At 40.3% G+C, this 268,424-nt stretch overlaps 27 protein-coding genes, 1 long non-coding RNA gene, 1 other non-coding gene and 1 pseudogene across 55 annotated transcripts; 15 read left to right on the top strand and 15 right to left on the bottom strand.

Annotated features, from left to right (window-relative positions):
• Window positions 1-902: 902 nt before the first annotated feature.
• spri (Src homology 2 domain-containing protein sprint) lies at window positions 903-113,495 on the bottom strand. 9 transcript variants are annotated; one of them, XR_011445581.1, is made up of 10 exons: window positions 103,861-104,151; window positions 100,667-101,436; window positions 37,638-38,082; window positions 26,607-26,873; window positions 11,795-13,277; window positions 10,730-11,731; window positions 10,411-10,668; window positions 2,900-3,726; window positions 1,497-1,938; window positions 903-1,363 (listed from the first exon to the last, which is right to left on the bottom strand). XR_011445581.1 is itself a non-coding variant. In XM_017179783.3 (10 exons), the coding sequence occupies exons 2-10, from the start codon at window positions 103,888-103,890 to the stop codon at window positions 1,609-1,611; spliced, it is 5,412 nt and encodes a 1,803-aa protein (XP_017035272.1). In that variant the 5' UTR covers window positions 103,891-104,151; window positions 113,032-113,495; the 3' UTR covers window positions 903-1,608. The 9 variants fall into 9 exon arrangements, 8 of the variants coding, with proteins under 8 accessions (XP_017035272.1, XP_017035273.1, XP_017035274.1 ...); XM_017179783.3 differs by adding an exon at window positions 113,032-113,495 and having other exon boundaries at window positions 903-1,938; XM_017179784.3 differs by lacking the exons at window positions 100,667-101,436; window positions 103,861-104,151 and adding exons at window positions 40,913-41,671; window positions 58,894-59,123; window positions 61,182-61,313 and having other exon boundaries at window positions 903-1,938.
• LOC108083769 (uncharacterized) lies at window positions 50,966-65,153 on the top strand. Of its 2 annotated transcripts, none has more exons than XM_070288319.1 (3): window positions 50,966-51,126; window positions 62,222-64,567; window positions 64,627-65,153. In XM_070288319.1, the coding sequence occupies exons 2-3, from the start codon at window positions 62,238-62,240 to the stop codon at window positions 65,060-65,062; spliced, it is 2,766 nt and encodes a 921-aa protein (XP_070144420.1). In that variant the 5' UTR covers window positions 50,966-51,126; window positions 62,222-62,237; the 3' UTR covers window positions 65,063-65,153. The 2 variants fall into 2 exon arrangements, with proteins under 2 accessions (XP_070144420.1, XP_041630924.1); XM_041774990.2 differs by lacking the exon at window positions 50,966-51,126 and adding an exon at window positions 55,306-55,465.
• LOC121502117 (MICOS complex subunit MIC13 homolog QIL1) lies at window positions 85,807-86,576 on the bottom strand. The gene has a single exon (XM_041774991.2). It carries the CDS (start codon window positions 86,445-86,447, stop codon window positions 85,866-85,868), a length of 582 nt encoding a protein of 193 aa, XP_041630925.1. The 5' UTR covers window positions 86,448-86,576; the 3' UTR covers window positions 85,807-85,865.
• A 1,348-nt stretch (window positions 113,496-114,843) lies between the features above and the next one.
• On the bottom strand, window positions 114,844-115,503 carry LOC108083776 (ras-related protein Rab-13 pseudogene; annotated as a pseudogene).
• A 5,389-nt stretch (window positions 115,504-120,892) lies between these two features.
• Window positions 120,893-127,421, bottom strand: Hmr (Hybrid male rescue). 2 transcript variants are annotated; one of them, XM_070288318.1, is made up of 6 exons: window positions 127,136-127,421; window positions 124,231-127,071; window positions 123,823-124,164; window positions 122,465-123,103; window positions 122,007-122,406; window positions 120,893-121,174 (listed from the first exon to the last, which is right to left on the bottom strand). In XM_070288318.1, exons 1-5 carry the CDS (start codon window positions 127,176-127,178, stop codon window positions 122,012-122,014), a joined length of 4,260 nt encoding a protein of 1,419 aa, XP_070144419.1. In that variant the 5' UTR covers window positions 127,179-127,421; the 3' UTR covers window positions 120,893-121,174; window positions 122,007-122,011. The 2 variants fall into 2 exon arrangements, with proteins under 2 accessions (XP_070144419.1, XP_017035363.1); XM_017179874.3 differs by having other exon boundaries at window positions 121,983-122,406; window positions 127,136-127,420.
• A 1,868-nt stretch (window positions 127,422-129,289) lies between these two features.
• Window positions 129,290-129,361, top strand: TRNAW-CCA (transfer RNA tryptophan (anticodon CCA)). Its single transcript has one exon. It is a non-coding gene; the product is annotated as a tRNA-Trp (tRNA).
• A 488-nt stretch (window positions 129,362-129,849) lies between these two features.
• On the top strand, window positions 129,850-130,831 carry LOC108083870 (RING finger protein nenya-like). Its single transcript, XM_017179859.3, has one exon. The coding sequence runs from the start codon at window positions 129,901-129,903 to the stop codon at window positions 130,540-130,542; it is 642 nt and encodes a 213-aa protein (XP_017035348.1). The 5' UTR covers window positions 129,850-129,900; the 3' UTR covers window positions 130,543-130,831.
• A 13-nt stretch (window positions 130,832-130,844) lies between these two features.
• LOC108083868 (uncharacterized) lies at window positions 130,845-134,190 on the top strand. Its single transcript, XM_017179857.3, has 2 exons — window positions 130,845-132,744; window positions 133,881-134,190. The coding sequence occupies exons 1-2, from the start codon at window positions 130,936-130,938 to the stop codon at window positions 133,968-133,970; spliced, it is 1,899 nt and encodes a 632-aa protein (XP_017035346.1). The 5' UTR covers window positions 130,845-130,935; the 3' UTR covers window positions 133,971-134,190.
• On the bottom strand, window positions 134,030-140,458 carry LOC108083869 (mitochondrial ornithine transporter 1). Its single transcript, XM_017179858.3, has 4 exons — window positions 139,959-140,458; window positions 138,114-138,789; window positions 135,415-135,520; window positions 134,030-134,517 (listed from the first exon to the last, which is right to left on the bottom strand). Exons 1-4 carry the CDS (start codon window positions 140,217-140,219, stop codon window positions 134,226-134,228), a joined length of 1,335 nt encoding a protein of 444 aa, XP_017035347.1. The 5' UTR covers window positions 140,220-140,458; the 3' UTR covers window positions 134,030-134,225.
• Window positions 140,459-140,475: 17 nt separating this feature from the next.
• Window positions 140,476-164,163, bottom strand: LOC108083775 (uncharacterized). The gene is made up of 11 exons (XM_070288644.1): window positions 163,899-164,163; window positions 162,620-163,210; window positions 162,516-162,587; window positions 160,636-162,478; window positions 153,972-155,674; window positions 153,555-153,911; window positions 147,051-147,252; window positions 146,772-146,935; window positions 144,613-146,669; window positions 143,704-144,548; window positions 140,476-143,642 (listed from the first exon to the last, which is right to left on the bottom strand). The coding sequence occupies exons 2-11, from the start codon at window positions 162,759-162,761 to the stop codon at window positions 142,583-142,585; spliced, it is 8,445 nt and encodes a 2,814-aa protein (XP_070144745.1). The 5' UTR covers window positions 162,762-163,210; window positions 163,899-164,163; the 3' UTR covers window positions 140,476-142,582.
• LOC138929249 (uncharacterized) lies at window positions 150,311-153,099 on the bottom strand. Its single transcript, XR_011445659.1, has 3 exons — window positions 152,777-153,099; window positions 152,526-152,707; window positions 150,311-152,469 (listed from the first exon to the last, which is right to left on the bottom strand). It is a non-coding gene; the product is annotated as an uncharacterized lncRNA (long non-coding RNA).
• A 4,768-nt stretch (window positions 164,164-168,931) lies between the features above and the next one.
• Window positions 168,932-170,632, top strand: LOC108083795 (uncharacterized). Its single transcript, XM_017179722.2, has 2 exons — window positions 168,932-169,158; window positions 169,657-170,632. The coding sequence occupies exons 1-2, from the start codon at window positions 169,108-169,110 to the stop codon at window positions 169,999-170,001; spliced, it is 396 nt and encodes a 131-aa protein (XP_017035211.1). The 5' UTR covers window positions 168,932-169,107; the 3' UTR covers window positions 170,002-170,632.
• Window positions 170,633-171,541: 909 nt separating this feature from the next.
• svr (Carboxypeptidase D svr) lies at window positions 171,542-186,665 on the top strand. 2 transcript variants are annotated; one of them, XM_017179801.3, is made up of 9 exons: window positions 171,542-172,500; window positions 178,363-178,598; window positions 178,656-179,135; window positions 179,197-179,297; window positions 182,474-182,591; window positions 182,655-183,981; window positions 184,041-184,264; window positions 184,322-185,535; window positions 185,599-186,665. In XM_017179801.3, exons 1-9 carry the CDS (start codon window positions 172,030-172,032, stop codon window positions 185,775-185,777), a joined length of 4,350 nt encoding a protein of 1,449 aa, XP_017035290.1. In that variant the 5' UTR covers window positions 171,542-172,029; the 3' UTR covers window positions 185,778-186,665. The 2 variants fall into 2 exon arrangements, with proteins under 2 accessions (XP_017035290.1, XP_017035291.1); XM_017179802.3 differs by lacking the exon at window positions 171,542-172,500 and adding an exon at window positions 176,200-176,866.
• Window positions 186,666-187,042: 377 nt separating this feature from the next.
• arg (arginase) lies at window positions 187,043-209,788 on the top strand. 3 transcript variants are annotated; one of them, XM_017179778.3, is made up of 5 exons: window positions 187,043-187,352; window positions 188,398-188,601; window positions 188,676-188,862; window positions 206,925-207,024; window positions 209,345-209,788. In XM_017179778.3, the coding sequence occupies exons 1-5, from the start codon at window positions 187,139-187,141 to the stop codon at window positions 209,702-209,704; spliced, it is 1,065 nt and encodes a 354-aa protein (XP_017035267.1). In that variant the 5' UTR covers window positions 187,043-187,138; the 3' UTR covers window positions 209,705-209,788. The 3 variants fall into 3 exon arrangements, with proteins under 3 accessions (XP_017035267.1, XP_017035269.1, XP_017035268.1); XM_017179780.3 differs by lacking the exon at window positions 187,043-187,352 and adding an exon at window positions 187,921-188,317; XM_017179779.3 differs by lacking the exon at window positions 187,043-187,352 and adding an exon at window positions 187,921-188,326.
• On the bottom strand, window positions 195,316-203,058 carry elav (embryonic lethal abnormal vision). 4 transcript variants are annotated; one of them, XM_017179772.3, is made up of 3 exons: window positions 202,987-203,058; window positions 200,552-200,883; window positions 195,316-198,095 (listed from the first exon to the last, which is right to left on the bottom strand). In XM_017179772.3, coding segments are annotated over exons 2-3 (1,518 nt in total). In that variant the 5' UTR covers window positions 200,553-200,883; window positions 202,987-203,058; the 3' UTR covers window positions 195,316-196,578. The 4 variants fall into 4 exon arrangements, with proteins under 4 accessions (XP_017035261.1, XP_017035262.1, XP_017035263.1 ...); XM_017179773.3 differs by having other exon boundaries at window positions 202,867-203,038; XM_017179774.3 differs by having other exon boundaries at window positions 202,882-203,038.
• Window positions 209,721-211,476, bottom strand: LOC108083822 (endoplasmic reticulum-Golgi intermediate compartment protein 2). Its single transcript, XM_017179777.3, has 3 exons — window positions 211,149-211,476; window positions 210,275-211,093; window positions 209,721-210,210 (listed from the first exon to the last, which is right to left on the bottom strand). Exons 1-3 carry the CDS (start codon window positions 211,267-211,269, stop codon window positions 209,825-209,827), a joined length of 1,326 nt encoding a protein of 441 aa, XP_017035266.1. The 5' UTR covers window positions 211,270-211,476; the 3' UTR covers window positions 209,721-209,824.
• A 2,238-nt stretch (window positions 211,477-213,714) lies between these two features.
• LOC108083792 (E3 SUMO-protein ligase RanBP2-like) lies at window positions 213,715-215,371 on the bottom strand. Its single transcript, XM_017179719.3, has 2 exons — window positions 215,067-215,371; window positions 213,715-215,005 (listed from the first exon to the last, which is right to left on the bottom strand). The coding sequence occupies exons 1-2, from the start codon at window positions 215,136-215,138 to the stop codon at window positions 213,911-213,913; spliced, it is 1,167 nt and encodes a 388-aa protein (XP_017035208.1). The 5' UTR covers window positions 215,139-215,371; the 3' UTR covers window positions 213,715-213,910.
• A 1,655-nt stretch (window positions 215,372-217,026) lies between these two features.
• Window positions 217,027-228,301, bottom strand: Snx27 (sorting nexin 27). Its single transcript, XM_017179840.3, has 6 exons — window positions 227,314-228,301; window positions 218,603-218,705; window positions 218,464-218,546; window positions 217,549-218,384; window positions 217,308-217,486; window positions 217,027-217,235 (listed from the first exon to the last, which is right to left on the bottom strand). The coding sequence occupies exons 1-6, from the start codon at window positions 227,664-227,666 to the stop codon at window positions 217,167-217,169; spliced, it is 1,623 nt and encodes a 540-aa protein (XP_017035329.1). The 5' UTR covers window positions 227,667-228,301; the 3' UTR covers window positions 217,027-217,166.
• On the top strand, window positions 223,239-225,244 carry LOC108083857 (uncharacterized). Its single transcript, XM_017179842.2, has 2 exons — window positions 223,239-224,195; window positions 224,488-225,244. The coding sequence occupies exons 1-2, from the start codon at window positions 223,256-223,258 to the stop codon at window positions 224,946-224,948; spliced, it is 1,401 nt and encodes a 466-aa protein (XP_017035331.1). The 5' UTR covers window positions 223,239-223,255; the 3' UTR covers window positions 224,949-225,244.
• A 98-nt stretch (window positions 228,302-228,399) lies between the features above and the next one.
• Tip60 (Histone acetyltransferase Tip60) lies at window positions 228,400-230,522 on the top strand. The gene is made up of 5 exons (XM_017179895.3): window positions 228,400-228,557; window positions 228,633-228,759; window positions 228,821-230,063; window positions 230,119-230,331; window positions 230,388-230,522. Coding segments are annotated over exons 1-5 (1,644 nt in total). The 5' UTR covers window positions 228,400-228,497; the 3' UTR covers window positions 230,389-230,522.
• Window positions 230,455-231,241, bottom strand: dgt4 (dim gamma-tubulin 4). Its single transcript, XM_017179896.3, has one exon. The coding sequence runs from the start codon at window positions 231,127-231,129 to the stop codon at window positions 230,542-230,544; it is 588 nt and encodes a 195-aa protein (XP_017035385.3). The 5' UTR covers window positions 231,130-231,241; the 3' UTR covers window positions 230,455-230,541.
• Window positions 231,242-231,881: 640 nt separating this feature from the next.
• IntS6 (integrator complex subunit 6) lies at window positions 231,882-243,249 on the bottom strand. 9 transcript variants are annotated; one of them, XM_041774767.2, is made up of 3 exons: window positions 243,095-243,249; window positions 239,804-240,163; window positions 231,882-237,226 (listed from the first exon to the last, which is right to left on the bottom strand). In XM_041774767.2, exon 3 carries the CDS (start codon window positions 237,128-237,130, stop codon window positions 233,102-233,104), a length of 4,029 nt encoding a protein of 1,342 aa, XP_041630701.1. In that variant the 5' UTR covers window positions 237,131-237,226; window positions 239,804-240,163; window positions 243,095-243,249; the 3' UTR covers window positions 231,882-233,101. The 9 variants fall into 9 exon arrangements, with proteins under 9 accessions (XP_041630701.1, XP_041630705.1, XP_041630707.1 ...); XM_041774771.2 differs by having other exon boundaries at window positions 242,989-243,201; XM_041774773.2 differs by having other exon boundaries at window positions 239,804-240,158; window positions 243,095-243,201.
• A 683-nt stretch (window positions 243,250-243,932) lies between these two features.
• On the top strand, window positions 243,933-247,408 carry Rtel1 (Regulator of telomere elongation helicase 1). Its single transcript, XM_017179883.3, has 6 exons — window positions 243,933-245,062; window positions 245,122-245,663; window positions 245,722-246,385; window positions 246,455-246,603; window positions 246,676-246,814; window positions 246,869-247,408. The coding sequence occupies exons 1-6, from the start codon at window positions 244,025-244,027 to the stop codon at window positions 247,328-247,330; spliced, it is 2,994 nt and encodes a 997-aa protein (XP_017035372.1). The 5' UTR covers window positions 243,933-244,024; the 3' UTR covers window positions 247,331-247,408.
• Window positions 247,409-248,152: 744 nt separating this feature from the next.
• Window positions 248,153-249,560, top strand: LOC108083866 (uncharacterized). 3 transcript variants are annotated; one of them, XM_070288136.1, is made up of 2 exons: window positions 248,153-248,431; window positions 248,656-249,560. In XM_070288136.1, exon 2 carries the CDS (start codon window positions 248,669-248,671, stop codon window positions 249,383-249,385), a length of 717 nt encoding a protein of 238 aa, XP_070144237.1. In that variant the 5' UTR covers window positions 248,153-248,431; window positions 248,656-248,668; the 3' UTR covers window positions 249,386-249,560. The 3 variants fall into 3 exon arrangements, with proteins under 3 accessions (XP_070144237.1, XP_017035343.1, XP_017035342.1); XM_017179854.2 differs by having other exon boundaries at window positions 248,153-248,526; window positions 248,659-249,560; XM_017179853.2 differs by having other exon boundaries at window positions 248,154-248,526.
• Window positions 249,548-250,465, bottom strand: lin-52 (DREAM core complex component lin-52). The gene is made up of 4 exons (XM_017179856.2): window positions 250,309-250,465; window positions 250,059-250,250; window positions 249,886-249,990; window positions 249,548-249,823 (listed from the first exon to the last, which is right to left on the bottom strand). Exons 1-4 carry the CDS (start codon window positions 250,346-250,348, stop codon window positions 249,669-249,671), a joined length of 492 nt encoding a protein of 163 aa, XP_017035345.1. The 5' UTR covers window positions 250,349-250,465; the 3' UTR covers window positions 249,548-249,668.
• Window positions 250,466-250,782: 317 nt separating this feature from the next.
• Window positions 250,783-255,159, top strand: LOC108083865 (N-acylneuraminate-9-phosphatase). Its single transcript, XM_017179852.2, has 3 exons — window positions 250,783-251,198; window positions 253,169-253,654; window positions 253,720-255,159. The coding sequence occupies exons 1-3, from the start codon at window positions 251,055-251,057 to the stop codon at window positions 254,119-254,121; spliced, it is 1,032 nt and encodes a 343-aa protein (XP_017035341.1). The 5' UTR covers window positions 250,783-251,054; the 3' UTR covers window positions 254,122-255,159.
• A 225-nt stretch (window positions 255,160-255,384) lies between these two features.
• MAPk-Ak2 (MAP kinase-activated protein kinase 2) lies at window positions 255,385-261,749 on the top strand. The gene is made up of 4 exons (XM_017179881.3): window positions 255,385-255,523; window positions 257,140-257,731; window positions 257,847-258,262; window positions 261,030-261,749. Exons 2-4 carry the CDS (start codon window positions 257,173-257,175, stop codon window positions 261,126-261,128), a joined length of 1,074 nt encoding a protein of 357 aa, XP_017035370.1. The 5' UTR covers window positions 255,385-255,523; window positions 257,140-257,172; the 3' UTR covers window positions 261,129-261,749.
• A 595-nt stretch (window positions 261,750-262,344) lies between these two features.
• brn (beta-1,3-galactosyltransferase brn) lies at window positions 262,345-263,525 on the bottom strand. Its single transcript, XM_017179708.2, has one exon. The coding sequence runs from the start codon at window positions 263,480-263,482 to the stop codon at window positions 262,508-262,510; it is 975 nt and encodes a 324-aa protein (XP_017035197.1). The 5' UTR covers window positions 263,483-263,525; the 3' UTR covers window positions 262,345-262,507.
• A 181-nt stretch (window positions 263,526-263,706) lies between these two features.
• Xpac (DNA repair protein complementing XP-A cells homolog Xpac) lies at window positions 263,707-264,965 on the top strand. Its single transcript, XM_017179861.3, has 2 exons — window positions 263,707-263,970; window positions 264,027-264,965. Exons 1-2 carry the CDS (start codon window positions 263,816-263,818, stop codon window positions 264,760-264,762), a joined length of 891 nt encoding a protein of 296 aa, XP_017035350.1. The 5' UTR covers window positions 263,707-263,815; the 3' UTR covers window positions 264,763-264,965.
• A 176-nt stretch (window positions 264,966-265,141) lies between these two features.
• Cmtr1 (Cap methyltransferase 1) lies at window positions 265,142-268,212 on the top strand. Its single transcript, XM_017179860.3, has 2 exons — window positions 265,142-265,964; window positions 266,269-268,212. The coding sequence occupies exons 1-2, from the start codon at window positions 265,310-265,312 to the stop codon at window positions 267,984-267,986; spliced, it is 2,373 nt and encodes a 790-aa protein (XP_017035349.1). The 5' UTR covers window positions 265,142-265,309; the 3' UTR covers window positions 267,987-268,212.
• The last annotated feature ends 212 nt before the right edge of the window (window positions 268,213-268,424 follow it).

The following is a 268,424-nucleotide window of genomic DNA, read 5'->3' as shown; positions in this document are numbered from 1 at the left end:
ATGTTAGTTTTTAATAGGTTAATAAATCTGCTTACTTAATTTAAATTTTTATTTTTTTCGAATTTTTGATAATTTTAATGATGTAACCCCTTATCGAATTTCGAAAAAATCACAAAAAACTTTTTTTCTCCGGAGTTGGCTTAAACGATTCGCCTGTTGATGCTGATCAAGAATATATATACTTTATAGGGTCGGAAATGATGTCTTCACTAAATTACAAGCTTCTGACTGAAATTTTAATACCCTGCATAACTTTGAAAACTTATAACTCGGTCAAAAATGCATTAATTTTACTTTTGAAAACGGTTTTATGTTAGTTTTTAATAGGTTAACCAACCTGCATACTTAGTAAGAAATTAAATTTTTTATCAAATTTTGATAATTTTAATGATGTAACCCCTTATCGAATTTCGAAAAAATCACACAAATTTTTTTTTTCTCCGGAGTCGGCTTAAACGATTCGCCTGTTGTTGCTGATCAAGAATATATATAGTTTATAGGGTCGGAAATGATTCCTTCGATTGAAATTATGGTAAAATATTAAACATTTCTCTTAACAAACTTAAAACCTTTTCTACAGAACCTTTTTATTTTTTGCAATCAAAACACAAAAATAACACCTATATTTATTTTTTTATTTGTATATTTTACGAGTTAATTAAATTAAATTAAATGAAATTAATTTAAATTTAATTAATTTAATTTAAAAATTAAATTCATTCCTCCAAAGCATGTGAGTAGATTTATTATGCTTTCTGTGGCCTGTGCTCTTCATGCTTGATGTGCCTTTCCCAATTGCTTGAATTTCTGGTGAATCATTTGCAGGAAGCAAGTATAGTAGCAGCTACTCGTTAAGTTCGTCATAAATTAAGCTTCTGAAAAAGGGATTTCCCATTCCGAAAAACAGTTGCAACTCTTTATTTTGGTTATTTATTTATTTGTTTGCTATTTGGATTACGTGTCACATATTTTACAAAGTATACAATATAAAAAAAAATATAGATGTATGCATTTATGGATATTTCAAGGGCTGATAGCAGGGTTTAGTGTTTACATAAATATTAAAATGTAATGGTTAATATTTTAATATAATATGGTTTAGCTTCTTCGTTTTTTGAAACAAACACGAAACCCATTCACACACACAGTCACTCTTAAATGCCTTTTTGTGTGGTGTTCTTGATGTGGTCCTCACGGTCGCTGATTGAATGATTGATTGATTGATTGTTGGTTGGTTGGTTGAACTGTGCTTTTGGTCTCCACTTAATCCTTTGTGCAGGACATCTCTCTCTCTCTCTCTCTACTCGCTAGTTGTTTATATATCGTATATATCGTATGTGTATATGTATTATTCGCATATATGCTAATATATAGCATTAAAAAAAATGTGGGGGAAGAAGAAGGGGGAAAAAAAAAAAAACACTTCACTTAACTCAATACTGATGTTTTAGTACACATTAGATGTTTTCTAATTAGCATTAATTAGCTTTACTTACAGGCTACTAAGTATATTTTAATGTAATAATAATAAATTATTAATCAAATATGCTTGTTTGTTAGTGAGCAAGAAGGGCAGGGGGGCAGGGAGGCCGGGGGGCTGTGTGTGACTCAGTGACTCGCTGGTTGTGCTGTGGGCCAGGCAATCTTTGCATCGATCCGCTTGTACGCCAGCATGCAATGCTTCCCCTTGGCGGCCAAACGGGCATCCTGCGGACACTCGGCATCCGTTAGCAGCGTCTCCTCGCCATCCACAAGCTTAAAGAGTGCATAGTCCTGGGGATTTGTGATACGCGCCTTGTGCGCTATAATCCGGCACACCTCCCTTGTGGTAGTGTGCGGCCGCACAGGCAGCGTCCGCGTCTGCAGGGATCCATTGCACTCGTCGGGTATGATGACGCGCAGCACACTGGAGCAGGCGGGCAGGCAGCTGGAGCGCCACTGGAAGAGGGTTTAAATCAATTTGGTAAATGTATAATAAAGCAGTTAAAGTTAGCAAAAGTTTTGATAGAATTACGAGAGATTGTGTCCCTTTTAACGGCCTGTTTTTGGGTTTTTTAAAGTTATTTTTTAATTTTTATTTAAGAAATTGGAAAATAAGTTATTTTAAAATTAAAAATAAGAGTTATTAGTCAACTTTTATTTATAAATTCAAAATTAATAATTATTTTAAAATTTTTTATTTAAAATTAATAATAAACATTTTTTTTAATAAGAAAACAACTTTTATTTTGATTAGAAAAATTATTCCTGATCCCTGATTTTTAAATATTTAAAAATTACAAATATGAGTTTTTAATCAACTTTTATATAAAAATTAATAATTATTCTAAAATTTTTGTATTAAAAGTGAATACTGAGAATTAAAAATCTTGTTTAATATTTTGAATATAAAAAATTTATACTTTAAGCGAGATCTTTAGGGCCTAGAAATAAGAAAAACTAAAAAAAAGTAAATCTAGAGTAAATTTGTATAGCATTTGTTCCTGTATGTTTTATTTTTAATTATTTTAAGTTATTTTTATATATTTTTAATTATTTTTATTTATTTTTAATTATTTTTAATTAGTTTTAATTATTTTTATTTAAGTTTATTTAATTTTATTTAATTTTATTTATTTTTATTTAATTATATTTAATTTTACTTATTTTTAATTATTTTTAATTATTTTTAAATATTTTTTTTTATCATTTTTTTTATATTTATTTATTTATATTTTGTATTATTTATTATTCATTATTTTTATTTCTAATTTATTTCAAATCTCAATTTAAGCGTCAAGTTTTTTAAAAATGTTTAATTTCCCATCTATATAATATCCTAAACTTTCTAAATTAAACTTTCAATATATATTCCCACCCCGTGGAACTTAGCCTTCCCCATTTACTTGGCTCTACTTACATCCAGGGATCCATTGCCGCTCTCCCCCTCCGAGGCCATAAACGTCTTCAGCACCTGAACGGCACTGCAGAGGGCGGTGAGGTAGTAGCCCGGCTCTCCGTTCAGCAGCGTCGGCTGCAGCAGGCCCCACATGAACTCCGCCTCGATTTCGGCACCAACAAAGCCACACTTGGCCACCACATAGACCAGGACGGGCAGGAAATCATCGGCGCCCAGTTGCTGGCCACGCGGACAGCCGGTGGCATCGAACACCGTCGAGATGACGCACAGGAATAGCTCCAGCTTGTCCAGCGGCAGTTCGGCCTCTTGCAGGCGCAACAGCAGATTGGAGATCAAACGCAGGGCGGCATGGGAGGGCGGGGTTACCGTCGGGCGTATGCCAAAGTCGGCTGCCTCCCGGTCGCAGGCATAGCGTACATTTTGGGCCAACAGCTGAATGTCCTCGCTGCGCTGATAGTGATCCACAAAGATGCCATAGAGATGTTCGCGCAGCGGCAGCACCACCAGCTGATGCATCACCGTCTCCAGCATGCTGTCCAGATTGAGGAACTCGTCCGCCTTGAGCCGTGACCTGGCCGACTCGAGTTCGGCATGGAACTTGCCCTCGCCATGCTTCACCAGATAGTTCTTCATGCCGCTCATAAACTGGCGCATATTGCGCATGACCACCTGGGGTGCCGCCTCGCGGGATTCCTTGGTGCAGCAGATAAAGTTTTCGATGTTGCGGGCAAACGTAGAGTTGGGATCCTGGGCCAGCTGGAGGGTGTAGGCGCGCAGGGAGTCGCCGGGGCCGCTGCTTTGGATATTCATCTTGTTGCGGGGGTGACCTGGAAGGGAAAAAAGAAGGAAAATGTTAGAGCTGGGGTAAAATCGATTATCTATCGATTTATTTTCGATATTTTCAAACATAATATCGATTTAATCGAATCCACAATTATTGAGTTTTGAATTTAATGAAAAACGAAACGATTCATCGATCAAAATATAAAGAATCGATTTCGAATTCTGCACAGCTCTAGTTGGGGGAGTATAAAGTTGATGTAAGATAAGGCAAAGTAGCTTTTTATTAAGATAAAATTGATGTTTTTGGTGTCAAAAGACGGTTTCTGACTCAAGCTCTGCGGGAATAATCGAAAAGGATAAGATAAGACACCTATTTAAGGCCAAGACTCGAGGAAAATGCAAATCAGTTTCTAAAAGAAACTCCTCCAAATGAGATCTGCACTTTCCATTAAATTATAGGTAAACTCTAAACCAAAGACTAAACCTTCTCCCTAACAACTCTCTTCTTCCTGTTTCTTACCAGCTAATAATTCACACAGCAATCGAAGCAGACGGCGCAAGGCATAACAGCAGCCGCGACTCCGGCAAAAGTCCTCATCGGCGCACTCACAGCCACGTCGATAGCGTCGATAGAGACGACGACTCTGGGCCTGGAGACACAAACCCAAAGCCTGGCACTCCACGATATGCGTCATGTTCAGCAGAATGTTGCCCTGTTCGTCCAGGTGAAAGAACTGTTTGATGTCATAGTGATCACAGGTGTTTAGCTCACCAGGATGGCACTTGTCCGGCTCAGTGCTGGCCAGCAAGGATAGGGATTCCTCCCCGGCAGGACACTTGCCAATGGCCCCCATTATGGACCCAGCCAGGGCCTCAGTCTTTAATTGTTTTCGATCGATGCGACAGTCTTTGATCACCTGTTGGGGACAGGTGGCAGCTGCTCCTCCTACTGCTGCTGGTGCCGTACAGGTGGAACCCAAGCTGGACAGGCTACTGCTCACCGCAGACTTTCTTGATTTCTTGCACAGCACAGCCGAATTGGGTGAGGATGGTGCCCGCTCACTGGGCAGTACCAGGCCCGTTTGTATGTTGTCCACGAATAGGAGTTCCAGGAACTTGCGTTTACGCTGAGGCTTTGCCCTCAACTGAATCTTGGTCTTCTCTTCCGGTTCATATTCCTCCTGCAATTGCTCTTTTACACTTTCATCAGGATCTTCCTGAAGAACCGTGGTGGGTAATTGTGTTCTTTGCTGCAGCAGCTCTTCCTCAAAATCCGCCGAGAAATAGTTGGTCTGCGGCGGATGCTCGATGATCTCCCACTCGGACATGATGCTCAGAAATTGCGCCTCTTCGCGATAATGCCTCACATGATCCGGATCATGAAAAAACTCCTCTGGTTCCAGTCTCTCAATCCTCTGTTCGTCCAGGCTGCTCAATGATTTGGACATGTCCAAGGGCAGGGGTGAATCCGGCGGGGAATCGTTGGGCGGTGAATGCGGGCGGCTCGCGGACAGTGCAAGCGACGATTTTCTGAACCAACTCATGGTAAATCCGGTAGCGATTTTTGCCAGCTAAAACGAATTGGCGGAAACGCAGATTTCTCATCGGCACACGCGACACCGGCGGCAGTGATAAGCGATGGTGATGGAGGGCACTAGCTGCTCCTCTCCTCTCTCTGTCTCTTTTCTAGCGGATGGCTCCACGAGCTTGTTGCTGCTCTAAACGCGGCCAATGCAAAACTAATTCTGAACTTCATACGCATTAGTTTATAAGACTATCGCATCGCTGCTGCGTCGCTGCCGGCGAACAAAGATAGCAACGGCAGCGGCAACGACGACGTCGCTGCAAAATGTGTCAACCCGCCGATGGGCGACCTCATTTGCCTGGCCTCCCCTCTGTCTGAGCCTGTCTCGCAGGTTTCAGGTAGCCTTTAGATATCCTTTAGATCTTCCTAATTATTACCCGGGAATTTCCGGAATTTCTTAAGCAGGTACAGTTGCGCAAATCCAACTCAACCGCTAATTTGGTTTGCCTTCTGCCTAGGCCTGGCTTTGCCAGGTACTTGGACTTTGCTGAGGCTGCATTTACCTGGGGATTGGCTCTGATTCACTTGGCACATCGTCTTTGTTTTGGCACTGCATCATCATCGGTGGTCAATGGCAGCGCGAATAGAACAAGTGTGAAAACCAATTACGAGGCAACCAAGGCATTTTGCGGTTCATTATAGTTTCAGATGTTTGGTTTTGTAGGTCTTGATAAATTAAATATCAATTTTATGGATTATATAATACTAAAGATGCGTAATGCCACTTGAATAAGATGCGTAATACTATTAAGATGCGTAACGACAGTTGAATTTACATCAATTTATAGTCAATACTCGTATTCTTTTTTGCAAAACGATCCTCAAGCTATCATAAAGTCCTTTTATTAACTTCAAAATTAGTTTTAAAAATTTGAAAAAAGGATCTTTGAGATATCATAAAATTTACAAAAATCTTTTTGGATCTTTGATATATAACCTTAAACATTACTATTTTAAATTTGAAAAAAAAAATTTATTTAAAGATATTTTCTTTTGGGTTTACATCTATAATTTTCCATAAAAATGATCAAATTCCTCACACTGAGAAAATTATGGAAAAATATTAATAGAAGTGCAAGAGACCATATCTCGGAGACCTATAATTATTTTAGAAAAAATTTTAAAAATTGATTTTTAAGAGCAAGAACAGTTCTTTAAGATGCCGTAACAATTTGAAAAAAAAAAATATATTGAAAACGTAAAATTATATTTAATATAAAAACCTGACAAACTAAGAAAAAATACATATATACCGTTTCTTGTCAATATAGAATATTGTTTCTATATAATATAATACAAGCAACTAATTATCATTAAAGAAATATCCCAAGAAATACAATAAATTGTAGCTTATTTATCGTACTTTTCGTTCTTGAAATTTATAGAGCAAGGCTTTAAAAATGAGCTAAAGCCAAGTAGAATGATTAAATATTATTATAATATATAAATTTATATTCATTGAAGAAATCATTAAGCTAGAGAATTAAGCAGACTTTTAAAACTGATATTCATCATCTACTTAGAATTATTAATAATATTAAAAATGAAATTCAAATTGATATTAGTTCAAGATGTTCTTGGAGCCGCTTTTAGCTGACTGGATCTTCATGAATGGATGACCATCGTCTCTGGTTCCTACTCTGCACTTCTAATCCTCTATCTCTGCGTAAGGCTTATCAACAGACACGCTGGCTAGCCCGGCCAAAGCTGCTGCTGCTGCTGCTTCTGTCCGGACTCCCGACTCCGTCGTCCGGGTTCTCGTGCAATGCCACGTACGGATTGCATCAGCATAACACTCAGGCTTGGAACCGATGCGCAATTCGGAAAAACCTCCTCCCGGACAGGGTAAATGGAGGTTTCCAGGTTAGGGTTCAGGGTTGCCGTTTAGCTTGGCTCTTCCTAGTTTCAGGCAAGATTCTCGGGGACTCACGCGGCTTAGACAGACGGGAGCACTGAACCCTTACCTAACCAGGGATTTAGATGGGATCTTAACGGTATTAAGAGAATAGATTTTCCCCAGAGATTTGGCTTATCAACCTCTAACGGGCTCTGTGTGGGTTTATTAACTTTTACAAGGCCCGAGAGCAGGTAAACAATTTTGTTGGCAGTTGACAAAACGGGCCAGAGCACGTGAGTTTTGGGATGGACCAAAATTACAAGGGCAAGGGGGTAACTCTTTTTTTTTTTTGGGTGGGGAAGGGGAATTTTTGTATTGGAAAATATAAATATAATTTTTAATCGTTTAAAGCCTTATTTTACTTTTTAAATGGAGATTTATATTTATTAGAATTAATTTTCTCAAAAATAAGTTTCTAACTAGAGTGACCAGATTCACATTCTACTAATTGGAGTGACCAACTTCACATGCTAGTTTTAGAGTGGCCAATATCCAGGTAACTATTAGAGTGACCTTCAGAATAATTTTCTCCTCCAGAATAATTACTTTAAAATAATTTATAAATGCTTTGTTTTAAAGTTTTCTTTTGAATAATATTATTTAAAATATCAGAAAAATGAATTTTATCTAAAGCCTTTTTTCTTCATTATAAAACCCTATATATCCCCTTTTAAAAGTATCTAAAATTGAGATATACTATGTTCAAAGGGATTCTAAAGTGCTATTAAAGCTGTTTGGGCTTTTACTTGGTCTGGGGATCTTCCCGATCTTCTGTTCTATTACTCATCTCATTCAAATTATTCAGATTCGTTGTCGTTTTATTAAAATTCTCCCTTGGGGACAATTTATTTAGCAGAAAAAAGATCAAGATCGTGTGAATTGGAATGCAGGAAAAAGGCGTTAATGTTCCCAGAACCATTTCGAGTTTCAAAATATCAAAAATGCCTCTATTTGTCTTTCATCAGCTGGCCTTTGTTGTCTACTGGGAAGCGCAGTGCGTTTGTGTTTGTCTTTGCCCACAGAGTGACCCAAAAATAGACTGTCTAGGTCGAGATTTCGATTCTACCGATGCATTCCGCCAAACGCCGCCTAGCAAACAAAAGCCGTTAATTACGCATCCCATTCAGCATTCAGCGTTCAAGCGTTGAGATACTGATTTACCCGAGACTCGTCGTAACTCCGCGCGGTAAAAATCACGCTCGCTGATAAAACCGCTGCCGGCGTCGCTGCTTCGGTTTACATTCCAAAGTGCGCTGCAGCTCTCGATCTCTCTTGGTTATGCTCTCTCCCCCGCAATTACAGTGAGAAAAATTACAACATAAAATTAAATATAAAATAATTTTAGGAAATTATTGTTATAACTAATGGGAATCTTCATTTTTAGAAGTTGGTAAGGCTCTGAAATAAAAGCTTGGCTTATTTCAGGCATTGTTTTAATAAAAAAAAGTTGGCTTATAATTCTCAAGTACTTTTTTGGGATAAGTCTGGAAAGCCTAAAGAGTCCTTTAACCTGTTTTGTTCTTGCATATAATTGTTGTAAATTATTTGTAAGTTAGATTAAATATTAAATAATAATAGAAATAACTTTAGTTTGTTTTTATAGATTTTTTGGTCAAAAAAATCCCATACGAAATAGAGATTTTTTCTCTAAAAAGATTTTGTAAATAATTTTTTAAGTAAGATTAAATATTAAATAATGTATAAAATATATTTTCCTCCTTTTTTAGTAGCTGGTAAGGTTCAGAAATTAAAACTTGGCTTATTTAAGGCATAGTTTTAATATAAAAAAAATGGCTTATAATTCTCAAGTACTTATTTCGGATGAGAAAAATTACAAAATAAAATTAAAGTTGAAATAATTCTAAGGAAATTATTATAACCAATAGGAATTATCCTTTTTTAGAAGTTGGCAAGGCTCAGAAATTAAAGTTAAAATTGAAATTAAAATAAAATTAACGTTAAATTAAAGGCTTATTTCAGGCATTAAAAAATATTAAAAAAATACCTATAATTCCCAAGTCATTATTTGGAATGAATCTGTATAGCCTAAAAAATCCTCTAACATGTTTTTTCTTACACTGATTTTTTGTAAATAATTTTCAAGTAAGATTAAATATTAAATAATAAGTAAATACTATTTTCCTAGAAAATATATATAACCTTAGGCTGTTCTTATAGATTTTTGTCAACCAAAATCCCCTAAAAAGTTAGATTTTCTTTTTCTAAAAAGAAGATATCTGATCAAGTATTTGCTACTGCACATTCTCTCATATTTACTTTGCCTTGCAGACTTATCAAAATTTATGCTTAGCAGCTGCCAACTGCGACGCAGAAATCTCCCGGCAGCGGGAATAGTAAAAGACTTCGACTTGGGATCGGGATCGGGGAATTGGGACTGCTGCTATGCATTGTTGCGCGGCAGATAAGTTTCGGCAAAGGCTTTTGTAGTCTGGCTGTGAGGGGGTTTATTTAAGATAAGCCAGTCAGTGGTTCGCTGAAAAAACCAGTTAAAACCGATGCAGAGAAGAAGTGTGCTGCCCCAGACTTGAGTCAGGTTTATGTAGTATTTACAAGAATGAATAAATAATGCTTAGCATATTGGACTCGGTATCGTAGTTAAGGCTTTGAAAATGTTTACACAATGAGTAATAATTGTGATTACTCCCTGCTCTCTCTCTTAATCGTTCCCAATTGCAAATCGATGACGATGATCGGTAGCTTGGATTCCTGATATAGCTAGCCATTGTAATCAGTGGCTCGTGCTTTTGTTTTGTCAACTCGTCAACCATTGGTGGCCATGATGATGATGCAACAATAACAACTGATTGCAATTGAGCGTGATCCCCATCATCATCATCATCATCATTACTCCACTTCTCACGCACACGAGACAATGTCTCAAAGGCCATGTGCTGCTAAGCAGGTGCAGGCAGAGATTGCTTTCATTTCAAAGGGTAAATGAAGTGGAGGTAACAGGTTTGGGGAGAGTAATTCTATCCTAAAGGTATATCTTACCTTTTAGGCATAGCTTGCAAATAACTGTATAGAAAACAGAATAGAAAACAACGGGCTTATTCAAGAACCCATGGAACGGTTGCTCTCTGAGTCTTTTCGTAAAGAGTCAAAAAAAGAGAGAGAGAGACACTTATTAACAGACAACGAGAAACGGTCAACAGTTATTTGCAAGCTCTGAAGCTAGGTTATCCTTAAGGGATAATATACAATATAGATTGTAAAAGTACTCACATAAAACTTCACGATCTCGCATGCTGGGATTCCTCAGTATGGTGGCCACTTTGGGCCGACTGTTGCTGGCCTTGTTATTGTGATTGAGATTGTGATGGTGTCCAGCACCACCACCTGCATTCCTATTGGCCTTGAGCGTGTCCTGGTTGCTGCTACTGCCATCTTTGGTGCTTTGCAGTTCCTCCACAATGGTGTCATCCTCCGAGAGAGCGGGTCGGCATTTCGACAAATGAATAGTGTCCGAGTTGATGGTGGCATCTGCAAGAGTTATACAAAGTATAAGCCAAGGATAACACTTGTAAAAGGCAAAAACCCGTACCATCATGTGGCAGAAAAGAGTCCCACTGAGATGAATCCCAGGGCTCTGAGAAAATGGTTCCATCATCCGATTGGGCCGAATCGATGCCGCCGCTAAACGAGTTCTGGCAAAAGACATTGTCATAGGAGGAGAGTCGGCAGCCATTTTGGCTTTGGAATGACTTTTGGCTGCCATTCTCCAGCGGCTGCAATGGAGCAGCCACTTGAAGAGGCGTCGAGCAGCGCACAAGCTCTGGCAGATTGAGATCAGGCAATCGCTTGGCTATAATCTGATGTATGGTAAGCGTACGCTTTTTGCTTTGATCTCGACTATCCCTGCCCAGGGAGTTCTCCTTCTCCTGCCAGTCAATGGCCGCCGCATCATAGTCACCAGTCACAGTGTCCTGCTGCTGCTTGCCCATAAATTCCCAGCTGCTGTCCAGTTGCCAGTGATCAATGCGATTTCTGGCACGCTTGGTGGGCTGCTGCTGTTGCTGTTGGTGTTGATGCTGTTGCTCCTGGTTAGCCTTTGGCTTGGGTTTTAACTCATCCAGACTGCTGGTAAGCTTCTCCAAATCGCTGGGCTGCATTAGGTTGCCATTCCCAGTGGCCACAAAGCCACCTTTCAGTGGCTCTGAATGTCGCTGGCTGGCATGCAAAACTTGGCTGCGATGCTGACGCCTTAAAATAGCAGTGGCTGCACTGGTCAGGCCTGCCTGACGTAGTGCATCCGCTGGTTCAGCATAAAAGGGGCTGCCTTGTTTGCTGCGTGAACCGCTGCCGCCTTCGGCTGTGGGTGTGGTATCACCACCATCATCTTCCACAGCGGCAGCGGTTGTAAGGGATTGGTTGAGCAGCAGCAGGCCAGCTCGAGAGCGGGGCTGGGCATCGCCTGAGAATTGCAGGAGTTGGCTGGAGCTCTCATGAGGCGGCGGCGGCGGCGACGGGGTGATGGCTGTAGCAGCGGTGGCGGCGGCTTCCTCCTCGCAGGGGGACAAATGTGAGGCTGGTGTGGGTGTGGTTGCTGTATGTGAAAAGAAGGTAAGAAGGAGCTCCTTTTGGAAGGTTTCTCCTTGAGTAGACTTACGTGTCTCTGCCAGCAGATCCGGCCTGCGGTTAATGACGCCCCCCACAGAGTCCAAAGCTGGCCGAAAGCTGGTCAATAGGCTGGCCCTGTCGCTGGGATCATGCGACCATACATCCTCATAGTCACTGATCTTGTCGCTCAATGCACTGGCACAGTACTGCAAAGGTGGGCTCTCCAGGATATCCGATTCCTTGTAGTGCTGTGACTCCTTGCCAGCTCGGGATTTACGAGATTTACTGCCACTGCCACTACCGCTGGGCGTGAGCGGTGAGGCGGCGAGTAATTTACGCTGCGTTGGCCAGCGACTGTCATTGGAGGAGGATCCCTGCGAGGACAATGTGTCCTTGCATTCACCTTCCGGCGATAAACGTTTGGCAAAGGTCTGGAAAGTGGTGGCCTGGCCATTGAGCAAAGCATTAAAGGGATTACTAGACGCCGGCGTGGTCACCTCCACAAATTTGCCTCCTGTTTGTTGTCCTCCTACTCCTCCTCCTGCAATGGGTGTTCCTCCTCCCACACCATTCTCCATGGAAAAGGTCACGGTGGTGGTGACCGTAAAGTTGCCATTACCATTCTGATCTGGGGAATGTGGCTTGGACCAGCGCATTGGCGGTGCCGGCGGCTTGAGATTCAAAGTATTTGGCGGCTTGGGTCGCTGGGGACGCACTTGCTCCACTTCTGGCAAAGCCTGGACCACCTTGAAGGTACTCAACTGCTGCTGCTGCTGCTGCTGCTGTTGGTCGCTTACCGGCGGCGGCGGTCCTATGGAGCCTGAACCCGAACCAGAGCCTGGCAAATAATGCTGTCCTGGATTATCCACCGGCGACATGGTCAATATAACCGAATCCACCGAATTGGGACTCAGCAGCTGCAAATGCTGCCCTCCACTGGTGGTAAACGAACTCAAGCTGGAGTTGGTGGTGTCCGAGGGCGTGCCCGCCTGGCTGAAGAAGCCCAACAGCTGGCCACTGCCAGTGGGACTAAAGAGGCTGTTGGTTCCTCCACTACCAGGCAACGGAGGAGCACTTCCCGTGGGCGGTGGCTTGGACAAAGCATCACTAAAGAATGTGGCCGTGCCCAGACCACTGGTCTCTGTCAACGAGAGTGGTGACTTGGCGTCCGGCAAGTGCTGATCCCGCAACGAAGGCGCCACCGTGGGCGTAGGTGGTCCCAAAAGAGCTGGACTACTGGCATAGCTCCAAAACTCCTGACCCAGCAAAGCCAGCGAGGAGAGTTTCTTCCGATTGTTGGCCTCGCGGAGGACTCTCGGCAGCATCAGCTGCACGGGCAGCTCATCGCAGCACTGGGCATAGTGGGCAATCAGCGAGGGTATCGAGCCAAAGGTAAACCGGGAGCTCTCCAAGCTGAGGACATTGTCGTGCGACTGGATGAGATAGTGTTCGATGTAGGGGCCCGTGTCCTGGGGCAAACGCACCGAAACGGCCATGGTATTGGGCTGGCTGGAACCGCGAACTATGAAGGTCTGCAAGTAAAAAATAAATAAGTGAAAATTAAGAAATGTTTTTTATTATATATATTATTTTATAAAGGAACTAAACCCAAATTTTGACCGTTTAAAAGTATATCCCTCTTTAACCTTTGTTATTTTATATATATTTAATTTTTATATTTATTTGTTTCAATGCAAAAAAGTTATTATCTTTAGCATTTTCTGTGGCCTGAGAGCCTTTCGTGTAAAAATCCTTAAGTGAGTCTTTTTCCTTTGACTGCGCGTTAAATGTTGCGTTCACAATTCGCCCATAAATTCCCACTTATGGATGATAAATCGTCCCTATTTTACCCAGTCTTCTGTTTTCTTTACAATAGCTTTTGCTTTTGCTCCTGCTCCTGCTCCTGCTCGCTTTTCTTATTATTTTCTCCTGGCTTTCCACTTCTTGTTGTCGGCAAAAACTTTGCAGACGCTGCGACAAATCGCGAGAAAGAACAAGGAGCAAGGAACAAGAAGCAAGGATCCAAGGAGGCGTTGCTCTGCTAGCATCTTCAGACGCAGACCTGGTCAAGTGTGGCCGGCTTGCTAATCGCCAGTGAAAACTTTTCATAATGAGCGTCGCAGAAAGAGGGAAATGCGTTTAAAATAATTTTAAGAAAAATAATTCTTATATATATTAATATAAGGAATCCTTAAACTGCAAATTTCATTATAATTTCCATTCATAAGACCTTATCCCCCCCCCAAAATCAATTTATGTAAAGTTCTTCAAGTATTTTTTGGCTTTCTCTGAAGGATTCCGTTGTGTTTGCCTTTCAATTTCAACCCCAGAGAGCATGCAATTATATACCAGGACAACACCCACTCTCGGCTCTATATGGTTATATAATTCTTTTTCTCCTTCAGATTTCAATAAATGCCAAAATGGTTGGAAGAGTGTGCAGTACCCCGCGGCGTTGTTTATGATTTCTGTGCGAGTTGCGCACAATTTTTCAATAAGCAGTTCGGTGGCAAAGATGTTAAGGGAGAAACCCACTCAAAATCGGGTGGGTTTAAGGTTTATTTCATTTATTATTATTTTTTTTAAAGCACAAAGTAGAAAGAGAGACTCTCACAAACATTTTATCCTGATTTAATAATGCGGTCACAAAGGGCGGTGCTTGACCATCAAGAAAATGCAATTTATACAAGGCCAAAAATAAAAGGGGGGAAACGGCACTGGTAACTTCCTCTTTCAGCAGACAAAAATTGAGCGTAAAAATGCCTTAACAAGCTAAAAGCCAACCGAAAATGGGATATAGCCAGGGAAAACTCAATAAAAATCAGAGACGGTCAAGGCAAGGCAAGGATAATGCACAAAGGTCTGTCGTTTGAGGGAAGATTTGTCATAATTGTAAGACTTTTTAGGGAATATATAAATAAAAAATATATAAAATAAATATATAAATAATAAAAAAATATATAAATAATAAAAAAAATATAAATAATAAAAAAAATATAAATAATACAGAAATATATATATAAAAAATTATTTTAAATATGAAAATGTGAATAATACATTAATTTATATTAAAAAATATTTATATTTATATTGTAAAAATATTTAGAATTTTTTTTAAGGGAGTTAGAAACTTTGGAGTAATTTTAGGAATCTCAAAGTACAATAAAAACAGCTTAAAAAAGAATAATCAAAAAATATAAAAATATTAATAAAAAAATAAATATAAAACTTTTATAAGTACTTTATAAAATATATAAATACAAAAAAAATATTAAAAAATTCACTAATACAAATAGTTCAAAAAACACCTTATAAATTGCATTATTATAGCCATGCTACGCACTGTACTCCCTTGCCTTGCCTTGTGTGAATGTGTGTCCTGTCTCAGGCTGAGTGCCTGCATTTTATTGGCTCGAATTGACAAATTTCATTCGGTTGGAGAACAATAAAAAGGCGTAACGACAGATCAGTTATATATTGATATATATATGCGTCTGCATAAAGTTTAATTTTCTAATGCATACAAACACACACACACATAGTCTCTATTATATTTTATATATTATATTCTGAGAGGCAAAAGCCAGACGACGACAGGTGGATGTGCCGGTAAGTGGGAGGTATGCCACCTTTTTCGGAGCACATCCACCTACCTACTACCTGCCACAATGGCTCTTCGTCAGCCATTTCCATTTCCATTTCCATACCCACTTCCATTTCCATTTCCACTTCCACTGCTCTAGCCACACTTGCAGTCCCATTTACATATAGCCATAGCCATATGGCCATTTGCAGGCTTTTAGGCATTCGTCTGGCGAAATGAGGAAGGCCTAGAAATGCATTTCGTCACTCTAAAGCAGTTCATTGACTTAAAAACGTTTAGAAAATTCTGGAAAAGCAAGGCTTTTCGAGAAGATTTTTAAAATAAATTATTAAAACATTAAGATGTAAGATTTCTTAAAAAAAAAAATTTAAAACAAAAAATTTAAAAAGGAAAAATAAAATTTTTTTAAATTAAAGAATTTAAAAAGATTTCCTAAATAAATTATTTAAAAATAAAAAATTTAACAAGATTCCACAAAAAATCGTTTAAAGGGAAAAAATGCAAGAAGATAACTCTTATAAATTGTTAAAGAATTAAAACCTATAAGAAATCTTTTGAAAATGTGGCCTAAAAATTAAATAAATGCTTTATTTGATGTGTATTTTGTATTTCCAAAATTATTTAATAACTTTTTATGTAATTTCCTATTATAAAAGACTTTTCTAGCATGCCTAAATCATATAAGCTACCTCAAGCGCTTTAAAATCACTTGCTTGGCGGCCTAAAAGTATGCTTTAAATTATGTTTCAACAATAATTCAAAATCAACAAAAAGTACATGAACTTTCTAGATTAAAATATGTTTAAAAAAATGTTTAGAAAAATGTTTAAGAGATGTTTTAATCATTTATGATTTCGCTAAATATATATTTCTCCCCCTTTCAGTAACACTCACATCCTTTTGGCTTTCAGGATTCACACATTTCTGTGTGGAAAGAGAGTGAGAAAGAGAGAAAGCAGTGCAGATGGTAGATTTGTTGTGGACACTTGCATTTCACTTGCACTTTTCCATTCATTTCCACACCAGACTGATGAATGCGGTTTGCATTTCGATTTGTTCTGCCCAACCGCAAGGGGACGAACAGGGCCAGGACATTCGACAGTCAACGGTTTAATTTCCGTTGCTTGCCTTTTGCCAAACATTTTCAATTACACACGCATTCTGTCCAGATAATATCGTAAATTTAAACGTTTTTATGGCTTCTGACAGACACAACTGGTAAAATGGTCATTAAATTATGGTTTTTTTATTTCAGAGGGGAGAGCATATGAAATTGTTTTTTAAATGAATTTTTGGTTTTATATTTAATTTTATATAATTAAAATTTAAATAGGAAGTTTAATTTTAGCAAGTTAATAATAAAATTGTTGAATAAATTAAATTTTTTAGTATATTTCTTAATAATTAAGATTGAAAAGAACGTTTTCTTGTTATTTTTTTTTTAAATAGTAGAATGTTATTTTAATGTTTAAGCATTTAATTTAAATTTTAGAACCTAGGCAAGTATATTTTTTTTTGTAAGTACAACTTCTCAGATTTTTTTGTAGTGTTTTTTATTTTTCTAGTTATTAATTTTTTATATGTTTATTTTACTTTTTAAGAATTTATTTAGCTTTAAAAAAATAACAAAAACCTAAGCAAATATTTTAAAAGTAAAATTAATACATATTTCTTTCTCTGAGTTTTTTTCTAGTTATTTAATTATTTTAGTTTTTTAAAGAAATTATTTAGTTAGTAATTTCCTCTAAATAAAAAAACCCTAAGCAAATAATCCTTTAAAAAATACAATTTTCACCTCTTCCCTTTTATTTGAATGCACTTTTCTCCACCTCAGCAAACACATCCTTCTTGGCACATCCTTTTCTACTCTTCTCGATTTCACTTTCCCTTTACTCTCCCCTTCCCAAACCGCCCTTCGGTAATCATTTATCTCTTTGCATTTATTTTGCATTTAATTGCATGTAAATTATTGTGCAATGGCCAGCACATGGCCACGAATGTACGCACCGCCAGGAGGAGATACCATATCTCTCTTTACCTCCAACTCCTTTTCGATTCCCTGCGGCGTTGCAAATCAGACAGAGAACACACACTCTAGAACCGATTCGTCGCATTTGCACCCATTTCCGGGCAGACCCTTTCCCCCCAGATTTCTGTACATTTCGATTCCGAAATCATCAGTCCTACTCCTCCACCTCCAACCATTGTCACCCCTTCTTTTGGAAGGGAAGGTAACAACATTTCCGGTTTCCATTTCTCGCCGCGTGCCTTCGGGGCTGCATTTCTCTGTGCGAAATGTCCGCAGTGCTCCTCCACCCACCTCCTCGACAACTGCTACTGATTTTGGCTCAATCGCCATCTTCAGTCACCCCTTTTTGGTCCTTTTTGCGGCAAACGTGTCGCAGCTGCTGCCAGTCTGTGGTTTTCGGTCATCGAAATGAAAGTGCAGCAAATAGCACAGCAATAAAAAAATGTAGAGAAAATAATACAAAAATCAAACTATACTATAAATAATTTATTTATTTATATACTTAGCTAACTTTTTCATTTGTTTCGTAAATTGAGGAAATTAGAATCTTAAAGCCTTTAAAACTTCAACATTTCTTTCAGTGCCTTTTGACAGGATGTCTGCTTTTTGGTCGTAATCAAGTTTTGGCCCGCAAATAGACTCGTCGTCGCTTGGCTGGATCCGCTCAAGCGCCAAGTCTAGTCTATAATCATCAAATCATGCCTCAAATGTTAGACAACATTTGCAGGAGCCACAGGATCCTGACCTTCTCACTCTCTGTGTACCCGCTGTGCTGCTGTCTATCAATCATGACGCCATCAAAATGCTTGACAACAAATCTTGACTGCTTAATGGTCACGGGCAACGCACAAGGAGGAAGCAGGAGAGTAAGGAAGAGAGATCCCTGCCATCCTGTGGCAGCTGTCCAGGCTTTTGGGGGCTAGAGGAATGCAATGTGCAATTGCTTGAGTGGCAGATTAGCCTGCACTCTGACTGCTACTCTATTCAATTAAATTGAAAGGCCTTCAGGGAAAAAGGATAAGCTCTCTTAGGGGGAGTCCTTCAAGTTCTGCAGAGAGCTTTTTCTTGTAAATATCTCTGTTTAACTTTTTTCTAGCAACTAAACACCTATTTTATATAACAATTCAAGACCTCTCCAAGTTCTTTAGTAATTTCCTAACTCACTTTGTAATTTACTAATGACTTCCCTTGTAAATATAACTATTTAATATTAAAAATATTATTTAAATAATATATAAAATATATTTTCCACCAAGAATTTAAGAATTCAAAGACCTCTTCATGTTCTTTAGTCATTTCCTTAACTTGCTTTGTAATTTCCTAATGACTATTATTGCACACGCGGCGTATACTTGACATTGAGTAAATATAGCAAAAAAAAAAAAGGTTGCCTACTTTTCAGGGCCGCCTGAAAATTTCCTCAAGCTGGCAACCCAGCAAACAAAAACTTGGTTAATGATATTAAAATAACATTAAGACAAGAACAGTATAAACAAATAATGAAAATAATAAAATGTTTTGTTAAAATGTGACACAGCCCAGTAAAAACAATCTACAAAAATGATATTAAAAACGATAGTTTTGCGGATTTAAGGCGGGCCGTTTCAGATTCATGAACGATAATAAAGTTAATCAGCTGTCGTGGTTTTGGTGACAGCAAATGATAAACCTTTTACCCATTTACATTTACATTTAGCGGGTATAAATCTAAGAATTCGTAATATTTGTCCGTTTGCGCTTCCGTTTTTGAGCCTTTAGCGAAACTAATGCAAAAAGTCCTATTCTCTGACCCTATTCAATATCTTTAGTGGACATTTTTTAGATCCAACCGCTTATGTCCACTTTTTTGTCTTCTGGGAAATGTAATCGAAACCGTAATACAAACGAACTACGTAATGGTATAATGAGGGACACCCTACACAGCGTGACCTTTGCAAATTCCGCCCTCTTTTTGAGGGGGGGTTGGAGAATTTTCCTAAGCCTAATGAGTGTCGGCGGTTTTTGTGTGTGTGTGTTTTTTTTAGAAAAGAAACTGAACTGTACATAAAATAACCAAAATTATGCCCTGGCAGGGACACCACCAAACTGGACCTGCCATTATCCAGCTATTCGCTGGTCATTAGGAGTCCTTGGGGTGGTAAGTGTCTTGGGTGTCTTGGGTTCATTGCCATATAATAAAAATCTCATATTTTATTCAAATTGGTAATGCGAGACCCAACGCAGCAGCAGGGAAATGCAAAGTGAAACCATAGCCACGCCGCGGGATGCGTCTTGACAGGATAATAGAGAAAGCAAGGGAAAGTCGAGGCTTTCCTTTTCTAGCTTTTCTATTTCTTTTCCTCTTTATTTCCTTTTTTTTTTTTTTGGTTTTTCCAGTTACATTTGCATTTCGTTTGACATTCAGTGCTACGATTGTCTTTTGTGGAATATTATTTAAGATTCTTTTTTATAGACAAACACCATTTACAGTCAAAAATACAATATTTTAGCATAGAAATTATTTTTACTTAAAAACGTTGTTTATATTTCACACATTTCTTTCCTTTTCTATATTTTTTTTTTTGATTATTTTAAAGCTTTCTTTGATAGTTAGCTAAGAAATTCTCTTAGTAATTTAAATAAAATAAATAATTAAGTAATAAAAACTTAGATTTAATTGATTTAAAACCCTGTTTTGATTATTTAAAGTCTTTTGATATATTCCAATAATAAATACAAATACATACAAGGTTCGTTCTTTGGTCAAGCTGCCTTATTTGCATAGAAAATTTAATTTTCCAGGGACAAGGACAGTACTGAGGGTGCCCATTCTTTAGCTGGCTGCCATTTTCTGCCGCCTTATTTATGCGTTGCCAGTCTTTACCTTCCCTTTCCCCCTCAGACACACCCTCTCTCACACACACACACACACACACACCCACCTGCCAATGGCCTCTGTAAGCGGCTTTCACTTTACAGTTCAAGAGTCGCCGGCACTGCTTCCCTTAAGCCGATTTCCCTTTATTTCCGTTGAGCCGCCATTCGTCTACCTATTTCTCACATTTTTCCACTTTTCCACTTTCCCTTTCCATTTCCGCTTTCCCCTCAATGCACCCCACTATAGAGTTCATTCCGGCTGACCTCTGCCCTGCTGCTGCTGATGCCAAAGTGCATCAAACTCATTTGCCAAACGGCTTTCAATTATAATTTTTGTTAATAATTCATTAGCACAATGTGTTGCCATCGTTGCCGCCGAAAATGCAGTCAGAAGCACTTGCTGCCATTATGTCTGTGCCCTTCAAAAATAACGCATACGCCATGTGTGACACAGCACAATGAGAGGCGGAGGAGAGGGGTTTGGGGTAGAAGCTGTCAGAAAAGTTTTCACTTTACCAGGCGGTGAAGGGTCGCCCTCGCTTATGGCATAAACATTTGCGTTAAACAAGTGTACTCGACATTTTTGTGACAGTTGCTGCAAAATATATACACTCACTAAGAGAGAGAGAGAGAAAGAGAGAGGAGGTGAGGGCTAATAAATGTGACAGCTTAAATAACTGCATAGTTAACTTTTCAATTTATTTAAATATGTTTGCGGAAATTATTGATTTAAATCTGAGTTGACATTAAGTGGAAACTTTTTAATTAAATGAGACAGTTATTTATGAGAGAGATATTGCACTTGTTTCAGTTATTTTATGGGAGTTTTGGGTGTTTTATGGTAATTGTAACGAAATTGTAGGGTGATTTGTTAGATAAGAAAGTATTTCGAGGAGAAAGGTCTTTAGAGTATATCGATATAAGCATGTAAAATCAATTTTATATTGAAAATATAGATAAATATCGCTTATAATGTTATATTATCGATACTATCGAAAAAAAACTAACAAAATAACTTGTTAATAGCCAAAAATTGGTCTAATATATCAAAAAGAACATCAAATTAAAGATATCGATTTTTTCTTATATCTAAAACATCGATTTATCGATTATAAATATTGATTTATGACACAGATCTAAAATATCTATGTATATCACATTTTAAATATCTATTTATCGCGTATATTTAAAATATTTCTTATTCCGATTTATTTTTTATATCTAAAACATGGATATATCGATTATATCAATAACAACGCTTTATCGGACTTCTTTAAAATATCTATTTCTTACTCATATCTAATATATATATATATTTCTCATATATCGATATATTGCAAAAATCTCATATATCGATATATTGCAAAAATCTCAAAAAAACGATTTATTGCAAATATCTAAAAAATCGATTTATTGCATATTTCTAAAATATCCCCGTATACATATATCAATTTTCAAGTCAATTATTGATACAATATCGATATTAATTTGTCAACTTTAGAAATATTAATAATATCAATATTTTCTGCCCTTCTCAATTTATAGTAATTAAAGTTAGTGACCCTTTAAAGTGACTTTAAGACCGTATAAACACATCAATAAATACCACATCCTGTGCTCCTGCTTTCCCCTATCTTATCCTCCCTCCCCGCTTGCCATGTGCGGTTGCTAATATCATTTTCGGACACACCCACCATCAATGGGGGGAAAATCGAATTGAACAGGATACGGAGCTTGGCGTGGGCTGGACCAGAGGCAACTCATCCTGCAACTGTCTGCTTTCCCTTATCGTTTGCCTCATCAGCTGGCTAACTGACTGACTGACTCCTCTCCTGTGCCTGCTGTTGATGGCCATTTGCCACCCGATCCCAGCCACCAAAAGGATCCCAGTCTCCTGCAGTTCTTGGAGCTTGGGTGATAAATAAAAACTGTCTGCGCCTATGTGCGCCACTCTTCTCCAGGGTCTCGTGTGTTTTTCAGAGTATGGTTTTTTTTGTATTTTATTTCCGTTTTTTAACATCGTCTGACTTTTTGCCATGAAGGAACACGAGAAATAAATAGATAAAAAGGGTGACATTGAAACACATGCCAAACAGCAGCTGCAACAGAAGAGAAATACGAAAAGCCGCAGCCGGAAAACACAAAATAAAAAAAATATAAAAAAAAAAATCAATTCAATTTAACTGTTTGTTCCGTTTTTGGCCATTTAAGCATGTCAATGCGGATTGGCCTTAGCTGCAGCTTAACAACTTCATTTTGGCCTGGCTCTGGTCATGCATTCATAAATCAAACGTTTGCGTCCGAAAAAATAGTTGAGCGAAACAAACAAAGGATTTGGGGGGGCCAAAGGATCAAAGGATGTGCGTGTGTGATTCCCCCAATCAAACTCATTTCGCGTGCGAAAAAATGCGAAAAGAATAAATGAAACGAGAGTGCAATGAATGCACAAGGAATTATTAATGCCGAAAAGTCAGAATTAAGATTGCCAAAAGCGAGATTTCAGCTGTCATTTCGAGGGAAGATTAGTTTTTGTTCGGAAAAAATATGGCATATTAATTTTGTATCAAGACAAAGGCAATCGATTTTCCCTTTGAGGGATATTTAAATGTATAAAATTCTACAAATAAATAGAGAAAGCATAAATATGTCTTATATTCTTTGATTTATAGCCTTATTTGGCAATTTATTTAGCTTTTTATTTGTAAAACTTTCTTTTAGCAACTTATTTTTTATAAAACTTAAATTTTTTCACATAACTATTTTCATAATTTCAAAAATACCCCAAATTCTTCCTAGTTCTTCAAGGATATAATACTACCTTAATGAATTAAACTACTTTCATTCTAAAAAAAATATTCAAGCCTCTCGTCTAAACAACCATTAAACAGCCATCGCTCACTGGACAGGTGTCGAACGCTAATGATGTTGCGACTCCTTCAAATCGTTTCATACTCCTACAATCACCACCATATCCTGTATACCTCCTCCCCTATATCCACTGCTGGGCCAGCTGTTGGCCCGGTGGTCAGGTCATCGTTTGGTCCATCAACCATCGACATTTGCTGCTAATTACATTCTGTGGTCGGCATAACAAATACACAGGACGGCAAAAAAAAAATACGTACATAAATCGGTGGATGGTGAATGGAAATGCGAGACATACGCACATGTGACCAACAGGAACTCCAGCTCCTCCTGCTCCTCCTTTAATTTATGATTGATGGGGGAAAAATCAGAATCGAAATCGGATGCCGGGAAGCCAGGATACCGGAATATACAGCAAAAAAAAAAATCAACAGAAAGCCGTGCAAACAAGGCTAGGGAAAAATCTGTTAAGCTTCAAATGGGGGGGAAAACCCAGCGAGTAATTAAAATACCAGGCAGGCAAATGGATCGCCACATGTGACGCCACAAAAGGCGGTCCGTTGGCAAGAGTATTGATTGATTTTTAATTACAAACATTTACACACAAAACGAGTGCAGGACTACTTCAATTTCAATTAAATGCTTTGCTTTTCCCTCTCTTTTTTTTCCTATATATATATTTATATATATATACATATTAAACGCATAAACTAGAGGGTGTGAGAGCAAGTGTCCTGCATTCTAATGGGGGATTTAAGGAGCCTTTACGAAGCGTTTTGCCGTATAATTGAGGCTGCTTCCCCCAGCTCCTTCTTCTTTTGTTGACGCATGCAATTAGCATTGAATGGTGGAGAGGATCCTGCCAAGGAGTGTAAGGGGGGAAAAGGACAGCTAGCAGACAACGAGACGCACTGGAAATGAGCAGCCGGCAAAATGCAAAAGTTGGCGAAAAAGTTGCGCCTCCCACATACAAATTTTTGAATGCACTGCTAGGAAAATAATGTAATTTCTGGCAGAGAAAATTATTAAATAATATATAAAAGATTTTAAGTTCATTTATATAATATATAAAATATATAATATATAAAATATATAATATATAAAATATATAACATATAAAATATATAATATATAAAATATATAATATATAAAATATATAATATATAAGAGATTTTAAGTTAATCTATTTTCCAGAGAAATCATTGATTTTTTCAGCTTAAAAAGCTTAAAGTTTTGCCTAAAATCTAAAAAAAAAAATCTCTATATTTCAGAGATCCTATAACTAACCCCTTTTTATATTCCCTAAATAATATACGTTTGTCTATAATATTTTCTGCCAGTGCAGAGTAGCTTAAGTGAGGTAAATCCAAGAGGAGGAGCATTAGGGTTGCAGTCGGAAGTCGGCCCGTTGCAATCAATGAGCCATTGTTACGACGCGTTCGACAATTGAAAATTGCAAAGCTGCCAGAGCAGCAGAAAAAAAAGAATAAAAAAAAAAGAAAAGTAAAGAATCAACGAGAAAAGAGATTTTCATTCAAATAAGGAGTGTGCGTGCCATTTCCCATTTTCCTGGTCATGTCTCTTAATGGTTGCTCTTTAAATATACCTTTTATTTATAAAGGGATTAGGATAGATAACTCAGATATTATACATATATCTACACATATATCATGCTCAAATATAAAATTGTAAATAAGTTTAATGATTAAAATATTAAATATAAAAAATGTCATACCATAGAAATTTTATTATTATTGAAAAATTATTATTATTATTAAAAAATTATTATTAGAAAAAAATACTTTAAAAAATATATATATATATCTTTAAAAAATATCTTTTAGAAATAATAATATTAAAAAATATCTATAAAAAAATATCTATACAAAAATATTTCTAAAAAAAATCTCTAAAAAATATCTATTAAAAATATCAACAATAAAATATCTATAAAAAAATATCTATAAAAAATATCAATAAAAAATGTCTATAAAAAATATCTATAAAAATAATCTATAAAAAATATCTTTAAAAAAATATCTTTAAAAAAATAATCTATAACAAATATCTTTAAAAAAATCTAAAAAAAAATATCTATAACAAATATTTATAAAAAAAAATATCGATATTAAATAACAAAAAATATTTATAATAAAAAAATATCGATCTATCTTATATTTATTTTAATTTAATAATTTCCAACACCCTTACTCTTGATATGCCTTGAGGTAGCCACCTAGATATTACTTCAGCTTTCTCTATTTCCACATTTCTTTAACAACTTTTAATCCTATTTTTTTCCATGAAATTTCCAAACTTTTATTCGCTTCGTTTAAACTTATACTTGGCAGTTAAACATTGCCACAAAGTTCAACAAAAACTTGGTAATTGAAAAAATATCCATTTTCAGGGGTTTTTGCCTTGAACTAATATTAAACAAAAGCTGGTGGAATTTTAAAATCCAAAGGAAAAAAAATATATAGGGAAATCACCGGGTCCCTTAATGAGTTTCCCCCCCACGTGATAATTGCTGTCCTTGCCTTATTGAATCTGTACAATTTGTTGGACATTCCACTCGAATGCCGGGGAGAGAGAATATCCTTTTCTGTCGGTTCCATTCAGGCTTTACCTGTCCTATCATCAAGCCAGGTTCCAGCCAGGCACTGGCCCCGGTAATTTCAATTGTCTATGCAAAGAGCTTTGAATAGGAAAATAGGAATAGGTGAGCCCAGAGTATGAATAGGAGTTTCAGAAGCACTGAGAGAAAGTGGGGGAACTAAATTATTTGCTGGAGTTTTCTATTTGGCAATTAGAGAGGAATATTCTAGGTGTGGTTACAGTGCAGACTCTAAGAGATACTGCTGCTACTGCTCCTGGTCCTAGTCGTCGTAGTCGTAGTCCTAGTCCTTCTCCTCCTTCTGCTTCTCTTCCAGCTCCTCCTCCTCCTCCTTTTTTCCCAGCTTTTTTCAATCTCTTCTCTGACTGCCTGCTGACCATTACTGGTGCTTGCCTTTTGTCTCTTGTCGCCCTTTGTGAATGGCCGCTCGTTTCTCATGCTAGATATGGCGCTCTCCTCATACTCATCCTCATCCTCATCCTGGAATGGCCACCCATTGTCTGCACATTCGCCGCTGCTCGGAGTCAGATAAATTTCAATGAATTTGCAAACGCAGCACCATCACCAGAGTCCTGATTCTAGTCCCAATGTCCTGGCTACATTTCTTTGTTTATCTTTATACAATTTACAATTAAAAGGGCTCTCGGCATTGTTGTCCCTGTCGTAATATTAATGAATCTTCCCCGGCCACGCAGGACATGTCCAGCAGGACATGGCTCGTTAATTGATTGCAATTTGTTTATGTAAATGCGAAAATGTATGTGTGTGTGTGTTTTTTTTTTTCGCCCCTTCATTGTTGTGCAAATTTCGTGGCGGTCTCATGTGTTTTTTGCTGATTTCACCAAATTGTCTCATTAAGCTAAATCAATAAATTAATAATTATCACTCACCCCTTCCTCTTTGCCTTGAAGCAAATGCACGGCCCCGGAACGCTGGATGCCTGGCAGAAACCACATCGGATGGGTGAGCAGCAGGCGCTCCATCAGTCCCAGATCGCAGGGCGGTGAATTGTCACTGGAATCGTCACGGCTACTCTCACCACCGCCCTCATCCTCATCCTCGGCCTCCACGGGTTCTTCTTCTTCGCCATCCTCGCTGGATGTTTCGCCCTCGGCTAGGATGCCGCCCTCGGAACTGGACACTAGGGATGTGCGAGACTGGAAATAAATATTAAAAAATAAAATATATATAATGTAAATATTAAAAATATACCATATATGTATAATATAAATATTAAACAAGAGAAAAAGAACTATTGCCGCCGATTTTCTAGATTTGCTTTTGCCTTCGAGTCAACGCTTAGGATTCCCAACGGATTCTAGCTTAGATGGAAGGAAGGAAGGTAGCAGTATCTTCCTTCCTGCTGCTACTTATATTTTAAATTTGGGTTTACAAATTTTTAAAGATTTTTCCTGTAAAGAAAAACCGCCTAAGGAGCTGTTCCTTGCTTGAAACACCTACACTTGACCAAGTTTAGAGCCCAGTTTGTTAGTATCCTTCTCCTGCTCGACACTCGACACACTGCCTTGGGCCATTTTTGCTGTAATCTCCGCCAGCAAAAGAGAGTGCAATTCCATGTTGGGATGAAATTTCTAGAACTGCTATACAACTTTAAGGCTAGTCGGGAAATTTTGCAGAGGAAAGCCAAGCAGAAGCTGGAGCTGGCTTTTAGCCGCAGGCCTGGGTTTCGACGGCGGCAAACAAAGAGGGAAATAAAAACAGAAGAGAAATTCTGTAGCGCGTTTGTAGGCGTTTTTAATTGAAAATTGCCAAGGGCTGGCTTTTGAAGTTCCCTCTCTCTCTCCCTGTGTGTGTGTGTGTGTGTGTGTGTGTGGGAGTGAGCATAGCATACTTTCCAGCAGCATCAAAAGTGCAGCCTCGCATGGGGGATGGTGTCCTTTTTTGGTTTTGATATATGTACATGAAAATATATATATGTATATACAGATATACCCCTGCTATATGTCACCCTCTGTCACAACGATAATGTTGATGATGATGTTTGCCAAGTGTAAGCGATGCCAGAATTGATGCCAAGGCAAACTGCTTATGCAAATGTAGATTATTCGAACATAAATAGGAGCTCTAGAGTGAGTAGACCGAGGCGATACCCTGGGGAAGCTAATCAAAAGATAAACGATGCTCGCACATGAATTTCAATGAGCCAGAGCTAAGGGTTCAGGCTTCACAAATGATGATAGGAGGCTAATGGTGATGGTAACAAATGTAAAAGGATTTATTTCAGTTTTTTCGGGGAATTTTGTAAATCAATATTAAAGATTAACTTAGCTTTTTGCTGCCGGGTATCTCATAGTCTATCTTATTCTATATCTCTTTCCCCCTCAGCTTTTTTCTTTGATTTTATATTTTAATTCATTTTTTTTTTTGAATGTCCCCTCTTGAACCATACTGTCAAAACATTCCATTGATCCAAATATTTGCACTGCCGGACGCATTTAATTTAAAAACGTTCGAGATACTCCCTTTCATTAGCGGGATGAAAAGCAACAGCCAACGGAGCGTGTTTTGGCTTTGGGACAAAAAGTCGAGGGCTTTTTCCGCGCTGCTTTCCACACTTTCCACTTGGCTCGTTACCACTAACAACACCCACGGATCCGGATTTCTTTTTTAAACCCTTAAAGAGACGAGGAACTTGTTGGAGAGAGAGTAAGCAACACAAAAAAGGGTCACGCTGTGGCACTAATTGAGTTATTTCTGCCTCAGTGTCAAATTAGGTTGCCTGGTTGCTGGCTCACCTTTTTTGTTGATACCACCTTCCAGATGCATATCGCACACTCTAGAAAGACTATATATATTCGCTTTTGTAAATTTGATTTACGCGCCGGCAGCGAATTTTAATTTTTGATGTCATTTATTAAACGGGTTTTGAAGTGGAGATCGAGTTCCAGCTGTCCCTTTGGCTTCTGAGGCATTAATCATACGCCATGGAGGCAGCAACAGCCGCATCACCAGAAGCAGGAAATGAAGCCCAGAAGCTGCCACAGACAGCCAGACGTCTCCTTCAAGACCAAACGCAATGAAATGGAAATGCAAAATGTTCGCCTGTTTATTTGCCAACCATTTAAATGCGAGTAAAAACAGAAGGGAAGCAAGCAGTAAAGCAGCAGAAAAAAAAGGAAAAACGTTAGCAGACAAACAGAAGCAACTGGAGGGGGGGAAAAAAAAGGGAAAATTGCACAAATCCCTTGAAGAAATGTTTGAAATTTTTCAAAGCTCACAGCAGGAGGACCCAGCGAAAATGTTGCGAAATTATGCTTAAATCAAAAATCACAGCAGCGGCAAGCGAGCACTGCGGGCGACCCAAAAGGACGAAAGGGACCACCAACCCTTGGTGTCCTGGCGGCAGAGTGCGAGAGGTGGGCGTACAAATGCTGCGCATATTTTATACCCTGCATTAGGTCTTAAGTATTGCTTATTACGTCAGCAGCAACGGTGCGGTGCGGTTGGGTCCCTTTTTCGCCTTTTTCTTTTTTTTTTTGGCTTGCCAACGAGAACTATTTGAAAGTTGTGGAGTGGCGGTGTTTAGAAGGAGGAGGAATGCAACTTGGGTTTCTTCTTTTTTTTTTTTGGGGGGTAGAAAGACACCCAATGATAGTCATTTACCGGACAGAGTACCCTCCTAATGGGCCCCAGAGCCCCAGAGGAGACACGCGGCGGGGTCAAAGTTAAATGGTTTCAAGTCAAAGCGCAGCAGAGGTTTGACCTTAGGAGGTTTTAGATAGTTCTTTGAAATTGTATTAAGTAAACAAAAAAAAAATAATTTAAATATTATTTGAAATAAGATATATTACATTTTTAAATGTTATATATTCCCAGAATTTTATTTAACTTATAAAAGTAACAATTAGGCACTCAGGAAAAATTAAAATAATATTTAAAATGGTTTTCTTAGGTGAAATATATATTTTGAATAGGTCAGAAACATTATAATAATATTTAAAATAGTTTTCTTTGGTGAAATATATATTTTAAATATTATTTAGAATTAAAAATATTAAATTTTGAATTTTATATTGTGCAAAAAAGTATTTCATTTATTGAAATTTGTCTTTTCTTTAATTTAAAAAATAAGAAATATTAAATATTTAATTAAATACAGTGTAAATAAAATACTTCATTTATAAAAGCAACAATTAAGGAGTCAGGTAATTTGTTTAAAAAGGGTGATAACCTTTGAAACCCTCTTTTTCATTCATATATTTCACAAATTCCATGTAAACTATATAATAAAATGTTCTTTAATAATTTTTAGATACCCTTTTCTTACAAAAATATAGTTTCATGATTTACTCAACACCAAAACTAAGCTTATAATTGTATTAATAACCCAGCTTAGTTTATCACATCTCCCGAAAACATATAAACCCATAAAATCATAGTTATACCAAAAAGCCTAGCTTAGTCCCAACGATTTGTAGTGGAAATCCAAACAAAATTGGATGCGCAAATAACCTCTCAGATGGATACCGGACCCGGACTATCCTCCATTTCGAACAACGCATTTTATCATCCCCAAAATATTCCTAAGGCTCTAATGCGATACTTATTAAGTTAGCCCTCCGAATTTTCCCCCTCGCATATTATAGCTATTCCACTCACTCATTTGCTTACAGATTTGCCGGGACACATATAAAAAAAATAAAATAAAATAGGAAACATGCAGGGATATCTCTCTAATAGCTTGATGTTTTTAAGGCTCAAATTCTTGCTTTCCTCCTGGCCAGGGTGCAGCCACCCCCAGGAGTGGAAAGAATAACCCAAGGTCTGACTTCTGAGTAGCCCGGCTGCATTTTTGAGTGGCGCACAGAGGAAATTCAAGCCCGAGGAGGGTTGGTGCTGACTTTCCCAGTCCCTCGGGCACTCAAAGAAAAAGGATTTACAAATTAAAAATTTATATAATTTTTTTTTTAAATAGCAACAGATAATTAAAGGGGACTTTCTTTCTTTTTTAAATTAGAGAGGGTGTACTGAAGATACATTTACCTAGTATATATCAATAAAAAAAATATTTTAAGAGAGCTTTTTAATTTTTATAATATTAATTTTCATAATTTTAACTTTTACAATATAACTTTTACAATAATAATTTTTATAATATTAATTTTGAATAAAATTAATTTTTAAAATATTTATTTTAATAATAATACTTTTTATAATATTTTTGTTTGATTATATTAATTTTTAAAATATTAATTTAAATAATATTAATTTTTAAAAAATTAATTTTTATAATATTAATTTTAATAATATTTATATTTAATAATAATAATTTATATATTTTTTTTTATAATAATAACTTGTAATAATATTAATTTTAATAATATTAATTTTAATAATATTCATTTGTATAATATTAATCTTTATAATATTAATTTTCCTATTAATTTCTCTCTGTGCTTTTTGAGTACTCTTCCTGCTTTGGTGGTGGCTCATGTGTGTTTGATTTTGGCTTCCAAAAGGATCTCGTTATGTTGGGCAAACAGTCGCGACTTTAAACTGACTGTAGCTGCGCCATATACATATGTATATATTTATATATATATTATACTACATACCATACATATATCTGGCATTGCAACAATGGCTAGCCAAGCATAGAGGGTCCTGGGCCAAGGAACAAGGGCAACACTTTCACGGTCATGAAAGCAGCCGGAAGCAGACTGAGACTGAGACGGAGACGGAGACAGCGTGTGGGAAAGGGGGGAGAAAGCAACCAGACTAAGACGACAGACGAAGAAAGTAGTATGCCGGGCTTCCGTTCTGGCAGCTGTTGAAAATGAAAATCATTCTCAGACCCACCTTCCCACCTGCCACCTTTCCTTTCCCCCTTTAGAAATATCGGCAAACAATTGTCTGAGACGGTGTCTCTCTCTCTCTCTCTCGTGCTGCGACTCTATCTTCTTGCCAATATTGGTGGAAATACTTTTGGCCAAAATTCAATGGCAATATAAAAATTCCCAGCCATTGACAAAATGCCCGTCGTCGTTGTCCCCCAAAAAAATAAAAGAAGCATTTAATAAATTACACACACAACAAGAAGGGAAGAAGGAAAGAAACTATTTATTTGACGCCGCCCAAAAGCGGGCAATGAAAATTGTTCAAATGCGACAAATGAGAGCAGGAACTGGAAAATGGGAAAAAATAAAATAAAGACAGAGGAAAACGGAAATGAAATCAGCCAACAAAGTCCGTTGGATATTTAAGAAAATTTTTTGATTTAAAGAAAAAATTAATTTGCTTTGAGTTAATTTTAAATTAAATAAGTAGCTTTTAATTTTGGAAAAATTATTTAGCTTTGAGTGAATTTTAAATTTAATAGCTTTCAATGTGGTTATTTAATTAATACAAATAACTTAACAATATTTAATTTAACTAGAAATATTTTTTGAAATTCATTCCTGAATGTTTATTAATTATTCTATGATTTTCTATGATTTTTCTATGTTTATTTTTTAGACCTCTTAGCTATAATTTCCCATAATTATTATTATTTTTATTTGTCTCCCTGACATTATTTTAAATTTTTACTTTTTGTAATTTTACTTTTTCTCAGGCTGCTTAGTATTTTTAAATAAATAAATAATAAATATTTTCAAATCTTGTATTTTTTAAATATTTTTTTTAGCATCCTTGATATCATTATAGGAATTATTTCTTATTTTTTCAGGCTTCTAAGTATTACTAATTAACTTTTTAAGCCTCCTAATATTATTTGGTATTTTCTCTCGCCTCCTAATTATTATTTTGAAGTTTTCTTTACTCTCCAAATATTTTTACACAAATTTTTCCAACCTCGTGGGTATTATTTATAATTTTTTCAATCGGCTTTGAGTTAATTTGAAATATTCTCACACCCTTTCCCTATATGGCCTTTCCCTTTTTGGCAACTGTTCAGCCGTCCGATCAAGATATAAAACATAATACAATATATAAGATGGGGTGTGTGTTTGTGTGTGTGTGTGTGTGTGTGTGTGGGTGGGGCGTAAATCCCCGCATAAAGCTTCTCTTATCGGGGCCACAGGTCTTGGCGTGAAATTAATTTCACAAAAATCATATATACACCGCCATTGTTCCCACAAAGCTGATTATCAGACCCACTGTGCACGGTGGCTGCCATTCTCTGTGCTTCATATATATAAAAAAAAAAAAAAAAAAAATATATATATATATATACATATATATAAATAAAGAGAAAAATTTGCCCTTTCAACTAATAGTTTGACAAAAGGTGAGAGCGATAAGCCGCCGTGCACGTGTCTCCCTTTCGCCATCTCTGTGGCGGTGGCCGTGCATGCGGGCAAATTGCACTCGAGACTGAGTTATTGCCTGACGCAGGGCAGCAACAGATACACTGGGAGAAATAGGAAGTTAATAAAAAAAAATATATGAAAAAAAAATAAGAAAAAATATATTAAAATTAAGAAAAAATATATTAAAAAAAAATAAAACAAAAATATACAAGAAACAAGATATATAAAAAAAATAATAATAAATAATAATAAAAAAAAATATATCAAAAAAATATATGAAAAAAAGGATATGAAAAAAATAATGAAAAAAAAAAATTTTAAAATGAACAAAAAAAAATAATAAAAATATTTATTTTTATTTATTAATTTTTTCCAGAACTCAATCTAAAATGTAATATATTTTTTGCAACACATTTTTGAGATATTCGACTTTATATAACTTGAAACATTACTCTATCTTTCAAACTCCTACATATTTTTCCTCTGTGCATAACAACTACACAGCAACTAGCAACAACAACAACAATAAGAAGAATGGCAAAGTAAAACGTGCACAGGACATGATACGACAGAACAGGAAGGCAGAGGAAACGGGGAGGGCCAGGGATCAAGGGAGCAGCGAGCGACCGAAGCGAGTGCAGCATCCGTGGAAATAAAAGATAAATAGCAGCCACGTAAAATGTTGTTGAATGTTTTAAAAAACCATAAAAACCACAGAGAATTACATTTAATGGCAGCAACGCGGCGGCAGCAGCAGCACCAGCGGGAGCCCCAAAAAGTGGACAGGGGAAATGGAGGAAAAGTGGAGGGAAAACCGCAATGGCAACAGCAGACGCAACAGCAGCAGCAGCTAGACATCACATACACACACACGCCAAAAGGCAGGAGTGTGTGACACATGGGTGTGAGTTTCGAGTGTGTGTGCATCTCCCAGAACCCATATTTATTATATAACTGGTAGAGTCGTCCTTTGAGGTCCCTTTCGAGTGCACTCGACAAATAAATCTTTGGCCAGAGAATATAGAAATTCTCCTTGGAGAATCAAGTTAGTTTTAGGTTGTCTTGAAAGTTAAGAACTTTTTGGAACTTGAAGGTTTCTTAGGGGAAATTTTTCTTGGTTTTCAAAACTATAAAATAAATAAAGGATTAAATTTAGAAAATTATATTAAAGATATTTTTACGAAAACCCCTTTTCGTTTCAGTGCCACAAAACATTTCCATTCTGTCAGCAGTGAGTGTTAGTTTAGGGTTTGGGGCTTTAGAGCTAATTGAAGCGCCATGTTGTCGATTCGTTTGCAGCCCATCCATCCTGGCATCCATCCATCCATCCATCCATCCATCCGTCGCACTATGAATGCATAATTAACAAGCAGGAAATTCGGCAACGCTGCTTCTCTGCTGCTGCTGCTGCACAAAATGCAAGCAAAAACGGAAACGGAAACGCTTGCATAATTAACAAGCCTCTTCTTGACTAAATGGGAAATTTTGTGAAAATGGCCAACAGTGCCTTAAGCTAGCAAACAAATTCTAAATACCAAATGTCCTAATGGGAAATGCAATAAACATTCAGCTCAAGTAATAAGCCGGGCCCATAAAGTGAGCCATTAAATGGTCAAGATGTGAGACGAAGACGAGACAGTCTTCTGTTGGGGGGGAGGAGAAAACAGAACAGAACAGAACACTTACAAGGACCTCACAGCGTTGGGGATGCTGTCAAAAAGTCAAAGCCATTAGGCACACACCAAAGAATATGCGTTCGAAAAATTGAAACCCGAGAAGACGACAAAGTCGCACTCTGAAACTAACGCAAATGAACAACGAATATCCAGGACATACACACTTCATTAGAGGGGACTTTGGGGACTTTAAAAACCTGGCTAGAGGAGACCGCAGGACATGTTTCGGGTAGACAGACGGCTCATTGGCTTTGACAGGACAGGACAGGATAGAACAGGACCAGGACACAAGCACACAACACACTGGCATAGCCCTTCGAGCCTTATTGCTGCGGTCGTCTGTCGCAGGTCGCCGCATGTCGCTGCATGTCCTTCTCCTCCCTTTTTTTTTTGTTTTTTTTTTTTTTTGCCCCACCTGACAATATCAGCAAACATTTCTTGCCTGACAAGCAACAAGAAGCAAAAGCAACAACCAAATCAAAAAAAAATATATATATAAAACAAAAAAAATTAAAGGGAGCAAAGGTAATACCCTTTAAATTTGTACTAAGTTTTTGTAAAAAATGACTGTTCAGCGAGTCTAAAGCTAGCAGCTTATGTATATTTTATTTTTCTAAGTTTTACTCATTATTTTTAATATTAAACATAATTTTTAGCAAGTTAAAACGTGAATTTAACCTACAAAAACCTTAAAAAAGATTACATATATAAATATTTATATAAATATCATAAAATATCACAAAAATTAAACCCTTTTCAAGGACCAAATCTTTCCAAATCCAATTTAATCATTTTTCTTACCTATTTATTTATTTACCCCCCAAAAAAGGGTATCCCAAAGGCGGCATAAAACCCTAGAAAACCTAGAAAACCCAGAAAACTCCCCAATGGACACAAGAGAGATGCTTTAAGCCGCTGACAAAGCTCTACTAATACCGCTGCAATTAGCAGACGTGTGCACCTGTGCAAACAGCTGCCCCCCAACAGGATCACAGAAGCGAAAAAGGACACGGTACACAGGTACGAGGAGATGTCCACTCGACATGGCCCGCAGCCAGGAGATTAGAGGCAAAGTTGTTTATGGCCAAAGGAAGGTGACCGCCAGGGGCCAGGGGATAAAGCATAATGAAAGTAATAAAGTTGCCCAGTTCCCAGGCTCAAACTCAAAGAGAGAGTCCTGATCGGCGACGGGCGATAAAAACTTTCGAGTTTGTGTTCACCCAAACCCACACTTCCTAGCCAGAAAATGCATGAGTTTTTCCGGCACCGCAACATCATTCCTGCACCGGAAAATATTGGCCAGAAAGGACAACACTTTCCAACCGGAGACCAGACGCTTTTATCGCCCATCGTTGATGTTCGCTGTTGTTTTTATTGAATATTCATAAATGGCCAAAAAGGAGCAAGGCGAAAGGAGCCAGGAGCCAGGAGCCAGGAGAGCCAGTAACAAGCAGCCAGGAGCATGAAGAAAAGGATGTGTGGATGTGTGTGTCCAGGCCTCAGCTGTTTTGGGCCTGTCTGGCAATGTTTGAAATCAATATTTTATGCCCAGCTGCTGGTCAGGCAGAAAGAGGAAATGCACTGGAAATAATAGTACTTAATGTTGAATGAAAATTAAATGGAAAATCTTTTTTTTTAAGATTTTTATATATATTTTTAAAATATATAAACTGAAGACGACTTTGGTAATGTTGCTAAAGGCATTTAATTTACATTTAAGCTAAATTTTAAGCCTTATTTTGAAGGCTTAATTATTTGAGATATGGCACCTTAAAATTCTCAAGTAAGAATTCAGCAATAAACTGTTGCATTTTCTTGAAAGGCTGCCAAATTGTTTAAAGTTTAATTTTTGAAGAAAACAAATAAAACTTAAGAGATTTCTTGACTGAATAAAAAATCTATAAAATTGTATAGAAAATTTATATATATTTTTAGAATTTTTAGTATATATAATTTTTTTTTCAGTGCCTACAGCAAGTGCAACAGGAGGAAGTGCAGCCTGCTGCAAATTAAAATGTGAACACATGTCTCAGTCTGAGTCTGATGCTGGCCACACCCCAGACGATAGACGATTTCGGCTTGGACCATCTCAATTGTGGTTGCCACGCCCCAGGCACTTCATCCCATATACAATATATATATATATATGTATAGATGTAAAATCCATCCTTTGAATCTGGTTAGCCAAGATTTCAAGCAGCTCTCCGTAAAAGAGTATGGTGGTTTTTTGGGAAATTATTAAGCAATTAGAACGCATGACTGACTGAGTGGATGTTGCTTGCCTTCTGCATAGCAACGCATATCAAATTAACTAACAAATTGACTTGTCAAACTCTTTTCTGAAGGAAATTACAAACCATTAGGCAGCTGGACGAGACGGGGGGCCAAAGGATTCACAGTTATTAATGAAGAAAGTCCCATAGAATAAAATAAGAAAGCTTTTACCGCCAGAGCACGCACGACCAGCTCACAATAATGAGAAAACTGTAAGGGAAATGTAAGGGGGGGAAACTCCAATGGGGAAACTGAAGCAAGCACTAAGGACGAAAGGACGTGTATTGTAATTTTTATTTTCGTAGAAAAGACGAAATCATTTGATGCGCACTTTATGGACCCGACAGAACATAATCATTATTATTTTGAGGCAACACGTAGCAAATTATGAATGAATGAATGAAGAAATGAATGAAGGAATAAATGGATGGAGGAGTACATGAACAGAACCCGAAACTCAGGCACTTAGGGCCCATTGGCAGGCCTTGGTAATTGGCAGCCACATGTGGGAAAGCTGCCCGGAATGAAGGCGAAAAATGTCTATGGGTTCTCCAAGGACTAAAACCGAGTAAACCAATGACAACCCAACCTCCCAGCCTCAGGAGATGTCTAACTAGGAAAGGAGAAACCGTGCATATGGTGCCCCTTTTGGATTCGATTACTTTTCTAATTTTTAAAAAATCTTTTTAGAAAAACTCACCTGACTGAGCTCATCCCTTGAGCGACGCGAGCACTTGGGCAACAAGGCCTCCATATCATCCTCAAAGGCTCCTCCTCCATTGTGTGCCATATCCACCACATCGTCCGTATCCGCATCTGGATCGAGGGTGCTGCTACGGCGGCTATCGCCATTCTGGCTTTGGTTTTGATTCACCACATTCGAGGCGGATGTCATGGAGCTGGCCACTCCGTTCTGGCTATTCGGATTCTTGTTGTTGTTATTATTATTATTATGGAGATTGGCCCTGGCCAGGACACTCAGCTGCTGGTGCTGCTGCTGTAGTTGAGATTTCTGTGGCTGTGATTGGTCGCCATTGTGATGGATGTTGTTATTGATGGTCTTGCTGATGGCGGAGTCCACAGAAGAGGCTGCCTCCAAGGACGAGGCCGTGGTGGCGCCTACAGAGGGTAGCGGTTCGCTGGTTCTGAGGGAGGGAAAAAATAAAGAATTAATTATTAATATGACAAGAATTTTATAATTTTAAATGTTAAATGGGAAAAACCCATTATTATAATAATTATTTATATTTAATTATATTTTAATACAAAGTCTTTGGGTGATTAAAAAAATATTAAAAATATTTTAAAATTAATATTAATATTAAAATAAATAATTTCAAATATATTTCAGTTACAGTAAATAATAAATAAATTATTTTAAAATCTTTGGGTGATTATTAACATGATAAAAATATTTAAAAAATATAAAAATGAATTTTTAGAGTATAAAATAAATAAAATAAAATAATTTAAAATATATTTCACTTATAATAAATATTAAATAATTTATTAAAATTAAAACATCGTAATTTGTTTATAAAAATAAACAGTTTTTATAATTATCTGCATCAAAAATACTTATAAACCCTTCAATCTCTCAACTCCTGGAAGGTCTCTCGTCTTAAGTCTTAAGTCTCAAGTCTTAAAGCCTAAGCCCACATCCTTAATCCCGAACCCATTTGTCAGCTGCCAGTCCTTGGGCACCCTCAGTCGCCTGTCAAAAGGTTAATTTGCGACACATTTTCTTTTATATTTTCCTCTTTTTTTTTTTTTTTTTTTTTGTGCGAAGCTAAAATTCTAGACGAAGGTCGCTGGGACTTGCACATCATCATGACGCCTCAAAGCGGGCAATTTTACGCCATTTTAACAATATTTCTACGATAGGACACAAATGTTATTAATGAATGGCTAGAGAATAGATGGGGAGAAAGAGAGAAAATAAAGTGACAGAAAAAAGAACTGCCGGCATGTGCCCGCTTTCTTTTTCCCCCCCATTTTCTTGCTGATGGATCACACCCACTACTTAAAGGACGATGGAAAATGTTCATAAACAAGAAGAAGGCGAAAAATGCTCGTCGCAGCCATATGACAAGTTGTCAAACACTCTGACATAATCATGTCAAATTAACACGAAACAAACACGGACGCCAAACCGCATGCAAGGACCTTCTTGCTTGGGTGGATAATAAAACACTTTTCAGAAATTAGGCGGCCTATAAAAACTCAAGGACATGAGGCGGCTTGAATTTATGAGGATTTATAGAACAAACAAAAGGCGAAGCGATAAACAAAATAGCAAAATGACAGCTGGGGTTGGGAGTGGGTGGTGGGACTTGGAGCAGTAGCAGTCCTTCTACTGATGTAACGTATGGAAATGCCTCCACTCTTGGCAATTAAGATTAAGTGGCAACGACTACACGGACCTCTGGGTCTAGGTCTGGGGCCTAGTTTGGTGTCCTGTGGCGCGGCGGTTGCCGTTTTGTTGCCTGCTGATTGAAGGTCAATTCGGGTCATGAAATTAAGTGTAAATGTCTAGGGAATTGGGGAGGAGCAACCTTAAGTAATAGCTGGTTTTCCATAGTTTTGGACAATAGCCAAGGCGTTGATATTTTTCTCTTTAAAAATTTTTCTCTTAAAAAAAAAAGACAAATATTTGAAGATTTCTCTCCCAGCTAACTCAATTATTGGGGCCTCAGTGAAATTTGAAAAGTTTGGCCTTGCCAACCTCTCCATCCTATTTTTCCGCAACGAATTGCGGGGGAGTCCTTGCAGCAGCACAATCACAGTTGGCCCGAAAATTGTCAAAAGTTTTTCAGCTCCTCCTGCAGCCCCATGAATATTTACTCTCGGGAGGAAGGAGAGAGGAGAGTGAAAGAGGAACTGCCGGGTCTAAATCAAAGTGTGGAAAGCAAAACAAAAAAGGAAGCATATGTACAACAAAGGCGCAGGATATATGTATGGTTGCGGGTAGGGTGGTCTCCTCCAGCCATTCAGGATGCGGTTGGATTGGATTGGATTCCAGCTGGAAGTGCAGGGCGTATGCAAATTAGTTGTGACAGCTTTCAAAAAGTTCAACATAGTTGTCAATGGATGCGATGGAAGCCAGAGAGTCCTGCCTCCTGGAGAGTCCTCCTCACCATTTGACAGCTGACACACCGAGTGTGTGTGTGTGTGTGTGTGTATGTGGAGTTCAGTGCGTTCAAAGTTCACAACTGCACTTCTAAGGGGAGGTTGGGTAGGGTAGGACCCAACAGTTAACCCCATGTCTATGCCCTCGGGGCTCTAGGAGGGCAGCAAACCCAACCGTTTTTGATATGGTAATGTGGCAATGGCAGTGCGTGTGTGGAATGCTCCATTATTAGATTTTTACTCGCTTCAAACCAAAGCTGAAAAAGGCCAACTTGGAGGAGGAGGACTCTGTAGCTGCCTCCCCGAGAGTGCCATAAAGTAGTATTACTAATTAAGTTGTGTATTATGCATGTGCAGCTAGCAGGGAGATGAGGAATGGATCGGTCTGTCGGGAGCTGCTCTGGGGATTCCCCCCCTAACTCCTCCAGTAGGAGCATGCCTGAAGCTCTCTCTCTCGACAAGCAACACAACTCAACTCAACTCGACTCGACTTGACTCGAGCAGCCAGTTGACATCGTTTAGCAAACAATGCAGCCACTTCAGAGAGGTAGGAACTACTCCTGGGTAGAGGAGACGACTGCCAAGTGTTTGTGGTTAGATAACCTGGAGGAGTTGCCATAGAGACTGGGTCACTTTTTGTGGAGGAGAACTTCTATTGATAAATATGGAAAAGGAAGCGGATGTCACTTGATTTTTCTTTTAAAAAATATCCTCTTTTTAAGCTTAAAAAGGTTGTAAAGATTTTATAGTGAAAAAATATATATAATTTAAAATTTAAAACCTTAAAATATGTAAAAAACCTCAAAAATTATACAAAGTTTACAATTTAAAGCCCCAAAAACTCACCTAGCCTTGGGATGACCCTTGAACTGGGCCACTTCGGCATAACGCCTGCCCAGCGGCACCTCCTGGGGACTCAACAAGGCATCGCACAAAGCACCGCTGACCGGTGGCGACTGTTGATCTGTTGTTGCTCCTACTGGCAGACTCATCCCTTTGAGCAGACGACTGGCCGGCAGAGCTCCTTCCGAGGAGCGCAGCTGCTCCGGCTCCGAATTGCGATTGGCAAAGTTCTTAAGCTGCTCACGCAGCGAGTAGTCCGCGGAGCTGGAGCAGGAGGTGGATTCCGAGGCGGAGGACGAGCTGGATGAAGAGTGGCAACGGGGCGAGGGTAATGGGGAATGCAGTTCCTGGCCCGTATTGCCATTCTGTAGATCCTGATAGGCGGCATGGGCCTCCACATCGGAGCCACTGCTACTTGACGAGGAGGAGGAGGAGGAGGAGGACACCGAACTGGACTGATTACTCTGGCTGGTGGTATTTGACACACAACTATCCATGCTGGCCACAGAGTTACGATTGCCATTCTCCCGGCTCTTAGACTCCACCTCCACCTCATCCCCCGTGGTCCTTACATCGTCCACCTGCTGGGGCACAATGATCAGAGATGTGCGCTTCCTTAACGTATCATCCTTGGCATTCATATTCTGTTTGAGAGTCTTGTCCGATTTGGTGGTGTACACAATGACCTCCACCTTGGAGGAGGCATCTGTGGGTGAGACCACAGCCGATTCTGCCGGAGATGTGGTGGTTTCGTGCGACATCCTATTAAAAAGTCGCCAAGCATTAGGATTCCGCATTTGAATGCTGTCTAAGGAAATGGAAAATTGATGCTACCAACACACTTTGCCACTCATAAATGAAGAGCTGTTACACCCTCCTCCACCGCCCCAACACATGTGTGTCAATCTTTTTTATTGATTCCGACATTTAATACCCGGCCCTCCCGTAACCATATCCATATCCTCTTCCCCTCAACCCGGCCAAAATGTTATTACCAATAAATATATAAAGGGAAATATCGAGTGTAGCCGAGTATTATATAACTGCAGAGCACTCGAACTTGATATCCGCATGGATTACAGTAAAAAATGGCAACACCTGCACACAGTCTGGCTTTTGGAGATGACGCCTAAGGGTACTTGGGTTCAAGCAACCGAGAGGGAGTGGGAGGATCTGTGTCTGAGTCTCACAGGAATCCAAATACCTCACTTGCTTTGAGTACAAAATCTTTAAAAATTTAAATAATCAACTTTTATATGTGTAAAAATCTTTAAAAATCGAAATAACCCACTTCTTATGAGTAAAAAATTTTTAAAAATACAAATAGTGGAGTAAAAAATCTTAAAAAATCAAAAGAATCCACTTTCTTTTGATTAAAAATCTTAAAAAATCAAAAGAATCCACTTTCTTTTGAGTAAAATTCTTAAAAAATCGAGATATCCCACTTTCTTTTGAGTAAAATTCTTAAAAAATCGAGATATCCCACTTTCTTTTGAGTAAAAAATCTTTAAAACTCGAAATAACCCACTTTCTTTTGAGTTAAAATCTTAAAAAATAAAAATATCCCACTTTCTTTTCAGTAAAAAGCTTCAAAAAATCCAGATAACCTACTTTCTTTTGAGTAAAATCCTTAAAAATCGAAATATCCCACTTTCTTATGATTAAAAAAATCTTTAAAAATATGAAATACCTAAACAAAATGTCTGGAAAATTTTAAAACCAAACCAAAAACATAAAACACAAAGTTATATTTATGCTTAAACATAACCCAAAGTACTATATTTATGCTTTAAGCATAAGGGCATTCGTCATTCAAACGATTGACATGTGCACTCCCTCTGCGGTTTTTATGAACTTTTAGCCATAATTCCACCTCGTTTGAGTGCTTCTCTGTCCCAATATCAATTTCATTTTGTTGAAAATATTATTATGTATGTTTTTCTTTTTTTATATAGAGGCAAATACTAAACGGAAGCCAAAAGGTGACCGCTGGGATGCCTTGGCCAGGATGACGGAATGAATGGCCCATATTTGTGCTGGCTTGTGTAAACACTGTGTTTGTGGCGATAAGCAATTGCAAACATTTGCTGCTGCTGCTGGTTGGCTTTGTTTTGACATCAAAAGAAATGGAAAGAAACCCCAGCAGAAGCAATAATAATAAAGCGAAAAGAACATGAGCTATCCTATCCAGAGCATTATTATCCAAAAGCAAAAAAGCAGAAGCAGAGCAGAGCGAAGCGCGATTGAAAACCAAAGTGGGTTTCGTTTTGCGTCGTTGTGGTCGAGTGAATACTTAATTTATTTATTTTCTGTTCCACTGAATGGAGTATGTATTACGTGGTTTATATTTGGCATATGCCTAGTAAACAAAAACATCGTTTATGATATTGAAAAGGATAGTTTTGTGGTTTTAAGAGAGACAAAACGTACGATTAAAGTTAATCATTATCATTTTTGGAACCCGAATACACATAATCTTAAGAATTCGTATACTCGTCCGCTATTCGTCAGTTTTTCTGTCCGTTTTCGCGACTGTTTTAGAGCATTTAGCGAAACTAATGCGGCAATTTCGTTTCTTTGTCCGTTCTTAATATCTTTAGCGGACATTTTTCGGATATGCCCGCTTATGTTTTTGTCTTTGTCTGCTGGGTGTACAGATCTAATCAAATATTGTCCAGTTTTGGCAGTCTCTTTTTAATATCAAAAAACCACTTTAAAGGCAATGAAATTATATTTAAAAATTCAAAAATAAATAAAAAAAATCTTAATAGAATTTTGACATTTTTTCCCCATTTCTTAACTTTTCACAAATAATATTTTATACATAAATATATCTTTCAAACAGCTTTACCAACCAAATGCAACCATCACATATACCTAAACCTATATGAAACACGGACAACAGATTTATGTAGCCTACACTTTCACGATTTCGCCGTTTTAGTCGTGCTCTGTTTCGATTTTGAATGCAGACAGAATGCAGCTACAAACAATAACAACAACGAACCAAACAAGGGGAAATATGTGTGTGTGTATAAAATATACATTGGCGCATTTTGCAATTACCTGAATCACTTGACGAGCGGCGACAACAAATGCAATTACATTCATTACAATCAAATAGAGACAGCTTCGTGTTCGACATATTCGAAGCTATTCGATTACAAACGAGACGTGTTGTTGTGCGGCTTTTCACTTGAAGCAACTACGAAAGATATTCCATACATTTATGATTGCGATTGCGAGATGCCGATTCTGATTCTGATTCTGATTCTGAATCATTTCGCTGACAGAAGTTCCTTGTAAATACATTTCCATAAATTGTCTCGCCTTCAATTGGTTTCGGATTTCGGGACTGAGCGAATCTTCTTCAATTGCCAACATAAAGTAAGCCCTGCTGCTCTGCCTTATGAACTATGCAAACTACATTTTAGCGGTCTCGGTTTTCAGTATCGTGTTGTCGTCGTATGTATATGTCGTTGATTATTATGCAAAGTGTGAAACGCAATTGTCAACAAATTGTCAACCAAACTTGGGATAGTTGAGCAGTTTTTTTAAGCCCGACACTTGGTGGTGTACAAGGGTATATAAGCTATAACTTGCATGGGAAATATGCAAATATAAAGTAGAAATTATTGTATGCCAATAAATAACACAAAAGTAAAACATTAAAATGCATTATAAAATGAATTTTAAAAGTTTATGTGGTTTTAAGAATCTTAATTTAAGACCCAAACTATATTTTAAGCATTACATTATAACAATTAAAAATTTCTTCTTATCGATATGTTAGAAAACTTGTTAAGAAAACCTATTAAATTTATTGCTTATCGTTTATCGATTTAATTGACCCCGCAGTCATCAAAATTTTATACAAATCGATACATCAGTAAGACATTTATCGAATATATCGCTTAATTTTCATCATGTATCAATCCCTGAGCCCTGATTTTTTTATATCAATACATCAGTAAAGTACCTTTTAAATTTATCGTTCCCATAGTTTATCGATCTATTTATATATCTCAAAATCGATATGTTAGTAAGCCATTTATCGAATTTATCTCTCATTTTCTATGGTAAATCGATCTAGTTATATTTTGTATCATCCTTAATTCCAGCCGACAATATTGGGTAACTCAAATTCGACTACATTGTTGAGTTTTAGCTTCATTTTATAAGGAAAGCAAGAGGGCAGGGCATTATTTGAATCGATTTGGGCATCCAGCCAGCGAAGCTTGACGCGATTTTGAATGCCTCGTGCAAAGGCGCGTTTTTCGATCGAATTTTGCCCCTGTTTGCCTTTTTCTGATTTCCTATTTTTATGGGACTATTATTATAAAAATAAACAATGATTTTTTGTTAAATGATTGAGTAAATATGAAACTTTAATATAATTTCTCATTTTGGTATAAAAAATTAAATCATTTTTTATAATCAAAAAGATATAACATATTAAATATTATTATACAACTCTATGTGACACATTTCTTTGTCTTTGTCCTTTTGCTTTTAATAGATTCGATTCATCATCATCATCATATGGATCATTCATATTTATATTTGATTAAAGTAATCTATTGCAGCATCCTATGATTCACTCTCCCTTCCACTAACATATTCATTTACGACATTAATCGAAAAATCATCAGTTCGGCTCGTGTCACCCAATGCCAAGCATAAATATGCAATGTGTAATTTTTTTTATAGCCAATTCCCATTGTTCTACTTGCGGTAAGTGCATCTTTCGTACTGAAAGCAATTAAAACCATCCCATAAATGTGATTCATATGCGGAGTGAGTGAGTGAATAATGAATGAGTGCTTATCGCTTGCTCAACGAATAACGAAAAAAAAGAATGCTCCCCAACCTTTTGCTTCTGGGGATTCCATAAGTGGAATGCAATAAACTTTGGAGCAGGGCCCCCCCCCCCTGCTCCCTTTTTATCGTTCAAAAGTCAAAAATATTATTTTTTATATTTATTTCCCATTCATGTGTGTGTGTGTGTGGGCAGTCCCTAAAACACGTTCCGCGTTTTGTGTTTAGTAATTTTTCAATTTTTCCCCTTGGAGCTGGGGGATGTGGTTTTTGTTTTTTTTTTTTTTTCGGCAGGGTGAGATCTGCCCTGGTGGTTGCTTTTTGTCTGCCTTGTTACTACAAATTATCGGCGGTACGCTCGGCACGTGCGCGACGTGTTCCACAAAAGCATGGGGGTTTTCTAAGGTTTTTCAAGGGTGGGGTATGGGTGGCACTAACGCACCCCCATTGCCCATCTCTACACCCCTCCTTGTGCGGATTTAGTGTAATTGATTTCGCATTGCAATGAATGCGTTTGCTGCGTGCCGGGCTCAGAGCTCTTAGCTCTTTGATTGTTTGACTTTGGGCAACCCTGTTCCGGGTTTCTAAATCTCCAAAAAAAATTTAGAAAAAAAATGTATCTATTAAACTGTTTCTCAATTTTTATTATTTTATCATTAAATTTTTTTAAGCACAACAATTGATTTAAAAAAAGTTTTTAGTCACAAATTTATTTATATTATTATTATTTTTTTAATATATAAATAGAAAAATTGGTTATAAATTTTATTAAACATTTATTGATTTATTTTTCTTGTAATCTAACCAAGATTTCATTTTTAGGGCAGAGTTTCAGCATTTCTGACTTTCATTTTATAATTTGGAGTTTTCAAAACGCCCATAAATATTTTTTGTAATCAAGAGCAGCCTAAAATGTTAATAGGAAAATATTTAAAATATACCAAATAATAATTTATCTTTCAAAAAATATTAAAACAATAAAAACAAATACTAAAACAATAACAAAATAAAAATCCCCTTTTTACATAAATCGCCAAATTGTATAAAAATCAGAACAGGGCCGTATGTATTTCGCTATGTTGACTATGGTGACAACATTAGCCAAATTGATTTCGACAGCATTTGTTGGTCATTGAGATCCCCTGCTCCCTCGACTTTACTCTGTATTCTCAAGGCCTAAACAATCCACCTACAAGATATGTTATCCACATCCCACGCCCACCAAGTGTCCCCCAAAATGCGCTATGGAATGCCAGACGTTGTGGCGTTCGTTTACAAAAACAAAAAAGAAAAAAAAAACTCAAAGAGCCGAGGCCCAAGAATCGAGAAACACAACAGCGACTACCAACTAGGCAGTGTTATCTAAATAAATATGTGGCCTGCGACATGAGTCTATAAATTATGTAAATGTACGATTCGTTTATTTTGATGCGCTCTCTCTCTCTCTCTCTCTCTCGGATATTTGGAAATTTTCGTTAAATTTGATTTTCGTTTTTCAGACGAGATTTTTATGAATTTTTAATTTGTTCGCTGGGATTTGGTTGAATGAAAATTTCACACTCTTGCCCGACGGGCAATTTGTGTGATTTGTGAACTAAAAACACAACGGAAAAAGAGTTCAGGCAAGAGTTTTGGGCAATCAGTATATATCCCATATATACATAAGATAAATTGGATTGAAGATTTCATCGAATCGACTTAAAGTGTCGTTGGAAATAGCCGAAAGATACAAATTGCTGCGGGTATCTATCTATATATCTGTGGGTGGATCGAACTTGAAGTTGAATGCAAATGCCTAAGATACTTTCGTGGGTGTTTTGTATCGTTTTTCCAGCTGATTTTGCTTTTAGAAGTTTTTGTTGCTTTGAACTGAACTCATTTGTTACACCAAACCAAACTGGATGGCTTTATTCACATGAAAACCCAGCATTTAAGATACTAGTAATAATATTTAATATCTTTCCACCTAGTTCCTTAACCCAGATAACCATTGGCAGAGTATCTTAACACAATGAACTTTCATTTATCTGCACACGATGCTTTCCGCCTTGATTTCATCTATTTTTGTGTGCCAAAAAACCAGCCCAGTGACTAATGGGTTGCCTCACGCAGCCGAAAAAAGGAAACAATATTCGCCGCTTACACAATTTGTATCTAACAGATATGCCGCCGTCTGGGGTTTTCGTATCGGGGATTTGGATTGTGGATTTTAGATTTTGAATTTTGGATGCTGGTGAAAGGCGCTCTGGAAAAGCAAGGCACGCGCAAACGAACAGAGGCGTTGAAATATTTACGATGAGCGCGGGGAGAAATGCAGCTAAGCTAAAATTTGTGGCCGCCTGTCGTCTCTCTCTTGTATCTTACGGTTTGTAGCTGCAAAAGTTGACCGTACAATGGAGCCACAAACTGCACACACCAAAAAAAAATATGAAAGTGCAACAACAGCAGCAGTTACAACAACAACGAAAAATACAGAAGCATATTTAAGCAAAAACAAAATATAAAAACAACATAGGAGAAAAAAAAAAACCTGCTCAGCAACTTTTACGCTGCGCCCTCATGGAACGCAAGTGGATGCCATTGGCAGGCCCCAAACAACTAAGAACACTTTTGCCCAAGGTCCCGACACTGTGATACCTTGGTTTTAATCGAAATAATACTAAATTTTTTATTATAATATACATTTTAGATAATATTCAAGGCTTTAAAGAACATTTTTAATAGAAAAAGCAAGAATAAGTTTATAAATTCTTGCTTTTGGTTCGTCTATGCCTTAAGAACTCTATGAATAATGGGTATTAAAATAACAAAAAAATTGGTTTTAATCAAAATAATACCAAATCTTCATTTTAATATATACATTTTAGATAATTCAAGGCTGTAAATAAACTTTTTAATAGAAAAAACAAGAATATGTTTATAAAATCTAGCTTTTTCTGTTAAAAAGCTGCTATTGGTTCGTATATGCTTTAAGAACTCTATGAATAATGGGTATTTAAATTACAATAACCTTGAAATTAATCGAAATAATATCAAATATTTACTTTAAGATACCTTTTTCTTAATTTTAATACCTTCAAAGGTTTATTTCAAAACAGGTTCCTGCCTTTTCTGTTAAATGTTGCTTTCGGTTCGTATATGCTTTTCAAACTCTATAATTAATGGGTATAAAAATAACAATACCAACGGTAACTCACAGCAAGCCCAGCTGAGGCAAAAAAAAAAAAAAAAAAAAAAAAAAAAACAAAAAAAATGCAGAAACTGCAATAATAAAGGAAAAGAGCAAATAAGTAAATACAACGAAATAAAAAAAACGTTAAGCTAAATCGGTTGCAAAGCATAATGAAAGCAGCAACGTTGGGGAAATTAACATGTAGCCAAAGCCCGATGTTTTGAATTCTTGTTTGTGTTTTTTTATATTTTGTTCCCCTGCCAAGACGTCACAAGTTCTAATTGGAGAGACGAGGCAAGACGAGAGAGTCTTAACTACCCAACCGATCGAGTGGGGAAATCGAGGGATCCAGAAGATCGGCACAACTGGGCGTGTGGGGCTCTAATTAAAGAGAAATATGCACACACACACAGCAGCACAGTTCAGTCCATCGGTCATAATCCATAAAGATCACTTAACGAGGCGAAATGGGGATTCGTTAACGATCACTTCCATTCCCAGATGTGTAAAACATAGTTGAAATCAATTGATTAAGTAGAGCCAAGAGATCAGTTTGTGGGGAATATATATATATAAAAAAAAATGTTTTAAATATAGAAAATATACAAAATATATTAAAAATTGGTTTAATAAGTTAACAGACACTTAATCACTGGTTAGTCAAGTGACTGTGATCATAGATAAACAGGAAAAGTTCCTTTGGGCTCGGAAACTAGAGGTAATTTTAGAATTTAAATTTGATTTAAATATTAATATTTACTAATCATTGTTATATTATACTTTAATATCGTTTATCGTTGGTATAATCATGCAAATTAATGATCACTCAGCTACTGATCACGCAACACACGCATCTGGCAAATTGGTGGTGTGATCCTCGAAAAGACTGGAAAGTCATGATCGATCGACAGCTCACGATATTGAATACTCTGCAAAATGCGGAACTGAGGATCAGGAAAAGCCCACACAAACAGCCAGATATATCTTGTCCAAAAGTCGCGTGTGATTCCCATAGATCGAAGATCGAAAATCGATGAATGGTCCAACCATTTGGCAATCATACACGAATTCAGGCTGATTTATGACGACACGAGAGTCGCACATAAATTGACACTTTCGCGTTTATTTTGTGCGACTTCGATTTGAATGGGAACGTATATGTATATATCTGTTCGATCTATTTGCATACGTGAAGCACGAGGAGAAATAAATGCAAATGAAATGAAATGAAATGAAATGGGGAAAGAAATTAGCATAAATGTCGGCCGATTGGGAATTCATTGATCTTTCCTTGTTGTTGGCTGTTGTGTTGTGTTGTGTTGTGTTGTGTTGTGTGTGGTTCTTGTCTTTATTTAGCTTTGGCGGTGGTGTCTCTGGGTCAAATCACTGGTACCGTTACAATCTCCTCTAGAGAGCTCTTAATTCCCCAGTCTTCAGTCTTAATTCTTGATTCTTCTCTGCGCTCTTTCGCTCTTTCTCTCTCTATCTATCTTTATATACTATACTTTTGTTCTATTCTCTTTGTTTTGGCTCTACAGCATTTATAAAAATATTTTTTATTACAATATTTTCCTTCTTTTTTTTTTGTTATTTATTTTTGTTGGCACGCGGCGAGTGTTTTACATCGAATTAAGTTGATTTTCATTTTGTTTTTACGAGATGTTGTTATTTTTACGCCTTCGACTTGTTGAATCATTCGACAAGCGAGCATAAAAACGCTATTTGAAAGAAATATGATGCACACATAAAAAAGAAAAGAAAACTGGGAGCGGGGCATACTTAGAGATACAGATACACTCCACACCACACAGAAAACGCAATCCACTCGACGCGAACGGCTGGGCGATGTTGCAATAATTATCAAACTCAAACTTTTTCAACGCCAAAGATACAACAAAAAGAAGGAAAAACTGTTGGAGTTTTTAACACAAATACAAAATAACAAATGACAAAGACCTCAAAAGTATTATATCAATATTTAAATATACATTTTTGAAGACCACATTATAAAATCTAGTAATCTGTCATCATCTAGTTTTCCCTGCATTAACTTTCCATCAAACAAAGTCTAGAATCATTCAGAAACGTATATAATACAAGCGAACAACATTCAAATTTTGTATTATATTTTTAAAAAAATATTTAAAAATAATAAAACGCGGTTGTCGGTAGCAGATCCGTGGAACTTCACTATCTAAAAAGTGCAGTTACAAATAAAATACAAGTGGTAAGTTCCATAGTTCATTAAACTAAAAGAAAACAGTTTAAAACTAGAAGAATATTAATGAGAGATAGGTTTATACCTTTCCTTTTTGATAATTTCCCTGCAAACCGTCACTTTATTCCGGGGTTTCTAGAACCAGTTGGGAATTATTGAGCACACGAGTGAGATTTTTAGGGCGAATTTGTTATGAAAAATTTACCAGCAAAAAGAGTGCAGTGCAAAAAAATGAGTGTCGTTGGGTCAATTTCAATTGCTCCCACATTGCAAGGGGAGATCTAGGAACTGGCAGCTGGGGGAAAACTCTGATGAGGAGTTGGCTCTTCTCTGCCCTGGTTAACAGATGATGTTTCTGTTGCAGCTGCCAGCCAGTCAGTCAGTTCATAATGAAAGCTGTTCCGGGTTTTAATTGATAAATGTTTGCATGTGGCGGAGGAGATCACAGACCAAGTGTCTCTTCTTGTGGCAAGTTCAAAGTTTGGCTTTCACTGGAGAGTTTTGTTCTTCACAATAAATAGTTTCTAGACTTGACTCTAGACTCCTATAAAGTACATTTCAATACTCAACTTTATTTCTATCAATCACTTGCACATCGAGTGTGCACATTAAACCCAATAAATGCTGTCCGTTATGCCAATGGTTTTCGATTAGTTTTCATTCTTCCCGTATGTTTGGAACACTCGATTTTTTATTTATGGCTCCAGCTCTGTCCTCCTTCGGTCACCAGTTAATCCCTCACCCACACTCGCGACGAGACTGTGTAAAAAAAAAAAGAAAAAAGCAGTCGAAGACCTGGACAACCTGCTCTGCCGGAATGCGGATCGCCCGTGCCCACTCACAGATATATATATATATACATACATATATATCTGTATATAAAGAACGAGGAGGGCCCAACGAGGGCTGTGTGCAGGCTAGTATCTGATTACAGTTTGAATGGCTGCAATGAACCAGAAAATTTGCCTTTGTAAGCTCCCTCTTTCTTGCTGGATGGAATACCTTGCCTCTTGGTGTTCGTGGAGAGTTCGTTCCCCGTTAGCCGCAGGTGGTGGTGTTGTTGGTGGCGCAAAATAAAGGTAAACGGCGAGAAGAAGGAGTTCCCCATCTAACAGAGAAGCAGGTGCAGGTGCTGCTGCTGCTGCTAACTGCACTCTGCGAAAATTGTTAAAGTTCTAATGGTAATTCTTAAAGGGAAAAAATTGAGAATTTTATTTAAAGCAAATTTATTTCTAGATTTTAAATGGGTTATAAAGAGGCTTTTAAAGCGGGGTTTTTAAGGAGGATTTTTAAGAAGGCTATATTATGTGTCACAGCTTAATTTTAAACATTTTATTTTATTAATTTCACATCTTTTCAGTCTTAAATAATTTAATAAATATTTTTAAGATTTGAAATATCTGAAAAAAAGGCGTTTTAAGAAATGTTTAAAATCATAAGTATTTGTTTTTAAAACTTCCTTTAAGAAACCTAATTTTAAACATTTTATTTTATTAATTTCAAATCATCTAATCTTAAATAATTTAATAAAGATTTTTTTTTTAGATTTAAAAAAGCTAAAGAGAAGAGGTTTGAAGGATTTTTTAAAATAAAAAACATTAGTTTATTAATTTAAAGGGATTTTTAAAATAATAAACATTAGTTTATTAATCAAACTTTTAAGACACCCCATTCTACTGATTTTTAGTTTTAAAATCTTAAATAGTTAAATGGAGATTTTTTAGGTTTTAAATTTAAAATCTTAAAAACATTAATGGAGATTTTTTAGATTTTAAATAGGTAAGAAAAATGGGTTTTAAAAAGGATATAAAAATATAAACATTCGATTTGAAATCCAGATTTTCAAATCATTAAAATATTCAACAATTTCATACTTTCAAATCAAAAATAAAATTGATATTTCTTAACGTGTCTGGTGTAAAACAGGGCTTTGAGCTTAGGACACACGGACACCACTCCTGTTCCCCATTCAATGGACCCTTCTCTACCTCTCCCCCGAGCTCCACTGCCCTGGCTCTTCTTTTGTCCATGAGGCCAACAAGATTTGTGGCGATAGGAAAAACGGACACGAAACGTGACTGGGCAACAAGTAGAAGCCGAAAACTGAGGCGCTACTTGGGGCATAAAAAAAGAACGGGGCTCCACTGGCCGAGTGAAGTGCGGCAACGTGGTTGCTACGACAATTACAGTTATTTTATGAGTTTGCAGAGCATAACCAAGCTCAGGCAGCAGCCGAGAATCCACAACCAAATCGCTATCGCTGGCCACTTCATTTTGCAAAGAGAGCGGAAATTTAATGAGCAGTAGCTTCGCCCCCGCCACATGCAGCATCTGCATCCATGGCTGCATGGCTATATGGTTTCTACTGCTGCTGCTGCTAGTGCTGCATGCATCCATCAGATACTTTATTCCTCCCGGGGCACAGCCCATTCCCCCAAGTCGCTGTAATGATGCGTTTAGCAGATTATGAGCTCGGCTCTTGGCCAAATTGGAGCAGCCGGGGAATGGAATCATTGCACAACTGCAGCAGCACAGCACAGCCAGCATATTTTGTGGTCATTTGCGAAAATGCGAAAAACAGCTTTGAATCTGCAACGGGAAAGATCGGGTTGGGGTGGGGTATGATGTTCTTAGTCCCCTGAAGCGTGCGTCAGGACATGGAGAGTGCAAAATAATTGAGTTCAGCACATCACTTCCACTACCATGACATTTTCATTCCCTTGAAACAGCTTGAAACTTGAAACTAACCATAGAAATTTTTAAATAAATCGGATTTGTTTAATTTTCTGCATTTCTTTTTCAAGAAAGAAAAGAAAAAATGTAGAAAATAATGAAATTTAAGAGAAAATTCGACTTTAGTTGATATTTATACAAAACTGAGGCTATAGACCAGCAGAATTTTTTATTAAAATTCTGAAATTCAATCTTATTTGAAGTATATAATTAAACAATAGTAATATCTTTAGAAAAACCTATGCTTTACCCCATTTCCAGTACATAATGTGACATAATCAAGCTAGAAGCTTTCAAAATAAAACCTTAAAAGGACCTGCTAATCCTTAATGTTCTCCCCCATCCGTTAATCCTTAAGTGGGACAGCTCCAAATTGCCTTGTTTATTGGCCACTTTCACATACAACAACAACAAAACGAAACCAAAACAAAACAAAGCACAAAAACTTGGCCAAAACCAACTGTTGCCAGGTAACTTGCAGGTAAATCAATCATTAACCTGGCCTAGTGTGTGCTTATGCGGTGCCAGTTTGTGGCATAATTCATGGGGCAGCAAAGCATAATATAGAAAAAAAAAAGTATAGTTGGGGGTGGGTGTCCCAGAAGTAAGAAATGCGGCAACGTTGCTGCCACCACCGCCATGTGGCATGTCAATTTTTCCACCATTTGCGGCAATTTCTTTTCGGTTTTTGGTTGCTTTTCTTTTCAAGGGGAAAGGGACTCATTGTGTTTGTGGCGCGGCAAAAGGTTAAACCCTACGCTCGGTCGGTCCTGAACTGCGTCCCGTTGCCGTTCGTTTAATTTTATTGCCTAATTTTCAACTTTGATTGCTTTGGCCACACCCTCGACTTCCCTCGATCCCCCCCATATACCGCCCTGTCACTTTCACGCCCGTTGACATTTCCTCGACAGAGATTTTCCCACCGCTCACACACAGCTTAACTTTCAATTTTCGTCGGGCGGCGGGCGGCAAGAGATAATCAATTTTTATATTTTTTATTTAGCATTTTTATGTGCCCAGGGGCGGGCGAACGGATATTAAATGCTTCATTTAGTCCAAGCGCCAAATATCATAAAGAAATTAACATTTGCCTCTATCCAGCGGAGAGGCCATTATCCTATTACCTGAGGGAAATCCACAAAAGGATCATTAACTACAATTTACCGCCGCGGCAAAGAAAGTTGCCGCAGCCTCGTTTGTGTGTTTGTGCGAGCCTTGGCACATCTGTCTTGGCCAAATTATCTTAAATCTCAATTGAGATAAAGAGATATATATATACACAAGTATTTTTGGCGATTAATTTCCAGGTAAATACACTCTTGGTGGCGATTTAAGCCCAATTTAATGCCGTTTTCATGGCTACAAAAAGCAATCCTTTTCTCAGCTGTCAAATCTTCTGAACTTTTGTATCTCATCTAGTTTTCTCAGATTTAACTTTCCATTAAACAAAGCCTAGAATCAGTCAAAAACTTATATTATTACAAGCGAACAACATCTAACTTTTATATTGTCTTAAAAAAATATTCAAAAATAATAAAACACCAGTGTCGGTAGCAGATCAGTGGATCTCTAGTGTTCACCTAAAAAGTGCACTGTAAGAAGAAGTCTAAAAGTGGTAAGTTATATCATGTAGTTAATAAAACTATACGAATATTTATAGGAGATTATGTTTGTGTTCTTTTTTATATTTTCCAATATCTAAACTTGATTTTCTAAACAAACAAGAGGCCTTTATAGTTTTATAGCAGTGTCTTTTTGGCCACAACATCAATACAAACTTTTTTCATATATCTTTCGACCCACCCACACCTTATTTGGTGGTTTTTGTTGTGGGTTTTAGCTGTGGGCCACATCCTCAACAGCTTCAACTTGAAACGGAAGCTTTTAATCTGCCATGATGTTGTCTGATCGAAAAGTGCTTGGCCAAGTGGAAAAGCGGCAAGCAGAGTCAGCCAAAATCGAGAAAAACAATAGTAAATAATAAATAAAAACAATCTACTACACTCATAAGAAGTAGTAAATTTTTCTAAAATTAAGTTTTTAAATTACATTTCTTTTTCTTGAATTAAGAAATAGTTACTGTCCTGCAACCGTTACTTTATTCTGGGAATATTAGAAAATTATAAGTGAATTTGACGTAATATTTTTAGGGTGAATTTGCCATGGTTTTAATGAAAAATTTACCATTAAAACAAGTAGAATTCGACTTTGAATGAAAAATAAAAATAGCTTTAATTGTAAAGTAAATATATAAAAATATTTTTACGAGTGTAAAGTACATAAAGTGGCTTTAAAAGAGCATAATCGCAGGGTCGGTGTCAATTTAATGATATTTCTATAATGCTGACTATATATGGTCACCTGTTTTGGGTCGTGGGTTTCAATGCAACACAGAATTGAGTCTGTCAGTAATCAGGGTTTCGGTTTTAGCACCCACGCACAGCTGGCAAGAATCTGCGTATCTGCTTATCTACGTATCTGCGCATCTGCGTATCGCCGTATCTTTCAGATAGAGAGAGAGAGAGACCCCCAGAGACCCCGACAAACTATCATTAGCGGCAACAAACAAGAAGTTGGCTTTGTCTTTCGCTGATTTCGCTGTAGGCGGCTGCTTCCAGTTGGCTTCTTGGCTTGATTAAATGTTGCCAACGACAACGACAACTTAAGATGGGAGCGAGCGAACTCCGTCGTAGTCATCGTCGTCGTCGTCATCGTCTGGTGCCGCCTTTCAGCTCCAATCTCTTCTTCAATCTCTGGAATCCGGATCGCCCGCTTGCTCCCCCCTTTTCACCATTCTTTTTAACCCCCTCTTGGGGCCCCCTTTTAACCCCTGACAACCCACAATTTGCAGTGCGTCGTCAACGTCTGAACTGAAGTGTCTTAAACAAAAAAAAAAAAAAAGAAGACGCGCACGAAAAACCAGCGGAAGTGAGTCGAAAACCAGAAAAAGACCAAAAACAAAATATAATAAAAAGAAGAAAAAACTAAAAAATGAATTGAGACTCCGCCCCTCAATACATCTCGCGCTGCCATTTCAATTGAGAGTTGAGTTTTTGGTTGCTAAAGATCGCAATTATTTGTACAGGGACCCTGAAGTACTGAGCTTTTGACGCAGCTCCTCCAGCTCTTAAAAGAGCCAAGAATTTTAATTTCAATTTCAATTTGAAAATTGAAATTAAATGTAATGAAATATATATTAATCTTAAGGCTTTTTGGAGGTTTCTTTTAGCTTTCGCAAGTCAAGAGATGGTTTCAAGTCTTGTTAATTTCATGGGGGAAAATGTTGTTATATATTTTATTCTCTTAAAAATAATTTATAATATGACTTACTAAAACCCTTTCTATAAATTGCTATAAACTCTTTAAAAACCTATTCAATTTAAAGAACCATTCAAAGTCTTCAACTTTATTCCCTTGTAAATTGTGCAATCAAAAAAAAATTGTAAACCAATTTAAGCTTGACAAATCCCCTTTCGAAATATTGTATTTTTTCACTCCCTTTTTGCCCTTCGATAGCTTGAACAATTAAATGACCGCCGGCAACTGTAACAATTACAACGATTCTTTGGCTTTCTGTCTCTCTCTATCTCTCTTTCTCTGGGAAAATGACGCAATGGACACTTTATTGAGATACCAGCGATTCCCAGTGTTTCGTAAGCGTAAGCGTAATCGGATGCAAGGGAAGGGGGTAAAGGGAAGAAAATCAGGGAATGATAAGGCAGGTGCCCCAGCCTAAAGTTGGGAAAACCAAATAAAAGGAAAGAAAACGAAAGTTCAAATTTTGTTCAGGGACCCCTGATAAGGAGGGTGTGGACTGTTCCATTGAGTCTTCTAGGGAGACTGCAATTTGTTGTTGTTGTTGTTGACTTTTGAGTTTGCCCTGCGGTCGAATTGATGATTCGACTTCAGTTTGCTTTTCAAAATCTATTTGAATGTTTGCCCAGCGCATACACAGGACGAAAATGGGGTTAAAAACCTTCGGAAAATATTATTATAAAAGCCTTATCAATATGGTCAATATTATGGCATAAAATGCCCCTGAATTCGTACTTGGGAATTTTAAGCATATATTGCAGAAACATTTTAAGCTTATTTTTGTATAAAATTTTGTATTTTTATTATTGATTTTATATTATTTTAATTTATTTCAAAAATAAAAAAAAATTTTTTAAATTTTAAGAAATTCATTTTAAGTTTAAATAATATTAAAACAATTTAATGCTCAACTAGTATTATTATTTTCTACTATTTTCCCCACGTGTATAAGGAAAAAAGGGGGGAGGGTTAGATGACTGCGGGAAATAGACAAACAAATTACAAACAAATTGTCATCGTCGTCGTTTGCTGTTGTTATTGTTGGGGACATCATCGATTGCCCATCGATATCGGAGGCGCCGCCGCCGCCATACCTCCCCCCTCTCCTTTGTGCCACCAAATAACGAAAACATTTTCCTCTTATCGCTTTCAGGTGGCGACTTCTCGGAGGGTTGAGATTTCCTAGGGGGGGGGGGTCAAGTCAATTGTCAGTTGTCGGTTAAGTGACTTAAGTGTCCATCTATATCTTTCCCAAACCCCACTTTGTTTGTGCTTTGCCCCGTGCACAGCAGCTGATAAGGAAAAGCCGGCATATTTGTTGCATGTGGGGGGCGGGAAAAAGCCACAGGGAAGAGGGGAAGGCATGTCCAGACATCGGACAAGGGGAATCATTACCTCAAATTGCTTTAGCAATTCAAGCTGCCTCGTTTTTTTCTCAGGTTATTAGATATTGATAGCCGCAAAGATATGTAATTTTGATACCAATTATTAACTTTGGTATATAATATTTAAAAGCATCAATTTTGGTTACTAAATTACCAACATAAATTCTAAAAATTCTTCTAAATTCCTAAATTCACCTCAATAATTCCCTTTAATTCTATAATTCCACATAAGAATTCTCCCCATAAAAAAGCATAAAGAACCCCGTTATTTTCTTTATAGTGTTGGTAGCTAAACAATTTTTCATTCATTTTTTTTATTATTAATTTTTTTGCATTTACTTACATGGGGCAGTGGAAAAAAGTGGCTGCTGCTTTCAGTGTCGTGTTTCTCTATGCAAATTTTTCAGAGACTGAGAAGAGACTCGCTCCAATCTCTCTCTTTCTCGTTCTCTCACTACTCTGTCTCTTTTTCTCAGTTCGTTGACTGTGGAAAATATTTCGTAAAAAAATTGTTTAAAATGCAGCTCTTGGCATTATTTTGCGGTACTTGGATGGCATTTTCACGGTTTTGCACTATGCCATTGAATTTTTACAAATATATTTAATTGAAACAGATTAAATTGATTATATATTTAATATTTAATTACTGCGGTTGCTGCTGCTATTCTCTCAATTTTAAACATATTCATTGCAAGTGCGGTTGCCATGACAAAAAAAATAAAAATAAAATGAAACAAGACCGTCCCCTTGCTGACCATCGTGTATCCATCGTTGGTAATATGCAAATAAAGTGGAAAACTCACTCGGGCGTTCAATGCACGTAAATGAGACTCGACAATCCACAACGAACACAAATGGTAAAACATTAAAGACAAACAGCAAAAACAAAACACAAAAATAATTAAAAACCCCAACATAAATGGCGAGATATCGTGCCGATTTTTGCACTAACTGATCTTGACTTGGCCAGCAAAAAATAAATGACTTAAAAGCAGAAAAACTACTACCACTTAATGCAAACTTTTAATGTTTCTATTGTCATGGTAAAATAAACAGTATTTTTTTACTTATGAGCATATTTTAAGAGGACCTTGCCCGTTATTGACATTATCTTGGCATTAATAAGGTCTAAAAACTTGAATTAAACGATTAAAATTATTACAATAAGGTAAACTAAACTTTAAATATACAAAATATATCAGAAAAATTTAACAAAATTTTTGCTCCATCAAAATGTGGCAGCTTTTTCCTAATGAAAACCCCAAGTGTTGTCGCATTTGTAGCTAAATTGATTTGCTAACGATCTCCAATGACATTAATGTTGTCGAAACTGAGAAAGAAGTGCGTCGGAAAAGCGGGGAAAAGCCTATGGGAACACTAAAGTGCAGCCCAAGGGAAATTATGAATTCTTTTGGGGTCTATTTCTGAACTGCACTCCGAGAATATGAAATATAAAGAGTTGGTCTTGATATTTTTAGGGCAAAGAACAAAGAAAAACCCAGAGAAAACACTATTCCCGGTAATGGGGAAAATCGAACAAATTTTCCAGAAATATTTTAAAATAAACAAAAAGAAGGAAGTTTAAAAGGAATTTTAGAAAATGCTTAGCTTGAAGGTTCTTAAAATAAATAATTATAATATTTTAAAGTCAACTCTTAATCTTTTATACAAGTTTTACTTAAATAGACAAAATTATGCTTTGCAGCTGAATGAAAACCCACTTCAAATTTTGCAATTCTAAAAACCATAAACATAAAACTCCGCATACTCTGCAATTCCAAAAAGACAATCCCCTTAAAAAAATAAAAAGCAAAGCTAACATGACATAAATTACACAGAAATCTCCTTATTTGGCCACTCAACTTTTGGTAGTTTTTTTTTTTTTTTTTGTTGCTACTGATAATTGCGATAATTCTGAAGAATCTCTGACTGAGTCAGAAAAGACAGAGGAGTAGGCAGAGCAGAGAGAGAGAGAAGGAGATACAAATTATGTGTGTGTGGGTGAATCACCTAATCCCACTCTCCGGCTCCACCTCTCTCTCTGCCTCCTTTACTATGCCCCGTTTTTCCCCGCCAAAAATCAATGTGCAAAAAACTCGATGAAAACATTTTCAAGACACTTGAAATTTTCAGCTACATTTGCATTTATTGCAAAAAACTCATGTGCAAACAAGCCAAAAACAAAAAAGCACACACACACATGTACGCAAAATGCCGCAAAACAGAAACAAAAACAGAATAGCCGACAAAGAAGAAGAGACAGAAGGAGCAACGCGAAAAACACAAACAAAACAGCGGCAACAGTCAAAGTTGAGAGAGAAGCAACAGCACCAATTGTTTTTCGTTGTTGTTTTTCTCGTCTTTTTGTTATTCTTTGATTATTTGTGTTTGCATTGCAAAGAATTAAAATAAATAAATGAGACGCAAACACACATACACATGCACGCACGCACACGAAAAAAATATAGTTCAAAGCATAAAGTAATTGAAAAATGTGTCTTGTTTTCCGATCTATTTTCATATTCCAGTTCTTGTTTATCTTTTGTTTTTTCTTGTTTCTTTGTAGCACTTGAATGTTTGTTAACTACGCACACACACAGAAAACTATAAAACAAATAGCCGCGCACTTACAAAAACAAAATTCGCAACTATTCGCGTGTAAAATGGGAAACGAACATTTCGTCGAGTTTTCCTATCAACCAACACGAGTTATCCGTTCCGTTTTCCGCGGCAACGCAGCGTGCCGCAAATTTTAGTTAAAAAAATTTTTTTTTCGAATGGCGTGCGGCACTGGTATTTATAGGTTTCTCCAAAAGCCGAGCGCTGCCGAGCGGGCTTCGCTCTCTCTTTTGCCGGTCTTTCGTGCAACTTGGCTCTCGCGATAAGCCGAAGCTCGTTCGTGTGGCGAGCAGTGTTGCCGCTGCTGAGCAAAAAAAGCTAAATATAAAAGGAAATGCCAAAAACAAAGTAAAGCTATTTGCAACATGCACCATTTTCAAGCTAGATCTAGCGTGAAATATGGTAAACTGGCAATACTGGCCAAGAGAGAAGCTCCGCAGACGCTCTCTCTCTCTCTCTCTCCCTACCAAAACATGAGGATGCTGCCCACACAGCGACACCGGCGCTCAAAAGCCGCTTTTGTTGTTGTTGGCTCTAGTAAATTGCGCAAATCGTATGCGTTTTTGTGTGTTTGTTTTGTTGTGGCCGCCGCTGCGATCGAAATCACGAAAAAAACCACCATAAAAGCGTTTGCATTGTTTTTGGTCAACTGCATTGCAGCCAACAGGAAAAAACAACAACTGCAACATGCCGCAACAACTAGAAATACTGAAATCAACGCATTGGCAACTATTAAAAGACACATAAAACGCACGAGCGGAGAGAAGGCGAGGCCTCAAAAGCAAAATAAATACAACATGTAAAAATGGGAAGGCGCTTGCATGCGGGGGCGTGGCAAACGAGGCGAGGTCGCGATCGTTGGAACTTTTAATGCCTCCCCCCCACCCCTCCGTGTTTCTTCGTCGCTGGCATCAAATGCACACGAATGCGTTTTGTATGCGTAACTTCAGGGTACACTGCGAAAAATAAGTGGAATATTTAAATCAATAAATATTTTTTAATTTTTATATTGGTACTTTTTACTAACCCTTTTTCAATCTCTTTTTATATAGGAAACCTTCAATCAAGATGAATTTTCTTCAACTCTGGTGGATTCTGCTGATATTCAGTAGTTCTGGATTTGCCGAAAAGGGCAGGAATCAGCAAAAGTCAGCGGAGGACAGCTACGATCAACTGATGAGCAATAGCAAGGCGGTGGCAAAGCCCCATCCCAAGGTGGAGGAGGAGTGGCCATTCTTCGAAGACTTGGACAACAAACAGAAGCCAGAAGCCCGTGGACCTCGCAACAACGTACCACCCAAAATTTGCCAGCCGATATCAAAGGTGTCAAAGGATAACAAGGCGGATTTGGAAATGCAGAAGGCGGCAGATGCCTGGTACCGCAATTTTGTCAAGAACCGTGCCAACCGGAAGCGTTCGGTTGCTAACAAGGGTATGGATCGCAGTGGAACGAAGCCGAAGATTATGGGAAGGAGTTACGAAGCCGCTAGCCAGAAGCCCGAGTACTTTGATAAACTCTGGCAGCCAAAGTACGAGGAAATCCAGGATGTGGATATGAAGCTGAAGCATTTACAAGAAATTCTCAAGGAAAAGGATGATGTCGAGGACAAGAATCGCGCAGAAATGACCAAGAATATTCCCAACAAGAACACGGGACAGGTTGACGACTTTAACGATGCCTCAATGCCAAATGGCAACTATGATCGCACCCTTAACAGCCTGGCCTACAATGTCTACCAGCACACCCAAATTCCACAGCAGAAGGAGCTCTCGAGGTCCAAGAACGGGCTCAGGCTGAGAAGGCGTTGCATGAATCCCGAGGAAGAAGTAAAGCTTATGACAATAATGCGAATGCTGGACAAAGGCTATGGTCCGGTCCTACCCAGCAGCACTCTCGCGGCCACTCGGAAAAAGATCAAGGAGATGGAGCGTTTGGAGTCTACAAATTCTGATTTCAGTCAGGATTCAAAACACAAGAAATTGAATGCGGGCGAAATAGCGGAGCTAACTAATAGTTATGACAAAGAATTTTCCGACTACGATCCAATATATTCCTTTTACCAGGCAAATAAGGCCGATTTGCTGGGCAACGAGAGGACCAAACATAAAACAAACTATTTGGATGGGTCCAGGACGCAGCTAGGCCCTAAAGCATCCTCCAACAATGCTCAATATAAGTCAAATATGGAATTTGGTAAGCGGGCACTGAAGGTTCCAGAGACCGATTTTGGACTTTATAGTGGGCGATCATCGCGACTGAAGTCGGCCGTAGACGGTGGTTACCAGACTGACACAATGCTATTGGCGGGGCCAGCCAATCATGGCACTAACCCGGCTAAAAAGGTGGCAGAAGATCCAACTTCTTATTTAAAATCTTATCCCTATGCGGTGGCCAAGCTAATGGCCGATGATATACATTACAGGAATCGCAATAAGCGCCACGACGCATCTGAACGGCGCAGTAGAAGAACTAAGAGATCTCTGGCAGAAAATGTCGACTATAATGGCTATGAAGAATTATATAATTACGATAATGCTACTTTGGCACATGTCTACGATCCCACAAAGAATGAGGTGCCGCTGATAAATAAGCGACCTAAGGGTGTACCTCCGATTCTACAAAAGCAAGTGCTGCCACCCCAACAGCAGTTCCAGGCAAAAGTTGACAAAAAGCCAGCAAATTTCAAGGCCAGCTTTAATCTTAGCAGCTTCATTGATGATATAAATAAACTCCAAAACGCTCGGAAGCCTCAACCTGTAAAGCAACAGGAACCTGTTCAGGAACCATTTCAGGTAACCGTACAACAAGCGGTGACACCAAAGCCCATCATAACGACATTGCCGCCGGTAAAGGCCTTCGGAATCCGCCGGTTTTTTGGACCCTTCTTCAAGAAGCAGACCACGACCACCACTATGAATCCAGAATGCGTGGCCATTACATCATCTGATAATTCAACGACTGCAACTCCAGCCCCAGCCCCAGATCCAAGTCCAAGTCCAAGTACAAGTCCACCAAGCTCCACCACTATAACGATGGATAATGTTTGCGACAGCCCCGATTCCATGAAGATGAATGTTTCCATTAAAGCCGATGTGTGTGGTGATCCAAAGACCAAACAATTCCACAGCAATGGCTCCATCAGTCTCCAGCCACCACCATATAATGAAGCCATCCAAAACGAGGATGTTCCGCTTCATTCGAGTAAAGGCGGTCTGGATGAGGAGGAAGTTGTCGAAAAGGTAACCAATAATTCCAAGGAAAGGGCAACCATTGAGTTAAAGCACAAGACCGAGGAGGAGCAAGGACCAAGAGTGAAATCCATAGAAAGGATGCAGGACAACGCCAAACATGCTACTTCCCGTAATGTGGCACCTAAATTAAGCCCAAAAATTGCAAGGTAAGTCTAAATTTATATTTGTTAATATATATTAGTAGATTATACATTTTTACAACCAGGAACCCAGCAAGAACTGGATCGGATAAGTACGCCGAGCTGATATCGGGGCAACTGTTTGAGGACATTTCGGAAGTCGTCTTAAAATTTATTAGCAAGGATCCAGATCTGTCTACACTAGTGCCTTTTATAAAGCGAAATAACAACGATTCCCAAAAGCAGCCCTCCTCGTCCACGAACTACCCGATTTGGAATGATAGCACTAAAAACTATCAGCACGGCCAAACCTGTATCCCGTTGCCCCCGGATCTTCAAGAGTTCTACGATCAAATTTTAGTGACAGCGGAGGAGGAGAAGAAAATTCGCAAGAAGACCCTGGATGAAGCCATGGAGAAGTATCAACCTACAGAATTTTCACCGCGCTTCATCAAGCTCAAGCAGAGGGCGGAGATGCTAAAGGAGTCGCGTGAACATAGCCCAATGCAAGGATCTCATTAGCATATTTATTTTGTTTATTTATTTTGTATATTTTTAGAGTTATTGTTGTAAATTGAAAATGGAATTAATGATTAATAAAATATTAAATGAATTCAACTATTTCTTATTTATCTAAAATATTTTTTTCTAAATAAAAATAAATTTATTTTAGCCTAACTGTAAATTGTTTTTTACAGTGTGCAGAATGCACCGCTGCCGTTGGCCAAAAAGCGCAGCGAAGCGTAAGCGAAAGAGTGCAAAGGGAAGAAGGAGGAGAACGAGAGAGTAAGGTGGGAGAGGGACGTAAGTATGTATGTAAATTCGAGCAAATGCTCGATCCCCCCCCCCACACACACACAACTACTTGAACGTGGGAGAGCCCTTCGCCAAAGTTGCTTTTGTTGCCTTTTCCTTTTCGGTTGTATTATTCGCTGTTTTTATTTTGTTTTTATTGTTGCCGCCTTTATTCGGCATTGTTGTTGCCTTTGTTATGTGCTTTTTTCCTTGTTTCTTATTGTTCTCAATGCTTTTTGTTGCGGTGTTCTTTTACATTTTGAATGGCCTCGACCGATCGAGCAAGTGAGGAACAAGAAAAGAAGAAGAAAAGTGGGGGAAGAAAAAAGAGCGGGCGGCGGAGGTGGAGGATATGATGGAGAATAGTGGGGGAAACCATCTGTGGGGGGAGAGTCAGAGATCGACCAGCTGTTGTCTTTGTTTTTGTTTTCATTCTTCTTCTTTCACCACCCCCCCCTGAAAACCGGCTCACACTCTCAGTCCCGCTAGAGAAAAGAAAAAGAGTGAGAAAAGAGGTGGGTTACAGAAGGAATGTTGCTTCATGCTTCTTCCTCATCTTCTTGAACATTTACTTTTCCATCATCCATTTGTTGTTGTACTATTTGACCAAGTTGACAAATTGGCTGTGGCATTCCAACAACAAAAGAGACAGGGAGAGGGGGGAAGGAGAGCCCAGCGACAAATGCATAAATCAAAATTAATGCCATACAATTATTAATTAATGTAATGAATGTGCTTTTGGCCAGCTTTTTGCTTAGACAGATGTTGGCAAATGCCAAAAGGAGAATAGCAAGAGAGAGAGAAAGAGTGAGAGAGACTTGCACAATTGCTTAAATCATAATTTCTTGACCATTTCGCCTTAATTACGCATGCAAAGCTGCCAGCCGAGCGACAGAGATGGCGAGATGCTGTAATGGCGTGAGCGGGACAGCATATGGCTGTAACTGCAGTTACCGTTATGTGCCCTCACTCCAGTACAGTGCTCACTCGAAAAAGAGAACTACCAAGTGCCGAAAAAACGCTCACTCTCCGGTATAAAACACTGTACGAATTTACCAACAATTATTTCAACATTTCGGAAATCGGTGTTTATTAATTACTGGAAAAGCGTAATTACTGTTGTGAGTTTCCATTTGAGAGCGTTCCCTGTGGAGGAATAACCCCCAAAACCCAGGCGGCTCGGAGCATTTACAACATAAATTGAAAAACTATTGACAACCCCGACGACCCCCCCGTTGGGCATTATCACATGCGATAAATATTTATATGGAAATGTAATGACTGTCCAACTCCCCCCTTTGACCACCCCCTGACCTTACTTTGCCAGCCAATGGCTTGGCCTTCGTCGCGCAATTAATGTCACCACATCCTTTGGGCCTTATTAATGTCCTTGGGCCTTCGCTCTGAAAAGGAGGGGTTCGATTTGGCAGTGGGTAGAGAGAGGAGGGTTGGCCATTAATGCGACCACCACCCCTGCGGCCGGTAAAAACAATTAATTTGGCCATAATGCAATTTATATCGGTTTCTGTTCCGCATTCGGATTGTTCTACACGGTCAAAAAAAAAAGGTTACAATTCATAAACAACAAATTTTAAACAAGAAAGAAACCTAACATTAAAATTTAGATATTTATCCATAATTTTATATGAAAATTGTTGGAACAATTAAAGCTTAAATATATTATAAGTCAAAAAAGTCAAATTAAAATTTGAAAAATCTATAACTTGGCCAAAATTGCATTAAATTCAATTCGGAAAGCGGTTTTGTCTTAGTTTTTTTTAATGTTAACTAAACTGCATACTATATTTTAGGGTTTTTACAATTTCATTTTTTCACAAATTTTGATAATTTTAACGATGTAACCCTTATAAAATTTTGAAAAAATTTCTAAAACTTTTTTTTTTCTTTCAACATGGCTAAAACGATTCGGCTGTTGATGCTGATCAATAATATATATGATTTATAGGGTCGGAAATGACTCTTTCACTGCTAAAAAATTTAAAATATGCTGATAGCTTGAAGTTTTTAAGTTTTTTTACACCAGAGTTTTGTTAAAAGAAAAAAAAATAATAAAAAAAATAATTAATAAAAATATTTATAATATTTTAAAGCTTATAAAATCCATAGGATTTTCCCTCTGTGATTTAAAATAAAGCTTAACAAAAAATATAAATAAATAATTAATAAAAATATTAATAAAATCCATAGGATTTCCACTCAGTGTTGTTTATCCCATTTTTCCCCCCTCAGAATTCTCCAGCAAAACTCCATTCTTTGGACTCTCTTCTGGCCACATAATGTGCATATTTCTGGGCTGCCACTGCCTGCGCGTTTTTGGTTTTTAAGGCCAAATGATTAATTATTAAAAACAACAACGACGACGACAACGACGATGCCACTGAGAAGAAGAACAATTCGCGATGCCACCAGTGGAGGAGCTGGCACAGTGGTTTGTTTTTAGCTGCCGTCCCCACAAAGAAATTTTAATGGCCCTGAAACGGTCACAATTTGGATGGAAATAATTCCCAAACACAACCTCCCTCACCCACCCCCTGCAATGGATGATAGTCTGTGGCTGTGGTTTTGAAATTTTAAGATTCCAAAGAAACATGAATAGAGCATAGTGTGGAATGTCATTGGAAGAAGCTTACTTGAGAATTTGACTTTTAAATATTTTGGTGTTTTGACTTTAATTTAAATAATTTATTTAAAAATTTTGTAAAATAAATAAATTTTATAATTAATCATAATTAAGAAAACGTATCTTGAATCAGCTTTTTGATTTTCCAGCTTAATTTCCTTTTATTTAGCAATGATTTTTCCTTAAATAGCCCCCCTCGTTTTTCCTTTCTTGAATCGAAAATGAATTTTCCGGCTGATTAAACAACAAGCTTGTTAAATTATGCCTTTTGCCTTTGCCTTAATAACCAGAATAAGATTTTAATGACTTTAAATCAAATCTCCTCACTCTCATTGCCTGGGCAAAGTTCACATCTGCACTTGAGTGGCTTTTCCACCGACATAATTGGGCAGTTCTCCGCCGATGACACAAGAGCCACCCACCCACGTGGGAGGCGGGGCGGGAAAAGCCCGCATGGAGCTGCCAGACGCAGTGGGACCAGCCCTCCATCTCCATTTCCATCTCCTTTAGCTTCTGCTCAAGAAACAAAATTGTAAACAAACTGTCAAATCGGAGAAGCGAAACGAGAAATGTTTGGAGAGCAGCACAATGGAGGAGATATATAGGTATATATATCTTGGGGGAAAATCTCTTTGGATAAATCCAAAAATCCGACTGCAGTTGTCATCCAAAATGATGTGTGCAACATGGACACATGTACAAACAAGATACAATCATGTATATTCAGGGAAATTCTCTTTTTTTTAACTTATTTATAATCTATAACTAAGCTTAGGTTGATACTATTATAAAATTATTTAATATATTTACGAGGTAAATACATAAAATTATATACACTTTATATACATATACACTTATCTAACACAAAACAAGTTCAGTCTTGTCAAGTCAAGAAAACTTCAAGTTAAAAAAAAAAAGAATTAGTTTAATTAAAATTAATTTAATTAAATAATTAAGTAGATGTATTAAGTATATGTTTAAAATTTCCTAAATGTACTTACTTAATGGAAATTACTGAGAGGGAGACACTCAAAACTCCAACAGAAAATGGAGAAAAAAATATGAACAGCAAACTCACCTGAAAAGAAATAAGCAGAAAGATGAAGGTAAGAAAATTGACATTAATTGAATTTCCTTGGTGGAAGATAAACAAGAAAATGACTTAAAATAATTAAAAACTTGCTGTTTCTTTTCTATTTTGTAGGGGGAAAATTGTTTTGAGGCTCCCAGAGGCCATTGACTACCATTTTGAGCAGCTTGCAAGTGTGTATTTTTACGACTTTTCCGCCCCAAAAGTGCGAGAAAAGTGAAAAAAAAAAAAAAATAAAAATTTGTGCCAGGACAACTGGAGTCCTGTAATTAAATAATGCCCTGGCCGCTGCCCCCGATTCGATGACAGGGAACACACAAAACAAAAACAAGAGAAAAAAGTATCTTAACAGCATTTCAAGTTGCAAAGGGAAGCCGAACAAGGAGCTAAGGTCCTGTCCAGCTTCAGGTTTAGGTCCAGGTCCGTCTGGGGGATTCCAGGGGATTTGGAGGGTCACAAACACATCCACGCACCGAACTATTGCTCCCCCAGGATAAATTAATAAATTTCGCAGCGAAAGTTGCCACAGCAACGAGGAAACGAAATGAAATACACACAAAAGATATGGTAAGAGACATAATATATATATATAAGCCCACATATCTGGGCAAATAAACAAATATCATAGACAAGATGGCCAAATGGCAAATGCCAACAGCAAACAGTTTCAACATTTGCTGGCCATTCGACGGTGACGAGGAAAATGCCCATGGAAATCATGATGACGATGACGACGATGAAGTTGAAGTTGAAGCCAAAGTTGTATGACATCTGGACAAATGCAATATTGTAAGGTAATGTGTGTGTTTTGTGTGAGTGTGTGTTCCGTATATGGCAAATGCATTTTACGTATTGCAAATGGCAAAATAAAAATAAATCCAGCAACTTTCTCTCTCTCATTTCGTTTGGGAGAATTCACAGATGTCAGGCTTGGTTGAAGATGGAGATTGAACAGATGATGGATGTATTTATCCGTAAATGTATCTGCACAAATTACTCTTTTACCGATTTTATTATATTAAACGGTTTTTGGAGTAAAATGATGGTATGCTTTTAGGCTATGAATTATTGTAAGATTTTTGACAGAATTTTTAGTAAGGAAATAAAATATTTAAAAATATTTAAAAATTACAGATAACTGTAATTAATTTAATTTCAATTTATTAATTTATTATCCCTATGCAAAGGTTTTATTAAAGGATTTTATTAAAAATAACAACTTTTTGTCTAGCTTAACAACTTTTTCAGGGTGCAATCACCACTTTTTTCACCAGTAACCGTTGCTTACTGACTATAAAAATTATACTGAATGTAAAAGAAACAAAGATTTCCATATTTTTTTTTGTAAAAAATCGTTTTTAAATCGATTAAGGTTGATGTTTTTGCTCTCTAGAGGTTACCACAAAGTGTAATATGTAAAGCTAGAGCCAGTTGAGAATTATAAGAAAGAACCAGTTGAGATTTTAGTGATTACGAAGCATGTTCATTCAAAAACAACATAAAACTTAGTCATATAAACTTATAAATATTTAGTTTTCATTAATCATTCCAAAATATTAATAAAGAACTCTAAGAGGATATAAAAAATTGTTTCATTGATTCAAAATATTAAAAATAATATATAAGATCTTTAAAATAAATTGTTAATCGATCGAATATTATGATAAAGAAATATAAGAGCATTAAAATAAATGGTTAATCATACCCAAAATATTCTTAAAAAAAGAATCATGAAAATAAATATACAAATATTTTTTAGATATCCTTTAAAATATCTAATAAGTAGTTCTAGAATCCCCCTTAGTTTGATAATTAGTTTTAAGTCAACTATAATTTAACCCATTTTAATTATCTTGCTTTTTCCTTGCTTAACTTTAACCCATATTTCCTGGGTAAATCAGCAAATTTGTAAGACATTTTCCATGCATGCTTATAACCCTAATAGGACACCATTTCAACCCTGGGTTTGGAACTTCATTTAATGCTTTACCATACATATATCTAATAAACACGCATGGCAAACACTTTAAAGTAATGCTAGCAGACACTTGCCACAACCCCTTAAGAATGCCCCAACCCAAAAGCAGCATCCCCAAACAACACACCCTTTTCCCTCCAGCGCCCTTAACGCCCTCGCAATACAAAAACGAAAGCAATAAAATTATGGGCAATTCCATTTTTGGCTTTTCACACCAAAAAAAAGAAAGGAAAGAAAAGAAAGGAGAGAAGAGAAGAGAAGCCAAAGAGAAGAAAACTTTTTATCGAGGGAAAATGGAAAAGTGAGCAAAAGTTTTTCCTCGTCTTCATTTTTTTTTTCTTTTTACGCCAAATATGGCAAATTAGCAGGCTGCGTAGCGTTGCGCCCCCCCTTTCATTTTCACTCTTCTGCGCCATTTAATCAACAGAAAACACTTTTTATTGTGGAAAATTATGACATCGTTGTTTGCCTTAATGTTGGCTATTTTCCGCTGGTTGTTGTTAATGTCAAAAGTGTTATTGTTATGCAGACAATTATAGCCAGGCGATAAAAATGCTTAGGAATTGGCCTGAGATAAGTTTGGCCCCGCGTCCTCTCGTAATGAGGCTTTTGCAAATGAGAAAATATGTTTATTAGGGTTTCAACCAGTCAGGATAATGCCCGGAGGGGGGGGAGGGAAATTCAGTGGAAAAACGGGGAGGGGAAAACTTCAAGCAACAGCAGCTGCGATCTTTCTGCCCATCAAAGTGTTTATTTATTGTGGCCCCCAAAAACAGCTGCAAACTTGAGTAAACATAGTGAAAGTGAGATCACCAGGGACAAATCAATTTTGACTTTGATGATTTTGATGATTCCGCCACCACATCGAATTAGGGATCCCTTTTTGTCTAGAAAGTCATTAAAATTAAAAGACACTTGGCATGCAAAAGGTGTAAATCAAGAAAAGTACTTTCAAATCGTTGAGTTTAATTGGTTTTTAAGACAAATGGGGATTTTTAATTAGCCTTTAAAAAAATTAAGTTGTAATAAAAATATAATAAATAAAGTTTAAAAAAAAAAATACAAATCTGTAGAATAAATTTCAGCTTGGAAATATAATTTCATTTGATTTATTATACTATAATTACCACTCAATAAAAATGTTACAGCTAAAAAAGCTTTAAATTTTAAAATATTTACTAAAAAATCAAATTACATTTAAATTCAATGTCTTATTTATATATTTAGGTTGCTAACTAACTTAGTTAACCTCAGCTTAATCTTAAATTAAATTTAATTGAATACATTAAATGGATATCATTATTTTATTTTACAATTTAATGATTTCATTTTCCCCACAACTTCAATCTTTGCCAATTTGCTCTACATTCTGGACAGGAATCAATCGTTTTGGTGAAAATCGATCGGAAAACGGCATTCCAGTTTTGATGGAACAGGCGTTACAACAACAAAAACAACAACAACAACAGCAACAACAACAGTAGCATCAACAACAACATCATCATCATCAACAACCAAATTTACAACAACAACCACATTTACAACAACCACATTTACAATAACAACCACATTTACAACAACAACACCAACGCCAATCACTCTACCCATTCATCTTGGTCAATTATCAGTGCTAGAACCGGCAATCGATCGATCGTTGCTCTCGTGGAGCCTGACAACTGAGCACTTCCTGCCATTTCGCATACAAAATGACACAAAGTGGGGACTAGGCATACCAGAATACTCTTTCAAAGAGTATTTTAGCTGAAAATACTAAAGAATTTAATGAATTCCTTAGAGTTTCAAGGCTTAGAATAATTATTTATCTTAGAAATTGTTTAAATAAATAGAAAATATTATATTTAACACGAAAAATTTATTTAATATGTTATCTATTAATAATATATTCATTGTTTCTTTTATATAATTTCAATAATATTTTTACTGTTTCTTTTAAATTTTTCAATCTTATATTAAATAATGTTTATAAAGAATATACCCCCACAACCTTTCTACTTTTCTACTACTAGAAACCAACTTAACACTTTAAAAATCTAAGATTTTTGTTTGTTTATAAAAAAAAAGTTTAGTTAGAGCATTTGTAGTCCTGCTTTTCCATTGTCTTTTTTGCAACTTCATCTTTGTTTTTATGGTCGCCACAAAAATAAGCAAACCGGGAAGAACTTGTGCAAAAAGTCACTAAAATACGACCGGGGCTGCTGTTGCCGCCGCCGCCGCCGCCGCATCATTGTCGATCTTCTTGAGCACAAGAAGAAGGCTCCCGACGCATCGTCTCCGTCTGACCCATATTTATTTTTGGCACTTTTGTATTTGCAAATGATGGGCTCCTGGTTGCCTCCTGGTCGATGCCACTAAATTTATATATAAAAACTAGAAAAACGCTTGCTAAAACCTAACTTAACTCTTTTATTATATAAATTTTCTTACTTTATTTATTAAATTTTATCTTAAGATATTTATCTTATTATTTTTAGAGTTCTTTCCAATAGAAGACCCATTTGGAATGTTGAACTTACCGAAACGGAAAGAACTTTTCCAGTATCTGGCGGCCCAGGCTGGTAGTTGTCATGATTTTCCTGGTTCGGTTCCGTTGGTTCCTCCTTCTTGCTGCGGCAGGAAATGTGTTGCAACAAAGACAGCAGCAACACGAGTGACTGTGATGGCGGTGGCGGCGGGGCAGGCATTAAACAACAACTGCGCACTGGGCAATTGAAATACGCTTTAATTAAACTAATCAGAAGACATATACACCATATATAGGCGGCGATATACTGAGCAGACGCCCACACACACCGAGGGAGTCGTTAGGGGTCGGGGGTTCTTGGTTGCTTCAAGATCGCGGCTCCCAGTCTGTATACACAAACAGATTTTCATTGGGGGGGTTTTTTTTTCACTTGCACATTAAAACCACTAAAATATATATATACTTTTCTTAAATTAAAAACAGAAACAAAAAATATGTAACTAAGATAGAAACACTTTAAGGATTCGCGACGCGATTGGGTGAAGATATGAAGATATTTGTCACAATGTTTCTTTAAGGTTGATTCTTTATTGATATATAATTTTATAAAATTAAAATTAAAATTAAACTAATGAAGCTGAATTATTTTGCGAAACATGAAAGGTAAATATCTCTATGATACATAAAAGAAAATTCCCCAAATTCGTCAAAAGAAACTTGTAGATCATAGATCATAAATACCCAAAAGTTCTGAAGATCTATACAATACAATAATGAAAGTTAACAGAGAACTAAGTGTAGTCTTTACTTCCTAGAAAGGGTTTTTTGATATTAACAATTCCAGAAAACAGTTAATAATTCGCCCTGAAGGTTAAAGTATATAAATAATCAAAGAACCTGGAGGTTCTATTAAATATTTACTTGTATACTTTGTATTTACAAAAGCTCAAAGAAGCAAATATAGATCTGGCTTAAATCTATATACAATATATGCTTTTGTTTTCTGTTCAAAAGGATTACCACAAAGATATTTCTGTGATAATAAAATCTAGAAATTCACAGATCTTTGAGTTCAAGATGATTTCTAGAAGATTTATTTATAAGAATTTGTTCAGTTTAAGCTTAAGATCTTTAATTTGGATTTCATATTATTATCTACATTCCAAACCGATCTTAAAACCTTCTGTTTTGTTATTGCTTTTGGGGGCCAAAGATGCCAATGACCCCGAAGATACATAGATACAAAGATAAAAAGATACCAAGATGGCAAATGGCAATTACATAAATTGCAATTTCATTTGTTTCTCATTTGTTTTTCGTGTGTTTCTTGTTTTATCTGGCGTTTCTTCTATGCTTCGTTTGTAATAAAAAAAAAAACTAAAAGTGTTTTTTTTTCTGTTTATTGTTATTATCATCGTCATCAGTTTACAGTTACAGCACACACGGTCGCAAACGCAATCACAAGAGCGTAAAAAAAACTAAACACACTTGAAAATAATATTTAAAATTAGTTAAATATTTAAATATAATTATTTAATAAAAAAAAGTTATTTTATTTATATTTTTTGAATTTTTTTTTCATTTAAAATTTTGGGCTTGGGTTCTTGATTATTTTTCTAGTTTTAAACATATATTTTCTCAGTGTATAGCATCGCAAAAAGAATCAGCGGTATGTGTGTTTTTTTTTCTCCTTTCGGAATTGGGCTTTTGGCGAATTTCGAGGGAATCGTGAATCACTTGGGTTTTTTTTTTGTGAGCGGGGGTCAGGTAGGAGCAGAAGAGGGGGCAATGGTCACACCTTGGTGGATCGCAATCGAAAGGGGCTTGTTGTGTGTGTTACTTCAAGTGGCAGTGGCACTTGGTGGGGGCTGCCCCCACAAAAAACGGTGAGGCGATGCTACGCGACGACGGAGGAGACCGAGAAGGAGACCGAAGAAGCGGCGGCGGCGCGCGTTCGCATCGAAAGTTTTCTTGTGACTGACGAGCGGCGCCGATGGCGGCGTCTGTGGCAGTTGGAGCCTCTGCTGCCGCCGCACTGTGGTGTCAGATCACACCGCAAGACGATATAAATAGCAAAATCAGAACAAAATATAGAGAACAGGTCGAGATACTAAGCAAGTATAAGTATTTACATTCAGAATATTTAAAAAAATTATATTTAAAAATCTTTCTCTAGTGTAAAATGTTAATTTGATATTCCATTTCGCCCCACTGTGCGCCTCCAGGCCTTTGGGGCTCGCTTTCAGAGAGCAAACAAAGCAGAGCACATCATTGGGAGAGAGAAACAACTGATGCGAGGAGAGTCTAGCTGAATGCGTATGCGTACAAAGGACAAGGAAGGCTCCATCAATGCTCCATCTCTCTTTCTGTCGTCTCAGATTACTTTCTTTACTCTCTTCTCTCTCTTGGCTATCTTGCCGATCTCCTCACTCTAGTGTAGGTTCAATCAACTCCAATTAGGAGACGCCAATTAAATCGATAAGCTCCAAACAACAACAACAACAACAACGCATGCAAATTAATTAGACTGTTTTGCTGTCGCTGCTGCTGCTGCTGCTGCTGCTTCTGTCTAATGGAAATCCAATTGAGCTGGAACTATATCAAAGCTTTCAGCCAGCTTGACCGGCTTTTCTAGCTCGCCTTTAAGCGATTTTCACTCTGGACTCGCGGCGGTATTTGGTATTTTCTTTCATTTTATTTCACTGCGTCTGGTTTTTCCCGCTTTTCCTCTGTCCATTGGCCTTTACCAGTTTTGCGGTAGATGCGGAAGTGTGTGAAAGAGAAAGCGCCTAATCCAATAAGGGAGCCGGCGCCGGGGGGCAAGCAGTTGCTGGAACAAGTGCAACCGCAAAATGCCATGGAAATTGTACCATTGAGTGCAATGACAAGTGGGTGCGGGAGTGGGAGTGGGAGTGGGAGAGACACAGTACCTTTTAGTAGACGAGAGTAAAAGAACAGTTGACACAGAGAGAACAATGGAAAGGAAGAGAGAGAGAGAGAGAGAGTGAGCAACAGGATCATTCCATTTGGAATTGGTAAGAAATTCTTACAAGAATTGAGCATTGTTTAAACTTAAATATTAATTTAAGTTAAATAAGGGGAAATTTTCACGCTTTTCCTTGGACTTTTTCCTTTTCCTGCAAATCCAATCGAGAAGAGTATGTTGGAAAAGTCTCTAGCTAATGTCTGGTGTATTGGTATTAGCTATTCCGCATTAGTAGCGTCAACTAGCCATATAAAAGTGATAGACATATTAACCCAGTACTCCACATTGCTGACGCTCTCAGACAGCGTCAGACAAAGTAGCAATTTTCAGCTCAGTTGCGTGTTGTTTTCCGGGCTGCTTGTGGGTGTTTCTGGGTACTCCGGGGGAGGGCGGGAGGTAGGGTTGTGAATGGGGGTCCAAGTGGGCGGTGGGCGGGGCGGTAGTGAAGCATGCATGACAGACACGCAAATGCAATAAAAACGAACGCCAATATCGTCCAAAGTCTTCGTCGTTGTCGAAATTTAGTAAGCCCATTATCCCCTTTTTGGAATCTTCACTCCAAAACTTTTTTAAATACATTTTTGCGAAAAAAAATAGAAACTAAAAGCCAAAGATATTTGCAAAATAAAGTGAAATATAGAACAAATTTCTTGAGAAATAATAATACATATAAAACAAGAAAGGAAGCTAACTTCGGCACGCCGAAGTTTTTATACCCTTGCAGATTGGTTTCGATGTTTATATTATAGATTTAAATGCTGAAAACACTCACAAAACAGAGTTTCATTACATTTTACCTATACTTATTATGTTTACAGTTTGACAGTTACAGTTTTACATTCCCAGCTTTACATATTTTATACATTTGCCGATCGCTTCTATGGCAGCTATATGATATAGTTGTCCGATTTTTATAAAATTTATACCAAAATTCTAGAATAATAAAAAAAGCTTATAACTTAAAGTAGATGAAAATACGTTGAAAAACAACGAAGTTATATTTTTTTTCGATTAATTTCCCGATCGTTCCTATGGCAGCTATAAGATATAGTCGTCCGATTTTCATAAAATTTTTACCAAAATTCTTAAATAATATAGAGTGGCCATATCTAAAAAATGGTGCAAAAATGTTGAAAAACAGCAAAGTTATAATTTTTTTTCTAAAAATATATCGAACATTTGTATGGCAGCTATATGATATAGTCGTCCGATCCGGCCCGTTCCGACATATATAGCAGTGAGAGCATATAGAAGACTATATGCAAAGTTTCATTCAGATAGCTTTAAAACTGAGGGACTAGTTTGCGTAGAAACAGACAGACGGACAGATGGACAGACGGACAGACGGACAGACGGACATGGCTAGATCGACTCGGCTGTTGATGCTGATCAAGAATATATATACTTTATAGGGTCGGAAACGTCTCCTTCACTGCGTTGCAAACTTCTGACTGAAATTATAATACCCTGCAAGGGTATAAAAATGTAATAAAAAAACCTACTTATAAGGGGGATACCTCCAAGAAAATAATGAATTTCTTAGGTTTAATGATAGTTAAGATGGTTTAAAAATAAATCAATATATTCTGCCTTAAAAAATGCTTATAAAATCGTAGCTTGTTTTTTATTAAGACCAAAACCCGTCCAATATTACCATAAAAATAAAAACTTGAAAAAAGTATGTTTTTCAAATGGTTTGGTTTTACTTCGACAGAAAATTTATGGAACTTGGTCTTGTACATTTTCTTTGGCTTTTCCATTTTTATGTTTATTTACAATGTAACCGCAAAACGGACGAAAAAATGCCAACAAATTGAATTGGCAGCCGAAAAAAGAGAGGAGAAAAAAAAAACAGCTTTATGACTTTGGCTAACTTTTACTACGTGCATGGAAAAACCAAACTGAAAAGTGCCCGAGAAATCGGGGAAAAGCGGCAAAACTGTTGCATGCTTTTAGGCCGGAAATTATATGCACGATGTGACCGTTAGTCAAGAAGAGGAAGCCAAGGATTTTCTTTCATTTTCCGAAGCATTAAGGATGTACTATTAAGGGGTTTGAAAAAAGCTACTTTATTTTGTGGCCAATATGGCCAAGACTTGGCTTTAATAGCTCTTGTAGGGTGAGGAAAATGTGTGTGTTTATTAAATTAATTGGTTTTAAATATTTTTAAAAATTATTTTAAATTTATTGTTGTCATTATAAATCGAAAAAAGCTAATTAATATAAGAATTCTTATTGAATAATAGACACAAAATCCTTAAAATATTAATAAAATGATTAAGAAAATATATAAAAATATGGAATATAATCGAAAATTATAAAAAAATATTAGAAATAATAATAAAATGATTAAGAAAATAATAAAAAACCCTCAAATATGTTCAAAAATGATTAAAAAATATTTAAAATTATAATAAAATGATTAAGAAAATAATAAAAAACCCTTAAATATGTTTAAAAATTATAAAAAAAAATTATTAAATATAAAGCAATATTTTTTTAATTTTTAAACTTTTTTTTACATATATCTCTGCCATTTTAAATCGAAAAAAGCAACTTAATGGACAATTTCTTTGATTAATCTCAATTTCCTTCTCCCTAAAATGAAATTAAAAGCCCATGAGCTGCGTTTCTTGAGAGGATTAGCCACAATTTTCAATAAGCGTATCGAAGCTGCTGCTCTACCTTCAAAAAAACACATATATTTCAGGTAAAACCTGCACCTGTCCTGCCTTTCCTAAGGGTGTGCATGCGTGATAAATGGCTTTTATCTGTTTAAAGCACTTCGATGCACACACACACACACACACACACACAGGGATTTTCCAGCTACAACAATGGAAATGGCCAAAAAAAAGCTAAAATAAAATAAAAATAAAGAGCCCGCAAAAAAATTAACCCATGTTAGAGGCACGCAATGCCGCTTTTCAGTTGTTCTTTTTTTTTGACGGCGGCGACGGGGCAGCATCTGGCGTCTGCTGGCTTCTCGTCATGCGTCCTTGCCACCCCTGGGTTTGTCCTTTGTTGCCGCGTTATGAGCAAGTTAATTATGGTGTCTGATATTTTGTCCTACACTCTTTATGCCTCACCCCTTTGCTCTTGCTGTGCTTTTTGAGCTTCAGCTGGAGAAAGTCCTTTAGTTTTAGCAGGAAGAAGGGTTTTTAAGGCCTTAAACTTTGTTTAAAAAATATGTATTTTTTAGGTTTTTTTTTTAATATTATAAAATTAACTTTTATTTAAAAAAAAATTCAAGAGAAAAATGATTAAATATTCGTAGTTATGGGAAGACATTTCTTAAAGTTAAAGAAAAACTAAAACCATTTAGTCTCTGATGAGTCACTGAGCTGGGATACTGCGCTGAACTTTTCCCATTTTCAGCTCTCTCTCGTAGTTTTTCCTTTTGCCTGCCTTTATTCATTAATATTTAAGCGACGTCGATTCAATCGATCCACATAAAATGAGCAAAAGTCGAGTCAAAGGGGGGGTTTTCTTGGGGGTTTTCATGGGGGGTTTTCATGGGGGTTTTCATGGGGGTCTTCCTAGGGTTTTTCTTAGGATTTTCTCTTGGTTTTCCCCCCCTGTTTTCACCCGCCTTTGGGTCCAGTCCAATCAAGTGTGAGGCTGATGGACAGGGCAAAGTCAAATCGAAGCTGAATAGTTCCGCCTTTTTGGGTCCCGCGTTTAATGAGCGAAAAGTAATTACTTAATTAGTTTGTGTGTTTCGGTGGCTCATCATCATCATCATCATGGTGCCTGTGGGCTTGAGCCATTAAAGCAGCTTAGCTACCAAAACGCATTTAAACTTGATTAGTTTTATGGCCAGTGGCGGGAAAACTGTCGCCAAGAGGTAAGAGACCCCCGGCAAGCAAATCAAAATCACATCAATGACCGGTCGCCATATTGATTGACAATTCACTCCCCCTTGGTTTTCCCTTCGATTTCCCTTTTTCCCCCCCCCACACACCTATAAATATAAAAAACATTATGGGTCGTATAAAAACCGTTGTGTTGCCTACTTTCAGGCCGTGTTTTTTATGTCAAGCTACAGATACAGATACAGATACAGATACAGATACAGATGCAGATACTTGCACTGGAGACACCAACAAAATTTTAAAAATGTAAAAAAAAAAACTTACTTAAAAAGTACAAAATTCCAAATTTAATATTTATGGGGAACTTTTTTTTTACTTATTTTAAAGAAAAACTTATAAATAGAAAGTTTAATATTTTAAGAAAAAATAGAATTCAATCAGTTAACATGTTAAATTATATTTAAAATTTATTAAGATACATAAAATCCTAAAAATAATAATGAAATTATTTAAAAAAAATTTTTTAAAACCAAAAAATGTTCACAAATTATACAAAAAAAATGTTAAAAGTATATATTAAAAAGATATAACTTAAGATTTTATTTAAAATAAATAATAATAATAATAATAAATATAATGCCTCACTAGAAAACTAAAGATATTATTTTAAAAATATTTTCATCAACACAAATAACTATAATAAAATATATATAAATTGTAAATATTAAAATATAAATTTTAAAATTCAGTCATTCCTTAAAATAAAATCAAAAGTATATAAATATAATTTTCCAGAATTTTAATTTCCAATCCTTTTCTTCTCTCAGTGTATTCATTAAAATATATGCACGGCTATAAATATATTTTTGCATACTTTCCGGGCTGCTGGCATAAAATTCAACTTTTTGTCATAAACACCAAACACACACACACACACACACACACACACACACACCGGGGAAAGCATGAAAAACGAGGGGAAACTCAGGGGCCACAACACCTGCGACTGCTAAAACGCCGGCGGGCCGCAACAAATCAAAAACAGGACCTCCAGTGGGCGGGGGGGGGGGCTGGATTTCGGGAGATGTTTTTGGAGTTATGTCTAGTAAATAAATAAAAGCAATAAGCAGGCGACAGGAGAGACATGATTCGGGAGACAGGACACAGACGGCAAGCGGCATCGTAAGTAGGTAAGCAGAGCTGCCACAAGGACTCCCCCCCAAGCATAAGGCTTTTTGTTCAATTTTAAACTGTTTTTTTGAAAAGGAAAACTGCTCTTTGAGTTACTATTTAGAAGGTTAAATTAATAGTTAATAAATGTTTGAAGTGTTAAATATTTTAAAAAGAGTTTTTTTAGATGAAGTTTTATTATAAATTTTAGATATTTTTTTTTAAGAAGATATCTTTAAGTTTAGTTAATAACTTATTTTAAAATAACTTAGAACTAAGATTTATAAATTAATTTAATTTTTTACAGGGGAATTTATGAAACTAAATTGATTTTAACCATTTTTAACAGTTTAAATTTACCAGAAAAAATATTTGAAAAAAGATTTCAACATTTTCCAGGCCAAAATTAAAAGTTTCAAAGGCTCTTAATCAAAATTACATATCGTTTTTATATAAAATAATATTTTAAATAAAATTAAAAAATAAAAATACCAGAAATTCAATCAAAAATTAAAGTTTTCCCCAGTGCTTTCCACACACTTCAAAAAAAAGGGAAAGAGAACCGTGTAGCCCAGCTCTGAGTGGATTACACGCTCGCAACAAGCTAAAGAGGCTACCCTCCAGGACTCAAAGATCTATGTGCTGCTGCTCCTGTGTCCTGTGGCCACCAGGGGGCAGGCAGGCATGGGGGGGGGGGTCAGGTGGAAAGCGGCTGAAAAACAACAGTTGAAATTCCCATGGCGCAAACTTTATTCTATTACGACTGCCAAGAACAAGAACAGGAACAAGACTAAAGGAACTGGGGGGGGAAATAACTGCGAGTGTGTGTGGGGGGAAGGAGAAACCTAAAGGAAAACCTAAAGGAAAACCAAGCAACAAGAGCAGCGAAAGCGAACAATTGAAAGTGCTGGAAGATTCAGAGAGCCGGAATTTTGTGGCTTCCATTGTCTGTTTTTTGTTGGCCAACAAGAACTTCTTCTTGTCTCTCGAAGCTCCTCGAAAGGCAGCTGCTGCTCCTTCGCGGTTTTTCCCCTTTCCTTTCCCAATTTTCCACATTTTCAGCTTTGCACTAAGCCAGAGCGCCACCATTTATGGCACTGGGATTTGACAGGCTTAGGCCTTGTGCCGGGGAATTAGCTAAGCTGCCTTCTACTGGGGCCTCCCCATTAAAATGATTTAAATTAGTCCGCGAGTCTCATGTAAATGAGGTCTAAGACCATGTTACTGTCCCCGGCTAATACCCACTTGCCACTTGAGATGGTTAAGCAGCTGCCAACGAGGAGAGCTCACTCCCACGGGAGCAAGAGTTTGGGCTCTGTTTGCTCTTGGAAAACTTGTTTAATTCTTAGATTTCAATTGAAATTCGTCGTTCATTTGATTGTTTAAAGTTATTAACTAAATGTACATAAAACAAAGCTCCTTTGATGACTTCCCCTGGCTCTACCCAGTGTAAACCTTTCCTCTTCTTAAAACCCTTCAGTTAATTTGCACTATTAACCCGATTAGATACCCTTTTAGAGTCTCTGCTCTCCGCCGGTCACTCTTGGCAAATGCCAAGCCCTAACGGAAGATAATAATTGCCAGAACAATGAACGTCGGCGGAAACTTTGGCTAATAGAAAATGCAAACAACATATTAAACAATTAAACGGAAATTAGCACAAAATATTCAACGGGAGTAGGAGTAGGAACCAAGCCAGTGCCGGAGCCGGAGTCGGATCTGTATTCCGGCTACGAGGAGTCGCTTCATTAATAAACGGAATTGAAAGTGAACGGAAATGAATGTAGTGTCGAGTGAGAGAGCCCTGTGCCCTGTGCTAATGAAGCGGCTTGTAGTTGGAGGAGACTCTGGGCCACAGGTACGGTTCCGGCGAGGAAAACAAGTAAACGGAAACAACGAAGCAACCGGAAGACAGAGGCCAGGGTATAGAGGACGGGGTGTTGCCAGGGAATCATCCGTGGCCAACTTAAATATGCAAGACAGCGCTCGGCTGGGCGCCAAATGTGCCACCACCCCGGCTCTCAGCTCCCAGCCCGGTGTCAGGACTTTGGGTTTTGGAAAACCCCAAGCCCCAACTCCTGGGGAGCCTGTGAGCGCCAGCTGTGCCGACAATAGCGACAAAGGTCTGACTCACATTGCCACTTGGCAGGCACTGAGGGAAAAAGGTTTTTGTTAGTCATTTCTATAAAAACTTGATTATTTTTTAAACCTAAAAAAATAAATAAATAAATAAATAAACAAAAAATTATTTTATTATAAAAAATTATAAAAACTTTATTATTTTTTAAATTTAAAAAATAGCAAGAGATACTGTGGCACTAAAAAGTAGGCCATGCTTTTTTGGGAGACCAATTTCAGGTGTTCCATGGTCTTGGTTTTAACTTTTGTTATTGAAAATTCAAGAAAAATAAAAAAAAACAATTTAAGTTTAAGTAAAAATACAGGAAATATACATTAAATAATAAAAAAATGATTTTTTTTAATATTATTTAATTTAATTTTAGAATAAATAATTAGTGTGACGCAAAAAAGTAGTAAAGAAATGTCAGGTCCTAACTATTTATTTAAATTAAAGTTTTCTAAGATTTAAAAATTTGCAATATATCTTAAATGATTTTTTTTTAGCATTATCCATAGTTTAAATTTATTTATTATAAATATTATATTATAAATTTAACTTATTATAACAAAAATAAATATTGTGGCACCAAAAAGTAGGCATTGCTTTTGGCTAAAGAAGTGTCAGGTATTCCATGGTCCTGATTGTTTGCCTTTGTACCTATTTTTACTTGATTTTTATTTAAATTAAAGTAAATATTTAATTAAAATACATTAAATTATTATTTACTTGTATTAAAAAATAGCTAAAATTGTCTTTTAAGTTTAAAGAATATTCAATATATTTTAAATGATTTTTTTTTAATTTCCCATAATTTCCCTCCATTTTGCCAGTGTACAATGCTCACATTTCGAAGCTCACTTTAGAGCAGCATAAACTTGCAACACTTTTACCTCATCATCAAGGAACTTGAACTCAAGGAAATTGATTTTATGCAGCGTTTAGAAAGAAAGCCAAAGAAATGGAATGTGGCAGAGGACCCACGCTCAGCCAGGGGCACTCTGTATGCTAAACCGCAAAAGAAAAATGGTGCCAGCGTCAAGGAGGAGAAAAGTGACATAAATAAAATCCGTGACTATAAATCTAAGGCATAAGCGGTTAAAGAGTCAGCCGAAAAGACGCGGCACGTAGTCATCCTTTTTCTTTTCATTTTTTTTTTCTAGCGAAAATATCCTTATCCCTTCTGCTTATTCCAAGCCTGGCATCAGGAGTCGCAAAAGTGAATCCCGCAAAATGCAGATAAATATGTAAATAGATACAACGCGGATTATGTTTTGGGCAACAAAAGTGAGAAAGTGTTTTACCAGGCAATGGATACACTTCAAATAATGGATTTGCATGACGGAAATCCGGCCATAAATAAACGGAAACGTAAGGAAAAGGACCTCCAATGAAATATTGTATTGATTTTTAAAAATAAATAGGAAATAAAATCTCTTAAAAATATATTTCAAGCTAAAACTAGATGATTATTAGTTAGGAAATAAAGATTGTTACCCTAAAGATATTTCAGTGAAAAGTTACAATGCATTAAAGCATAAATTAAATTTTAAAAATTAGTTCTTTAACTTAAACTCAAAGTTAATTAAAAGCGATTATAATTTATGCTAAATAGAATGCAAAAAACCCTCCTCTCTCTATCTTTTCATAAAGTTAATTTAAGGCAAAAACAACACTCCACCACCTCTTTTCACCTGAACTTCTGATCCACCTGTTTTTATGACCCACTGAATCACCTTGCTCCTCCAGCCCCTCTCGATGTTTATCATTCAACAATAAAAGCGGATCAAAATCAATCGAAGTCGAGGCTCACAAGGAAGAGAATGAGGATGAGAATGTCCTCTTTCATAGGTAAGAAAGCCCCATTTTTATGAACCCGCAAGGGTCACATTAAAACGCATGTTAAGCAACACGCAAAACAACAGGATAAAAAAAAAGGGGGAATGGTAAAGGGATTTGGGTTTGGGTTTGGGATAAGGGTTGGGAGGTGGCCAGTCATGGCTGCCATGGGGTTGCAACATCCTTTTTTTCGCACGACTTGACTTTGGTTGGCAATGCGGCTCGACTGGCATTTTAATAGACTGTTGACTGTTGCCACTGTTTACCGAGTGTCTGGCTTGGGTTAAGGCAAAGGAAAAGGAAAAATAGTCAAGGGAAATCGCTAAGAAAAGAAAGAGTTCATCACTCAAATTGACATTAAAACTCTTTACATTTGCGTACTTAAAGATTTAAAAATTAAATTTTAAAATTTACATTTTGCCACTCTTCGATGTTGGCTGGAATAGGCTCGGGGTCCAGCCAGCCATAAGGGCCTGCTTGAGAGCCAAATCAGTGGAACCAGTGGATACAGTGGCTCCAGTGCTGATGTTACTGTCATCATTGACATTCCCAAGAACCTTCAAGGGCACTCCCGGACTGACAATGACAACGGTGGAGCGAGATTTCTCCACAGAAGTAGCCACCTTCTTGCTGGGCATTCCCACATCCAAGCTGCAACTCAACTCCTTGGCCATTTTGGCCATGTCCAGGCAAGCCATTTTGGCGGCGGAGGCCAGCTGTTCGGAGTAGTCTGGAAGATTTTGCAATATGTTGAAGCCATCCTTGATGCCCTGATTGTAGACCTCTCGGGCCAGCTGGCCCATGCTCAACTCGTTTTCCGGCTCCGGCAGATGCAACAGGTCACGCACCAGACCGCCCAGAGGCTTCAGGTTAAGCCTCACCTGGCGAAACAGCCGCTCCGATTCCTCCGCCTGATCCCAGACACCAAACCGCTTGGTTATGTAGACGGTCATGCTGACCGCTGTCGTTCGAGCCACGAATGAGGCAATCATTGTTAAGGGATCTCTTTTTTTTGAATTATTAAATCTATTTCTGATTGTTATATGTATATATTTTTGTAGTGTTCCTTTTTAGCTTTTAGAGTTTAGCAGAAATGCTGGAAAGTTCAAGACTTACTGGTTTAATTTGTAAAATTAACTGCAGGTTTTAAGGAATTTATAACAGTATAACAGTCTAAGAAAAAGCATTGCCTACTTATGGGTCAAGCATACTCTGGAAAGTTAATAAAAATCTATCTTGTATTTGTTAGATAAAAATGTGTCCATAATTGTGTTAGGATTGAAGGGATTTATAACAGTATAACAGAGTAATAAGAAAAATCATAGCCTACTTATGGGTAAAGCATACAGGAAGCACTCTGGAGAGATACTAAAATCTCACATGTACCCTTTGTACTTGTTAGATAAGACAAAAATTACTATTATTATTATTATTATTTTTATTAATTCAACAGTATAACAGTATAACAGAAGCGCTACAAAAACCATGACAGACTTTTGGGAAAAGCATACAGGAAGCATTCTGGCAGCCATGGTAAACTATATTTACGAATCAATTCCCCTAACTTTAAGCTCCCCCCCAAAACCCATTCCAAAATCTAGAAACTTCTTTAAAGTTTCCCCTTGAACATCCCCCTTTTTTTTAGGGGGGGGCCCATAAAAAACGAACACACTATCCTTCTATGGCGATGTTTTGGAAGCAAAACCCCGAAACAAGTGAGTAAAAATCTAATCCATTACTCAAACCAGCAAACTGAAAAAATAATGGTATTGCCCACCAAGAGGAGAACGGATGCGGATGTGGAGATGGCGTTGAGGCTTGGCGTAAATCTTTTGTAACGTTTTTTGGTTTCCTCTTTCCCCCCTTTCTTTTTTTTAGAGTCCTGTGGTGCTACGTGAATGGAAATAAAACTGCAATTGGGCCCAGCACTTGGACCAGTTGAATGTCAAAGGCGAGACGAATCTTTAAAGGAACTTTGACATCCGCTGGGTGGCTTCTAAGGCCAACGTCTTCGTGTTGTTTGTCTTGGCTTGGTTTTTTTTTTTTTTTTAATTTGCACAACTTTTGACCCAAATTCATTTGTCACACACAATGGAGGCGGTCGAGCGGCAAAGGACCACACATTCTCCTTTTGCCAGTCTGCCAACTTTCGTGTGTAAATAAATAATAGAGGTAAAAGGGGTCGGTCATCCTAGGGCCAAGGATGTGTCCATTCATTGGCAGAGTCATAAAGCCCCGGATAGATGGAGGTGCAAAAGCGTGCTTAAAGTGTTCAAGAACACGATTTTCTTGGATTCCCCAAAGAAGCGAACTGAATATTTGCTTGAGACATGTCAAGACTTGCTCTGGCTTGTAGGGAGAAGAGGGAGAGAAAGAGAGAGAGTCCTAGGGGACAAGTACATACAAGTTCAGGTTTAATTATAATAATAATTAATTATACTTAATGTGTCCAAGAATACGAGTTTCTTGGCTTATTTTCGAGTGCAGGATATTTCCTTGAGACATGCCCAGACTTGCTTGGACAAGAGAGAGTCCAGGGGGATAAGTTGAGCCTTAATTAAAGATATAAACTTAATTTCTTACAAGTATTTCATTAAAAACTTAATAAATTTCTTAAAAACTTGAATTTAAACTCAAATTTTCCGTTACTTAACAATTTTCTTTGCGAAATTATTTGGGAAAAGGTCAACAACCTTCTTAGGGAAATGAAAATTCGAATACGTGACCCTAATGAGCTACTCTCTTAACCCCTTCTTTTAAACCTTTTTCCTTACCGCAACTATTTGCAAGTCCTGAATTTGTGGCCGGAAATAATATCAAGATTTGCTGGCAAATATAAAATGGTGGCCGCTTTCATTTTGCATATTTTGTACTCTAGTTGGAAAACGGTCCTAACTCTCTGTTAACATTTTGGCCCACTCCCACAGCCTCGACTGACACTTTTTGGCCATGAAAATGAAAATATGTTGCGAGGTTTTTTTTTTTGGTGGCCAGACTAAGAAAAATGCTGTGGTTATATATATGAGAGTGCTCTGTGTGTGAGTGTGTGTGTGTTTTTGTGGATTTGTAAAAAGCGCAAGTGTAATTAGTGTGAGGCTTAACGGGGCTAAGCCAACAGACAGCTCGTGGGCTGGGTTTGCGGACCAGACTCCAAGCTCCCAAACACCCAAACTCCAACTGCGCCACTAAAAAAAGCCCAACTCCAACGGGGCCAGACCAGTTTGGATGTGGAATTTTCCCCGTTGCTCTTTGGAGGCTAGGAAATTTGCAGAAAAAATCAAATTTAAGGGGTTTTAATTCAAAACAAAAGCTAGTATTTTTTAAAAATCTAAAAAAAAAATTATTTTAACTTAAAATATTTAAAAAATTGCCAATAAAGGTTGATTCCTTAAAAGTTAAACAAGGATTATTGAATTTAACTTTTAGTTATTTGTTTGGATTTGTGGAAAGGCAACTGCAACTGTCTCTGGATGATTATTTATGGCGACTGCTCGGTCCTTCCTTGACGTGCTGCCATGCTTGGTTACTTTTTATGGCCGGCACCCATGACGTATGCGCAATATGCGCTCGCCGAGACACCAAAGAGACGTTTGTTTGCACTTGCATTTAGCGGGGGGAAAGACAGCCAGCAAATGAACAAACCAACAAGCAACAGAAACCGCAAACAATCAGAGGGAACCCAGCTGTAAACGGCCTTGGCAAGTGTCGGGAATTATGATCCGCATAAAAAGTCATGGTATATATAGTATATAGTTTATGGTGGCCTCAAATCGATGGGCGGAGTTTTGGTTTTTCTTGACTTTTCGAGTTATTTACGGCGGTGTGAAAGTGCAGGTAAAATCCAAAAAGAAGCTGGGAAGCCGGGAAAATCTATAAACAGCGAATGATAGAAAAAGAAGTGGAAATTCTATGATGACAACTCCATGTGGGCAATGTCTTTTTCTAAGAAAATTGAAACTTTATCAATTATAATAATTATTTACAAAAGAAGAAAGAAAAATTAACAAATTATTAGGAATTTAAATAAATTTAGTACACATTTTAGGCATCTCAGAAAAAGATATTATTATTTATATTAATAATTATTTACAAAAGAAGCGAAAAATGTACATTAAATATGTACTAAATTATGTACTAAATTCGTTAGACTTGAATTTTAAAGAATTTAGTACATATTTTAGGCGTCTCAGAAAGAGAAAATATAAAAGAAAAATAAGAAAAAGAAGGAATGAAGGAAAAAAATCATTAAATATGTTCTAAATTCTTTATAGTTACGCCCGAATTTCAAAGAATTTAGTACATATTTTAGACATCTCAATAAATAAAATGTTTAATGATTTCTTTCCAAAAGAAGCAAAAAACATTAGCATTAAATATGTACTAAAATGCGTACTAAATTCTTTAAAATAAGTTACGCTTGAATTTTAAAGTATTTAGTACATATTAAAAGTATTTCAGAAAGAGATATTATCTATAATAATAATTATTTACAAAAGAAACAAACAAATTAACATTAAATATGTACAAAATGTTTAAAAATTGATTACACTTGAATTTTAAAGAATTTAGCATATATTCAAAGCATCTCAGAAAAAGAGAATATGAAAGAAGGACGACTTATATTTACAATTCAATCCTTTTTAAACTTTATTGGTTTTACAATGGCAAATATTTTCTATTTTCTAATAATTAATCAAATAAAAAAAAAAAAATTACTGTTAATTTTAGGTTCTCAATTGAGTGAATTATGAACGCTTAATATATGTATGTACATTAAATGGACTTTATCAATGAAAGTGCTGCTCAGTCGTAAAAAAGCCATCCATCAGGAAAGTCTTTAAGCGATTGCCATTGATGATGTTGCGGGAAATTGAGGGGGTGGATATATATATATATATATATGCATTTTTATACATACACCTATATATATGTTGAACTATATCTTGTTTACGATTCTGTCACGGTCGCTGCCTTGCACAATTTTTATGGCTAAACTTCCGGTAATCAAGGCGACGCGAACAGCTGCTGCTGCTGCTGTTGTCTTTGGCATTTTTCGTTTCTTTTCTTTGGAATTTTCATTGCAATTTCTTGTTACTATTCCGGAGAAAACACCTAGCATTGGGATGGTGCATTGGACGCTGTCCCACAATGGCCTTGAATCCATAAACAATGAAGAATGAAGCTACCAAATGGATTTCTAGATCTATCTACATCTATATTCGAATCTGTTAAAGAAGATCGGGTGTAACTAGTGGCAAGTAAGCAAGGGGTTGGACTCCAGAGAGTATGAGTGGTGAGTGGTGGCCAATGGCGTCGGCGGCGACTTTGCACGGTAGCAAAGTCTTTTGATTTATGCGCAGCAATTAATTTTTTGCGCATTTTTGGTTGCTGCCATGAATGTTGCCATGGGGAAGTGCTGGTGCCACTGATGTTGCTGCTGCTGCTGTTGACGACACCAGCCAGGGACACGGACACGGACACGGACATGGAACTATGTAAGAGGCGACAAAGCATCATGAGGGGCGGCAGGCACAGTGCTTTGATAGGCTCAAGAAATGCAGGAAAAAATTGCTAAATATAAATTGTAGTTCAATGTCAAGGAAATATGGAATCAGAGCTAGTAAAAATGTCTTAATCCTTATGAAATAAAGGAGGAAACTTTATAAAACTCTCTCTCTCCCCCTATCAATTGTAGAACGAAGAGAACAAATGCTAAGCTCTCTCAGAAGCCACTCTCTCGTTCGCTACTAAATGAAAGACAGCGAGAGAGATAGAAAGCAATATAAAAAGAGAGAGAAAGATAAATATGAAAAGGGGAAAAGAGCTAGAGAAAGATAAATATATATAGAGAGAGAGAAAAATACCAACAGAGAAAGATAAATATAGAGAAAGAAACAGACCGAGATAGAGAGAGAGAGAGTGAGAGATAGATAGATATAGAAAAGAAATAGAGATATATAGAAAGTAAGCGAGAGAGAAAAGAGAAAGAAGTCTACAAGATCTTGCCAAAAACCTAGAAGAGAACAAAAACTGCTCTCATTTTTTAAAGAGAGAGAGAAATTAAGAAGAACGGCAAACTGAGACTTTCCCTCAATTTCATTTTTCAAACGGTCTTTTAGGGATTTAGGGAAACAAGAACTAAACCTTATGAGTTCTGGCTCTTAATTTTAATTAGCTTTAACTTTTTTGATTACCTTTAAGTTATAATAACTAAATATAAAATATTTACTAAACTTAAAGCTTGAAGATACAAAAACTATAGACCACAGTGCGACTGAGCAGGCAGCATCCAAGCACACAAACACACACACACACACACATGGCTGGCACTTGCACACACAGTTGCCGCAAAAGGTGCGTTCACGCGTAGCAATGCAGGGATTCCCCCCCTCTTGAGAGTGCCCCGTTTGTCATTTCCCAGACAGAGACAGAGAGAGTCCTCTCCTCCATGCTCCAACTCCTCCTTCTCGCCTATCCGTTCCATTACGTTTCTGTTCTGAAGTTTTTGCGGCCGAAAATGGGCAACGTTTTGGAATTTTAGTTCCGCTTTGTTGCCGCTGTTGCCTCCGTCCTGGCCTCTTTCCTCCTCCTCCCTTTCCTCCTCCTCCTCCCTTTCCTCCTCCTCTTTGTGGTTGTTGTCAGGGCTAAGTGTTTGTTATGATTTATATTGGTTTTATTAAATGTTTCAACAACCTTTTGGCCAAAAATTATTTACTGCAGGCCCTGCCCCCCTCGCTAGAAGCACGCATGAACGCATACAGAATGATGGGGGCGTTTGTTGGATAATGGCCAGACACGGTATGTATGGAGAGTAGTATGTGTACTCCAAGGGAGGTGACATTAAAGCCAGCATGTGACAGGTGTCGTGCAACAACGTGGCAAGTTTTGGTGCAGTTAATGAGCTTAAAGGCTGCAGCAAGGAGGAGCAGCATCTGTTTCGTAAGAGAAACTAATGCTAAAAGCTATACTTAACCCAAGGCAACATCAAAGTTAGGAGGGTTTCGCAGGGTATTTTACAAAAGAAAAAAGGGGTCTTTAGGGTCTGGAAACTGTGGGGAATACAACTTGGCACTAGTATTCAAGGTAGAGTTGGATATAAAAGCGATTCTATAATTGATAAAGCGATTTTATGCAATTATGCTAAAAATCGATAAAATCGATATACTTTTAAAGAATTGATTTAATCGAAAAAAAAGCTCTATAAATTGATATACATTTAAAGAATCGATTTATATAATTCTAGCTTTTTAAGTTTTTATTAAATAACATTTTTTATTTAACAAAGAAACTTAATTTTGTAGTAAAAGATCATGGTTTTGACTTCCAATTTTCATTAAAAAAAAATGATAAAAAATTAAAAAAAATTAAAACGCTCCAAGACTCTTAGCAATACCCTTAAACTACATCAAAGACCCACCCGAAAATGCCCTAAAATATTTTAATTTAATTGAAAAAATTGAAAAGAAAACATTGTTTCTAGGATGTCAGAACAAAGCATCGCCTGGGCTTTGAGTACCAAAACTCCCGGACGTAGTCAAGCCACTTGTCATTGCAGCTTAGATGACAATGTTGACACAAACTACACAGGAGCAGGTGAACCAAAAAACGAAGATCCAAGTACCCAGGACACCGAGCACCGACCAAGTGTCCTTGTAAGACGGTACACGTTTTTGACGGCTTTATTGTTTGGCCAGAGTTGGTCGCCTCCTCTTGGATTTTCGGTTAAAATGAGCACAAAGTGCTCGAAAGTCATCAAGTCGCTTGGCTCGAACGATAGGGTAGGTAGGGATGGGGTCCCTGCACTTGAATGACTTTTCATAACTTTATAAAACTTTCCACAACTGCAAAACGTGGCACTGGGCGACAATGGAGAAGACGATGCCAACGCCTTGGCCTGACAATGGCCAAATGAGTGGCTGATGCACAGAAAGGAATTAATAGTAAATGAAAATATATAGAAAAGGTGCAACATGTAGAATAATTAATAAAGAAATACATAATAAAAAAATAAAAATCAGACTTCTTTTTGCTAATTTTTAAACGAAAAAAAATACTTTTTAAGATTTGCAAAATTTAGATGCTGCTGGAAAAGTTCAAGAATTTAAATTTAATAAAATATATATATAAAGAATTTTATTAAAAAAAAATATTTGAATTTAAAAATTATTGAATTACAAAATTAATTAATTAGCTTAAACATTTTTTTTAATGGCTTGGCTGTTTTCTTTTAACATCAAAACAATAAAAGAGAATTTTAAGAATTTAAATTAAAATAAAAATTATATAAAGAAATTAAATTTAAAAGAATTTGTAATAAAAAAAAACAATATTAATTCATTATTTTAAACATTTTTTATAGGCTTTATATTCAGAACCCAATTTTTTTAAATATAATAAAATAAAAAGTAGTATAAGAATTCAAATTTAAGGATTTTATATTAAGTATTAAATTTAAAAATGAATATATTAAGAATTCAAATTAAAAAAAAATTAGATTACAAATGTAATTTAAAAATAAATGAAAAAAAAATATTTATAATTTAATTAATTAATCTAAAATTATTTTATGTGCATCCAAGGGTAAGTTAAAGGGGGCTAAAAAGTGGGACTTAGACTTAACAAAAGTGGGTGGCAAGTGGAAAGTGGATGATGTCCCTGTGCGCGGGGGGAGAGGTCACCTTTTTCCTGCCTTGGCACGTTTCCGCTTCCGTTTAGTCTCCGTCGCTTACACTTGAGCATAATGAATATTTTGCCAAATTGAAATGTTGCCTGTTGTTGTTGTTGTTGTTGTTGGTGTCCCCACTGTACTCAACCTACAACCCCCAACCCCCTACCCGCGGACAAGTCACTTTCACTTTACGACTGCCTTGGCGGCTGCATAAATATGAAAAATGTAAAATTTAATATGCAATTTACGTCACTGGAAAGTTGTTTTCCTCATGCTCTCCGGTCTCAGTGCTAGCCGCTTCTTTGGGTCCTTTCAATTTGCATATTTCCCTCCATGTTCTTCTTAATGTTTTACACTTTTGTTTAGAGAGTGGCCTTTCTTTACTTTCCTTAGGTTAGGGGGTGGTGAAGCGGGGGGGCGGCCATGTTTTTATGTCTCTGGTCATTTTGGGTATTGTCTGGGGAAATTTGGAGCGCGTCTGTGGCAAATGTGCGATGAATAAGTGAGAGCGGTGGTTCCCCTAAAGGGAGAGAACTTTGGACTGGACAGTTGCTTAATTGACCGAGAGGAGATTTCTGGGAAAACGTCAAGTGTAGGGAAGGTACTAGAAAGTAGCCATCTTAGAAAGATATATGTATTTGAAAAATCGGGATTTATAGAGAATATATATTTTTAGGGGGGTTTATAAAAAGGAAAAATATATTTTATATATCGATGCTATCGAGTTTTGGTATAGTTTTTTTTATTGTATTTTATGTATTTATTCTATTATTTTACTTTGTTTTTATTATTTTTGTTATATTATTTTCTATTATTTTACTTTGTTTTTATTATTTTTGTTTTATTATTTTATTTATATTATTAATATTCTTTATTTTATTTATTTTATATATATTTTTTTTATTTTATTTATTTATATTATTTTTTTTATTTATTTTTTCTCTTTTTTTAATTTTTGTATGTATTTTATTTATTTTTTTTTTTATATATTTTATTTATTTATGTTTTTATGTTATGTTATTTATCTATTATTTTTTTGCATATAAAATCGAAAAAATCGATATTTTGCAAGAAAATTAATCGATCTGGAAGTTTATATATCCAAAAATTTATTGTTTCGTTTTTATTTATAATTGATCAGGAATATTTTGACATTTTAAATGATATAATGGCAAATTATATATAAAATATAGTGAATAAATAATAAATAATATTGTATAATATATATTAAAACAATATTTAATCGCTTTAATATATCGATTATAACGAAATTTCTTACCATTTTAAACGATAAATTGTTACTTTTGAATTTTCTATATTTTTTTTCCAGAATTATGTGAACAAAATTATAAAATTAAAAAAATTACCAAAATTTTAGATATTTATTTGTAATTAATCGTTTTCGCCTTGAATACCGATATGTTTGTGACGATAAAATTTGAGATTTTCCTTTCTTTTTATATGAAATAAAATTTAAAATGATATTTCCCAATAAATATTATATAAAACTAAATTTCTTACACTTTTGCTCATTGTTTTATATATATTTTAATACCTCAAGTATTGATATTTATTTCTAAGACATCAATTCGATATATATTTGTGAATATATATCACATCCATGATGTTGTAACATCCCTAGAGCCCTAGGCCCTTGTCCAACTTGCTGGCATTGAAAGGCGACTTGTGAACCTCGAAATCACGGCTTCACGGCTTTTGGCCGTAGCACTCAACCCATTCGCAGTCACTCATTCATTCGCACGAGTATCTGAACATTCATTCAGGCCAAATGATAGACAGACAGGCAGACAGGCAGACAGACAGACAGTTGTATGCTAAATATGATTGATATTCGCACAAAAGAAATCGCTCGAAAGGTAAAAAAAAAAAAAGTGATCAGTCATCCCACAATCTATCGATTCGCTGGGCCTGCTCTGAAGATGACAAAACAAACATTAATGAGGGCGCATTCATGATGATCCCCAATATCCATGAGATACGTTCTCCCTCTTGGTTTCATCTAGAGACTTTTCAGCAATTTGAGGAGCTCTAATTAAGTTAATTGACTCTCTTTTTGACATAAACCTCAAATTAGTTTAGTAAACTGCGGGAGAAGTCTTTGGGGAAAATATGGAATACTCTTAGATAAGGTATTCAAGAAATCAAAGTTATAAAAAATAATTGTTTAAGGTTTATAAAAGGTTTTTTGCTTGATTTTTCTTTCTAATTTAGGTTAATTAATGAAATAAAAACTTGGTAACCTTAAAATTTATAATATAATTATTAAATATATTTATAATTTCTATTTTTTAATTTTAAATATTTATATTTAAATATTTTTAAGAGTAAGAGTTCAAGAAATATATTAAAAATATTAAAATATATTTATTTTAAATTATAAATAAAAATTAAAAATATATGTATACCATATTTCCCTTACTTTTCCTACTAAAAATATTTAAATTATAAATATTTTAAATAAAAATATTTAAAATAGAAATTATAAATATATTCTCACTACTAAAAATATCGAAATATAAATATTTTAAATTATAAATAAAAAATATAAACATTAAAACCAACCTTTTCCCTTGTCAAAGTCCAAATAACCTTCCTCGTACAGAATTTTCCGGGATTAGATGATGACAACCGAGAGAGCAGGCAACAAATAAATTAATTATGTTAATCTGTTTACATGTCAGCCGCATTAGAAGGAGACTGTGTAGATGGATGTGTGGCTTAGTTAATAAAGCAAACACCTGTCGCACTTGAGACGACTCCTTCCATTAAGTATACGCAGCGTTGACAAACTTAAAACGCTCAAATTGCACAAAACTTTTGACAATCATTGAGCCCATCGTCATGACGACGATGATGATGATGATGATGGGTGGCGTATGGCCTCGGTCCTAGACATCATTAATTTTCAGAGTCACACAGAAAGTGCAGGAATGGGAGTTCCCCCAATCCCCAAAAAACACCACAAAACACTTGGGGAACGCACAGGACAGAAAGTTTTTGCGGTTTTTTTTGGCAACAAAACAGTGGTTCGAAATTTATTGAAAATTTTAAAAATATTTACTTAAGAATATTTTTAATCAAGAAATAAAAAAAAATTAAAATATGAACGATTTTTGTACAAGGAATTAATATAAAAAACAAATTATTTCTTTAAAATATTTAAAAACCTTTGGAAAATATTTTATTTGTAAATTAATTTTAAAACTGTAATTTCATGGTAAATTTTTGGTTTTATTGGGTTTAAAAAAATCTTTAAATATTAATAAGCTTCTAATTTGTTTAAAATTTAATTATGTACCTCTAAATTTCACCTCTAAGTAGCTTTAAAAAATATGTTTAAAATGTTTAAAGGCTTTAATTATACTTAAATTTTTAATTACGCATCTTTATTCTCTAAATTTCACCTCTAAATTAATTTTAAAAAATATCTAAATATTTATAAGCCTTAATTATATTTAAATTCTAAATAAATTACAAGTTTTCTCAAAATTTCAGATTTTATTAGGTAAAAAAAAGCCTGTTAAGACATAATTTCATCTCTAAATATGTAAAAAAAAATCTTTAACTATTCAATAACCTTTAACTAAGTTAAAAAAAATCTTTAAATATTTTTAAACCTTAATTTTGTTTAAATTCTTAATCATTTATCAAGTAACACTGGTTTCTCTCTCTAAATTTCACCTCTAAATATTAAAAAAAATCTTTGAATATTTATAAACCTTAATTTTATTTAAATTCCTAATTACATATCAAGTGACACTGTCTTTATTGTCTTGGCTGGCCATTGTAACTGATGTTGATGAGGCATCGTGCACTTTAAGCAAATTAGTTACGCAGCTCATGTTCGTGTGGGTCCTTTCAAACCCCCCCCCCCCCCCCCCCCCCCCCAAAAAAAATAAACCAAACCCAAAACCGAATCCTTACCCAACCCGGGAACCCCCCGTTCCCCCAAGTTATGTGTGTTGGCAAACAAATTTAATAAATAGCTAAACACACACACACAGAAAAGTCACAACCCTTTGTACCAGCCGCACGAGGGGATGAAAGGAAGCCACTGGTCCTCTCAACCCTCTCCAGGCATCACAACATCCTTTCCCCCTGACCCGGACATATTCATATTTACCCAAGTTTATGGAGCCTGGTATTTGTCTTTGGTTTTTGTCAACGCCGACATTGTGGATTGCCACATAAAATATAACACTTCATTTGCAGAAACCCCAAAACATTTGTCTTGCCATCGTTTTTGGTGGGTCTAACTTCTTGTTTTCTTGTCCTCTTGTTTCTTATTCTGTTTCTTTTCCAGCTTTTCTTATAGTTTTTTTTTTATTATATTTTTTTTTTGGTATTGTTGTGACGCCTAGTTAAATGGGTTTGAGAGTGGGTGCCACTCACTGTGTTAGTTTGCTTTTGGACCGGGGACTCATAATTTATATGCTAAACATATTGCGCTAACATGGATTATCACAATATCTATATAACATATTCATATATATAGTTATATATATACATTTATATATATATTTAGTAGTAACATTTTCATGTTACGCATTTTGTTTTGCAAAAAGGGAGGCTGTTGAAGCTGGTTAGTTGGCTTTGTGCCCACAATCTGCTGTCAACAGCATGGCTTAGAGGCTTCTAATATAAAGGTTAAGGTTGAAATTTCATAGAGTTTATAGGGCTGTTAAAAATGAAAATTATTTTGTTATCAGTAAATGAACTTAAGGGGGGGATATACAATGTAAACGGTCAAAATGTAGGTATTTTTCATGATTTTATTAATTTTTTTTTAAAGAAATAGTCAAGCTATTGTTGTGAAACTTTGTAGATATGTAGTTAAAATTAGAATCGTAGATTATAATAAAAATATTTTATAAACAATAGTTTACAAAATGGCGTACATATTGAAAATATGCCGCAGCTCCTTGAGCTTTGAGTTTCCCATCTATGGAGACCATATAGCTCGTAATTCCCGTTGATAAAATGCAATTAAAAATTTGTTTGTAATTATTATAACTTTATCTTTTATTTAAACCTAAAAAAACCAAATGAAATTATAACAAAAAAAAGTTAAAATCAGTTTAAAAGGAAAAAGTTCAATTTTTAGATAATCAGATTTCACTTTAAACCAATCCACAGAGTTTAAAAATTAAATTAAAAATTAAAAAATTAAAATAAATAAAATAAAATAAATAACCCTTTTAAGAATTAGCCACAAATAATTTCAAAACCTCTTTGCATTTGCATTATAATTTCTCAACATTTTTTTTTTTTTGCCAAAACTTATACTTTGGCTTTGACCTCGTAAGTCTGCTGTGATCTCCCGCCCAGTTTAACCACTGGTTGGCCCTGACGCTGCTGCTGCTGTTGCTGATGATTCATCATGTCGGTCAAAACTGACCTGGCTTAACCCATTATGGGGGCCCTCTTTTCTCTGGCAACCAAGCATGCCAAAGCATTCCCGCGAAGCGCTCAGCAGAGCGTGAACCCTTCACAGCCCATTGCCAGCCTTTTTGCCCTTCTAGATTCAGCGTCTCCGCCTTTGTTTTCACTTTTTTTTGGTCAGTTGGTGCTCCAGCTACACTTCCTTATGGCCAAGAATCGCACTCTTTAAATATTGTTTTGACCCAAAAATTAAGTAAAAGTGAGGGGTATCTTGTATCTCTTTCCATGAAAACCAAAAACTCTGGCTTCTAATATATTCCCAAAAAAATATTTTCCTTACAAGAGCGGCTCCTACTTCTTTAGGGAGTATATTTATGACATTATCTTAATTTTTAAGAATTTTTGGGTAATAAAAAACCTTTAAATTATTTCGATTTATGAGAAATTTCAGGAATATTTCATAGAATTTATAATTTAAATTTTTTAAGAATTTTTGGGTAATAAAAAACCTTTAAATTATTTCGATTTATGAGAAATTTCAGGAATATTTCATAGAATTTATAATTTAAATTTTTTAAGAATTTTTGGGTAATAAAAAACCTTTAAATTATTTCGATTTATAAGAAATTTCAGGAATATTTCATAGAATTTATAATTTTAATTTTTTAAGAATTTTTGGGTAATAAAAAGCCTTTAAATTATTTCGATTTATGAGAAATTTCAGGAATATTTCATAGAATTTATAATTTAAATTTTTTAAGAATTTTTGGGTAATAAAAAGCCTTTAAATTATTTCGATTTATGAGAAATTTCAGGAATATTTCATAGAATTTATAATTTAAATTTTTTAAGAATTTTTGCGTACTAATAAACCTTTAAATTATTTCGATTTATGAGAAATTTCAGGAATATTTCATAGAATTTATAATTTACATTTTTTAAGAATTTTTGGGTACTAATAAACCTTTAAATTATTTCGATTTATGAGAAATTTCAGGAATATTTCATAGAATTTATAATTTAAATTTTTTAAGAATTTTTGGGTACTAATAAACCTTTAAATTATTTATTATTTAGAGTAAGAAAAACTTAAAAAATATTTTCTAAAATTTATAAAAACCAAAATCTCGTCAGACTTACCCCATTTGAAATCGCTGATGATGGAATCGTTGCTGCTGCTGATGACCTTGAGTTGGCATTCGACGCTGCAGGTGGGCGTTGCTGCTACCACCACTACCATTTCCATTTCCATTTCCGTTTCCGTTTCGAGCATTCCATAGCGGCAGCCTTTGCACTTTTTTCACTTCCGGTGAAAGCCCGGCAATCCTTGTGGCCGCTGCACTAGCACTTAGCGGCGATGTCCTATTGGCCAAATCACTGGCATCCGTGTCACCATCCTCATCCTCCAGCTGCTGCTGCTGCTGCTCCCTTTGCTTCTTCTCCAGCGGACGACTGCGTCGGGGTGGACGTGGCAAAGGCTTTGGAGCAATGCGTCGACGCAGCTGCACTTGATTCGTTGTGGAGGATATCGAACTCGATATGGAAGATGCAGCCGTTGCAGTAACTGTTGTGGCCGCCGATCTTACGGACTTTAATTTGATGTCCATCAACCCAAAGGGTTGAGGATTATGTTTGTTATTATTGTTGTTTTTATTTAGATTATTATTGTAATTGATACTCTTGTTGTTGTTGTTGTTGTTATGGTGGTGGTGGTGATGCCTCGCTGCCTGGAGTTGCTGTGGCTGTTGCATCTCAAGATGCTGATGATGATGCAGCATTGGCTGTGGATTTTCTGTCATTATCGCCCCCACTGTTCCTGCTGTTGTTGTTGTTGTTGTGGCATTATGACTTGGCGCCGATCGTAGATCATTAAGCATTATGTCCAGATCACTGGCCAGCGAGCTGAGCAGCTGCAATTGAGCACAAAAATCGGTATGGAAATAAGAAAACATTGCAAATTTTCAAAGAAATACCTTAAAGCTTGCAGAAATACACTAATGGTCTATAATTGTTAAGGGGTTTTTAAAGCATTTTATAGAAATTTTATAAAAAAAAACACAACCCACGCTTGAAAGAGAAATCGTTATAGCCTGTTTTTCTGTACTGATTAGTAATTAACTTGGCCATTATAGGTGCATTCCGAGTCTGTTGTCCAGATTCTGGGTTAATGAACGGATGTCTCAAGTGGCAGAGACACGTCATCGGTCCATGGGAATCAATCTTATAGCCCAAATTTTATGCCAAATCATGTTTTCAGGGGTGGGGAAAGCCGGTTTAGAGTTGTAAGAAAATGCCAAGCCTGGTTTTTATATCTCTTTTTAAATATATATAATAATAAAATATTTAAATAAATTATTAAATAATAATATATAATTTACTGTAAATATTTCTGCTTGTTTTTTTTTTATATAATTTTCTAACAGAATTCAGTGGCACTTGGTCTGTGAGGAATGTCCCGTCCCCGTTATACCAAACACTGAGGGTTGGGTTTGGGGGCCTGGGCTTTGGAGTAAGGAACCAGAGGCTGAATACCTGCCCAACTGGTAACCACTTCCGGCGGAGGCCTTGGCTCCATCGATCTCCAATAATTATGCGCCACTGTCTCGGCTAATGCTGCAATGGCAACGGGTTTTATGGGACGTTGGAGAGGTGGTCCATGTGCAACATGGTTAAGTTAACCATGTCCCAAGTGCCAAAAAACAAAAAAAAAAATAATAAAGCCAGCAAGGCAGCAAACCGGCTCCCACGCTCTGTGCTAATTTGATCTCCACTTCTGTTTCTTGCTATCTTTTTTTTTTTTTTTGAGAGTCTGTTTTGGTATTTATAAATATTTCTATGGTTTTTTTTTTCGTTTTGTTATTTTTATTATATTTTTGCTTTATTTATTTTTGTTGTGGTGGTGGTGGTTTTGCCTTTTTGTTTATGGCCTGCAAGCCCCCAGAAATTGGCGAGTTGTATGCAAATGCTGGCCGAAAAAGTGAAGTGGAAAAAATCGGGGAATGAATTGCTTGATGTGAGCCAAGCGACGACGACGACGACGATCGTGGCAGAGGAAATGCACAAAAATTGTCTGGGATAATGTGCAGCACAACAGAGCTACAGTGAGTTTCATAATCATAAGACAGGCAGGGGAACATTGCGAAAATTAAGAGTTACATTTAAAAAATAGAAGGAAATTTTTTATGAATTTAGAAACTTAAATAAAAATGTAATATTAATTATATTCATTTTAAGAATTATATTTTAAACATAATAATCATTTAAAATGGGTAATTTTTTTAAGGAGAATATTCTTGGTAAATTGTATTTATTAAAAAATTTAAAACAAATTTATTTCATTTAAAATCAAGCTTTATATATTAAGTTTTCCTTTTTCTGTAATATTTTATTATATTTTATAGGTAATAACAATTGAAAAAAATGTAATTTTTCTAAGCAGAATATTCTTTGTAAATTGTATTTATTAAATTAAATTTTTTTAATTAAAATTTTTTTTTTATTTAATTTAAATGAATTTATTTCATTGAAAATCAAGCTCTATAAGTTAAGCTTTTTTAACTGTTATATTATATTTTATTCTATAGGTTATTTAATTTTATTTTTAATGAATTTTTTTTTTAATTTTAAATCAAGGTCCTTTAATTAAGCTTTTTTGAAATTAAAATGTAATTTTTGTAATATTTGCTAAAGATCAGATTTATTTTATTTATTAATCTCATTTTCTAATAATTTTTTTTTTTTAATTTATTTTATTTTATTTACAAAATCCACAATCGATTAATTTTTCTTATACATTTTTATGCTAGTTTTACATTTTTCTTAATTTTTTTCTTCTTATTTCTACAAAGAAATATCCTTTTGCAACCTTTGAAATCTAACAACATTGCGTATACGCCCCATTGAACCTCTCAATTCACTGAAAAACCGACCCCAGACAAGAAATCAACTTAAACACATGGATTAGCATGTAATATGCCACACTCCCAGGCAAATACAGGCGAGACAAAGACATAGACAAGCCAGCCAATTGAGCAATTGCCACGGCAAACAAATTCAAATTGAAAATGTGGGCAAAGCTACAAAAAAAAAAATACAGCAAATAAAACAACAAAAAAAACAAAACGAAACTCGCTTCGACTCAACCGCAAGAGTGTCTTGTTTGAAGTACAAACAAAAACTTCAATTGGCTGTAAACGAACTCGGGGGGCGAAGAGAGGAAGCCAGTCAGTCGGCAATTTCAATTTAAACATCATAAAGGAGAAACGCAACCGATTATTTTGTATAATATTGCAAATTAAATTAAGCAAGCTTCCCCCAGTAACCCCTTGACTTACCGCTATGGCATCCATCACTGCATTAACCATTTTTCCTGAATCTTTATTTCAGCTCCTTATTGTTTTTGATGTCGTTGAAAGTTGAGTCTTGAGTCTTGTCTTGTTCTGTCTCCAAGTCTTTTTTTATGATTTATTCGACTCCAATTCATTGGGATCTTCTTCCTCTTCTGGGCCCGCCTTTGGCATCTGTTGACATTTAATTAACGTCCACCATTTGCGTTTTGGGGCGACAGGTGCCGCCTGCCTGGACACTGAACCCGGTCTCGACGATCCGAGGGTCTAGCACGTTCGCTGTGGGCAGAGTGAAAGAAAGAGAGAAGAGTGGGTAAGAGTTATGGTTGTGGTATGGAGAGAAGGAGGCGTTCCATGGATTAGAGATTCAATAACGAGCCAGATAAATGAGTTTGAAATTGAGATCAGGGTTGCCAGTGCCCTGTGGGTGTGGTTATCCCAAGGAGGATCAGTTTGGCATGACAATTAGTTTAAATATAAAAAAAATATATAAAAAAATATGCATAAAAAAGAACTTCAGACTGTAAAGAAATTATTTTAAAAGAATATTTACGCCCAAAGTTTTTGTAATTTTATTAAAAACAAAGAAACGATTTTCCTTAGTCATGGAAAAACAAGAAAAAATGCGACTCAGTTAGCTGACAGAGAGTTCCCGCATCTTCACTCAAAATGAGAAAAAATATATAATACAAAAAAAAAAAGGCCACGCGACTGTCTAAAAGTGAATGTATCTGCAAGATACATTCATACGTTTTTAATTAAAAAACCCGTGCACTGCCCTGTCCAAACATTGGACCAAAGTTTATTTGACAATGTCCGTTCCGGGGGGATTCCCCCGGTCACCTCTCTTGGTCATGGTGTTGATGATGGCGTTGAAGTAGAAGTAGATGTTGAGTGAAATAATAAAAAAAAAGAAGAAAAACACAAATGAAATAAAATGAAAAACTCGTTTCACGTATTTTTCCACAATTTTCCGCATTTTATGCTCATTAATTACATTTTCATTTCAATTTCTGCATTTACATAACCATTTCATTTCAGTTTTCTGTGCGTTGGCACTTGAAAAAAAATATTAGGGTAATAATTTAGGAATTAATTGCAACAAATTGGAGTTTATTTTAAAACAAGTTCAATAATTTAATAAAAAAAATTAAGAAAATCCAATTAAAACCTTTTTAAGAATTCTATTAATATTGATATATACATTTTATACAGTCATAAAAAGGTTTACCTGTGTTTTCTTTAAGAGCAAAATTTGGTTACTTTTATAGAAAGTAACTATGTAATAGAAACTATTTATAGCACATATTTTATAGCACAAACACATAAACACCACTGAATATACACCCAAGGCCGCAGCGGTCACTTCACTCAGGAGATGATAGAACAAGTTGGAAATTATAAGTGCACATGTGAGGAATTTTTTTAAATATATATTTTATTAATTATTTAGTTATTTTAGAGCAAATTCGCCATGGTTTTTATGAAAAAAATTAACAGAAAACCTATTTAAAAGAAAAAACCTTCTAAATTTAAGAAAATATAAAAAATATGAACCCCAAATATTTAATTTTTAATGTTTTAAAAAAAAACTTATGGAAAGTTAAGAAAATCTAATTAAAATATAATTGAAAATCAAATTATTATAATTATTTTTTAAGAAATAGAGAATACATTTATAATTTGATATTTCTTAGGGAAAATCTCACTATAATTATCTCTCTGTGCACTTCATCTGTCCGCTCAGATACTTTTCGACGCGTTGGCCGCCGTTTTATGTGTATGCTGAACTGGCTCAAAGCCTCGAAATTCCTCGGCCAGTTGACGGAAGTTGAATTGCAAATGAAATTGTGCCCAGTTCAGATGCCAGATACAAGATACCCGCGCACACACACCACACAACCTGAACCTGAAGTTTGACTCCGGCTTTTTAAGGTTGAAATGCATTCCCAAAATCGCAGGCAATCAAACGAGAAGCGTGAAAAAAATACCTCAACGATCCGACAGTTTGTGACAAAAAAAAAGAAGATATATATATATATATATATAATACGCTCATTACAAAAGCTTTAAATGCATACAAAATAAGCGTTTTGTCTCGAAGCTGTTATTTATTTAGCTCCTCGTTTCCCCTCCTTGGAAGGCATATAAATTGTTTACTGACTGAAAATGGAATTGTTCACAATTTAGCAGAATTATATGTATATGGCAGTGAAGGTTTAGGATGGCAGACTTCTCGGGAAAATATTGTATATAATTCTATAATTTTGAGCCGTGACACACAGTGTTTTTAGTGGATGTAAGTTGTAGATTTAATGTAAAATTTAATAAAGTATCTTTTGTGACGCTGCTTCCCCTGCCTTTTGTTTTGATTTCAAATCGCTTTTGTTTACCATTTTCCCCCAATGGAGACGAGACTCTCCTCTGTCCCATTAACAAAAAAGTGATACAAGAGCCGGTCCAAACAACAAACAGATTGGATTTTGGAGGAAATATTCGAGGCATGAAATATCAATATCAATAACACTAGCCGGTTAACGAGGAGATCTCATGGGTTTATCAATATATATTTTTGTTTATGTATATTTTCTGCTGCTGCTGCTGCGGCTGCTTCTCCGATTCGGTAATTTATTGAATTTGTGTTAAGGTTAAATAGCAGCATGAAATTGAAATGAATTGTGTGATATTAAGTCAGATGATAGCCATTTCAGATGGTGAATCTCTCCGGGAACGGGGAGCTTTGTTCCATCTTTATCGCTCGGCCTCGTTCTGGCCTCTGGTGACAGATAAACCCGAGCCGAGCCCGGCTCTAAATTGAATGATAAGCACGCCTCATTTGGGATTGCCAGACCAAGACCCAGAATCCGAAACCGGAATCTCTGGCGATGATCGGTCTTAATGATGGGCAATGATAATGGGGGGGGGCTGCTCTCCAGGCTCAATTGGGGCCGAAGGTGATATTGTCGCCAAGGCGAATTCGATAGCATTCAGTGGCCACTCAATTGATTTAAACCATAAATCAATTGATATGGACAGCACAGGGAGAAAAAAGGGTGTGTTTTATATAAAATATATAGTAATTCTTATATAAATTATATATTAGAAACACTTTTTCTAATAATTATAAAGAAATATAAACAAAAACTCTTATATCTTGGTGATTAAATTAGTAAATATTTCAAATAATATTGATTTCAACTATCTAAATCTTTACTTTATATAAAAATGAATATTTGTAAAACATTTTCAGTGTATTTTTATATAAAAATCTATAAGAAATTAAATTTATAAGTACTTTATTGCTAATTATGACAGAATATAAACATAAACTGTTATATAAATTTATTTCATGTATCTCAAAGCTTTACTTTATATAAAAATATATATTTAAATATTGTTTTTTAGTGTATTTTAAGAGTGTCAGTTGTCAATTGAAATGCATTTGGGTCAACTGCAGCTGCCATGACGATGGCAATGGTTCCAATCAGCAAACAACAAGTGTCCCTTTAATCAATCTGCACAATTGCTTTGGCGTCACACCAATCGAAATGCTATATGCAGTCCAGGGGCTATCTGGTAGATACTGTATCTGTATCTGTATCTGTATCTACATCTGTATCTACATCTATCTGGCGACAAGGCATAACGCATTGACCAAGGTCAGTGTGCAGAGCGGTTAGACCAGATCCAGATACGCTTTTCAATATAGTACATAGTATATGCAGGTTAATATCCGTTCGGTAGCTCTCACTTTCCGCAGAACCCAAAAGCCTAAGAAACTAGCTGGCTAACTGACAACTATCCAACTATCCAGCGAGCAAACAAAAGCAGCCCAACAAACAACAACAGGCAACACAACTGGCAAACAAACATCCAACTGAAGGAGACACAATGCTATGACGACAGTCGTCGTCCAGGACAGCGACGCCGACGCAGACCGCCAACGATATCAGGCAGCCGTAGGCAAACATAACGCACCAACCCGAAAAAAAGACAGAGAAATAATATTAAGAGACAAGAAATAGGGTTTAAGGAGGGGTGTTTCGACTTTAGGATACCCAGTAATTACTATAAAATATCAAAAACTAATTTTAATGTTATCAATAAATAAAAAATTGTTTAAAAATTGATTTTATAATTATTGTTTATCGATATTTACGATATATATCAACAAATTTAATAATTCTATAAATGAAACTAGCACTTTAAGCCCTTTTTGTAACCACATTTTCTCATACCATAATATAAATACCGATTTTATAACTATTCTTTATCGATATTTTCGATATATATATGAAAAAATCATTTAATCAGCTAATAAAACCTATTAAAATTATCACATTAAGCTCTTTCTAGAGCCCTATTTTCTCTTTCCATAATGTTAATGATCACAGAACGAATCACATTTGAGAATCACTGGGTATGGGAGTGGAGCCCCATAGAGGCAACATTTGCGTGTGCAGCGCATGGCAACCGAGCAGCCGAGAAAGAAGTGGCACCAACTTGCTGAAATCTTGAGGCAGCCGCGGAAGGAGGCGAAAAACTGGATGAGGGACAGCAAGGAGGATGGACGACGGATGGATGCCTTGTTTATGAATACGCGGGCATTGTCTGAATGCGATGCAGACATGCCACGACGACCAGGAAGAGGTAGGAGCAGAGGCGATGGAGAGTGGAATTGGCTGGCCAAAAAAAAAAAAATAATAATAATAATAAAAACAAGAAAGGAAGCTAACTTCGGCACGCCGAATTTTGTATACCCTTGCAGATATTATTTCATTGCATTTTACCTATACTTATTATGTTGAGAGTTTGAGAGTTACAGTTTTACATTCCCAGTTTTACATTTGCCCTACACCTACCGATCGGTTTATATGGCAGCTATATGATATAGTTGTCCGATTTTCATAAAGTTTATACCAAAATTCGGAACTAATAAAATAAGCTTATATCTCAGAGTAGATAAAAATAGTTTAAAAAACAACGAAGTTATAATTTTTTTTCTACTAATTTCCTGATCGTTCCTATGGCAGCTATATGATATAGTCGTCCGATTTTCATAAAATTTTTACCAAAATTCAGAAATAATATAAAATGGTCATATCTAAAAAATAGTGCACATATGTTGAAAAACAGCTAAGTTATAATTTTTTTTCTAAAAATTTATCGAACATTTGTATGGCAGCTATATGATATAGTCGTCCGATCCGGCCCGTTCCGACATATATAGCAGTGAGAGCATATAGAAGACTATATGCAAAGTTTCATTAAGATAGCTTTAAAACTGAGGGACTAGTTTGCGTAGAAACAGACAGACAGACAGACGGACAGACGGACAGACAGACAGACGGACAGACGGACAGACAGACAGACGGACAGACGGACATGGCTAGATCGACTCGGCTGTTGATGCTGATCAAGAATATATATACTTTATAGGGTCGGAAACGTCTCCTTCACTGCGTTGCAAACTTCTGACTGAAATTATAATACCCTGCAAGGGTATAAAAATACAGAACTCGAAACAGCAAATATAGATACATGGCCGGGCACAGATACAGATACAGATACAGAGATACATCCACAGATACAAGCAAATACAGATACAGATACAGGCCGAGTGTTTGGAAACTAAACAAGAAAATATTGACAAATAGATTAAAACTTATTAAGGGAGCTACAGAGAGGCTGGGAATGCTGGCGCAAAAATGAGGGAAGAGCCTGGAGCCAGCGATGGCGATGGAAAGATGAAAAAAAATCTATATAAATGTGGCATGTAGCAATGTAGCCATGTAGCATCCAGTATTCAGCATGCGGCATGTCGCGTGGGGTGACATGTTGCCCTGTTGGCCGATCTGCTGTCTGCTACAACACGTGCAGGCTGCAGGCAACAGGCAACAGATACTCGGCCAACATTATAGTTACACTGGGAAAAAAATTTGTGGATCTTGAGGGGTAATTAAAATAATTATTTTTTCGTTTTAAAAATTGTATATATTATTAATTTAATTTACTTAATTTAGTACGTTTTTTATTATTCAGAAATCAAAGCATATTTATGATTTAATTTTAGGAGTCTTAAAGCCTTTATGGCCACTATAATTCCCAACCAGTTCTTGCTGTTTAAGTACTGTAAAGGCAGATAAAAATCCTTTGGCAATGTCATCTAGCAGATTTCCCAAATACCAACCTTTACTTAAGTACTTAAAAATATTTTATTTATTTTATTATTTTTTATATTATCCCTAAACATATTTTATATTTTTTATTATTTAATATATTATTCTTTAAAATATGTTATAAATTTTATTATTTTATATATTATCCCTAAATATTTTTTTATACTATATATTATTCTTAAAAATATTTTATATATTTTATTTTTTCATAAATTATCCTTAAACATATTTTATATAATTTATTATTTAATATATTATCCCTAAAAATATTTTATATATTTTTTTAAAGATAATATTTAAACCAGAACATTAACATTTTTTTTCTCTCTGTGTACTGACGTGGTGCCCTGCCACTTGGTATGGTATTGGGGCAGGTTCAGCTCCGCACACTCATTGCCAATATTTGCCATCAAATATGGTCGAAATCTATATTTAGCCGCTGACGATCCGACAATCGATGGAATCGATCCAACGCCAGAGATCGTCTTCCTTCAGGCTTGGCCTCGAACCCAAAACCGGAGCGGAGCGATCGCCGGTAACTGGCTTTCTATTGGAACAGTTGGCCACAGCCGAAAGCAAAACAAAGCCGAAACAAAAACAAGAGTGCGACTTGGGTAACTATTTTTGTTTTGTTTTTTTTTTGGCTGCTGCGCCCACATGGATTCGGTGCTAAAACTGATCGCCATCGATCGTTGCAGCGCATTAGTCAAAGCTGACTTTATTTTGGCCAGCAAATAATTGTGATTCGGTTGTGTGGGAGGTGCCAAAGGCCGTCCCGGAATCCGGCTGAGATCATGCCAAAGGCTACCGTAAACGGCTAAAGATCACTCGGCCTGAGATGGTTTTTTGATTGGAATGATCAATGATCATTAAACAGTCAATAAATGATGATCTGGAATCCATTGGGATCACTTGATCAGTGGACCCATGTCTTTTATTATTTAGTTGGGGATTATCTTTTGAGTTTTTTCGATCGATACCGATCATCATTCCAATGATTTGTGGGAACATACTTGTATTTAAATGGCCACTGAGATAAAATATATGTATATATATCGCTGGCTTAGCTAGTTCATAAGCATGAAGATCATTAGCGGAGTAAACAACCGGCGATCGCTATCGGCAGCGGAGACAGCAAAATGACGAGGCATACAGGTAACACTACCCTGGGACTGACCGGGCGGAGCAACCCATTGATAAGGCTGGACGACTATCTAGAGCTAATAAGTACGACAACCGCAAATTGCATGAGAAATTCCATATCGTCGAGCTCAGAGTGTGGTGGTTCTATGGCTGGGGGGGAGGTGGTTCAGGTAGGTAGTGAGACACAGGTAATGACGGTAAACATTCTCAGCTATCAGCAATCTGCTGCTGTTATAGCTGCACGCACACAGTGAAAAAAGGGAATACGAAAAAAGGCAACTTTAAATAAATTATAATAAATGTATTTAATCATTGGGATGTATACTTAATTTTAAAAATAATAAAATTAATTGAACTAGCTTGAATTCTGTTAAAAAAAAAAAACTACCTATATACATAATTTGTTTATATATTTTTTGTAAATTTAAAAAAACATTAATTTCAACATTTTCCTATAAGAAAATATCAAATTAATTATTAATAATCGATTATTTGTTAAGATTTTTAGCTAAAAACAAAGTATTCCGTGAAGAAAATGGAAAACAAAAGTGTTTCTATACTTTTTTTTAGGTTTAAGTTCACTTGGAAACATTAATTTCAATATTTTCTTAAAATAAATAAATATAAAAAAAAATCTCAAAGTGCTAGAATTTCCCAATAATTATTTTTTAACTTCAAAAATTTGTCAATTTTAAATAACAATTTACTTTGAAATATCTTGATTATTTAATTTTAAAAACAAATTCCCTTTAAAAAATATATCTTTTTTTGTGCTGCCATCAATTTCTCTCTGTGTAACCAAGCCAACCGCAGTGAGGTAATGGTCGCGATTCCCGAGGTGGCATCGCTTTTAGTTTCGCTTATGGTTTCATGTTTGGATTTGGGTTTTAGGTTCTTAGGTTTTTGGCATGCGATAAGACCCCCCTGATAAAGAGAGAATCTAAGCCATCTTTTGTGGTCTAAAAAGAGATTGAGGGGTAGGGGGAGGGGGGAACTGAGCAGGAACAGCCACTGATTAGGCACTTTGAGCAATTGGCGGCAATCCACACAAATTATCAAAATTTCAGCTGTTTATCATCTCTCAGGTGTGCGATAGCACATAGGGTACGGGGGGGTGCACAGCGAACGGGAGGAAATGACAACCGAGGTAAGAATGCGTACCAAGAGGTGGGTGGGTGGGCAGGAGGCGAAGGGAAAGAAGAAGCGAGGGAAGGCGAATGCGAATGCCTGGCCGATTAGCAATCCATTGAAAGCGAAAGACGACACAAAAGGGAATGCGGCCCAAAAGGTGCAATGTACTGAGCGAAGAGAGAGATGCACACTGAGAGAGAGAGAGAGAGTGAAGAACACGGCGAGGAGAGAGAGCCTTGCACTTAAGGAAAAACAAAGTCCTTTGCGTGAATGATGAATAATAGGGGATAAATATTTACTTACTTGAACAATTCATAAAATATATTAATTAATTATAAAAATATAATAATAAATTTACGAATTTTCCACGTATTTAAATCTTAAAATCTTTAAATATTTTAAATTCTTATTTAAAGCAAACAAATTGTACAAAAACATTGTGACAAAATATGAGTTTGGCTTTCTGTTAATTTTTAAAATTTCCTAAAGCATTTTCTTTGAGTGCAGAGAGCAGAGGAGTCATGTAAACTTGTGGGCGCGACAACGTCCGCGTTGTCAATTTTCTCGATTTTGCCGGTAAAGCAAAGGGATGGCGCGCAAAAATAAAAACAAAAAGAAGTTTTGCGCTCGTTGAACTTGAACTTGCCACAGGGGTGGGGGGAGGGCAGGGTCAGGAGGATGAGCTAGCTGCCTTAAGTGAAATTACCACTGTGCAATGTCCACTCCAGAGAACCGTAGAGATAGAGCTTCTCCCGTAGCATCCAAGGAACGGCGCTTCTTTCGTAGCTGCTGCCTGCTCCTCCAATCGAAATCGCGATCACGATCACTTCACTCGCACTTCACTTTTCGCACTTTACTTATTTTCTCGCTTCTCACTCAGGGCTGCTTCTGCTTCTGCTGCCGCTGTTGTTGTTATTAAACAATTAAAAATAAATAATAATGGAGTGCAAAAAAAAATATATATGTGAAAAAAAAGAACCGAGTAAAACAGAAGTGTGTTTAATTGAGCGCGACACGCAGCGATCTTGTGCGACACATTTGCAACGGCGAGACTACGACTACGACTTCGTCTACGAAAAGCTAATGACGGCTTTTCGGATTTGGTTTCGGTTTCAGTTGCGTTACGTTATAGCTTTTTCCCCGACGATTCGTCCGATCCGTGCCGACTGTGGCCGAGTGCGAACTCGAACTGAAGCCGCCGCTGCCGTTGAGCAACGAAGCGCCGATGCCCAAACGATCAAAGACGAAGAACTGCCGAGCAGCAGCAGCAGCAGCAACTACACTGTGCGATAATAGCAGTAACCAGAACAATAAATATTCCGAGAGCAAAAAGAACCATTAGGGGTTAAGGATGAGCCTATATTAATACAAGATCATAATTTTTTCAGGGTGAAGGAGTCATTTTCGACCCCATAAACCATATATATTCTTGATCAGCATCAACAGCCAAATCGATTTAGCCATTTTAAAAGAAAAAAAATATTAGACATTTTTTCTAAATTTTATAAGGGGTTACATCATTAAAATTAGCAAAAACTAACAAAAAATTTAGTTTTGAATAATTAAAAAAAAAGTATGTAGATTTATTAACTTAAAAAAAAACTAACACAGCACAATTTTCCGATTTAAAATTAATGATTTTTAGGCCAAATTATGATAATTTTTAATGGGCTTTCCTCAAAAAAAAATTAAACTAATTATTAGGTGTTTTTTAATATAAAAAATCAGATTTTACAATATAAAATAATATTTTTGCTGGGCAAAGGAATCATTTCCGACCCCATAAACCATATATATTCTTGATCAGCATCAACAGGAGAATCAATTTAGCCATGTTAAAAAGAAAAATTTTTTTTTAGAAATTTCGTTAAAATTATCAACAAATTTAAAAAAAAAAAATTAATTTAAAAAACCCTAAAATGTAGTATGCAGATTTTTTAAACTTAAAAAAACTAAAACAAATCCGTTTTCCAAATTTTAAATATTTTTCCCAAAAATTAAAAAAAAATACCACATTTTTTAAAAATTAAAATTGTAAAATTGTCAAATATTTTCCTATTGTATTAAAAAAATTAATTATAGTATGCAATTTTTTTAACTTTATAAAAACTTACACAAAAACTAGTTCCGAATAAAAAATAGATGTTTTTTTGCTTAGTTATAAGGTTTAATAATTTTAAATTGCTAAAAAAACATAAAAAATATGGAACAATATTAATTTAAGAAATTCCAATAGGGGGAAATATAAATGCTTTGATGTATTCTTAAAAATTGTTTAAAAGCAAGTCTTTTACTAACTTTTAAAACCCAAAAAGTTAATGTACCCTCGGAAAATACAAATTTAAAAGTAAGAAAAACTCTGCTGATGATGGCTTACATATATTGATGGCTCTATGTGGGCACCTAGCCTTTCTCTAAAAAGATCAAAACATAATAACAAAACCATAAAAACAATAATTTCCAAAAGATTAAGCAAAATATTAACAAATTGAAAAATAAATTTAAAAGAAATATTAATTTAGAACTGAACTTCCCCATTCCCATGGCCTTTGCCCTGGTCCTTGTCCTTGTCCTTGTCCTTGTCCCACTGATCCTGGCCACTCTCCATTCCATCTTTATTAACCACCTTCTCAGATCTTGCTGATGGTGATGACACTATCTTGGGCATCCGGCTGTTGTAACACTCCAAGGCCAAAGACTTGAAGATATTCTTCACATTAAGACCACTCCTGGCCGATGCCTCGTAGAAGGAGAGGCCATAGAGCTCAGCATAGCGGGTTGCCTTTTCCTGGTTGACCTGGCGCTTACCCTGCCGGTCGCACTTGCTGCCCACCAGCATAACGTTGACCCCCTTGGGGCAGAATTTCCCCACTTCCTTTAGCCAGTTGCTTACATTGCGAAAGCTACCAAGAGACGTGGTGTCGTACACGATGATTACACCATGCGAGTTGCGATAATAAGTTGAGAGCATGTCCTGGAAACCCTCCCCGCCGGCGGCATCCGTAATTTGTAAGTGAAGAATCTGGCCAGCCACCTCCACGAGCGAAACACTGAACTCAATGCCCAAGTCTGAGCTGTAAATGCGAGTGAAGCGATCCTCCAAGTAGCGTCCAAAGAGGGAGGTCTTGCCCACGCCCATGTCCCCAACGATTAGAATGTTGAACATGTAGTCGCCCATTTTTGTTGTGGTAATTTTAAGGGAAAGATTTCAAAGTTTCAATGTTCCAGATGTGGCAAGGGAATGATTTCGATTGAGCAAAACTATATAAACTAGGGACTGGCGATTGGCAGGTGTTCAAACTGACAGGCATGGCCTGTTTTTTTTTAATTCGAAATTGAAATAAAATTGTATTTCTCCTTGAATTCTTTGAGTTTAAATTTTTCAAAATTAAAATACGTTATAAATATATTTTTAAAGAAATTTAAGGCGTGTTTTCCCTCTTAGGATTTGCATAAACAAATTTATAATATTTATTCTTTATTTTTTAGACTAATATAAAATTGAAAAAAGGCATATTTCTCATTAAATTTTTCGAGTTTAAATTTTTTAAAATTAAAATACATTTTAAATATATTTTTTAAGAAATTGAAATCGTGTTTTCCTTTTCAGGATTTGTATAAACAGATTTATAATATTTATTTCTTATTTCTTACACTAATTTAGAATTGAAAAAATGCATATATCTGTTTAACTTTCTCGAGTTAATAATTTTTAAAATTAAAATACATTATAAATATATATTTTAAAGAAAATTAAAGCGTGTTTTTCCTTTCAGCATTTTCATAAACAAATTCATTAAATGTATCTCTTATTTCTTATTGGCCTCCCAATATCAAGTTACACCCAATCAGCAATCAATAAAGTACTTTCCCAGTTGCTCGTGAGATTGAGAGCTAAAATATTAAGAAATATTTTGCTTGACAGAACAAAAAAAAAAAAGCAAAAGTGCTAAGCAAAGCAAAAAGTTTAAAGGGAAAAATTCGGTTTAAATTAATGCTGCAATATCGGTTTTGTATCTCTGACCTAATTTTGTAATTTTTAGTCAAGTTCGGGAAAATTCGGTTACCTGCAAGTGTAGAAAGTTCATTAGGCGTAATAAACAAGTCACGTCTTAAACCAGATTTGCTTTCATTAAGCTCTTTTCTGGAGTTGGGGGCTTTTTGGCTTTGTTTTTTTTTTCGTATTTTTTTTTAACGCACATTCGGTTCAGGTCACGCCCTCTTCTTCGCCCCCCGTTTTGGCTCCAATTCAGGGTTGAGTTTTAGGGGTCACCGCAGTTAGTTGACACTGATGAAACCGAAACTGAAACTTTGCCATTGACCTAAAATAATCATTTTGGAATTGTGTGCATTTTTTCTTAAATTTATAACGATTTTTTTTTTTTAGTTTTAGGGAGATTTGAACGATTTTTAATATCAAGTTTTTAATTATTTAAAGAAAAAATTTGGTTTCAATAGCACATATATAATATTATGCGCTCACCACCACTTTACTTTATTACGGGTATGCTAGAACCAGTTGGGAATTATAAGTGCGTGTGCGATTTTTCGCTGTGAAGCTTTTAGAGCAAATTTGCCTTGGTTTTGATCACAAATTTACCAGAAAATCAAGTTATATTTGCCTTTGAATTAAGAAAAAAAAAGTAAACTAATCGTAAGATGATATTTCTTAAATAAAGAATTATATTTTTAATTTTTTATATTAATTTTAGACATTTCTACTCTTATTTCCTGCAATATTTATAAAGTATTTATATTAAAATCTCATATAAATTCTTTGGAATCCAACTCCCCTATTCCAAAAAGCAAACAAGTCAAGATATATGCATAGTATATCCACATATTCCGTCAAAGACTCGTTACCTTGGTCTAAAAGAGTACTAAATACATTTTGTACTCGTTTCTCATTCTACATGTGCTTTGTTTGCTGCCTGAATATTGACCCCTTCCCGATGAAAATCGTGCTGTGGGTCGATTGCCCATCGACAATTGCCGATTAACGATTAGCGATCACACACACACAAAGAGAGAAGCTCGCCCGTTCAATTAAGTAGTAGCTTCTGTGTTTTTTCCCCCCCATTCTAAGCGTTCCACTTTGGCGTATTCCAGGTTTTCTTGCCACCCTATCCCCTCTGTCGATAAAGCATATATACTATATAGTATGTTGGTAGTGTGCCATTGTATCGTGTCGTCGATCTCATTCGCAAATTATCTTTGTTTGCGAAATCGTAATTGTTTTTGCCATCCACAATTCAGCAAGAAACCCAACAATAGTAACAAAGAAAGGTACACGTTGAGAGAAAATGTGGAAAAGAAAAACATAATTATATCGAAATTTAAAGGGGATCGATCTATCTTAAAAGTTAGAATTCTCAACTGGGAATTTTGTTAGGTGTTTGAATAGAAATATTTTGCTTGAAGATTTTGGGGTGATATAGGTATTTTGTTGTAGGTATTTTTAAACTGGAAAATATGAAGAATTTAAGGAATAAGAAATATAAAAAATATTATAAAAATATAAAAAAAAAACGTAAAAAATATTTAAAATACGATAGGAAAATTTCTTCAGCTTTTCTAGTAAAAACTAAAATAGATTCAACTAATTTTAATTTCTATGTTAAATATGCATTTTAAAAAATATAATATATAAATAAAATAATATTTAATTTACAAAAATTAATCTCTTTACAGTTTTCACTTAAAAAAAAAATTCTTACATTTTCGGAATTCCCCAAAAATATAAATAAAAGGAATTTCCATAGAAAAAATCCTTTAGGGAAATTAAAGAATTTTTTTTTCTAGTAAAAACTAAAACAGAATCATATATTTTTTATTTCTGTGTAGCAGCTCTCTTTAACTTCTTAACCAAAAATTATAATATCTAAAATTATCATATTTTTAGTATAAATTAAGTGTGTGTGTTGCTTTTTTTTTCTCTGCAACAAGAGCAAAGAACAACAACCACAACAACAAAAGCAGCAGCATGTTGCCAAGTGCTTGTTTCTCGCAATTGTTGCTATTTTATTGTTGTTGTTGTAAACGTTAATGGCTTTTCTGTTTACTTTTTGCTCGTCCCCAAATGCGGGGCGTGTTCTTTGTTTTGTGTATAGTTTTTTTATTATTATTATTATTTTGTAGAGCTGCTTAGCTAGATTTTTGCCATTTAATTTTTTTTTTATAATACCCCTAAAAATTAAAAAAAAAATAATGGAAAATATAAATTACCATTTTTCATAATTTTAAATTTGTTTTTTAGTTTATTTAAATATATATTTTTTAAGAATAAAATACTTTAAAATAACTTTGCTCAAAAATTAAAAAGTATTTTATTTATTCTATAAAATCAATTAAGTTTAAGGGTTATTTGGAAAGGGTATTCAAGGTGTTTGTGTCTCGTAACACTTGTTTTTTTATACACTTACGTTACGTACTTATTTCTGGCCAGTGAACTATGCTGAGTCTGAGTCTGAGAGAGCCAGATTCCGATTCTGGGTTGCTGGGTTGCTGTGTGGGTTTGCCATGGCGATTGTCATTAAATAGTTTGCCTTATTTTTTGTTATTACTATTTTTCCGCTATTGTTTTTATGTGTGTTTCTCTTTCTCTCTTAGTTTTTGTTTTTGTTGTATTTATTTGTTTTCCTAACAATAAAAGATGGACGAATAACAAATGAAGCGAAAAAAAACAACAAAAAGACCTACAATTAGCGGGTTTTATGATCGCTTGAACCGTAAAGGCTATGAAAACTGAAGGGTAGTACTTAGGAAAGGGTATCATTGAGTCGAATCTGTGACTAATTCAAAGAAGTCACTTTAACTAAGGTTAATTTCAAGCTTTTAATTATTACTAAATGTTCATTAAAGTCTTAAATTTGAGCTTATATTTATTATTTAACAAGAAAGGAAGGTGACTTTGGGTAACCGAAGTTTTTATACTCTAGTAAATAACAATAATTAATTAATAAATAGTATTAAGTATTAAAATTTAAAAAATAATTAAAATTTTTACATTTTTAACGATGTATAAAATATTTTTAAAAAATTGCTAAGCTAAAACTAAACTTAACTATGTATAAATTATTTTTTTTTAATTGCTAAACTATTTTTTTTTTGTAACAAAAACCCATAACCAGCCTTCTCGTCCCCTTTAAAGCCACCTCGCTTAGTAATGGCTTGGAAATTGTAAGTTTAATTTTTCCCATTCACTCTTAACGCAGCGAATGAATAGCTGGACAATAGACCAAGTAAGTGGCTCATTAGGTGTGGAGGAGGAGGAGGAGGAGTAGGAGGTCATGTGAACCATTTGCTGCGGCGATTGCATAAGCATAAACGAGCCCAGCTAGACTGAAGCCCCTCCAGTGGTGTCTCCCGGGTGGCGGACAAAAAAAAAAGAAGTTGGAAAGAACACACCTGAGCGCGAGCCATGGAATCCACCGGGTCAGAGACTCCTGCTCTCGGGCTAATGGAATTTTAACGTTACAAACCAGGGAAGCCCTCACCCACCGACCGAGAATTAATGCGAACGTGGTGGCGCATGCTGCTAATGTGTCCCTTATTAGCGGATGTACGCACTGCCATACCTCATCCTCATCTTGGTCCTCCTACCCCCAGCATCATCCTGCATCCTGTCCTCGCCTAATCCACTGGAAACATCATTTTGAGCACCTGTTTAATTGCGTTAATCACCAGGAGCAAACATTATTGCCATCGCCATCAGATGCCCTAACGATTATGAGGGGTATGGGAGAGATGGAGAAGGTGGAGAAGCTGGGCTTCCCCTTGGCTTTCCGCTCGCTTTTCCGCTTCTTGCTGGCACTTTGAACTTTCGACCTCAACGCTAGCCGGGAATAATGCTAATTTTTATGTACTTTCCCTTGGCCACAGCTGGGATAATAAGTGTCCTGGACATGCACTAGTTAGGTATGTATTTAGTTCAGTAAGCTCCCCCAAGATCAAGGGAGAAGCCTTTTAAATAGGCTTTCTGAGGTTTGAAGACAGCATTTGTTAAGTATTTATCTCTTTAAAAAAGAACCTTACCTAGGGAAAATCATTTCAGAAAATCCTAAAAATCTTTACCAACAATCGGAAAATTGTTAGAAAAAATTGAGAACTTTGCCGGATTTTAAAATATTTTTTCTAAAAATTTTGAGACTTTGCAATATAGAGGAAATCTTTTCAGAAAGCCCTAACATCTTTAGCAACAAATGGGAAAGTAATATAAAATATATATATAATTTGGCAGAATTTCAACATATTTTAAAATAAATTTTGAGGTATTGAAGTATAGGGGAAATTATTTTAGAAAACATTAAAATCATTAACAATAAACGGGAAAATTTTTAGGAAAACAAATTTAACTTTGCCGAATTTCAGAATATTTAATCATACATTTTGAGACATTGAAAGTATGTTTAAAAAATTCGGTTTTAATTTTATGAAATAAACTAAAAACAATAAAAAAAATATATATGTTTACAGTTTTCTAAGACATTTTCAACAATACTTAAGATATTTTACTTAAGAGACAATTTATTATTTATTTTTTATATTTTTATTTTTTAACGGGTATTTAAGAAGAAAGCTTTCTAGTTTCTCAATGATTTTTATATTCCTATTTTATAAATTTAGCATTTCAAATCCTGTTAATTTAAAGAAGAACTTCTCACCATTCCTTGACCAAAACAAGCATCCCATTCAGCCGGCTTATTATCTTCCTGCTTCTGTTTCCTCCTCCATAAACACTGCAATCAAATTGTTTGGCAATTGTCCGGCCACAATTTCTAAGGGGGCTTACTTTTGATGTCCTTCGTTGAGGCCATAAAAGTGGGCGTAACCCGCACAAATGTCGCCCCCTAATCAAAGCGACCCGAATCGGAATAAATATAAGAAAAACAAAAATTATTAAGCTAAAAAAGTATATTAAAAAATAAGCAGAAAAGAATATTAAGAAATATCTTGGTTTTAATAAATTAAATAAATTTTCAAAGCTTAAAAATATTTTAGAAAAAAATATGTTTAATTTTTTTGAAATTTAATTTAATTTTTTTGAAAAATACATTTTTAAATCTAAAAAATATATTATAAAAAAAATATATGTTTAATTTTTTTTTAACTGAAAAACAGTTATAAAATAAAAAAAAAAACCTTGAAAATATTTTACAAAAAAATTAGTTTTTATTTTATTTCGGCTTTTTTAGTAAGCTACATTTTATTAACTGAAAAACTCTTAATTTAAAAAAAAATTTCGAATTTATTTTACAAAAAAATTTATTTTATTTTATTTTGGGCTTTTTTTAACTGCAAAGTAACAGTCATAAATTTGTAATTCATTTTATAATTTGTATATTAATAGTGGGACATTTGCTTGTGATTTGTGTATTATAATAATATTATTATAATAATATTAGTATAATAATAATAATAAATATTATAATAATAATAATAATATTCGCAAATATACACAACAAAAAATCATGAGTGTATTTCAGGAATTTAATAATAAATTAAATTTAAATTGAATAAATGGTTTGTTTTTTATGTGGAAAATATGTGATTTTGGGTTTACAAAAAAAAAAAATATATATTAATTATAATAATATTATATTAATAATAATAATATTATATTAATAATAATAATATTATATTAATAATAATAATAACCTCGTGATAAATAATGTGTATTACTTATGTCAAGAATTGTTATGAGAGCCCATCTTGGCGTATTTGGCAAACAGGTACTTCAGCTTGATGGCCAAAACATCCTGGCTTTCGCTGGGCAAATTGCCAACAGCCGAGGCCCAGTTCTTAACTACCAGACTTGGCTTGCTGGTGGACATGTTGATTTCCGGCACAAAATGATGCGGCATCACCTCCTCGGGCAGCTCAACAGCTGCCTCGCTAACCGATTCATTCATTTGCTCCGGTGTGCGCACTGTTAGCTGAGGTTTGCTGGTTACCTGCTTATAAATCTCATCCATATTCCGATAGTATTTATGATTCATTGTACAGAGATTCTTGGGATCCAAAGCCTTGAGAAAGCGCATCTCACGGAGGGCATACTGCAGACCCAAACGGCACTCGGTGACTGGAAAAAAGGCTTTGTTTTAGATTTATTTGTATTTTTTGTTGTAATATTTACTAACCTGTAATATTCAACTCCTTGGAGACCCTCACCCAGGCCGTGCGCTTGTTGATGGTGTGCACACGCTGGAAGGTGTGTGGATACCGACGCAGCATGCGGGTCAGCTCAAAGGCCTCGATGGTGGGCACAGTGAAAGAGGGACGTGAACCACTTGGTTTTTGTGTACGCTTTAAAAGGTTACGCGAGTGAGAGGGCTGTGCCTCCTCCACTGGAGGAGAAACCTCTTCCACTGCCTCATTTGCCACAGCTACAGGTACAGGATACTGTAATTCCTTGGGTTTTTTAACCTTTTCAAAGGTACTTAGCTTGCCTGTAAGCAAACGTTTGGCCTCCTCCGAACACCAGGGCATGGGTTCTTTGCAAACGCGAGCCAATAAAGCTGAAGTCTTGCTTTTATCATTACAATCACTGCTTGTCAAGGCCTCAAAAATGCTGCAACGCTTGACCTCGTCAAGGATCTTGTTGTGTACAATATAGTAATATGGTTCCAAAGGATGATATCTCACATCGGCTAGAAATTTGAGCTGCTCGAGGACCTGCCACCAGATTTGGGGCCAGGCATTATCAATGCCGCGCTCAAGATCCTCCATATAAGTGCGAAAGGCAAATTTGAACATGGACCAAATGTCATGATGATTGACTGCGAAAATAACAAAAGGATAAGGATTTAAGGGAAACCCTTAAGGAAATCTCTCTCTCTCTCTCTCTCTCTCGCTCTCGTTGCGAGCACAACCGAAAAAGTTCATACTCTCTCGCTCTTGCTCTGAGCAAGAGAGTTTTGCTGCCTTCATTTCGGTTTTCTGTTGAGCGCTTTGCATTGAGCTCTTTTTATTTCGGTCCTTCAAAGAGCGGAATGAGAAACGCTCGCCCAAAGAGAGTCAGCAAAAGACCGATTGACCGCAAAAACTCAGCAAAAGACCGATTGACCGCAAAAACTCAGCGCAAAACGGTCTTTACATTTACTTTCGTTGTTGTTGCAAAATAATATATTACATCTGCAAAACGAACGCTTGTGAATGTATACCAATACATACGCAAAAGCCTATTTTCGACAAAACGGTCTTGGAACAACCGAAACAAAACAGAACAGAAAAAAACGGGTTCATTCAAGAACCCATGAAACGGTTGCTCTCTGAGTCTTTTCGTAAAGAGTCAGAGAGCAACCGTTTCATGGATTCATGGGTTCTTAATATATCACCGAACACAACAAAACGGTCTTGGAACAACCGAAACAAAACAGAACAGAAAAAAACGTGTTCATTCAAGCTACCCATGAAACGGTTGCTCTCTGAGTCTTTTAGTTTGCAGACAACGAGAAACGGTCGACAGTTATTTGCAAGCTCTTTGCGTAATACTTACGATCGGGAAACTTAATCTTGGCCTCGCGCCACACCTCCTGGCGGTCTTTTTCCGTAAACAAAGGCGGCGATTGTACAGGCTCTCCCGGACGCGGCTTACGCATCTCCCAGTAGAAATGCTCATGCTGACGGAAATAGCGTATGAGTTGCGGTATCACCTCCCTGTGCTTTATCCAATCGTTTTTGCGAGCAATCTCATCAAATTTGTCAAACAAACGTGTGGATTTCTCCCAAACCTTGAGGTTACCCTTAAAGGGACGCATTAACTCCGACATTGGGGCAATGCTCGGGAAAATGCTCATGTTGTTGGCCAGGAAATTCCAGCAGGCGCGCAAAGCCAACTCTGTAAAAGGGTTTTGGATTTGGGTTTGGGATTCATTAAGTTAATTAAAAAGAAGAAAAAGCTTACCTGGCAAATGAAATTTCTGGGAGATTATCTGCCAGAAGCCATCGGCCTGGGCCTTCAGTCGTGGATCCCTGTTATGCAGTTGCGGCACAGCCATTACCTCGCGTATCAATGTGGCTGCCCTCACCATATTCAGGTGATAATTGCAAGTGAGGCCACCACCCCAAATGCGCAAAGAGTTCCCGGCACTGGAACTGTGAACCAGATTCACATTGATGGCATTCATGAATATGCCAGGCGGACTTTGTCCAAAATCTGTGGGTATGGAGCGGGAGGTGGATGGTGACTCCTCCTCCGCCTCCTCCTCTGGGTTTATGGGGGGAGATGAAGTAGCTGTTGTGTCCGCAGAAGCTGCTATGGTCACTGGAGAAGCGGCAGGAGCTGCTATGGTCACTGGATGAGCGGCAGGAGCTGCTATGGTCACTGGATGAGCGGCAGGAGCTGCTATGGTCACTGGAGAAGCGGCAGGAGCTGCTATGGTCACTGAAGAAGCGGCAGGAGCTAATGTAGTCACTGGAAGAGTTGCTGCGGTTACTGTAGCAGCTGGTGAGGCCACTGGCAGAGCTGTTCTGGCCACCGAAAGAGCTGTTTTGGCCACCGAAGGAGCTGCTCTGGTGACTGGCGGAACTGGTGGAGCCATTGAGGTAGCTTCAGGTGGCTTACTTATCCCTATCCTGGTTGTTGTGCTGCCAGGTAACACCACCGTTGGCAAGGATGTTCCAGTGGCTCGAATTATTGTGGGTCCTAGCGTCTTAACTGATGCTCTTGCTCCAGAGGATGTCGAGGGAATTTCTGGATATATTCCTGGTATTGTTACCACTGCTGCCGCAGCTGCTGTAGTACCTACTCCTCCATTTGCTCCTCTACTAGTTACTGATCCAGCTCCTGCGCTTGCTCCTGCTCCGGTTCCCGCTCTTGTTCCGAGTTCCACTCCTGCTCCCGCTCCTCCTCCCTTTCCCGCTCCTGCCCCCATTCCTCCTCCTGCTTCAGCTGCTCTTCCACCTCCTATTCCTTTGCCTGCTCCTGCCTCCATTGTGCCAACAGCTGCTCCTGTTCTACCTGTTAATCCTGGCAGTGTTATTCCTACATCCTCAGCCGCCTGCTGATGGATTCTAACCATAGGGGGTGCCACCTTAGACGGTTTTCTTGTGGGTAATGTGGGTATTCTGGCTATGATCTTCATATGCTTTGGTTTGGCTCCTGGTGCAGCTGGTCGTACGAATGTTGCTGCTTGTGCAGGAGGAGCAGGAGGAGGTATGGCTCGGATAATGGCTGTGGATAGGCTTATGGGGACATTGGCCATAGATGGCGTTGCATTTTTGGGACGCACTGATATCTGAATGCCAGGACGTTGCAGCAAAGGACGCACGGCATTTGGGGACTGATTCACTGGCTTGGCTGTTATGGAGCTGGGCAGTTTCACCGGCAAACGGGGCACTGGGGGCACCGGAGGCAATGTGGACACTCTCACGTTGCCATGAATGGTGGGTATCACAAAGGAGGTGTGTGGTATGTCAGAAGGAGGAGGAGGAGGAGGAGCAGCACTGCTAGCGTTGCTGCTGTTCTTCATCGCCGGCGGATAGACAATGGCTATAGGCAAACGTGGCGGCGCTGGTGGTTCTGGTGCTGCAATCTTGGCCGGCGGCTGAGCCATTTCCTCCTCCGTAGCATCACCATTATGTGGACGTTTCTTGTTGCCACGTTTGGCAGCGCGATTAGCCACCAAACGCAAAATACCATTGAGCATATTCTCGAAATACCATTTATCCTGAAGCTGATAACCCTCCTGACGCATCACCGTTAGCTCCGTGTGAAAGGAGCGCAACACCAGCCAGGTGACCTCACAACGCTCATGACCCAAGGTCACCGCTTTGCCAACCTTCAACCACAAATCATCATAAATTGCGGGCTTGGTTTTCATCTTTTGGGAATCATCCATCAATTGAACCAACTCGGGCATTGAGCGCATGGCATTAATCAAGGCCAAAACGCTACGAAAATTCTCAATTGGCTCATGCCAACCAGTTTGCAGGTACTTGGAACTCTGGCATACAGTGCCATGCATTCGCAGCACCGATGTCCGCATGAAATTCATCAATTGACAGATTTCTGACTCCTTTTTTCCTGCATTAATTGTAATCTCCCATTCATAGCGGGTCATTAGTTTCAACCAAATTTTGATTAGCTTGGTGGCCTTGTCATGCAGCTCATTGGATATGGAACTCCAAATCAAGCCACGATGACGATAGTTGGTATAATGTATATGCAAGGGATCATAGAGCTGGCTATAGGCACTTACCGCCTCGATTAGGCGTCGCTCGCCACTGGAACAGCGAAAACTGGAGGCATCTTCCACCAGATCCACATCTATGATATCCACCGGTGGTGGCTCTACAATCTCAACTTCGGGTGCACCATTATCACCATCCCCCTCACCATCATTGTCACTGTCCTCCACGGTCAGCAAAGGAAAGCGTGCCACATGGGGATAGAGGAAATGAAGCTCCTCCTCGTATCTCAAGCAGGGACGCCGTCTGGTGGGACCTTTACGTTGCACTGAACTGCGATGAAAGGCACGCAAGCGACGCACATGTCGCTGATAGCGATAGCGCAACTCTGACCAGGTCACCAGGCATTGGGTTAACTCGATATTCAGCTTAGTGGTGATGCTTTTCCACAGCTGCTCCTTGTGGGTGTCATCATGGAAACGCTTGTGCCGGCTATCATACAAAGCGGGTTGCTGGCGCACCAAGTTAATGAGATTCAGCTCTTGCTCGCAGGCCTCCAGGACAGTGGTGGGTCCCTTGTATGTGGCATCATCCAGGGAGGCTGGGGATTCCTCCACTGCAAATGGAGGAGGAGGGAGCATTAGGAGATGTGCAAGTGGAGTTTTACTTGGCAGACTCACCATTTACGACCGGCGCCACGCCTGGAACACACTTCTTGTCCATGACGTCCGCCGCCGCAGCCGCCGCCAATTGCTTGGGTCTCCTGTTCCCAGTTCGTCCGGTGGCTGCCGCAGAAATTCAAATACAAATAAAGCGCCGGCTACCGACGCACCCGGGAAATATGGCCAGAATGTTGGGAAGGCCTTTTTGTTGGTTACGATTTAAGCAGTTGCGGGTTTTCGCGACGCCAGAAATTTTGTTTGGCAAATTATTTGACACTAGTGCCTGTCCACAGTGATATCGATTAGTATCGATTGTTTATACTATCGGCAGCCATGGCACAGTGTGACGGTGTGGTGCTGCCACTTGGCGGTCGATAGTCACATATGTGGCAACACTGGTAGAGCATTTGAACGTTATTTTGGTTCTTTTTGTTGTTTTTCTGCTTTTGTAGCTATGTATATATATATTTAATAAGTATGTGTAGGGTATAATAGGTTTGGGTGGGATATTTGAGCTAGGGCCGGTATTTATATTCTCTGTGGGTGAGGAGAGTGGGAGGGAGTTAGAGAGAGATAGCAAAATAGACAAAGGGAGTGAGAGGGAGAGAGCGATATATGGATACAGAGAGAGCTAGGTAGATACGAAAATAGAGAGAGTGTGAGAGAGAGCTAAAGAGAGAGACAGAGAGAGAGAGAGCTAGAGAGAGACAGAGAGAGAGATAGCTAGAGAGAGAGCTAGAGAGAGAGAGACAGAGCGAGGTAGGTGAAATCAGAGACATGGAGAGGGAGATATAGATACGAAGAGAGTGAGAAAGATACTGAAAGAAAAAGATGGATATTAAGAAAGCGAAATATGTAAATGGGTATGGACAGAGGGAGAGATAGAGATATATAGAGACAGATGGAGAAAAAAAGAGAGAGAGAGAGATATATATATAGATACAGAGACAGAGTGAGATAACTACAGGAAAAGAGATAGATTCAGAGAGAGACAGAAAGAGAGAGAGAGATAGGTGGCTTCAGAGACAGGGAGAGATAGATACAGAGAGAGAGCAAGAAATATATAGAAAGAGAAAGATGAATATTGAGAAAGCGAAATTGTAGATGGGTATGGAGAGAGGGAGAGATAGAGATATATATAGAAACAGAGGAAGAGAAAGAGAAAGAGATAGATATATAGATACAGAGACAGAGTGAGATAACTACAGGAAACGAGATAGATTCAGAGGGAGAGAGAAAGAGAGTGCGATATATATTAAAATACAAAGCGGAATATTGGGAAAAATATTAAAGTTATTGATAGATCGAAAGATAATTTAATATATATCTTTAGACAGATAACTTAGATCCTTAGATAAGTAGATTGAAATATAGATCGATAGAGGGATAGTTTTATAAATATATGGATATACAGACAGATAGATCCTTAAATAAGTAGATCATTAGATAGATGGATTGATGGGTCGATAGATGGATAAATGGATAGATCCTTAGATGGATATCCATATATAAATATATGTATAAATATATAAATAAATAGATAAATCCTTAGATAGATAAGTAGGCATATGGATAATTATTTATTGATTAATAGATTAATTGATAGACAGATAGATAGATAAATAGAAATTGAAATAGATAAAGTAGACAGACGAAAGCTGTATAGATACAAAATAGATCCATAGATGGTTCCTAACAGAACCATTCCAACGACACGATCATTACCAGCTTGCTATTGAAAATGGGGTCCCAACAATCATGTCATTACTGTACTTTGATTAAAGAGCGATCGTTTAAAAAGTCGGTTAGCCAATTTTTATTTGAGCATAAAACGAGTTTTTGGCAATGTTAACTGCAGTTCTCTCTTAAGCAAACCTGTTCTTAAACACATAATTGAATTGTTCTACTTCAACTAATTTAAAATAATATATATTCATATATATATATTCCATTGTTTATCTTATTTTAAACTAAACAAAATAAAGATCATGCTAATAAAGTGCCAAAAGCAAGGCAGTTAATTGAATGAGCAATGCAAGTAGAACGCATTGGAATGACGTCGACATTATCAGGGGGCGCATTATTTTGCGGTCATTATTTTTAGACGCGCGAATAGTTAAACCAGCTTAGAATTTATTAGATATTTGTGCAGCTGATTGCTATCGTCAGAGGGACTCCGTGGCGCAACGGTAGCGCGTCTGACTCCAGATCAGAAGGTTGCGTGTTCAAATCACGTCGGGGTCAAAAAGGTTAAAGGTTATATTTTTGTTTATTTTACTTTTTTTTTGTTTTTAAATGCAGAAATTTTAATTTATAAATTTGAATTCTTTATAAATTTAATGTTAAATTTTAAATTAAGAAAGGTAGGGAGAAAGAGAGAGATAGAGAACGGTTGAGAGAGATAGAGAAAGAGATAGATAGGATAGATTGAGAGAGAGAGAGGGGGTTAAAGAGAAAGATGCAGAGAGAAAGATCGAAATAGAAAATTAGATATTAAGATATTACGAGAGGGAGAAATATATATTAAAAAATAGAGAGAGAAAGCACATAAAAATGGAAAATAAAATACCTAAATTTATCAGTTTTTCAAAAACAAGAAAACGAATTTGAAAATTAAAAGAACTAAACTGTTATACACAGGGTTTGAGTACAAAATAACCACTTTTATAACAGTGCCAGTGCTGCCAGATCGCCACGCCCAAGATCCGTTAGATTTCATTTTCACCCACAAACAGCTGTCGTCCGTAATTACTGAATTTGCGTCGCAATAAACAATAATAATTATGTTTCGTCTGCATTGTAACAAGTGTTACCATCTTCGGTCCCAAGAGCCGACCTTGGCCCTCAACCTGACCCGATGCCATCACATAATTTGTGCCAACTGCCTGGAGCGGAGCTCCTTGGAGGACCCGAAGAAGTGTCCGCTATGCAGCCAGCCACTGCAGACGATCCCCATTGACCGGAACATGCCCAGCGGCATGGCCCAGTACTTTGAGGATCCCACTAGATTCCTGAAGCTGTACCAGAAGATCAGCAAGTTCCAGGGCGATCAACGGACATCGGACAATGTGGGATTTTGGCAGCAGATGGAGCGGCAGCGCGACTTGGAGCTGCAGTTGCAGGGCTACAACAAGATCGAGATGCAGTTGAATCAGCAAATCGAGCGGGAGAAGAAGCGCATCGAGGAGATGCGCAAGTACATCGAGTACTATGAGAAGGCGGCACCGAGTGGCAGCAGCAGCAGCCATAGAGGACGCCGGGGATCTAGGAGTAGCCAGGAACGTGGTTCAAGACCACATACACCTTCGGTCACCACAACGACAACGGACACCTCGATGGAGAAGGAGAACAACTTTTTCATGGACACCACGGCGGATGATTTTGGGCCAAAAAAACGCCGCAATGACAAGAATTTTCATATTTAATAAGTAAACCATTGATTAATTTGTTAGATTTAAGCATAAAATAAGAAAAATTAAGGAAAAAACGTGATTAAAATTAAGAAATTGTACCTTTTTCATGGACATGATTTTGGCACAAAAAAACGCCACAATGACAAGAATTTTCATATTTAATAAGTATTTCATTGATAATTTGTTAGATTTAAGCCTAAAATAAGAACAATTGTTCTAAATTTGTTAATAAATTAAGGAAAAACCTGATTAAAATCAAGAAATTGTAACGTTTAGCAGCCCGATCTGGCAACGCCACTCACGAACAGCTGTTCCACGTTTTTTCTTCACTTTCATAACATCAATTTTATTTGCAATTTACGCGGTTTTAATTGAATTAAAACTGCCCACACTTGAAGCCCAGCCATGTGGACAAGGACGCACTGCCTCTGGCGCAGGGTACCGCATCTTCTAAGGCGCCAGCTGTGTACATCAAACATTTTGCCCGCACGAATATTTGCAGATCGCGAGAATCAGTTTGCTCATGGAATCCTAATGGAGTCCCTGAAGCCCTACCAGGTGCTCCGGCCTAAAGACAATGTAGCACCTAAAGAGCTGCTCTGTGGGGAGCGCTTCCTGCAACCCCAAAGCCAAGCCAAAGCCGAGGATTTGTATGCCGACTTCCTGGGTCTAGTGCAGCACTCCACCCGTCTGGGCCTTCAGGTTAGTGATGCCCGCTACGATGCCTTTGCCCGCTGCTACTGCGAGCAACTGCATCGCCTGACCGATGAGCAACTGCTGGGCTCTCTAAGTGCTCTCGGTGAGCTGCCCACGCCGGAATCCCCCAAAACCCGCAATTACATGGAACTGTGGAACACGCTGGACATCGAATGCTGTCGCCGCATTGAAGGCTGGTCCAGTGCCCAATTGCTGCTAGTGAGCGATGCCTGGTATCGGCTGGGTCTAGCCCGGATCGGGGAATATGTGTGGCTGGCCTTGAAGAAGCTGGGCCGAAAAGTACGTAAATTGCCGCCAGAGCAGCTCGTTCAGGCCATGTTCCTGTGCAATCTACTGCGGCGTCCCGTCTTCGAGATGTTTGACTTTGAGCTGAATCTATCGCGGTGCGTGAATCAAATGTCACTGGGTGAATTGGGCGTAATGGCCATGGGTTTCTTCAAGACGCAAACACCGATTAGGAATCCCGAGCTGCTAGAGCAAATATATCAGCGGCTGGGCAGTGAGCTGGATACCGTGGAGGATATACCATTGGTGGCCCTGCTAAAGGTGCTGAGGTACAGCAGCAAGCTGCCACAGGTGGAGCCGCTTAAGAAACTGCTATGCTCGCTGGAGGATCAGGTGGAGCGAGTGTCACTGCTGGCCTGCCTGCACATGGCCTTGTTGGGTTGTGACCTGCAGACCTGCAACGATGTCCTGGTGGAGCGGATACTGTTGCGTTTTGAGCGGGAATTGGAGGGCGCACGCCTAAAGGATGTGGAACGGATTTGCCTGGTGATGGCCTTGTTCAATATCAACAGTCCCTCGGGGGTGGAGGCACGGTTAGCCAAGCGTTTGCCGGATTTGTTACGCCAGCGGTTGGACGAGATCTTAAGGCATCCGCGTTGCTTTACCAATTGCCTGCAGTTTCTCACGATGCGTGGCATTCAGGATGTGGAGCTATTGGGTGTGGTTTTGGCACCGCGCTTCCTGCAGCATGCCTATCGAACGGGACTCCCAGGGCGGGAGTATTTCCATTTGGATGCATTTGCCCGTCTTTTGGGTAACGAGGAGTACCAGGGACCGCTGCTCAGCGAACGGCAGTTGCAGCAAATGGGTCGCCTCTACACACAGTATATCCCAGTGAGGGATGGACGCTTCCGGCTCAATAGCACTGATCGCATTCTGCTGGAGATTCGTGAAGCCGCCACGCTGCTTCATCGCCACCTTAGCTTCAAGCATGTCCTGCCGCACTATGAGCGTTGCGATTTGGTTCTTTGCTATGACCATCGCCAGCGAAGGGCCTTGCCGCTCTCAGCGGAGGTGGGTGAGGATTACAATGGCGTGATACTCACCCGGCGGCATTTGCTAGGTGAAACCAAGGCCGGGGATGATCAAGTGGCCACCATTGTGATTGTTATTGCAGGATGGAATAACATGATACGGGACAAGAATCGTTTTACGGGACAGATGGACATGAAGCTGAGGCAGCTTCGGCAACTGGGACATCAGCCAGTGGTGGTGAGTAATGAAGGATTTCTTTACATTTCTTTAGAATCATTCAACTCTCTTTTGGTCTTTTTGAAAGAGAACGAAGTGAAGAAGAGAGCGAGAGAGAGTTTCTGAAAGAGAACAAAAAGAGAGCGAGAGAGATCTTTTCTACACAGCACAATTTTGTTTATAAAACATCACTTAAACTTTTTTGGCATTTTATTAATTAATTAACTCCTTCTCTAGACCTTTAATCATTCAACTCTCTCGTTCTCTCTGAACAAGAATCTTAAAAGAGAGCGAGAGAGAGTTTACGTTGTATTTGCTCTCATTTGTTTTTGAAAATAGAGTATTTTGGGAGAGAAGTTGAACGAAATCTCGCTTCTTTGCTTTCTATAAAACATAATTGTTATTTTTTTTTTTATAAAACATTATTTAAAATTTTTTTTAAATTATATAAATTAATTTTGGCATTTTATTAATTAATTAACTCCTTCTCTAGACTTTTAATTAGACAACTCTCTCGTTCTCTCTGAACAAGAACCTTAAAAAAGAGCGAGATAGAGAGTTTTGGTAACGTTATTTCCTTGTGATTGCTCTCATTTATATTTGAAGAGAGAAAACGGAAATCTTTTTGAGAGAGAAGCTGAAAGGAGAGAGAGAGAGTTCTCTTTTTTGTCTTTAAAAAAACATCACTTTAAGTTTTTTGGCATTTTATTAATTGTTTTCTGCTTAACAAATAATTATTTTAACTTGTAGTTCTTGACAACTTTTTTATTTATTTATTTATTAATATACATTTATTTTTTAATATTTTTTAATTTATATATTTATTTTTTAATATATATTATAAAAGCTCGATTTGGTCTTTAATATCCTTAAAAATGTTGTGGAAAAATGGCAGACAAATAGGGAGTATTAATAACTATCTGTGAATTAAGAAAAACCCTTGAAAATCTAAAAAAAAAAAAAATATAATTTTGAATTTAAACAGTTAATAAATAAAAAAAAACCTAAGCAATACATAAGTATCTACATAATAAATGAATATTCTAGCCATCATCTCTTTTTCTATTACATGCATTTGGTTCCTGTTCTTAGACATTTTTTAAAAATTATTTTCGTACTTTTCCCATATCAAATTCCACGTCTCTTTTAACCACCAGATCTATTGGCATGAATGGCGGGAACTGGAAAACGCCACAGATCGCCAGGACTTCCTTCGACGTCGCCTCAGCCAAGTGGCCAAAATATAGCAGGAAAATGAGAAGCACCAAAGATACCACAAAAAGCAAATTAAATGAACCACAATAACTTGGATAATAGTCAGTCATTAGCATTATTAGCATTAATATCTGAACAATATACAGGCACAACACTACGGTCTAGGAATTATCTAGAAAAAAAAAGAGAAGAAGAAGGAAATATTTCATGATGACCGCCCGCGGCCACGCCCCAAACAACTGCTACTACTAAGGAGTTAAGGAGTAGCTTAGCTCTCTTGATTCCGATCAGAGCGTGGCGCTCATCGCTCGCTTGGTGTACTCGTAGGTGACGAACAGAGTGGCTGTTGCCGGAATGGTACGCAGGACGGATGGCAGCAGGCCGCGATACAAGGCCAAAACGCCTTCGCGCCGAACTATGTCAGCTCCCACGGTGAACATGCTGTCGTTCAGGTTCTTCACCTGAATCCGGCTCTTGATTACATCGGCTGGAAATGTTGAGGTCCAAAGGCAAACACCACCAATGGCGCCGGCGATCATCGTTCGAACTGGTCCTATTTCATCTTTTGTTTGATCCTCTCTGGGGAAATAATGAGGAATAACGAGGATTAAAGGTATAATAAGAAAACTCAGGAAGCTTAATTAAATTTTTTTAATTTTAATAATTTAATTATTTAAAATAAATTTAATTAAATAAAATAATTTAATTATTCTTAATTAAATTTAATAAAATAAAATATTTTAATTATTTTAAATTAAATTTAAATAAATTGAATTATTAATTAATTTAATTAAATATTGAATTTAATTTAAATTGAATTAAAGTAATAATTATTTACTTTAATTTAATTTAAATTAATGCTTATGAATAATTATTTAAATTAAATTAAATCAATTAATTTAAATCAATTAAATAATTTAATTATTTACTTTAATAAAATTTAAATTTAATACAATATTACATTTAATAAATTAATAATATGAATGAAATAGTTTAATTATTTAATTTAATTTTAATTAAATTTAATATTTAATTTAATTAAATAATAATTTAAATAAATAATTTAAATTATTTATTTATAATTTAAATTATTTAATTTAATTAAAAATTTGAATTGAAAAAAATCGTATGGCGTTATGCTCTGTAAAATAAAGTTGAAAAAAAAAACGATTTTTAATGCAACAAAATAACAAAATCGATTAAATCGAAACAGAAAGAATCGATATTATCGATTTTTCCCAGCTCTACTATAAAAACTGTAAAAAACTAAATGGGAAAACTAAAGAAAATAGCTTTAATAAGACTGTTTTTTGTAAGAACTTTAGAATATATATTTTTTATATTATGAAAAATGTAAAAACTATATAAAGTTACTTAAGATAAATACTAAATTTTTGAAAGAACTAAATTGCAATTAATTTTGTAAGTAATTGTGTAATTTTTAAGACCTTTAAATTAAGGGTTTTTCCCACTCACCTTCGCAGCAACTCACGTGTGCCCTCGTAGCTGCCGAAAAAGAAAAAGTAGCCCGGCATCTCGCGTATGAATGTAGAGCTCAGGCCCCGATAGAAGCCTCGGATGCCTGCAGAGAAAAAGGAGATTGCAAGTCAGAGTCGAAGTCGGAGTCACTTAAAGATAACAAATAAATATAGGCGGAACCGGAATGCAAATGCAGATTGGCACGTGAGAGGACGAGAGGTCGTGACCGTTGGTAAGGCCCATGATAAGACCATAACGGAAACGTGCTCATCGCCTGCCTAGAGGAGATGCACCATTGATCTAACCGACTGGCCCCGGGGGCTGTCAATCGCGGATCAACGAGGCATTCTCTCTCTCTCCCTGTAACTTTCCACTTGGACTGATAGTGGATGCCTCTGCGCTGGCTCAGTTTCCGATTAACAATTCTCCCCTACTACGCCACGATCTGTGGCCACAGATCTCCCATTCCGGGCTACGTCACAGTGCGTGGCATGTTCCCAAATGGCGAGGCTAAGAATAACCTTATCAGCGGGCATAGTAATCCCTAATTCCTATGTTCGCAATCTGCGTAGTAAATACTTGTTATTATTTATGTTTTTTTTTCTGAGAATATACGAAACCTTCTCGCGATTCGATTAGATTCGATTGGGGGTTGAGTTATTACAAAAAAAAAACTCATCACTTGGTGGAGAGGCATATATTTTATGGCCTCGTGTCGTCTGATCTTTTATGGCTTATGCTTCCTGTGTGGCTTCAGACAACCATTAAAGTTTCAAGTTTAATATATATTTTAATATATAATATATTTATTTTTAAGACTTGCTTATTTAATTTATTATATTTCAACTGTTAAAAGAGTTATTTAAAACAATTTTAAAATTACTAAACAAAACCACTTATTTATTAAATTAAAATATATTTTTAAAATAATATATCCATTCAATAATATTCCTTTAAAAATGCAAAAATAAAGGCTTATTTTAAACAATTTGAAATTAATAAACAAAATTCTTTTAAAAATGGCTATATTGTTGTAACTTTAACAGAAATATTGTAGAATGGTTATAATATTTAAAAATAAAAATAAAACAATCTGAAAATTGTTTATGTTGCCTTTGCGATAAGCTTTACTTTTGTATACACCCACTTTGAAGCTCTGATAACATTATTATTACATTTTGGCCCAAAAAAATCAGGAATTTGATGAATCATTTTATGTGTCATCCGATTTATGGATCGAAATTCAATATGTGCAGCACCACTACTAACATATCTCTGAGTTTTAAATTAAATAGGTATCAAGAATTCATTGGAAAATTCGAAATTAAAGCTTTGGTCTAAATAGATTTCAGAGTTTCAGTTAGCAAAAAAATTTTAATTTTATATATATTTTATTTTTGGAGTCATAAATAATATAATTATTAAGTGGAAGTTTTAATTTTTTGAATCAAAATTTTCTTATAATTTTAATTATTAAATTTAAATAAATATTAAATGCCTAAATAATATTTATAATATTAATTGGGACTTTAGTAAATATTAACGGAATTTTATCACAATATTTTTATTTTTTTTTTATATATTTTCTTCCTATAAATTCTACATATTTTTAATGTTTTAAATATTAATAAATTAAAACCAACAATATTAAGTGGGAGTTGAGTAGAAATTATTTAATTTTTATCAGAATAAATAATTTTTTATAATTTTTTCTTTGGAAATCTAATTTCAAGAAACGTTTAATTATGAATTTTGATAAATATTTAATTCTTAAATAATAATAAAAAGTTATAAATAAATAAACCAGTATTATAAAGTGGGTGTAGAAATTATTATTATTATTAAAACATAATTTCAGCTTCTGAAAAATAATTCTATATGTTTTTCTTATTTGGAAATCGAAAATCGATATATTTTTTATTCTTACAAAAAATTAAATTAAATTAAACTAAAATCAAAATTAAATTGAAAGTTGAATAAAAATAAGTAGAATTTTTCTTTAGCCCAAAGCTACCCCTATTTTTCCCTATTTTAATATATTTCTAATTTATATATTAAATATATATATATATATATATTTTATTTTATTACTTTATTTATTATTTTATTTATAAATTATAATATATTTATAATTTATATATTAAATATATATACATTTTTATTATTTTTTTTTTTGTTATATACTTTATTTATTGTATATTATTTTAAAATTTTTAATTCCAACGCTTTTTTGCAGCCCAATTAATTTATATTTGAAAAGATCGCAAGGCAGCGATAACCAAAAGATCCGGCAACTACCACGCAATCCGTAACCATGTGGGCATCCGTCGGGTTTTTTATTATTTATATATTTTTTTATGGTATGAGTGCGATCCGTATCCGTGTTTATATCGCACACTGCGATGCGATAATTGTGAATTATGAAAAGAAAACGATCGCCGAAAGCCACGCGGAGATAATCTAATCAGGGCACTCGAGTGTTCCCAGAGCAACAAATATGTTTTCAAAAAAAAAAAAAAAAAAAAAAACAGAAAAAACCAAGGCCCCCACACCCCCCCCCCCCCCCCCCCCCCACCGACAAGAAGTGAGGGGAAAATATATATAGAATCAATTTTTGTTTTCTAATTCCCACAAATTATTAATTAAAAGTTCTACATTTTCACTCTTAATGAAAATTTATAACTACAACTACTCACCCTCGGTCCTCCAAATGTATCGCGTCAACGTCCATGGCGTTCTCATGTCCTCCGGGTGGGCTGCCTCCACAAAATGCTTCATCTCGCGCAGCGCCTGAAGCTTGCACTTGATCAGCTCCGTGGGACAGAGGGTGAGCGTGGAAAAGCAGGCGGCTAGGGAGCCAGCACAGGCATTCTGTACGGTGGTCAACTCACTGGGCGTCTCCTTGCCCACCAGAAATGTTACGAATTTTTGACAACCACCGTAGGCGGCAAATAGTACCGAATTTTCAGCAACATTGGCAAACACCGCCGGTATAGAGCCGGCATAGAGGCCACGGGCGAAACCATCCTTTTGATAGGTTCTCACAAAGCAATCCCACATGCCGCGATATGCCTCCGGGAAGGTCTGCAGCTTGACCTTGACCGTGTCGAGGGGCTGGGAGACATATACCTGCGCCGCACCGCCCAGGGAGCCGGCGAGGAAGTCGATTAGCCCTTCGACAAAGTTGATATTGTTGCCGGTACCGCCGCCGTGCATATCGAGGCGTCGAACGAAACGCAAGAAACCGCCGACCACGAACAGCAGACCGTCGCGTACGGCCCTAAGCGTTGATTGAACACTGAGCGATCGGAGTTTCTTCCACTTGCTTTGGGTGGCGTCGCCGTTGCCGCCTTCTATGCCCTCAATGGCTGCCTGCGGGCGGTAGGTGATAGGTGGTTGGTGGGTGGATTGTAGATTGTGGATGGTGTGGATTGCATGTGACAGGGTTGTCAAGCGATCGACGGGGGGGCGTTCCCAGTTTCACTTTCGGAGAGTGGAATTGAGATCGCCTTGGGTGGGTTTAATGTATTATAAATTATTATATTATTATAATGTATTAATTAAATAATTAATCAAAAAATTTATAATCATTAAATAATACAAATAATTATATAGAGCACAATTTATAAATTGAAAAATAAATATTATATTATAAATGATTAATATATAATAATAATTTTTGTAAGCATTGTAATTTGTTTTTCTTTTTGTCTAATTTAAAATTTGTTGTTTTCATAAATATATTAATTTAAATACTTTTATTTATAGATAAAAAATGATTGTAAAATCTAAATTTAAAAAATATTATATTTATAAATATAAATATTTAAAAAAGAAGCCTAAAATAAATATGTATTTATTGTATGTTTTTTTCAAAGAAAAAAGCAAATACTTTTGAACTCAAAAATATTTAAAAATATATATTAAAAATAAATAAAAATAAAAAATATATTTGTATTTATTACATTTTAATAGAAAGTTAAAGAATAATTAAATATTTATGTTTTTAAAACCTCTCTAATATTTTATAACAATTTAGAAATATTTATTATATATTATTTAAATTTTTTAAATATTTTTATCTTACTTATGTTTGTTTTTTTTATAAATAAAAATAATTTTTTAATTTTTGTTTTATTTTTTTTTTTGAAGAGAAAATTACTTATATTTTATTCTAGTTCTCAAAAACATATATTTATATATGTAATAAAACATTTTAAATAGTAATAAATATTTCAAAAATCTTAAAAACTTTTTTTTTATACATTTGAGGTACCTAATATATATAAAATTTCTAAATAATTTTTTTCATATTAAAAAGATGATTAAAAATATAATTTTTAATTTTTAGTTATTTATAAAGACACTCTAGATCCCTAGGTAATCAATGGTTTCAGTTAAAACTTGGTACATAATACAATAATTTAGTATATTTAACAGGAAATCTAATAATAAGGCTATTTTTTGTTATTTATGTAATTTTTATAGAATTTTTAAAGCCACACCCTTACCTAATCCCTGGGTTTATCAGACAACTGTACCTGCAGGGCTCGTTCGTAGGACTCGATGATCTCGTCGGGCGTCAATAGCAGAACACTGCTGCCCACTTCAGTGCTCCCGATCCTTGGCGGCGGCGGCGGCATGATTACAGTGGACTTTTCATCGACGACTTCATCACCAGCAGAAGCCGCCTCGTTGACCGGTGATTCTTCCGCCGGAGGCGTCAACTTCTCCCGATGCCGCTGCCTAATGGCTTGGATTGGTGGAGCACTGTCGTCGTTCTCTTCTGACAAGGGCGTCATGATCCGGTGATGCTGATGTTGCTGCTGCTGTTGCTGCTGCGACGCTTGCTGCTCTTGGACATGGAAATGGTGGGGCACAGTAACCTCCCTGGCACACCACACTGGCTCTTGGGTGTATGCCTACCTAGGTGCCACTAGGAGCTACTACTCTGTCCCTGTCCAGTCCCCTGAACGAGAGCAGATTCTCAGAGTCGGCAGTGAGACTACAATTTAGAGTGTGTGTGTGTGTGCGAGTGTGTGAGTGAAAAGTCGTTGGTTTATTGTTTATCCTTTCAAATAATGGTTCGATTTACGGTTTATTAATAATCGATAATTTGATTACGCCATATGCATATATATAGGTGTATACATATCATGTGGATCAGCGATCTCTCTCTCTCTCTCCCACTCTCTCTCTCTATATCTATCTCTTTCTCCGCATTGTTCTTTTTTCTCTCTGTGTGTGTGTTTTTTTTTTAATAATTATTATCTTTTGTTTTTTTTTTTTTTTGTATTATATATTTTTTGGGATGTATATCTGGGTTTCATTATGCGGTATTTCCTCTCCTTATCGCCACTGCTCTCTCTTATTTATATATATATATAAATTTATTAATTTACATGAAATCATAACTTAGTTACTCGCTAGCTTTATATACCATTTAGTACAGTTATGAAGTTAGTTTATATCGATACATATATATATTTATTATGTAATAGTACAAAAAAAAATGACTGAAGTTATCCTCGAACCTCGAATGATGCTTGAGCTAAGTTCCTGATCGGTGTTACGCCTTGATTATCGATAATATCGATAAATTGCGCTATCGCTAATCATTAATCGTTAATCCTTTGCTGAGTTTGCAGAAATGGTAGTGGAAGCGGGGGAAAATTCACAGGTTCACAGGATATATAATATATATATATAGCCAAATGTGGAGAGTTCCGCCTACTCTTCGTCTAACACTTTGTACTCGTTTATGTATATTTTATTTCGGTGTAAAAATATTATTATTATCAACATCGTTTCGTATATTCTTTTTTTTTTTTCTATACAAACTCAGCGGCAAAATTTCGCATTAAAAAAAATTGTTCTCTCAGGATGTATGCTTTTTTTTTTTGCTAATTTAATGCGGATTTTCTTCTTCAGTTTTTTTTTCTTTTTATATTTATATATATTTTTTTATTATGCTTCCTATACAACTATACATATTCATTATTATTATTGTGTACAAATTTCAAATGGCAGAGAAGCGAAAATCAAAAATTAACTATTTATTCCTATTGGCACACATTTTGAATTTCAGATTTGAAAAAGGTTTCGGACTTTTACAAGGGGATTTATGTGTTTCTCAAAGACTGAAATTTCTAAGTAGAAGTTCGGTAGAAAATTGCGAAATTTATGCAGTGTAATATTTAGGGGAAATTTTTAATTTGAATTGAAATTTTTAGGGGCTTTACAACACTTGAAATTGTATTATAATGGCCTTCACAAGACTGGAAATATAATTATAAAGGCATTTATAGCTCTTTTTTGGAACACAACACCATTTAAAGGTTACAAAAACTGAAATATTTTTAAACTAAAAATTAACTTTGAAAAACATTTCATAAATCTAAAAAATTTAAATTTTAGTAAATACTATACAGTGTTGGAAAAGGTATTAATCTCTTTTACCTATAAAAAAAACTACCTAAAACTACCTAATGGGTATACATTTTTTTATTAAAAAATAAATAAAAATATAAAATTTTAAAATTAAAAAAAAAAAACTTTAAAATTAAAAAAAAAAACAATTTTAAAATAATTAAACATTTTAATTTGTTTGTTCACCTAACAAAGATAAAACTTGCACAAAATTTTAGGTACTTTTCAGCTTTGATTTTAAGTACTTGTACCAAGAGTTGAAACAATAATTTAAAAATATGGAAAACTTTTTACAATTTCATTAAAACTATAAAACATTTCTATTACTTTGGCAGAAATTGATTTATATTTGCTTGTTTACACAGGTTTTTAGGTACTTTTTGTACGTGTACTTGTACCTAGAATTATAAATTTTTTTTGAAAATATGGAAAACATTTTAAAAATTTCAAAAAAACTATATACTTTTCCAAAAATGGGATTATAATTTCTTAAATAAGCTGTAGAACAATTGTGGCTTAGTTTTCTTTCCTTTTTTTGTAAGTGTACTTCAACGAAACCCTTTTTTTCACAGTACATCGAACTTAAATTCTTTTTTAAAGGAACTAAATTTATTATGAGTCAGTTGAGGTTGGGCAACTGGGAACTCCTCCTCCTCCTCCTCCTTGTCCTCCTTCTCTGCCTGGAAATTGCACTACTGTGTCCCGACTGGCCCTCATCCACCACCACCACCACCTCCTAGTAGTAGGCGGGGAAGGGATGATAGTTCGACGGATTGGAGGCATGATGATTGGCCGATGGCAGGACTGGCGGCGGCCTTACACCCGGATGATAATTGCTGGACGCCACCTGATGGTAGGCACCAAAACTCCTGGCCATGTGCCGATTTTGGGCAGCAGCCGCCGCCGATTCGCCCAGCAAACGACTCTGATCCGCCGTGCCCAGCAGCCGGTTATTTTGCTCCATCAGCAGATGTGCGGTGGGATCGACCAGCAGGCGATGCTGATCGGCAGCTGCATTCGAGGCGGCCAATATGCGATGCTGCTCCACCGTGGAGAGCAACCGGTGATGCTCCAAACTCTCACGACTCTGGTGCTGCATCTGCGAGGAGAGGAACGACCGATTGTTGCCCACGGCCATGTTGGCCGTGTTGGGCGTTAGATCCAGCGAGGCCATCCGCAGCATGTCATGATGCGATGGATGATTGTACGGCAGCTGAGGTGGCGATGATACCACATAGTTGGCCGTCCTGCTCAGATCCACCGAGGTGGTCTGGTCATGCTCCTGCTCGCCCAGCTGTTCGCTCAGCATATTGTGCATGGCCGCGGCCGATTGTTGATGCTGCTGCATGGCATGATGCTGGCCATGTCCATGCTCCTGCTGATGTACCACCGATCCACCCGGTCCGGCACCGCCACCGCCCACAGACCCACCCGATTGCTGGGCCTGCTGGGATTGTTGCTCTCGATCGGAGAGTATATCATAGATGTGATGATGATAACGACTGCTGGGCAGTTGGAAGTTATGATGATAATTACTGCTGGCGGCATTCGAACGAGAGCTCATGTCCAGACCCTGAAGATCCGATAAATCATTGGCCGCACTGGCGGCAGCTGCTGCGGCGGCAGCGGCACTAAGCGCAGGATTGCCAACACCATTGCCGCCCGCCTGGCGGTACTCGGCTGGGGAGTCCAGGTCCTGGCTATTGTACTTGAGATTGCTGGCCATGCTCTCGTACTTGGAGTACATGAGATCGATCTGTGACTGGGGGAACTTCATGCGCATATCCTGGCCAGCGCTGCTGCAAGGAAGACAAGGTTACTAAAGATTTTCCTATTAAGGATCCTCCCAATCCTCACCTGTTTTGCGGCATTATGCTATTCTCCTCATCACTGGACATCTGATTGTGCCGGGAGATATTCTGGCGCTGCCGCTCCTGATGCTCCTGCTCCTGCTGGACCACTCGCTTGTGCCTCATCATGTCCCCATTAAAGTTATACCTCGGAATGCTGGGCGACGAGGCCGGCGATATGAGCTCATGCTCAGGATAGGTGCTGCCCACACTGGAGGCATTCCTACGCTGCGGCTGCAAGGCAGGCAAAGGCGATGAGGCGGACATGCTATTGGCACCACCACCGCCACCACCACCACCACCACCGGCTGCACCGCCACCACCACTAGAGCTACCCGCTGGCGTGCTATTGGAGCCCGGACCACCGCCATTGCCGGCGGTGCCACCAAACATGCCACCATAATCACGACCCGGTGATATGGGTGGCGGCGAGGGCGGCGTTCGATGATGCGAGGAGGAGAAGCCATCCGAATCGGGATGCTGGGGACGGGGCGTACTCCCAGCATCCACATCCACGTCGTTTTGGTTCTGGTTGCTCTGCGGATTTGTGGGCGTTGAGGCGCTGGGCGATATATTGCAGGCGCCCTGGAACATGGGCAGTGGTGGTATCTGCATGGGGAAGCTGCCCAGATTTTTCATCATCTTTAGTTCATTTTCCAGGTTATCCATGGCACCGGCAATGGTGCCACCATTGGTACCACCAGAGGAGGCACCACCACCACCACCACCAGCACCATTGCTGTTGCCACCGCCGCCGCCAGAGCTGCCCCCGTTGCCTGCAAAGCGTTGCGATTCGGGATCCACATGGGCACTCATGGGACTGTCGCTGTTGATGTGATTATCGTTGGGAACCTGGTCAAGGAAAGGAGGATTTCAATAGAGTTCATAGAGGGATTAGAGGTACTCCTGGACTCACCTTAAGGTCACTGCTCTCGCTGTCAATCATATTGCCAACGGAGTTCAAGGCCGCCTCCACCAGCATGCTGGCCGATGAGGAGCCACCGACCACGCCACGTGCACTGGCATTGTTGTAGAAGGAGCTCATGAAGGACTGCGAGTGGGCCAGGGAGTTCATCTGCATTTGGGGCTCATCTCCGCCAGCAACGGTTCCACCGGTGGCTGGGCCCGTTGGTGTTTGTCCGCCGCTGCCATCGCCGCCACTGCCAGGGCCAGAACCTGTTCCTCCTCCTCCTCCTCCCACGCTGCCTGGTCCTGATCCACCTCCTCCTCCTCCTCCGCCGTACTGCGACATGGCCGCTGCTGCTGCGGCGGCGGCTGCAGCGGCCGCAGCATTATTATTGGACTCGACGACATCCAAGAAAGAGCTGTTCTCATCCTCCTCCCGGCTGTGGGCGCTGTGCTGATGCTGCTGCTGCTGCTGTTGGTGCTGCTGCTGCTGGTGCTGCTGGTGGGCATGGGCGTGGGCATGAGCATGGGCATGGGCATGACTGGCACTGGCACTGCTCATAAGACGGGCCAGAAAATCACGATTCTGACCCAAAAGCTTGCTATGCTCATCCACAGAGCTGGGCGGCACGGCAAAGCCAAGATCCGAGCCAGGACCCGACGCAAGTTGGCCACAAGAACCAGTTCCTCCACCACCTGGGCCACCCGGGTCGCTGCCCACCTCACTGGAATCCACCTCCTGGATCCACTTTTTGCTACCCTTGCTGACCACCAGATTTTGGCCCAAGGCGGCGGCATTCATGGCCACGGCATGGCGATAATCCTGCTGTCCTGCTGCCTGGACAGAGGCATGCTGGTGGGGATGAGAGTGGCCATGCGAATGCGAGTGGGCGTGATGCGGATGGGCATGGGCATGGACATGCGAATGATGCGACTGGTGGGCATGGACATGAGAATGATGCTGCTGGTGGGTCACAGAAGAGCCACTAGCAGAGCCGCCACCACCACCTCCTCCGCCACCACCGCCGCCGCCATCATCATCATCATCCTCCTCGTCCTCCTCCTCGTCCATGCCCACGCCCACGCCCACACCCATGTGGCCCATCATGTGACCCAGCTTGGCGGGATCATCGCCAGCGCCGGCCATGGCCGAGACAGCGGCCGCGGCGGCCACCACCTGCTGCACCTGCTGCTGGGCGCTCAGCCGCTGGGCAGTGGTGGTGAGGAAGGACTCGACCAGGCTCAGCTGGGCGTTCTGCTTCCGCCGCACCTGCTCCAGGCGGGCATGCTCCGCGGCCGCTGCTGCTGCTGCTGCTGCGGCGACAGCCTCCTCCTCATCGGGATCGTTACTGTGTAGCTGCTGCGAATGCTGTTGCTGCTGCTGCTGCGACTGCTGTTGCGTGTGCTGCTGAAGGCCGTGCTGGTGCAGGTGATGCGGGTGATACTGCGGCGGATGTTGCTGCTGCTGCTGGGGATCATGATGCAGCTGCTGCTGATGCTGCTGGGCAGCATGTTGTTGCTGCTGGTGGTGACTATGCTGCACCTGCTGATGCTGCTGCTGCTGCTGCAGATGCTGCTGCTGCTGCTGCTGTTGCTGTTGTTGATGTTGCAACTGCTGCTGGGCGGCTGACACATGTTGCTGCTGATGCTGCTGCGTATGCAGTTGCTGCTGCGCGGTGGCATGTTGCTGCGTGTGTTGCTGCTGCTGTCCCAGCTGCTGCTGCTGCTGTTGCTGCTGCTGCTGCTGATGATGATGCTGATGATGCTGAGCCGCCGCACTGGGCTCCTTCTTGCGCTTTCGCTTCCTGCCGCCGGTGGTCGTGGCAGAGGCCGCAGCGGAAACGGAAACGGATGGGGGCACCACCTTGTCACCAAAAATGCTGGATATCTTGGAGCTAAGCAGCGACAAATTCGGCTCGTTGCGACACAGATCCTTAATGGACTTGCCACTCTTCTTGATGGCCTCGAACAGGTTGTCATCGCTGAACTCGGCATCGCTCTGCAGCGAACCGCTGAGCATGGAGCTCTGGTCCTCGAGGCTCTTGCGCCGCCGGCGCGGTGCTTGCTCTGTGAACGAGTTGGATAGAGGGGAGACGACGGCCGCATTAGGGCGTGGCGGCGCCGGAAGTGCCGTGACCAAAGCCGGCGCAGTCGTCGCCGTCTGCTTACCCAGAAAGTCAACCTTCATGCCGCCGGAATAGGCATCAAAGGTATAGGCCACGCTGCGCTCAATCTTGGGCATCTGCTCCTGTGTATAGTTGTGAACCTTCTTGTAATGGAACTGCAGGCACTGCTTGGTGGTGAAGGCAGCATTGCACTCTGGCTCGGCGCATCTACGAAAAGGGAGTAACGAAATCAAAAGGTTAGAAAGGTAAACCAAAACTTCAAGGAGGAGATCAGGAGGAGGAGGAGGAGGTGGATTCCCCCCCTTCCCCTGGGTATACCCACTTGAACGGCCTCACGCCCGAGTGGGTCAGCATATGGATCTTGAGATTGCTGCGATTCTGGAAGAGTTTCTGGCAACGCGGACAGCTCACCACCGTCGAGTTGCGGCTGTGCACCTCCTTCGAGTGGCGCTGCAGTGCCGCTCGCGATCCTAGAAGTTTTGAACATAATTTACACTGAAAATCTCGTAAAACTTCAGCCATATCTAAAATGAAATTGTATGAAGAAAATGAAATTTCGGATTGTGGTGATTTTGAAAGAACAACTTAGTAATAATCCATAAATCCATAAATCCAGAAACCAACCCAACAACGAACGAACAATGAATACAAAACGAAAGCCAAAACACATAAGGCAGACCGATCTAGATATATACTAATGGGATCTCTTTGGATTTTGTGGGGTTCCTTGGATTCTCACAGGTTTCTGGTTGGTTGGGAATAGGTTTATCTGGAAGTTAAGGCCTGGGTTTTCGGGGGGCAAAGGAACGCTGCAAAAACTATATTTTCGTACGCTATAAACTAAATCGTTAAAAACAAAATTAAGAAAATACAACCAAGGGCAAAAATCATTCACTAAAAGCGTTTACACAATGCAAGTTACGTTCCATGATCCATGGCAGGGTGACTAGTGGAGTTCTTCTATAAGTAATTCTTGGATATATCCTATATATTCTATATTTTTCATGAAAACAAATCTAGTTAGGAACCCTATATTTATAGGAAATACATGTATATTTATTTTAATATTCCATACCCGAAATATTATGATTAATATTGGAAATACCATAATCAAAAATAATTCTAAAAATGTTCCTTTTAATTTTTGAATTCTTTTTTAATATTAAAATCAGCCCACATTTCTTTAACTACATTTTTCTAAGCCTTAAGTTGATATTCCTTAACTATACAAAATTATTCAAAATTTTAATTACATTTTTATATTCCTAAAAATATTTGTTGCTAGTCCCATAATTCCCAATTATTACCTATTTTCTTCTAATATTTTCCTTATGCACTTTCACTTTCTATATCCTGATTTTAAACAGTGTTACCCCGCATGCGTTCTATATAGCTCTTTTGTATCTGTATCATTTACCATTTACTAATCTACATTTCTAAATATATATCTCTCTCTCTTCAGAGTTTACGAGTGTGATTGGCATACACAATATATACTTTCATTAACTATATAGCACTTAAAATAGAATACAAAATCAAGATGAAACCAAAACCAAGGTTAAAGGGCTATAAAATATATATATAGACACGGGGTCGACCAATTGAGGCGGTGTACAAATCAAAAATTTTGGCAACAAAAGATAGATGAGCGATCGCAGATGCTTTTTAGAGTATTATATTGCGGGTATTATATATATATATATATTAAATGTTGTGTGATGATTAGTGGCGGTGTGGTGGTGGACTTATTCAGTTAGTACAGTTATTTTTACAGCTAAGCGACTCGTTACAGTATTAGTATATACGATATTATGTTATTAGCATGGATGGTCACAGTTACGGTCGCCACGGAATAAGGATATTGCTTATTGGGGTAAGAATAGATTTATTTTAAATTAAATTGGTGTTTTAAGGAAGAGAATACTATATTAAATAGTATTTAAAAAAAATATTAAAATTAAATAAAGTTAAATAAATGACTTTTAAAAAATATTTCACTAATCACAAAATTATTATATTTAATTAATTTTATATTTTAAAAATATTAATAATAAATTTTTAGTACAGATAAACGGTAAAACCATTAAAAAATTCGAAATATAAATAAAATGAATCAAAATACTTAAAAAATATATTTAGAAAATTAAGAAATGAATAAATATAATTCATGTTATATTTATATTAATTTTATAATGAACTAAGCTTCAAAAAAAAAATGTAAACAGAGAGCGGATCCTGGCTCCAAAGAGTGGGAGCGTGGAAGCTAAGTGAGAGAGAGTCGCTCTTTCGCGGCCGCCATCTTTTCGTCGTCTTTCAGTTTCCCGCTATTCGTCTTCATTTTATTTTTTGCTAAAAAACTGTACGGCATAAAAAACGGGTGCTCCTCCTAAAAAGGGCTTAAAACGGGATAAAACGGTCGGAAAAGTGCGGAAAAACATTGTCGCGACGTGGATAAGGAAAATCTGATAGAAATCGGGAAAAAATCTATGCCCGGACGGCGTAGCTTTCGGTTTTATTTCAGTTTTAATTTAGTCCTATTGCATGTGCAAGTGCGAGTGGGACAGAGCGCGTGGCCGTGCCAGTGCCGCCTCCTTGCTTTCGTGTTCTTCTTTCTTCGATCGGACAAAAGCGAAGCGAAGAACAGGAGTAAGGAAAAATGTGAACGATGCCGTTCGTTTTTTGTTTAGTTTTTTTTTTTTGTGGCTTAAGTGAAAAAGTGCCAGTGATGTGAGCAAGTCCCGTTAGTTTCCGCTTTCTTTTGGTGCTGTTCTCCTTGCCTTAATCGGCAAAAGCGAAGAGGAGAAAAAGAGTAAAGAAAACGGTGGGAAATGGGCAAAATACGGCCGAGAAAAAGCCGTTCGTTTTTATTTTTTTGCAAGTTAAAAAGAAAAAAAGGGCTTGTGTTTTTTAAAATAATATTTTGGTGTTGCTTCTAAGAGACGTTTAGACGCTTCAAACAATTGGTGAGTAAAGAAAAACATTGCTCTCCCAAAGTTTAGTTAGTTTAATTTAGTTTTATTGCATTTTTTTGTTTTCTGTTTCTGTTTTGGTTCTCTTCTGCATCCTTTACAAAGACACTCCATTTTTTCTTGTTATTTTTTGTGTTTATTATTCTTGCCCTTGCTCTCTTGCTGCTCTCTTACGGCAAGCAAACGAAACGAGGCCCGCTCTCTTACGGGAAGCAAACGGAACTGCTCTCTTACGAGAAAGAGATCCTGTCATATGATCCACATTTGTGGATTGCAAATTTCAAGCACTGTTTGTTTGATTGCCTCACTGGAAATTATTTGTACAGAGAAATAAACACAAATCGAATTAATTAAAAAACCCTAATTAATATATTTATAAGCACTTATAAAATTTTCCGATTGTTCCTATATGATGTAGCCGTCCGATCGGGCTCGTTCCGACTTATATACTAGTTAGAATAGTCAAAATTGACTAAAATTAGAAAGCAAGGGTATAAAAATTACATAAAATGAATTAAAAAACTAAAAAATATATATATACAAATTAAAAATTAATATATAGGTTAGAGGTTTACGCCGATGGTTAAAGACTTCGGCGGCGGCGTAGAGGTCAAAATGACTCGGCGGCGGCGGCGTAGTAGTCAGAAAGAATCGGCGGCGGCGGCGTACAGATTTTTTTCAAATTAAATAAAATTAGTATTATTGTATTATATCAGTTTATAACGCCTTTATTAACAATAACAATAAAATGAACATAAGTGAGTAAATTAATTGGGTAAATGAAATGAAAATAAATAAAAATTAAGTAACAAATAAAAATAAACATAAAAATAGCAGTCTTTTTCCTTGACTTGAATAAGTTTCATTCATAATTCACATAATTAATGTTCAGTTTTCAATTCAGTTCATTTTTATCTCTTCAATTTGTAAATTTAAGTTAAACTTTCTTTGCAAGTGTCGTAATTGTCATGTATAAAAATTACTTTATTTACGTTGTGAGGACTGAGCTGCGACCGTTTCTGCGTAATTGTAAGACCAGCAATAGAAAAAACTCGCTCACTTGGAGTGCTCGTTGCAGGAATACACAACACTTTTTGTGCCAGCATCGAAAGTAAGGGCATTGCAGGTGCCTTTTCCTTCCAAAATGTCAATACGTCTTGACATGAAGATAAGCTTAGGAGTAGATGGCATTCAGCTTCCAAATTGTTATCTTTGGTATTGGTCGAATGCCGTTGAGCAAGCTTTAAGATTTTGCTTGCAGAATGAGACTCTTGCTGCTGATCGCTATCTTGTTCAACATCTCCAATCAGCTCTTTAAACATTTTTAACAAAAAATCGTTTCTTTTTAAACTTTGTTTCTCGCAATACTCCAACACACAATCAAGTGAGTTGAATCGCGGATCTAATAGGGATGCGCAGACTAGTATATCCGATATCGGGAACCTTGAATCAAATCTATTTTTTATATGGCTTTTCATGAGAGTCAAAGCAAGCGGCTCATTGTTCTCAGGTTCTTCCAATATTGAGACGATTTCAGTTCTTATCACTAACGCAAGACTTATTGATGGATACAAATCTCCAGACAAAACGGTAACTGCATCTTTAAATTTTTTTAAGAAGTCGCATAATTTATATAAAAGCTGTGCTTCATTTTCTAATAATATTAAATGAGTCTTATTGCTGCTTGTGAGCAACTTATTTAATGCGGCTCTTTGGCACCCAAGACTGTCTAACATTGTTAACACGCTGTGCCACCTTGTTGGGACCGAGTTCTTAAGTGAAACATTTCTCTTGTCCACCAAACTACTTTGTAAGTCATTAGGGTTGTTAATATTCTTGTAAGTTTGCAAGGGAACATCATCTAACGGGCCAAAATCATCATCGTAGTCGACCCATTCATTATCTTCGGATGCCAGCAGTTCTTCTAAATTGTCGATATTTGACAAAACTTCCTTTTGAAGTTCGTCAGCTTGACATCTCAAAACATGTGTCTTGAATCGTAAGGCACTCACAATATTTTTGCACTTCACAATCAAATTTTTAATTTCCGGCTCTGAATTGTAACCATCAACATTTAGCAAATTATGTAGTCCATGTCCAAGGCAGAAGTGGTTTTTTATACACCCCAAATTAATAGCTTTTTTGATATTGCTGCCTTGGTCGGTTACGACATAATTAGATCCCATTTGCAAATTATACATTTGAGTAACTTCTTCCACCTCTGTTAAAATGTTACTTGCCGTGTGCGATTTTGACAAATATTTTGTTTCCAGCGTTAAATGCTTCATCTCAAAATTCGCTGACAGAAAATGGAAGGTGAACGTTATATAACTTCTTCTTCTATAGTTATCTGTCCACAAGTCGAAAGTTAAGGCAAAATGTTTTTGTCCAGATACTATCCGTGTAACTGCTCGTAAAATGCATTCATACACATCGTCTAGTGCAGTTGTTGACAGCGTTTTGTAGTGTGGAATGTCAGCATCAGTTGCCACAACTCTATATTTTTTTAAAAAGTCTTTAAGTCCACTGTGACAAATTATATGAAATGGTAGCAAATCTCTAGCCATCCACAAAGCTAGCTCTCGTCCCAGCGCCCACTTACTATCTTTTGGAGATATAATTGGCGTCGATTTTTTGAAAAAATTTGATATTGATCCACGTGTAGCCAATGAAGTACTCGGACTGTCGATATCTCGAATGTTGTGTTCATTTTTGAGGTGTCGACTTAAATTCCCTGTGGAACAGTTCGTGGAATACGACTGAATTTTAGCACTGAAACAATTTACAAAATCTTACTTGAATCTTAAAAAAAGGAACTTAATTATTACCATGAAAAGATTGTTCTTTCGTCGTCTTTTTTCTGAACATCCAAACATAATCGGCAGAACACCTTGTCCACTTCAATGCAGTTGTTCTCTAATTGCAATGCGCCGAAAAACTCCCACACTTTGCTCTTTCGATTTGAGTAATGGTTGTGTTTAATTGAGTACATACTCAATGGCTGATCCATCTATTTGTTTAGAGAATATTTAATTAATACATATGTTCCTAACACTAGTAATAGTATTTTAAAACTTACTTTGCATATTTACGCACAAAAAACACAGCTTTAGAAAGTAAACCACACCAAATAGCTGTTCTAGAGATGGGACATAGGGAGATGGGAGATGAGACAATCCTAACGATTAATCGATTATTTATATCGAGTATTTGGCCATTTGTATGATTTATTTATTTTTGTTTTTAAGTTATATTAAGAATAATATCACCGAAGGCCGCGCCGGTGCTACGCCGGTGCCGCACCAGCGGCGCGCCGCGGCGCGCCGTTTTTTTCATAATTCGGCGGCGGCGCGTCAAATAAGGCAAAAATCGGCGGCGGCGGCGGCGTGGCGCGGCGGCGTATATGTCTAATATAGGTATTTAAATTTTTTTCACATACAAAATGGTTTAAACTTAATTGAAATATTTTGTATATATAGAAATAGAAGTGACTTAATGTATTAATCTTTTCTCCCTATTTGTGGCGACCGTACATACCATACATACATATATCTGTTAAGGTTTGATAGGTTCGATTTATGCAGAAGCTTTTGTATTTATTTTGTATTTATTTTTTAACGTCATACGGTTGCTAGGCTAGACAATGTTTTACGACAAACTATACACGAGCTTACGACATGGCAGTCGATGCGACTACGTTACATTACATTACGCATACGCAGTGGGGGACGGGTGGTGCGATCACAGTTACAGTCTAGGCTTGGGCTTGGCTCTGGGCACTAGACTCTAAGCTCTTAGCTTAGCTCATGGCTTAGCTCTATGGCCCTCTTACTGAAGAACCGCAAAGTTTAACTTACCGCTGTGCATCCGCTTGATGTGCGCCTTCAGCTTCTGCGGTTGACAGAACTTGCGCCCACAGAAATCGCAGACAGGCCTTGAGCGATTTGGATTCGAGGCGCAGCCATATGTGCGATGCATCTCCAGGTAGTTGAGTCTCAAGAAGAACTTGCTACAGAACTGGCACTGATAGGCGCCCTTGCCATCATGCTTCTCGGCGGCATGCTTCATGATGTTATCCTTGCCCAAAACAGCCTCGCCGCAGACCTTGCAATGGTATTTCCGTATGGTGAGGCTCATGGAGGGATCATGGAAGACAGAGCAGTGGGTGCGATAGTACAAAGGATGCTCGAATTTCAAATTGCAGCCGCCACAATCTATAAAGAGAGTAACAGATTATATCCCCCGGTTACTAAGTTATATAGATGGCCACTCACTCGTCTTCTCCGTATGCTTTTTGCGCCACATGGTGTTGCAGTCATCGCTCCAGTAGAGCAGCTCCATGCCATTCCTCAAATCCCGACAGCTTACAAAGTACGCCTGTCGATCGATGGACACCAGATTGACATTACGCTCCTCATAGCTAGGAGCTGGCCGAACAAATCTCAGCCAATTGGAGGCATTTGGGTTGTCGCAGCACAGCAAATACGACTTGTCTGCACCGGCCTCGCACATCTCAAAGATCCACTTCATGTCGCTACCCTCCCGAACCTCTCCAGTCTGTGCCGGCTGGCCAATAAGTGGACCCAGTTTGGTGTAGGCGCGCACCTCGGTACGAGCAAAAACCCCCGTCACATTGGGCTCCACATTGTGCAGCTCGAATTCCGCCGGCACCGAGGCCTCGGCAAAGGTTATCAGGGGTTTCGTCTCCAGCTCTGAGAGCTGCGATGATTCATCCATATCCATATCCTCCATATCCTCCATGTCATCATCTTCATGCCGTTGCCTGCCGCTAGCTCGCTTCGCCTGCCTCTGGGCATCGGCCTTCAGCTTGGCCAAAGCCTCCAGATTCCGTCGCTCAATCCATTCGCCCAGGTCAACGGCATCGGTCACATTGCCGCAGGCATTGCGCAACGGACACATCTTGTGGTCGTGCGTGATGGAGCATTCGCGGCAGGATTGATGCGACCGGAAGGCTATGTCATGCTCATCTTCTTCCTCCACGAAATTCTGCTCCATTTTCATTTCGCGGGCCAGGGCCTCCTCGTCGAGTTCCTCGTCATCATCGTCATCGTCCTCGTTGCCGGGTCCACCCAGGCCTGGGTCATCCTCGTGCTCATCGTAGGAGTTGGGCGGCATCATGGCCGCCGCTGCCGCTGCTGCAGCTGCAGCTGCTGCCGCCTTGGCAGCCTGGGATTTCTTGCCACCCTGCGTCTTGGAGCGGACATGGAAGTTGCCCAACTGGCCATTTGGAACTCCTCCTGCCAGGCCATCCACGGCATCCATGGCGGGCATGTTGGCTAACAGATGTTGGTGGTGCTGCTGCTGCTGCTGGTGTTGCTCCTCATCATCCTCGTCTTCGTCGCTGCCGCCATGACCCTCGGCTGCCGCTGCGGCTGCTGCTGCCGCCGCCGCTGCTGCTGCTGCTGCGGCCTTCTTTAGGCAGAGGGCACTGGGCAGTGACTCCTTGCTGTTGGCCTCCAGCTCGCTCTTGATCTTCTCGGCAATGCGGCAATCAAGGACCTCGGGCAAGGCCGAGGAGGCAGCTGCCGCCGCCGCCGCAGCCGCTGCAGCTGCTGCACCTGCCTTGAGGGCTGCCGCCGCTGCCTTGGCCTCTTGCTTCTTGGACTTGGTGTAGCTGTAGCTTCCTCCTGAAGCTCCACTTCCTCCTCCTGCTGCTGCTGCTGCTGCCGCCGCCGCCGCCGCTGCTGCTGCTCCCTTGCCCTTGCCGGCATAGCCATTGAGGGTTTCGGAGCTAAACTGGACACGCTTCTTGTACCGCTTGCGCTGTGGCGGGGTGGGCGTGGCCATGGGCAGGGAGGCCGCCGAGGCGGAGTCACCGTTCCCGCTGGTATTGCCATTGCCATTAAGCGAGGATTCCGGCGGTGGGGCAAAGTCCTTGGCGCTGAGATTTGGTTCCAGCTTGAAATTACCATCGAAGCCTTTGGTGGGCGTGTGGGCGGGCGAGGGCGGGGGTAGGCTAAAAAGAGAGAGAGAGAGAGAGAGAGAGAAAAGAAAAGGATCAGTTGTTGTTTATATTGTGATAGATTTTTATTTTTACTCAAAAACTAGGTTCATAGCACCCACCTCCTTTCACAACTAATTTTCTTTGTTCTATTATTTAATTAATTTAAAAATTAGTCCTTTATAAAACAATATATATAGTGCAAAAGTGAGCTAGAGAAGAAGCAAAGATAGTTTTCTGGAGTCTGGGTAAAACTGGGTCGATGAAATTTATTTATTTCTGGTCTGTGTTCCGGTCCCTTGGCCAGACGAAGGACCAGAGGCCATTCTGCATCCGTGTGTCCAAGCAGCATCCTCCCTTTCCCTGTCCGTGTCCCTGTCGCTGTCCCCTGCCCTGTGTCTGTCCTTGTTCTTGTTCTTGTTGTCGCCTTCGCGTTTAATTAATTTCGCTTACGCTTTGCTTGCTGCTTCGCGTGCCGCTCAAGGGGTCAAAAGGTTGGCTAAAGGCAAGGGAATATGGTGGCAGTCCAGAAACGAAAGAGATATCCTTGGCCAGTACTCTGGGAAATAAGCTATAAAATACGCTATAAAATACCCTTAAAATACCTTCTTATATAACATCTAAAATATTTAAGAAATACTTTCTAAAAAATTCTCTAAAATATACTTTAAAATACCTTTAAAAATCCTCTAAAACATACTCAAAAATACCCTTTAAAATATCTTTAGAATAGATTTAAGTAAAGTTTTTAAAAGAAAATCAACTATTCCATCATTTGGATCAGTTCAAGGTTGTCTTAAGTTTAAAATGTATGAAAAATAACATTCTTGAGAGGATTTCCCTATAGAAAAACTCTGACATATTGACACTTTTATCATTATTACCGCTCTATGCTCCTTTAGCCTTTTTTTATGTCCTTGTTTTATTTTTTTATATTTTAGTTACAGCAACTTGTTGTTGCTGTGTCATTCCAGAAGTTTTGATGGCTTCAAAATCAGCTTTTTATATTTTTTTTCTTCCATTCCTTTGGGTTGCAGTGCATCTCTTCATCTCCATAGCCTTCTCCAGCAACCTTCCCCATCACTATTTCTTTCTCTCCGCTTAAATTTGTGTGTTGGAAATTCATCAACAGCATCGCGAGGCAGCACTATGATGGTCTCTGGTCCCTGGTTCATGGTCCTTGGTTCTTCCCCTGCCTAATCCCCTGCCAAGCAGCCAGTAGTAGCCACTCCCCGCCCCCCTGTCCTACTCCCCCTTCCTTGGTTTTGTTGTTTTTGTTTCTCTTTGGGGAGCTGCTGCGTTGTGTTATCGTTCATTAAATCCTCCACCTTGGAACCTTAACAACAATATCGAAAACAGCGGCGGCAAGAGCAAACGATATGGATACGAGGCGAGGCGAGGCTAGCCATTCTCCACATCCCCTCCATCCCACAGCTATCCACTTACCCTGCTCTACTTTGTCTCAGCCTTCGCAGACCCATTTCCACCCCCTTTTCTTTGACCACAGAGAGCGAGGCGAGAATGGCAGCTGGTTGGAGCATATTCCGTGTGCTCCACGCTCCAAGTTCTCCCTGCTCCAATCTCCCTTCACCCTCCTCCCCCCTCCACCGATAGGGGATCCGTTCTGCTTCTGCTTCTGGGTGAGTGTCTCTGCCATTAATGTGCTGCTCGAGGGCCCTGCGGGCGGTGGCAAGGATGCCTGCCTGCCTGCCTGCCTTTTTGGGGTGGCCTGGTGGATGGGGGGGTTGCTTCTGGGACTCGTGTGCGTTGCTCGTTGGCGCATTAAGCACACACAGACACAGATACAAGCACAGACACAAACGCACAACAATTTTGTGCTTTTTGGCGAAAATTCGCAGAAATTGGCGACATGGCGTATACGAAATGCGAATTGGCAAAAGGGAGGCAAAGCGGAGGGGGGGAGGGGTGGTTTATCATCTGCTGCTGGGTGTGTGTGTGTGTGTGTCTGATTACAATGAGACTGTGGAGGAAATGGAAAATGGGAAATCGGCACGAGCTCAACTGTTCGCACTGGCACAGGAAATGCCGAAAGAAGAAGCTTCTGATTAGAGTCGAGACGAGGAATCATCGAATAATTGAATGTCCTTTTGAGAATATTAACAATAAATATATATTTTTCTGAACAATAAAATGTGTGTTTATTATCAGCTTTGAATTTGCTGGATAAAGCTTAGGCTAAATGTGGAATAAAGTATTTACTTATTCAATTTATAAAAATTTAAACTGAAAAAATTTTTATAAATTGAATAAGTAAATACTTTATTCCAGTTTTAACCTAAGCTTTCTTCTTCTTGCTTTTTATAAATAAAATATAGAAAATTAAATATACATACATATGGTATATATCAAATCTGATCAGAACAATATATTCTTGAGGTTTCTATTTAAGTTTATGTGGAGGAAAAAATAAGATGCATAATGCGCATATATATCTATAATAAATATTAAAATTTAATTAATAAAAAAAAAATAAAAAATTTAATTAAATTATACCAATTTTTTCTTAGTATTAAAATGGATAAAAAAATTATATTTAGTGGCTGAAAACCAAAGGATCTTGAGAAATATACCCCCAAACGGTGGTCATTTAATCAAAATGTGAATGTCATTATGGGTGCAACAAGCTTCTCCCATGATCGAAGCGAGGTCCTGGCCTCCTTATTATGGCATTTGCAAAGGCAAATTCAAAAGCAAAAGCAAATCCATAGACAGAAGCAGAGGCTGGCAGAAACAGAGGCGGAAAGGTGGTAGTCGCTGCAAAGTGTGATTCAGGCATTTCCAGCATTGGCATTTCCCATTTCACGGGTAAGAGGGAAAAACGAGTAAAGTGAAGGATATCGATGGAGGTGGGGGAGTATGGGGGTGGCAGATTCAAAGCGCCAAATGGCGCGCTCGACTGCAATGCAACAACAAGCACGAGGCGTGGCATGAGAGATGGGAGACACGGGTATGGGAATTCGCGACACATTCACGTTGCAAGGATGTGTGTGTTTACGTATTGCTATCTCTCCCTATCCCTCTACTTCCTGCTTTCTCCATCTCTCTTTTTCCCTCTCCCACTTCCCTCTTTCTTCATGCTTTGCTCTGAGCTACATTGACAAAAATAACTTTAAAATCGGAGTTTTAATATTAAAAATGTTGATTAATTATTAAAATGGTTACTTTTCTCTAAAACACCCTCCCAACACTATCTTAGAGGTCTAGCAGTAGTTCTCCTGCTTTTCCCATCCCTAAACCGATCTTAAATCTTTAAAAAGATTTCAAATCGCTTAAAAATCTAAAATCTTTAAAGAGATTTTAAATCAATTAACTTTCTAAAGTAAACCAATAAAATTAATCACTATTTTTTCTGCAAGTGCACAGATGATGTTGGACGATTGGCAACATGGCATGCAAATGCAAGCGACATGCTCAAGCATGTTGTATGTGTATGTGTTCGTTCGTCTGCCTCTTCTGGCGCGCATTCTGTGTGTGTATGTGTATGTGTGTGTGAGTGTGTTGCTTTTTCCGCTTCCGTTGACATGGCGGCAGCGACTACGGAATAAGGAATACGGAATACGAAACACGAAATACGAAATACAGAATATGGCTATGACTACGGCTGAGGCAGCAGCAGTGGCAGCGACATGAAAGCGCCGTTGCATGCAACCGCATGAGTACCGCATTTGTGCCTTTGTGCCACACGGCCAAAAAAAGGGGTTGAAGGGGCTAAAAGGGGCTGCCGGCGGTTGAGTGTGGGCTGAATGGGCAGGGATGCATTCGGGCATGAATCGCTTTTACATGGCTCGCTTTTGTGCCGCTTCGCTCCTTCTCCTTCTCCTTCTCTGCTTTGCTTTTCATCTTCCCTTCTGCGCGCTCAAGGCGAGCTTCTACCGCGGCACTTGAGGCCCCCCACCCCCACCCCCATGATGTGCGTGTGTGTGTGCGTTGCCCAAAAAGCTTTGAATATGTGTGTGTGTGTGTGTGAGTGAGTGCATTTCTGCGAACAACTATCAACAATCATGGCCAGCGAAGCGTTGCCATATCTCTCACTTCCAGCCGAATCGGCTCTTTTGTCTCGGCTTCTTGCTTTTGACCCGTGTGTGTGTGTGTGTGTGTGTTTGAGTGTGATGTGTGTGTGTTGGTTAATCAACAGGACAAGAGGAGAGAGAATACAGAAGGAGGTAGCTAGAGCGACGAGACAGTGAAGGCAATATATGTATGTATGCTAACGAGTTTGTATTGCCAGATCAGTGTATCAGTTTTTTTTTTTTTTTTGTATTTGTGGTAATTAGGAGTATGCCTAAATTCATAATTTTTAATTTAGAATACATCAGTTTGCTTAAATCATAAATATTCCAAAAGAATAACAGCCAAATAAATGTTAAAACAATTACAACTTAAAGAGAGATCGTTAAGATAGGAGAGGCAGACCAGCCTTGCCATATTTTAGTATATTAAAGGACAAGACCAGCTTTATATTGGGGTTTCAGCGAGTGATATTACATATTCAACGAGTTATATTTAAAAGATATTCCCAAACCTGAAAGCCAAGGACTTTTACATATCTGGTTAATAATTGGAGTTGTTTGATTAACAAAAAAACAGCGAGTATTTTTGATTATAGGATTGCATACTTAAACATTCTAGTATTATATTTTGAAGAAGGGTATTTATATCCTTGCAGGGTATTAAAATATAAAAACTTAAAAAAGTATCTAAAAAAAAACCTTAAGAAGTACGTAAAAGTATGCTATACAATTTTTAAGGACTCTTTTTCAAAGCTTTTTTTTTTTGTATTTCTAAGATGTTTGTTTTAGATACCTTTCTAAAAGCTTTAAACCCCCTATAGATTTCTTATTGTATCCTATTTCCTGTATTAGCATCCTTTAGTTATTTTTCATCAACCCATTTCCATTCCTGATGTTAGCTCAGTTAAGTACCTTAAGAACGTAACGAATATATTTTGTACTCACTTGTTCAGCCGATCCGTGTCGTTATCGGCCAGGTTGAGCAGGTAGGCGACAAACTCCACATCGTTCTTGAACTGCAGCCGGGTGCGCATGTGCTCCCACTTCTCCGCGTTCTTGGTACCGATATATATGTTTTTGCTATAGTTCTGGTGGCGATATTTGCGACGTTCACTGGCGGCGCTGCTGCCACCGCTACCGCTTCCATTACCGTTGCCGTTGCCCTGCTGCTGCTGGTGCAGCTGCTGCTGTTGCTGCTGCTGTTGTTGTTGCTGCTGCTGCTGCTGCTGATGCTGCTGCAGCGTCGAGCCACCCACAAGTCCACCCAAAGAGGAGCCTCCACGTGAGTTTCCACCACCACCCGATGATACCGCTCCCATGAGGTCATTGCAACAGCCAACGCCACCTGGTCCACTACCACCGCCCACCGAGCTGCCGCCGTGGGTGGAGCTGAGGGCGTGGTTGCTGTTGTTGTTTGTGGAGAAGCTCGTGTTGCTGTTGCCGCCCAGCAGGCTGCTGGGTCCTGGCTGCTGCTGTTGAGCGGCAGACGCCGGCAAAGGGGCACCGCTACTGCTGCTGGCCATGTCCAAAGCGGTGGCATTTTGCTGCTCCAGCTGGGCGTTTAGCTTGGCAGCTGCGGCTGCTGCAGCGGCCGCTGCTGCTGCTGCCGCTGCCACGGCGCTCATATGGATATTGCTACTCTCGGCAGCAGCAGCTGAGTTCAGGTGGGCCGAGGAGAGGGTGGCCCGGCTGTCCAGGTGACTGCTGGCCGCCTCATCTTCATCCTCGTCCTCGTCATCTTCGTCCTCCTCCTCACCCTCATCGTCATAGTCGGCGGGCTCCTGTTGCAGCTGCTGTTGTTGTTGCTGCAACTGTTGCTGCTGCTGTGGATCATGGGGCAGGACATGCCTGAGATCTGTGGGTCCCAGATCATGACCATTGCCCTGCTGCTGCTGCTGATGGTGGTGGTGATCTTCCTCTTCATCATCTTCCTCCTCCTCGTCGTAGTCTTCATCCTCTTCCTCTGGCGGCGCCTGCTGCTGCTGCGATTGCAAGTGATCTTCACGTTCCCGCTGATCTCGCTTGCTGTTGCCATTGTTATTGTTGTTGTTGTTGTTGTTATAGTGCTGCTGCTGCTGCTTGTTGCCGTTGTGCAAAGCATTGACAGCGGCTGCCACCACGGCTGCTGCCGCTGCCGCCCGTTGCTGCTGCTCGGCCGCTAGCTGCTGCTGCTGCTGTTGCTGTTGCTGGTGCTCTTCATCGTCCTCCTCCTCATCCTCGTCTTCCTCCTCCTCTTCCTCTTCCTCCTCCTCTTCTTCCTCGTCCAGGCTGCTGCTGCTGCTGCGACTGTTGTTGTTGGTGTTGCCATTGTTATTGTTATTATTATTATTGTTATTATTAATATTATTATTATTATTGTTGCTGGCGCTGCTGCTGCTGTGCGGCATTTGTCCTGCCGCCGAGTTGTTGCTATTGTTGCTGCTGCTGGTTAAGGCGGCCGCTGCTGCCGCTGCCGCTGCCGCCGCTGCTGCGGCGCGACTAAGGAAGGGTGGGCGTGGCACAAGGGGCGTATCGGAGTTATCGGAGCTATCGTTAAAATCGAAAGCACTAAAATCGGCGGCATTTGTTGCATTTGCAGCCGCTGCTGCAGCTGCTGTTGCTGCTGCTGCTGCCGCCGCCGCTGCTGTTGCTGCTGCTGCTGCTGATGCTTGTGGATTTGCGCTGCTTGTTTTGGACATGCTGCTGCTGGCGTCGCTGCCTATGCTGGCGTTGCTGCTGCTGCTGCTGGTGCTGGCGCTGCTACTGCTGCTGCTGCTGCGACTTCTGCTGCGACTGCGACTGCAACGTTGTTGTTGTTGTTGTGCTGCTGCTATTGCCGTTGCTGCTGCTGTTGTTATTGTTGTTTTTAGTGTTGCCTTGGTTGTTGCTGCGCTTTGCCGAACGCTGCTCAGTTTTTGCTATTTGTTATTGTTGCTGGCACTGCTGCGACGGGAATGCTTATTGTTGCTGCTGTTGCTGCCGCCGCTAGTGGGCTGCTGCCGATCAGCCTCCGCCTTGCTTTGGTGCTGCTGCTGCTGCGATTGCTGCTGCTGCTGCTGCTGGTGTTGTTGCTTCTGCTTCTTCTTCATCATTCACACACACAAGTCGCGCGTGCGACACACTACACTTGTTGTTGCTGCTGCTGTTGCTGTTGTTGTTGTTGCTGCTGCCTTTGCTGCTGCTGTTGTTGCATTGCTTTTCCCAGAGCTTTTCTCGCTTAAGGAATAAAAGCAGGTTTTTTTGTATCCTACTTTTTTTTTAGTTAACGTCGCCGTCGACGCCTACGCCGACTGCGACAGCGAACGCGAAAAGCGCAGAAAGAAATAACAGTAAACGGTTCGCCGAGTGCCACTCGCTGGTGTTTTTTTTTTTTTTTGTGTTTTCGCCACAACGCCGCTGCAAGGATTTCTTTGCCTTTTTTTTGTTTGTTTTAATTTTTGTTTATATTATAATTTATTTCCTTTTTTTTATACTTCTTTTCTTTTTCTGGGGGAATGTTTACTTTTGCTTAGACTTTAACGAGTGCTTGTCAGTCTGGCAGCTAGAATTTGTGTTTAATTTTAGTTAAATCAAATATTTAAATCTCGGCAGGGGTTCCCTGACACCTAGAGACTAGGCTTGGGTGCCACATGCTTCGCCTGCGGTTAGCTTTTTGTGGTCACCAGGCAGCCAGGGTCTTGGACTTGGACTTGGGCTATATTATGATGCCATACGCTACACACACGCACACACACACACACTAACGATTTCGTTTTTCCAATTCGACGAAGCACTTTTCTTGGCTTTTAACACTAACAAAAAAAATTTAACAAAAAAAAAGAAAAAAATAGGAAAACTGAAGGAAGGTGGAAACATATTGAAGGATCTTAGCAGCAATTTCCACTTTTCTTTGTTGTTGTTGAAGTTTGTTGGTGTTGTTGATTATTATTATTGTTGTTGTTATTGTGCTTTGCAATTTCCAGAATTTGGTTAGTATTTTTTCTCCTTTTTGAGGACAAGGGTGTGCGTGTGTGTGTGTGTGCGACACCCACCCAAAGTCTCAAAAAGAGAGAGAGAGAGAGAGAGAGCGCGCGAGGCGGTGGCGGTTTTCGCCTAGCGGGTGGTTGGGGAAAAAAGGGGTGGTGGGCTGGTGTATATGTTGAGGGACAGGGGAGGAAGGGGGCACTTCCCAGCTAGACGCCTCGCCTTCTTCTACAGCTCCTTTTGCTTGGGAACCTTTTCTTACGCACTTTTTTTCGCTTCACTCGAAAAGAATTTGTTAAAAAAAAACACTCACACACACACTAGTACACTTTTCGCATTTGTTGTTATTTTAAATTATGTTATTTAACTGCTTTTCTCTTTGCTCCTTTTGCCTTTTTGGTGTCTCCTTTCTGATTCCTTTTTGGTTTTTTAACGTCCGCCGTTCGTGATTAGCGATTTCTCTGCGAGCGCTCATATGCCGTTACTCGCTGGTCGCGACGGAATGAAGGACTTTTTATTTATGTGTATGTCCTCGCCGCAGTCGCAGCAGCAGCAGTTGTTCCCGGCTAACGGCAGCGACGCCGGCAGCGCTGCGGGCAGCGCCACTTCCTGCGCGCTCCGATCTCCGTTGCGAAAAAGTTCTAGCGAACGGCCGCCAAAGCCCCCCCACCCCCTCACACACATAGACACACACACACGCTGGCAGCACACTCACTCGTCTTCTCACACACTCGCCCAGTTTGGATTACCGAGAGCCATAGTTGCCGCCACCGCCGCCATTGCCTCTCTCTCTCACTCTCGCTGCCAGACCAAAAAGCTCGCTGAAGTCGCGCGGCTGAAGTCGACGCCGACGTCGTGTCCTGTCCTATCGCTGTTTTTGACATCGCGATTCCTTCTGCTCCTCTGTGTGCCAGTGCGAGTGTATGCGGGTGTTCCGTGTATGTGTGTGCACACGCGAATTGAGATGACGACGACAGCAGCAACAGCAAAAACAACAGCAAAAACAACAGCAACAGCAGCAGCGAGAACACGAACTCTGCTGCTGGTAGTTGATACTAGTCACAGTTGCACCTAGAGAAAATTAATTATTAAAACATAAATTTAAAAAACCTTTAAATATTCCAGTTCCAGAACTAAAGAAATTGATTTTTTTTGTTCACTCCTTTCAAGTTGGTTTGACAGGACACGACAGAAACGTCCAGCAAATAGAGTTTACAGGTTTCCTTTTTTTAGCTTGAAAATATTTTATAATTTATTAAGTGCTAGCTGGGGAAATTAAAAGCTTTTAATTAACTAATTATTGTGAAAACGTTATTGATTAAAAAATTCCTTTAATTTATTTATTTTTATAACTTTATTAAATGTTTAAGTTTAAAATATAGCCAGGGCTGTCACTATCTCGTATTTATTAGAATTTTCGTAAAAAGGTATTTTGCTCTTATTTAGAAAAGGTCATATCCTGATTTTTAAATTGAATAAATTAAATTTTTTTAAAGCTTTTTTGGCTTAGTTATTTATTTGTATTAATTATGGTATAAAATATAACACCAATTTGGTCCAGTGTATGCCTTTTGCTGCTGCCATTGCCACACATCGTCATCTGCGCCAAGTTCCGTTCTCAGCCTCGCACCCGTTCCTTCTCGTCCTGTTCAACGCCACCACCCCCCAGTCATACACACACACACACACACACTAGGACACACACGCGCAGACACACTCACACTCAGATAGGCACGTATTCCGCCCCCGCCCCACCGAGTCACTGTCGGTGTTATCGTTGTCGTTAGTGCCACGACGGCCGTCACATTCAATGCACTGAGCGAAAACATTTATTAAACTTCGTTTACCACCTGGGCTTGATTTTTTAAAAATTAGGGGTAGAGAAATACACGACATATTTCAGAAAATGAATAGATATAAAGGTCACAAAGGGGTAAATAGCACTCCGTATGCCTTATTAAATAAAGTACAAAAAAATTTAAGAAAATTGTAGGGTAAATATTTTTTCTTTGAAAGAAAAAATAAATAATAATAATAATAATTTGCCTTTTATTTGCTTTGAAACTAAATAAAAATTCATATAAAATTCAACATAAGCAACTCTGTGCCTGTTTATAATATAATGTATTCTTGTAAATATAATGTATTTTCTGCCAGTTTGAGCACTTTCTCGCAGTGTGTCCGAGAAGCGACTGGCAGGAGCAGAGCGAATTGGCGCCACCCCCAAAAATCCATGCGAAGCAGCAGTGATCCCCGCCCCGCTATGCCGCTACTCCGCCTCCTGCCACTCCCACAGTGGTCATAAATCGAATTTTTGTTTATGTGGTGGTAAGGCTGCTGTGAAGAACCCCCCTGCCTCCGCCGCCGTCGCTCTCGCTGCCACCCACAGAATCCCACCCCGCTGAGTCTGCAACCAACATCCTGTCATTCCAATAGTCGCGGACGCCGACGTCGACGCAGGCGACGCAGCCAGCGCCTATGGTTTACGGTTTGTTGTGTTTCGATGCCAGCAGCGGAGGTGGTGCTGTGGTGGGTGGCTGGGTGTTTATGCGGGAGTGTGTGTGTGTGTGGAGCTCCTTGATTTCCTACCCGTGCGGGTGGTGGTTCTGTCGACGTCGCTGCCTACGATGCTCTGTCTCTGCTAGCGTCAATGTGGGCGGTGGGGCGCCTGCGTCGCTCTCATGCTCCGCCATCGCTCTCTCGCCCGCTCTTCCACACACTCTCTCTTTCTCTTGCAAACGCTCTCAGTAGTCATCTCGTCACTCAATCGTTTGCACTCGTCCAATCTATCTGGCTCTTTGCGCCTGCTCCGCTATCTACTCGCTGCGTGACGCCACCTCGTCCACAAATAGCTGCGCCGGAACGTATGCAGCAATTTTTCCCGTGTTGTTATTCCTCACTGGGGATGGAAATAGCCTCCCACCAGCCACCCCTTTCCTTTTTATGCGAAGCTGGTGGACAAACAAAATGTGCGACTGTGGCGTCACAGACGGCAGAAGCAGGGATGCAGTGCGAATACAATAAGGCCAGGGCTGCCGGTGAAGTTAGCCACTCGCTGGTGAAGCTCGTTCTAAAACAACTCGTTCTTTTTTAAAATTTGGGTATTTATAAACACTTGCGGAGATATAAAATCAAATTGGTATTGGTGTATTTGTGTGTATTTTTCCATTATATATATTTACATACACACAGATCTGCTAAGGCACGTGCCAGCCGGCATCAGTGTGGGTGAAACTAGAACTTAATAAAATTAAATAAATATAGGAGTTCTTAGTTCAAGTCGACAAATTATAAGGCGTGATAAATAGAGGTGATCTGCCTTAAATATAAATAAATACATACAAATTTAAAATATAAGCCCAGCAGATAACATAACGGTAAACAAAAGGCAACAATGCACTAAAAAATACCAAAGGCTGCTGTGTGTTGCCTACTTGTAGGCACTCGACTTAAAATAAGCGCGGTTGCAGGTGTTCCTCAGGGTAGTGTCCTGGGGCCCCTGCTCTACAACTTGTTCAGCCACGATTTACCGCAGCCGGATGCCAGCCTTCATGGGACATCAATGCTAGCTACTTTTGCTGATGACGTCTGCGTGACATACAGATCCGTTTGCGAGTACGACGCTGCTGACGGCATCATGGACTACGCAAGTAGGTTCGCTGAGTGGGCGAGACGCTGGAACATTGGCATCAACAACGCCAAGTCCGTCAATGTGTGCTTTACATTGCGCAGAAAAACGACGCCAGCAGTTTACATCGAGGAGGCCCCTGTACCGCAAAGGAATGAAGCCAAGTATCTTGGAGTGATCTTAGATAGGAGGCTAACCTTTGCGAAACATGTCTCAGCGATTAGAACCCGCATTCGTGCAGCAGTTTCGAAGCACTACTGGCTACTCTGTTCGCGTAGCAAATTGTCACTCGCCAACAAACTTACAATTTATAAGCAGATTATAGCGCCAATCTGGAGATACGGTTGCCAGATCTGGGGGCTGACATGCGATAGTCAGATCCGGAGAATCCAGACTGCTCAGAACAGAGTAGCCAGAATTATCACTGGCTGCGAGTGGTACGTCCGCAACTCCACCCTGCGCAAGGACTTGAAGCTTCCCCTGGTGATGGAAGAAATCAGCATGCACTCAAGTCGCTACCATGACAGACTGGCGCAGCATCGAAACTGGCTGGCCAATAGGCTAACAAGAGGGATAAACCCCAGAAGACTGAGGAGGAGGTACCCTGGAGACCTCATTTTTCGGTCGCCTGGGGCCAGAAGCAGACGACCTACAATGTGATGTTTATGCTATTTTGTAATTATGAAAATGCTAACCAATAAGGTTGCCGGCGCGCCCGCTTTAGGGCTGAATTAACAGACACTAAGGACACAAAGGGGTAAACAGTACTCCCCGTATGCCTTAATAAATAATAGGAAAAAAAAAAAAAAAAATTTTCATTCTTCTATTTCCATTTTATTTTCCCTTTTCGCTGGGGCCAACAACAATTTTCACTCGGACTTCCGCTTCCTGGTCAACATAATTAAAAGTACTTTCCCTGGAGCGCGCGGTATTCACACAAGATTAGCACACGCACACACACAAACACGCCGTGAGAATAGCCAAAGGAAACAACGCACACATGGTGTCCTCGTCGTCGTTGGGCTTTCTCTTTTCGGAGCGGAGCGTGTTTGTTTTGACTTTCAATGGGACGCGGTGCTCCGCAGTGATGACCAAAGTGACTAAAAGTGCCTAAAAGTATACTCCTGCAGGTTACATTAGGGCCCGAATTTTATGTCCTAAATAGCTCAGAAATAAATATATAAATAAATAAGTAAAAAAAATAAATAAATAATAACTATATTTGTATCTAAATAAATAAATGCATAATTAAACAAATAAAAAAAAAAAAGTTCACTTGCTTGCCACTATAATTCCCAACTAGTTCTAACATTTTCTGAGTGGTAACCCTAGCTGAATGTTGTGATCGAGACGTAGAGGTAGTGTTGTGTGTTAGTGTGGAGAAAACTGGCAGATATCACCGGAAAGAGTTTGAGATCAGAGAGAAATCAAAGAGAAGATCAATCAGAGTCACAATTTATATATATATATATATTTTATAAATATATGTATGTTAAAATAGCCATAAATCGCTGCAGGATGGCGACAACACTGTTCGCTCTCTCTCTCTCTCTCTCTCCCTCTCTCGCGGAAGCGGAAGCGAGCATGTGTACGGCGAAGTCGGAAAAGGCTACTAGGAGCATATAAATAGCGCGGCGGCCCACAGGACTTGCTCACTCTGCCAGCGTCGCTTGAAGTGTTTTGGTGTCTGTAGACCAGAGCTCCGGCCCGAGGCGCGCCTCGAAATAAGACAGCTTTTTGGTTGCGCAGTCCAAAAAGTGCATCTTATTTGAAGCAGTTATAGCTATAGCCATTGCCATGCCAGGAAGCGGAAACGGAAGCTAAGGAAAAGCCAAGAAAGCCGAGCTATGATGGAGACCACTGGCGGCTACCAGGACATCAGCGCCCTGGAAAAATCGGTGAGTTAATCGACCAGCAAAATATGAATAGCATAGCCACTTATCAGGACGTAGGGATAGGCGGCCAGCCTTCTCCCTGCAGTGAGAGAAAATTGACGTTCAATGGGGTCAATTACAGGGCAAGCCATTATAATAAATCAAGGGTCGCGCGGGGGGTCTTACTTTGGGGCTTGGAGGGTTTTTATAAATAAACATGAACTACTTACTGCGTGGCGGCGTGGTAGGATCGTGATATATGATAAATATGAAAAATGAAAGGATATTTATAGGAAAGGAAAGGTCCCTTGGGTTGTTATTCGGGATAATTTGAACAATCAGCTGAGAAGTATGCTACAAAAGCTTCAAAAAGAGTTCAGTTTGGGTCTTTATATGTTTTATTGCATACTTTCAGGCATCCTTTAAATGAAGTTTCCTTTTAAACTTTATCCTTCCTGTTTGTTTCTTCTTTTTATTTCACTAATAATTGGTTTCTTTTTCGTTTTGTTTTGGATGATAAAGGTGGCCAATGCCGGCTCGCAGTTGTACACAATGGCCCACAAGCTGCACGCTGTGGAGCGCAGCCTGGAGCAGACGACGATGGAGCAAATGGACGAGATGGAGGTACTGGAGCTGCTCGAGTCGATGAGCGAGGTGACCAACGAGTACCAGAATCTGCGCAAGGACATTCGCGAGGTGCAGCAGCTGCAGCGTGACGTCAGCAGCTCGATACGGTACCAAATGCGTAGCATGCAGCAGACATTTCACACGCTCAAACAGCGGATTGCCAGCTCCCAGAAGAACCGCAGCGGCCGCAAGCCGGAGTCGGAGGAGGAGCAGCGAGCCAGAGGAGCGAAGAGCAAGTAGGAGCAGGTGGAGTCGGAGCCACCGCATTTATGAATAAACCATGAACCTTATTGATTGGCCGAGTGGAGAGAGAGAGACAGCCCTGCTAGAGGGCCAGAAATGTGTCAAAGGGGATGAGAGGGGGACTGGAGCCAGGAGTAAGGAGCAAGGAGCAGGGAGGAGCGCCCAAACTGTAGCAATCAACTGTGTAACTATATCGCTGACACACACACACCAAGCATTTAGACTCCAAAAGCAGATCCTCTACTTTACGATATATACACTTTGAAATCGAAAAAAAACCTATAAATACCCACACACACACCTTGTAGGTCGGGCGATAATTTATACAGGTATATCCCCGAGTAGGAATAGAGCGTACTTTACGAAGAACCGAATGTCTGATGCACTTTTCCAAAATTTGCCTTAACATAATATCGTATTTGAGCTAGTTTTTGATACCACACGTTTTAAACCAAGAATAAAATAAAAGGAAATGTATTATTAAGCTATACTCACACACACACTCACACACAATGGCAACCTGTTTTTTGGTTATTCATGTGTTTTTGTTTCACCTTTTGGACAGTCGTTTGTTGAATATGAAAATAAAAACAAGTTAGTTAAGCCAATCTTATAAGAGCCGTCTGAAAACTTTGCAAATTTATTTCATTTTTTATTTTAGCATCTCTTTGATGATTTAATTTATCTTTTATTCATCAAAAAAATTACAATTTAAATGAACGCGAATATTTTTGATCTTCTTGGGGGGTTTTATGGTTTTAATCCTTGAAGGAGTTATTTCCGACCCTATAAACCATATATATTCTTGATCAGCAACAACAGGGGAATCTTAAAATTTAAAATGTAGTATGCACATTTTTTAACCTTGAAAAAACTAGCAGAGAACAGCTTTCCAAAGTAAATTTGATGCTTTTTTGACTGAGCTATGGTATTTTGAAACTTTGAGTTTTACACAAAATTACCATAAAAAAATTATTTAAAGAATTCAAATATTTTTGGTCTTCTTGAAGGGTTTTATGATTTTAATCCTTGAAGGAGTCATTTCCGACCCTATAAACCATATATATTCTTGATCAGCATAAAAAGCCGAGTCAATCTAGCCATGTCCGGAAGAAAAATATTATTTTTTTTTCGATTTTTTATTTTAAATAAATTACCCAATAATAGGGTCAGAAATTTATATAAAATTAAGAATGAAGATTTGTTAATCTGGAAAAAACTAGCACAGAAAAGCTTACCGAATTAAATTTGATGCTTTTTTGGCTCAGTTATGGTTATTTTTAACTTTGATTTATCCATAAATATATCATATCACGTTATATGTTTTATTTATTTTATATTTTGTAAAATTATTTTATTTATTAGTTTCGATGTTATTTATTATTTTTTTTCCAATAAGCTAAATTCTTTTCCCATTCTGGGTGCAGGGGTTGTAGTATCGGGTGTGGTTCGTATATCAAATGTGGTTTGCGTATTAGGTGTGGGATTTTTTAGGGAAAAATTTCAACTAAATCAAAACCAACTTTTATTTGGTCACACTGCAAGCGTCGATCTCCAAAAGAGAATTAAATTTATCGCGAGTTTAAGATTAAGGAAGTTTTTGGCAACAATTCGGGCCAGGGGAGCAGTTGGGGGGAGTTGTGACAAAAGCAAAAGAGGGCGCGCCGCCGGCTGCCAATGGGGCAATAGAAAACGGCAAGAGAAAGCAAATATTCTGAACAAATTCGTTTCGGCGTTGCACCAGTGCATGTTTGTGCCCGCGCGTGTGTGTGTGTGTGTGCGTGTCAACATTTTGTTGTTGCTGTTGCGCTTTATCTTTTTGTTTTGTGGCAAAGAATGCAATAATTGTTGCTTTCCCCGATTTTCCCGCTTGCAAAGTTACACCTGCCCAGTTCTTAATACAATACCCGTCTCCCTCGCTCTCGTGCGCGCCTGCGCCTGTGCTTTTTGTTGTTGTGTTGGTGCTGCTTACGTGTCTGCAGAGAAAACAACAAAATCCGCGAAAATAACTTAAAAAAACATAAGATGTGCAAGTTACTGAGACTTGTGCTGGTCTTGGCCATCTGCCTCCTGCCCGCCTCCGCGGAGGCGGAGTACAGCGAAGTGCAGGTGATCGGGGAGACGGAGAACTTCCTAGAGAATCCCCACTATCTGGACAATGTTCAGATCGGCGAGCTCTTTGCCCAGCTGGCCAAGGATTATCCGGAACTGGCGCAGACGTACACGATTGGGAGATCCCTGGAGGATCGTCCCCTTCAGGCCCTGGCCCTAAGTGCCCCCACCTCGGAGGGCAAGGACGGGGATCTGCTGCGTCCGATGGTCAAGCTGGTGGCCAATGTACGCGGCGACGAGGCCCTGGGTCGCCAGATCGTGCTCTATGCGGCCGAATACCTGGCCAGTCACTACGTGGCGGACCAGGAGGTGCAGCGCCTGTTAAACACCACGGAGATACATTTCCTGCCCACCTGCAATCCCGATGGATTCGCCGCCGCCAAGGTGAGTCACTAACTTGTATACGCTTCATATTTATTCAGCTGTGGGAAAGTAAATAGTATTGATTATATATTATTAAATAAATAGGTTAAAAAAAAGGTAAATCCCAGAGGTTTGAGTAATAAAATAATATAATATTTAGCAATGTTATAAAAATATGTAATATTATATATATATTATCAGATGCTATTATCTTTACCGGTGCTGTATTTCAATGAAATCGAACGATCTAGCCGGAATCGATTATGAGAAAGGTGTAAAAACAGCTGCGCTCTCGTTTGTAGAGTGAAAAAGTGAATGTAAATGGGTTTCACCTACCTCTGCCCTGCCCTTAGATCTATGTATGTACAGCTAATGGAATGTTATTCACGATAAACGTAGGGAAGAATGCCATCAATCATGAATCATGTGATATTACCATCAAAAAAGTCTTTTCCATGATAATACAACTATATTTTCCTACTTAAAGTTAGTTCTGAAATAACCTGTTTTATAAATGTTGGAAAATTAGTTTTATTATCTTAACATCTTCATGAATGCTTCATTGATAATGGAGCTATTATTCCTAGAAATACCCAACTCAGTTAGCCAGAGTTTGGATACCTTTTGATGATCCTTTCGAATTGGAAGTTGATAAACATCAGTCTATCGTCTGGCAAAATCAGCATTTATTTGTTGATTAAGGATGGCTCTGGTTATTTGAAGAAAGAATAAAAGATTTAATAGAATTGGAATATCGTACTTCTCCTACATCTAGCTCAATCTCCGTCCGTGTCAACGAACCTCTCTTGGTCCGACATGCTGAGCTTTTGTCTGAACTTGGCCGCGCTGTGCTTCGTGTGGCACGGAGAAAAAGCCAAGTTAGCTCTGTACAATCTAGGGGAAAACAAGATCTCAATCCCGAGCTACCACCATGATCGGAATGTGTGACCCAGTTTCTCTGGCCTGTGGTTTACCACCTCGTATAACCACTCAATTAGCTCTCAGTTCTAAACGCAACTAATCTGCTCCCCTTCTTGGGGGTTTCAATGTCTCAGCTAAGAGCCTTTCGAGTGGCTCTCAAGAGTCTTTTCAAAGAGTCTCTTCAATGAAATAGAGTCAAGTGATGCATATTGAAGAGTCTTCAAATGGGAAGCTAATTTCTTGGGTGGATAAATATACACAAAGTGGCAATGATAATTTCAATTTCATTGGTTTATCATAATAATAATTAAAACTATAAATAACTCAAGCTCAATTATTATATTCCGATTACAAACAGTTTCTGTATAATCAGGTTTTCTATTTCTTTGAATTTGTATGGATTCTCTTTCTGTTCCCATGGGAGTTGGGAATGTTTTTATTATAAATCTTTGGGGAATTCCCGGCGAGAGCAATTTTATTTTTCTTTTAAGTTTAATCACTGCTAACAAAGCTCATTGCATTCCATATAATATACAGTACATATATGCTGATTGATGATACTTAAACGAAGCTCTCAGGTCAAGTTTGCTTTAAATGCGCAAAAAAATTATAATTACACGTTAATTATTAGTCTTATCAGGCCATTTGTGCTTGTTTAAGATCATTGTGTGTCTCTGGTCTGGCTACTATTATATTTAAATGGCCAGGCTTCACACGAAGAACAGCTGCAGGTTAGCTTTTAAATAACGAATTGCTGTGCATTGCATTCTTAATAACAATAATCAAGTCTATCTAATCCATGGTGTATTATATATGGCCTTGTCGCCTCTAGTTTTTGACACTTCAATGGGCACTTCGGGGGCCCTGATTAGATTAAAATAATGGTAAACAAATATAACACGCTGTTAAGTGCGAGATGCTCTGGGGATACAAAACACTAACTAACTTTGGCCAGTGCTAATATGAATAGCCATTCGGGCGTGCGTATATCTTTGATGACAGTTTTATGGCCTCGCCAATAATCGGGGTAATAAAGTAAACATTGTTACTTGGTGCGCGTAAGCCGCTAGACAGTTGACAGTTGTTGACGTCACTGTTTCGCAATTGCAGCAGCAGGGTCTGGTGACAATAACCATCCGAGAACAAGTTGGGGGCGACAAATGGCCATTACATTGCAAGAAACTGGTTACATGTCACAACAGTTTTCTCGATGTGTTGTTTTCGCTTTTTGGTTCACCTTTATTCACTTTATTGTAACTGTAATTGAGACACTTTGATTGGCAACCGGTTATGTTGTTGGTGCTAAAAGTTTGCCAATTTCCGCTGCACACACACACGCTGTGCAGATAGGCTAGTTTTTTTATTTATTATTTTATTATACATAGTTGGATTGTGTGCGTGCAGCAGCTGTGGCTATTCATGAGCATAATGCAGATTATATAAATCAGGTGCTTGCAGATGCAGATTGTACCTATCACCCGGCAACTGCTGCTACATTTTTATTTGTCATTTCTTGGAATTGCGTACAATTTTCTTAATTTTATTTTTATAAAAATGATTTCTTGGAGTTTGACTTTTGTTGGAATTGTGAATCATTAACAAGTTTTTATTAAAACAATCAAAATAAATAAATAATAATTTAAATAGCCTTTTGTATTTGTAGGGTATCTAGAGTTCGGTACTCTCTATTGCTCTTTAAACCGCAATCCTTCAAGGAAGTGCATTACTCTGTGTTTGTCTTCTCTCTCTCCCCTCTTATTGGTTGGAGCATTTTCCCAATAAGCCGATCGAAGCTGAGCTTTTTGTATTTATTTGTCCCCCGCCGCTAATCAATGGGGCATGGAATACGGCCATATGCTGTTGTCCCGTATTCTCTGATAAGAACCATTTCGCCTCGCTCTCTGTGCCAATTTTCGCTTGCTTCTTGATAAGGCGGCGGGCAGCTCTCTCGCACGTAAGCCCCGTCCGTGTGGCTCTGCCTGTGTGGGTGGCCTTAGTTAGAACCCACGCAGGATGGTCGTGACGTCATGACGCCTGGACGTGGGAGTGGGAGTGAAGGTTATCGATTTTCGTGTGCGTCGCTAAAAATATCCTGTTGACGTGCAAAGACAAGCGCTGCGAAGCGACGTCTCTCTTTTGCGCCCCCACTCTCGTCTCTCTCTCTCACGCTCTCTCAGTCCACCCAAATCACACGCCCACATGCGCAGGCGCCCCACTTTTTCGGTCTGGCAATACCGTAATGGCGCAATTAAGAGCGCCTAAATAAACCAATAATATCTGGCTCCCGACAAAAATAAAAATCTAACAACACGTAAATTAAAGCTTTTCTTGATCAAAAAATTTACCGAAAGCGCGGCGTGTGAGTTGTGAGTTCACAGCGGCGTGTAATTTCCCTACAATTAGCGCCTGTGTGCGGTGCCGCGGAGGGCGCGCTCTCTCTTTGCCGGAGTGTTGTGTATTTTTTGGCTCTCTCTCTTGGAGTGCCAGCGGCTGCAGCGGCGCCACAGTGGGTGTGGGTCCTCTGAAACGAATGTATTTGCAAAAGTACATTTAAAATAGTAACAGGGAATTGTTCAAATATTCAACTAATATTTGTTTATAGTTCAGATATGCTTTTTAGTAAACTAAAAGTAATTTTCCGAAAACTTCAAATATTTTTTTAAGTGATATCACGTCATATCTCTTATCTTGGTTTAATTTGACAACGAACAAACTGAAAAGGCCCCACTGTGCGGCGGCGACGGTGACTGAGCGGGCAATGGGCGCTTAAGGCCAATCAACGCAGCAAATTTTCAGACAGTTGATTTTTCGAGGCTGAGCTGCAACGACGACATTTACACTGGGCTCACCAGCGAACCAAGGAACGGACGAACGGGGACGCCACCGCCACAGACGAGGGCAGAGCGCGCTCAGAGGAGAAGAGCGGAGATTGTGGAACTGAAAAGTAACTGTATCGCTCAATTTGCACGCCAGTGATAAACGGCAGCCAGCAGCCGGAGCCGGAGTTGACAAAGACAGAATCAGAATCAAGATGCTGGCTCTATGGCTATCAGTGGCCCTCGCTTTCGCAACGGTCAGCAGCGGCTATATCATCAAGGAGGATGAATCCTTCCTGCAGCAGCCCCACTACGTCAGCCAGGAACAGCTGGAGGACTTGTTCGCCGGACTAGAGAAAGCGTATCCCGAACAGGCGCGCGTCCATTACCTGGGCCGTTCCCTGGAGGGCAGGAATCTGCTGGCTCTGCAGATCTCGCGGAACACCCGACAGCGGAACCTGCTGACGCCGCCGGTGAAATACATTGCCAACATGCACGGAGACGAGACCGTCGGCAGACAGCTGCTGGTGTACCTGGCCCAGTATCTGCTGGGCAACTACGAGCGGGTGCCGGAGCTGGGGCGGCTGGTTAATAGCACGGACATTTACCTGATGCCCACCATGAATCCGGACGGCTATGCGTTGTCGCAGGTAAAGTGTCTGGTCACCTGTTGTGAGGTTCGTTTTTGGGGGAAAAATCGATAGATGGACGAGGAGCCCAAAAATAACAGTGGTGGGTGGCATTAGGAGGTGGGAGTAGGAGCAGGAATAGAGAGAGAGAGAGAGAGAGAGAGGCGCCAGGAAGTAAGTGGGGGTGAACGATTTTAAAGTGGCAAGGAGAGAGCTTTGGCTTACTCTCTCTCTCTCTCTCTGTGTCTATCTCTATCTCCGCCACAGAACTGTTCACTTCTTAATGAATTGTGTTAGGCTGAAAACACACCTCCATTACCTCCGTTTGTTTACCATTATTATTTCTTATCATTAACAACTATCATTCGTTTCTGTTTTCTTGAGTTTTCTTCGTATGTTGCCTGGTTTGAAGTTGTATGTACTCATTGGCATAGCAACAAAAACAAAGCTCAGATTAATACAATCTGGAAAGAGTTTTCAGAGTCGCTTTGTCTCCCCCCCTCGCTAACGGGTATTTCCCATGTATAAGTTAATATTGCTAATGCATTGCAAAAGCACACACCTAATGCGAATTTAATTCACATTTTTTCGCTGCTGTAAAAAGTGGTATTGAAATCTGGTTTTTCGTTGATGGAAAATTCACTTGGTTTCGCCGAAGAATTTGGATTGAAACAGATACGAAGATGAAAACGAACTACTTGTTTTTAGGGATTAAAATTACAAAATGAGCTATAGAATAGAAGAGACATGGCTTAGGGATCACTTTATACTGGATTTATTTGATTCAATGGATTATTTTATCTAGTTAATATCAAAAAATGGGTTTGGTCTACTCCAAAAATTCCCCACACATTCATTTTGACCACGTGAAGAGAGTTGCTTCTGAGCTTCGATGGCGTGTTGCCATCATTGTGGTGGCAATGATGATGACATGATCCATTTAATTTGGCCCATCAATGGTGTAATTTGTTGGTTATGCCACCGGTGGCCTGTTCCGTGTTCCATTTGTCCAGTGTCCATTCAGGCAGTGATCCATGAGAGGTGTGGGCCCCCAATTTGGTCTTTCCAAGCTAAGAAAACCACCACTGCCCCTGGGTTCTGTTTTCCTGCTTCATTGCACAATATTGTACTGTATTATCATGGAGTATCAATTCCGTTTTTTCTACATACATATATATATTATGGTGTAATCACTCCGTTGACACCTGACTGCCATGCTAAATGGCCAATTCCGGTCAGGAGTGACCCGCATGCCAATCAGCTCATGACAGAGAGCGAAAAGAGAAACTTTTTTGCGCTTTCCACTAGCAACTTTAACTTTAAATTTAAGTAGTAATACAGTTATTTGCTTTTTAACTAAAATTACTAGATAAATCTTTGAGTAGAGCCTTTGTACAGTTCATACAGAGCTCAGAGCTCAGAGTGGAAGAGACTCATTTGCTAGTGAAGCCACAGAGATAAGGCTATCTCCGTGCATTAATTAACCCAAAAACCACACACAAATGTAATCTTTGCAGGAGGGCAACTGCGAATCGCTGCCCAACTATGTGGGACGCGGCAATGCGGCCGGCATCGATCTGAATCGTGATTTTCCCGATCGCCTCGAGCAGTCCCATGTCCACCAGCTGCGAGCTCAATCCCGTCAGCCGGAAACGGCGGCCCTGGTCAACTGGATTGTGAGCAAGCCGTTCGTGCTCTCGGCCAACTTCCATGGCGGCGCTGTGGTGGCCAGTTATCCCTACGATAACTCCATGTAAGTCAAGGACATCCTCCCCTCCGGCAGCTGGACTAACTAGAGAGACCCTTTCAGTGCCCACAATGAGTGCTGCGAGGAGAGCCTGACCCCCGATGATCGTGTGTTCAAGCAGCTGGCCCACACCTACTCGGACAACCACCCGATCATGCGGAAGGGCAACAACTGCAACGACAGCTTCTCCGGCGGCATCACCAACGGCGCCAACTGGTACGAGCTGTCCGGCGGCATGCAGGACTTTAACTACGCCTTCAGCAACTGCTTCGAGCTGACCATCGAGCTCTCCTGCTGCAAGTTCCCGGCCGCCAGCACACTGCCGCAGGAGTGGGCGCGGAACAAGGGATCGCTGCTGCAGCTGCTGCGGCAGGCGCATATCGGCATCAAGGGTCTGGTGCAGGATGCCAGCGGCTATCCCATAGCCGATGCCAATGTCTACGTGGCCGGACTGGAGGACAAGCCCATAAGGACGTCGAAGCGCGGGGAATACTGGCGCCTATTGACCCCGGGCCTATACAGCGTCCATGCCGCTGCCTTTGGGTGGGTTTGCTTTTGATATTCTCGCCTTTGATTCCATTAAGCTAATGCAATGTCTATGCAGCTACCAGGCAAGTGCCCCGCAACAGGTGCGGGTGACCAACGACAACCAGGAGGCACTGCGCGTCGACTTCAAGCTGAAGCCCGTCGAGACGAACTTTGATGGTATTAGCAGTTTTTACAGTCCCTATTATTTCTAAAGCGGAGGAGGAACGCCAGAAAGCCCTATATATATACATGAATAGCAGCAGATCCGGCTAGAAACACACACACACACACACAAACACATAGCATATAGCCATGACCTGCACCTAGTTTGCACTCTGCCAGCTTCTTCCCTATTGTACTATATGTTGACTCTGCTCATCATCCTCTACTTTTCACCCTTCACTCCATTCCATTTCCTTGGTGTGGGCATGTTCATTTCCCTCTTGTGTTTTCCCGCAGATTCGTTTTTCCGGCTGTCGGCAGCTTGAAAATATAAAATCTTAGGCTTTCAAACGAATCGAATCTGTTTTTATATGTTTTTTTCTCAGCTATTTGTAAGCCTTTCGTTGCATTTTCACTTTCACCGAGGAAATCTCTGATCCATTGTCTTCCCTCTCTACCCACCCACCCTGATCTTTCTCCATTTCTCACACACTCGACAAGGAAAGCGTTTGTATTGTACATAGACAGCGAACAAAATCCAAACCAAATATCGAAATAGCGAAATAACAACAAACAATAATCGAATATAAGCGAATTGTATTTAGGAACTTGTAAAGAACTTGAAATCGAACTTACAGCCCACTTGAAAGGTCATCGAATGACCCCCCACCCCCAAAAAATAGACGAACAAAATATATACGGTTTTAGTTTGATCTCTCTTTTACTTATCTCTCTGTTTTACGCATATACAATGCACATACATATACATATATATACGGCTATATGATATCACTATCAATATGTAGATTTAATGCGAGTCCCAACCAGATATCGTGTTACCCTGCTAATAACCCTTCAAGAGTAAAGCGAATTCGATGTGATCTATGGCTTTTAATATAGATATAAACTAAACCATTTATATACATAAACCATATATATATATAAAGCAGAATGAAGCATAAGAAAGCAGGGTTTAGCTAAATATTCCAAAGTCCCTTGGCCAAAGGATGAATAAAACTTTGATTTTCGCTCGGTGCGTTTTAATTTTCATCATGGTATCCATCCAGTATTATTTATAAATGTAATATACCATGAATATGATATATTTATTAAGTTATTTATTTATATTTTATTTTCTTTATTTTTATTTTTTTATTCATTTAAATTTTTTTATTTATTTATATTTTTTTTCTTTATTTTTATTTTTTTTATTTATTTATTAATTTTTATTTATTTATTCATTTATTATTTATTTATTTTTTATTTATTTATTTATTTATTTATTTATTATTTATTTATTGGTTCATTGGCATTTCTCACCTCATTTTACCTTAAATTACCTTTTAAGTTTTCTTTTTTTTATTTTTGAAATATATTATAATATATATTTTTTTAGTGTATTTTTAGTGTCCAATTTGTTTTTTTTTCTAAATATATTATCATCTTTCTTTTTTATACCCTTGCAGGGTATTATAATTTCAGTCAGAAGTTTGCAACGCAGTGAAGGAGACGTTTCCGACCCTATAAAGTATATATATTCTTGATCAGCATCAACAGCCGAGTTGATCTAGCCATGTCCGTCTGTCCGTCTGTCCGTCCGTCTGTCCGTCTGTCCGTCTGTCCGTCTGTCCGTTTCTACGCAAACTAGTCCCTCAGTTTTAAAGCTATCTGAATGAAACTTTGCATATAGTCTTCTATATACTCTCACTGCTATATATGTCGGAACGGGCCGGATCGGACGACTATATCATATAGCTGCCATACAAATGTTCGAAAAATTTTTAGAAAAAAAATTATAACTTGGCCGTTTTTCAATATTATTGCATCATTTTTGGGATATAGCCTTTTTTTATTATTCCAGAATTTTGGTAAAAATTTTATGAAAATCGGACCACTATATCTTATAGCTGCCATAGGAACGATCGGGAAATTAATCGAAAAATATTATAACTTCGTTGTTTTTCAACGTATTTTAATCTACTTTGGTACATAAGCTTCTGGTATTATTTCAGAATTTTGGTATAAATTTCATGAAAGTCGGATGACTATATCTTATAGCTGCCATAGGAAAGATAGGGAAAGTAATAGAAAAAATTATAACTTCGTTGTTTTCAACGTATTTTCATCTACTCTGAGATATGAGCTTCACTTATTATTATAGAATTTTGGTATAAATTTCATAAAAATCGGACAACTATATCTTATAGCTGCCATAGAAGCGATCGGTAAATGTATAAAATATATAAAGCTGGGAATGTAAAACTGTAACTGTCAAACTGTAAACATAATAGGTATAGGTAAAATGTTATCAAACTCTGTTTAGTGTCTGTTTTCGGCATTATAATTTATGATATAAATATGAAAACCAATCTGCAAGGGTATACAAACTTCGGCGTGCCGAAGTTAGCTTCCTTTCTTGTTTATTGTATTTTTTAAATCCAATTTTAATAACATTTTTTTTATTGTAAAATATTATCATCTTTCTTTTTTTAAGTGTATTTTTAGTTTCCAATTTGAATTACAATTCGTATTTTTTTCGTTTAAATATATTATCATCTTTTTTTAAGTACAAATACCTTATGTTCCTTAAATAATCATCTCTGATTATTCAGATTCACTTTATAACTGTTCCTATATCCTCTATATATATATATATATATATATCCTTTGCCTAGCGTTTAGCCTTATAGAAGAAGGCTAAGATCCCACAGAATCTGTTGCAATTTGAATTGTATATTCCACCAAGTACCTAAAAATCGAGCAAATTAATGGAAAACGATAAACGATGTGTGCCAAAAGTGAAAACTATAGATTCTCGATATGTTTTATATATATAAATATGTAGGTATTACATGTATTGCACTTAATCGTACAAACGTCGGGCATTTTCTTTGGCTTTTACTTGGATTTTATCTCGAAATAAATGTGAACTATGGAAATTATGGCAAAATAAACGAAATTATACTATAATATGCATCTATGCTTGTGCTTGTGGATCGGCTGCTCCCGCTCCCCCAGCCTTCGTCCTTGAACCCTAACCCCTAGACGCACTGCTAACCCCCCCAACACCCACACATTCCATCCGCATGCGGCACCCTTTGCAATTGAAACTGGCATGAAGACACACCCTAACACGTACAAGATCCTCGCCCTCATTTCCGTCTCCGCTCTCTCCCCTACTCTGTCCCTAGGCAACTTCCGGAAGGTCAAGGTGGAGCGCTCGGAGCCGCCGGAGAAGCGCAAGGAGCAGTTCCACGGCTTCCTCACCCCCACCAAGTTCGAGCATCACAACTATACAGCCATGGAGAGGTGAGCAAGGCTTCCTCCTGCCAGGAAAACTGGCGCCGCTAAACTCGACTTCTGCCTTTTCAGCTTCCTGCGTGAGATCTCGGCCAGCTATCCCTCGCTGACCCGCCTCTACAGCATCGGCAAGAGCGTCGAGGGCCGCGACCTGTGGGTACTGGAGATCTTCGCCACGCCCGGAGCCCATGAGCCGGGCGTGCCCGAGTTCAAGTACGTGGCCAACATGCACGGCAACGAGGTGGTGGGCAAGGAGATGCTCCTGCTGCTGACCAAGTACCTGCTGGAGCGCTATGGCAACGATGACCGCGTGACCCGGATGGTGAACGGCACCCGGATGCACTTCCTGTACAGCATGAATCCCGATGGCTATGAGGTGTCGCGGGAGGGCGATCGCACCGGCGGCGTGGGACGGGCCAATGCGCACGGGATCGATCTGAACAGGAACTTCCCGGACCAGTACGGTACGGATAGGTATAACAAGGTGACTGAGCCCGAGGTGGCCGCCCTGATGAACTGGACCCTGTCGCTGCCCTTCGTCTTATCAGCCAATCTCCATGGCGGCTCCCTGGTGGCCAACTATCCGTACGATGACAACGAGAACGACTTCAACGACCCCTTCATGAGGCTCCGCAACTCAAGCATCAACGGGCGGAAACCCAATCCCACCGAGGACAATGCTCTGTTCCGGCACCTGGCCGGCGTTTATGCCAAGGCCCACCCCACCATGCATCTGGGCCAGCCGTGCGAGCTCTTCCAGAACGAGTACTTTGCCGAGGGCATCACCAACGGGGCGCAGTGGTACAGCGTCACGGGCGGCATGCAGGACTGGAACTACGTGCGGGCCGGCTGCCTGGAGCTCACCATTGAGATGGGCTGCGACAAGTTCCCCGTGGCCGCCGAGCTGCCCAAATACTGGGCGGACAACCGCGAGCCCCTGCTGCAGTTCATCGAGCAGGTGCACCACGGCATCCATGGATTCGTGCACAGCACCATTGGCACGCCCATCGCCGGCGCTGTGGTTCGCCTGGATGGAGCGAATCACTCCAGCTACAGCCAGACATTTGGCGACTACTGGAAGCTGGCGCTGCCGGGACGCCACAACCTCACCGTTCTGGGCGACAACTATGCTCCGCTGCGCGTGGAGGTGGAGGTGCCCGAGGGCGAGCCGCACGAGATGCGCATGGATGTCACCCTGATGCCGGACGATCCGCAGCACTGGGCGTCGGCCAACGACTTCCGGATCATTGAGAATGTGGTGAACACGCGCTACCATACCAATCCGGAGGTCAGGGCCCGCCTGGCTGAGCTGGAGAACCAAAACGGGCAGATAGCAAGCTTCGGCTATGCGGACAATGAGTTTAGCAGATACTTTAACTACCTGAAGATGACCTCGGATGTGAGCAGCAACCACTAACCCTCTAAAGCCTCCGTAATCCTTTGATTCCTCCTCTGCAGATCGGGGAGCCCGAGGAGCACAAGTACAAGCTGTTGGTGATGAGCTCTCTCTATGACACGGCCGCTCCGCTGGGCAGGGAGCTCCTGCTGAATCTGGTGCGTCACCTGGTCGAGGGCTTTAAGCTGCAGGATGTCGCGGTGGTCCAGCTGCTGCAGCGCAGCGTCATCTACTTCTTGCCGCAGACGCAGAAGTTCCAGCAGGTCTTTGCCATGTACAACGACAAGTGAGTTATCCCTGTGGCCTCCTTACCCTTTGTGACCCCCTCTGACCTGACCCCCAGCTCCTCCGTTTGCGATCCCGTTTTGGGCGATGAGCTGGCCGAACGCATCCTCAGTCCGGAGACCGACCAGGCCAAGGACATGTTCCTGCAGTTTCTGCACAGCGAGAACTTCGATCTGATGCTCACCTTTGGGGCGGGCAGCTCGGACCTGAGCTATCCGCGCGGCGACTCGGTGCTGGAGAGATTCGCCCACGGCATGCAGCGCACGGAGTTCAACTACTCGCCGCTGCAGTGCCCCAGCTCCGCCACGCGGCAGCTGCACCAGGAGACGACGGAGCGTCTGACCAACATGCTCTACCGCCTGTACAACCTCCCGGTCTACACGCTGGGCGTGGCCTGCTGCCGGATGCCCCACCACAAGCAGATTGCCTCCGTGTGGCGCAAGAACATTGACAAGATCAAGAACTTTTTCGCCTTGGTGCGGACGGGAGTGAGTGGTTTGGTGCAGAACGACAAGGGGCAGCCGCTGCGTGAGGCCTTTGTCCGGCTGCTGGAGCACCAGCAGCGCGTCTACAATGTGACCAAGAATGCGGCTCGCTTCCAGCTGATGCTGCCGCACGGCAGCTACGGTTTGGAGGTGACTGCTCCCAACTACGAGTCGCAGATTCTAAAGGTGGACATACAGGATGGCCAGGTAATGGAGCTGGGCACTGTTCGCCTGCATCCGTTCACCCTGATCCGTGGCGAGGTTCTAGAGCTGCCAAACAAGCTGAGTGGAGCTGGAGCTCTGGCTAGCATTGCGGGCCTTGTGCTGGACGAGAACAATCATCCGGTGCGCAATGCCAAGGTCTCGGTGGTGGGCCAATCCCAGCTAAGGAACTTCACCAACAGTTTGGGCCAGTATCACCTAGGGGCAGTGCCTTTGGGCATTATCACCCTAAAAGTGGAGGCGCCGCGTCACCTGGAGGCCTCAAGGGAGCTGCATCTGAACCAGGGCGCCACGGAAAATGTGGTCTTCCGGCTGAAGGTCAACGAGCATGTGTTTGGCCTGCCGCGCTTCCTCTTTATACTGTTTGCCAGTGTCCTGATCATCGTCGGCGTGGTGTTGTGCGTTTTGTGTGCCCAGTTTTGGTTCTATCGCCGCCACCGGGGCAACAAGCCGTACTACAACTTTTCGCTGTTGCCGCAGAAGAGCAAGGAGCAGCACTTTGATCTCGAGGACGACGAGGCGGGCGACGATGGCGAGACGGAGCTGTTTCGCTCGCCCATTAAGCGTGAGTTTTCGCCTGGAAAACAGCTTTTCCTTTGAAAACTAATCTTTAACTTGATTCATGCAGGTGGCATGACCATTCAGCCTTACTTTGATGAGGAGCAGCTGGAGCGTATACTGCACACAGATGAGGAGGACGACGAGGACGAGGATGGTCCCCACATGGAGCCGGAACTGGATGTGGCCGATGACAGTGGCGATGAGATTGTGATGCTGCACAATCATGGCCAGAAGCGTCGCCACTAAGGGACTCTGTCCTGGCACACACAACACACAACATAACTGTGATTCAAACGTTTTCAAGCGATGAGGAGAGAAGAAACCAGCGCCAGGCTTTGCTCTTACCTTTTATTTTTATATATTTTTTTTAATTTTATTATTATTAATGTAACTTAAATTGATGAGCATCACAATCCGTCAGCTTTAAATAGAGAATGTTGTGCCCCCAAGAAGACGAATCTCTCGCTTAGCACCCGTCCTGCAACCGTATCCTGTGGGCTTTATTGTAGAACCTAACTTAAGACTGAGAGCCTTGTGGCAGCAAAAAGCAGAGAAGAAGCAAAAGCAAAGACACGAATCTAGCGAAATAGAATCAAAAGCAAAAGCATAAAGGCAAAATTTTCATTTTTTTTATTTGTAAATTCAAGAAAAATGTGTTTTGTTTAATCACAAATTCCAATTTTCTATGTCCATTTGGCTTCCAAAATCGAAGAGACACACAACACCCCAACAGAGTTAACACAGAGCTTTTGTAACAATTCCCTTGATTAACTTTATATTAGAGGTACTACTGTACAGTGTACACACACCAAAATATGCATATTTACTGCACGATTTAACCGATTTAATGTACGTTTTAAGCTAGAGCCCAGACTAAGGAGTTGAAATCAAATGAGTGGTGCAGCATTTACCTATAAACTATATACTATATAGTACTATATACTATATACTGTGTACTGTATAGTACTATATACTATAAACTATATACTATATAGTACTATATACTATATACTACTTTATACTATATACTGTATGTATATATACCCATTTACCGTATACATATCCGCAAAAATATGGCAATTATATAACTAAATGTGAAATAAATAAATAAATTAAATAATTAAAATACAAAAAGTGGTTAAATAAGAAGGCTAAATGGCTTTCTGTTCAGATGAAACACACAAAAAGCAATGTACAACATAAATTTAAATGAATCCAAGGGAGACGCCGGCCACCTTCGGTTGCTGTGAAATACAAAACAAAACGCTCTGTTCTCCCGGGGCTTTTGCCTTTTGTGACCATCATCTCGGTTATAGCCGCTGCTTGCTGGTTTGTCGTCAGAGCCAGGATCAAGGTCATCTGGCGATAGCCGCCTTATCGCTCAACCAACCAGCGGCTACCGCTCTATCCCATCCACAAAACACTACAAAACACACAATGTCTCCCCAAGCTCTCTCTCGTCGCCGATGAACTGTCGCCGGGCTTTATCAGAGGGGTCCCAGAGCCCAAGAGATAGTTGTCGCCTGAGCACAGCATCCGCTGGATCTTCTTCACAGTTGCGCAGCTTCCAGCATTACAAACAGATCAACAGCAGCAGTAGCAGCATAATGTGGTGGAGCCGTAAGTTAGCCACTAGGTGCCTCCGCCTGCGACTCCAACGCACCAAGAGCACCAACTCCAACGCCGCCGCCCTGGAGCCGGAGCAAACGCTGGCCATCATCGGTGTGCCCTTTGCCAAGGGGCAGGGCAAGCAGGGTGTGGAACTAGCGCCGGATCTGCTAAGGCAGAGTAGCCTGCGACAGGTGCTAAAGAGCAGTCATGGTGAGTCGGGGGGAGGGAATAGGGTAAAAGCTGCCCAGGGTATTGTAATCAGTCAGAGGCTAGTAACTTAGTGAAGGAGTCATTTCCGGGCCTATAAATCATATATATTCTTGATCAGCATCAAGAGGCGAATCTTTCTAGCCATCTTCGGAGCAAAACAATTTTTTATCAATTTTTTCAAAATTTGATAAGGGGTTAACATTGTTAAAATTTTCAAAATTTGATAAAAATTTTAATTTTAAAAAATATAGATTAAAATAATGCAGAATAATTAACTTAGGAAAAACTAGCACAGAACACTTTTCCGATTGAAAATTATTGTTTTTCTGGCCAAGTTATGAATATTTTTAAATTTAAATTCTGTTAAAATTCTGTTAACGAGCTCTGTTAATCTCATCTAGCTGATCAGAGGTTGTAGTATCCGATATGGTTACAGTATCAGGTGTGGTTTGAATATCAGGTGTGGGAAATGTAAACTTTTTGAGATTTTTTAGGCCAAAGAGCCAAATTTTAATCTGGCCACACTAATAATTATGGCGCGACGCTCTTTTTACAGTTAGAAACCCAAGTTCCTGTGCATTCTCTTTTGTCTTGACATTTCGGCGTCAGAAAAGTGAAAAAACTGCAGAAATAATGTGAAAAAACTCTATTTTAAGGCTGTACGACCACAAATTATACGAGTGCGTCGTTCCAGCATTACAATTAAGTCGAAAAATCCACCGCAAAAGTTAAAACGTAAAGGAAAACAGTTAGAAACCCAAATTCTTGTGCATTCTCTTTTGTCCTGCTATTCTTGGCGTCAGAAGAGTGAAAAAAACTGCAGAAATAACGTGAAAAGGCTATAGATCACGGTTCTATATGCAAGTCGATCCGAAATCATAAATATTAGTTGGCACGCGTGTGATTACTACATTACATTGTACAAGGTTCCTGTTGAATAAAACTGCAGTGGACTCTCCGCAAAAGTAAAAAACGTAAAAAAAATCGCACACGTGTGGGTAACTGTATTTTTTCATTTCTTTTATTTTTCGTTTCTTTCGCTTAGATGGCCTGGTCATTCGGGACTATGGAAACCTGCAGTATGTCGTGGATGAATCGCTGCTGCAACAGCAGCGGGTGCACTACCACCACATCCGGAACTATGCCGACTTCATGGCCTGCAATCGGGCGCTGATCGAGCAGGTACAGCTGATGCTCAAGGAGAACTCCCAGTTCCTGGCCATTGGCGGTGACCATGCGATTGGGTTTGGTAAGATTCCATTTCGATTGTTACATCCTCTGTGTCCTGAGCCTAATCCTGATGAATCCTGCAACTCCTTACAGGTTCCGTGGCTGGTCACCTGCAGCACACACCGAACCTGTCGCTGGTCTGGATCGATGCGCACGCGGACATCAACCTGCACAGCACCTCGCAGTCAGGCAACATCCACGGCATGCCCGTGTCCTTTCTGCTGGAGCAGCTGCGCACCACCTGGCAGCATGCTGGCCTCCAAGAGATCGCTCCCAACTGGTGAGTTTGCTATGCTTTGCTCTTTGCTTTATTGTTATAGCTCCCAATCGGTTGAGATTGCTTACAGCTTATAAGTAGCACTTAGACTCTAGGGCTTCCTCTGTCTCTTTTGTTTTTTAATATTTAACATAACTAATACTTTGTATTCAAGGGGGGTCTTTGGGGGGGGTGGGGTTTTGTTGGCTGGGTGGGGTTCTGGTCGCCTTATCACAGTTGCCTCTCTTAACGAACTAAGTAATATTCTAGCTTTGCTTCGATACTTTCTGTTTCAGTTTCAGATTTTGATTTTGATTTCATGTTCTTCTCACTTTCAGTCTTGTTTTTTAGTTGCTATCAACCTTTAATTTGCTTATTAAATATATTGTTTCATTTACACATTGCATTTTCTAGCGGCAGTTGGTTTGTTTTTCTCTATTTTTCTTGTTTTATAAAAAATTGAATTGAAAAAAAACTATGAGTTTGGGGTAAGAAACCAATGGAGCTGCCTAAAAGTTTATAAAAACTGATTCTCTCTGCTTTTATTCTTGTATCTTGGGGCTCGTTCCTAGGGAGTTTTGGTTTTACCCTTAAAAAAATGATAAAAAACCGAAAGAATCGTAACCGAGAAATGCCTGAAACTGAAAATATATACATTCTTGGGTTAGTCATACTTTATACACACGAAAAAAAAAACACACACACAGAACGGACAGGAGCAACGGAGACGGAGACTGGCACTGAGACATTGAAAACCGAAATGGAAATGTAAAAATATATAGAATATATATGTATGTATATACAAACATTATACATAAGAATCTAAGGACTAAATTCTCCTCTCGGGGGGCCATTCTTATTGGGTTACTTGGTGGTTCGTGTGGGGATTTTGGTGGTATTATGTGCATTGCTCGATCAAAATCAAATCTATAAACTATAGAAAAAGCTGCAAATTTAAATGGAAATTCTTTGTAATTCCTTAAATCATACATTTACTTAAAAAATGATTTAAATATCGGTGACTCTCACTAGTGTGTGTTTTTTGGTATTCGAAAATTACATAATGTGTGTTTGTGTGTGTGTGTGTCTGTACATCATATGTACATCAATTTGGAAAGGAAAGGGATGGGGACATCTCTGGTTTATGCATTAAATAATTACAATCAATATTAAAGATTAACGTATCAATGAATCAATATAATTACACAATCATTATTGTTTTTAATTAATTAATCAATAACTAAATGTGTTTTCTTGTCTAAGTATTATTTTTTCTTTTCTTTTTTTTTTCATAAATTCAATTCAAAATCGAACGAACAAGAACGAACACGCCTGAAAATAAATCAAGAGAAAGAAACAAATTAGAAAATGCTTATAAAAATATTAGTCGTTTTTTTTTTTGCTGCTGGATTTTTGTTTGTCAAGTGTTCTTCTTTTTTTTTTTGTTTTTTTTTTTATTTGCTACAAAAAAGAGGAGAAGATCAATATTAATATTAATAAAATGAGAAAAGAAACCATTTAGAGAAAATCATTATCATTATGTTTTTATTTGGGAAGATCAAAATATATATGTGTGCCGAAAAATTGTACAGATCCGGGCAAGGATCCTGGGATCCTTTTTTTTACTCTATATTTTCGTCTCCGATTTACTTACCAACAAAAACCACACGAAACAATAAAAGTGAGTGAGAGGTACGCAACAATACAACAATATACATATATATATGTATATATATATAACATATACATATAGATATATATAGATAACGAACGAACGAACGGCAACAAGGAACTGAAAAGTTGAATATATACCATATGGCGGGGAAAGAAGAAAAGTAAGGCAAATCGAAAATCGGAATCAACTCAAATGTCAAATCAGATCGGTTAGGATTCTCCTCCCTCAAAGCATCATCTTCCTTCATCTTCATCTTCATCTTGCTCTCTTTCTCTTTGGGGGACTTCTGCTCGGATTTTGCTGGGTTCGATCAAAGAAGCGTACACTGAGCGACAAAATTATAAGGCAAACGAAGAGCAACAAATACTCTTTACTTGAGGAGGTGCCAACTTTTTAGCACACAACTGAAACCAATTTTGAAATGTAATGGAAATCGAGTCTGTGTGTCGCGTGTGTGTTGTTTAGTGTAATATACACTAGAACAAAAGAAGAGACTATAGAAAAAACAGAAACCAAAGCAGAAAGGCATAGAAATTACGAGTTCATCAAGGCTACGGAAAATAAGAAAAATAACAAAGAAATATTCGAAATAATCGAATCGAAAGAAATCGAAATTCGAAAATCGAAAAGAGCTGAAAGACAGGAACCGAAAGGAAAACGAAACACAGAAAATCAGAAAATCAGATCCAAAGAGAATTATAGTTAATAAAACAAAAGTTCGGTGTGTTCTGATAGATATATACTATATAGATAGATACATATTATTTGGCAAAAAGCAAGAAAAACTCATAATCATATATTTTGAAATACATTTATAATATTAATATCTTTTTTTCAGTTTTTTTTTTTTTTTGTTTTGGTTTTGGTTTTGTATTGTTTTCCATTTTGAAATATCATTTGAAATGTGTGATAAATATTAATTAATTAATTAATTAATCGATATAAATATGTTAATAAAATAAATTAAATAGTTTCCTCCGTCTTTGTCTTCGCTTTAATAATAATAATAATATATATGTGTATATATATATCGAAGTGTATATATATCCTTGCTGTTGTTGTCATGATTATTAACGGTATTATTGGTGTATTTGTTATCTCTATCGCTATATCGCTCTCGCTCTCTCTCTCTATATCAGTGGAACAAATTAGGCGTTTTACAAAATTACAAAAAGTACACACAATTGATTAAGCAATACAAAGATACACAGATACAGGTTGAAAATCATACACGGATCATGTCATCCCATCAAGGATTTATCGATTAATCGAGGGGGTGGCAGAGTGACTGTACTTTTGCTCCGCTAAAAACTAAACTAGGACCAGGGTCGAGGTCGAGAGATTCGTGTTAATCATAAATATAAGCACTAAACATAATAGCATTACACAAATAAAAAGTTTTCTCTGCTTTTTTTGCACACAACTAATATCGCTAATTGCTAAACGCTAATTGCAACACTGCAACCGAGCAACAGAAAGCGGGAGATCAATTCTGGATTTACTCCTGGAATGCTGTTTATTAGGGGGGACTTGGGATCCTGATCCTGATCAATCGGGAATGTCTTTTCTGCTGAGATCAATGGGTTCCGTGGGCGCTTCTTTGTGGATCAAGAAGGCGACCCTTGACTAGATCGATTCCTATACATATTTCTTGTTGGGTTTTCGGCGTGTGAGTGTGCGAGAGAGCTTGGGAGAAGATTGTATTGAAGGTATTGAGAATCCTTTTGGGGTTTTGAAAAAAAAAAGAAATTGTCGGGGGAAAAGAAAATCATACAGTTTACAAACGAAACGAAAAAACCAAAGAGAAACAAATAAAAAAATTTATGCTAACAGTTTTTCTTTTTAGGTGTTTTTTTTTTGTTTTTTTTTTTTCTGTTTTTATTGAAAGTAATTTTTTTTTGCTTCGGTTTTTCGCAAAATCAAAGGGGGGGAAATCATAAAGTGTATAAACATATAATAATTCGTGGGGGAAAAATACACAAAATCAAGAGGAAAGGAAATCAAACATAGTAAATAATAATAAACATATAATGGTAATCATAAATCATAGTATTGCATTCAAGGAATCCCCCTTCTCTGACACAGAGCTATATATCTATAGCTAGATACATACATATATCTAAAGCTCCTGCTGAATGCACATCAAATCATAAAGTTAAAACTAAAACTAAAACTGAAACAAAAATCAAAATAGGGGGCACAGAAAAATACAAATTAAAATTAAACGTAAAACGTAAATAGTAGAGTTTGAGAAAAGGGGTAATTCGAAATGGTAAAAGATATAGATGGCGAGAGGGAAAAAGAGCTGGGAGTTCCAAGTTTTAGGAGCTGAGAGCGGAGCTAATGAGAGAGCTGATAATTGCAAATTTCTAAGCTCAGCTCCGCTCTCAGAGAGCGCAAAAGCTCAAATCAGCCGTTAGCTCCGTTTCCTTTATCCCTCTGGCTCTCTCTTTCCTTCTCTCTCTCTGTTCATTGTGTGTGTGTTTGTGTGTGTATAATTAGGCTAGTTCTTCTTCGTCAGTATCTTCTCATTGATCATCTTCTTCTTCGCTTTGCTCACAAATCAAAGGAATTAAATTAAATTACGTAATTATAAGAATACAATAAATAATGTTTTTGTTTGTTTTGCTTTTTCGCTTTCATCTTGGTTCATTGCTTACTTAAATATTTTAAAGAAAAATCATGATGAGATATATAAATACATATATATAAATATATATATGTGTATGTGTGTGTGTGTGTGTGTGTGTGTTCGTGTGTTGCTTAAATTGTAAATTACACGCAAAAAAAATTATATATAATATGTATAATGGTCGCTTTTCTGTTCATTTCTCGCAGTGCATATTCGCAAATTGAAATTTATAATTTGTGGGTTTTCTGAGATGCATTGATGCCTTTCGCTTAGTTGCATTATTTTAAAACTATTGCACAAGAATTAGAATTAATACAATTAATAAGATCCATCGATGACGCAAAAAATATAAGCATAATTCTGTATATATATATATATATACGTTTTGGGGATTAGTCAATTAAACTAAATATACATACATACATATATGTAGGTGTAGGTGTAGGTGTATGTGACAGAATATTGAAATGAAACAAAATCAAGTACATATAATCCTTCCTTCCTCCGCTCTCCTTCTAGCAGATTTGTTCTTTAATAAATTATTGCAAATTCGAGTCGGGGAGGAGCAGTGTGATCCCTTAATCTTTGGAAAGGGGAGAGGGTCACAGTTCTCCTCTCTTTTTGCTTTGTCCTTATCCCTATCCTCCACATCTTCTGACTAGATTTCTTGTTGCGAATAAAAAAACAACGATTCTTTTGTTGGCTGCCTAATAGTTACTCAAAAAAAAGTTAAATAATTCTAGTTAAAGAGATATATATATATAAATGTATGTATAGGGGATTCGGAGATGTGTCAACCGATTACACTAAGTAATAGTAATCATAATTAAATCCATTTCTTCAAATTAAGAATTTACTATATATTCCACACAAAGAAGGATACAAAAGAATATAAATATGCATGGTTGATTGTTGTTGTTGTTGTTGGTTAATTCTTGGATGCAGGAAAGCCGAAAATGTCGAAAAATCAAAGCAAAGCAAAGAAATCAAACGAAAACGTAATAGGATAAATCCAGAAAATATATAATATATAGATTAATGTAAATTGAAATAGATATCTGATAGATGGTAGCCCAGCAGACAAAAAGGTTCGTATATGATATTGAAAATTATAGTTTTTCGTCCGATTCAGGCTCATAAACGATAATAAAGTTGGGGTTTCGCGGCAGAATTCGCGATACTTGTCCGCCATTCGTCCGTTTCCGAGTTCGTTTTTGATCATTTAGCGAAACGAATGCGAAAAGGCCGCTTTTTGTCTGCTAGGAGGTTGGTTCTCTGAGTCTGTCACTCCCCCCCTCTCACTCTCTCTCTCTCTTAAAAAACGAAACGAAAAAAGAAGGAAAACAAACAAGCAAAGAAAGCAAATCGAAAAACAAAGTTAGGGGTATTATAAGAAGAGTATTGGGGGTTTTGGTATATCCTAATGCCCTTTCCTCCCTTGATGCCTTTCTTCCTTCTTTCCTTACTTGTTGTGGTTGCTTGTCAAGTTACTTAACTATTAGAGAAAACGCTTGGCTAATGCTTTAATGGTTTTAATAGCTTTACTGGCTTTAATGCCTTATAGACCCACCCGTCCCTCCCTATTCGCTCGTTTTCGTATCGTTTTTCAAACTGTTTTTCTTCCTTTTTTCTGCCTTTTTTTTTTTTGTATATAAAAAAATGATGCTTGGTTGCTGCTGTTTGTTTTGTTTTGTTTTGTTGTGCTAGGCCTTTTTTTTAAACGCAAAAAATTGTTGTTATTACTTCAACTATACAATATATATATATATATATATAGATATATATATATATATTTATATGTATAAAGTATATGAGAAATTACAGTATTCTTTTAATAATATTCACTAACAATTATTTACTTGTCTGTAGTAAAACGTTTCAAATTTGCGCATAAATTATTGTTATTATTTTGTTTTGTTTTTCTTTATCCCTTTTCCCTTCTCTTTTGCTTTCTTTCCTTCCCCTGTTTTCGCTATTCGTTCCTATATAAATGTTGTCTATGCGAGAGACCGGACTCAAAGGACAGGAGTTCGTCTGGGGATGCGGCTGTTCGATACTAGTTTCTCGTCTAAATATGTAAAAAACACAATCGATGAAAGAATTCAATATTAAATGTCTATATAAAATAGGTAATATATATATAGAATTGCATCACCTATGTATATATATCTGGGATATATATAAATATCTTCGATCTTCGTTTTTAAGTAGCTTTTTTTTTTGTGTGGTAATACTGTAGCAGCCTCCATGTTATCAATAACTATATATATTCTATTACTTTATGAATACTTGATCCGCCGCCGCCACTCCCCCCAGGGTGCCGAACGCATGTCCTGTGAGCATCCTAGACACTACATAGTGTCTTATTTCTGTCCCTATTTTCCTCTTTTCATTGGGGTTTCTTTCGTTTTTCTATCGAGTTTTCTAGATTTCGTTTTGTTTCTTTTTTTTTTTTTTTGTTAATATATGGTAGAAAAGTTTTTTGTTTTTTTTTTTTTTTGGAGTGTAACTAACAGAGTTGCTTTTTTTGTTGTTGTTGTTTGGAAGATTTCATTGCTGCATTTTACCTTAGGTGTAAGTTTAAATTTTTAAAATTTCTCGTTTTCCCTTTACTTTTTGTTTGTTTGTTGTTGTTTTTTTTTTCGCTAAGTTAAGTTAAATTTTCTTAGTAGTTTTTGTGTGTTGATTTCTTTGTTTCGCTTTTGTGACTCATTTTGACGGCGGCTGCCAAGAACCAGAGCTGCCCGAGAGTTCGAGTTTTCTCATTTTTTTTTATGTTTTATATATATTGCAATTGTTCCTTATAATCTCATTATTCATTATCCTTTGCCTCAGTCCTCCTGCTTTCTCCACTCACTCTCCCCCTCTTCTCTCTTTCAAAAAGCAGCGTTCATTCTTCTTAATTTTTGGTTTCTTAGTTTTTTTTTTGTTTTTAGTTTATGATTTTCGTTACTTAAATGCTAAACAAGAAGAATTTTGCTATTGCAACGCTTTTGGCCGGCGCTTTCTCTGGGTTCTCTGGGTTCTCAGGGACCTCGGGGTTTGGATTTCTTATGGGGAGATTGGCGAGGGGACTTGGTTGCTGCACCGTCGTGTTTCGTTGTGTCTCGACACGTGTAAGAGAGAGTTTCTTCTCCCAATGCCTACTGCCTTAGCCTTATGCCTGACTCCTGTTCGTCCTGCCTTCGCTGACCCCTAGTTTCTTTCTTTCTCTTTCAATTGTTTGTTGTTTTTCGTGTGTGTTTTACACATACTGTTTTGTTGTTGCGCTTAGTTACCGTTATACCATGCATATTTATATATGTGTGTTGTGTTGTGTGTGTTTCGAGTGCTGCGTGTGTGGTGTTCCGAAACGATTCGAGGGGACAAAATCTGTCTCTGTCTCTGTCTCTGTCTCTGACGTTCCCATTTCCAATCCCGCGTCGCCGCCGCCCTACTTGGCCTTGTTGGTCTTGAAGCTGACCTGCAGCACCCGGTTGCCCATGGTGTAGCCGTTGAGGGCCCGAATGGCCATGGCCGCCTCGTCGTAGTTGGTCATCGAGACGAAGCCATAGCCCTTGCACTGGTTCGTTGTTGGATCCTTGACGATCTTCACCGATTGCACAGCCCCGAAGGGACCGAAGAGCTGCCACAGCGCTGCCTCCTCCGTTTCGGGTGCCAGGTTGTATATAAATATCGGATAGGCACCGCCCGGTCCGCTGGCCAGCGTCGTGGCAGCTGCCGCCGCCGCGCCCAGTCCGTTTGGCAGCATCACGTCCAGCATGTCGCCGGCCATGGGCGAGAATCGTGCCAGGCCCTTGTTGACGGGCGTGTGCATGGCGCCTCCGATGCGTCGCACCAGCTGCGGATTGAGGAAAGCGGGCAGCTGCGGCTGGATGATCTTGCTGGTGCTGCCCGGCGTATTGGAGAACTTGACCACAATGGGATCCGTGCAGCTTGAGGGAGTGGTGCCATTAAGGGCAATGATGGCCCGGGTGGCCTCCTCCCGCTTGTCAAACCGTATGAAGCCGACGCCCTTCGTCTGGGTATCGTTACCGGCATTTTGGAGTATGCGCGATGTGATGATTGCACCGAAGGGCGCGAAGATGGCCTCCAGTTCCTGCTGGGTCATCGTTTTCGGCAGCCCCGAAACGTACAGATTGGCGCCCTTGATGGCATCCGACGAAGGCCGGGCGAACGACACCTTGATGGTCTTGTTCTGCAGACGCAGGCCGTTGAGCACATTTACCGCCTGCTCGGCATCCTGCGGCCGGACATAGTTGACGAAGCCATAGCCCAGGCTCTGGCCCTTGCTGGGCGCCTGCGGATTGAGCGGATCGATGTAGACCTGCGACTTGTCGCGTATCAGTTTCACGGACTCGATCTCGCCGACGCTGGAGAAGAGCGACCGGATCTCGTCCTCGGTCATCGTTTGCGGCAAGTAGTTCACGATCAAATTGGTGCGGGTCTCTGTGCTGCCGTTGCTGCCATTCTGGGCGCCACCGCCGACTCCGGCATTGCCGTTGGTATTGGCCTGCGCCTGTTGGGGCTGGGGCACCACGGCTTGCTGGACTGCGGCCGCTTGCTGCTGCACTACTGCCGCCGCTGCAGCCTGTTGTTGTACCACCGCCGCTGCTGCCTGCTGTTGTTGCTGTTGTTGAGCCTGTTGCTGCTGCTGCTGCTGCTGGGCGGCCACCGCTTGCTGCTGCTGCTGGAGCTGTTGGGTAACGGCCGCCGCTGCCGCGGCCACCGCCTGCTGTGTCTGCTGTTGCTGCACCTGCAGTATTGCCTGCTGAACTTGTTGCTGCTGCTGTTGCAACTGGGCAGCGGCGGCCACAGCGGCCGCATTCTGTACGGGTGCGGCGGCCGCATTGGTTGCCGCCACTGCCGCGGCAGCCGCCGCGCTCTGTATCAGCTGCGCCTGTGTGTCCACTCCGCCGCCTGCTCCTGTGTTTGCCATTATAAAGTCCACTGGATTGGGTTCGAGTAGGAGTTGGAGTTGGAGTTTGTGTTGCGATGGATGTTGAGTTGAGTTGGGTGACACGACGAGGACCAACGCAGGGACAGGCGCATGGAAAAAATAGTTAAATGTCAAGATTAAACCATTTGCATGATGTGTTAGTAAATGTCTACAGATGCGAGCCTTGGCTTGGTTAGTGTGGCTCACCTACTAGTTAGTGTCCCTATGAGAGGGTTAGGTCAGGGAATTAGTTTGGTGATTCAGTTGCTGTGCAAAAGTTGCCAAAAGGCCAATTTGTAAAGACATATTAAATTTATTATTAATTTATTTAAGGTAATCTCGGATTTCTAAACCAGAAAACCAGTTTTTAACTTGAGAACTGATTTCATTGGATTTGTATTTTAATTTTGCTTAATATTAACTACATACTCTTTCCGTCTCCTAAAAGATAATTGAAATTGAATTGAATTGCTGTTAATTATATTTCATATTCTAACGATTTAAATTCACATTCAAATTATTAGAAAACCAAAAACGAACGAAATGCAATCAAAATTTGATTAGGGAATCCCCTTTTTTATTCTATAAACCCATCGAAAGGACAATAGCTTTTCAAGGAAAGTACCGAAAATATTTAGAAACTAATCGAGTTTTTCGTCACCATAAGATACTTTATATTAGTTCGTACGTATCTGAGAGATACGTATCTGAAAGATAGTTGGCAACTCTGTTTGTTCGCTCTCCTTTTTGGGTTAGCGGTTAACGGTTGGTTAAAGGAGCTTTGCTCACTGGCGCCGCCCAGCGGCCCACTTACTTGGCTTTCGTCTCACTCAAGTGCTCTCACTCCCACTCTACCTAGCTGCCTCTGCCTCGCCTCGCCTCGCCCACAGACACCCCCACAGACACAATTAAAGCTCGCAAAACAGACACCGACACACGGACAGACACACACACACACACACACACACGCCGGAACAGGAACAAATACACCCACACACGCGCACACACCTCGGCAAACTGATGAACTGAACTTTACTGGATTCGCCGCTTCTGCTTTGGGTTTCCCTGATTTATGTGCTTTCCGTTGGCTTTTGTTTTAGCGGTCGCCTTTGATTTTGTTTCCGTTCAAGCGACACCGTTTTATTTCGGTTTGGTTAAAGGTTTCTAGAGCGAGCGTTGATGGCGAGACCAGATCCGCTGCGTCCCAGGCACACGATGCTTCTGAGGCGAGCGCAGGACCTTCTCGCCAGGATTCTCGCTTTAGCCGCTCTCTGGCTCTCTCTCTCTTTCTTTCTCTCTCTTCCACTCTTCACATCCGCCTCCTCGCATTTCTTTTTGGCAAACTGTTACAGCTCTCTGCGTATGCCTTTGTGTGTGTGTTTGTACATACATACATACACACCCCGCCCAGTTATGTAATGCGGCGGCATCAGGAGGTCTAACAGGGGGCGGCCGGCCAGGATATGCGAGAAATCGACTGACTCGCACCCCTTGGAACAAAACTAAAAATGAGCAGCAGGCATGAGACCCACCCTTAGCCAAACAAGTTGTAATATTTCCCTTTTGCGAAAAAAACATTAACGCGGCGGCCGAGGGTTCTGGGAACAAGCAGACTTGGCACCGCTTAAGGGTTAAACGCGCGGCACTGCCACCCCCTAAGCTCCTGCCGCCGTTTACATGGCGTCGGCAGGGTTGCCCTCTCTTGTGTGTCTGGTAATGCTGCTGTAAGGGCAGCAGCAGCGCAAAGGCAGCGGGGGAGGGCGAGAGAGAGCTGTTGCTCGAATCAGCCAGCGGATGGGTCGCTCGGTTCAATGAACTAGTGCGACAGAAGCCCAGGGCTGACCCAAGAGATGATCGTCCGAGAGCAATTTCATTGACTAGTGGAACCTCTCTATGGCAGCTTTACCTCTCTTCACTATGGAAAGTGTATACTAAACTGAGTTATAGGGAGATGTGCGCATTATGTTAAAATGACTTTATTAGATCAACAAATATCTTGTTTAGGGAGCTAAGAAGATGGGCTTTATTATACAAAATGTTAAATTGAAAGTTTCGATAATGTCCTTTATAAACTATTTTGTCTAGGCAGAATAGAATTCGATAGGTAAAAAGCAATCCCAAATTATTAAAGATATCCCATTATTTTAGTTTAGCTCCGTTCGTGTTAGATAAGTGACACTGTAGTTCCGTTGCTCGCCTGACCAATTCGCACCTTTCGGCTGTACGGTCGAAAGAGTCAAAAGGTCAGACAAACAAACACACACACATCATCATCTAACTCACCCACCAACTCGCTCAAAAACCCAATTCTACCCACGCAAAGAGACAGTGGTCTCGCTGACTCAACTATTGCCATGGCAACCGCCAGGCACCGCACCCTTTGAGAGCTGCTCTCGACGCGTCCTGCTGACGTGATCTTCGTTACATTTCGCTTATGGCTAAAAGTGGTTCGTCTTCAAATACTCACTTGTTTTTGGTTTACAGCGAGTGTGTGTGTGTGTTTTTGTAGCAGTTGTGTTGTAGTTTGCTCCGTTTGGTTTCCAAACGAAATTAATTAATTGTCTAGTTGTCCTCTTTCTCGTTATATGTATATCCTTTTTGGGCGGACCTCGGTTTCCTTGCGCGCGTGCTCTTACGGCGCTATCCTCTCACACTTTCGCACTCTCGGTATCGCTCTCTCGCACACTCGCCGGTGGTCCAGGACTTGAGTTCTCTTGCTTTTCGGCGTTGTTTTTGTTGGTAATTGTAATAGTTTTTTTTTTTTTTTTGTTAATAAATAGACGCTGGCGTCGCTGCCGTCTGATGGGTACAAAAACAAAATAAAAGCAAAACAAAAAAAGCGGTAAGTCAATGTGGTTGCTAAAAGCTACTTATAGTTGTTGTTGTTATTGTTGTTATCAAGGTGTTGTTTGCTTGTTGGTGTGCGCTTGTGCTTGTTATCGCCTTTATCGATTTTATCGATTTCCCCCCTCCCTCCATTCACAAACATCGTTCATATTTCACTGGCATAAAAAAAAACATACATACATATAATTAACGTAGCAAAAACATTTTGTATTTGTTTGTTATACAATTGTATTGTGTGTGCGAGAGTGGCTGCTATTTTTGCGTTATTTCGGATACCCAAAGCCAAATGCTCATTATAACAGTATCTGTATCTAGCTCTATCAACTGCCTCTCTCTGCTTCCGACTCTTCTCTGGTTGGCCTGCACTGATTTGTATATTGTTTTGCGCTGGTCAACGGGTGGCTAAATTAACCGAGGGCGGTGGGAGGGAGGGCGGTCGGCAAGTGGAGACTCTCACACTCCTTTCCCTTCCAAATACATTGTATGGCTGCCTCAGCTGCTGCATGTGTATGTGTGTACATATGCATTAATACACACGCAGAGGAGGGGCGTATGTATTTGATTTTGTTAAAACACGCACAGAATTCAACGTACTCTCGGCTCTCCGAAACTCACACACACACACAGGAGCACTTTAGTATCTATAAGGCATTTGTTGTTGTTATTTTCGTTATTGTTGGAACTAAACACGCGCTAATGTTTTTTTTTTTTGGTCTAAATTTCAAAAAACGTTTTTGAATCTACATACGAATAGTGTGTGTTTGTACTGCGGGGGAGGGGGGGTCTCTTGGAACTGTCCTAATTTGTATTTCCGCGCGTTATTTCATTATAATTGTGTTACTGCTACCGAATGTGTTTGTGTGCTCTGGTCGTGTTGGTGTGGGTTTGCTTTTTATGGCAACCGGCGTTTTGTTTACTGCAAATATCTGCCACCCCCTCGCTCTCTATCTCTCTCTCTCTCTCTGAACCCCCACACTGTTGTCTCCTGTCGTCGCCTAGGTAAATGTATCTACTGCTATGGGCTAACTGTTCTCGTTTTTGTTGCTGGCTCCGTACAATGCTCCTTCCACATAAAATCGATATGATAGCTGCGCCCTTTTTGCCACTCGGCGCGCTCTCGCCTAGCTCAGCTCCCTCTCTCTCACACACACACACACACACACACAACACACATAGAAGGAGAGCCAGCGTTTACAGATACACAGCACAGAGGCGGCGGCGGCGTCGCAGCATTAGCAGTAGATTTTTAACAATACTACTATCTCTCCTCTCTCCAGCCGCCTTCCTCTCACTTCGCCCCCACTTTCTTTCTTGGAGGTTTGCTGAACTTTTCCGGCACCCCCGCCCTTTCACTCTCCACGTTGTTTAGCGCTGAATTGCATATAGTTTTTCTCCTATTAATGTTGTGTTTTGAGTATAAAACTTCCACCGAACACACACACACGCACTCACATCCACAAGCAAATATAGCGAGCAGACAAAAAAAAAAAACAGAAAGAAAATACATTCATAGAGGCACTCATATATGTACAAGATATATGTTTGTTTATATGTAAATGTGTATAATTGCACAATTATGCAGCGCAGCGCGGATCATTTGGCAGAATTGTACAATTTCATAGCGTTTGTTGTTGGTTATCGTCGCCGATGATATTGTTGTTATTATTATTGTTGTTGGTTGCACAAGTCGGAGCTGAGAGTATCCGTAAGATACTTTTCTGTTTGGTTTGATATCTGTTCGTTCGCTCGTTGTTTATCGTTGTTCCAGACTCTCGACTGAATTCTTTCTTTTGTCCAATTAATATTGTTTGCACTACTAACATGAAAAAAAAAATCAATTGGCGAAATAGCACACAGCACGATACGATATTAAAAAAAAAAAAAAGGAAAACCTAAAGCGTATAGCACATGTAACAGTGCGCAAATGTTACTAACAGTGCACAAAAGTACCGTGGAGCGATGTCGAATGTTTAAATGAAAACCAAATCAACGTTTTCCCGTCAAATATGGCTTTTTTCAAAGTCAAATGGCGGGAAGAAACTGTTCAAAACTCACGCCACGAAGTGAATCGGATCGAAGGATCTGTAGTGTACCGGCCGGACCTCAAATTTTGAAAAAATAAAATGTTTTCCCGAATGGCTGGCTTGCACTTGTATTTATAGGTTTCCCAAAAACCGAACCGAGTAGCGCTGCCGAGTGAGGCTCTCTCAAGTCCAGGAGAGGGTGGTTGGGAGAGCGAGAGCGTTGAAGAGTAATTGTAATTCTCTCGCATGCCTCTGCCGGATAGTGTTGCCAAATTAGCTACAGTTAAATCTAGCCTTTTTTGTTGTTTTTAGTTTTCGTTAAAAAAAAAAATATCAGAAACAGCGAGTGCCTGAAATTTCACCAAATTTATTATTATAATTTTTTAGCTTTTTTTATTATAAGCAAAAATATAAAACCTCTATAATTTTCTTATCTTCGATTAAGATACTTTTCTGTTTATCGATTTTATCGATAAATCCATATTGTTTAAATGCTTAAATACATATTGCATAAATATAATTAGGTAGAAATTTAAAAAGTAGAATTAAAAGACACCAGATTTTAATGTTTAAATCGGTTTATTTGCTTGGTAACTCTATTCCCCGCCTTGGGATGTCCTGGCGCCTGCCTATCGCCTATTTGCCTATCGAAGGATTGTTTATCGATCGTTAAAACTCCAATATTATACCCAGATTTTTAGGCATTTTCGATTTACCAGACCAGAGGAGGTCGTCAACCGTTTTATGATGGACACTGCCATTATCCTTGCCAAATAGTCGCTATAGCCTGCTAAGGGCTGTTTTGGCTCGCCGTTTTCGCTCCTTGTTTTTGTTGCACTGGGCAAAGTAAAGCCAAGTCAAGCTACCACCAACATCGTTTGGCGTTGGGGTGGTTTTGGCTTCGTTTCCTTTCCGAGCACTACACTATAACCAACCAACACCCCCTACCGTAGCCGAAAGGAGCAAAGGAACCCAAAAACCAGGACCCATTTTTCAAGAGGCGGCGGTTTAATTTCAACTGCAATCCTGTCCTGTTCCCCTTCGCTAGCGTTGCGTGCGTGTGCTTAATTGCGCTTGTATTCGGCACTCGACACGCAGGATATAGTAGCTATAGCTACATATAGCATTACCCACCCCCTGCTTACTTCCTGTTCCTGTGCCTGTGCCTGTGCCCGTGCCATGTGCTGATTTCTGCTCTGTTCCAATTTTACATGACCGCCGTGGCGGTGGAATTGCGAGAACTGTAACGCCTCTTTTTTCGCTGTATTGGGGGTGGTTTTCGTACGGAGGGGTGGTGACACCACCATCACCAGCACCAGCGAAGCTTGTCCGCGCCGGAAACTCGGTCTCCGACTCGGATTCGCATTCAGACAGATCGGCGTCACAAGTGTATGCATTTCAGTTTGTTGTAAAAACTAACACAGAGCTTTTCGAAGTGAAATTAATGAATTTTTGGATAAGTTATTATATATTTAGGTTTTGTTTTTCCCAAAAATTATTTTATAAAAATGTATAGATTAATATTTAAATTAAATTGAGTTTGCAGATTAAAAAACCTACTAAAAACCAACTCTGACAAGTTTTCCAAATTGAAATTAATGCTTTTTTGACTAAGCTATAATATTTTTAAAATTTGAATTTTACACAAAATTATCACAAAAAAAAAAATTTTTAAGAATTCAAATTTTTTGGGTTTTCTTGGGGGTTTTATGATTTTATTTAGTGAAGGAGTCGTTTCCGACCCCATAAATCGTATATATTCTTGATCAGCCATCTTGGAAAGAAAAAAATTTTTTTAATTAAAAAAAAAAAAAAAATTATAAGGGGTACCATCATTAAAATTCTCAAAAATTGAAAAAAATTTGGATCTCCTAAATTTTTAAATTTAGTTTGCAGATTAATAAACCTATTAAAACCCAACTCGGAACAGTTTTCCGAATAGAAATTAATAAATTTTTGGCTGAGTTATAATTTTTTTCCCATTTCGCTTTTCCCAAAATAATCATATAAAATTATGGATTTTCATTGTTTTAAAAATTTTATAAAATTGCATATTAATAATTTAATTATATTTGGTATGCAGATTAATAGTCATATTAAAAACCAACTTAGAACAGCTTTTAAAATTGAAATTAATGCATTTTAGGTAGAGTTATGGATGGATAAACTTATGTATAATTTACCAAATTATTAAGTTCAGTATTCAGATTTATTTATAATCCCATTTGATAATGCTATTCATTTCGGTTATTTTTTTCGAAGAACGATGCATTTACTAATGAATAGCTTTTGGTGGCCACGTGCTCCTCCTTCGTATCCCGCAATAGTAGGCAACACATTTTTGAATCGGGAAAGAGAATTCGAAATCAAAAGGGTTGCTTAATCCGTTTTAGCCACGGAATAAGACAAAACAACGAAACAACAACAGAGCGTTGCAACAAAGCGGGTTTCGAGATAAAAAAAAAAAAAAAACAAAAAACATAACGTAGGACCAACACGGGATTACAACCAAGCTGGGTATACAAATGGGAGGGGTGGGCAGGGGATGATGGTCGTCTGCCTCTGCTCTTTTTCCCAAAGCGTTGGTTATGACGGAGGGGAGGAAGCAGGATCGAGTCTTTGCCCACCCTTAAGTTACGTAAACTTTACGAGACGAAAGGAAAGCCCTTCTCCTTTATTTTCTCATGCTGTTGAACCAAAATCTAAGAGACAGCACACAAACCTGGCCAGAGAATGAAAGGAAAGGAATGGAAATCATCATCAGCACTTTCATCTCCCACCGGGTCTGGCCCTGCTCCTTGCTTCTATCCCTACTCCTGCCTCTACTCCTCCCCTTGTTCCTCCTCCTCTCCTTGACTTGCATTTGCATAATGATCCTTATGGCGCTTTTAACTTGGCACGTCTCGCTGCACGGCTACCTCTCTTTCTGATCTCTCGCTGGAACCGGATTCCGCAGCCAAGCACGACCCGGGGCACCGACAGATGCAGTTTTCCCCCGAAACCAAATAGTAATAATCATAAAAATTACCATAAGACATTTGGCTTGGGTTTTGGGTTTTAGGTTTTAGAGAGTTTTAGGCCAGGAGCAATGCACGATCGTTGGCAGGGATACACACAGGGGTGATCTCGCAGGACATATTCGCCACTGAATCGTGGCATGTGTTTCCCCTTGCCATTGCAACGGCGTCCTTTTGGCTGCTCCTGCTCCTGCCATTGTTGTGTCCTCCCCGCTTGTGTTGCTGTTGTTTTTGTTGCCGTTTTTCCTTTTCAGAAATTTTCAGCATTGTCGAAGTGCAGGCTGCTACTGCTGCTGCTGCTCTCGTTTTACTTTCAAATTCCCCTCACTACCGATTTTCCGAATCGGATTCGGTTGCAGTTGCAAGGATTCGCCACCTGGCATATTAATCAGGATCACGAATGGCGAATGGCAATAGGGGAAGCATTTTGTGAGGCATTTGGCGAGGCATTTGTTTTGCTCTAAGAGAACAGTTGAAGGGGAAACAGAGAAGAATCCTTTTTGGGTGTGGAGATAGTAGAATATATATCTAGATATTACTCCTACTAATGATTAAACTATGAAGAAAGGAAGGAATGAAGGGAGATGATTCAAGCAAAGATCAAAGGAGATTAGTTCACACACATCAATCTCTCGAGGATCTTAGCCTGACCTTACCCAATCTCTCTGGCCCCTGAAGTAAAGTTCAACGAAACTTGAGGATCGGTGACAGAGGGGAAAGGATCCCTAAATTATACACACACCAATTCCAGTAAGTAAGTCACCCTGCACTTTAGGAGCTTCCTGCTCCTTCGAGGGGAACCCACGACTATTTGTTTACACGTCAGCTGTCCATATTAATACCTGCATATTCCTTATAGGATATAGCCCCACATCCAGGCTCTATATAACCACGTTCTGTGCCATGTTCCATCCTATTGATCTTGCTTCGTGTTCTCTGCTTGTCATTCCAGTTTGCCCAAGGATCAGTTGGTTTACATCGGTCTAAGGGACATTGACCCCTACGAGGCGTTCATACTGAACAAAGTTGGGATACGCTACTATGCGATGGATGTGAGTACACTGAGAGAATTAAAATATTATTCTTTAGGTAGTCTATAGAATTATATATTATTTATTTGTAGTTCTTATGAGGATAATAGTACTATTTTAGGTTCCTAAGTAAACTATTACAAGAAGGATTACAGATTCAAGTTAAATTCTGGAAAACTTAAATTATTTTCCAGGACCAAAACTATAAACAAAATGTCTCCTTGCTTGTTTATATTATTTATTGTCACAAAAGTATATATATTCCCAAAGTATATAACACTTTTTATGTCCTTGCAGGACATTCTAATTTCAGTCATAAGCTTGCAAAGCAGTGAATAGGTTGAATCTCATATAATATTCTTGCTCAGCATTTATAGTCATGTCGATCTACATACATTAAGTTTATATTCTGTTATAAAAAAAACCCACCCATTAGCTCAGGAGGTAGTAGTAGAACTTTTCTCTCTGTGTGCAAAGCCTAGAGAAAGGCCGTCTAGGTAGACATAATGCCAATGAGGAGATCCCTTTTACCCAAAATGCCGTACACCCTCGGGATCAGTTTTTTAGAGTTTCGGTTTTGTTTGGCTGGCAGTTGTTAAAATTTTTCAATTCCGGTTTCTCCCCCTCGCGCAGGATCAGATGACGATCGTGCGTGACTGCCGCAGGGCATTACATTCACAGAGAGAGAGACAGAGAGCGAGAGTCCTGCATCCTTCGTGTGCGTTGTAAGCTCGAAGCATTTATAGGGGTTGCGAGGGACAGAGGACAGCCACCCCTTGCTGCCTGTCCTTCCATTCCATTCCATTCAACTGCCCCTGTTACAGGACTTCCCTCCCATTCGATCCGAGCCCAACCGATCGGATACTGGCGGTGGTGGTGAAGTGAATAGAGAAAAACTACGAAATACGTGCCCGGCCACATCCTGCCTGGTTGGCATCCTTGTCAACGTCCGCTCGTTGCCTTGCATTATTTATAGCTCGTGCAAAATCGACAGCCTACGACGTCCGTTGAAAAATGGTCCTAATGCCCCTGCCTCCTGCCCCCTACCCCCTACCCCTCACTGTGAGCCAAAGCTGCAAATTTACGATTGCTAATTAGTTCGATCGGAATCAAAGTCGAAAAAGTGGAATATGCGAAAAACTAGGCGCCGTGGTGGAGGGACTGTACAGTCTTGATTCGCTTACAATCGATGTTAATTGCCAAGCCGACATTCAGGGCCAAGCAGGGCTTCAACAGCATCAGCTGCCGACTTCTGAACTAATTCGATCTGCGATGTGGTCAAGGCTCAAGCTAGTCATATCAAATTGTGGGTTTTCATTGTTTTCAAAATGATATAAAATTATGGGTTAATAATTTAATTATATTTAGTATGCAGATTAATAATCCTATTTAAAAACAACTCAGAACAGCTTTCTAAAATTAAATTTATGAATTTTTGGCCGAGTTATGATATTTTTCGATTTAGCTTGTCCCAAAAATGATTAATAAAATTATGGATTTTCATTGTTTTCAAAATTATATAAAATTACTGATTAATATTTAAATTAAATTTGTAATGCATATTATTAAAGCTATTAAAACTCAACACAGAACAGCTTTCCGATTAAAAATTAATGCATTTTTGGCCGAGTAATGATATTTTTCTTGTTCGCTTTTCCCAAAATAATCACATAAAATTATAGATTTTCATTGTTTTAAAATTGTTTAAAATTGCAGAATAATAGTTAAATTATATTTGGTATGCATAATAATAGTCCTATTAAAGACCAACTTGGAACAGCTTACCGAATGAAAATTAGTTTATTTTTGGCTGAGTTATGACATTTTTCGATTTAGCTTGTCTTTAAAGAATTCAAATATTTTGGGTTTTCTTGAACGATATTATAATTTTATTTAGTGAAGGAGTCATTTCCGATCCCTTAAACCATATATATTCTTTATCAGCATAAACAGGAGAATCTTTCTAGCCATGTCCGGAAGAAAATTTTTTTTTAATTTTTTCTAAAATTTTATAAGGGGTTACATCATTAAAATTCTCAAAAATTGAACAAAATTTTGATCTCCTAAATTTTTAAATTTAGTTTGCAGATTAATAATCCTATTAAAAACCAACACAGAACCGTTTCCCGAATTAAAATTAAAGAATTTTTGGCCGAGTTATGAATATTTTTCCATTTCGGTTTTCCCAAAAAAAAAATAAAATGTTTGATTTTTATTTGTATTTAAAATTATAGATTAATATTTAAATTAAAATTTCGTATGCAGATATCTTTTACACCTAAATTTCCTTCTAATTTCCTTGCTAACATCCTTTCCCGCTTTGTATTTTTTTCAAACGCAGACCATTGACCGCGTGGGCGTGCCCAAGATCATTGAGATGACGCTGGACGCCCTGGATCCGCAGAACAAGATCCATGTTAGCTTCGACATCGACGCTTTGGACAGCAATGTGGCGCCCAGCACTGGAACAGCGGTGCGCGGCGGGCTGACATTGCGCGAGGGCATCAGCATTGTGGAGGCACTAAGGGACACCAAGCGGGTACAGGGCGTCGATCTGGTGGAGATAAACCCCAAGTTGGGCAGCGACCGGGACGTCCGAACCACCGTAGAGTCCGGCCTGGAGATTCTGAAGAGCATGTTCGGCTACCGACGGTCCGGAAAGTGGAGCAACATCGACACGGGCATCCTGGGGAGCGACTAGGACCAACTTATCCATATTAATGTACAACATATCTTGTATTTTTATATTAATGAGGGAATACAAAAACTTAGTCTACGCTTTAGAGCTCTGGGAGATTCGGCTAGGCTGGGCTGGTCTGGGCTAGTGGCCAGCTTTGAGCTTGGGCTGCGCCGCCGGCAAATAGGCCGAGATGTCCACGCTGGCCATGAGGTTGGCCGTCTGCAGCAGCTCGTTGACAGGCGGCGGCGGTGCGGCCACCGTTGGCTGGGCGGCAGGAGAAGGCATCGCCGGGGATTTGGCCAGTCTGTGGTACAGCTGCGGACAGAAGACGAGAAGCAGGCGCCGCTGCAGTCCCAATAGCAGCGCATTGATGGCCCCCGAGATGACAATGATGCCGGAAATGATCGAGCAGAGGCGGATGGCGAAGGTCAGCAGGTGGTCGCGATCGTTGCCCACCACAATCTTGAGCGCCGACCAGTCATACTTGAAGTAGATGCCCGGCGAGCCGTACGAGTTTCGTTCCGAGTCTGCGGGGGGAAATTTCTAGGGTAATTGGAGCCCATCAAGAGGTAAACAACAACATCATCTCACCTAGCTTCCGCACGTTCTCCGTAACGGCGTACTGAAACGTGTTGATGGTGCTGAACGTCTGCTGGATCTCCGTGGGCACCACCTTGAGGAAGTACTGCACGGTGGTGGCCTCCTCGTGGATGAGGGTCTCGTCGCCCTCCAGCGGCTGGACGATGCGCCGCGAGTACTGCCCAAAGCTGAGGCGGTTGATGCGGTGCGTGAAGTTGGCCGGCATGCGGCGCAGCTCGATCATCCAGTGGTCCTCGAACAGACCCACCACTGGCTGCGCCCCGCCCACCAAATGCAGCACGCCGGCCACCTTGTTGATGCCCAGGGTTCCGTGCAAGCGGCAGGCATCGAATTTGCTCTCCGCCTCGCCCGGATTCTGATGAAAGTCGAGGGCGACGGGCAGCAGAGCGCCCGGCGGCGGTGCAGCAGCCGGAAAATGCGGCGATGCCGCCGGACTCTCGTGCATCGGATGCGGATCCCGCATGATGTCCTTAAACAGAACATCCGCCACCGAGTGGAACTCCTCGCGCAGATAGTGGTTCTGGATCTGGATGGCCTGGAACTGGAGGCGATCCTGGTCGGACATCTGCCACCACACGCCCTCGCGCTGCAGCGTCCCGTACGCAAAGACGTCCTGCTGCGTCTCGTCCATCAAATCGATGCCCGAGAGCGAGGCGCAGGGCATGGCCACGGTGATGTCCACGTGCATCTGCACCTGCTCGTCCAGGGCTATGTCTGGCTCGAACTGGTAGAAGATGTCCGTCTCGTGCCAGTAGTAGTGCAGCTCCGTGTACACCAGGTAGACGATCAGCAGGCGACTGAGCAGGGAAACTGGTGGATAGAGGATAAACATGAGCCGTGGCCATTACTATACGCCAGCGCTTACGTGTTCCGCCGATCTCCGTGGTCTCCGTGTACTTCTCCGGCACCTTCTTGAACGCGTCCAGGTTCTTGGCGAACTCCAGCAGGTTGCTCTTGTCGCCCCGGTACCGCAGCGTGGCCGTCATCTTTGCTGTCCAGTTGTATTCTAGCCGGTTGACACGTCGCCAACCCCCGGCGAGCTGTTCGACGCCTTCACTGACGCCGCTGCTTCTCACTGCATTGCCAGCACACGGTTTACGGGATTTAGGCGCATCCAGCTACTAGATATAACTCAAAAACTAACTTTTGGGCCACCAAAATAACAACAACAGCTGAAAATCTCAGAGTAAAATGTAAAAAAATGCATTTTACATACGAATAAGCGACCAACGTTGCCAGATCGTCCGTGCCCTACTTAGTATCGATGTTTTTATCTGCAATCGATACATCGATTCTCGCTCATGCCATATGGCTAGATCTGGCTCGAAAATAGCCACGTCGGCAGCCAAGATTACAGCTCTCAAAACAATACAAAATTATAGATAAGTCAGCATAATTGTTCGAAATTAAATAAATAATGAAATTTGAAAACTGAGTTTTATTACATTTTCAGGAGGCTGGGGGTATTTATAGGGTCCCATACCGAAATATAGCTAGGTGAGCATCACTGTCCGAATTGAATTTCATGCAAAATAGCTAGATGAGCATCACTGGCAGTTAGTGAGATGCCTATAATTTATAAAAAACCCTCATAACTCGGCCAAAAACGCATGAAATTCAATTCGGAAAACTGTTTTGAGTTGCCCTTTCTAAGCTTAACAAAACTGCATACTCAGTTTTGCTAAAATACTTACCTATAATTTATAAAAAATATCAACAAAAAATTAGAAAAACCCTCATAACTCGGCCAAAAACGCATGAAATTCAATTCGGAAAGCTGTTCTGAGTTGCCCCTTCTAAGCTTAACAAAACTGCATACTCAGTTTTGCTAAAATACTTACCTATAAATTATAAAAAATATCAACAAAAAATTAGAAAAACCCTCATAACTCGGCCAAAAACGCATGAAATTCAATTTGGAAAGCTGTTCTGTGTTGCCTTTTCGATGCTTAACAAAACTGCATACTCAGTTTTGCTAAAATACTTACCTATAAAAATGTGAACTTTACAACTCGGCCAAAAATGCACGAAATTCAAAACCTAGTATGCAGTTTTGTTAAGCTTAGAAAAGGCAACTCAGAACAGTTTTCCAAATTGAATTTCATGCATTTTTGGCCGAGTTATGAGGGTTTTTTATAAATTATAGGCATCTCACTAACTGCCAGTGATGCTCATCTAGCTATTTTGCTAAATAGCTCATAACTCGGCCAAAAACGCATGAATTTCAATTCGGAAAGCTGTTCTGAGTTGCCCCTTCTAAGCTTAACAAAACTGCATACTCAGTTTTGCTAAAATACTTACCTATAATTTATAAAAAATATCAACAAAAAATTAGAAAAACCCTTATAACTCGGCCAAAAACGCATGAAATTCAATTCGGAAAACTGTTTTGAGTTGCCCTTTCTAAGCTTAACAAAACTGCATACTCAGTTTTGCTAAAATACTTACCTATAAATTATAAAAAATATCAACAAAAAATTAGAAAAACCCTCATAACTCGGCCAAAAACGCATGAAATTCAATTCGGAAAGCTGTTCTGTGTTGCCTTTTCTATGCTTAACAAAACTGCATACTCAGTTTTGCTAAAATACTTACCTATAAAAATGTGAACCACACAACTCGGCCAAAAGTGCATGAAATTCAAAACCTAGTATGCAGTTTTGTTAAGCTTAGGAAAGGCAACTCAGAACAGTTTTCCAAATTTAATTTCATGCATTTTTGGCCGAGTTATTAGGGTTTTTTATAAATTATAGGCATCTCACTAACTGCCAGTGATGCTCATCGCATTTTCTACAAATAATGCAAAAAATAGCCAGATGAGTATCACTGATGCAAGTGAGCAAAAATTTCCATCCAATTTGGTCGCTTTCCAAACTGGGGTAACAGGCGAACAGAAACCAGCAGCAAGCAACTGAAAACTGGTATAAACTGTTATAAAAACTTTTGGCCAAAAATAATAATTGGTATAAACTGTTATATTTCATTTGATGCATTTATACCTATTTGTTGCCGACAACAACCACTTGATTGCAACAACAATCCATTTAGAACAACATTTCTACAACGGCCAATCCAAATTTCTGAAATTTTCCATACAAATTGCCCGTTTCCCAAATTGGGGTAACAGGCGAACAGAAACCAGCAGCAAGCAACCGAAAACTGGTATAAACTGTTATAAAAAGCCCAAGTTTCGAACCATTTGGGAGCCGGCACAAGTAAGCGGATACTCAAACCTTTTTGCATCCAAATTTAGGTGTTATTTTACAGCTGCACCTGGGCACACTGAAAATGATCGTCGTTGAATTCAAATTCAAATTTGGCAGTTAAAATATTTAAATAAATGTAAAAAATTCTAAAAACAAATATAAAAAATCTTCAAATTTTCCCCAAACAATCCCAAATAAATACCGCCTTCACCAAAAAATTGGCCATTGATTTCACCTTCTTTTATTGACTTATATTTGTGTGTTCCTTAAATTAAATTTACATATTTAAATTTTATTTTTAAATATTTTAATTGTTTACGCCTGCTGCAGGGTTTCAACTAGCCCGGAGCCAAGATCCGACCACCGTCCTCCACTGCCATCGGGTTGAGGTCTGTCATCCCAGCTGGTCGCTTCTCCAGCTTCATCTCTGCAGGCCAGAGGCCTGCTCCATCTGCTCCTTGGCCACCTTTGTCTCGGTCTGAGAGACGGGCGTTGGACGTTGCTCCTGCTCCGCTTTGGCCCCGTCCTTAGCCCGCAAGGAGCCTAATCCCTTCCTAGAAACAAGTGCAGCCCAGAAGGTGAGAGAGTCGCTGGCTTCCTGCTCCTTGGCCTCTTCGTTAGCTCTGGCAAAGGCAAGCCGGAAGGTCTCCGCTTTTGCTGGATCCACGAGCCGCACCCGGAACTGGGCCATTGTTGGCAGCCCATCCACTACGTGGTACGCCATCCACGAGAGCGATTTCTTTTCTTCGTCCTGTTCGTCCTGGAAGAGGGTCATGTCCGCCATGATCTGGTGATTGGCGAAAAGCTGATCGGTTTCAGCGCAACGCATGAAGACGCGTGAAACGCCAGTGGTGCTGTTGCGCAAGATCTTGATGAACCCCAGGCTGAGATCGATCGATTCCTGGTCCACATTCCGGAAGAGCGCGGCCAGGTGGCAGAACTTGATCTCCTCCCCCTCCTGGCCGGTGCTAGATTGGGTGTCGACTGAGAATGTATCCTGCGGGACGGCAGCCACCTCGAGGCTCTTGGCCGGCCCCTGCTCCATCTCCATCGCATCGAGCGAGTTGAGAGCCTGCAAGTCGGATTGGTGATCGAAGGCCAAGGGTTTGCTTTCTGTTTTGAATTCTGAATTTCTAAATTGATTGCGCAGTGATCTTAGGTCCTTGGACAAGGCTTTTATCCCTTTTGTTTCCAGAGCCTGCAACTGTTCCAGCTCATTTACTTTTTCCTTCAGCTTCATTAAATGCTTGCGCTTGGCGACGGTGGCCAGATCCAGGCCGTAGTTGGCTGTGCTGGTGACCATTGACTGCTGGCAGTCCATCTCGATTGATCGCTGAAAATGTTCCAGTGCCTTGGGGAAATTGGCAGTCTTCCGACGCCTGTAACAGTTGGCCATCAGCTCGTGTGCCATCGCGTCCTCCTTCTCGTGGAAGTAGAGCTGCAGAAACCCTATGGCCATGTCGTACTCCTTGACCTTGTAGTATAGCTTGGCCACCGTGTAACCCTTCGAAGCGTGCTATGGATGGGTATTTTGATCACATGTCATATAAGTCGGGATGGCGTCGGCCACTACTTACCAGGTGCTGAGGCAGATCGCCCAGGATCTTCTGGATACGATCGTTCAAATACATGCGCACGTTGGCGGCCATGATCAGCGAGATCGATGTTGGGCTATTCCTCTGCGGGCGTAATAGGTTTGCACCTGAAGCTCTCCAGCAAGGCCGATCGATACGGATAACTTGCACCACGCGCCACGAAGCAGAAAGGGAACGGAAGCTTTAGAGTTGCCAGATCGAGCAGAAAGTAAAGCGCTGCCAGATGGAAGCAGCAAAACAGCTGATTCTCAATGACAAGGACCACAATAGAGTTTAATTCAAGCATGAACATGTTCTTGTCAAAGTTAGTACTATCTTAAACATGTCAACTTATTCCATTGACAAGAAGGAGCATGTTGCCATCTAAAAAGGTATAAAATCCTCAGTACTTGCACAAACCCACCACCTAATCATACGATTAGCTAATAATTTTAATCGATTAATTACCAGAAAAGCCGTTGAGTAATTTTGAAAAGGGGAAAAATGCAATTTGTTTTTATTTCTTTAGTTCTTTGTTTGTTTTTTTATGTTTTCTTTTTTTTTCAATAAAATGTTAAATTGTGGTTTTTGTTTGTTTTTAGTTTAGTTATACACTTAAACGCTTGAATGCTTGTTTGTTTTTTTCCCAGTTCCTATTTGCTTTAAAGTTTATTTTGTTGTTTCGCTTCTTTTTCTATATATTAAATCTGTAAGAAAACATTGATGATTTTTAAATATGTTTTTTTTTTTTTTGGGGGGGGTTTTGAGGAATGTTTCTAGCATATACATATATCTATATATATTTAAATATAAATATTTATACATGTATTTATTTATATATAAATATTTATATTTCATATTCATTTATATTTACGTTGGTGTTTGCCGTCTTCCCGAAATGCATAAACAAATAATGAGAATAAGGTAAGCAAGTATAGTTTATGGTTTATAGTATTCGTTAATTAATTAATATATGGAATACACACAATCTAAGTTACAGAGTAAATGGCCAAAGGAGGAGAAGGGAAATTCAAAATTCACGTTGGGACTAAAAACTAAACATAATAAATACAAACATTACATATACTATGTATGGGGGGAGAGAGAGATTAACAAAATATACGTAGAGTCCATTAAATAATAATAATGTTAAATTAATTATAATAATTGTGTAAATTGTAAATATCACAAGCAGGCGTCACTTGCATCGTTGATAAATGTATTATGTATATATGCCTATATGCCATTTCTTATTCTTCCGTTTCATAAATATGCATTCGTGTTTTTTAATAATGTTTTTAACGGCTTTAGCTGTGTGTGTGTGTGTGTGTGTGTGTGTAAAGCTCTGCCGCCGTCTCTGTCCAAGTGGAATTTGAGTTTGGTTTCCGAGTTGGTTTTCCCTTCGATTTCGTTCAATAACTATTAACTTTATGCTTAAATTTAACTAACAATTTCGAATGAGTACAATAATTTCAACATGTTCATCGTTAAATTGATTATATGCTTCTAGATTCCCCACTGTCCCACTTTCTGAGTCGCCTTTGAGTTCGATTTGTTGCTAAACATTTATGCGTATGTATTGTATATATATAACTTATATACATTATATATCGTATAATGTATGCATGTTTAAAATTGACTTTTTACAGTTTGCCTTGCCTTCCTGGGAGAGCAAAACAGAGACCAATGGGGAACACGGTGTGAACTAAACATACGCTGAGGTTGGCTTAAACATATTCATAATATATATATATATTCCTCTCTATATACTTCGTTATATGTACTGTATGTGTGTAATGAGAATCCTCGTTTCATGCTCTCTGCTTGATCTAAATTGGTGCCTGCTTTTGTTGCTTTATGTGCTAAGAAAGTGCCGAAAAACATTTGAAACATTTCCTATTCCTTGCCGATGGCCACTGCTAGTCGTTTGTCTCTGCACAAATCGAAATATACTTTACAATATTTATGCGTGCAAAAGAGGTTGCCACCAGCCTGCTAACGAACAATGTGCAATGTCTCGGCCCGCCTGCATGGCCTTGCAATAATCTTCTGGGCTTCCTGCCGCCGCTTTCTCGGCTCCTTTCCTTTCCCGCTCTCCGTCTCCTAGTCGCCGCTGTCCTCCCACTTGCGCTCCTCCATGATGCGATCGAAGCAGTCCGCAAGGAATGCGTGCTGTGGGGAGAAAAAAGGGTTGGTTTTCTCATTCATAAATGGGAATTTCACAGGGGAAACAACTCAACTCACATATGGCGTGTAGACTTTGACCCAACGTGCCGGCTTGTCTGGACGATTGTACTGAAAGCAGAATGACATGGACTCCTCGTCGCTCTCAGAGCGCGTGATGCTGTCCCAGGTCAGCTCGACCATTTGCGCCTCCAGCGAGCCATCCTCGCGGCAGGCGTGCAGGCGAAAGCTCTTCATGCCTAAGAAAGGGGAATCAGTCACTACGGAAATCAACAACTAAGGAGCAGAGTCTCGCACTCACCCACGGCTGGCACCACATGTCCTTCCTTGCGACTATCACAGGAGCAGTGGGGAAAGACCACGTCCCCGTAGCCGGGCAGTGTGCGGGCCAGGGCCAAATAGTCGGCCGCCTTTTTGGCATCCTGCAGCGCCTTCAGCTCGTACAGGCGGCCATCTGCTCGGATATTCCCGCGATTCACCTCGTCTACCGCCTGATAGAAGATAAAGCGTCCCGCTTGCTCTCCGTCCGGCAGCGTCAGCTCCTTGGACACCGAGAACAGCCAGCGGCGCACGCACAGGCAGGTGGAGGAGGCGGTGCTATAGTTCTGCACGTACAGCTGGTGCGGTATCTCGTGCGGCTGCAGCTTCCGCTCGAAGTTGTACTCGACGATCTCGAACAGATAGAAGTATTGCTGCGTGTAGGCGGTGAGGTTGGCGCGCTGCACCAGAATCTCCCACACCACCTGGGCGTTGGACGACTTCTTCACCGACACCGTGCTAACCTCGTGGTCGGGCAGCATCACCTTGATGTCCACCGGCGCGGCGGATATATCGTCCTCGGTATCCGTTAGAAAATCCTGCACGGCATCGCTCTCGGCAATCACCCGGACGGCGCAGACCTTCTCCAGATACTGCTCGAGCCCGCGACGCCGCGTGTCCAGCTGCTGTTCGCTGAGCTGAAAGGGCCACTTGCCGGGCAGCTTGGGGAAGTTGAATCCGGAGAATTCCTTGCGGAGCAGCGAGTGCAGATTGGCAAACTCCCGATACCGACGAGAGCACAGCTGCCGCCCGGCCATGTGTATATTGAAGACGATGTAGCGCTCGCCATTCCTATTGATGATCCCGTAATCGGGTATGCTGGACGGGCAGAGAAACGGTCTCGGTTGGTGGAGCGCTCATTGAGGAGCCTGGAAGGAGGCGGGAGGTAGGGACTCACCTGATGGGCAGCGATCGCTTGTCCGAGTAGTCAATGTAGGAGTAGCCGCTCTGATCCTCCTGCGGCTCCAGGCGATCGGCCTCCTGAAAGGGAGCACTTGAGCCAATTCCTTCTTTTTTTATTGAAGAAGGAAACTTACCTGTTGTGTCACCGATATCACCGTGAGCGTTAGGCAATCGCCGCCGGATTTGATCAGATCCACCACCTGCTTGTGGGTGGCTCCTTCAACGCTGACGCCATTTCTGCGAAAAAACAAGAGTGAAATTATGGCTACTATAGATTTTATTTTTTTTAAGAGGTCGTCACCGCCGGCAGCGCCTCTCTAGCGCGCTCAACTGTGCCAACTGGACAGTGTGAAAGGGCAGCATTGCTTCAGGATTTACAAGGAACCAAGCCAGAGACTCTGCTGTAAAGGCCTCTTGCAATTGAAAGGCGTTACCATCGACTGCAATTCAATTTAAGCGAAATAATAACACGGGGAGTCCGAGGAGCGATAATGGATGCATTGACATCGACATGGCGCTGATAAGGTGGCGATTCGGGTCAAGTTGGAACCACAACGCTTCTCGGAATCAAGAGCTATGTTTGAACCAGATAAGCAGCTGGGCAGAGTGGAACATCAACACCAATAATATTTGTACTGATTATAAGACTGATGGAAATTAAACCGCAAAGCCAAAAAAATACTTTTATGTTTATAGTTTTCTGTAATAAAATGTTTATAAATAGACTATGTCTAGTTTTTCTGGTTTAATCAGAGCTTGAATATTCGGTTTATTGGCTTTGGTTTAAACTTAAAGGAGAGTCCTTTCTCGTGGTAGCTACTGTCCTGTGATATTTCTGATTGTATTCAGGGCGAAAAGGGAGCTATTGCTGGCACATGGCAGGCAAAACGCGAAAAAGAAAGAGGGAGAAAGAGATAAAGAGCCTGGCAGCTAGTATATTATATTTCTTAGCTTTAACATTAATTCTAACATTAAATTAAATAAATTAATAATTAAATTCTAGAAATATTTTGTAAATACGAAATAAAATGAATAAAATAAAATTTGTTAAATAGTAAATAAAATCAAGTTGAGAAGAAGAATAAAATATCAACAAATGGACTTTGATAAGCGCCAAGCATCCCAGTTTCCAAGCAACCACCCCACACATCACACATCACACTCACAACCCCAACTTTTTCTCCTTCCCGTCTCCGTCTCAGTCTCAGTCACAGCTCCCTCTACTCCAGAGTCCGGAGGTATCTCTGCGACTGCTGCTGCGGATTCTTTCCGGTTTGCAATTTGCCATCCGTGCCGCCGCGCACAAGGGAGTAAATAAATAAATAAATCGCAGCAGATATCGCCCCCCGTGTGACGCACTCTGCGCAGCTCTGGAGCCCAGCGTGACTCACATAGCGACATGGCAGAAATCCGACGACGACAAGACATACCAGCATAATGGAGGACTGGAGGAATGGAGGCGGAGGCCACGAGACGGAAACCTGTTTGCCATGCCAGCCAGGCAGCCACTTGATACAAAATAGTACGAAATCGCAAAAATATCAGAAAAGACAAAAGGCTAGATCGGGCAAATATATAAAGCCATCGCAAATGCATTTATTTATAGCCCAAATGAGAATGAGAATGCGAATGCAAATTCCTCTGTTCGATGCTTTCTTTTCAATTTCATTTCAATTTCCATGAAGAGAATTCATTAACTATTTGCAGTGTGGTCTCCACGCCACACAGTGTGGGTGGTGGTGACATGTGAAACCTCAAATTATCATTAACATTTCCATTGGCGCCCCCTTCGGAGGGCATCAATTCAGATCAGGTCAGGGCCTTATGCGACCTTTAATTTCAATTTAAAATTGGTTTTCCTATTTACACAAATACTGGAACTTTAAACGAAAATTGTTTCAAATCAAATAAAACTTAAATTAATAATTTAAAAGCTGATAAGTATTTTTTAATTGTAAAATATACCCGAACTGCTAAGGTGACTATTCGATCTATTCGATCCGGGCACGGGACATTTCCTACGGGTCACGAATTCGCACCTGCATCGGTGTTTATATTTCATTTACCTTGGACACGATTGAGTGAGTGCAACAGAAATGTAATTCCATTAACGTGGAAATGGAAATGGAAACTGAAAGCGAAATCGAAAATTAATTAATCTGCGACAGGGACTGGACATGAGTGTTTAACAAGTGTCCTTCCATTGCTTAATTTTCTGTCCCGTTTTTGTTCAATGATGTCCCTGTCCATGTCCATGTCCCTGTCCCCACCATCACTCTTCGTGTTGGTTTATTTCTGGCTTAGGCCAAGCGAAACCAAAAAGTGAAACCTGAAAACATGGAAAGCAGAAACCTGAAACCGCCACCGAGCGAACGAATGAACTCAGGTCTCTGCTCAGGTCTAGGAAATGCGGAAATGTGGGCCAGCCAGCCCGACAGCCAGCCAGCAAGCAAGGCGGCTGAGCAAGTCCAGTCCATCCAGTGACGTAAACCTATTGATTATTGTTGAGGCATATGCCACAAACACACGCCAACAAAGGCAGCAACAGCATTGACACAGAACCGAACCGCAAACACAAATTCGTGGCAACATAAAAAAAACATTCAGGGGGTGGACTCCAAGGCAAAGGTATGGGTCTTGGGATACCTAGCACTGTTTTTTTTTTTTCTGGGTATTTTTTTGTGACAAATCAAAGCTTAAAAATATCATAGCTCAGTCAAAAGAGCACCAAAGCTTTTCTATGCTAGTTTTTTCTAGGTTAAAAAATCTGCATACTACATTTAAAATTTTAATTTTTTAAAATTTTTGAGAATTTTGATGATGATGATAACCCCTTATAAAATTTTGAAAATAATTGAAAATTTTTGTTTTCTTTCCAAGATGGCTAGAAAGATTCGCCTGTCTATGCTGATCAAGAATATATATGATTTATGGGGTCGGAAATGACTCCTTCAGTGCGTTTTAAACTTCTGACTGAAAACAGAAATCCCAGCAAGGGTTTACAAATTATGGATAAATATTTAAATTTTAAACTCCCTCTTAAGGCTTGGGTTTTCTTAGAGGTATGTAATTACAATTTAACAGACTCCATATACCCGTACACTCTTCATTTTCTAGGTGGTTCATGTGTTTGAGACAGAGGCGCTTATATGGTGGATAAAATTCAACTAATGACCCTTCAAAAACTCAAGCCATGGCCCACACAACACTTTCAGTTTGGAAAAATTGTCTATAACAACTTGCGTGTTTGAGGTCTTCCTTATTTTCCAACGCTCAATTTGAACTTTAAATTGTTTACCTAAACTTGTGGAAAATGTCATGTCTGTTGGTGACAGGAACTAAGGGACAGAAAGGAAGAAAATCAGGGGGAGAGACGGAGGGACGATGTGATAACTAAAAGAAGTCAATTTCCGGCTCAAGATGCATTCCTATCGCTTCCTATACCCTAGGATAAGGCTTTATGGTACATTTTAATTATTTTAGATATGTTTTTGCCAGCTCAGCCATTAGATTTTAGTTACGGATAAACGTTATGATGGTATATTTTTGGTTTTTTGCTGGCATTGCCCAAAGTCAGGGCAGGCAGACCTAAAATAGTTCATAATCTCCATTGATTGAAGCCCGACAACCCTAAAGGCCACCACCCACCCCCCTTTTGCGGGGCTCAAAAAACGAGCTCGAGCACAATGTTAAGTGGCCAATGAAGGGCAGGAGATGAGGGTGATGAGGAGGGAATTGCACAAAGGATGCAGATGGATTTGCTAAGGACTGTCTGGGATCCGGCGGGTTCTCAATTATGTCGTGTATCTAGAAGTATCCGTCCGGGGCCCTAGAAAGCTTTAGGATGTCTCAAAACGGCGACAGCAACAGCATAAAAATAGGAAATATATAAAGCAACTGCAAGATAAAACATCTTTGGATAGTCGTCCATTGAACTCGTGACTATAACTATTTCAAGGTAAAAGCCCAAGCAATTACTTAGGAAAACACAAAGTTCATCGGCAAGGTGGAACTTATAGAACTTTTTACCCAACAAAAAACACTTTTCGCATTAAAATTAAGCAAATTAAGTGCCTTATATTTAGAATGAAACTAAACTTAAACTAAATTTAAGAAAAATAGAAAAATTTACCCTGAAAAATTGCCTTAAATTTCAGAAAACTATATTTGAATTGCAGAAAACTTTTCCTAGTTATAGGACGATTTTTATAACATATAAACAAGTATTTTTATTAGTGTAGTCAAGCCTTTAAAGTCCCCGAAAAGTTGTTCCTTGACCAGACATTAAGTCACTTGCTTAGTCAAAGTAATTCGTCACCTACTTTCTCGTTGAAATAAATTAGTTTATTTATTGAATTTAATTGGCTTAATGGGGTGTGAACTTTTCCATCAAATAGTTTATGGCTTTTAAGAGGAAAAAGATCTGGCCAATGGACAGATAATACTGATAAAAAATGTACAAGTTATATATAATCGCTTGTACCAAAGCTTTCTATATGTATTCCCGACATCATAATATATCAAATGTCTTTTTCGTTAGCTTCTAATCACAAACAAAGTCGATTTCCTGATAAGACTGTGTATAACCATTGCAATTTTAGTCCCAGGTGCTTGGGAATTGCAATCCTCGGCTAATCGATAACTTATCCGGAGAGCAATCTCAGTACGGGAGTGCCGTCAACTTGGAACCACTCGAGACTCGGTGTTAATCTAATCTCAAATGTGGCCAAGCACACCACCAATTCTTTGTCCAGCGGCTGCAGTCCGTAACTGAAACTGAAACTGAAATGGCCACTAATTTGTTACTGCTGCTGCTGGTGCCCCTTCTCCTGGTTACAGTCTCCATACCAGGACCGAGTGCGGCCCTGGAGTGCTACGCCTGCGACTCCGCCGAGGATGCAGAGTGCGCCACGCGGCCTGGCCAGCAGCTGGAAGTGGAGGAGTGCTCGGCGCCTGGGGACGAATGCGTCACCTCGATATCGGCGGGCCTTACGCGACGCGGCTGCCTGGGGCGTTTGTATCCGAATGGATACTGTGCCGCACCGTGCGACAGATGCAACACGAGCCTGTGCAACCGGCATGTCTATCCCGCAGATCGCCTAAGGTGCTACCAGTGCAGCGGAGCTGACTGTATCGATGTGACGAGCAGGCCGCAGTTGCTGCTGCCCTGCCCAATTTACCGGGAGGACGACAGGTGCTACACCAACGTGGTTCATCTGTCCAACACGCTGCGGGGCTGCGAGCACACGAATCTGCCGGAAACCTGTCCGCATGTCTGCCTCAAGTGCAACTACAATGGCTGCAACGCAGAGAAGACCGTCACGGAGACGCGCTGCCTTCAGTGCACCCACAATCGACTGGCACCCAATCCAGATTGTCTGAGGAACCAAGACCCCGCTGTAGAGCACCCCGATCAGCCCAAGTGCTCGCTGAGCAACACTACGGTGACGCACTGTGCCAACAAGGTGATGTACGGCCACCGTGAGAACTGCTACACACACCGAAACACCCAAACAGAGGTTCTGCAGCGTGGCTGCTCCACAACCATGGGCTTCTTTCCCACCGGCGAGCTGAGCGAGTGCCACGGGGAGTTCTGTAATGCCAACTGCCAGGACATTGCTTGTGCCGTGTGCAATTCCACGGCGGATCCCGGGTGTCGGGCGGGTCGCAATCTGCCCACGGCTAAGTGTGCTGCCGGCACTACATCCTGTTACTCTTGCGAACAAGGTTAGGCAGGATTATAACTGCAGGCCATATGATTGGGTTCTTTGATTTGTCGGTTTTCTAGGTGTTGATTTGAATCTGATTCCTAAAAATGTCTTGGGCAAGACCCTGTGATCGGTACAAGTTTTGCCAAGAACCAATAAAGAATTCGTATTATATTTCAAATAGTATTGAGTTTTTAGTAAATATTCTCAGCGACTCGTAGATAATGTTGTATACAAACTCCCCTTGAAATACCATCTGGTGGGAGAACTAATCCCTTTAAAAATCTAATAAACTTTCTCTTTGCCTGCAGATACCTTCCTGCGACGTGGCTGTGCGGATGAAGATTTCGCCCCTTCCCCCATGGGCGAAAGCTGCCAGCTGTGCCGCGATGGCGACTCCTGCAACCGCTTCTCCGTGCGCACCTGCTATCGCTGCACTGCCCAGGATCAAGACAAGGAGGACTGTGCGGCCATGGAGCTGCCCACACTGATGACAACTAGCAACTGTTCCGGACCGGCTGAGTTATGCGTTAGCACGGTAGTCAGTCGACTGGATGGCATCTACACGCTGCGCGGATGCGCCGGAGAAGTACCGGAGTGCTCGGCCAACGATCCGTACTGTGTCCGTTGCAACGGAAGCCTGTGCAACGACGCTCCCACGTTATGGCGTCAAAAGCAGCTGGATCGGACGGACACGGACCTGGACCTGGCTCTGTCGAACAATGGCTGGTGGTCAATCGTCCAATACTGGTGGTCCAGGAGGCTTCGATAACACGTTATTACTGGATCCCATGGATGTGTACAACAGCTGATAAGTGAGTCACGGACGGATGTTTAAGGAGAACGCCCCCGCAACGCCAAACAAAAACAATATTCGGATAACGAGTGGCTTATAAATAGCAACAATGGCTATAAAAATACGATTAAACTGTATCGCATTGGGTTATTGTGAGGAGATATTAACCAATTGGTTTCTTATAACTACAAAAATCTACATACAAGTTTTTAGAATGTCTTGTACGGTACGGAGAACGAAAAACACACATTAAACAAAATAAATAAGTAAAACTTTGATTTTTCTAAAAATTTATGATATCAAAATATTGATATATATAAATTTGAAGAATGCGAATATTTCAGGACTTCTAGAGGGAATAAAATGCCCAAAAAGCCAGCGAAATCTGAGATCAGCAACGACTTTACCATATCTTGAGGCATTTCAAATCAACTGACATCGTTATTGTCTTGAAAACTCTTAAAATAATAATAATAATAAAAAGGTTCTTAACAAAAATCCCAAATAAACACACCAAAAAGCTTAAATAGCTCCGAAAATACTGTATATTTTACTACAGAAAATTGCGCTTGGTTCCCAGTTGGAAACTGGTTAGCGAAAAGGCGGAAATCAAATGCAAATTTGTTTGCTTTTGCTTTCGTTTAGTGTTTTTGCTTTTTTTCGCTTTTGCTTTTGTCGTTGTTACAGTTTTTGCCTCTGCTTTTGTTAGCTCACGCGCAGCCGAATTATAACGGCTCTCGGCTATTGTTGTTGTTGTTGTTGTTATTTCTGCTGATAATGAAATGATGGGCCACTGCAAATAGCAACAACACAGCCACAACACAGCCAAGCCGCATAATAGACGAACACGTCTCTCTCTCTCACACCTTTGTGGCCGTCCCCCTCTGCCCTGCCCTGCCCACCGTTTGCCATGGAAATATGTGCGAAAAATGTGGAAAATTTGCGAGTTTTGTCGGTACCAAGAAGGTGACGATGATAATTAAGTTGCTGGCTGCTCTGCGTAGCTCGCTACTCGCTGCCGAGGAAGAAACTTTAGCTAAATTTATTAATTGAATTTTGCCTCTCGAAACATTGGCAGGCAGGGGGAGGGGATGCTCGTAGAGCAACTACAACCCGACGTGGGTGGGGCACAAAACAGACCCTACACTGCATAACGGATCGGAGTAAGAGCGTAATAATACAATATGATTGATGGAGGGCAGGAAGGATGGTTTGATGACGGCAAGTAAGAAGAGTGAGGGAGAGGGAGGAACATTGATAACGGGGCAAATGTCAAAGAGCAGAGAGAGAGGGAGAGAGAGATGCAGAGTGACAGACATGCCAAATGACCATTTTAATTATGTAGCTTGTGTGGCTGTGGGAGGAGTGGGGGCATAATATTAATAAACAACAAAATTAAACACGTGAAGAGGACAAACAAAAATTAAGCAAAGTGAAAAAATTATATGCAGACATATTTGTAATTCAATTTTCAATGTTTTAGTCTACTAATAATATTTAATATTTATATCGAGTACCCAAAGGGTTTAAGGTTTATTATACTATAAAAATGATAGCTTAGTAACAAGAAAATATATGTGACATGCAGAAGGAGACTTCTCTGACCCAACAAAGTATGTTTATTATTGATTGACATTACCAGCCGAGCCGATTTAGCCAAGTCTATGTGAAACAATCAATAAATGTTTATTTTTTGAGTTGTAGTAGCCCTAGAAAACCTCTTAAATGGGTGAACAAACACACCCGGTAGGAGCAGGGCCACTCCCCGCCTTCAGCCACCCCCAAAAAGGCACTCAAGCAAAGGGGGCACACAACAAAAAGGGGAATTCGGAGAATAATTTTTTTTCTGGGGCTTTTTAGGTTTTGCCTGTTTCCACATATTCCAATAAGTTTATCAGAATTATTCGGGATACTGGTCCCTGCCCTGTTATCAGCTTAACTACAACTTTTGCTGAAGCGTAAACAAAGCATAACTTTTAACAGCTTTGCCAAATTCTTCCCTAATCCTAAACTAGGTAACGATATGAACTTTAAGTTCATGAAGTGCCTGTGTCAGGAAGGACAGACTTTTGGGTAATGGGAAAATGCATAATGCTATTAACATTTATGATGGAAAACTATGGATGAACTAGAAACGTGACGTGCTAAAATCGCAGAGGATTTTAAGTGAATTTGAACAACTTCCAAAAGCAGGCTATAAAATACCACAAAACAGTATCTTCAATTATCAGAAATTTGCAAAGATGTGGGATTAAAATACAGCTGCATATTTTGCCAAATGATGATCCCTACTTTTACTGATAAATAATAATATGGGTTACATGTAAGGATATGTACTTACACCTCCAGTATGCGGTCGCCCTTCTTGATGCCCGCCTTCTCCGCCGCCCCATTCTCCAGGACGGCACTCACGTGCTGCAGCGGTGCGTACAGCTCCCCGTTGATGGACCGCAGCTGTCCGCCCTCGGACACTTGGCCGCGCACGTTGAACCCGAAGCCCGTTTCCGTTTTGTAAATGGTAACTACCCGCGGCCCGTTGGCGGTGGTTACGCCCATGACGACGCCACCACCCCCTACGCCAGCGCTACTGGACACGCTGCTGCTGACCACCACTGTGGTGGTGGTGGCGGCGGCGGGCGGTGGTGGCTGTGGGAGGCTTGTAGTGCCGTGATTCTCGCCAACAATGCTGCTCATTGCGCCGGTCGCTCTTGCTCACTCGCACGCACTGGGCTACGCTCGGTCCTCCGCTCCTCTTTTCGCCACTCCTCTCGCTCGCTCACTTAGTCGCCTTTGTACACTCACACCACTTTACTCACTAACTCAGCGCAGTGGGCAAAATCCGACGTTGTTTTCTTTTGAACAATATCTTTCGTTGTGGTTGCTATTTGGGGCTCTTTTTGTGTTTCTTTCTTTTTTTTGCGTAACTCTCCGCCGCCGCCGATTATGTTTCTGCAACTTCTTTTTCGGCACACACCGACACAAACAAACGCGCCAACACACGCACGCTGGCACTGCCACTCGCACACACGTATAGAGACAGGCACCGCCACTTTTACTTTCCACTCCCCACACACATCCGCGCTGCACAACTCCTCTTCCTTGGAGCCGCTCTTGCCAACACACTTCTGGCCAAACCAACACAAAAAAAAAACCAAATATCCAAGTTTGTGTTTCACTCCGGCCTGGGCGTCTGCTCGTTGTTGTGTTTCGCTCTACGCATTTTGTTAACTGTCCATATTAGTTGCATTTATTTATTTAATTTGCTCGTAATTTAGTCGGCAGTGTGCCTGCCAAGTTTTCAGTTCATACTGCGGATATCCGATATCAGTCGTCCAAGGAGTGGATTTATCGTGCTGCGGCAGCTGGCCACACTTGGAATTCAGTGTACTCTGGCTCCTATCGATATACGATTTTTGGTGTGGCCGCACTCCCTGCAATCAGCTGGAAGTTATCGACATATTTTCTGTAAATAACTCGCTTGCCGAGTGAAAAAACATAAATAAAAGACAAACCTTGTGCAAACAAATGAAAATCAACCACAAATATGAGTTTGACGACGACGTGGCCTCCATCTGCGAATCGACGGTGTGTGCTTGTGCCCTGGCTGGGAGATGGCGCGGTTGTTTCACACGATTCGCTTTGTTTTGTTTGTTTTCTCAGGCCGCCCTGACGGAGGGCTGTCGTCTGCCCGTGCGGATGCACAAAACGGATGACTGGCCGCTGGCGGAGATCGTAAGCATCAAGGAGCTGGACGGGCGGCGTCAGTTCTATGTACACTATGTGGACTGTGAGTTTGGGGGTTTGTGAGTGGGTTTGCACGGACTCTCATATTCACTTCTTGCCTGCAGTCAACAAGCGCCTGGACGAGTGGGTCAACGAGGAGGACCTGTACACGCGCAAGGTACAGTTTCCGCGGCGGGATGGCTCTCAAACGGGCACCAGCACGGGTGTGACCACGCCGCAGCGCCACCACTCGCTGGCGGGCAGCGTATCCCGTCCCACTTCGCCACAGCATCCTGCTCCTGGTGTGGGAGCTTCTGCAGCCCTTGCCGGCGGAGGCGCAATTACTTCCAGCGGGCCGCCAGTCGTCCACGGTGGTGGTGGCGGCGGCCCTGTGACACCAACACCCACAACCCCTGGCGGTGGTAGCAGCGAGCTGGTCAACGGCAACAACCTGGCGGCCGCCCTGCAGAAGCGCATCAATCGCAAACGGAAGGTGCACGGTGCCTCCGCACATGGACACCACACACCACAGACACAGCAGCAGCATCCGCATCCAGGGACCCCGCAAACGCCAACGGGCACACCCGTCGTCACGCACGTGACCGGGGACGGACTGATCAGCAGCGCGGCCACCGAGGACGGCGATGGGTCGCAGGACGGCAAGATACCGACGCCCAGGCAATCGGGCAGCATGGTGACGCACCAGGACGACGTGGTCACGCGCATGAAGAACGTGGAGATGATCGAGCTGGGCCGGCACCGCATCAAGCCGTGGTATTTCTCGCCGTACCCCCAGGAGCTGTGCCAAATGCCCTGCATCTACATCTGCGAGTTCTGCCTGAAGTACCGGAAGAGCAGAAAGTGCCTGGAGCGGCATCTGTCCAAGTGCAATCTGCGGCATCCGCCGGGCAACGAGATCTACCGCAAGCACACCATCTCCTTCTTCGAGATCGACGGGCGGAAGAACAAGGTGTATGCCCAGAATCTCTGTCTGCTGGCCAAGCTCTTCCTCGACCACAAGACCCTGTACTATGACACCGATCCGTTTCTGTTCTACGTGATGACCGAGTTCGATTCGCGTGGCTTCCACATCGTGGGGTACTTCTCCAAGGAGAAGGAGAGCACCGAGGACTACAACGTGGCCTGCATCCTCACCATGCCGCCGTATCAGCGCAAAGGCTACGGCAAGCTGCTCATCGAGTTCAGCTACGAGCTGTCCAAGTTTGAGGGCAAAACGGGCTCGCCGGAGAAGCCGCTGTCGGATCTGGGCCTGCTCTCGTACCGATCCTACTGGGCGCAGACGATACTGGAGATCTTCATCAGCCAGAACCCGAGCACCGATGGCGAGAAGCCAACGATCACCATCAAGTAAGGAGTCCTTGTTCTATCTGGTTCTAATCTCACCCAATCTCTCACCATATAGCGACATCTGCGAGTGCACCTCGATCAAGAAGGAGGACGTGATCTCGACGCTGCAAAACCTCAACCTGATCAACTACTACAAGGGCCAGTACATAGTGTGCATCAATCGCGACACCATTGAGCAGCACCGCCGGGCAATGGACAAGCGCAAAATCCGCATCGACTCCAAGTGCCTGCACTGGACGCCCAAGGACTGGTCCAAGCGCTCCAAGTGGTAAAGTTGAGCTTGTTCCTAGAAACGCCACCAACTAATGCCCCTCTCTTTTGTAGAATGCCATCGCTATCAACCCGCTTGAGCTCGTCCAGGACGGACCTGGAATCATCATCATTCGCAGACTTGGTTTTTTTTTTATAATTGTGTAAATGCAAGGTATAATAAACGTGAATAAACGTGTATAATAATGACTCCTCCTTGGTCCTCCTCCTAGTCATCGGTTTTTTCAGCCGGCGGCAGCAGTTCGGCCACCATTTGATCCATGGCCTGCATTGTGTGCAGCTCCAGTCCGTTCTCCAGGCCATCCACCGAGGTGCGTAGCTCCTGCAGCGCCTCTTGAATCTCGGCAAACTCCCACTTCTGCCGGCTGAGCTGCGTGCGCGGCTTGTGGACCGTGTCCAGCTGCTGCTGGCACTGATCCACAACGCCCGCGTCCAGACTGGCGGGACGCACATCGCTGGCTATCTTCGTTCGCAGGCTGTTAAGCATTTTAAGGGTCTGTTTCAGCTTGTCCTGGTCCACACGGCTGGACCTGGTGTCCACGGCCACGCGCATTCCGATGCATTTGATGAGGCGCGCCAGGCGGGCATACTCCTGCTGGTATTCGTACTTGACGTCCAGCCATTCGCGAGCCTTTTCCTGCACCTGACGCTGCACATTCTGGGCGTCCTCCTGGAAGCGGCACATCGCCTCAAGGTTTAGCAGGCGTTGAATGTCCTCCATGTCGTTATCGGCGGCCATGGAGGTGGTCGTTGTTCGTGGTACCCTCGTCGGTGTAGTTGGCGTCGGTGTATCCATTTTGCAATTAAAAAAAACCTTGGTTTCAAGCTGTAAAAAAAGCCTTGGTTTCAAGCTGTAAGCAACACTAAATTTCAGATTCGATTGGCATGGCCAATCGTATTTGGCGGCGACTGTCATCGATAGCCTCCAGTTATCGGGTGCATGGTTCAAGTATATGTAAGGTGGTCTGTTGAGGACGTTAAAAGAGAAAGAGATGGCAGACAAACGAAGCAGGTTGTAACTAAGCCAAGAAAAATATATTTTTCTTTGTGTACTCACATTTCTCTAGGTCCCTCCTTTGAATGATCCGATCGTCTTGAATTCTGTATGATCTCAAACTCTCTCCGATGATATCTGCTTGTTTTCTCTATCTCAGAGAGGGTACACTGAAACACAACAACCTTAACATTCAGCTGGGTTACCACTCAGAAAATGCTAGAACCAGTTGGGAATTATAGTGTCAAGCGAGAGTTTTATTTTTTAATTATTATTTATTTTTTAATTATTTTTATTTTTTATTATTATTTATTTTTTAATTATTAAAAAAAATTTATTTTTTTTAATTATTATTTATTTTTTAATTATTATTTATTTTTTAATTATTATTTATTTTTTAATTATTATTATTTTTTTTAATTATATATCTATATATATATATGCATATATTTATCCACAACAGGGGGCATATGGTCCTCGGAGAAGGACCATAAAGGATAGAAGAGTTGTTTGATGGGCGAGTCCCAACCCGAACAAAAAAAAACAATTAAAAATTAATGCAATGATTTCTGTTTTTATTTCTGTCTTTGATTTCGTTTGTTTTTGTTTTCCGCTCTGCTGTTTGTTGATCTTGTTTTCCTTTCTCTTTTGCTGTGTGTATGCAATTTGTTAAATATATAAACGCACTTTCTGCGAGTGTACATAATTGATTATTAATCCTGAAGCAGTCGTAAAATCACTGCCATCCGCCTAGCTAATATTAGCAAATGTTTAATTTTTTATTCTCAATTACTCAATCAATCAATCAATTACTCATGTATCGCAAACAGACACACACCATGCTGCACACACACACAGATATACACGTAAAAAAATAGTGCAAAATGTATATTTATTTAGGTTTTAGTTTATACTTTTCTCTTATTTTTTATTGTTTTTAATGTTTTCTAAATTTTAATTTTACATATATTTATATAACAAACGGAACGCCCTTTTATTAATTTCTTGTTCATCATTGTTGCGTGTGTTGTTGTACTCCTTAAAAAAATATTCAATTATCAATATAAACCTACAAAAAAAAAAACAAATGGAGATTTGGAAAGGCTGCCCGAAGGGGGATACAAATTAATTTGCAATAAATATAAAGTACTAATTTAAAAATATATATATATATGTATACCGTTTTTGTAGATTTTTTGGGGTTTTTGTTCAGGCATCCTATTCTGGGGTTTCCAACAAAAATTGGCTAAAACGTGTCCTAAAACTCTCCTTTATCGGCTTTTACACATACAATGTACACTTGGGATCGAAACTCTCGATTTATATAACTCTAGGCTTAGTCTAGGCATGGAAAAAAAAGAGAATGTAGCCTACATTTAAATTTAAATATATATTTATACAACTATAAATGTCTAAAAGAAACGGCGGCTACAAAATCTGTGTGTATTGTGGATCCTTAGGTAGTTTTACGCATTAAAAATACTTACACAATCCTAATTACAAATATCTTGGCCCGATCCTAGACACTCCCTCTCCCTCTCGCTCTGTCTCGCGTTCTTTTCCATCTTCGCTGCGGTTCTCTTTCTGTTTGGTATATATATACGATATCTGGTGGCTATAGGCCCGTGTCCCATTCATCCCTGGCTGTCCTCTGGCAACACTATTTACACCAGGAGCTTGCTCCTCTTTGATTCCCCTACAATCTCCTACGCACTCACAGACGGATGGCTTGGATGATGACCCCGTGGGCTCAGTGGTGCCACATCAGCCATCGTTAACTCTTGGCGACGGCTTGCTCCGACACGGCGGCTACTGTCGTCGGCGTGGGCTGCTGCTTCTCCTCCCACCAGTCCTGGATGCTGCACACCATCCGGTGCCGGCGGAAGCGCAAAGACTCCCCAATGCACATCTCCACAAACTCCGACTGCATGTCGTGGTCGCCCTTCACCAGATTCAGGTGCTCCAGCAGCTGGCTGTAGTCGCGTCCAGGCCGACGAATGTCCCGAAAGATTTGCAGGCGCAAGTCAATGTTGTGGCGACGGGCCGCCTCGCGTTGCTCCTCGCTGAGGGTCAGTGGTGGCGTTGGACTCACCTCGCCGCCGTTGTTGTGCGTGGGCGAGGAACCGCAGCTGCCGCTCTTGACTCCACTTCCCGGGGAATCCATTAGCTTGCTGGGACTGCTATTGTTGTGGCTGCGATGGTTGTTGCTGGTGGTGGTACTGCTGCTGCTGCTGCTGTTGTTGTGATGGTTGAGGCCACTGGCCCAGTAATAGTGGGGATTCCCGCCCACAACGCCCGCCGCCCGCTTCAGTGCATCAAAGCTATTGCCGCCCAGCGAGTAGTGATCTTCGGCCAGGCCGCTGTCCGCGGAAGACGAGGTGCTGCTGCCGCCGCTGCTGTTGCCATTGCCATTCAGGTTGCTGCTGCTACCGCTGCTGCTGCTGGTTCCCGCTCCAGAGGAGGAGGAGGAGCTGGTGCCGTTGTGGCAGGTCTGAAGAATGCGCGATATCTCGGAGGCATCGTTGATGTCGTTGTGGCTGAAGTGACTGAAGGCCGAGGTGGAGCTGGAACTGGAGCTTGAGGTGGTGGCGCTGTTGCTGGTGGGCGGCGACAGGGGCGATGGAGGTGAGATGGCCGCTGCTCCAGGGCCATGCCCGTAGCCATTGGCCAAGGGCAGTAGGCCTGGCCTGGAGCCGTGCAGCGAGCTCAGGCTGTCCAGCGGCGAGGCACTGAGTCCGCCCAGGTTGCTGCTGTAAGCGGCATGGGTGGTCAGGCCGTTCAGGGGGACATACAGCACTCCCGAGGAGCTGCTGCTGCTGCTTCCGCTTCCAAAGTTTCCGCTGACGCTGCTGCTGCTGGCGGTGATGGTGGGACAGGAGGCATCGTTGCCATTGCTGGCTGTCGCCGCTAACGCTGCTACTGCTGCTGGTGCCGGCGAGGCTTCTTGAGGAGGCTCTGCGGGCACAACGACTACGGCAGTGGCGGGGGCAGAGTAAGACGGTGGCACTGCGGTCGTCGGCATCGTCGCCGTTGCGTCGCTTGCGCCCTCCGCCGTCGCCTCCGGGTCGGCGGCACCCATCGCGTCCTCGCTGATTCCGTTGATAAAGTTGTGCACGTAGCCATTGAGTGGCGTGTCCTGGTCGCTGGTCTCCTCCTCGTTGAAGTCGAAGCCGATGCCCAGGCGATCCGAGTGGCCCGAGTCGTTCGGCGACTCCCGCTGCTCCGAGGCTACGGAGGAGGAGCTGAGAAAGCCACTGCTGGTGGTGCTGCTGCAGCTGCTGTTGCTGTCCTCGTCAAAGCAACTGGAACCGGGACTGCTGTCGGCCGGCGTCGAGGAATCACATCCCAGGCCCAATCCCGATGGCAAGGCACCGGGCATCGATGCGCCCGCTGGACCACTGCTGCTCGTCGTCGTCGTCGAGGAGGGCACGGGACTGGAGCAGGCTGAACGCGAGTCCGTGGACATCCGCCGGAACTCAAAGGCGCGCGGCAGAGGTCCTGCTTTTCGTTTGCGTCCCCGGGCCGTGCCGTCCAGCTTCTTGGAGAGACCACCGCCGCCGCCGCCTCCGCCGCCGCCCATCAATAGGCCGGACATACCTTGGCCCACGCCAGGGCCACCTGGCGACGGTGGCGGTTGTCCCGGTCCTGTGGGCGAACCCGAAACCGAACCGGAACCCGGCGGCGGCGCACCGCCCGGCCCGTTGCCATTGGGTGACTTCATGGGCGCCACATCGCTGAGATCCGCCTCGTCCACCATTACCATGTGCTTGTCCTTCTTGTACGGGTTGCCAAACATGTGCTGCCGCACGTTGGTGGGCTCTATTTCGCGCAGCGGATTGTCCTTGTTCTTGAGATACTCCTGGTAGTTGCCCATCTCGGCAATGGGCAGGCAGTGGCCTGAATCCTTGGCCACCAGTGAGGCGGGTCGCAGGAACGTCTCGCGCATCCGGGCAATCTCCTCGATCAGGTCCCGGCGCGGAATATCAAACGGATTCCGGTACGTCTTCGCCGACAGTTGATGCGTCAGCTGCGGCACCACAATCGTGTAGTTGTCCACGGGCTCGATCTCGGCATGGAGCTTGGCGAACGTGTCCCTTAGCAGCGGATGCCGCACCAGGTCCCGTCGCAGGGCGGCACCCGTGCACAGCTTGGCCGTCTCCACCTGGCGGTAGGGGGGCTTCGGCTGCTTCAGCTGCTTGTAGACCTTCAGGCAGAGGTTCTCCTGGTCCTGCTTGGCCGTGTTCTTGATGTGCTTCAGCTGGTTGGCAATGGTGGGCGACAGGTAGTTGTCCACGTTCTCCGGCAGTAGGAACTGCAGCAGCTGGTACGGCACATTGATGTTGACCAGGGCCTTGCGCAGGAAGGGGCAGTAGTAGGGCGGTATGGAGCGGACGTAGGCGTTGAACTTGTACATGAGGTCGTTCGGCGGACTCATGTTGTACTTGTGGATGAGGTCGTGCAGGAGCGGCAGCAGCGCCGGGTAGTTGTAGGCGAGGACGTATAGATGTACCTGGGTGAAGTTTGGCGAGGCCTTTAGGTAGCCAAAGGGCAGCTCGAAGCCGTGCATCCCATTCGTCACGATCACCTGCCAGCACTTGTTCATCTCGCGCTTGTTGAGGATCTGCAGCGTCAGGGGACAGCCCTCGATCTCGTACTTGTCCACCGGGAAGCTGCGCACCAGCTGCGGCTCGTCCACTGCCGGCGTGAGGATCTTCAGCTTGGGGTGTGCGTCGCGGGGCGGCAATGTGATGGCCTTGGAGTCCGGCCAGTAGGGCTCCGGCAGCGGCCAGTAGCCGATGGGGAAGGTCTTTTGTGTGATGTGCTTCTGCACGTAGATCATCTTCTTCACCGGCTGGAAGACTATGTCCGTGGGCGCTTCTCCTGCTGCTGATCCTGCTCCGCCCGATGTCGCCGCCGCCGCCGACGAGGAGGCGGACGAGGACGTGGACGAGGACGAAGAGGTGGCCGCTACCGATCCTGAGCCAGCTCCGCCCGCGCCTCCACCGGCAGCACCTTGAATGGCACCCGCGCCAGCATTACCACTCGAACCAGCTTGGCCTGTTGCCGGCTCCTTGGGCAGGAGCAGCGGCTCAAACTGCAACACCACGCCCGGCTGCACCTTCTGCACGAGACTCTCGATGCACTGGTTGAGCACATAGTGACTACGGACGCGATAGGACCGTCCGCCGGTCACCTCGCACATCCGCTCGATCGGGGAGTCATCGTGCGGCACCTTGCCGTCCACCCGCTCGTCAATCTTGTTGCCAGGCATCCGGAGAACCAGCGAGAAGAGACGCTGGTCCCAGCGGAACGGCTCCTTGGTGAACTTGGTTCCCGGTATTTGGTTGCTCAGCGGCAGTATGATCTCTTGGTGGACACCGTTGCGGTAAGAGTACCGGCCGCCATCCGTAATCACAATGATGACCGAGGGCTCCAGGTAGAAAGGACACCGGCCCTGGCCGTACGTATCGATGCCCGACTGCATCCGATTCAGATTGAGCAGATCGAAGGCGTTCCGCAGCGATTCCCCCATGGAGGTGAGGCCGTGACTCTGCAGGTTCTTAAGTTCGTTCATGAATGTGGCATGGTTCTCCTTCCAGCCGGCCTTCACATTGGCCGGCGGCTCCTCGAACGTGAGCAGCATGTAGCGATCACCGAGGCAGTCCTGCGTCCGCTGGCGATACTTGAGGAACGTCTCCACGGCGCCCTTGGCAATGTCCAGATAGGTTTTTTGCACTCCATTCACATACGCCTTCTGGCACATGGACGACGAAGTGTCCACCAGGAAGAGTATGATTGTCATGGCGGGGGGTTCCTCCTCCGACTACGCTGAATGATCCACAGCCTCTGCTCTCCGCTTTCTAGTCTCTCCCGATCTTCCAGTAGCTATTGCTCTTGGCTTGAAATATAAAATCAAAAGGATTTGTTTAGTATTTAATTGTTTGTTTAAATTTAAATTAAATTTACTACTAAAATTTGAACACAGTGCAGTTAGTATTAAGTATTATACCTCTGGATTAAAAATAAAAATAATAGCTTTACTTAATCCTATTTTTCGGGGGCACTTTTGGAATATAGAAACAAACACTTACAAAAGCAATAAAATAAATAATAAATTAATAGATTTTTATGTATTTTATTTAATCAGAAGTTGGCTTAATGCAGTGAAGGATCTATTTCCGACCCTATAAACCATATACAGCTGTGTTCACTGAAATAGCAGTGCGACAGAGGAACAACTTCAAAACGTTTTTTTGTACATATTCCTTTTTGCAAGCTGATCTATTGCACATTGTTTTTGTAAAATGGAACATAAAGATAAGAATCGAGAAAAAATTCCGTTAGATTTGCTCTATTTTTATGTTTTATTGATATTTTTCACATATGCAGCTCGTTTTGGCCGATCACTGAAATAGCAGTTTTTATTTTTCTTTAGCAAAACGTGCCGAAATTTCTTTTAATTTTGTAAAAAATGACTTAAATTAAGGTCGTTATTATAGTTTATACTATAATACACCTTTACAACGCAAAAAAAATTATTTTAGTGGGCGCAGGACCTCACTGCTCCATGATAGAAAGGTATCAGATTACTTAGCCTAGAAAGAAGAGCAAAACATGTAAAGAGTCTCTAAATCTTTCAAATTGTTCTTTTAAAATAGTTTATAAGTCATAAATTATGAACCGAACCCAAAAAAACCGAGGTACGATTCGCAAAACCACAATTATACGGGCTCGACGCGTACTTCGCTTCAGCAAAGCTCTTCCTTTTGCATCCTCTAGGGATATATGAGCGGGAATTGGCATGGGAATCAGTCATGGGACCATTCGCCGGGGACTTATTGAATAAATTTTAGATTCGCGAAGTCCATGGAAAATGTCACTGCTTGGTTACAGGCATATCAAGGCAAGATCCGAGTTCGCCAATAGCCACTTGAACTGCCAGTATTCAAATGGCGTAATATCCTTTGGACAAATAACTCCAAACTGGTTTTATTTGGTGGAATAGGACAAGACAAGACCTCCAAATAGATAGTGCCCCCCAAACCATACGCTGAAGACAGTAACACACGGTGGCCTAAAAATCATGGTTTGGGTATACTTTTCATACAACGTTTTAGGTCCCGTATATATGATCTGTCGGATCAAAGACCATTATGTTTATGTCCAAATATTAAAAACTGTCTTGCAGCCGTATCCTGAGGAAAATATTCCATTAATTTGCGCATTTCAGCAGTACAGTGACCCTAATCATACCAGCAAGGTGGCCAAGGAGTGGGTTCTTAATGGAAAAGTGGATGCAATGCCATGGCCTGCACAGTCCCCGGATATAAATCCGATCGAAAACTTATGGGGGACATCAAGGGCTACGTATTAAAGAAGTTTCCGACTTCTAAGATGCAGCTTTGGCAATTTGTGCAGGAGGAATGAGACCATAATCCCCTCAAGCGTTGCTAAGACTTGGTGGACTCCTTGCCACCAAGGTATGAGGCTATGATAGCTTCTAAAGGCTATTTAACAAAATATTAGATCATAGTCAATTAGAATTTAAGAAGAAATAGGTTTCTTATACGATATTTTTAAATGTATGAAGAATTTTAGTTTTTCACTGCTATTTCAATGATCGGCATAATATAGACCTTTTTTGTTGTTATTAGCTATATCTTCTAAAGGGTTTATGTTACCTAAATTAAATGATTGTGGTATTGTTAATAATTAAATATACTAAGCTTTTATGAAAAAAAAATTTATGAAAATAGTGTTTGTAACAGGATTTTCCGATCTTAAACGTGCAGGTCGTTGGGCACTGCTATTTCCGTGAACACAGCTGTATATTCTTGATCAGCATAAACAGGAGAATCTTTCTAGCAATGTCAGAAAGAAATTTTTTTTTTTAATTTTTTTCAAATTTTTATAAGGGGTTACATCGTTAAAATTCTCAAAAATCGTAAAAAATTTGGATTTTTTAAATTTTTAAATGCAGTATGCAGTTTTTTTAACCTAGAAAAAACTAGCATAGAAAAACCTTTCAAAGTGAATTTGATTGATTTGATTTTTTACAGAGTTATGAATTATTTAACATTTGGCTTTCGGCCCAATTGTAACCTGCCAGGGTATACAAACTTTGGCCTGCCAACGTTAGGTTCCATTGTTTATTACTTTTAATTTGTATATTCTGATATTTGTATTTTTCGATTACAATTTCTAAGTAGCATATCATCATATCATAATTTTTTATAGTATCATATATTGCTATAAAACTGATAATTATAATTTAAATAAATGTTATTGCTTCCATAATTGTAATTTCAAAATTAATAAAAAAAAATAAATAAATAAATAAAATAATACCTATGACATCATTTTGAATTCAAAGATATATTTTGAAATATTTTGAAGGGATTTCATCAATTTTCGAAACTGTTTGGGTATTATGGTTTTAGAAACTACGATGTTACAATTTGGGTTTATCGCTTACCTCGTAGATGGATCTCCTATCCCTCTATCTCTTTTTAGTGAGCTCCGCTGCACTTTATCTTTTCCGCTCGCTTAGCAGTTAGGCTCCCTCTTTTCTTCTTTCTCCTGTTGTTTAATTCTTGTTGTTGCTTCTTCTATGGTTATTGTTGTTGTTGTTGCTGCGCCTATGCATGTGTGTGTTCATTGATTTTGTTTTTACGTTGTTAGCAGCGCTCTCTTTCTTGCTTTTGCTGCTTCTGCTGTCCTGGGCTTGATCGGTTTGCTCTTTTTCTGCGCTTCGCTGTTCCGCTTTTATGGTACATGTTGCGTGAAACAGCTGACATTTGGACTGGATAATAAACAACAACAACGTTGACCTGAACTGAAACAAGTGGGAAAAGAGAAACGAAACGCAATGGTAATGAAACGGGGCTGCAACTGGTGGTCTTTTCTATAAAAATTATCAAACGTTGCGCATACGCAGTGTATGCCAATCAATCGATTAGGCAAAAGATATCAAGATACTGCGTAATCACTGGCATTCCCCCCCATACACCCACACTGAACAAAATACATCATGTGCTAATTAAATAACGAAATGGAATTAAAATCCCAGGGGGTCTGTAAGTCGTTTGGTGCTCGAGATGTTTTTTGCATATTTATGGGGGACACAAAAACACTTTGACACAAATCCAAATCCACTCCAATTCACTTCACTCCACTCCCCTTCCCCTGCTCCCCAACCCTTCTTTTACCTTCTGCTTCAGCTACGTCTACTTCTGCTGCTCTATCTTTATCTGTTTCCTTTCCTCTGCGGCTCTGCCTTGATGCCCCACAACGGAGTCATTCACTTCATGGTGTAACTATGCATGGTGGCATGGTGCTCTCTTCTCAGAACAGTGGTTCGCTTGTTATCGCTATTAAGCTCTTGCCTCTTAACATGTTTAATGTTTCGTTCGTACCCAACAAAGCTTATGAGTCCACCTTAAGTATTTGCATCATGATTCACTCGACGCCAGCTAGCACTACGCTCTGTTGGCGTCAGCCTAGAGATGACCACATTAATCGTGGGCCAGGTAGGCAACGCGGCTCGTGAGAAAGCTCAAGAATGATCATCAAGAATTATATATTACCTTATATAATTCAACAGGTAACACATTGGATTTCAACGAAGAATTGTTTGGTAAAATAAAAGGTTTGCTTTAAATTTTGATCTCAAATTAAACATTTTATAACGGTTTAATAATACCTTACTTTATTTTCAGGTAGAAACCTAGTCAGTCTAAGCAACAAAATGATCATTTTGCAACTTACTATTACTCCCTCAACCAGCATCTCTGTTTTTCTCTGCTCTAAATAAAAGCTTGTACTTTCTGTCTTCAGATTTCTCGAAAATCTTGCAAATCTTGAAAAGGGTCCAGGTATTATACAAAACAAAAAGAGCTGAAATTGATTACACAATATCGCTCACGATCACGGTGCACGACCTACGCATCTCTGACGGCCGAGCAAAAGGATTAAGGGGGCAAGAAAGCGAGGAATAGCATAAGCCAAGCCTGGGAGTTAGATCGCCGAAACGACAGCCTCTAATGCAACACGCCTACGATGTTCCTCCCCATTTCATTGACGCGCTGCCACAAACGACCGTCCAGTTGTATCGCGTTATCACTGCCAACGCTACGGCGGTAATTGACGGAATTCGAGTGCAAAACATTCAATTTCTATTTGAATAAGAGCGCAAACACACGCACACACACGCGGACTCAAGGTTGCCAGATGGCCACGGGGAGCACACAATGCGACGCACAGGTGAAGCTGGCTCCAATGGCCATCATCCCCCCGAGGATCCGTTCACGTACACACGAACTACGCGTGTGTGTGTGTGTGTGTGTGTTATTCGATATGATAATGCAAAGTTTGAGTTCAGCAATTGTCGTTGACGGTCTGGCAACTCTCTGGGACTGTGTGGGAGCCACCCGCACACGGAGGTGGTGGGGCGAACGGGGTGGCGAAGGCGGTTGCCCTATTGTGTTCGACGCTGGCAATCCACACACACACAGACACATACTCTCAAAACAAATGATTTAGGGCGACCGCCGCTTTGGGTAATCGAGTTTTAGTGGCCAATTAATCGCGCAGAAGGTTGGGGGCGGCGGAGAGGCGGTAGGTTATAATGACACGGCTCTTCGTCGGAATTCACTTATGCAGCCGCAGCCGTAGCGCACAGGGTTGCCAGTGCTGGCCAAAAGAGCGAGGCGATAAACACACAACTTGTTAAGTTATTGCAGTCGCAAAGAGGGGGAGGGCAGGGGCCACGGGCCGTGGGGGCAATCCAGCTTGCTGGGTCATTTTTCCATTTGACAAACGCACACACGCAGTTTGACTGACCTTAATTTGCATGTGATAATAACGCTGGGATTAGAGTGGGCAGCTGTTGTATCGCTGGCGCCTATCGCCAATCGGCAGAGTTGCTGCAGCCGGCAAATCGATTACCGCATGCGTAGCCGCCAAAGCTCTCGAATTTTAAACTGCAGATCGCATGCACAATTCTGCCTAATATTTGTATGGGATTTGTGGCAATTCGTCGGATAAGCCCATCTTGGGGCAAAAACAACACTCACACAAACAAACGCCGACTTTTTTATATTTTTTTAACACTCAACCACTGGGCATGGATGGCGCACACACACGCACGCGAGCTGGCGGACTAACAGCATCTCTCAACTGGCACAAGTACTTCGTCGAGTGAGAGTTTCGAAAAGCACTCACACGCTGCCATTTAACCAAACAACAAATGCCTCTGCGATAAAAAATCACAAACAACCAACGAACGCAAAATAAAAAAATACGAGAACCGAAAAATGCACACGGCAGAGTGGCGGCGATAGCGGCTCTCTCCTCTTATTCCTCTCGAAGCGCCAATACTTGCAATAATTTCGATTACCTTCTATCCGCGCCACGATTTTTTATTCTGTTATATTTTTACTTTGTGCCAAAAAAAATTTATCACCACCGCGAGCGAGGGAGCACGCAGTCACACGAAGAGGTAGCGGGCTGGGGGGCAGGGGAGAGAGCGAGAGCGAGCGCGAGAGCAAGAGAGCACGATGAACGACAAACGGAGCGGGGCGCGTATTACTACGTGTATGTGGCTCTGCCTAAGGTGCACAGAACAACCGACCGACGCGACTAACCGTCGTTGCAACTAACCGAGCGACTGAACGTCCGACCGCCCGCCACCAACAATGGGACGGCCGTCGTGTTGTCGTCGTCTCCACAATCGTTCGCTCGTCTAGGTAGTAGTGGGGCTGCTTACACACACACACACGCCTGCGTTCCGGCCGTGCCAGCTTCTTCTGCTTCGTATTTCGTATTCTGGGCTAGCTGCTCCGGGTCCACCAACCATTCGATTCAACTAAAAAAAACAGTTTGAGCTGGCGCTGGCAGTGGCCCGATCTCCGCGACTGTCTAGAGAGGGCGATGAGTCGATAGCCGCAGGCCGACGTGAATCGACAGGATTATGCACGCTCCCTGGTTCGGAGCTGCGCTAGAAACTGCAGAGTATTCGGGCGATTCGCCTTTTGCTGGCTTACGTCAAGTGATTAATTGATCAATTATTACTACAACAATTAAACTGTAGTAAACTGTAACAGAAGAATGCCAATTTAATGCGGAAACTGGAAAGAAAAACAAAGACGGTTGGTGTCTTTGACATGTTTGAGCAGTGGCTCAAACCTAGGAATCGATTTTCGCCCTCGGCTAGTGCTGCGGCCTTACCTATTTTATTGCCACTTTAATTGCCAAGCGGATATTGTTGAAAACCCTTATAAACCACAAATTTAGACTGTTAAAAATATGTATATGATCGGTTATTTAACTGCAAGCCGCTCTAGGCATGCACAATTCTCAAATTTTGTATCTTCTGGCCGAAACTGTCGACGGAATTATTACATATTAGGTCAACCGTATTATTTAAAGAGTCGATATAAATGATTTGTTATGCGCCACGCTAAGTGCGTAAACCATAAAATAAGCGCACATCTAGCAACTACTCCATGTTTTCTCCGTAATTATTAAATATCCAATATTTTCCCACCAGAAACAGCTATTTTAGCACTAAAACCGCAACAGAACTGGCGAAACAGCTGATTATCGGCATGTTCAGACCTGCCTTGGCGCGCAAACAAAAAAAGGCAACTACGACAAGGAAAGTGGTTTTTGTAAATATAGCACGGACGGACACAAAATGCCGGAGAGCTTAATCGCCGGCATCCCGGTGCACTTCCCCTTCGAGCCGTACCCGGTGCAGCGGGCGTATATGGAGAAGGTGATCCAGTGCCTGCGCGACGGCACCAACGGCGTGCTCGAGTCGCCCACTGGCACCGGCAAGACGCTGAGCCTGCTCTGCTCCTCCCTGGCCTGGATCCGCACCCGGCAATCCGAGCACCAGCAGCAGATGCTCAAGCTGGATAAGGGTGACGCGGGAGCAGGAGCAGGCGTTGAGCTCTCGGATCTGGCGAGGACCGTGGGCAAGATTAACAATTGGGGCGTGCCAAAGGTGATCTACGCCTCACGAACGCACTCTCAACTGACGCAGGCGATGCGGGAGCTGAAGCGGACGGCGTACGCCAACATGCGGTCCGTCGTGCTGGGCTCCCGCGACCAGTTGTGCATCCATCCGGATGTGATGCGCGAGCAGGGCAACTCAAACAAGACGAACATGTGCAAGCTGAGGGTCCACTCCAAGACCTGCACGTTCCAGCTGCGCGTCGAGTCTAAGAAGGATCATCCGGACTTTCGCGGTCCGAGCATCATGGACATTGAGGATCTGGTGAAGGTCGGTCAGCGCCTCAAGATGTGTCCGTACTTCGCCTCCAAGGAGCTGGTGGCCCAGGCGGACATCACCTTTATGCCGTATAACTACCTGCTGGATCCCAAGGCGCGAAAGGCCAACAAGATCGAGCTGGGCAACACGATTGTCATCCTCGACGAGGCCCACAACATCGAGAAGATCTGCGAGGAGTCCGCCTCTGTACAGATCCGCTCCTCGGACGTGGCCATGGCCATTGAGGACATCACGCACGTCATGAAAATCTTCACCAGTGGCGAGTCGCAGGATATGGGCGGCGATGAGCCCAAGGACTTCACGCTGGACGATCTGACGCTGCTCAAGGAGATGCTGCTGGAGCTGGAGAAGGCCATCGATGCCGTGGTGGTGGACAACATAGCCGAAGGCACCACCTACCCAGCCACCATGATGTACGAGCTGCTGGGCAAGGCGAATGTGAGTGGCAGCGTCTCCTTGTTCCTCCTTCCCCTCCTCTTACCAGCTCCCTTCCCCAGTTCAGCTACGGCAATGTGGCCACCATTGTGTCGCTGCTGGACAAGCTCGTGCAGTATCTGATGGTGGCCTCGCAGCAGATGAGCATCAGGAAGGGCGGCACCTTCAGCCTGCTCAGCGACCTCCTGACCATTGTCTTTGCCAACAAGGAGGATGTAATGAGCAAGGTGTACGCCAGCTTCAAGGTTCATGTCCAGCTAGAGGAGACCAAGCAGCAGGGCAAGCCCGGAAACAAACCACAGCCGGGGGGCTGGCTCAGCAAAGGCACACTGACCACCACCAGCACTGCCAAGCAGGCCAAGATTGTCAATTTCTGGTGCTTCAATCCTGGCTTCGGCATGGAGCAGCTGCTCAATACCCAAGTGCGCAGCGTGATCCTCACCAGCGGCACACTGGCGCCGCTCAAGCCGCTGATAGCCGAGCTGGCGATTCCGGTGGCGCAGCATCTCGAGAATCCGCACATAGTGGATCAGTCTCAGGTGTATGTAAAGATCATAGGCACCGGTCCCGATCGCCAGCAGCTCATATCAAACTACACAAATCGGTAGGTTTCCAGAGTCCCTTCTTCGCTTGACAAATCCAAATCCGGTGTCTATTTCCAGGGACAATCCCAAGTACATCAGCTCCCTGGGCCAGACCATTTTGAATGTGTCCCGCATCGTGCCCGACGGCCTGCTGGTCTTCTTCCCCTCGTACCCCATGCTCAACAAGTGCGTGGACTCGTGGCAGGCGAGTGGCCTGTGGGCGGACATCGCGGCCAAGAAACCCATCTTTCTGGAGCCGCGGGGCAAAGATCAGTTCACTAGCACCATGGAGGAGTTCTATCAGGCCATACGCGACTCCAAGGGCGCCGTCTTCATGGCCGTTTGTCGCGGCAAGGTGTCCGAGGGTCTGGACTTTGCCGACCGCAACGGACGGGCGGTCATCATCACAGGGCTGCCCTTTCCGCCGCTAAAGGACCCCAAGGTGATACTGAAGCGACGCTACCTGGAGGCGAATCGGACGCGAGAAAACCAGCTCTTGAGCGGGCAGGAGTGGTATAATCTGGATGCCACTCGGGCCGTCAACCAGGCCATTGGGAGAGTGATCCGTCATCGGAACGACTATGGGGCCATTTTGCTGTGCGATTCCCGCTTCAAAGACGCCTCTCAGGTGCAGCAGCTGTCCAAGTGGATTCGTGGTCACCTGGGCGATCGGCCGCAGTGTTCGCCCTTTGGTCCCATTGTCCGTGAGCTGCGTCAGTTCTTTAGGAATGCCGAGGCCACAGTGAGTATGGGGGATATCCTTTTATTTTCCTTCCTCTTTAGCTTTTCCTTTTCCCCTCCAAAAACCCAGATGAAGCAGCCAGATGAACGGGAGTCGGAGCCGCCTTTGCAGACGGTTTGCAAGCCGGAAGAGGAGGCGCCCCTTTCGGCCATTATTCCCAAGATCAAGCGAGAGCCGGGCTCCAGTTTCTCCTTTAAGGCGGCCAACGAGACGGCAATGTGTGTATTTCGGGGGAAAAAAGGGAGAACTACATGCTAACTTGGGTTACTTGGGGTTTGTCTTTCTTGCAGGAAAGTGGAGATGGCCAATTCCATCAAGACATGGACACCCGACGACTATGCCCAGGCAGTTGGGCATAAGTTGGGGACATCGGGAGCAGCCATACCTAATGCCATGGACTTTATGAGCCGCCTCGACTCGAATGTCTCGGTGAGTGTTGGGTGTTGGTTTATTTGTCTTTTATTTATGTTTTGCCCTGGCCAGAGTATTGACTTCAATTGCTGCTCGGAGGGCAGCAGCAGCAGCGGCAAAAGTGGCCTGGTGAAGATCCACAAGCGAGAACGTAGCTCACCCACGCAACCGGAGACGGAGGGCAGTACTTCCCAGGCTTCGAAGAAGCGCTACAAGCTGGTGGAGAACATCAAGGTCAAGTCAGAGCCCAAGCCGCCTCTTAGTTCTCCAGTGAAGGTGGCACCCGAGGATAGAGCGGTGTTTTTGCGGGAGGTGCGCAGTCGCGTTAGCCAGGATCAGTTCCGGGACTTTGGCAAGGCTCTGCTTGAATACAAGAACGGCAGCGACGAGAGCTTCGAGCGGCTGATGCGGGTGCTCCTGGAGGTGCTTGGGGGTCCACAGCTGCGCTATCTGTTCCTTGGGATGCGGCGCTTTCTCAAGAACGAGCACAAGGCCGGCTTCGATCGCCATTTGGCCAAGTTAGAGCCCTGCTAAGTCTATTCCTATATATTTTTATTTTCTATGTACTGTTTTTCTTTTTAAATATACAAAAAAGTAATATTCCTAAGGCCATAGGCTAAGTATATTGATTTTTTTTGTAAGCCGAACATTCATTTTGTGCTAAAAAATTTATAAGAATGTTTTATTTAAGGAAAAAATACATGTTTTTGATGTTAAAAGATAACAATTTGTTTTTTATTTCGCAATTATTGTATTTGGGACTTCATTTACGGATTAACACAATTCATTTAATTTTTATTTTATAATTATACTTTCAATTGTGTAATTATAATTTATTTAATTTTTTATTTCATTTAATTTATTATTAATTATTATTTTTTATTTTAATAATTTTCCTTTTTGTAGTATTTCATTTTGTAATTATTCACTCTATAATTAATTTAATTTTTTATATTATTTAATTTAATTTTATTAATTATTATTTTTTATTTTAATAATTTTTCTTATTTTTTTATTATTTTATTTTGTAATTATACCCTCATCTGTTATTAATGTGTAATATTTATTTAATTATTTTTATTGTTTAATTATTTATTATTGTTTTGAGGAACCCTTTAAATTCGATCGGGAATTTCAAATCCTTTTTTAAGAGGTTTTTTTTTAAATTTAATTATTGTTTTATTTATATTTATATTTTAAGTAATAACAAAAAGATTTTTTTTTAATATTAATAATTATCCCTTTTGTACTTTTTTATTTTATAATTAAGAGGCCTTTTCTTTAAATTATACTTTTATAAATTATTTTTGGGCTACTTTATATTTTTTATAAATAGGTTTTTCCGTTGGCCAACTTGCCAGGTTTTTCTTGTTGCCAAGCCAAGCCAATCTGACGACAAGCGTTGGCCAGAGCGCGCCGCATCCAATAAGTTCATTGCCAAACTGGGAGCCGAGTCCGTCTCCCGAGCAAGCCGAGTAACGCCCGTAAGCAGCCCGAATGGCGACGAGCTGCTGCTGATGTTGCTGCTGCTGCGACTCGCACTCGCGTGGCAACAATCGTCCAGGACACACACGGTCCTCGCAGCAGCAGCAGCTGCTGGGAACGCTCAGAAGCTGACAAGCCAATAGCTTGAAGGTGTAGCCATAGCTTTAGCCCCAAGAGCCGCCGCCTGTCACGCTTCCCAGCTCCCGCTCCAGGTTCCCCCGCTCGTTGCCCATCTAATTTCCGCCGTAAGTTGATTGCATTGCAACAAGTAACCCAACCACCACCCACCACCTACCCGAGCCGACCTTGGCCTAGTTACGGCTACTGACTACTGGGGGGTCACTTGCCTTAATTGCATTTCGTCGTCATTGCAGCAGAGGACAGCACATGGTCGAGGAGATTGGTTGCCAGCGACAGACGGGCCTTGTGGTCGCCATGCCCAGCCAGGTGGCAACGAGCAGCGGAGCACCAGCAGCCGCAGCAGGCATTCAACATCACCAGCAGCAGCACCAACAGCAGCAGCAGCAGCAGCAACTTCAGCAACAGCAACAGCAGCAGCAACTCCAGCAACAGCAGCAGCACCACCAGCAACTCCCTGGCCACATGAGCATGCTCAGCATGAAGGGTGGAGGCGGAGGAGGTGGCGCTGGTGGACGCTACTTGTGGACGGACAGGGAGCTGCTTATGCACTTGCAGAACTACACACCGCTGATCCTGCTCATCGATTTCGTGGAGAAGACCCGCACCAAGCGCTTCTACGAGAGCTCCGAGCGTTACGAGATCCTCATGCTGGTCTTCATCATGCGCAAGGGGGCGCCGTTCTGTGAGAACAAGCGATTTCCGGCCGAATACTGGGTGAATCTATCGGTGGGACCCATAGCCGAGGCCTTTGACCGGCTGCAGGCGGCCATCGATATACCAGATCCCCAGCTGCCGATCCACATGAGCGTCACGGATTTGACCAGCTGGAAGCAGATGTTTGATGTGGCAATGCTGGACATACGGCGATTCGCCTACTACACCGATCCCATGCAGCTGGCCGATGCAGGGGTGTACAACAGGATCACCTTTGAGCAGCGATTCGGGATGCAGTGGCAGGAGTAGGCCAGATAGAAGATATATATCCACAGAGTTTCTTGTTGCGTTAGAGAGAATCGCCCATCAGACGACTGTGCCTTTCCGCCGCCGCCATCACGACTCCTCCTCCTCCTCGCATGTGTATCTGTAGGACCCGCAAAATGCTTTAATGGACAAAATAAACGTTAGTTACTGGTTCTGTCACTCGTTTTGGTCCTTGTTTGCTCTCTTTTACTCTACACTCGCGCCGTTACATACATATATACACTATAACTACAGCTAAGTCTCTAGGGACGAGATCATGGTCATCCTACGGCTGCCGCTTGGGCAGCTGGTCGCGGTCAAAGATGCCCAGCAGCTTGCCGCGAGTCATCTCCTTGGCCTCGCGCAGTCCCAGCTGGTAGATCTCGTCTTGCAGCGACTTGATCTTCTCCACCAGCTGATCGGGCTCCAGCTGGGAGAGCTCTGAGTGAAATATAAGAGGTAATTAAAATGATTCCCAAGGCAAGGAGAAGGATTCTACTCACGATTCATGTGGGCTATGTCCTCGGCGGTCAGATTGTTGCTACGATCCATGGTGGGTGTGTAGATGGGCGTGTCGCTCATGGTAAGGAACTCCTCCATTCCGGGGACTTGAAACGAGAAAGAACGTTAAACATGGCGCCAAATTGCAAAAAGTGGTCACGTTTTCTACACTCACATCGCTCCGGCCACTGGATGGGTGAGGCGCGCAGCGTCTCCTGCGAGATGAGCTCGTCCTCGTGCATTCCAAGGACTTCCTTGTTATCCTCCGGCGTCTTTGTGACTGGAATCAACATCTTGCTGGCGGCCAACACATCAGAATCAACGGCCGCCGCGGCGGCAGCATCCTCGTCCATTTTCTGTATGGTTTCTATGGGCAAAAAATGCGTTTTCCAAGTGCGGTTTTCGGGTATTCGTTGTCCACGTACCTGGTGCAAAAGCCTCCACTCCTGATTCCTTCTTGTCCATTCTTTTAAACGAGAACAAAACCGAAACAATACGAAAAACTCAATTTTTACAAATTTCGAGACCAAACAGCGGGGATGCCACTCTTTTGCGAAAACCTATCGCCCGGAACTATCGATAGGCCAGTGCTGAAAAACGGTAGAAATAACTATTATTTGAAGAACAGAGCGCTGTATCTAGGCGCTTTTACTTTTGTAAGCAACATGCAGAATTAAAATGTATATGTTTTATCAAAAATTTTGCGAGAAATACTGGTTACAGCGGCAGAACCTTCTTAGCGCCATCTACGCTACTATAGTTAGCTCGCTCTAACACATTGGCGAGTCGTTAGAAGCACGTAAACTATGGCAACCCTATCCAGCTCTCTCACTCGCACACTGTCCGCTGCTCCGATGATTGCCTATCGATATGCGCAGAATCGACACAACTTGCACCTCTGTGTGCTCGCCATGGCCATTACTATTCACCTGTTCCCTTAGTCGTTCCGTTAGCTTCACTTTTGAACTCCGCCGACGCGAGCGGACAGTTTTTGTTTTTAGTTGCAGAACAAGTTGTCGTTGTGCCTTGGCGCCAATTTCGAAACTGCACCTTTGTTGCACTTCGTCGTCGTCGTTGACTTCCTCCCCACTTCCCGTTCACATTTCCTTTCGCTTTCCCGCCGCGCGCGCCTCCCTGCCCACCATTTGCCTCCTATTGGCCCGAGGCCCCGATGGCAGCTAGCAAATTCAGTTCCAGTTCCGCCAAGCAGACCACACATTTCGAGGCGACATGTGCAAAGATCTCTGCCTTCTACTTTGACCTGGACAATACGCTGATCCCGACGCGGGCCGGCGACCTGAAGGCCATCCGCAAGGTGAGTTAAGAGTCCACGCTTTCCACTGTCCACTCTCCACGCACGCCACGCTCTACGTTCAGCGCTCTCCGCTCGCCGCTCTCCGCGGGTATCCCCGAATTCGGGGGTGAAAGTGCGCAGCAGGCAGCTAGAAAATTTTCCACTGCAGCCCGCTGCCGCTGTTACGTAGTCGAAAAATCCCGTACGTCACTCCTCCCGCGCCCTGTCCGTCCGTCCGTGCCACTGGGTTCCCAGCTGATAGCACGCGCCCAAAACCAAAGTCATTTTTTTGTATTTTTTCATCGGCACGCAAGACATGCACTTTGCAAAGTCTCCTCCAGCTTTCGAGGCCTCCAAAAATACTTTATTTACTTTGCAGATTATATATGCTATAGTATATAGCCTTAATTTATCGTTTAAAATGCACTTGGGAAAGTCGTTTGTTATCATCAGCCCTTAAAATAAATGTATGATTTCACAGGCTTATAAATAAATCGGTTTATTAGCGGTTTTTTTTTTTTTTGAAAGGCGTTTGTATCATGAGTTTTGAAATAAAAATAATAATAAAAAAAAAATTAATAGAAAAATAATAATAAAAAAAAATATAATAAATTAAAACAAGAGAAAATGATATTATCTTCCTCGTTTCTTATTATTATTTTTACTTCAATTCCTATCGGACATTGACTCCCGTTTCGCTGCCAAGAGCGAAAAGTAATGAATATATATAAAATAAATAAATAAAATTAAATGCAACATGTCTATTAATAGCATAGCAACAATAACCAAACTTGATTTTCAGTTCACAAATGTTAATTAACATAAGCTAGGGATTCGGATTATCATCAGGGGGCTGGGAAAAGTTAATAAGGGAATTGATTTATTGCCATTTTTAAATAATGTTTCTCACTTTTAATTGAAACATTCGTTCTCGACTTTTCCCCTGTATCTGGTGTGAGTTCTTTAACTTTTTATATAGTTTAATCGCTGGCAATTTAATCACTTGACTTCGTTATCGAATTTGAAGCCCAGATAGTGCTATGTTTAGACACAAATATTGTCATTCCCCGACTGTCGGTTAGTCGGTTTCTTTATTCAGTTGGCTTCATTGTTATCGGAGAAAGAGAGATCACCGAAATTTATGATAAGCTTGAGACACATTCTTGCGGCTTGCACTTGGCTCTGTATCTACATAAACTGATCAAGATATGGGGGAAGAAATCAAGTAAATTAGCGGAAATGTACGGGTAAGGGGCCTCGAAATGGATTTCAGCTCAATGTGGCATTTACAGGTCGTTCTATCTAACATTATATAGTATATCCGCAGCCATAAGATCTTACGTAGCCCGCAGGGTATTATTATTTTAGTAAAAAGCTTAAAACGCAGTGAAGGAGTCATTTCCGACCCTATAAATCATAAATATTCTTGATCAGCATAAACAGGGGAGTCTTTCTGGCAATGTTCGGAGAAAATTTTTTTTTAATTTTTTTTCTCAAAAATTGTAAAAAATTAAAATTTTAAATGTAGTATGCAGATTTTTTAAGCTACAAAAAACTAGCATAGAAAAGCTTTCCAAAGTGAATTTGAGGCTTTTTCGACAGAGTTATGAATTATTTAAGATTTGGCTTTTGGCCCAATTGCAACCTGCCAGGATATATGTACCAACTTTGGCTGCTAAAGTTGGCTTTAAAATTAGAACACTTTTAAATTAGTTATTGGACTTTTTAACTTGGATTCTACCCAAAAATCATATCAATAACCTGATATTTTTAGCCTTGATTCGAAGCTACAGCAAACTTTTCGTAGTTGACACCTTTGATCTGTTACACATTCCATTACATTGCATTATATATGTTATATATGCTAATTATCGGCGGTTATGGGCCGATCAGAGCCCTGATAAAGCATTGCAACTGCTTGGGCAATCTCACCTGACATTGCACAACCGCTGATTACGTTCTCGCCCCCTCTGTCTGATCTCCGATTGCAGCTCGGCGACGTTCTGGAGACGCAGTACCAGTTCAGCAAGGATGACGCCAGCCTCTCCACGCAAAACTTCCTCAAGGCCTTCCGCCGGTGTCCGGATAACTCGCAGACCTCGCTGGACTCCTGGCGGACGCATCTGTGGCGCGAATCGCTGCCACCGCGACACAAGCACCTCGCCGAGCAGATATATCCGCAGTGGCTGCGCCTGCGCTATCGTTATCTGGCCGTTCCGGCCGACTATGTCCAGCTGCTGGTGCGCATGCGCCAGGCGGGCTACGCCCTGGCCCTCATCACCAACGGGCCCTCGAATGCCCAGTGGGAGAAGGTGGCCAAGCTGCATGTGCGCGGCTACTTTGACTGCGTTCTGGTGTCCTCCGACCTGCCCTGGGAGAAGCCCCATCCGGAGATCTTCTATGCCGCCTGCAATTTCCTCAACGTCAAGCCGCATCAGTGCGCCATGATTGGCGACAAACTGGAGACGGACATCAAGGTAAGTGTCACTCGATATGGCTTTACTCTGTTGGAGGCCAAGCTAACTATAAATCCACTTGGCAGGGCGGTCACCTGGCCCAGCTGGGGCTCACCTTCTGGACGCCGCTGAGCAGCAGCAGCAATTCGGCCGCCCAGTCGCTGGAGGATGTGGAGTACAGGCCACACATCAAGCTGGGCAGCCTGCTGGAGATGTACAAGTACTTTCCGCGCCTCAATGCCATTGCTACGCTCGATAGTTCGTCCACATCCCGGCGTCGTGGTAGTCACATAAGTGGCAGCGTTGTCAATGGGAGCAGCGGGAGCGGAAGCGGGAGCAGTGGCAGCGGGAGCATCATCAGCTCAAGTGCAAGCTGTGAGCCGGCGCACCAGCAACAGCGGCAGTGGGTCTATCGCCGCGGCGTTTCCCTGCCAGCCATGGATTGCTCCAACAGCGAGGCGGAGAACAGTTGCGACAGCTTCCTCTAGACGAGGAGAGAGAGCAGGTCCTCGAGAGAGGCAGAGGAGGAACGTGAAATTGATACAAAAAATGTACCTTCAGTTTACAAAACTATAGCTAAAAGAGAAACGAGAGAGAAGGAGGAGCGCCAGGAGGAACTACGGACAAAGGGACATCCAGGAGATGATTGAAAACGAATGCAGGAATTTAAAGTTCAACTATTAGCGGGAGAGGAGCCCCTACACACACTCACACACTTTACACACGGTGAATCTCGATATCTGCCATTAGACTAAAATTAGGGCTAGCGAACAGAGCAGAAGGAAATCCAAGCAGGAGAGACACAAACACAAACCAAATGTATTTTTCTAAGCGAATTTTCTCTCACACACTGTTTTTGTACATTGATAGCCAATGCAACAACAACAAAGCGCCATTCTAAAGTTAAACAAATGATAAACGATAATCGATAAATGGATCATCAATGATAGAGCAGAGAAAACCCCAGAGGAAACGCATCACTAACGAATCTGTGGCGTATGTATTAGGGAGGGCGGGATATCGATATCGATATTGATTATCGCAACAATTCAAGCGAGCAGATAAATCAAATAACTTCAAAATCATTCTTTGATTCTATTTTTTTAATATTTGAACAAAATAATTACCTATCGATTGATATTTTAAAGCTTAATTCTATATTTTACCAATTTTTTGATTCTGAATTTTCCTTGCCTCCCTAATACATATTTACATACACACACACATATTTAGCACTGAGTTGGATGTACGTGAAATGTTAACTATTGTCTTAGTCGTAGCCTTTAGCTGGTACCGTTATTTAAGCCGCCCACTCCAAGCCAAGCCCAAGAGGAGCTCTCCTGAGGCACGAGGCCTCTGTTGGCAAATTGTTATTTGCAATTTCACCCCATATGTCCCATCCATTCCCCGATCCTGTCCCCCCGATCACAAGCCTACCCAATGTTGATGATAGATACGATACACCTGTGCACCACTATTGATCATGGATATTGAATAATAAATGACACTACGCGTACAAGTACAAATGGGACTTTTTATTTTTTAAATTATTGGGAGGGTTTACGAATTACAAATTTAGTAAAATTATGAGATATTTTCTTCAAGATTTTTTAAATTAAAAATTTTAAAATAAAATGTTTAAATCACTGCGTTTTAAGCTTCTTTTAGTTTAAAATAAAACGGATAAATATCGATAGCTCGGAACTAGTAGTTCGCATGGGGCATGCCACTGAATCCGATAGTCCTGAAAACCCGTTGGTATCGATGCATCGAGTGCGCAATCGATTCTACTTCCAGCTCTGTCCCAGCGTAAATAACTATAAATTTCGGTTCGGGTTGTTGTTCTTTTTTTTTCGTTCGTTAATAGCACGCTAAAACAAATAACCGAAGGTAAATACCGATCAGCTGAACAGCAGGTGATAATGCGAAAAGCGCCCGGGGGCGATGCAAAGGGCAGGGCAGCGGCAAGAAAAATCTGGGCCAGCGATCGAAAAGTTACGGCCAGCGATAACAAGATAAAAAAAAAAACCTTCCTCACGTACGGCGGCGGCGACGGGTACAGTGGAGACCGAAAAAGTAGAAAATACTAGTTAACAGTGAGAAAACATGACGCATTGTTTGCATTTGTGAATGTGTATGTGTATAAATGCGCGGGTCGCCGTGTGTGCTTGTGTATGTGGGCTAGGCGGACAGTAAAACTCGAGTTAATTAACAGATTTTACAGGAGAAAACGTTTTTTTTTTCGGCAATGCGTAATGTGCTCGAAATAAACAAAAACAATTGGGCGGGGGGAAGCGGAGCAGTAATTTCACCAGTGCACACGCACACTAACGCACACAGCATAGCGAACATTGCCCGCCCACCCCGCTGTCGCCGCCCTCGCCCTTCTCCTAGGCGGCTATCGATATTAGCGATAACCGATAGAGCCTCAAGTCGAACATATGCAATTACCACCGTTCTTTGCTTTCCTGCCAGCCTGTTTTCCCCGTAAAAAGAGAATTGTGTAATCTCCTGGTGTTTTCTTTTTTTTTTTTGCCGGAAAACATGGCCGTATGCAGCGACCGCTTTTCTGCCTGTAAGGCAATTTGCATGCAATTTAAATCGATTGCGAGATCGATCGGTGGCCCGTGGTTTTGGATCTGCATATATTTTGTAGATAAAGCTTACAGTTATAGAGGGTTATATAGACTACACTTGCCAAAACCAAAGAACTTGATTGTTATCAAATTTTAGGGAATATTACTATTTTTTGCTTAGGGTTTTTACACTGAATTAACAGCATTTTATAGTCTTTATTTAGCAGATTTTTGTTTCATAAATGTATCTTTAATTTTAATTTTTATTTATCACAAGGTTTTTGTATTGTTTCTCCGTGCTTATTCAACTTCCGCTGTGGCTTTTTCCGTTCTTTATCTGGTTTCCACCTTTATTTATATTTTCCTGCTTTTTTCACTGCCACAGCAAATGATTTATGGCAGAAAAAAAGCTTATTTAAGCGTGGGTGCGGGCTTAAAACTCTGAAGTCTGATGTCATTGGGGTTTTTATGTAAAAAAATATTTAAAAAAAAGGGTAAATTTAGGGGCATTAAATAATTTTACTGCAATTACTATATTAAACCGTCGTACAGCTTAAATTAGTTAACCTTTTTATTAGAAAAGGCGTCAGATACAATATGTTTCACGGCTCAAACTATTGATTTAAATTAGTGTTTGTTACACTAACTAAATCAACAATATCCTTAACGGTATTATCAATAAAAAGTAACAATTTGTGGCCTTAAATTAACCAGATATTTGCTATAATTAAATTTACAGTGTGGCTTAAATAGCTTAACAAAGTTGGCAATTAGTTTAATTGCAACTGTAAGCTTTATAAAATTAAATAAAATAATAAAAAGATACAAATATAATAGCAAATATTACAAAAAATATAAATAATCATATAAATTTATACATATAAATATATAAAATATGAATCTTACCACGTTAACATTTTTTCCTTTCAGTTAGAGATCCCCTCAAGCATTCAAACTACCAAAATGCTTTCGCTGCAGAACCAACGGCAACCGAAGACCACTCCTTTGGTGGACGACTACGAGATCTCGGACACGGTGCTGGGCCTGGGCATCAATGGCAAGGTGGTGCAGTGCAGCCACCGTCGCACCAAACAAAACTATGCCCTCAAGGTTTTACTGGACAACGAGAAGGCCCGCCGCGAGGTCGATCTCCACTGGCGCGTGAGCGGCTGCCGGCACATTGTCAACATCATCGATGTGTACGAGAATACGTACAGTGGGCGCAAGTGCCTGCTGGTCGTCATGGAGTGCATGGAGGGCGGTGAACTGTTCCAGCGCATTCAGGACAAGGCGGACGGTGCGTTTACGGAGCGTGAGGCGGCCCAAATAATGCACGAGATCTGCGAGGCAATAGACTATCTGCACAGTCGGGATATTGCGCATCGCGATCTCAAGCCGGAGAACTTGCTGTACACCACTTCCCAACCCAATGCGATTCTTAAGCTGACGGACTTTGGCTTTGCCAAGGAGACATTCACCAATGACACGCTGCAGACGCCCTGCTACACGCCCTACTATGTGGGTGAGTGACCTTTGGGGATGCCTCTGCATCGGGAGCAGAGTTTTCTATGATTTAAACACAAAAATAGCACATAATTTGTAGACTTTCCTTAATTTCGGTTTGGTTTCTTTCACAGCTCCCGAGGTCCTCGGTCCGGAGAAGTACGACAAGAGCTGCGACATTTGGTCCCTGGGCGTGGTCATGTACATCATTATGTGCGGCTTTCCGCCGTTCTATAGCAACAACGGCATGGCCATTTCGCCGGGGATGAAGAAGCGCATACGTACCGGCCAGTACGACTTCCCTGATCCCGAATGGACGAACGTCAGCCAGGCGGCCAAGGACCTGATCAAGGGCATGCTGAATGTGGATCCCAGCAAGCGGTTGCGCATCCAGGATGTTATACGCAACAAGTGGATTGCCCAGTACAATGCCGTTCCCCAGACGCCGCTCTGCACGGGCCGGATGCTGAAGGAGGGCGAGGAGACCTGGCCGGAGGTGCAAGAGGAGATGACGCGCTCGTTGGCCACCATGCGCGTGGACTACGATCAGGTGAGTCAATAGCTTTACAAACCATACCCAATGTTAGCTTTCTTGTCCTAATATATAGTTTAAAATCAAGTTACATCATTTGTTTTTAACAAAAAGTCTGAAAGCAAAGGTTTAAAATAATATTTACTTGGGAAATTAGCAGCTTCAACTGTATGCTTTTCTTTCTACAATTGTGAAAACTAACTCTGAATTGGGGATGTGGTTAGATACATTTCTTAAGAGAAAAAGTATACAGAATATATATGGAATATATGGACAAAAACAAGAAAAAAAAACTGCTTAGGAAAGCCGAAATTTGTATACCCTTGCATTTTGCCATAGGATCTGTCATCATCCCATCAAAAATCGATCATAACTCAGTCAAAAGAGCCTCAAATTCACTTTGGATAGCTTTTCTATGCTAGTTTTTTCTATGTCTAAAAATCTGCATACTACATTTAAAATTTTAATTTTTTACAATTTTTGAGAATTTTAATGATGGTACCCCTTATAGAATTTTGAAAAAAATTAAAAAAAAAAAATTTCTTCCGGACATTACTGGAAAGATTCTCCTGTTTATGCTGATCAAGAATATATATGGTTTATATGGTCGCAAATGACTCCTTCACTAAATAAAATAATAAAACCCTTCAAGAAAACCCAAATATTTGAATTTTAAAATATTTTTTTTATGATAATTTTGTGTAAAACTCAAAGTTTCAAAATATCATAGCTCAGTCAAAAGTGCCTCAAATTCACTTTGGAAGGCTTTTCTATGCTGGTTTTTTGTAGCTTAAAAAATCTGCATACTGCATTTAAAATTAAATTTTTTTTATGATTTTTGAGAATTTTAATGATGGTACCCCTTATAAAATTGTGAAAAAAATTTAAAAAAAAAAATTTCTTTCTGACATTGCTAGAAAGATTCCCCTGTTTACGCTGATCAAGAATATATATGGTTTATAGGGTCGGAAATGACTCTTTCGCTACTTTTCGCTACTACAAGGGCATAATAAATCTTTTTTATATCGTATAAATATACACTACTGGCCGAAATAATAAGTACATGCGTATGTGGTTTGTTTCAAGTCCTATAAAATTTGTTTGATAAACTTAAGAAAAAAACCCACTTTATTTTTAGTTTCCGTACTTATTCCAGATAATAAAAATAACTGCCTAAAGGATTTTACATTTCAAATTTAGAGACAGGGGTCAATTTTATCCAAAAAGCATGAAAATGGGTTGGCCAAAATAATAAGTACACCCATTCTTCTAAGCCTAGAACTCGGAACGTATTAGATATTTTGCACTGTTTTTTTCTTATAAGTAAACTTAGATTAGTATCCAATAAAACCACATTCGTTTTAGGTAACTTTCGCTATTATTTTTGGCATTCTAGCAAGAAGTCTGTTGCAAGTCACTAATAGAAACTCAGACCATGTTTCTTCAGCAAATCTTCACAAATCTTCAAAATTTTTAAATGTATTGGTTACAATACGACGTTTTAAGTTTCCCCATACATTTTTGATTAGGTATGAGTTCGGAAACTGACTTTTCTAACCCATGACGGTTACTTTTTTGTCCCTAAACCAGGCCATGATGACTTTTAAGGTTTACTTTGGATCGTTATCTCGTTGAAAAATCTATCGGAGGGCATGTTTCCCAAGGCATATGGTTAGAAGATGCCAGTTAAAAAAGTTTTATTTTCGAATTCGGTCGTAATACCATTTATGAGATGTATTTGCACAACGCCATGCCAGGAAAAACAGCCCCTGACCTTTATGCATCTGTCTCCGGGCTTAACTTTTTTTTTCGCGTTTCAAAGCTCAATTTTTTGACTTTGGTTTGACGTACAAGCCGTCTAAAATCGTTTTCAAAAAGAAATATTTTTGTTTCATTGCCCCAAAGTATTTTGTTTCCACCTCCGGTTCAGACCATACCAAAAAAATGTTGCAAAGCTTTTGCTTCATCTGAAAAAATTTTCCTTGAAGTAATAGAACCTTTTAGGGTATACGTCCTTGTAATCCTGTCTCATGCAGTCTACGACAAACTGTTCGAGCTCAAATTTAAATGTCAATTTCGCCGGAAATGGCCTTGGATGACCAAACAGGTCTTTTTTGGCAAGAGAGAGGTAACTGTTATGAGATGGTCAAGTCAGTCTCCTGTCATAAACCTAAACTAAACATTGTGGGGAAACTTAAAACGTCGAATTGTAACCAAAACAATTTAAAATGTTGAAGATTTGTGAAGATTTGCTAAAGAAACCTGGTCTCAGCTTCTAGTACTGACTTGCGACAGACTTCCTGCTAGAATGCCAAAAAAAATAGCGAAAGTTACCTAAAACGAATGTGGTTTTATTGGATACTAATCTAAGTTTACTTATAAGAAAAAAGAAGTGCAAAATATCTAATACGTTCCGAGTTCTAGGCTTAGAAGAATGGGTGTACTTATTATTTTGGCCAACCCATTTTCATGCTTTTTGATAAAATTGACCCCTGTCTCTAAATTTTAAATGTAAAATCCTTTAGGCAGTTATTTTTATTATCTGGAATAAGAACGGAAACTAAAAATTAAGTGGGTTTTTTCCTTAAGTTTATCAAACCAATTTTATAGGACTTGAAACAAACCACATACGCATGTACTTATTATTTCGGCCAGTAGTGTATATATATAAATAATAATAAATCTTTTCTTTATCGTATAAATATATATATATGTTGTTTGAAATGTTATTTAAATAATTTGTATTTAATTCAAGTAATGCTTATGCTTTTTCCACCTTTTTCAGATGCAAATCAAGGCTCTGGACAAGTCGAACAATCCGCTGCTGACGAAACGCAGGAAAAAAATCGAGGAGATATATGCGGGCAATGCGACACGCAACTAAGAACGAGAGAGGGAGAGTTGAACGGATAAACGTTGTAAAATTGCTTTACACAAAACAAAAACAAAACTACTTATACTTACTACTTCAACGACGACGACAGCAGCAGGAGGAGGGCCAGGAGGCGACAACAACTAGTACAACCTCTGCCAACTCTGCTCCAGGCTATATTACGTTACGTTTTTTTTTTGTCCCCCCCCCCATTTTCTCTATGTGTAATCCATATTTCCAAGTCAAAGGTTCTTAGGGTATTTTTGTGGTCTGAGAAGAGCAGGAAGCTGCACAATTTTCGATGCTTCGGAAATGTTTTAATTCCCACACACATATATATTTTATATATTTTTTTTAAACATTGACGTGACTTTGATTATAATAATGTATATGTATGTATATCCGTGTGTATATGTATGTATGGTATGTATTTCAGGATAAAGAAAACAAAAACAAAACAACAAAAAACTATAAATTAAAATTAAAAAGCAAGGGATTTCTGTGTTGGTTACAATAACATTTAATTTAGCTAACTCTGCAAGCGATATACCATTTTACCGTATAGCGTATTTTGTAGTCCTTAAACGAAACAACAACAAGAAAGCCTACAAATAAATAATTATAAAAAAACCAGCTATGATTTTTAAATCAAAAGAAAATTGTTTTATTTCGGGAAACATTTGGTTTTTCCCAAATATTAGCATCTAAAATTATGGATTAATATTTAAATTTAGCAACTAAACTTGAATTTTACACAATACGCGCTCACTATCGATAGCGGCAACATTTGATAGTACTATCGATAACTTCCCAGAAAATAAATTTAAATATTAATCAGTAATTTTATATAATTTTTAAAACATTGAAAATTCATAATTTTATATAATAATTTTTGGGACAAGCTAAACCAAAAAAATATCATAACTCGGCCAAAAATTCATAAATTTCAATTCGGGAAACGCTTCTGGGTTGGTTTTTAATAGGTTTATTAATCTGCAAACTAAATTTAAAAATTTAGGAGATCAAAATTTTGTTCAATTTTTGAGAATTTTAATGATGTAACCCCTTATAAAATTTTGAAAAAAATTAAAAATTTTTGTTTTCTTTACAAGATGGCTAGAAAGATTCTCCTGTTTATGCTGATCAACAATATATATGCTTTATGGGTTCGGAAGTGACTCCTTCACTAAATAAAATCATAAAACCCTTTAAGAAAACCCTTATCAACTTGAAGTTTTTTGTTTATTTATTGTGTGAAATACATCAAAATGGCGTTAAAAACATGTCTTAAGCTAAAGAAGTTGTTCAAGTTATCTACAATTATTTCGTTCATAAGGCGGGACATGACTCTTCTATATGTACACTCTAGGTCTTGATCTCGATCTCCCCTGCTATGCGTAGTTAGCCGACCGGCACTCGTTCCACACCCGCTCCATTTCGGCCGAGTCGGCAAACTCGTGCGAGGCTATCACCGCACTGTAGCTGTCCGGACCCTTGTATTTGGGCCGGTAGAAGCGAAAGTCCTCGCAGTGCTGCAGCGGAATGCCCGCCTTTAGCGCCACAATACCCAAGTAAACGTCGTCGAAGCGAAAGAGTGGCGTGTGGACACTGGTGGCGTACAGGCGGAGCAGGGCCTGTCGGGAGAGCATAAAGGCGCCGGCAGTGATGTAGGGGGGCCAGCGATCGAAGGGATACTCCGCCAGAGAGACATACCACTTGCTGAACTTGTGCCTTAGCGGCGATGTCTGGAATACATGGCCCGCAAAGAGCATGTCCGGCTGGTGGCTCTGCCGGCCTCGGCCCAGAAACCGCAGCACATTCTTGGCCGAAACGTAGTAGTCGTCGTCCACGAACAGATAGAAGTCGCTGCGGTTGAACTGCTCGGTGGCCCAGCGCATGCCCAGCATCGTTTTCAGCGTGTTGTTGAAGTACGCGTCCACAAAGTTTGCCTGCAGGATGTCGCCGTGTTCGCGCGACTCCCAGGCCACGTCCTTCTCGCTCTCGCCGGCGCTGCCTAGCACAAAGACGCGTCGCAGGTGAACGTCCGAGAAGCGGCCCTCGTAGCCCCATGTACGCCGGATGGCCTCGCGTCGCCGTACATTTCTCACGGCGCTCTTTATCAGCAGCGTCAGGCGGGGCGGCTCTTGCCCCACTTGCACCTCTGACGTGAATGCGGGCAACCGCAAATAGGAGTACTCGCCCACGCCCGAGGTGGCGGCGGCCTGGTCATCCTGCAGCGGGTAGTGAAAGTGACGCTCAAAGTCCAGCTCGTGCAGGTGGGTCAGCAGGCCGCAGTAGTCCACAAGAAGGATGAGGGGCAGAGCCAGGAGGCAGCGCAGCAGCAGTTTCAAGTGTTTATTTTGCATGTTTTGCGGCCAAAACAAGGGTGTGACCAGAGGTGTTCCAGGAATGGCCAAGCTTGGTATATTAATTATTATTAAATACTGTCTAATTTATAAAAATATTAAAAATATAACGGAATAATTTACCAACCAACTTAAAACAAAGTAGTTATTTATATTTATATTATATAAATTTTAGTATTTAAAACAAGTGGCGGTATAAACAGAGCCGTACGGCAAATTGCATAGACATTCCTTGGTCACACTGGTCGAATAAGAGGAAGAAATCGTTTACAAATTTGGAATTTAAGCTTGCGCGCTTTTTAACAAATTTAAAGAACTTGCGAAATTCACAAAATGTCCCAGGAGGTGGCAGACGCAGCTGCTCCGCCGGCTCCCAGCAGCTCGAAGCTGACCAATGCGCAGAAGGCGCGAATCGAAAGGAATCAGGCCAAGGCACAAAGGTTGAGGGAAGCCAAGCTGGTGGCGCATCCCTACAAGGAGCTGGCCAGGTAAGTGCCTGTTTTCCACTATAACTGCCCTGATCAGAACACTAACCACTGTGCAGCAACCAAAACAATGGCGCCCATCCGGAAGCTATGCTGGGCAAGGGACAGAACGCCGTGATAAAGGTGCAGGGCACCAAGTACATCGACAGCGGCGGTGGCTTTCTGCTGGAGCAGCCTGTCCTGCCGGGTGCATCAGCATCGGGGGAGAAGCTGCCCCCCGGGAACGGTGGAAACATTATCGTAGACGACGCCATTGCCATACCGGTGCAGTACGAGGAGTGTGCCGAGTGTGGTGACCAGTTCGCCGAGTCCTACTTGTTCAGCAACTTCGGGCATTCCGTGTGCGACAAGTGTCGGGACAACGAGGAGCGCCACGCCCTCATCACCCGCACGGAGGCCAAGGCGGAGTACTTGCTGAAGGACTGTGACTTCGACAAGCGCGAGCCGCCGCTGCGCTACATCAGCCGCAAGAATCCGCACAACGTGCGCTGGGGCGAGATGAAGCTGTACCTGCACCTGCAGGTCCTCAAGCGGGCCCTCGAGGTGTGGGGCAGCGAGGAGGAGCTGCTGCGCCAGCACGAGGGCCGGGAGGAGAAGCGCGAGGTGGGCAAGGCCCGGAAGTACAACAAGCAGATGAAGCAGCTGCGCATGGAGGTGCGCAGCAGCGTGTACACCAAAAAGACGCATGCCATCCACGAGCACGAATTTGGCCCGGACACCTACAACGAGGAGGAGGACACTTACACGCACACCTGCCTCACCTGTCCTTACAGCGAGACGTATGAGAAGATGTAGGGGAAGGGCCTGGCATCATTGGAGTTCCTGGCATCTTTGGAGTTCCTGGCATCATTGCATATTCTCCCATTCAAGGTTTTTCTTTACTTTTTTTTTTGTGTTTGAAAATATTTAATCGGAAATTAATAGTTATTTAATAAGTGCACCGTTTTCTAATAGAATTTCGGGTAAAGTGAATGAATGAATTATACACAAGGATTGAACAGAAACCAGACTTTTTTTTTATAACAATTTTCCTATTTGCTTCTTTTAAAACTTTTAAATTTTAAATTATTTCGCTAAATATTTCTGGTATTTATCGATTACCTTTTGCGGTATATATCGCAAAAGTCGGTATTTTATGCCCTTGCCATGCGCCAACGCAAGCCTTGGTATTTTTCGGCATTTGTCGAACGGTCGCACGCGAGGTGCATATACCAAAAATCATAAACAAAATTAACCCCATAAACAGATAGCGCTGTTGCCCAGCGCTCCCCACCAGGCCAGCAAGCTGAGTGCCACCAGAACAAACCCGGACACGGAGGAGGAGGAGGAGCAGGCAGGCAAGATGGCGGAAGAACCCTCCGACGATGAGAACTCGGAGCCCACGCCCAAGAAGATCAAGCGGGAGTGGTCGAAGAGCTACTCGAACAAGGCCATGGAGATGATGAAGAAGATGGGCTACGAGAACGACAAGGGCCTGGGCAAGAGCAACCAGGGTCGCCTGGAGCCGATCATTGCCGTGCAGCAGGACGGACGTCGCGGCTTTGGCCTCAAGCTGGACGCCATCACATCTTTGGCCGGCGGCCAGTGGGATCCGAATCGCGAGGAGCTGGACATACCGGAGCCAGTGCTGTGGCTGACCAACCTGGGCGGCGGTGCCCTGGCCTACACCGCGGAACAGTTGCAGGGCCACGTTGTGCTCGGCCCCAAGAAGCGTACGCTGAACGGCGAGACCCTCTACTGCGATCCCACAATCCTGAGCCACATCCTCGATGCCAAGACGGTCTTCGATGATCTCAACGACAGCGAAAAGAGGCGGGCGCGGTCGCGCTGCAATCCGTTCGAGACCATACGCAGCTCCATCTTCCTGAATCGCGCCGCCGTGAAGATGGCCAACATAGACTCCATGTGCGACTACATGTTCACCAATCCCCGCGACACCGACGGTCGCTCGCTGGTGGCCGCCGACGAGCTGCTCTACTTTACGGATATGTGTGCAGGTGAAGTACAAGTACCAAGTCTCTGATTGTGCTGAGTCTCATTTCCGCTAGAGGAGAGGAAGTCGCTCGTAATTGTACCCCTTATCACGCTTCCCGAGCCAAGCTCTTGTTTACTTTCAACGGCGCGCAGAAAAGTAAACAAGGTCTCGGCTTGGTGTCCCCTTTTGTCCATGCGTTTACACAATTTGAGCCGAGCTTTGGGTTTATTCGTAAATTCAACTCTTTTTTTTAACTTTTTAATTAATTTTAGTAACTTGATTGAGTTTGATTTATTACTTACATTTCGTTTTCACCTTCGCCACAGGTCCTGGCGGCTTCTCCGAGTACGTGCTGTTCCGCAAGTCCTGGGAGGCCAAGGGCTTCGGCTTCACCCTGCGCGGCGCCAACGACTTCAAGCTGGAAAAGTTCTTTGCCGCCTCGCCCGAGTCTTTCGATGCCTTCTACGGCATCAAGGAGGACGGCAACATATTCGACGAGTCCAATCAGGACTCGTTGAACGAGTACATCCGTCGCCATACCCCGCAGGGCGTTCACTTCGCCATGGCCGACGGTGGCTTCTCGGTGGAGGGGCAGGAGAACATCCAGGAGATTCTCTCCAAGCAGCTGTACCTCTGCCAGTTTCTCACCGCCCTGAAGATACTGCGCGAGAACGGCAGCTTCGTGTGCAAGGTGTTTGACCTCTTCACGCCGTTCAGCGTGGGCCTGGTCTATCTGATGTACAAGTGCTTCCACCAGATCGCCATCATCAAGCCGAACAGCAGCAGGCCGGCCAATTCGGAGCGCTACTTGGTCTGCAAGTACAAGCGCTCAGAGGCGGAGACGGCGGCCATAACCGGCTACCTAAATGCGATCAATCGCATGCTCAACGAGGAGGAGGACGAGGGCAGCGACGTCCAGGAGATCTTCAATGCCAGCGAATTGGCCGAGGACGAGGACTTCCTGCGCTACATCATCGATTCGAACAATGCCATTGGCAAGAAGCAGATTGTGGGCCTCCAGAAGATCGCCGCCTTCGCCCAGAATCCCGAGCTGAAGGAGACCCGCCAGTCGGAGGTGCGCCAGGAGTGCCTCAAGCGCTGGAGCCTGCCCGACAAGCTGCGCCAGGCGCCCGAAATCAAGCCGACGGAGCGTTTGCTTGAAGAGTTGCTGGCCGACTGGGCAAAGGAACGCACCTGGATGAACCGGGCGCCGGCCGAGCTATGCGGCGTGGCGACGCTGGACAGCGAAGTGCAGAATGTCTCTGATTGGTATTTTGTGCCCGTTGGACGCGAGGAGACCAACCTCAACGCCTGCACCCTGTTCCTGTGCCGCTCGCGCGGCAATCTCCTGCGCTACACCGAGCACAAGAAGTGGGAGCTCGTCGAGACGCCCTTCGAGGTGCAGCCGCGCTCCATCTTCTTTGGCCAGATCGTGTACGAGTTCTACGGCGAGGGACGCACCATCCAGCGGGTGGCAGCCTTGCACATCATCGACGGGATCTGCCTGGGCGGCATCGATATCCGGCGGCGGTCGTTCCGCGACCGGGTCAGCATGTGCGACAAGTACGCACGCAGCCTGAACAAGCCTCACCGCAAGGAGCGCACCTTCGGGGCGCTGCGCAGCAAGCCCTTCTTCCCGCTGAGCGACCTGGATGTGTTCTTCGCCGAGATGCGCCGCTACGTGCTGAAGGACAACTCGAAGCGCTTCGGCTATGCCCTCGACGACGACAGCAAGTTTTTTGTGCCCGGCGGGCTGCTGCTCTTCCGCGAGCTTACCTCCAACTACGTGTCGGCGCACTCGCGCTCCCGCAACCAGCTGTACTACTTCAACGTGAAGAACAAGGAGTCGTACTACAAGGACCAGATACCCAGCAAGAAGGCCCTCGAGATCTTCGCCTCGTTCCGCTACAGCTACTGCGGTCGCCTGCTCTGGAAGTGGACGGACCTGCGGCAAGTGGACGAGCATGCCACCGAGGAGGACCCGCAGATTCTTTACCGCAGCGATTTTGTGCAGTTTATAGCGCACAAGATGAGCCAGTGTTAGTGGAGAAGCCGCTTTTCCCGGGGAAGCGTAGCCTTAAGTCAAAACCACGTTTTTATTTTTTTTTGTATCCTGCTTTTACTTATTCGATTTAAGTATGTGGGGCGCAGGAACTGATGAGCATGAGGATTATTTTGTTTGTCTGACGATCACAACATACATTTACATTAATTTTTAATCATAAATTGTCATGCCAACTGTTTTATTTCTAAAGATCCTACCAAAGTTATCCAGCGTTTTTTTAATGGGCTGAAAAAATGGGGAAATCTTGGTCATTTTCTGGGACAAAGAACTGGCTTGTTACAGGGCTGAAGGGCGTCAAATATATATGTACTTATTTTTGTAATCGCAACGATCATGCGGACTATAATCTAATCGTTCCATGTCTTCGTTGATAGCCATAAACTAAATGCACATTTTCCATAAAAATAATAGTTTTTT

Source organism: Drosophila kikkawai, chromosome X, assembly GCF_030179895.1.
Source record: "Drosophila kikkawai strain 14028-0561.14 chromosome X, DkikHiC1v2, whole genome shotgun sequence".
NCBI lineage: Eukaryota > Metazoa > Arthropoda > Insecta > Diptera > Drosophilidae > Drosophila > Drosophila kikkawai.
The sequence above is the reverse complement of the archived record's forward strand: the minus strand, read 5'-3'. Positions and strand labels throughout refer to the sequence as shown.

Excerpts from the sequence above, each read along its gene's own strand:
- Snx27 (XM_017179840.3), bottom strand. The coding sequence starts at position 227,666 with ATGAGCAGCATTGTTGGCGAGAATCACGGCACTACAAGCCTCCCACAG. Across the intron at positions 218,706-227,313 it reads GGCGACCGCATACTGGAGGT|AAATGGCGTCAGCGTTGAAG; the intron begins GTAAGTACATAT and ends GTTTTTTCGCAG. Across the intron at positions 217,236-217,307 it reads TCAAAGTCTACACGCCATAT|CACGCATTCCTTGCGGACTG; the intron begins GTGAGTTGAGTT and ends TTCTCCCCACAG.
- Xpac (XM_017179861.3), top strand. The coding sequence starts at position 263,816 with ATGTCCCAGGAGGTGGCAGACGCAGCTGCTCCGCCGGCTCCCAGCAGC. Across the intron at positions 263,971-264,026 it reads CCCTACAAGGAGCTGGCCAG|CAACCAAAACAATGGCGCCC; the intron begins GTAAGTGCCTGT and ends ACCACTGTGCAG.
- LOC108083795 (XM_017179722.2), top strand. The coding sequence starts at position 169,108 with ATGATGGAGACCACTGGCGGCTACCAGGACATCAGCGCCCTGGAAAAA. Across the intron at positions 169,159-169,656 it reads TCAGCGCCCTGGAAAAATCG|GTGGCCAATGCCGGCTCGCA; the intron begins GTGAGTTAATCG and ends TGGATGATAAAG.
- LOC108083866 (XM_070288136.1), top strand. The coding sequence starts at position 248,669 with ATGGTCGAGGAGATTGGTTGCCAGCGACAGACGGGCCTTGTGGTCGCC.
- LOC108083865 (XM_017179852.2), top strand. The coding sequence starts at position 251,055 with ATGGCAGCTAGCAAATTCAGTTCCAGTTCCGCCAAGCAGACCACACAT. Across the intron at positions 251,199-253,168 it reads ACCTGAAGGCCATCCGCAAG|CTCGGCGACGTTCTGGAGAC; the intron begins GTGAGTTAAGAG and ends CTCCGATTGCAG. Across the intron at positions 253,655-253,719 it reads AACTGGAGACGGACATCAAG|GGCGGTCACCTGGCCCAGCT; the intron begins GTAAGTGTCACT and ends TCCACTTGGCAG.
- dgt4 (XM_017179896.3), bottom strand. The coding sequence starts at position 231,129 with ATGGATACACCGACGCCAACTACACCGACGAGGGTACCACGAACAACG.
- IntS6 (XM_041774767.2), bottom strand. The coding sequence starts at position 237,130 with ATGACAATCATACTCTTCCTGGTGGACACTTCGTCGTCCATGTGCCAG.
- LOC108083870 (XM_017179859.3), top strand. The coding sequence starts at position 129,901 with ATGTTTCGTCTGCATTGTAACAAGTGTTACCATCTTCGGTCCCAAGAG.
- LOC108083775 (XM_070288644.1), bottom strand. The coding sequence starts at position 162,761 with ATGATGAAGAAGAAGCAGAAGCAACAACACCAGCAGCAGCAGCAGCAG. Across the intron at positions 147,253-153,554 it reads CATCAAGCGGATGCACAGCG|ATATGGCTGAAGTTTTACGA; the intron begins GTAAGTTAAACT and ends ATTTCATTTTAG. Across the intron at positions 143,643-143,703 it reads AGCATAATGCCGCAAAACAG|CGCTGGCCAGGATATGCGCA; the intron begins GTGAGGATTGGG and ends TCCTTGCAGCAG.
- arg (XM_017179778.3), top strand. The coding sequence starts at position 187,139 with ATGTGGTGGAGCCGTAAGTTAGCCACTAGGTGCCTCCGCCTGCGACTC. Across the intron at positions 188,602-188,675 it reads TGACCATGCGATTGGGTTTG|GTTCCGTGGCTGGTCACCTG; the intron begins GTAAGATTCCAT and ends AACTCCTTACAG. Across the intron at positions 207,025-209,344 it reads TACGCTACTATGCGATGGAT|ACCATTGACCGCGTGGGCGT; the intron begins GTGAGTACACTG and ends TTTCAAACGCAG.
- Cmtr1 (XM_017179860.3), top strand. The coding sequence starts at position 265,310 with ATGGCGGAAGAACCCTCCGACGATGAGAACTCGGAGCCCACGCCCAAG. Across the intron at positions 265,965-266,268 it reads CTTTACGGATATGTGTGCAG|GTCCTGGCGGCTTCTCCGAG; the intron begins GTGAAGTACAAG and ends CCTTCGCCACAG.
- svr (XM_017179801.3), top strand. The coding sequence starts at position 172,030 with ATGTGCAAGTTACTGAGACTTGTGCTGGTCTTGGCCATCTGCCTCCTG. Across the intron at positions 179,136-179,196 it reads GTCCATGCCGCTGCCTTTGG|CTACCAGGCAAGTGCCCCGC; the intron begins GTGGGTTTGCTT and ends ATGTCTATGCAG. Across the intron at positions 182,592-182,654 it reads AACTATACAGCCATGGAGAG|CTTCCTGCGTGAGATCTCGG; the intron begins GTGAGCAAGGCT and ends CTGCCTTTTCAG.
- Tip60 (XM_017179895.3), top strand. The coding sequence starts at position 228,498 with ATGAAAATCAACCACAAATATGAGTTTGACGACGACGTGGCCTCCATC. Across the intron at positions 228,558-228,632 it reads CCTCCATCTGCGAATCGACG|GCCGCCCTGACGGAGGGCTG; the intron begins GTGTGTGCTTGT and ends TTGTTTTCTCAG. Across the intron at positions 230,064-230,118 it reads AAGCCAACGATCACCATCAA|CGACATCTGCGAGTGCACCT; the intron begins GTAAGGAGTCCT and ends CTCACCATATAG.
- spri (XM_017179783.3), bottom strand. The coding sequence starts at position 103,890 with ATGGTTAATGCAGTGATGGATGCCATAGCG. Across the intron at positions 26,874-37,637 it reads CAAGGGATGAGCTCAGTCAG|TCTCGCACATCCCTAGTGTC; the intron begins GTGAGTTTTTCT and ends ATTTATTTCCAG. Across the intron at positions 11,732-11,794 it reads GGATCTGCTGGCAGAGACAC|CAACCACACCCACACCAGCC; the intron begins GTAAGTCTACTC and ends TTTCACATACAG.
- LOC108083868 (XM_017179857.3), top strand. The coding sequence starts at position 130,936 with ATGTGGACAAGGACGCACTGCCTCTGGCGCAGGGTACCGCATCTTCTA. Across the intron at positions 132,745-133,880 it reads TGGGACATCAGCCAGTGGTG|ATCTATTGGCATGAATGGCG; the intron begins GTGAGTAATGAA and ends TTTAACCACCAG.
- lin-52 (XM_017179856.2), bottom strand. The coding sequence starts at position 250,348 with ATGGACAAGAAGGAATCAGGAGTGGAGGCTTTTGCACCAG. Across the intron at positions 250,251-250,308 it reads AGTGGAGGCTTTTGCACCAG|AAACCATACAGAAAATGGAC; the intron begins GTACGTGGACAA and ends TTTTGCCCATAG. Across the intron at positions 249,824-249,885 it reads GGACATAGCCCACATGAATC|AGCTCTCCCAGCTGGAGCCC; the intron begins GTGAGTAGAATC and ends TATTTCACTCAG.
- LOC108083869 (XM_017179858.3), bottom strand. The coding sequence starts at position 140,219 with ATGACGCCCTTGTCAGAAGAGAACGACGACAGTGCTCCACCAATCCAA. Across the intron at positions 135,521-138,113 it reads ATACATTTGGAGGACCGAGG|GCATCCGAGGCTTCTATCGG; the intron begins GTGAGTAGTTGT and ends TTTTCTCTGCAG. Across the intron at positions 134,518-135,414 it reads ACACGTGAGTTGCTGCGAAG|AGAGGATCAAACAAAAGATG; the intron begins GTGAGTGGGAAA and ends TTATTTCCCCAG.
- LOC108083857 (XM_017179842.2), top strand. The coding sequence starts at position 223,256 with ATGGCCACTAATTTGTTACTGCTGCTGCTGGTGCCCCTTCTCCTGGTT. Across the intron at positions 224,196-224,487 it reads CTGTTACTCTTGCGAACAAG|ATACCTTCCTGCGACGTGGC; the intron begins GTTAGGCAGGAT and ends CTTTGCCTGCAG.
- LOC108083792 (XM_017179719.3), bottom strand. The coding sequence starts at position 215,138 with ATGGCCGCCAACGTGCGCATGTATTTGAACGATCGTATCCAGAAGATC. Across the intron at positions 215,006-215,066 it reads GCGATCTGCCTCAGCACCTG|CACGCTTCGAAGGGTTACAC; the intron begins GTAAGTAGTGGC and ends ACCCATCCATAG.
- LOC108083769 (XM_070288319.1), top strand. The coding sequence starts at position 62,238 with ATGAATTTTCTTCAACTCTGGTGGATTCTGCTGATATTCAGTAGTTCT. Across the intron at positions 64,568-64,626 it reads TTAAGCCCAAAAATTGCAAG|GAACCCAGCAAGAACTGGAT; the intron begins GTAAGTCTAAAT and ends TTTTACAACCAG.
- Rtel1 (XM_017179883.3), top strand. The coding sequence starts at position 244,025 with ATGCCGGAGAGCTTAATCGCCGGCATCCCGGTGCACTTCCCCTTCGAG. Across the intron at positions 245,063-245,121 it reads AGCTGCTGGGCAAGGCGAAT|TTCAGCTACGGCAATGTGGC; the intron begins GTGAGTGGCAGC and ends TCCCTTCCCCAG. Across the intron at positions 246,604-246,675 it reads GCGGCCAACGAGACGGCAAT|GAAAGTGGAGATGGCCAATT; the intron begins GTGTGTATTTCG and ends TCTTTCTTGCAG.
- brn (XM_017179708.2), bottom strand. The coding sequence starts at position 263,482 with ATGCAAAATAAACACTTGAAACTGCTGCTGCGCTGCCTCCTGGCTCTG.
- LOC108083822 (XM_017179777.3), bottom strand. The coding sequence starts at position 211,269 with ATGACGGCCACGCTGCGGTACCGGGGCGACAAGAGCAACCTGCTGGAG. Across the intron at positions 211,094-211,148 it reads CACGGAGATCGGCGGAACAC|TTTCCCTGCTCAGTCGCCTG; the intron begins GTAAGCGCTGGC and ends TCTATCCACCAG. Across the intron at positions 210,211-210,274 it reads GGAGAACGTGCGGAAGCTAG|ACTCGGAACGAAACTCGTAC; the intron begins GTGAGATGATGT and ends TTCCCCCCGCAG.
- LOC121502117 (XM_041774991.2), bottom strand. The coding sequence starts at position 86,447 with ATGATTGCCTCATTCGTGGCTCGAACGACAGCGGTCAGCATGACCGTC.
- Hmr (XM_070288318.1), bottom strand. The coding sequence starts at position 127,178 with ATGGACAAGAAGTGTGTTCCAGGCGTGGCGCCGGTCGTAAATG. Across the intron at positions 124,165-124,230 it reads CCAGAAATTTCATTTGCCAG|AGTTGGCTTTGCGCGCCTGC; the intron begins GTAAGCTTTTTC and ends ACCCTTTTACAG. Across the intron at positions 122,407-122,464 it reads CAAGGAGTTGAATATTACAG|TCACCGAGTGCCGTTTGGGT; the intron begins GTTAGTAAATAT and ends CCTTTTTTCCAG.
- MAPk-Ak2 (XM_017179881.3), top strand. The coding sequence starts at position 257,173 with ATGCTTTCGCTGCAGAACCAACGGCAACCGAAGACCACTCCTTTGGTG. Across the intron at positions 257,732-257,846 it reads CTACACGCCCTACTATGTGG|CTCCCGAGGTCCTCGGTCCG; the intron begins GTGAGTGACCTT and ends TTTCTTTCACAG. Across the intron at positions 258,263-261,029 it reads TGCGCGTGGACTACGATCAG|ATGCAAATCAAGGCTCTGGA; the intron begins GTGAGTCAATAG and ends CACCTTTTTCAG.